This window comes from Ranitomeya imitator, chromosome 4 (genome assembly GCF_032444005.1).
Source record: "Ranitomeya imitator isolate aRanImi1 chromosome 4, aRanImi1.pri, whole genome shotgun sequence".
Classification (NCBI taxonomy): domain Eukaryota; kingdom Metazoa; phylum Chordata; class Amphibia; order Anura; family Dendrobatidae; genus Ranitomeya; species Ranitomeya imitator.
This window is the reverse complement of record NC_091285.1, coordinates 142,539,920-142,752,844: the sequence shown is the minus strand read 5'-3', so window position 1 is coordinate 142,752,844 and position 212,925 is coordinate 142,539,920. Positions and strand designations below refer to the sequence as shown.

At 45.4% G+C, this 212,925-nt stretch overlaps 4 protein-coding genes and 1 long non-coding RNA gene across 5 annotated transcripts; 2 read left to right on the top strand and 3 right to left on the bottom strand.

Moving 5' to 3' along the window:
• Nucleotides 1-7,871: 7,871 nt before the first annotated feature.
• KIAA1191 (KIAA1191 ortholog) lies at nucleotides 7,872-30,018 on the bottom strand. Its single transcript, XM_069763981.1, has 8 exons — nucleotides 29,861-30,018; nucleotides 24,620-24,699; nucleotides 21,506-21,696; nucleotides 19,934-20,045; nucleotides 16,953-17,077; nucleotides 13,650-13,753; nucleotides 8,311-8,426; nucleotides 7,872-8,236 (listed from the first exon to the last, which is right to left on the bottom strand). The coding sequence occupies exons 2-8, from the start codon at nucleotides 24,645-24,647 to the stop codon at nucleotides 8,025-8,027; spliced, it is 888 nt and encodes a 295-aa protein (XP_069620082.1). The 5' UTR covers nucleotides 24,648-24,699; nucleotides 29,861-30,018; the 3' UTR covers nucleotides 7,872-8,024.
• Nucleotides 30,019-30,191: 173 nt separating this feature from the next.
• On the top strand, nucleotides 30,192-131,887 carry CFAP43 (cilia and flagella associated protein 43). The gene is made up of 38 exons (XM_069763978.1): nucleotides 30,192-30,274; nucleotides 33,032-33,285; nucleotides 35,619-35,715; nucleotides 43,964-44,131; nucleotides 45,012-45,147; nucleotides 45,396-45,552; nucleotides 53,439-53,521; nucleotides 54,434-54,565; nucleotides 55,211-55,321; nucleotides 59,927-60,007; nucleotides 60,119-60,267; nucleotides 63,403-63,506; nucleotides 63,857-64,012; nucleotides 66,045-66,214; nucleotides 66,300-66,455; nucleotides 73,109-73,239; nucleotides 73,735-73,888; nucleotides 80,426-80,530; nucleotides 80,884-80,961; nucleotides 82,136-82,261; nucleotides 83,659-83,763; nucleotides 85,146-85,262; nucleotides 86,573-86,776; nucleotides 91,068-91,274; nucleotides 92,469-92,558; nucleotides 94,284-94,364; nucleotides 96,557-96,682; nucleotides 111,619-111,738; nucleotides 117,546-117,653; nucleotides 122,670-122,756; nucleotides 122,833-122,921; nucleotides 123,005-123,212; nucleotides 125,662-125,774; nucleotides 126,490-126,649; nucleotides 127,249-127,413; nucleotides 129,589-129,669; nucleotides 130,333-130,486; nucleotides 131,648-131,887. Exons 1-38 carry the CDS (start codon nucleotides 30,243-30,245, stop codon nucleotides 131,818-131,820), a joined length of 4,968 nt encoding a protein of 1,655 aa, XP_069620079.1. The 5' UTR covers nucleotides 30,192-30,242; the 3' UTR covers nucleotides 131,821-131,887.
• LOC138675608 (uncharacterized) lies at nucleotides 127,219-153,239 on the bottom strand. The gene is made up of 4 exons (XR_011320697.1): nucleotides 153,102-153,239; nucleotides 130,395-130,456; nucleotides 127,629-127,684; nucleotides 127,219-127,356 (listed from the first exon to the last, which is right to left on the bottom strand). It is a non-coding gene; the product is annotated as an uncharacterized lncRNA (long non-coding RNA).
• Nucleotides 153,040-177,372, top strand: ARL10 (ARF like GTPase 10). The gene is made up of 4 exons (XM_069763979.1): nucleotides 153,040-153,331; nucleotides 163,930-164,098; nucleotides 175,462-175,637; nucleotides 177,124-177,372. The coding sequence occupies exons 1-4, from the start codon at nucleotides 153,179-153,181 to the stop codon at nucleotides 177,358-177,360; spliced, it is 735 nt and encodes a 244-aa protein (XP_069620080.1). The 5' UTR covers nucleotides 153,040-153,178; the 3' UTR covers nucleotides 177,361-177,372.
• Nucleotides 177,373-177,505: 133 nt separating this feature from the next.
• On the bottom strand, nucleotides 177,506-207,530 carry NOP16 (NOP16 nucleolar protein). The gene is made up of 5 exons (XM_069763980.1): nucleotides 207,371-207,530; nucleotides 188,835-188,943; nucleotides 185,685-185,733; nucleotides 185,479-185,585; nucleotides 177,506-178,048 (listed from the first exon to the last, which is right to left on the bottom strand). Exons 1-5 carry the CDS (start codon nucleotides 207,472-207,474, stop codon nucleotides 177,920-177,922), a joined length of 498 nt encoding a protein of 165 aa, XP_069620081.1. The 5' UTR covers nucleotides 207,475-207,530; the 3' UTR covers nucleotides 177,506-177,919.
• Nucleotides 207,531-212,925: the final 5,395 nt, after the last annotated feature.

Below are 212,925 nucleotides of genomic sequence, written 5' to 3'. Positions count from 1 at the left end.
ACAAACGTTTTTCTATCCATTCATAAAACAAGCTAAATAAACAATAGTAATGACTAAAAACATTACATACCAACCTTATAAAGTGTGATGTGTTCGGGACCAATGAGCCTGAGAAGCCAGCACAGCTATATCTTCCTTCCTGAAGCTCTGCAGACCAACTGTGGTATCAGGTTTCACACAGCAGCTAGAGCCAGGAGACTATCTAGAGGGAGGGGGATTCCTGAAAATCTGGTGAGAAGGTAGAAATGAAAGTAGAAGAGCTGCGCCTGTCAGATCCATTGTTCCTGACAGAGGGTTAAAGAATGTAGAGGGAGAAGACCAAGTGGCGGCTCTACATATCTGTTCTATAGAAGCGCCGGCTCTCTCCGTCCAGGACGACGCCACTGCTCTCGTTGAATGGGCTCTCATCCCCTCTGGGACTGCTGTTCCACAGGAGGAGTAGGACAGGGTGATGGGATCTTATCCATCTTGCCAGTGTGGCCTTTGTCCCCTCCGTGGACCCTGGTAGCAGACAGAGGCCTATCCTTCCTACATTACCTAGTAGCTATCTGGTATTGGACCAGGCATCTCCTTATGTCTAAGGTTTGTAACACTTTTTTCCCTTCAGTTTTGGGATCGGGGCAGAAGGAGGGTAGAGAGATTTCCTGGGTTCTATGGAACAGTGATGCAATTTTCGGGAGGTAAGCTGGGTCGGTTCTAAGAATGACCCTATCATCAAGTATTTGCGTGAAGAGCGGGTACACTGATAAGGCTTGCCTATCACTAACTCGACAGGCTGAAGTTTAAGCTACTAAAAGGGAGGTCTTGAGGTATAAGATTTTTTTAAGGAACTTCAGGTAGAGGCTCAAAAGGGTTTTTAGTTAGAGCAATCAGGACTAAGTTTAGGTCCCAGGGAGGGTGTGCTGTAGGTTCCCCATCAGGGACAGGAACACCGCCTTTTTCACCTGTAGGTTTCCTGTCCCTGAGGGCGGATCCCTCTCTCTCTGTGGTGCAGTCATGGGGGAAAGAGAAACATAATTTAGTGAGGACCATTACATGCCTGTATGGTCTTCCTAATAGATATAGGCCATTGGTTTGCTCTATAGCACTTTGTTATTGGTGTTTGGTTTTCTGTTAATTTGTCTGTTTAGGGTCATAAGGAATAGCCAACATTGAGTGGGGGCGCCATGTCGAACTTAGGGTGCCAACCTCCGCAGCAGGTAGGAAGAGCGCAAATACCACTCCCTCTAGAGAATCTTTACTATTAACCCCTTAATGACAGCCAGTACGTCTTAACTGACCTAAGAATAGCCTCCCCATACAGGTGACAATCCAGCAGCTGTCGGCTGGACACTATAGCTGAAAACTTGCTGCATCACCCACGATCAGTGTTGTTGCCGTCCATATCCATTTAACCCCTTAGATGCTGCTGTCAATAGTGACTACATCATATAAATGGTTAACAGTGTGGGGGCTTCCTCTTTTTCCCAATTTGTGCCCTCAGATGATGATTGTGTTGTCCTGATGTTTACCATGGCAATTCATGACCAAATAGCGGCCTTAGTTTGACAGCTGTTGTAACCTGTTCAGAATTGAGCTACATTTAGGTGGTAAAAATACACATTTTCATTTGTCATGCCACTTTGCATTAATTCCTGAAAATCACCTGAAAGGTTAATAAACTACCTGACAGCAGTTTTCAATATGTCAGAGGGTGATGTTTATAAAATGGTATCATTTTTGGGGGTTTCCCAATATGTGACCCCTAAAAGGTACTTCAAACATGGATTGGTCCCTACAAAATTAAATTTTGTAAACTTCCTTCTCCCTTGTAAAAATGAAAAAGTGCTACATTTTGAAACCTCCTAAAATGCTAACAAAATAAAATAACATTTGTAAAATGTTGCTGATGTAAAGCAGACATGAGAAATATGTTATTTATTAATGTTTGGCTGTGGTGTGACCATCTGGATTAAAGGGATATCGTATTTTTCTGACCATAAGACACTTTTTTCCCCTCCAAATTTGGGAGAAAAGTGTGGGTGTGTCTTTTGGTCGGAATGTAGCATGTGGGGAGGGGGCAGTGACTAGTGGGATCGCACTGTGATCCCACTTGCAGGAGGCAGAAAAATGTCTCAGCTGCCCGGAATCCTGCGTGGCCCACCTGTCAGGTGAGCAGGGAGCAGCACATGAATACTCTCCTTCATTGAAACACACATGGTTTCCCCAGCGCTGGATTCCTGCAGCAGCTGGGGAGATCTGTGTGTCCGGTGGAGGAGGGGGCAGCAGCAGGGGGCCAGGGGAGACAAGATCGCTGCATACCTGCCTGGGCTGTGCTGGATGCTGAGGCATAGTGACCTGTGTGATGTCATGAAGTGGGCGGCTGGAGCATCACATGACTGCACAGAGCCTTCCCTCTTCTGATGTCATCACAGGTCCTTCAGACACCGCACTAGAATCTGCAAGCTTCCTCTTATTACCGGTCATGTGAAAAGGCAGCAAGAGGGAGGACTGTGTGTGCAGTCATGGAATGCTCCAGCTTTTCACCTCACCACAGTGGCTGGCACAATTAAAAGGTTAGTCTTTACAACACACAATAAAGCACTCTGCCACTCCTGTGTTGAACTATAACTCAGCATGCCATAGGATCTGCAGGACAGGCTGGGAGTTCTAGTTCTCCTCCCATGGGTTCTTAAAGCAGCACTCCAGTGTTATTTTTCCGTTCTGGAGTGGTGCTTTAAATATAATCCCTATGCCCCCATTCTTATACACACCCTCCACCCTCTTCATATATTACTTTACAGACACCACACTGGTCCCGCAGCAACATCTTCTACCCGCAGCTTCCAACATAACATATTATATAATACCACATATAATAGTATGTTATTCAATTTACCACATTTTTTTTCTGCTTCAAATATTTTTCTCCCTATTTTCCACCTCTAAAACCTGGGTGCGTCTTATAGTCCGAAAAATACGGTAATCATTCAAAGTTTGAAAATTGTTAATTTTAAAACTTTTCTCAAATTGTAGATTTTTTTTTATATAAAGAAACACAACATGTCGATCTAAATTTACTATTATCATAAAGTATAATGTGTCACGAAAAAAAACAATCTCAAAATCACTTGGATTTGTTGAAGCGTTCCAGAGTTATTACCACATAAATTGACACTAGTCAGATTTGAAAACTTTGGCTCCGTCACTAAGGGGTTAAGGTTATATTAAGATTGTTATTTGTTTACTATTTCTCTTTGATCCATATAAAACATACATAATCACTCTGCTTTTAAATGCTTTTTAAAAAGGTGACATTTTTCTGCCGCATCTCTAGCCCTCTGAGCTTATTATAAATAAAGTCTGATATAAGCTCAGCGGCCACTGCGCTTTTGTGTCTGATGTGATTTGATGATTGCAGGGGGCGTGAAACATTTAGGGACTTGTGTTCCCCTCCCCCTCATCAATATCTATTCACTAGTGAGAGTGCACTAACTGAGCAGCCAGGTAGCCAAGCATGATGCATACCCCAGGTTTCAGAATTAATCGGACAACCTAGCCTCGCTAACTACTAATGCAGAGTGATCTGAAATTGCCGTAGATGTATAGTTAAAAGGAGCCTATCACTAGAAAAAAAAAAGCCATTAACCAGCAGATGTGCGTTAGTTTGCGGATGACTAGAGCTACTCACCTGCTCGGTGCCTGCACTTAAAATTAACTTTACTCTGTATAAACAAGAGCGGTGGCTGAAACCCTGTAGCTACAGCCAGAATGCTTCAAGGGGAATATACGTAGCATTTGTTTAAATATGGGCAGAGTAATAACGCTATTAACCTGCAGGTTTCCCTTACCATATTGAACTGAAGGTAGAAGATCTAGGGATGCATAGGCCAGATCGATCCTGGAAAAGGACGTATTACAGCTGTACGTAAGAAATGACCACTTTTTTCAGCATGCTTAATTGAACAGCTGAAAACCAGGCATTTACATGAGTGGGCGACACATCTGGACCACCATATCTGGTCAATAGTGGCTTGAGGGACTGCATTAAAGTCACCTACACAATATAGGGCTAACTGCAAAATGACGCAACCTTATGGGAGATCAATTTAAAAAAGGCAAAGTAAATTGGTGGGGGAACGTAGATGGTAACCATTAAGAGAAAATGGGGATTTTTGTGTACTCACCGTAAAATCCTTTTCTCCGAGCCATTCATTGGGGGACACAAACTGCCTAGCATGGAGTGTATAACAACTATTGGCACATATGAGAAATACCCAAACCCCACGCACAGATCTATTGGAGAATTTGTGTACCTGGAAATATGAAAGTGTCTGGGACTCCAGCTTGGAGCGAGTTAGGTCCTACAGGCCACATAATGATCTCCCTATAGGGATATGCTGATGATGAATATAGTCAATCAAATTGAAATCAATGCACTACAGTAAACTTCAGAAGCACCAAGAAAATTCAATGCCAAAATCGTAGGTTTTCGGTCATCTCACCTATCCTAAAAAAAAAAAAAAAAAAAAAAAAATGCAATAAAAAGCAATCAAAGCAAAATATATACTCCAAATTGGCATTAAAAAATAAAATTAGCTCACCAAAGAAAATACAAGCCACAATGGAAAAAATGACTATGGTCTCAAAAGTGGTGCCACACTATACATTTGACAGCACTGTCTACACGTCAGTATCACATTGCAGTTACCAACCAAATAGTACTGCAATATGATCCCATAGTTAGTTCTTGGTTTTTTTTTCTAAGCAAAAACCGATAGAAATTAACTGGAATATAAGTTGGTATACACATGTATGTGCATGGTCACACTGGCCACTAAGACACAAAACCTAAGAAAGAAAATGCGCAAATACCCTGCAGTAAGTAAATTAATAGCAATAGTGCAGAAAATTTGTTGTTTTTTTTTTTTGTTTTGTTTTTTAAATCGAAACAAAGAAAGTACCACCAATGCTACAGGTTGCCAGGAACGAAGAAGCCATCATACAGTTCCGTAAATGATGAAACAATTGACTTACTATACAAACAAATTAATAAAAAAGTTTTGCAGACGTAAAAAAAACAAACACGATATCCCTGTAATCGTATTGACCTGTACTGTAAAATATGACATTTTCCCACATGATGCTGTAAGCTATAAAATACCAGAATTATTGTATTTTGCTCATCCAGCCTCAACTTTAAATAAAAAAAAAATCTAAAAAAAAAAAAAAAAAAAAAGCATAATTTAAAACTTGTCCTGCAAAAATAGAGTAATAGGTCTTGAAATGGTGAACCCTCCACAAAAAAAGAAAATAGTTCCAGAAATTGACATCACTGAAAACTATATATTGTTAAAAAATAAACCCTTATAATCTCAACATAAGCTCTATTGACACTGTATTGTGCAAAATTAATGTAATTAATATATATTTGATGTTGTCACAATGGTGTCGACACAGAATTACCTTATTTGTGCAGCACTTGAGAAAAATTAATTACTTTACCTTAAAAAGGTTTGCAATGGGCATGTCCTTGGATTTTAAATGTCAGGGGATCTCCAAAGTGTGCATATAGTATCCATCAGACACCCTTTGAGTAAAGCGTTAAACAATTTCACACTGAAAACAAAAATAATTTCCAAAATTCTGCCATATGTTTTTAGAAGAGAGCACCAAGTCCTCTAGGCGTGGAATGAAATTTGCCGACATACTGCAACATTCGAGATTGACCTCTTCTAGAATCTGGATGCTGAGTGATAAGCGCAACTTATCTCTCCAGAGCTCCCCATTGGAAAGGTACCTGAATCACTTTAACCATGTTCTTCAATGGAACACGTGTGCTTCAGCTCATTGTTATGTTGGAAAAGCGCACATCTACCAAGGGCACTGGGTGATGGCAGCATCTTAGTATAGAGCAGTACATCTGAACTCATAACTCTAGTAACTCAGATATGTATGCAAGGTATGGTATGCCACAAAACAGCTTGGAGAGAAAAAAAAAATTATATAGATAGATGAGAGAAAAAAAAAAAAAAAAAAAAATCACACAAGCAACAATATAGAAGCCTTATGACAGTTTAATGAAAAAAAAAAAGTGGGCACAGGATACATAAGCGCACGTTTTGTGTGAACGCACTCTAAATACATATTAAGTTAAATCCAACAGACGTTCGGTGTGCAATCGCTTTAAAATGGAATGCAAAACGGATTAAGTCTGAATGTGCCAACAATATATAAAGACAAGAAACAAGAACAACCCAAGGTGCCAGCCGCATCCATTGCCGTCGGTTAAATAACTAACAGCAAGGCTTTTAACTGCAGTGTTGTAGTATATAAATGCTAGATAACGCCAAGAATCCCAGACTTACTAGACGAGCTCATGCTGTTTTTACTGCAGCCGGTCAACCGAGAGATTTACAATATTACACAAGAAAACAATATAGTCCTGCTATAAGGCAACCATTTAAAGACAGGTGGGAGCCCTCAGACATGTAGAGAAATAGAACAGCAGCTTTGTGAGGATACGTAAAGGGAGGACTTGTGCCAATTTTCAAATGTTGAACTGATCACAAGATGGAAATTGTGGCTGCAGAGCTGATTTTTATTTGTTATTTTCTTTGGTTGAGTTTTCAAAGTATTTGGCACCTAATGAGTTAACATCCATTGGATGGGGGGGGGATGGCTCCAGGAGTGTACAGGGGCTGGAGGAGTGTAAGTCTTATGATGCTGACCAATTGTATAGCAGTCAGACCAGGGCAGAAATCTGATGGCCTGTTTTAGCCTCCTGCATGAGTCAATATGGGATAGTGCAATGGAGTAAAGCGGTGTCACATTACAAACCCTTTTATCAGCCTTCTTCCTCTCACCTCTGTTGTACTGCCCTCAATATCCCATCATATTGTCAGAAGCTGAAAGCTCAAAAGTGTCAGTACTCCTACTTATGTCTGTTGTGCTCAACTTTTTCTAGCTCTGTAGCGAGATCATAGCAGGGTGTAATTTATTATCTCACACAGGATTAGCCCAGAACAAGCAGATTACGCCTGTGTGAGACATAATGACAGCCCCGATGTCACTGCAGAACGATTACATGTCGTCTAAGCACAGACATAAAAGTGTGAGTACTGACATCTCTGGACATGCAATGTGAGAGGAGGGCATGTACAGCAAAGGTGAGCATTAGTAGAAAAGAGGTGCTGTTTTTAATGTGACACAGCTAGACTCAGTTGTGCTGCGCCTCCCCAACAACGATTAATGCAAGAAATTAAGACCAGATCTTACACAGAATTCTGTTTGTTTTGGAGTGTTTCTTTTTCTTCAGAGTATGCATGCTCATGATTGGTCAGCACCATTCAGGGGAATAAGTACATGATCCCAGTGAAAATGAACTGGAAACACCCAAATAGGACTGAATTGAAACGAAACAACAAAAAAAAAAAAAAAACTCATTAGGTGATAAACAAAAAAAAAAACCATTTTATTCCATGTAGCAGCCACTATTGCATCCTGTATCCAGTTCAACGTGAAGTTTGGTGAAAGATCATCTTTAATAGGACTAAACGAGGTGCAACTATACACTTCTAACTCGGTTGCAAGTTAGGTCAGGCATACAAATGCATAGTGGTAAAGGTTTCTCTATAGATCAACCCTTTCTGTGAGGGATACATCAAAATGGATTAGTCTTAACCCTGCTGTTCTGTTGGTCAAAAATGGCCGACTTTGAACTTCAATATTCTTTAAAATATTCAAGATGCGGCTCTGAAACCCGTGGCCGACCGACCCATCCTCATTTAAGTCAATCAACCACAAGTTTCAGAACCGCATCTTGAACACCCCAAAAAATACCAAAGTTCAAAATAGGTCTCCCCAGACCGAACAGAACAGCAGGGTTAAACTGCAAAAGGCTGAATGGAAAAACCTGACAACATGAGTCAACAGGGATTTATATAAACACCTTCCTCATAAGGAATCGGTCATGCATGAAATGAGAAGCCAACAGAATAACCGGAATTCTCCAAGTTCATGTTGGAATTGGAGACATCTATATCTTAAAAGCCAGTGGGTGTGAGGATGTTCATATCTCGTGGCTGCAGGTTGTGGCCTCGATTGACCTTCCTATTTTCCGATGCCAATGGTGGCATTTCCATCTTAGGTGGTCTGGATGCAACGGGGTCGTCTCCTATTCTGTTAGCCTGAGCTCGCATCAGTTCCATAGGGGTTGGCTTTTGAGCACCTTTGTATGTCTGGACAGTAAAACCCCCTGTAAAGAAGGCATAAACATAATGGGTATCGATACCATCGCAGCATTGAGAGTTTGGCCAGAATTTGACCTACCTGGATCTGTGGTTGATTTCTGTACAACACGAGGGCCAAATATGCTCCATCTCTCTGCATCAGAGTTCTGCATGTCACCAGGGAGAGATGTAGTGGAGCCTTGGCTGAACCATGATCTGTGCAGAACAAAAAAGAAAAAAAAAGTCTGATACAAGTCGAGCACTGAACACCTTCTCGAAAAATCACAGTTTTCCCAATAAAAGAGTGATTTATTATGGGAACAAAGTTGCATACTGGTTTTTGACACCAACTAAACCACCATAATTATATACATTCTGCGTGTTAAATTGGAGGAGGGAGGGGGGTGAGAGAACAGGTCAACCAGTATTTTTTTTTTTTTTTTCTCACTAATCCTATTTACCTTCAACTACAAACTGTATGCATAATTTTTTTTTTTTTTTTTTTTAAACAATAAAAGTTAATGTCAGACAAATATGAAAAAAGGTGCAGTTTATTAAGAGGTGCGTCCCACTGAATTCTGTGCCTCGTTGGAGCGGTGTGCGACATGCCCGAAATGCTACTTTAGTCAGCGACTGGGAACCTATGTAAAAGGGACACTTCCAATTGAACATAAATGGCCAAATGAAGGGAACTGATTAAAACCCAAAATAGTAAGATATAACAATCTTTATTGGAAAATGTATTCAAAACAGTAAAAGGTATCAAAAAGGGGAGAGAAGTGGCAAGAAAAATCCCCAGAGCATAGAAGACCAAAGAATAAATATGTACCGTAACAGTTTAACCCCTTAGCGACCGCCGATACGCCTTTTAACGGCGGCCGCTAAGGGTACTTAAACCACAGCGCCGTTAATTAACGGCGCTGTGGAAAAAGTCAATAGCGCCCCCCAGAGGCCGATTTTCTCCGGGGTCTCGGCTGCCGGGGGTAGCCGAGACCCCAGAGAACATGATTCAGGGGGTTTTTAACCCTCCCCGCATTTGCGATCGCCGGTAATTAACCGTTTACCGGCGATCGCAAAAAAAAAAAAAAAAAAAACGCGATCTCTTTAATTTCTCTGTCCTCCGATGCGATCGAACATCGGAGGACAGAGAAAAGGGGTCCCAGGTGGCCCCCCAATACTCACCGAGTTCCCCCGATGCACCTCGTGTCTCCCGGTGGGCGCCGCCATCTTCAAAATGGCGGGCGCATGCGCAGTGCGCCCGCCGGCCGGCATCGGGAGAATCTTTGGGGTCTCGGCTGCCGGGGGTAGCCGAGACCCCAAAGAGCATGATCGGGGTCGGTATTACCGACCCCTGTTTTGCGATCGCCGGTAATTAACCGTTTACCGGCGACCGCAAAAAAAAAAAAAAAAAAAAGTAAAGTGTAATTCTCTGTCCTCTGATGTGATCGCACATCAGAGGACAGAGAAATAGGGGGATTCGGGGACCCTAGCATACTCACCTAGGTCCCTGGATCCTCTTGCTGCTCCTCCTGGCCGCCGGCAGAAGAAAATGGCGGGCGCATGCCCAGTGCGCCCGCCATCTGTCTCCATCTGCCGGCCGGCAGGAGAACAGCAGTTGGGGCTAAAATTAGGGTTAGGGGTAGGGTTAGGGCTAAATTTAGGGTTAGGGTTGGGGCTAAATTTAGGGTTAGGCTTCTTTCACACTTACGTCGGTACGGGGCCGTCGCAATGCGTCGGCCCGACATACCGACACACGTTGTGAAAATTGTGCACAACGTGGGCAGCAGCTGTAGTTTTTCAAAGCATCCGCTGCCCAATCTATGTCCTGGGGAGGAGGGGGTGGAGTTACGGCCACGCTTGCGCGGTCAGAAATGGCGGACGCGACATACAAAAAAACGTTTCATTGAACGTTTTTTTGTGCCGACGGTCCGCCAAAACACAACTGATCCAGTGCACGACGAACGCGACGTGTGGCCATCCGTCACGATCCGTCGGCAATACAAGTCTAGGGGCAAAAAACGCATCCTGCGGGCACATTTGCAGGATCCGTTTCTTGTCCAAAACGACGGATTGCGACGGAATGCCAAACGACGCAAGTGTGAAAGTAGCCTTAGGGCTAGGGTTGGGGCTAAAGTTAGGGTTAGAGTTGGGATTAGGGTTAGGATTAGGGTTGGTATTAGGGTTAGGGTTGGCATTAGGGTTACGCTTGGGATTAGGGTTAGGTTTGGGATTAGGGTTAAGGTTAGGGTTGTGATTAGGGGTGTATTGGGATTAGGGTTAGGTTTGAGGTTAGGGTTGAGATTAGGATTAGGGGTGTGTTGGATTTAGGGTTTTGATTAGGGTTATGGTTAGGGTTGACATTAGGGTTGTTTTGGGGTAACGGTTGTGATTATGGTTAGGGTTAGTGATTAGGATTATGGATCAGGTTGGGATTAGGGTTAGGGGTGTGTTGGGGTTAGGGTTGGAGCTAGAATTGGGGGGGTTTCCACTGTTTAGGTATATCAGGGGGTCTCCAAACACGACAGCCAATTTTGCGCTCAAAAAGTCAAATGGTGCTCCCTCCCTTCTGAGCTCTGCCGTGCGCCCAAACAGTGGGTTACCCCCACATATGGGGCATCAGCGTACTCGGGATAAATTGGACAACAACTTCTGGGGTCCAATTTCTCTTGTTACCCTTGTGAAAATAAAAACTTGGGGGCTACAATATCTTTTTTGTGGAAAAAAAAATATTTTTTATTTTCACGACTCTGCATTCTAAACTTCTGTGAAGCACTTGGGCATTCAAAGTTCTCACCACACATCTAGATAAGTTCCTTGGGGGGTCTATTTTCCAAAATGGGGTCACTTGTGGGGGATTTCTACTGTTTAGGCACATCAGGGGCTCTCCAAACGCGACATGGCGTCCGATCTCAATTCCAGCCAATTCTACATTGAAAAAGTAAAACGGCACTCTTTCTCTTCCAAGCTCTGCGGTGCGCCCAAACAGTGGTTTACCCCCACATATTGGGTATCGACGTACTCAGGAGAAATTGCACTATCACTTTTGTGGTCTAATTTCTCCTGTTACCCTTGTGAAAATAAGAATTTGTGGGCGAAAAGATCATTTTTGTAGAAAAAATGCAATTTTTTTTTTTCACGGCTCTACGTTATAAACTTCTGTGAAGCACATGGGGGTTCAAAGTGCTCGCCACACATCTAGATAAGTTCCTTAAGGGGTCTAGTTTCCAAAATGGTGTCACTTGTGGGGAGTTTCCACTCTTTAGGCACATCAGGGGCTCTCCAAACGCGACATGGCGTCCAATCTCAATTCCAGCCAATTCTGCATTGAAAAAGTCAAACGGCGCTCCTTCACTTCCAAGTTCTGCGGTGCGCCCAAACAGTGGTTTACCCCCACATATGGGGTATTGGCGTATTCAGGAGAAATTGCATAACAAAATTTACGGTTACGTTTCTGTTTTTACACTTGTGAAAATAAAAAAAATGGTTCTGAATTAAGATGTTTGCAAAAAAAAGTTAAATGTTCATTTTTTCCTTCCACATTGTTTCAGTTCCTGTGAAGCACGTAAAGGGTTAATAAACTTCTTGAATGTGGTTTTGAGCACCTTGAGGGGTGTAGTTTTTAGAATGGTGTCACACTTCATTATTTTCTATCATATAGACCCCTCAAAATGACTTCAAATGTGATGTGGTCCCTAAAAAAAAAATGGTGTTGTAAAAATGAGAAACTGCTGGTCAAATTTTAACCCTTATAACTCCCTAACAAAAAAAAATTTTGTTTCCAAAATTGTGCTGATGTAAAGTAGACATGTGGGAAATGTTATTTATTAACTATTTTTCGTGACATATCTCTCTGATTTAAGGGCATAAAAATACAAAGTTTGAAAATTGCAACATTTTAAAAATTTTCGCCATATTTCCGTTTTTTTCATAAATAATCGCAAGTAATATCGAAGAAATGTTACCACTAACATGAAGTACAATATGTCACGAAAAAACAATCTCAGAATCAGCGGGATCCGTTGAAGCGTTCCAGAGTTATAACCTCATAAAGTGACAGTGGTCAGAATTGCAAAAATTGGCCTGGTCATTAAGTACCAAATTGGCTCTGTCACTAAGGGGTTAAAGTATATTATCTGCAACCTCATAATAGAGCAACTACTAGATGAGAGCAACACTAGTAAAATGCAGTTGCAATTCATAAGTGTGGTGTGGAAGAGAAAACAGGGATTCAGATTATATATATATATATATATATATATATATATATATATATATATATATACACAGGTATATATCTAGCTCTATATCTCTATCTAGAGATATAACATGGAACAATATTGACCTCTTGTGGTCAAAGTCTGACATAACAGTTGTACGGTGAAACCTCAAAACTCCTAGTCTACTATATAATATATAATGACGGCTAAGTCATCTGGGTAATTTCACAATGCATCTTGGAAATGGAAGATGGCGGCAGCCGCGCACGTATTAATCGCCGAAGCTTCGCTGGATTCCAGGGGTTAGTATGTAACTTTATTTTAATTATTTTTAACAGGGATATGGTGCCCACTGTGCTATACAGTGCGTGGCCTGTGCTATACAGTGCGTGGCCTGTATTAACGCATCGGGTATTCTACAATATGTATGTATATAGCAGCCATAGTATATAGCACAGGCCACGTAGTATTTGTCTGCTATATACTACATGGCTCTTTGTGCTATATACTATGTGTCTGCTATATACATAAATACATATTGTAGAATACCCGATGCGTTGGAATCGGGCCACCATCTAGTGGTTATGTTAAGTTACAATTCATCCTGTGATGAGGTGGACGGACGGCTGGTGCAATACAAGATGTATGAATGAGCATGTCAGACACAAGAGGCAGTGATGATTTAAAGCAGCCCAAAATACTAAATAATTGCTGAAGCAGAAAACGGACAAGAATGAGACTATGCAAAGTGCATGGGAAGGTATAATAAGAGGGCTGTTCAGAGCACCCGTGAGCCAAGTATGTGATGCTACTGGATGGTGGAGATACAAGGTGATGGGAAAGATAAATGCATGTTACTTGTCTATGGATGCTGAGGAGAGGAAACCCAGAAGTGTGACCCAGATTTCTGAAATCTCAGCTTTTCTGGACTGTAAAAAGCAGCTCTTCATTTGCAACAAACATTCAGCAAAAAAGCAACATGTGAACAAAACCTTGGGGTGGGAGAGGGTAAGTGTTTGTTTCCATGCAATCATCCTTTACCACTTCCACCTGGACCAATTTTAAGTACGCACTAAATTGTGGACAACTTTTAGTTTATTTTGCAAAAAATATAAAATAAAAGTCAATTTGGTAAAAGAAAGTTATCGTCCCTAAATAATGACTATAACGCTGTAAGAGCCCAGCGGGTGCCTCTATGGGGAGACAGCCTGGGGCAGGTTACCTTCGCGTCTGCTTAGGGGAGGAACTCGGGGTGCTGGACGGAGTGGACTGCGCAGAAGCGCTGCGCTTCTCTTCACTGGAGTCTCCGCTCTGCATCTTCAGCTTCTGGAAGAAGAAAAGCAGACATAGAAATGGTCAGATTCTCTATAGTGTGATGGCAGAGAGGCAGCCAGGGTCAAGGTGCGGGAAAGACGGGTCAGCCATGACCAGGCTAGCTGGCAAGCACTATACCAGTGTACGGCTATGCACACAACAAATACAATACATTGAATCACTATTATAATCAATGAGAAGCAGGGAGACTAGTAACGGAGTTTGTGTACCATGATAAATAACTGGGTCTCGCTAGAGAACCACAAAGTATAGGGAGTGCGGGAAGTGCACGTTGTTACACAACTCATTACAGTAGAAGCGTTAGATTACAGCAAACCTAAGGAAAAAAAAAAAAAAAAAAAGTTGGCTCATCTGAAATCATGAAGCCGTATCTGGAAGGAGCACTGTCTATTGGTCACAATGTTCTTAGACAAAATATTAAAAAAGGGGCTTTTCCCCACGAACAAAGTTAATATTAATCAATACATCTGGGAATAATTTCCACAATGGGAGACGTAAAAAAAAAAATAATTCCTGTGCTGAGAATCTTATAATGTGCCCCTCTTGCATACAGACATTACAGAACAGGATCACAGCAGATTCTGTCTGTGAGGTAAAACAGGTCACTGCCTGTTTAACAATGTTTTACCTCACAGAAAGAATCGGCTGTGATCCTGTCCTGTCTGTATACTCTTCTCCTTCTTCCCTGCCCAGGAGCTGTGGTAAGATCAGACCATGTTTCTGCACGGGCAGACACAGTCATAAGATTATTGATTAAAATTAACTTTGCAATTAAAGGGGTTTTCCTACTAACAGACATTATTAAAAGGTTATGTGTCAGCGGAGAGAAGCAGTGCACCCTTGTGTGGCTCAGTGCACCTTCCCATCTACTGATCTTCCATTTCTCTGGAGGACGGAGATAAAAATGAAACAAGGAGGTGGGAAGGTGAATTGACCAGTTTGGCTACACTAAGGCTGCACAAAGCACCTATGCTTGGTTTCAACAGTCATTTTGTGCAGACAGACTACCTTAAAACCTATAGCAATGCTACAAATGAAAAAGGACAAGCTGGCAGAAACAGGCCAAGAAGGACAGGATCAGGTTGGGAGAGTGAGTGTGAGGCCATGTACTGATGTAGGTGTAGCAGCAGCCTCACAGAACAGTACGGACCAGGGGCGGACATATCATTGGTGCAGCCGCACAGGGGCCACGAAAACTAAATCTCTGAACACTCCCCAATACTCGGGAGACCACCCGAGCAACGAGTACACTCGCTCATCGCTAGTAATTGTCCATAGGATTACCTTCTTAATACATCCATATGGGCATGTAGGTCATAGGAAGCTGAACAACATGATACCTTGATAGCTGCATTATGATGTGGTTTTCTCTGGAAGAAGACGTTTTTCTTATGAGCTTTTCTTGGTTCTAGGGAGGACGCTGCCTGGAATATAAGCTCTGGAGGCAGAGTTGGCTTACATGAAGGGGAATTACCAGTGTTATGTCTAATGGCCGCTCTCCTGTGCGACCAGACAACTGCAGGTTCCTCTGCTTCCATCTCACAGGCAGACAGGGTTGCAATAGAGCAAAACTGAGAGAGAAGCAAAGAGTGTGTTTGCAAGAAGCCAAATCTCAGTTTGGTGTTAAATGCCTCACACTGGTAACTCCCCTTCATGTAAAATAATCTCTGGAGGCAGATTCTCATGCGAAACAGGGTCCAGCCCATAGCCTGGAAGAGGTCACTGACAGAAGAAAAACATGGATGTCTCTAGAATAAGACATCAGATCACCGCTATCAGAGTGTCATGTTATTCTTATGACCTGCCTATATACACGGTTTAGGAGGGTGATCCTACTTACAGATTCCCTTTAAAACAGCCCAATTATGACGTTTTGCTGGAAAGAACAGGGAAGACCATTTTTTTTAGTTTATAAACAGCTTTCTATTAATGATATAATGGGAAGGAGCCAGTGAGTCACCCATCTGCCGTAAAGCAACGCTCTGCTTAACTGGCCCTTCAGACAGGCTGGGTGCTTGGTTTTAGGGATAGACAAACTGCATAACTGAAGCAAAGATCATGTGTTCAAATGGAAGAAGGGGAATAACTGAGGTCTTTTTAAATGGGGAAAAGAAAAAAAAAAAAAACACTATTAGTGGGCTCCCTCCACATAACCGATGCAATAGATCACTTTCAGCTTGTCTATTCCTGAAACAGAATGTGAATGAACAGAGCACTGCGGAAATTAGAGCACCACTCTGGTGCTGTAGAAAAAAAAAAAAAGCTGCTGGAGTGGTGCTTTAAGTGCAAGCCCCGGTCATACTTACCCTCTGGGGTCTTTACCGGTTTTTGGTGCCATCTTGTGAGGCTTGTATTGAAACCAGGGCTGTGGAGTCAGAGTTTCGGCTAAGGCTACGTTCACATTTGCGTTGTGCGCTGCTGTGTCGGCGACGCAACACGCAAATAAAAACGCACGCAAAAATGCTGCGTTTTGCGACGCATGCGTCGTTTTTTGCCCAAATTTGGACGCAAGAAAAATGCAACTTGTTGCGTTTTCTGCGCCAAACGCTTGCGACAAAAAAAAAACAAAAACGCATGCGTCGCACAACGCATGTCCATGCGTCCCCCATGTTAAATATAGGGGGGCATGACGCATGCGTCGCCGCAGCGTTTCCCGACGCTGCGTCGGGAAACGCTAATGTGAACGTAGCCTCACCGACCCCACAGCAGTGATTGAAATGTTACCTCCGCACAGCTCCATGAAACACTGGAGCAGCCAGCAGGTCACTTTTTGCCAGAGACAGATGGAGTGACGCTGGATAATGATGAAGGTGGTGGCAGGATTATTTTAAAAGCACCATACCAGTGGTGCAAAGAAAGGAAAAAAAAAAAAATCTTGAGTGGTGCTTAATCCACCCCCAAAAAGGAACACTGAATGGTAATGTGGAATCATGCATGGCAAATTGTACTCTGTACGAGCATAAAAACAATAAATGTGCCTATAGTATTTGTATCTAGAAGCACTACACAAGGTATTGAGACTGAGTAACTTAACATCACCCCATCAGAACAAGGTCGCACTATGCAGATAAACACATGCAGGCACAGCACAACAACCATCACGGAGCAGAAACGGGAAGGAATCAGCTAGGCAGAAGCTCAGTACAGTCATTTCCCCATTATTAAGGATAGAACAGGCGCCAAGTCTTACATGCAGGGCCTCCGCCACGCGATGGTATTTGGTCTCTTCAGCAGTAAGGCCCTTGTGTGGAGTATAGCCAGCATCCCTGAGGCCGGCCTGCTGCTCGAACCGCTGAATGCTCTCCTGTGTATGCTCTGAAATGGGAGACATTTGCACACACAGCATTCAAGCAAGTGCCAAAGCCAGATCCTGACCGCAGCCTTACCCTCCAGTGCAGCAATACAGTGCACAGGCATACTGGACAATGAAAAGCAACAGGCACAAGTGTTAAATGGCATCAGGCTGGAGGCTCTGCCTCTCCGACATTTCTTATGCATGTGCTACAGGAAAAGTACTTGGTCATGGAGGAAACATGGTGGGAAAGGATTCGCAGAACCAGGTCTGCCACTTCCTAGCATCCGCAGCCAAAGATTAGCGACATAGGCGGTGGCCAGTCTCCTGCAAATTGATTCCCACCAAGTTTACATGGAATTCTAGGTTTCATCCTGTAGGGCGAAATGTGAGTAGTTGCTCCTTTTCCAAAAACAAAATCCATAGAAATATTAGCTAGTGTGGCATTTTACATGGGAACGTACTCAACCTTGCCAACAGTTCCATGAGCAGTATTATCACTGCCATCCTACACAGGGTTTCCGCTCCCATAATGTAGTCAGTAAGAAGTGCCCGGACCGCCTAGAGGACCTGTCTGCTCTACTATTCTCAGAACTATGTACTGCTCCCATCAATCCTGCAGAAATGAGCGACTGACACTGGGGTGTTGTCAACAGACTAAGTCTGTACACAACACGGATTGTTCCATATCACCAGTGTTAGGCTATGTGCACACAGAATGATCCACTGCGGACTTTTCTGCAGCGGATTTGATAAATCCGCAGAGCAAAACCGCTGCGGATTTACAACTGCGGATTTCTACAGGAGCAGCTGTAAAACCGCTGCAGAATCCGCAGAAAGAAGTGACATGCTGCGGAATGTAAACCGCTGCGTTTCCGCGAGTTTTTTTCCGCAGCATGTGCACAGCGTTTTTGGTTTCCCATAGGTTTACAATGAACTGTAAACTCATGGGAAACAGCTGCGGATCCGCAGCGTGTGCACATACCCTTAAGCAGGGTGGATTTGATTTAAATCCAACTGATTTAAATCACGATTTAAGTCACTAGTCAGTAAGGCTTGATTTAAATCAGTGATTTAAATCAAAGTTTCTACCTAACTGAATTTGACTCCGCAGAGGTCCCAGCCTCTTCTTCACGGCAAAAATGTTACAACATGAACAGAGTTGAGAAAAAGACCTTAATCCTATTGTTCTACAAACCTATGAATACAGAATCAACCCCTTCAGTGCCAAGTCCAAGAAGTTAGACAATATGTTTCTGATTGTTTGGAGTGGAATAGATCTGCACAACACAAGAAGAATGTGAATCTAAGTGTGAGGAGGAGGAAGGGCAACCAGACAAGAAAATGAAAGTGAAACTTTGAGCACAATACTGCAGCATAGCCACAGACAGACAAGTCTGGATCTGTTTGTGTGTACGATCTGAAGTTTATTACATTCTTTCCTTATAATGGCAGCAGGCCATAAAAGAGACCCAGTTTGGGAATATTTTAATGAAGCTCCTTCGCCTATTGGTAAGGCAGGCATGCGAGCAAAATGCAAACGATGCAACAAAGAGATGCAAGGCCTGGTGGCACGAATGAGGCAACATCATGAGAAGTGCGGTGATCAAGATGACTCATCTTCAGGCCTTGCATCGTTTGCATTTTGCACGCATGCCTGCCTTACCGATAGGCGAAGGAGCTTCGTTAAAATATTCCCAAACTGGGTCTCTTTTACGGCCTGCTGCCATTATAAGGAAAGAATGTAATAAACCTCAGATCGTACACACAAACAGATCCAGACTTGTCTGTCTGTGGCTATGCTGCAGTATTGTGCTCAAAGTTTCACTTTCATTTTCTTGTCTGCTTGCCCTTCCTCCTCCTCACACTTAGATTCACATTCTTCTTGTGTTGTGCAGATCTATTCCACTCCAAACAATCAGAAACATATTGTCTAACTTCTTGGACTTGGCACTGAAGGGGTTGATTCTGTATTCATAGGTTTGTAGAACAATAGGATTAAGGTCTTTTTCTCAGCTCTGTTCATGTTGTAACATTTTTGCCGTGAAGAAGAGGCTGGGACCTCTGCGGAGTCAAATTCAGTTTTGAGAACTGCGTAAGTAAAGCGAGCGTCTGTGATAATATAGGAGAGAAACTGCCCACTAATCCTACAGAAACCTCTGGAAGAGCATGGCATTGTGAATATATATACACATATACAGCCTTTATTCTACTGAGTTAAACAACTCAGCTTTATCTCATGATGGAAGAACCTTTGGATGGTAAAATATTTTCCTCAAAAAGCAGTTTATTGAAAAAAATCCAATTTAAATAAAAAAAATCCGATTTTTTTTTTTATTTGTTAAAAAAAAAAAACATTGATTTTTATCCACCCTGCCCTTAAGGCATTCCCTGCTTAAATAGTTACTCAAAATGTTAGGAGGAATAAGAGAAACAGCACAATGATTCTTCCAAAAAGGAATAAAGTGCAGAGTCAGGAGCAGAGGCGGCACTGATGGATCTGCTGGCAGGAGCTTATCTGCCCTCTCCAGCTTCAGCCGCTAGCACTTTTTTTTTTTTGCAGTGTAGGGTTTTTTTTTGGTTTTTTTTTTTTTAGAGTAGGCTTTTTCCTTTCAAACTATCTTTTGGTTATCAGTCATATTATAAATCACATACAGAAAACTAAATGATTCTCTACAATTAGCGATTTATTATTATTTTTTTTTAAACAAAAGCCAGAATTAAGACAGGCCAAAATGTCCGAAGTATTTGTATGTTTAACATGAACAACCAGACCCTGCGTACAAAGAGCTGTACATCCCCTGACCTAGGTGCATAGTCCATAATGACACTTCACAATGCATTAATGCTTCACATACCCAGAGGAGAGACCACCTTACTTGTTATGAGAGAGTTCATGATGACTGAGGTTGCTTTGGCTTTCACCACAGGGGCCTTCTCAACAGAAGTGGGCAAAGCAGGTGGGGGCATGCCATTGTCACCATCCTCAACCTGCTCAGAGAGGGTGGCAAATGTACGGGGTCACAGAAGGGGGATGGAATTATGATGGGAGGGAAAAAGGGAAAAAACAGAATAAATAATTGATGGATCATCAGGGTCTCCTATATTGCAAGACTTACTCTACAAAGCCTGATTCCCATGTGCAAAAAAGCCGCTTCTCCCCAACCCTGTATTTTTTTCTGCATCCACAGATTCTGCACTGGAAATGCAGTTGCCTTATTACTTGCAATGTTTTGGAAAGGCTATGGGGAGTCACCCAAAAAAGTGTGACTCATTCGGAGGTCTGGAAGATCACAAGGCATGGATGTGGCTTTCCTTTGTATATGAAGCCATCATGCTCCAGTTGGGAGTCCGTGCTCAGACGTCTGAATGAGCCAAGTCTCAGACAATTTATGCTTATTTTTACAAAGTTTAAAACAATTTCTCATGCAAGAAAAATAATGTTAAGGGTTAATTCCAATCTGGATCATCTATTCCATGAACACAGTGTTCCGATAGATGTGGTCCAACTCTTGGGCTCACATTTCTCCCAAGAATGGATGCCGTGGGAGATCTGGCCACACGTGCCATCCCAGAGCGTTTGGAAAAGTACCAAGCAAGTCTGCGGTACCAGCCCATCAGATATTTAGGATATGTCCCATGATGTGGTGGAAATGCCTCAGCTTAGAAAGCCCAATTAATAAACAGGGGTAGTGGCACAAACCACCAGTGCATTACGTGGATTTTTACAACTCCTTTTACTAATGCACTATGTCTTGTGGTAGGATAGTGCAATCGTTCACAGAACAAGAAGGCTGAACTCGGCATCACTGCAGTGACGTCTTCCTACCACAATCACGGCTGCACATAGTAGCCAGAATAAAAAGCATTGCATTGTGCCCAGGCAGACACCTCACCAAATGCGTCCCCAACATACTGATATGCTAGATAGGTCTGATCGGTGGGATGGACAAAGATGCTCACATGAGCTGCCAGCCTCCACCTCTGTGGCAGGGGAAAAACAGGAGCCCCCCCCATCTTGTGTGCAGTCCGATTCCTGCTGATGCCAGAAGCAGAGGAGATGGAGAAATTACTTTCTCCGTCTCCTCCGCAGCTGTGCTGCCATTCTCTGATGCAAGGGGATGGGAGCACAGAGCACTGAGATCCCACTAGCAGCGGAGGAAGCGCCGAGGGTCATTAGCATATCGCAACCGATGCTCTCACATTGGATTCCTGGCCTAACAATGCGATCGACAGTCCAAAATCAGACATGCCTGGTTGAATTGGGCCGCTATACGCATTAGTATCGGACACACCCATCAGCAGGTGCGGCTAACATTAGGCCCGCGAACTCTGGTTCTTGCTGCACAAGGCCAATTAATACTCTACAAGAACACAACCTTCAAATTTGCATGTCTGAACACTGAGCTTGTGGATGGATTTAAGTAATGGGCGCTCTCCTCCCAGCATACCTTAGACAGCTTTTGGTATTTGCGTTCTGGGATTACAGGATCCCTCCACAGGGTGTTACTGCACATATCCGACGGAGGCGGCGACATCGGTGCTGTATCCTCCAGGACATCATCATAGCTGAAAGTACGACGGTGCATCCCAATCGGCAGGGACATTTTACCTAGAAGCCCACTTGAGCCATGCTCAATGGCTGAAGACAAACAACTACTTACTACACAAACCTCTTCATAGGTATATATATAGAACAAGCACAATTATTCACTGACGGGAAACTCAAACAAGTCCACAATATTGACACCACTAAAGGAGAAATGAGATGGGGAATACATACATACATACATACATACATACATACACTCCTCAGACCAACACGTCAAAGACATAACGCAGCCTAAAAACTTCAGGGTTAAGAAGTTGTGGACAGGAATCCACTGGACCCATGTAAAATATCCTGTTTCTCATCTTCCTATAGTGGTAAAAATAACAATAAAATGCCCTTGAGATGAAAGGACTAACAATGGCAGCCAGACATGTAGCCGCAGATGCCCGAGGCTTGGGGACACAGAGATTGATCACTTCCAGCAATACTGGTTGAAGACAGCAGATCAATGGATACATGCGGCTTATCTGTTACATAAAGGGACAACAGGCCGAACACAAAAATGGCTATATGTAAATAAAACAAGTAAAACTCACTGAGGAGTAGTCTCTAAAAGTAAAGGTACCGTCACATTAAGCGACGCTGCAGCGATATAGGCAATGATGCTGATCGCTGCAGCGTCGCTGTTTCGTAAATTGTGTGGTCGCTGGAGAGCTGTCACACAGACAGCTCTCCAGCGACCAACGATGCCAATGTCCCCGGGTAACCAGGGTAACCATCGGGTTACTAAGCGCAGGGCCGCGCATAGTAACCCGATGTTTACCCTGGTTACCGTTGTAAATGTAAAAAAAAAAAAAAAAAAAAAAAAACAAAAAAAAAAAAAACACAGTACATACTTACATTCCGGTGTCTGTCCCCCGGCCTCAGCTTCACTGCATTGCCTCAGCGCCGGCCGGCCGTAAAGCACAGCGGTGACGTCACCGCTGTGCTTTACGGCCGGCCGGCGTTCACAGTCAGTGCGGGAAGCTGACGGCGAGGGGACAGACACCGGAAGGTAAGTATGTACTGTTAGGTTTTTTTTACATTTACAATGGTAATCAGGGTAAATATCGGGTTACTAAGCGCGGCCCTGCGCTTAGTAACCCAATGTTTACCCTGGTTTCCAGTGAAGACATCGCTGAATTGGCGTCACACACGCCGATTCAGCGACGAAATAAAGTTCTGGACTTTCTGCTCCAACCAACCATGTCACAGCAGGATCCTGATCGCTGCTGCCTGTCAAACACAACGATATCGCTATCCAGGACGCTGCAATGTCACGGATCGCTAGCGATATCGTTGTTAAGTTGGCCAGTGTGAAGGTACCTTAAGAGAAAGCTGTTGACAAAAAATAAACACAGGATTTATACAGTGGCAATTCTGCTTCAACAATTTCTCAATGCACCAAACTCTGCTGATACACAACAATGGGATGTATTATATGGAGTGTGAATGACTCCAAAATGTGAGAAGTGCTGCTGCAGAACCTCAAGGCTGATGTCCTGTGTGCGTTACAGACAAGCTGGGAGAGGCGTGCTCCAGGAGGCACATAATGCGGTAGGTACTTAAGGTACCTTCACACTAAACAACTTCACAACGATATCGCTAGCGATCCGTGACGTTGCAGCGTCCTGGCTAGCGATATCATTGTGTTTGACACGCAGCAGCGATCAGGATCCTGCTGTGATGTCGTTGGTCGCTGCAGAAAGTCCAGAAAGGAACCGTCACACTAAGCGACGGTGCAGCGATACCGACAACGATGTCAATCGCTGCAGCGTCGCTGTTTGGTCGCTGGAGAGCTGTCACACAGACAGCTCTCCAGCAACCAACGATGCCGGTTCCCTGGTAACCAGGGTAAACATCGGGTTACTAAGCGCAGGGACGTCACCGCTGTGCTCTGCTTTCCGGCCGGCGCTCACAGTGCAGAGAAAGCAGAGCGTCGGGGACAGACAGCGGAAGGCAAGTATGTAGTGTTTGTTTTTTTTACTTTTACGCTGGTAACCAGGGTAAACATCGGGTTACTAAGCGCGGCCCTGCGCTTAGTAACCCGATGTTTACCCTGGTTACCAGTGAAGACATTGCTGAATCGGCGTCACACACGCCGATTCAGCGATGTCTGCAGGGAGTCCAGCGACTAAATAAAGTTCTGGACTTTCTGCAGCGACCAACGACATCACAGCAGGATGCTGATCACTGCTGCGTGTCAAACTGAACGATATCGCTATCGAGGACGCTGCAACGTCACGGATCGCTAGCGATATCGTTCAGTGTGACGGTACCTGAACTTTATTTCGTCGCTGGACTCCCTGCAGACATCGCTGAATCGGCGAGTGTGACGCCGATTCAGCGATGTCTTCACTGGTAACCAGGGTAAACATTGGGTTACTAAGCGCAGGGCCGCGCTTAGTAACCCGATGTTTACCCTGGTTACCATCGTAAAAGTAAAAAAAACAAACACTACATACTTACATTCCGGTGTCTGTCCCCCGGCGCTGTGCTTCTCTGCACTCCTCCTGCATCCTGTGTCAACGTCGGCCAGCCGGAAAGCAGAGCGGTGACGTCACTGCTCTGCTTTCCAGCCGCTGTGCTCACAGTCAGTGCAGGAAAGCAGAGCGCCGGGGACAGACAGCGGTAGGTAAGTATGTAGTGTTTGTTTTTTTACTTTTACGATGGTAACCATGGTAAACATCGGGTTACTAAGCTCAGTCCTGCGCTTAGTAACCCGATGTTTACCCTGGTTACCGGCATCGTTGGTCGCTGGAGAGCTGTCTGTGTGACAGCTCTCCAGCGACCAAACAGCGATCGACATCGTTGTCAGTATCGCTGCAGCGTTGCTGAGTGTGAAGGTACCTTAAGGCCGAGATCAATGGTGGCAGACGGCTCACCACTCATGTGCCCGATATTCTGAACAGAGCCTGATCATGGCTTTCACAGAAACAATCATACTCATGCACAGGAGGGGACGGTGTGTTACCAGGCACATCAGGTTGTCTTGATGCCATTAGTGAATACAGACGCTGCCTTTTCTATGCAATCCCAGAATATACTCGTTACCTGGGAAGAATAAAGGATCTGTTTATTACTCAAGATAACACTATATATAAACACACATTATCTAGATCTACCCACAATGTCTAGTAAGCCATGTACTATGTTATAGAGGTGTCAGCAAAGTGAAGTGATCCATGTACATGATGCTTCTCTGTAACTCTGGGACACGAGAAGAGCCATTCTGTGTCTCACCAGGCCACGGGGAAATGAGGATTAAGGGGAATGAGAGGAGGAGTCACCATGGAGCATCGTACAAGTAATGCAGAAGCCTTTGTAGGGGGTCCATACAGGGACCTGAAGGCCAGAAAGATGAACATGGAAAAACAGTGAAAGCGTACTAAGAAAATCCAGCCAGATGCCAAGCCCACCACTTTCACAGACCCCATGATCCAGAATTACTGGCCAGTAAATAATTGTGTCCTCCATAGAGGCGAGTGCTCCTCTACAAACATTAACCCCTCTGTGACCTTAGACGTACTATCCCGTCGAGGTGCCCTGGGCTTATCTGACCCTGGACGGGATAGTACATCATAGCCGATCGGCCGCGCTCACGGGGGGAGCGCGGCCGGGTGTCAGCTGCTTATCGCAGCTGACATCCGGCACTATGTGCCAGGAGCGGTCACGGACCGCCCCCGGCACATTAACCCCTGGCACACCGCGATCAAAGATGATCGCGATGTGCCGGCGGTGCAGGGTTGGGGCTACAGTTAGGGTTGGGGCTAAAGTTAGGGTTAGGGTTTAGATTACATTTACAGTTGGGAATAGGGTTGGGATTAGGGTTAGGGGTGTGTCAGGGTTAGAGGTGTGGTTAGGGTTACCGTTGGAATTAGGGTTAGGGGTGTGTTTAGATTAGGGTTTCAGTTATAATTGGGGGGTTTCCACTGTTTCGGCACATCAGGGGCTCTCCAAACACGACATGGCGTCCGATCTCAATTCCAGCCAATTCTGCGTTGAAAAAGTAAAACAGTGCTCCTTCCCTTCCGAGCTCTCCTGTGTGCCCAAACAGGGGTTTACCCCAACATATGGGGTATCAGCGTACTCAGGACAAATTGGACAACAACTTTTGTGGACCAATTTCTCCTGTTACCCTTGGGAAAATACAAAACTGGGGGCTAAAAAATAATTTTTGTGGGAAAACAAAAAGATTTTTTATTTTCACGGCTCTGCATTATAAACTGTAGTGAAACACTTGGGGGTTCAAAGTTCTCACAACACATCTAGATAAGTTCATTGAGGGGTCTAGTTTCCAATATGGGGTCACTTGTGGGGGGTTTCTACTGTTTAGGTACATTAGGGGCTCTGCAAACGCAATGTGACGCCTGCAGACCAATCCATCTAAGTCTGCATTCCAAATGATGCCCTCCCATGCGCCCAAACGGTGGTTCCCCCCCACATATCGGGTATCAGCGTACTCAGGACAAATTGGACAACAACATTTAGGGTCCAATTTCTCCTGCTAACCTTGGAAAAATACAAAACTGGGGGCTAAAATATAATTTTTGTGGAAAAAAAAATATTTTTTATTTGCATGGCTCTGCGTTATAAACTGTAGTGAAATACTTGGGGGTTCAAAGCTCTCACAACACATCAAGATGAGTTCCTTAGGGGGTCTACTTTCCAAAATGGTGTCACTTGTGGAGGGTTTCTACTGTTTAGGTACATTAGGGGCTCTGCAAACGCAATGTGACGCCTGCAGACCATTCCATCTAAGTCTGCATTCCAAATGGCGCTCCTTCCCTTCCGAGCCCTCCCAATGCGCCCAAACGGTGGTTCCCCCCCACATATGGGGTATCAGCGTACTCAGGACAAATTGGACAACAACTTTTGGGGTCCAATTTCTCCTGTTACCCTAGGGAAAATACAAAACTGGGGGCTAAAAAATAATTTTTGTGGGAAAAAAATTTTGTTTTATTTTTATGGCTCTGCATTATAAACTTCTGTGAAGCCCTTGGTGGGTCAAAGTGCTCACCACACATCCAGATAAGTTCCTTAGGGGGTCTACTTTCCAAAATGGTGTCACTTGTGGGGGGTTTCAATGTTTAGGCACATCAGTGGCTCTCCAAACGCAACATGGCGTCCCATCTCAATTTCTGTCAATTTTGCATTGAAAAGTCAAACTGCGCTCCTTCCCTTCCGAGCTCTCCCATGCGCCCAAACAGTGGTTTACTGCCACATATGAGGTATCAGCGTACTCAGGACAAATTGGACAACAACTTTTGAGGTCCAATTTCTTCTCTTACCCTTGGAAAAATAAAAAATTGGGGGCAAAAATATAATTTTTGTGAAAAAATATGATTTTTTATTTTTACGGTTCTGCATTATAAACTTCTGTGAAGCACTTGGTGGGTCAAAGTGCTCACCACACATCCAGATAAGTTCCTTAGGGGGTCTACTTTCCAAAATGGTGTCACTTGTGGGGGGTTTCAATGTTTAGGCACATCAGTGGCTCTCCAAACGCAACATGGCGTCCCATCTCAATTCCTGTCAATTTTGCATTGAAAAGTCAAATAGCGCTCCTTCCCTTCCGAGCTCTCCCATGCGCCCAAACAGTGGTTTACTGCCACATATGGGGTATCAGCGTACTCAGGACAAATTGGACAACAACTTTTTGGGTCCAATTTCTCCTGTTACCCTTGGTAAAATAAAACAAATTGGAGCTGAAGTAAATTTTTTGTGTAAAAAAGTTAAATGTTCATTTTTATTTAAACATTCCAAAAATTCCTATTAAACCCCTGAAGGGTTAATAAACTTCTTGAATGTGGTTTTGAGCACCTTGAGGGGTGCAGTTTTTAGAATGGTGTCACACTTGGGCATTTTCTATCATATAGACCCCTCAAAATGACTTCAAATGAGACGTGGTCCCTAAAAAAAAAAATGGTGTTGTAAAAATGAGAAATTGCTGGTCAACTTTTAACCCTTATAACTCCCTAACAAAAAAAAAAATTGGTTCCAAAATTATGCTGATGTAAAGGAGACATGTGGGAAATGTTACTTATTAAGTATTTTGTGTGACATATCTCTGTGATTTAATTGCATAAAAATTCAAAGTTTGAAAATTGCGAAATTTTCAAAATTTTCGCCAAATTTCCGTTTTTTTCACAAATAAACGCAGGTAATATCAAATAAATTTTACCACTATCATGAAGTACAATATGTCACGAGAAAACAATGTCAGAATCACCAGGATCCGTTGAAGCGTTTCGGAGTTATAACCTCATAAAGGGACAGTGGTCAGAATTGTAAAAATTGGCCTGGTCATTAACGTGCAAACCACCCTTGGGGGTAAAGGGGTTAACCACTTAGTTCCACTATGGAAAGACGCCCATCACAACAGCTGTTCACAGGGTGAGGCTACACATGACGGCTGGCCGTACGGTTGGGAAACGATCGTGTGATTGGTTATCGCAGTGGGAGGAGTTTTAAGTGCTCAGAATCCATGGCCCTGATTCAGAATGGCGCTGCGCACACCAGTCTTAATGAGAACGCCTTCTCACGTAAGATGGACCCATGTAGTTATGGAGTGCACACATATTAGGCACATCTTACAAGTGCATCGCTACCAGAGATATACCCCAGTCAGGGACTAGACTACACTTCTGGGGTAAGGTACGGCGCCAAAATGGCATTACTTTGTGGCTTAGATGTGCGGGCATAGCCACTCCTCTGCACTGCCCATATCGGCATAGCTGGCCAGGACTGGTGTAAACACAGGCTTATCCAAGTAACAACTGCTTCAAGAAAAGTACGGAGGGTGGGTGTTCCCTGTAGAGGTTTCGGAAGAGGTTGTGCGGCCTGGTGGCTCAGTGGTTAGCACTACAGCCTTGCAGCATAGCTTCAAACCCATTAAGGACAACATCTGCATGGAGTCTGGACGTTCTCCTCACACCAAAGACATACTGGGAAGGAATCGAGATTGTGAGCCCCAACGGGGAGAGTGATGATGTCTGTACAGAGCTGCTTACAAAGACTGTTTTTCTGCAGCTTTTGGGTTTCCTTCAGAACTAACACACCCTTTATTAGATCAACGAAGATGAACAATTGGTGGACAAAGGTTGAACTTTACGGACCAAAGTCATTTTTCCAACCTATGTAACTTTGGCATTTCTCAAAACCTCTTCAGGAGGGGGGAGAAAAAAACCTCAGCAGAGCGGGTGTCCCATACAAGGGGACAGGAAGCGTTTAGAGGAGGATTTTGGATCGGAGCTACTTGAAAAACAAAAACAAAACAAATTGTGCGAGTACAGCCTAAAAAAGTCTAAATGTTTTTCTTTTTAGTAAATTCCAGAGTTTGAGTCAGTAGATATATACAAACTCAATAGTATGAAATAGTTTTTTTGTTTATGCATGACCTGCATAATAATAGTTACTTTAGTGGGAAGTTTAGAAACTTTAAACCAGAGATAGATGGATAGATATATGACAGGGCAATCCTGCACGTAGTAACGTGTATATAACTGACTGGCGGAGCCATGGAGCGCCTGGATTTGGTGTTAACGGTCATTCTTGTGCGGACAGTCCCTTAGCAGGCAACACATGATACAATATTCTGTGGGCACCAGACACCGGTCTCAGCGATCGCTCCACGTACTCGCCGGCCATTGGGACTGCGGATCCGCTCATGGAAATGGTCCGTTACACCAATTATTTGCTCCATAGTGTGGTATTTAATGAGAGCACAGGTGTGAACACCCCCATAGATAAGCCGCGGTGAGGACCCCTGGAAGACTGGCACACGCCAGCGGCAGCCCAGATCAGTCACTCCAGCCAGGTCAATGGCTACATCCCTTAGAGAACATGGATTTTTCGTTTTTGTGGATTTTTGCTTAAAAAAGAAAAAAAAACATATTAGTAAAAACCTATATAAGTGTATTAACAAAAAAAAATGTCACATCCAGGAAATGTCGCCATAGGCCACGCGCCCATGATGCGATTTTTTGGTACTGTGGCCCCATACGCCCCAGCAAGTGGACGGGGGATTGTTACATCTGCGCAAAACACCACACACATTAATAATAGTGACAAAAACCAGTAACAAAAAAACCCCACATAAAAAGCCTCAGTGTGAACATAACCTTATGGATGGGAATAAAGAGGGGCACGAGGATGATGAGGGCCATGGATGGCAGTGTACACTGCTGGGCCCAGTACTAGGAGAAGGCCTCACCTGCAGCACGACTACAGCCGCTCTACTAGAAGCCGCCTCTAGTCCTCTCCGGTATCACACACCGAACAGAAACGAAGCTGAGGAACCGGACACCAGAACAAGCCATTATCTAGCTCAGAATGGCGACCACAATTAAAAGGTACTGCGCATGCGTCTGCAAAATTTTAGGAGTGCGCATGCGTGGTAGTTGTAGTTGGCCTCGCCTCCTGTTGTTCTCCGCCGAAGCACCGTCAGCTATGATTACTCAGGGAATAGAGCAGTGCGCATGAGCGAAAGCTAATTAGCGTGTTTCCGTAGCCAATAGGACGCGCTGTTTGGGTTTCTTAGCAACTGGTGTAAACTACCTTTTGCTGCTAGTGTTGTGGGATCTTTAGGGACGACCATGGAGCCCCCCAGCTTGTCTCTACAAGTCAGGTAATGAATGCAGCCGGAATGTCTGATGTTAGGCTTTATATTAGGTCAGTTGGTATTTTTAGCAATTATCCCACAAAGGTAAGAACTGGTTGGAGATTTGTTGCATCCCCCTAGAGTATTAAAAAGATTTTATTAAGTATTACATATTATTATTATTTATTTAGATAGCACCATTCATTCTATGGTGCTGTACATGTGGAAAGGGGTTACATACAGGGTTATAGAACAGGTTATTAGATACTAGATGGTGGCCCGATTCTAACGCATCGGGTATTCTAGAATGCACAGCCACATAGTATATAGCACAGCCACATAGTATATAGCACAGCCACATAGTATATAGCACAGCCACATAGTATATAGCACAGCCCACGTAGTATATAGCACAGCCACATAGTATATATCACAGCCCACGTAGTATACAGCACAGCCCACGTAATATATAGCACAGCCACATAGTATATAGCACAGCCACATAGTATATAGCACAGCCACATAGTATATAGCACAGCCCACGTAGTATATAGTACAGCCCACGTAGTATATAGCACAGCCACATAGTATATAGCACAGCCACATAGTATATAGCACAGCCCACGTAGTATATAGCACAGCCACATAGTATATAGCACAGCCACATAGTATATATCACAGCCCACGTAGTATATAGCACAGCCCACGTAATATATAGCACAGCCACATAGTATATAGCACAGCCACATAGTATATAGCACAGCCACATAGTATATAGCACAGCCCACGTAGTATATAGTACAGCCCACGTAGTATATAGCACAGCCACATAGTATATAGCACAGCCACATAGTATATAGCACAGCCCACGTAGTTTATAGCACAGCCACGTAGTATATAACACACCCCACGTAGTATATAGCACAGCCACCTAGTATATTGCACAGCCACATAGTATATAGCATAGCCACATAGTATATTGCACAGCCATGTAGTATATAACACCCCCCACGTAGTATATTGCACAACCACGTAGTATATAGCATAGCCACATAGTATATTGCACAGCCACTCAGTATATAACACAGCCCACGTAGTATACAGCACAGCCCACGTAATATATAGCACAGCCACATAGTATATAGCACAGCCACATAGTATATAGCACAGCCACATAGTATATAGCACAGCCCACGTAGTATATAGTACAGCCCACGTAGTATATAGCACAGCCACATAGTATATAGCACAGCCACATAGTATATAGCACAGCCCACGTAGTATATAGCACAGCCACATAGTATATAGCACAGCCACATAGTATATATCACAGCCCACGTAGTATATAGCACAGCCCACGTAATATATAGCACAGCCACATAGTATATAGCACAGCCACATAGTATATAGCACAGCCACATAGTATATAGCACAGCCCACGTAGTATATAGTACAGCCCACGTAGTATATAGCACAGCCACATAGTATATAGCACAGCCACATAGTATATAGCACAGCCCACGTAGTTTATAGCACAGCCACGTAGTATATAACACACCCCACGTAGTATATAGCACAGCCACCTAGTATATTGCACAGCCACATAGTATATAGCATAGCCACATAGTATATTGCACAGCCATGTAGTATATAACACCCCCCACGTAGTATATTGCACAACCACGTAGTATATAGCATAGCCACATAGTATATTGCACAGCCACTCAGTATATAACACAGCCCACGTAGTATATAGCACAGCCACACAGTAATATAACAGCCCACGTAGTATATAGCATAGCCATGTAGTATATTGCACAGCCACATAGTATATAACACAGCCCACGTAGTATATAGCACAGCCACGCAGCCGTCCGCGACCAATCAGCGACCCAGAATTTCCGTTACGAAAGTTACAGACAGACAGATGGAAGTACCTCTTTGGCAATTATATATATGGATGTTCCCTATCATAGTGTGAGGCCATGATTGTTCTTCATGGCTTTTATGTCCTCACCCCAGAAAAGCGCCACAGGTGTGATGCGCTATATATCTGAAGAATGTCCAGATCAGCCGTGTGATTGGCTGCAGCAGTCAGGTGACTAGAAGTGTGCAATGTTTCTCTGATGCCACCTGACCTCTGCAGCCAATCACAGGCCTTTGCTGCCCTGTGACGGAGCAAGGATGACATCCTTGCTCCCGTGGTTGGCACTGATCCACTTGTCGGTAACAGCAGCGGAATATGCCAGATTTCCTCATCCATGCCCTCAGTAACATTTTCGTTTAGGTCAGACAATCCCTTTAAATAATAACTGCTTTAAAGGGAGCTAATGATATAAAATGATAAGAGGGGCATACTCTTAAAGTGACGACGTCTCATACTTCAGTATTGTAACTGCTGGGGCTGTCAGGCGAATGGAATAGTACGTCAAAGGCACATACTACGACCAATCACAGGCCTCAGCAGTCAGATGGCACCAGTACCAGCGGAGACCACTGGAGCGGCCTGTGCTGGAGCGATGGGGTGCTATCTTGGTGAGGCTGCCTCATTTATCATTGTTATACCAATAGCTGAACTTTAGAGCAATTTGTAGTTAGGTCGGACAACCCCTTTCAGGGGTTAAATTATAGAAAGAAAACTGACAGTAGTCACCTGTAGAGGGAGCTCAGGAGCTTGCTGTATTCAGGTCACTATGTATAAGAGGAAGATAAATGTGATGATTGTATGGAAATATTACGTGGTTTTCAATACTGACTATAACGCGATCATTTTTTTTTTTGCAGATGGGTGCAAGGAAGTAACCAGAAACATGTGACATTTATCAACCGTAGCACAGTGTGTCACCCATGTGGGAACTTTATCGTTTTTACTGACATTGAAACAAAGCGTCAGTCTCTGCTCCAGTGTCCGTCTGGGAGGATCGGGGCGTTCGCCGCCAATCAGGGCAGTGATGTTGTGGCTTTTAGTGACGAGAAACTGCCTCCAAATCTCCATGTGTTTACCTTCCCAGGACTGGTGAGGAGAGCAGAGCTAAACGGTACTGTATGACATCACTGCCAGAACACTCCTGGATCGGGAGGAGCATTCTTTACTGTACTGCAAGTCTGAGATAGATATCATCTCTCAAATATCCAGCGATCTGTCTACCTATCTATTATCCCCAGAGATCTGTTTTACCTCTAAGTTCTGAATATATCTACCCAGGGGCATAGCTAGGGAAAAGGCATTTGCCCAAGGGGGATTGTTGGTCCAGGCGGCTGCGCTTTGTCACCCCTCGGAGGGATTTGGCCATTCTCAGTGCCAGCTCTGAAACTGACAGCCGGGTCTGAGAAGCTGGAACATGCCGGCTTCCAGCTTTCAATTGTATTTGCGTCTTTCAGCCGCGAGTGCAATTAAAGAACTGACTTCCAGATCAGGGTGATGTCGGCAGTTAGATCAAGTCATCTGATCATGCTGATGACGTAATTCCACTGCGCTGTTTAGGCGTGGTGAATGCCGGTCTGATAAGCACTCCCATGGAGCTGAAGAAACCAACGATTTATTGAAATTGCGGGTGGATTTGAGAAGACAGTGTAAGCGTGCAACGTGTGAGGAAGCAGTAGGGGGAGGTTTGTGAGGAAACGGGGACCTGTGAGGAGACAGTATGGCAGTATGTGGTGTGAGGGCGACCTGTGAGCAGACAGTGTAGCAGTATGGAGAGCGAAGGAGACCTGTGAGGCGACATTATGGCAGTATGGAGAGCAGGGGGGAGACCTGTGAGGAGGCAGTATGGCAGTATGTGGTGTGAGGGCGACCTGTGAGCAGACAGTGTAGCAGTATGGAGAGCAGGGGGGAGACCTGTGAGGAGACAGTATGGCAGTATGTGGTGTGAGGGCGACCTGTGAGCAGACAGTGTAGCAGTATGGAGAGCGGGGGGGACCTGTGAGGAGACAGTATGGCAGTATGTGGTGTGAGGGCGACCTGTGAGCAGACAGTGTAGCAGTATGGAGACCAGGGGGGAGACCTGTGAGGAGACAGTATGGCAGTATGTGGTGTGAGGGTGACCTGTGAGCAGACAGTGTAGCAGTATGGAGAGCGGGGGGGGGGGACCTGTGAGGAGACAGTATGGCAGTATGGAGAGCAGGGGGGACCTGTGAGGAGACAATATGGCAGTATGGGGTGCAAGAGGGAGCTGTGAGGGGGCAGTCTGGCAGTATGGGGACACATGAGGAGGCAATATGGGAAGCGAGGGGGACCTGTGAGGAAACAGTATCACAGTTTGGGCATTGAGGGGGACCTGTGAAGGGACTTTGTGGCAGTATGAGAAGTGAGAGGTACAGGTGAGGAGGCAGATATTTATTAATGTATGAACTCTAAGATCTATATATATCCAAGATCTATATCCATCTAGTATTTCTCGGACATTTATCTTTATTTCTCAGATATATCTGTTTTTTCCTCAGATATCGATCATCTCTCAGATAGCTATTATCTTTCAGTTTTGTTTAGCCATCATCTTTAAAATATCTATCTTTTATCTATCTCTTAGCTCTCTCATATTTATTTATTGCAGCAAAGCCAGGTATGACTGTCTTAAATCCTAGCACTGCAGGTCTTAATTAGATGTACCTGGCTAGCTTTGACTAATTAATAACCAGGAAATAGGTTCACCTTGTGTCAGTCTGCTGGATGCTGAGCAGAGTGGAGTTTGTTGAAGCTGGTGAGTGACCAGCCAAAATGTGAGCTTTTAGCTGGGAGAGAGACAAGCCAGAGTCTGTCTCTGAATGGAGACTGCATGTGGCAGCTAGGAAAGCTGAGCAGTCTATGTGTTGGAGCTGCCGAGTAATGTGCTTGGAGATGAACACTTGTGTTTGGTTCTGGAATCAGGCTGAAGTTGATACTGAGACTGGTAGGATCGTATAAAGTTGCTTCAGGAGAAAGGCCTGTAATCTGTCCGGGTGAGCCCACCCCGACACATATGGGTCTGCTGAATGAATGGTTTATTGCTATGGTGAAGAGGCTGTTTTTGGTTTTGAACTCCGTGGAGTTTTATGGAAGCAATAAAACTGCACATGTTTGGACCAAGCTGCATTGTCTGTGTGAATGCTACCCAACGCCTTCCTGAGAGCGTGATCCCTACACTATTATACATCATGTGTTAGATCTGCGTCCATCTAAGGCTGATCATACACATTAGATGGCTTTGCTGATGCTTTTCTGTCCCGTACACAGGACATATTATCATCTATCACACCTTTATCCATGAATTCTAGCCAATATCAGCCTGCGTACCGCTCTATCGCATCCTTTGTCTCACACTTTACTTTCTGTCTTAAGGCAGGTAGGTAAACTAGAGTTAATGTTTTGTGACTCCTTATTTTCCCCCTTCAGGTGGCGCACAACTGGAATATTCCCTACTGGCATTTAGTCTCTCAGGACATCACTTAGGTAGTTACTCCTCGGTTCCAGACCACCTACTTACTATCTGGTAAGGAAGCCCATGTTTATGTGGCCAGTTTTGTCGTCTGTGAACTCATGTTTTAATGCCATTATTGTAGATACATGTTGGTCAGTCATCCTGGATTTGGCAAAATACTGTAGTCTTTCATGATCCCTCTATCCGGGGATGCAACTCTTCTGTCCCTTTTTGTATTGTCTTTGAGGCGTCTTTTCTACTGGTGTCCTCCAGACTTTTGTCTTATTCAACAATGTAGAAACCGCTAGTGTTTTTTTGAAGCAAGATGACGGAAACACTCTCGAAAAGGACGCTTGGGCATCTTTTATTATAAAGTATACAGCGTCTTCAGGGATGAAAATGCCTGAAGAATGGTCAGATCACTTCTTTTAACCATTTGTTGTATTTGGAAACCTGAAGCAGTTAAAAGACGCTCAAAAGACTGAACATTTTCAGTCTTTTTCACATGAAAATCAATATCTTAATGTTTAGTGCCTTTTTCGGTAGCTTTTGGAGTGGAACCCACGTACACGCAAAGTAGGATGCTGCAGATTTTCTCATGCTTCGCACTGATGAGGGCCAACAGCCCGAAACACCGTGTCTGCGAATTGAGATACTGATTTGGCTTTTATCCTAAGTCATATTGCTCGACTCGTTAAAGGGTTGATTGTGACTTGTAGGATCGCTACTTATGCCAATATGTGGCGCTATAGAGTTTAAGTCCTCTTTTTCTCTGAAGAGGCAATTTGCATATTTATTTTCTGTGGCGGCTTTTGGTATCTCAGCCACGTGGTGCATACATTTTCGTAGATTGATCGGTGGTGCAGAGGTTGGATAATCAAGCATCTTGTTGTTTGCCGGGTGATCAGCTGACAGGTTGATAATTGTAAAGTGTAAATTAGTGAAGAGGTGGACTCTCAGAAGCCTATGATACAATGTACCTGAGTAAACAGTAAAGTATCACTGTTGTTTTTCCATTAACTATATTAGTTGTATTGAAAAAATAGTCACAATTTCCTGTCGTTACATAAATGATCCATGTCATATATGTAATGATAAATTGGGCCTAAAAACTATGAAGCAATCTCTTGAGAAGAGACGTTTTACCCTCTTGTTGGAGATTGAAACACAGCTTATTTATCGCTTTGGAAAAAACAAGAGCTAGCACTTCATCTGATCCCAATTGCTTTATGACCTCCTGCTGTGAACAGGTAATTGAAGTAGGTTATCTGCTGGAGAATAGCCACAAGAGGCTGAGATGCAACAAATCTATCACCTCCGGAGAATACTTGTTTGGTCTTCAAAAGAATTATAGCAGACTTTTTTGAGCCGGATTACAGTTCCGAATTTAGTTTTTTTTCCTGACTTGTGAATGTGGCAGCCTGTTACTGCTTAGGCACATTTTTGTTTTTCGCACAGTCTCGGATATACCCTTTAATATCCCCCGCCTGGGTTATCCAGGTGGGCAGATACCCTGAAAATTAGGGATCTCATTATTTTTTTGGACCTAGCCACATCCCATTGACCAGCCTCTATCCGAGGTCACCCATTGGAGGCATGTGGGCCTGACTTTTATCTGATAAATACAAATTTTGAATTATAATTGTCAGTCCTGGAAGACACAATTCGCTGTAGTTCTGTACTGTTTTCAAAGGAGAGCGTCCCTCCGCTAAGATCTGCGCCATTTCCGTAACACAGTTAGTACTTTTCTTTTGTTTTCTCTTTTTATTTTATGTAGTTGTATATACTGTATTGTTTTGTCCCTTTTGTAACATCTTTTGTATATTTTTATAAACACTGCTTACTTTGGGATTAAATATATAAGAAGTAATAGCTTTGTTCCTCTTGCTCTATAAACCGTATCCTTGAAGCCATACGCTAACCATAAAGACAGGCTGGAGCGAGCCGCCCGCCCCTCCCCCCCCCGGGCGGCGTAGGTGGAAGCCGCCATGACAGGGGGTTTGGAGCAGGCGACAAGTGGTGGGGGCGTGTCGTTCGTTCCAGGGGGAGGGGTAGTGGTGGAGAAGGGGATGATGGGAGCGGGGGGTGGAGCGGTTCACTTCCCGCTCTACAGAATCTGGAGCAGGAGGGAGCATCCGTTCCTCCTGCAATGGCGGCCATAGAAAGAGTGCTTTCGCAGTTGCGGGCGGCGGCGGCGTCGCAGCCGCCCGGCTGGCTGGAGGCACAGGTAGCAGGGGTATTGAGCGGTTCCAGCGGTGGCGGCAGTAGCGGCGCTGATCCCTCAGCGGCTGGGCCTGGCGAGCGGCGGTCCAGGCGCGTGCGCCCCCCTCAGCGGCTATCCCCCGATGCTGCCCCGACTCCCCAGCGACGGCGCAGGAGCCCCTCTCGGGACCCTCCGGGCCGCGCGCCTGCGTGTAAGCGCCCCAGCAGGCCGCGGTCCGGGAGGAATCCACCTGCTGCGCTGGGGCCTGCGGCGGCAGTTGGGCCCTCTCCCTCATCCACTGGGGGGTCTGGTCCCACGCGCGCCAGAGCGGCTGCTGGACGTGGTATGGGCACGGCGGGCCGCGGCGGTTACGCCTGCCCCGGGCGGCCTGGTTCCGGCGGCGCCACGAGACAGCGGGGGAGCATCCTAGTTGCAAGCGGCGCCCCAGACTCGGCGGGGCTGCCAGACTCAGCCGGGGCACGCCATTCCCCCCATGCACCTGCGATCGGGCCCGCACCACTCTATGGGATGGCGGCAGGTGGCAGCGCTGTGGTCAGCGGGTCTGGGCCCGACGGATTCCTGGCGGCCTCCTGGAGTGACGGAGTCGGCTCGGTCCCCTCTGCTGGGGGCGGAGCAGCTGGATCGGTGAGGAGCGAGGTCCACGTCCGGGTGGACGCACAGACGGCTTCGCAGGCAAGAGACGGCGGGACGGCGACGACGTCTGCGGCTGGGGGGACTGCAGCTCCCCTGCAGCCTGGTGAGAACCATTCTATGTTTTGTTTGTCCCCGGCGTTGTCGACGCCGATTATGACTGCGGTTGATCGGGTTGGGGGGTGTGTGGAGCGCGGCGAGGGAGTCGCGGTGCGTGGGGATACGAGTCGGGAAGGAGTGGGTGAGTTGCTGTCGGGGGTGCGGGAGTTGTTGTCACGGTTGAACAGTGGTAGGGCAGGGCCGTCCCCTTTGTCAGCTTGGGTCGGATCGTCCGATTCAGGGTTAACGTTGTTGGGCAGCGGTTCAGGTGACCAGGGTAGGTCGGCTGAGCCGGTCTCGGTGTCAGTACAGACGGAGAAGGAGAAGGAAGGGGGTATTCGGCTGGATGATAAGGCACGTGGTGAGGTGTATGTGTGCTTTGAAGGGCCGTTGGGGGCGCATTTGAAGAAGGAAGTGCGCGAGAAGATTTGGAAAGATGAGTACGTGGAGATATTTTCACTGTTACCACTGGAAAAATTTAACTTGGACAAGAATAAAAAAGAGGATAGTAAGAAGGAGGATGAGGAGAAGCGGCGTTGGCGACTGATTCCTCAGACGTTTGTGAACTGGCTTCAGGCATTTGCGATTTTGGCAAGTGTTATTGGCGAAAAGGCTCCCGAGAATTGCTCAGCCTTGTTTTGTTATATGGATTCCATAGGGGAGGCGCATAGGGTTTATGGTGGTCAAGCATGGTCAAGGTATGATGAGCAGTTTCGGCAGCGGAAGGCGGTTCGTCCAGCGATCAGATGGGATCAGAAGGACATCGGTTTGTGGTTACGCGTAATGGCGCCGACGAAGTTTGGTCAATCCTTTCAAGGGGGGGCCGGAACTTCCGGCCAAGGCTTTGGACAGGGTTCCTCTGCGGGAGCCGGGGGTCAGGCGGGTCAATCCGGAAGTCAGAAGCATGGCGTGTGTTGGCAGTTCAACGAGGGCCAATGTAAGTTCGGGGCGACTTGCAAGTTCAAGCATTTGTGCTCGCACTGCAATGGTGCCTCCCACGGAGCCTCCAAATGTTTTAAGAAGAAAGGGAAGCCTGAGGGTAATCCCAAAGGGGGCGACTCCGGTGAGGTTGGACGCGATGGCCCCCTATCTAAATAGGTATCCCGATAGGGAGGGGGCAGAGTTGCTCCGGGCTGGGTTTGATGTTGGTTTTTCTATACCGGCTCCGGGTTTTGCGATACCACCGACGCTGAAGAACCTGAAATCGGCCGGGTTGCACGCTTCGGTGGTGTCTGAAAAGTTGGGCAAAGAGGTGGCGTTGGGGAGGATGTCTGGTCCTTTTCTTACCCCCCCTTTGGAGGATTTGGTTGTGTCACCCCTGGGCGTTGTGCCCAAGAAAGAGCCGAATAAGTTCCGGCTCATTCAGCATTTGTCATACCCGAAGGGGAGGTCGGTTAACGATGGGATTGATCCGGAGCTTTGTTCGGTGGTTTATACTTCATTTGATGAAGCAGCCAGGTGGGTGCGCATTTGCGGCAAGGGAGCGTTGTTGGCCAAGACTGATATTGAGTCGGCCTTTCGTTTGTTGCCCGTTCATCCCGATAGCGTGAGGTTGTTAGGCTGTTATTGGGACGGTGCGTTCTACGTTGATCGATGTTTGCCGATGGGCTGTTCACTGTCGTGTGCTTATTTCGAGGCTTTCAGTTCCTTTCTGGAGTGGGCGGTGCGGGATGTGTCCGGTTTAGACTCAGTAATTCATTATTTGGATGACTTCTTGTGTATAGGCCCTGGGCAGTCTCAATGTTGTGAGGTCCTGTTAAGGACAGTTGTTTGGGTGGCGGAGCGCTTCGGGGTCCCGTTGGCACCGGGCAAGACGGAGGGCCCGTGTACGAGCTTGTCTTTTTTGGGCATTGTCATCGATTCTGAGAAGTGGGAGTTTAGGTTGCCGGTGGACAAGGTTTTGGGTTTGAGGGACGAGGTGGCGCGAGCTAGGCGTGTGAAAAAATTGCCACTGCGTGAGGTGCAGTCGCTCTTGGGGAAGTTGAATTTTGCGTGTCGAATTATTCCCATGGGGAGAATTTTTTCACGTAGATTGGCCAGTGCTACGGCCGGGGTCACCGCCCCGCATCATTTTGTGCGTTTGTCAGCTGAGCACAAGGCTGACTTGGAGGTTTGGGACCGTTTTTTGTCCTGTTACAACGGGCGTTCATTGATGATGGAGGAGGCAGTGGGCAATGCTGATTTAGACTTGTTCACTGACGCTTCAGGCGGTATTGGTTTTGGGGCCTTTTTTGGGGGCCGTTGGTGTGCGGCCAGGTGGCCAGAAGCCTGGGTTGAAACAGGTTTGGTGCGGAACATCACGTTGTTGGAAATTTTTCCGATTTTGGTGGCGGTGCGGATCTGGGGCGACGAATTTCGGAACAAAAGGGTGCGCTTTAACTGTGATAATATGGCTGTGGTGTGCGCCATTAACAGTTTGACGACGGCGTCTCCCCCGGTGATCAGAGTGCTTCGGCAGTTGGTTTTGTCTTGTTTACACCTGAATGCTTATTTCACAGCTTCACATGTGCCTGGTGTTAATAATTGTGTTGCCGATTCTTTGTCTCGTTTCCAGTGGGAGCGTTTCCGGTCGCTGGCGCCGGATGCCGAGGAGACAGGCCTGGAATGCCCGGCGGAACTTTGGAACGTGGTGTCCGGGCTGCAGAGCCTTTAATCCAAGCGTCTTTAGCCCCAAGTACGTGGTCGGTTTATCAGGCGGTATGGAACAGTTGGGAGAGTTGGCTGGCGACTTGTGGTGTCGGGAGTACGGGTTTTGATCAGGTGGGAGCATTGTTGCTGTGGTTGAGACATGGGGCGGATCAGGGATGGTCGGCAGCGAAGGTGGATAGGACGATTGCGGCTTTAGCCTTTGGTTTCAGGCTTCGGGGTTTTCAGGACGTGACAAAGTCCTTTCTGGTGAAGCAGGCTGCGAAGGGGCTGAGAAGATCAGGCAGCCGAGGAGATTGTAGGCGCCCGGTGTCCTTTGAAATGTTGGAGCGGTTGGGGGCACGTTTGAGTGACGTATGCGTTTCCAGTTTCGAGGTTGCGCTATTTCGCTTAGCTTTTTCCTTGGCCTTTTACGGAGCGTTGAGGATTGGGGAACTGGTGTCGCCCACTACGGTTCGTCAAGGGGGCCTGTGGGCGGTGGACGTTTTTGTTTCCGATGGGTCAATGCAGTTCTGGATTCGGAAGTCTAAGACAGATCAGATGGGGCGGGGTAAAAAGGTTGTTTTGGGCGCAGTTCCTGGTTCTGTTATGTGTCCTATTCGTTGCTGGCAGGTTTTTGTTAGGTTGCATCCGCGGGGTGATGGGCCTTTGTTGTGTCACGAGGATGGGTCTTTCCTGTCCAAATATCAGTTTGTAGCGGTTTTTCGGCAGTGTTTAAAGGCCATCGGGGTAGATGCGGCCAGGTTCGCCTCCCATTCTTTCAGGATTGGGGCTGCCACCGAGGCGGCACGAAACGGGTTGGCTCCGGAGGTGGTGCAAAGAATTGGGCGGTGGGAATCCGGCCGCTATCGGAGTTATGTGAGGCCTTGAACATCTGGGAACGGTTGATATTTTGCGTGTGTGGGCTTTTGGTCTAAGTTGTTTATGTTTTTCAGGTCCATCCTCGTTGTTGGTGTGGATCGTCGGCCACTCATATGTGTACTGGGGCGCGAGACGGGCCGACGTCAGGCAGGATGGAAGACAGCTCGGGTTTTCCAGGGACGTGGCCGTCATCAGGTGGTTGGGGTTTCGGGGTTTAAGTTGGAACAGAGTCTTGGAGGAGGTACACAATGGCATTCGTCTGGATAGGCCTCCTGACATTTTGGTTCTGCACGTTGGGGGAAACGACCTGGGAATTCGTCCTTGTCGAGAGTTGATACGGGACATAAAACACGACATGCTCCGGCTATGGGTTTCGTTTCGGGAGATGTCGATCGTGTGGTCCGAGATTGTTCCTCGTACATCTTGGAGGCACGCCAGGTCGGTGGAGAAGATAAATAGAGCCCGGATTAAGGTGAACCGGGCCGTGTCGGGTTTTGTTGTGCGAAACGGAGGGATGGCCGTGCGCCATTTTGAGTTGGAGCGCGGTGGTGACCAATTTCTTTTGGGAAACGGGGTCCATCTAAACGCGGTAGGCATAGATTTGTGGGCTTTGGGGTTGCAGTCGGGAATTGAGCGGGCCATAGCGGTTAAGGTTGGTGGGGTTTCGGTTACTTGAGGGGGTCAAGTATCCTCATGGTGGCGGGGGGAGGGGTCCTTGGAGTTGGTGCTAAATTGGCCTGGGGGGTCCGTCGGGATACGGACTCTCCAGTTGGTTTAAGTTTTGGTTGCGGGTCTGGTGATCTGGGGGAATCGTGGTAATGGTGGGCCAGATTCCTAAGTTGGAAGTGGACAATGGTAACCCTTCGGGGTATTTTGGTGCTCTCGAGCCTGTGGGGTAACGGCTGAGAGTAATCTACGGTTGGTCTCTTGTCCACTTGTTCATACTATGGGTGACACCAGATTTTAGCTTCAAGGACCCCTTCCCAGCTGTTTATGGTTATATGTTTTGTTTGTAATAATAAAGGCCGCTGTGGCCAATTATATCCAACTTGAGACTCATGTCGTTATTCGGAGGTTGGGAGGAAAAGGGGTCGGTGATCCCTTGGGAAGGCACTTAATAAGGGGGGTAGTCGACAATACCAATGTCACGAGCGTCCAATCAGCCTGTGTAAACAATTGGTGGTGACAGCTAGTTTTCCATGTAACTGGATTGGAATATATATATACTGTGAGTTCCTCAAAACCGGCCTAGTTGCGAAAGCAATCGTGACTTTGTCCATCACTGGTCAGTCAGTTGAGTAACTGTCCTGATGACTGGAGGCAGCGGTGGGCTGGTTGTGACAACTTGGTAGCAGGGGTGAGATTTCTGCGGGATGCCCCGGCTGGGTTCCTGAACAATCCTGTAAAAAGTTATGCCGTTTCCATAAATAGTATGACATCACCTCGTCTTTTATGTCTAAAGCACCTTATGAATCAAAACACTTAACTCAGTCACCTGATGAATCGACTCGATATCTGCTCTATAGAAAACTAGTGGACCCTCTTTACTACAGAGCAGCCAATAAAAATAGCTTTTCACTCTGTTTTCCTGGAAGGTCTTGAGCCTCCACAGAAACATGGCAGTATAGCTTGGAAGATTCCTGCACGTGGAGTAAGAAGAAACTACAGTATATTGTCAGCTGCCAGAAGGGGAAGGAGACTGATTCTGTTTAGAGCAGTCCCAGCAGCACAGATACCTTGTATATTAAAATAGTTAAGACAAGTATTTCTGGTCTTTTGACATGAAAATTATTCCTGCAATAAACTCTTTCGTGATTCTACTATTTTATACATAACAGTGTTTTTTTTTTTACGTTGTAGGAACTGGCACGAAGGTATTGCCCTATGCAGTGTGTCAGATTCCCAATCCAACTTTACCAGTTTGACGTTCAACCCCATGGACTGGCATCAGTTGTGTTTGTCTAGTGCGGAGTGTCTTAGTCTCTGGAATGTTGAAGTATGTGACACAGTGTACAACCTGAAATCAATGTAAGCATTCACTTACTGACAACTTACTGACACTTCAATTTTGTCTTTTAACAGTGACCACCTATAATACGCCATACTTGCTCCTATTGTTTTAAGTCCAATGCTACATGTATATGCTTAAACGTTAGGACAGAGGAGGTCTCCTTGGAGCATGTTGTAGACTAGGAAATGTTATCATTCTTGGTTCTTTAAGTTTGAAGAATAGCTCTACATGCTGATATAAAGTTCTTGTAAAGTATAGTAACGGGGGCTCCTGACGGAGGCTCTGACGCAGGTATGAACAGAGCCATAAACTACATCTGTACTGAGTTGGCCATTGTTTCACAATATAATGCCACATCATCATTTAATCCTCATCAGTACTGTAATGTTAAGTTTACATTCTTGTTAAAGCGAGTCTGAGAGCAGGTTTTTGCTGAATAATCTGAGAGCAGCATAATATAGGGTCTGAGACCCTGATTCCAGGGATGTATCACTTATTAGGTTGTGTGTTATAGTTTCATTACAATCAGCGTTTTATCATAAGGAGATTATCACTGCAGGACTACATCTCAAGTGCAGAGCAGTCAGGCTAGTCTGTGTAAACCTGGCCCCCACTGTTCATTGGCTGATAATGAACATTATCCACAGGAAGCTGCCAATCAGGGGTGGGAGATGGTAATACACAGCCCATAAGTCTTCACTCTGCTACATCTACATCAGACAAACAAGCAGCCAAGTAAGCCAGTTAGTGGTACATCCCTGGAATAAGGATCTCTGTCCCTACATCAAGCTGCTATCAAATATACCAAATCTACTGAAAATAGATATTGAGCAAAAGTTTCAATCGCTGATAACATAAATGCATTTAATACATAATGGTGGTGTTATTCATTCATAGACCAATCAAACTTCTCAACGAAGATGGTTTAATGGCTGAAGAAGACGGCCATCTCAGTCTCCTTTCCAACGTCGGACCTCAAGTACCCTTACATGCCATTGCTGGCTTAGTGGGTGATGAAGTGGAAGGGTTCATCGTAAGTTATCTAAATCAGAAAGGCTATACTACTAACATTGAACACAATATATTATTATTCCTTTATGCCAGCTTCAAAAAGTAATTTAATTTCAAGGTTTAGAAAATTATTTCACAAGTTTTTGATTTCTTTTGTGTGTGGGGTCTGTACTGTGTATGGCCATTGGGTAGATATTATAGCAGAAAAAAATATTTTGTTATCACAAACTCTACTCTTCTTTTTCTAAATTAGTTTTTTTTGCATTTAAGCCAAAAGAAGAAAGAAAACCAGTTGTGAAACCCAGTAGCCATTGCTGGAGCTCAACATCCCTATTGTTTGTGGGATGTAAAGGAGGACAACTACTGTCTGTTAACCCCGAGACACAGAAAATGACTGCTCTGAGCCTAACAGAGCCGCCTACAGCTGGTAATAAGTCCATTAGAACGGTATTATTCATGCTTTAATAGATGGCTCATGGTGATTATGACCATGCTTCTGGTGATGTCAGGTCAACAGGGCAGCTCTTTCCCTTCTGGTCTACTCTGTCAAAAGTGCGTCACTATGGATGTAATCTTGATTAAGAGCCAGCTCCCCGCAGTTAGGCATTGGAAAGCTGCCTGCTATTCAGCATAAAATCAGCAGTGATGTCTCATCAACAGAACGAAACGGAAGAGAAGATACTGCTCTGTCGATGTGATGTCACCGGAAGCAGGAGAATCGCCATGACCGCTCAGCCGGCAGAGATCGTCGTCAGGCAGGTAGTTAGCAACCGGCCAGTAAGTTCTTAGCCCTATACGACAAAATAGTAGATAAGAAAGGGCTGTCTGGTAGACAGCTGGTAAAGGACAACCCCATCTGGCAGAGGACAGCCCCATCTGGTAAAGGACAACCCCATCTGGTAGAGGGCAGCCCCATCTGGTAGAGGACAACCCCATATAATAGAAGACAACCCTCATCTGGTAGAGGACATCCCATCTGGTAGAGGACAAACCCATCTAGTAGAGGACAGCTCCATCTGGTATAGGACAGCCCCATATGGTAGAGGACAATCCCATGTGGTAGAGGACAACCCCATATGATAGAGGACAATCTTATATGATAAAGGACAATCCCATCTGGTAGAGGACAGCCCCATATGGTAGAGGACAATCCCATCTTGTAAAGGACAGTCCCATCTGGGAGAGGGCAACCCCATATAATAGAGGACAATCCCATCCTGTAAAGTACAATCCCATCTAGTAGAGGACAATCCCATCTGGTAGAGGACAACCCCATATGATAGAGGACAATCTTATATGATAAAGGACAATCCCATCTGGTAGAGGACAGCCCCATATGGTAGAGGACAATCCCATCTGGTAAAGGACAGTCCCATCTGGGAGAGGGCAACCCCATATAATAGAGGACAATCCCATCTTGTACAGTACAATCCCATCTAGTAGAGGACAGCCCCATATGGTAGAGGACAACCCCATCTGGTAGAGGACAGCCCCATATGATAGAGGACAATCCCATCCGGTAAAGTACAATCCCATCTAGTATAGGACAGCCCCATCTGGTAGAGGACAGCCCCATCTGGTAGAGGACAGCCCCATCTGGTAGAGGACAATCCCATCTTGTAAAGGACAGTCCCATCTGGGAGAGGGCAACCCCATATAATAGAGGTCAATCCCATCCTGTAAAGTACAATCCCATCTAGTTAGAGGACAATCCCATCTGGTAGAGGACAACCCCATATGATAGAGGACAATCCTATATGATAGAGGACAATCCCATCTGGTAGAGGACAGCCCCATATGGTAGAGGACAATCCCATCTTGTAAAGGACAGTCCCATCTGGGAGAGGGCAACCCCATATAATAGAGGACAATCCCATCCTGTAAAGTACAATCCCATCTAGTTAGAGGACTGTTGTGAATTCTGTTGTCGGGCTCCCTCCTGTGGTCATGAATGGTACTTCGGCTGGTTCTGTCCATGGACTTCCTCTGGTGGGTGTTTCTGAGTTTCCTTCCACAGGTGACGAGGTTAATTCGTTAGCTGGCTGCTCTATTTAACTCCACTTAAATCTTTGCTCCATGCCACCTGTCTATGTTCCAGTATTGGTCTAGTTCACTCCTGGATCGTTCTTGTGACCTGTCTTTCCAGCAGAAGCTAAGTTCCAGCTTGTATTTCTTTGGTTTGCTATTTTTCTGTCCAGCTTGCTATTTTTATTGTTGTCTTGCTTGCTGGAAGCTCTGGGACGCAGAGGGAGCGCCTCCGCACCGTGAGTCGGTTCGGAGGGTCTTTTTTGCGCTCTCTGCGTGGTCTTTTTGTATGTTTTTGTGCTGACCGCAAAGTAACCTTTCCTATCCTCGGTCTGTTCAGTAAGTCGGGCCTCACTTTGCTAAATCTATTTCATCTCTGTGTTTGTATTTTCATCTTTACTCACAGTCATTATATGTGGGGGGCTGCCTTTTCCTTTGGGGAATTTCTCTGAGGCAAGGTAGGCTTTATTTTTCTATCTTCAGGGCTAGCTAGTTCCTTAGGCTGTGCCGAGTTGCATAGGGAGCGTTAGGCGCAATCCACGGCTATTTCTAGTGTGTTTGATAAGATTAGGGATTGCGGTCAGCAGAGTTCCCACGTCCCAGAGCTCGTCCTTTATTATCAGTAACTATCAGGTCATTCCGTGTGCTCTTAACCACCAGGTCCATTATTGTCCTGACCACCAGGTCATAACAGAGGACAATCCCATCTGGTAGAGGACAACCCCATATGATAGAGGACAATCCTATATGATAGAGGACAATCCCATCTAGTAGAGGACAGCCCCATATGGTAGAGGACAATCCCATCTTGTAAAGGACAGTCCCATCTGGGAGAGGGCAACCCCATATGATAGAGGACAATCCCATCTGGTAGAGGACAGCCCCATATGGTAGAGGACAATCCCATCTGGTAAAGGACAGTCCCATCTGGGAGAGGGCAACCCCATATAATAGAGGACAATCCCATCCTGTAAAGTACAATCCCATCTAGTAGAGAACAATCCCATCTGGTAGAGGACAACCCCATGTCATAGAGGACAATCCTATATGATAGTGGACAATCCCATCCTGTAAAGTACAATCCCATCTAGTAGAGAACAATCCCATCTGGTAGAGGACAACCCCATATCATAGAGGACAATCCTATATGATAGTGGACAATCCCATCTGGTTAAGGACAACCCCATATCATAGAGGACAATCCTATATGATAGTGGACAATCCCATCTGGTTAAGGACAGTCCCATCTGGAGGAGGGCAACCCCATATAATAGAGGACAATCCCATCTTGTGAAGTACAATCCCATCTAGTAGAGGACAGCCCCATCTGGTAGAGGACAACCCCATCTGGTAGAGGACAGCCCCATATGGTAGAGGACGGCCCCATCTGGTAGAGGACGGCCCCATCTGGTAGAGCACAGCCCCATCTGGTAGAGCACAGCCCCATCTGGTAGAGCACAGCCCCATATGGTAGAGCACAGCCCCATATGGTAGAGGACAACCCCATATGACAGAGGACAACCCCATCTGGTAGAGGACAACCCCATATGATAGAGGACAACCCCATCTGGTAGAGGACAACCCCATATGATAGAGGACAACCCCATCTAGTAGAGGACAGCCCCATATGGTAGAGGACAACCCCATCTGGTAGAGGACAACCCCATATGATAGAGGACAACCCCATCTGGTAGAGGACAGCCCCATCTGGTAGAGGACAGCCCCATCTGGTAGAGGACAGCCCCATCTGGTAGAGGACAATCCCATCTTGTAAAGGACAGTCCCATCTGGGAGAGGGCAACCCCATATAATAGAGGTCAATCCCATCCTGTAAAGTACAATCCCATCTAGTTAGAGGACAATCCCATCTGGTAGAGGACAACCCCATATGATAGAGGACAATCCTATATGATAGAGGACAATCCCATCTGGTAGAGGACAGCCCCATATGGTAGAGGACAATCCCATCTTGTAAAGGACAGTCCCATCTGGGAGAGGGCAACCCCATATAATAGAGGACAATCCCATCCTGTAAAGTACAATCCCATCTAGTTAGAGGACTGTTGTGAATTCTGTTGTCGGGCTCCCTCCTGTGGTCATGAATGGTACTTCGGCTGGTTCTGTCCATGGACTTCCTCTGGTGGGTGTTTCTGAGTTTCCTTCCACAGGTGACGAGGTTAATTCGTTAGCTGGCTGCTCTATTTAACTCCACTTAAATCTTTGCTCCATGCCACCTGTCTATGTTCCAGTATTGGTCTAGTTCATTCCTGGATCGTTCTTGTGACCTGTCTTCCCAGCAGAAGCTAAGTTCCAGCTTGTATTTCTTTGGTTTGCTATTTTTCTGTCCAGCTTGCTATTTTTATTGTTGTCTTGCTTGCTGGAAGCTCTGGGACGCAGAGGGAGCGCCTCCGCACCGTGAGTCGGTGCGGAGGGTCTTTTTTGCGCTCTCTGCGTGGTCTTTTTGTATGTTTTTGTGCTGACCGCAAAGTAACCTTTCCTATCCTCGGTCTGTTCAGTAAGTCGGGCCTCACTTTGCTAAATCTATTTCATCTCTGTGTTTGTATTTTCATCTTTACTCACAGTCATTATATGTGGGGGGCTGCCTTTTCCTTTGGGGAATTTCTCTGAGGCAAGGTAGGCTTTATTTTTCTATCTTCAGGGCTAGCTAGTTCCTTAGGCTGTGCCGAGTTGCATAGGGAGCGTTAGGCGCAATCCACGGCTATTTCTAGTGTGTTTGATAAGATTAGGGATTGCGGTCAGCAGAGTTCCCACGTCCCAGAGCTCGTCCTTTATTATCAGTAACTATCAGGTCATTCCGTGTGCTCTTAACCACCAGGTCCATTATTGTCCTGACCACCAGGTCATAACAGAGGACAATCCCATCTGGTAGAGGACAACCCCATATGATAGAGGACAATCCTATATGATAGAGGACAATCCCATCTAGTAGAGGACAGCCCCATATGGTAGAGGACAATCCCATCTTGTAAAGGACAGTCCCATCTGGGAGAGGGCAACCCCATATGATAGAGGACAATCCCATCTGGTAGAGGACAGCCCCATATGGTAGAGGACAATCCCATCTGGTAAAGGACAGTCCCATCTGGGAGAGGGCAACCCCATATAATAGAGGACAATCCCATCCTGTAAAGTACAATCCCATCTAGTAGAGAACAATCCCATCTGGTAGAGGACAACCCCATATCATAGAGGACAATCCTATATGATAGTGGACAATCCCATCCTGTAAAGTACAATCCCATCTAGTAGAGAACAATCCCATCTGGTAGAGGACAACCCTATATCATAGAGGACAATCCTATATGATAGTGGACAATCCCATCTGGTTAAGGACAACCCCATATCATGGAGGACAATCCTATATGATAGTGGACAATCCCATCTGGTTAAGGACAGTCCCATCTGGAGGAGGGCAACCCCATATAATAGAGGACAATCCCATCTTGTGAAGTACAATCCCATCTAGTAGAGGACAGCCCCATCTGGTAGAGGACAACCCCATCTGGTAGAGGACAGCCCCATATGGTAGAGGACGGCCCCATCTGGTAGAGGACGGCCCCATCTGGTAGAGCACAGCCCCATCTGGTAGAGCACAGCCCCATCTGGTAGAGCACAGCCCCATATGGTAGAGCACAGCCCCATATGGTAGAGGACAACCCCATATGACAGAGGACAACCCCATCTGGTAGAGGACAACCCCATATGATAGAGGACAACCCCATCTGGTAGAGGACAACCCCATATGATAGAGGACAACCCCATCTAGTAGAGGACAGCCCCATATGGTAGAGGACAACCCCATCTGGTAGAGGACAACCCCATATGATAGAGGACAACCCCATCTGGTAGAGGACAGCCCCATCTGGTAGAGGACAGCCCCATCTGGTAGAGGACAGCCCCATCTGGTAGAGGACAATCCCATCTTGTAAAGGACAGTCCCATCTGGGAGAGGGCAACCCCATATAATAGAGGTCAATCCCATCCTGTAAAGTACAATCCCATCTAGTTAGAGGACAATCCCATCTGGTAGAGGACAACCCCATATGATAGAGGACAATCCTATATGATAGAGGACAATCCCATCTGGTAGAGGACAGCCCCATATGGTAGAGGACAATCCCATCTTGTAAAGGACAGTCCCATCTGGGAGAGGGCAACCCCATATAATAGAGGACAATCCCATCCTGTAAAGTACAATCCCATCTAGTTAGAGGACTGTTGTGAATTCTGTTGTCGGGCTCCCTCCTGTGGTCATGAATGGTACTTCGGCTGGTTCTGTCCATGGACTTCCTCTGGTGGGTGTTTCTGAGTTTCCTTCCACAGGTGACGAGGTTAATTCGTTAGCTGGCTGCTCTATTTAACTCCACTTAAATCTTTGCTCCATGCCACCTGTCTATGTTCCAGTATTGGTCTAGTTCACTCCTGGATCGTTCTTGTGACCTGTCTTCCCAGCAGAAGCTAAGTTCCAGCTTGTATTTCTTTGGTTTGCTATTTTTCTGTCCAGCTTGCTATTTTTATTGTTGTCTTGCTTGCTGGAAGCTCTGGGACGCAGAGGGAGCGCCTCCGCACCGTGAGTCGGTGCGGAGGGTCTTTTTTGCGCTCTCTGCGTGGTCTTTTTGTATGTTTTTGTGCTGACCGCAAAGTAACCTTTCCTATCCTCGGTCTGTTCAGTAAGTCGGGCCTCACTTTGCTAAATCTATTTCATCTCTGTGTTTGTATTTTCATCTTTACTCACAGTCATTATATGTGGGGGGCTGCCTTTTCCTTTGGGGAATTTCTCTGAGGCAAGGTAGGCTTTATTTTTCTATCTTCAGGGCTAGCTAGTTCCTTAGGCTGTGCCGAGTTGCATAGGGAGCGTTAGGCGCAATCCACGGCTATTTCTAGTGTGTTTGATAAGATTAGGGATTGCGGTCAGCAGAGTTCCCACGTCCCAGAGCTCGTCCTTTATTATCAGTAACTATCAGGTCATTCCGTGTGCTCTTAACCACCAGGTCCATTATTGTCCTGACCACCAGGTCATAACAGAGGACAATCCCATCTGGTAGAGGACAACCCCATATGATAGAGGACAATCCTATATGATAGAGGACAATCCCATCTAGTAGAGGACAGCCCCATATGGTAGAGGACAATCCCATCTTGTAAAGGACAGTCCTATCTGGGAGAGGGCAACCCCATATGATAGAGGACAATCCCATCTGGTAGAGGACAGCCCCATATGGTAGAGGACAATCCCATCTAGTAGAGAACAATCCCATCTGGTAGAGGACAACCCCATATCATAGAGGACAATCCTATATGATAGTGGACAATCCCATCCTGTAAAGTACAATCCCATCTAGTAGAGAACAATCCCATCTGGTAGAGGACAACCCCATATCATAGAGGACAATCCTATATGATAGTGGACAATCCCATCTGGTTAAGGACAACCCCATATCATAGAGGACAATCCTATATGATAGTGGACAATCCCATCTGGTTAAGGACAGTCCCATCTGGAGGAGGGCAACCCCATATAATAGAGGACAATCCCATCTTGTGAAGTACAATCCCATCTAGTAGAGGACAGCCCCATCTGGTAGAGGACAACCCCATCTGGTAGAGGACAGCCCCATATGGTAGAGGACGGCCCCATCTGGTAGAGGACGGCCCCATCTGGTAGAGCACAGCCCCATCTGGTAGAGCACAGCCCCATATGGTAGAGCACAGCCCCATATGGTAGAGGACAACCCCATATGACAGAGGACAACCCCATCTGGTAGAGGACAACCCCATATGATAGAGGACAACCCCATCTGGTAGAGGACAACCCCATATGATAGAGGACAGCCCCATCTGGTAGAGGACAACCCCATCTGGTAGAGGACAGCCCCATCTGGTAGAGGACAACTTCATATGATAGAGGACAATCCCATCTGGTAAAGGATAATCCCATATAGTAGAGGACAGCCCCATCTGGTAGAGTACAACCCTCATCTGGTAGAGGACAGCCCCATCTGGTAGAGGACAGCCCCATCTGGTAGAGGACAACCCCAAGATGTCATCGAAATACACTGCTTTCGCAGTAGACCATGCTTCTGATTCACTGAAAATTTCACGCCGCTCGCTGACGGGTAAAATCTGCAATAAAATTCATTGACATACAGCTGATTTGAACAGTTCTGATTTTTTCCGCAGCATGTGGAGATTTACTAAATGCCATGCACTTTGCTACCTTTCATACACTGTAGAATATTCCCTAATAGAAAAGTTTTCTTTTTCCAGGAACATCACCAAGAGTGGCTTTATACGAGGGAACCATAGAAACGATGGCACTTCACAGGGAAGGACTATACATAGGAGGAAGTGTAAGATCTTTTTAATTTGTGTCTAATTAAATATTTAGTTACCACATCATTATTACTGTTTCCGAGCAGAAGTAAAGGCTTTGTACATGTGCCGCTCTAAAAATATTTCAGATTTTTAAATTAAATCAAGCTTTCTTAAGTATGAACTCTCATCTGTGATAGTATGAATGAGGAGGATAGCCGACCATTACTTATTGCGCTACCGCCGTGTATGCGGTGTCCACGGTCAGACTGTGTGCGACATGGCACATTTCTGCTCTGTGTCTATTGCGACCAGCTAAGCGTCCTTCTCCGGAATTAACCATGATATGTTATGGTTAATTTAGTGACAATGTACAACTGGTGAAGAAAGGTTGAACTTGATGGACCTAGGACTTTTTTCAACCTATGGAACAGGTTTCTCTCTTTGGTGTTGAATCCAGCATGAGAACTAACTACATCTGTGGCCCCTGGACAGGAGCCCTAACAACCACCTATCTGCCTACCTGACCTGGTGTCACATCACATGTATGTCACTCTACAACAATGACATTGCTCCAGGCCTACTAATCACAACAAGAGCCAGAGAAGTCATCAGATAATGGCTCTCATCCAGCGGCCACAGATTACTAACATGGCCACCGGACCAGGTCCTGTGAATCAATTCACACCATCTCTAGAGCTAACCGAACATTGAGATCTACTGGTTCCTGCTGAGATCTACCAGTAGGCTGTGATCTCCTTTTTTTTCTACCACTAATACACACCATGCTCCATTTGCAATGAATTCACCAATACAACATATTTCAGCATACATCTTTTAGATTTTTGCATATTTTAGTAGGTACACTAGGTGACGTTGTTACCATAGATAGTCCTTGGCTTTCATTTATGGATATAATGGTTTCTACATTTATTCTTATTTCTATGTAGGATGGCATCTTATGGTTATGCTCCATAAAAGGTTCCGAGTTTAACATGAAAGAATGTTGGAACGCGCAAGAACCTATTGAAAGCATCAGTTCTTCACCAGACTACAAGAGGCTTTCCATTGCTACGCTGACGGTATGACCACACATCTGAGACTTGGGCAAGTTCTCTGTTCCACTGTCACCTACATGATAGGAAGTTTTTGTTTATCCTCAAATTTTCCCTAAGCCATGACTATTCTGAGGCTTATTTTCCTGTTCTGCCACTAACGTGGTAGGCACCATATTGGTTTCTCAATGGCACAGCTATTTAAAAATGTGTAGATCTGTGCCCGGTAACGGGAGAGAATGTGGCGCTCCGGCGTACAGCAAATCGGTGGGAGTATTAGAAGTTGGACCCTTACCAGACTGATATTGATGGGTATCCTAAGGACAGGACATCAATATTAAAGTCAAGGTTCTGCCATTCTACCTCCACATAAATGGGACTGAGCTGCAGTCACTGCTACCTTGTCTATGTAAGCAAGAAATGAAATGCAGTCCCCTGATTCCAGGGATCAGGTATGAATTAGGGGGGATTAGGCCCTCTGATGATCGGATATGACCTACTCTGTATCTCCTTATATTGGTGGCTCTTCCCTCTTCTTATTTGTGCGATTGCTTTGTAATATCAGATCAAATGCGCTGAGATATGAAGGCGATGAATAAATGAAGATTTATGTGTGTTCATACAATACTACAATTTAATGATTGTAATAAGGCTTCTTTTTGTATATTTTAGGGTTCTGTGTACATATACAATAAATCTGGAGACCCAGTTAAGATAATGAATACATGTAGTGATGAATTAACTGCGGCTGACTTTTTAACTAACGGGAACAAGTACGGCTTGGTGAGTCAGTATTCTCTGCTGTGGAAAACACTTTAAACGCATTAATAATAGTAAGAAGAATTCTAGTAATAATATGTTATAAGACTCGGTACACACACCATGTTAAAATGAATGCTCTGCTTTGGCACAGCACTATAAGCAGCATGTCTAGCAAATTTACTGGCATTTACCTGAATCCCTCCCGAGTGCCTTCAGCAAAAGACCTCATTCAGACGTCCGTGTGGCACATACGTTTTGAATCCGTATTTCTCACGGATAGAACACGGACCTATTATACTCTACGATGCTATTCATTGGAGCCATTTTTTTCTGGTATCACATGTGAAACGTGATAATACAAGTCTATTGGTCCATGAAAAACACACACAGCACATAGATAGCATCTGTATGCCATCACACACAAAAAGGGCTAGGCAAAATGCAAGGTGAAAGGCAAATCCAAGGTCAAGCAACAAAGATCAGAATATAAGACTAGGAGCACAAAGAACACATACCTCTTGAGCAAAGCTACAATGGGCAGAAATCTAAGGCAGAAACATGGCACAATAGCCAGGTAATTACTGAGAACAGGAGACACGTGGATGAAGCTTTGGCACACTCAAGATAATGAGCTGTTGGACGGCTGAGCTGTCCATCACCTTACTGACAGCTCAGCACACCCCTGTCCTAGATTGGACTGCAGAACTGTCATTCACTGCGTCAAGACACACGGATAGGCGGATTCATGACAACTAATGTATCTTTCTTCAGTCATATCCAGTTATGGTTGAAGATGTTGACATCCTTGAAATTGTTCCAAAAAATGAAGTGTTTCTACCAGAAAATGATTGCAAATATTCGTTTTGTTATACAGATGTTTATTTCCTTTATGTGTATTGGAGCAACACAAAAACAAAACAGAAAAAAAGGCAAATTGGACATGATTTCACACAAAACTCCAAAAATGGGCAAAATTGTTGGCACCTTTCCAAAATTGTGGGTAAACAACTTTGTTTCAAGCATGCTCGTTCAAACTCACTTGTGGCAAGTAACAAGTGTGGGCAATATGAAAATCACACCTGAAACCAGATAAAAACTGGAGAAGTTGATTTAATCTTTGTATTGTGTGTCTGTGTGTGCCACTCTAAGCATGGAGAACAGAAAGAGGAGAAGAGAACTGTCTGCTGACTTGAGAACCAAAATTGTTGAACATTCTCAAAGTTACAAGTCCATCTCCAGAGATTATGATGTCCTTTGTCCACGGTGCGCAACATAATCAAAAAGTTTACAACCCAAGGCACTGTAGCTAATCTCCCTGGTCATGTACGGCAGAGACAAATTGATGAAAGGTTGTAACGCAGGATAGTCCATATGGTGGATAAGCAGCCCCAATTAAGTTCCAAAGAAATTCAAGCTGTCCTGCATCAGTGCATCAGCATCATCGCAAACTATGCGCTGACATTTGAATGACATTAAACGCTGTTGCAGGAGACTTAGGAGGACCCCACTGCTGACTCACAGACCTAAAAAGCTAGACTGCAGTTTGCCAAATGTACGTGAGTAAGCCAAAATCCTTCTGGGAAAGCTTCTTGTGGAAAGATGAGACCAAGTTAGAGCTTTTTGGTAAAACACATTATTGTACTGTTTACCGAAAACGGAATGAGGCCTACAAAGAAAAGAACACTGTACCTACAGTCAAATATGGTAGAGGTTCAAAGATGTTTTGGGGTTGTTATGCGGCTTCTGGAACTGGGTGCTTGGACTGTGTGCAAGGCATAGTGAAACCTGAAGATTACCAAAGCATTTTAGTGCCCAGTGTCAGAAAGCTGGGTTTGCATCCTAAGTCATGGGTATTCCAGCTAGACAATGACCCCATAGATATTTCAAGAAGCACCCTGAAATAGATGGAAACAATGAACTGGAGAGTTATGAAATGGCGAGTAATGAGTCCGGATGTAAATCTCATTGAACAAATGTGGAGAGATCTTAAAATTGCTGTTGGGAGAAAGCACCCTTCAAATATGAGAGACCTGGAGCAGTTTGCAGAAGAAGAGTGGTCCAAAATTCCAGTTGAGAGCGACTGATTGTAGTTATTTATTCCAAAGTGTATTCCGCAATATATTAAGTTGAGGGTGTCAACAATTTTGTCCGGCCTCTTATGGGGGTTTGGTGTGAAATTAATTCCAATTTGCCTTTTCTCCTGTGTTTTTTGTGTTGTTCCAATACACAGAAGGGAAATAAACGTGTATAACAAAACATGTGTAATTGCAATAATTGTCTGGGAGAAACGCTTCATTTCTGGATCAATTTCAAGGGTATCAAAACTTTCAGCCATGTTTGTATATTAATTCTTTTATTTAATAGATAAGGTGCCTAACAAATAAAAGTTGACCAAACTCACCAATTCTGGCCAGATACAGTTAGGTCCATATATATTTGGACGGAGAGAACATTTTTCTAATTTTGGTTATAGACATTACCACAATGAATTTTAAACAAAACAATTCAGATGCAGTTGAAGATCAGACTTTCAGCTTTCATTTCAGGGTATCCACATTAAAATTGGAAGAAGGGTTTAGGAGTTTCAGCTCCTTAAAATGTGCCACCCTGTTTTTAAAGGGACCAAAAGTAATTGGACAATTTACTCCAAGGCTATTTCATGGACAGGTGTGGGCAATCCCTTCATTATGTCATTCTCAATTAAGCAGATAAAAGACCTGGAGTTGATTTGAGGTGTGGTGCTTGCATTTGGAAGGTTTTGCTGTGAAGTAAACATGCGGTCAAAGGAGCTCTTCATGCAGGTGAAACAAGCCATTTTTAACCCTGCTGTTCTGTTGGTCAAAAATGACCGACTTTGAACTTCAATATTCTTTAAAATATTCAAGATGCGGCTCTGAAACCCGTGGCCGACCGACCCATCCTCATTTAAGTCAATCAACCACAAGTTTCAGAACCGCATCTTGAACACCCCAAAAAATACCAAAGTTCAAAATAGGTCTCCCCAGACCGAACAGAACAGCAGGGTTAAGCTGCGATAACAGAAAAATCCCATCTGAGAAATTGCTACAATATTAGGAGTGGCAAAATCTACAGTTTGGTACATCCTGAGAACGAAAGAAAGCACTGGTGAACTCATCAATGCAAAAAGACCTGGGCGCCCACGGAAGACGACAGTGGTGAATGATCGCAGAATAATCTCCATGGTGAAGAGAAATCCCTTCACAACAGCCAACCAGGTGAACAACACTCTCCAGAAGGTAGGCGTATCAATATCCAAATCTACCATAAAGAGAAGACTGCATGAAAGTAAATACAGAGGGTTCACTGCACGGTGCAAGCCACTCATAAGCATCAAGAATAAAAAGGCTAGACTGGATTTTGCTAAAAAAAAATATAAAAAAGCCAGCACAGTTCTGGAAGAACATTCTTTGGACAGATGAAACCAAGATCAACCTCTACCAGAATGATGGAAAGAGAAAAGTATGGCGAAGGCGTGGTACAGCTCATGATCCAAAGCATACCACATCATCTGTAAAACACGGCGGAGGCAGTGTGATGGCTTGGGCATGCATGGCTGCCAGTGGCACTGGGTCACTAGTGTTTATTGATGATGTGACACAGGACAGAAGCAGCCGAATGAATTCTGAGGTATTCAGAGACATACTGTGTGCTCAGATCCAGCCAAATGCAGCCAAACTGATTGGTCCTCGTTTCGTACTACAGATGGACAGTGACCCAAAACATAAAGCCAAAGCAACCCAGGAGTTTATTAAAGCAAAGAAGTGGAATATTCTTGAATGGCCAAGTCAGTCACCTGATCTCAACCCAATTGAGCATGCATTTCTCTTGTTAAAGACTAAACTTCAGACAGAAAGGCCCACAGACAAACAGCAACTGAAAACCACCGCAGTGAAGGCCTCGCAGAGCATCAAAAAGGAGGAAACACAGCGTCTGGTGATGTCCATGAGTTCAAGACTTCAGGCAGTTATTGTCAACAAAGGGTTTTCAACCAAGTACTAAAAATGAACATTTTATTTAAAATTATTGAATCTGTCCAATTACTTTTGGTCCCTTTAAAAACAAGGTGGCACGTGTTAAGGAGCTGAAACTCCTAAACCCTTCATCCAATTTTAATGTGGATACTCTCAAATGAAAGCTGAAAGTCTGAACTTCAACGGCATCTGAATTGTTTTGTTTAAAATTCATTGTGGTAATGTCTATAACCAAAATTAAAAAAATGTTGTCTCTGTCCAAATATATATGGACCTAACTGTAGGTGGACTATCCACTGTGTATGGAGGACGTGCTGTCTTTCCCTGCAGGCAGAAGTCAAGGGAAAGAAGCATTTAGTAATGTTAGAATCCATGCAGTCCTTTGTTCTTTTTGGTGATAGGACCCCACCTGCCACCAGTGAGGACACCTGTACATTCAGCTGAGCTAGCCCCCAGGATGGGTGGTCTGGAGGAATAGTTGCTGGTGAAATGTAAAATGTATAGCCACCGGAGCCTCATAGTCATGTTAAACAGCGTATACTTGTGACATTGGATGGGCCGGGGCATGGGAGATGAAGTACATAAGTTGCATGTTCTTTGATACAAATAACGCCATTTCATGTCATCTACTCAGAGTGTTGGACGGTCAGGACAAGTCCATTTCTGGTCCGTAGAGGACGGAGCCATCGTCAGCTCACTGAGTATTGATACACAGGTATTTGTTCCTTCTTATTAAAATGCATCATAATTATCATATGCCTCAGGTGTAATGTCCCGATCCCCAGATATTTATACGATACTTTACAACAACTTTTCTTTTTTTCAGGCAACTTGCTTGGCATGCTGTCCATCGTCCCACTATGCAGTGATTGGTAGCAGCACTGGACATATCTTTTTTGTTGATGCTGTGAAAGTAAAAGCTCCTCGAATAATTGCTCGGAAAAGACTGTATCATGTCCCTGTGCTACACCTGCAGTGAGTTACTATGACCACAGTGGTCCTTCATGTTATTCCAATGTTTCAGGCCTAAGGCAGCCCCAGGCTTTGTCTCACTGATTTTCTAAACATCTGTCATGTAGACCACGCAAAGCTCAGATCTTCCCTTAGACACCTGGAGTAAACCGGTCCAGGCCGTTATTAATTACTATAGTGGGGGTGGGTGTAAACTTCTTCATTCAATTCTTTGGAACATGATACTTAGTTGTAATAGCTGATAATAATGGTACATTGTACTGCACTCATGACTTCTAACGAAGGAGTTTGGTTACCCATGCAGTGCTCCTCCTAGCCCTTACGGTTACCCTACCTGATCTGTGCCTATAGGTCCTGACAATACAGGTTAAGGCTCCCCATATACATTAGGCTAACATTGACCAAACCTACTGATATTAGCAGACTTGGCTACTGTGTGTGGGGGCCCTCGACTCGCCACCAACAGATGATGTCAAATTTTGAACTTCCAATAACTTAGTTCTTGGTGAGATAAGCCACCGCCAGGAGTCTGCCAGTGGCTGTCATAGAGCTCAGAAGATCTGAGACTGTTTATTTCTGTGCATGGAGGTGTCGGGAGAGACAGATGAACCATCATTCAGCCTGACAGATTATTAATCGTGTATTGGGGGCTTTAGGGTCTAGGTCCCTGCACACTTTGTAACTCGCCGTCCAATCTTTTTGAGTGGGCAGTTCCTTCTCATCAGCATTACACTGCCAATGTTCGATGGCTTGCCTGTTCTGAGCCGCCTGTCTCCACCACTTTCTGTAATCTGCACTAAACAGAAAGATGGAGTTCACACTTTGGAGTGATTTTGGGGGATAAACTACGTCGCTTTTAAAAATTATAATAACTTGATTCCAGCTCACTGGGCCTGGGACTCGGACACCGGCCTCGCCCTGGCCTCACATCAAGGATAACAGAAAAAAATGGAGTCCGGCTCCACAGGACTGGATTTTCCTTTTCTTTTTCTTTTTCAAAAGCAAATATGGTGCATACAAAAGAAAAATTTACATGGTTAACATGACCCAGTCAATGCGTTTCGACTGCACTAGGCAGTCTTACTGCATGTCGACCATGTAAATTTTTCTTTTGTATGCACCATATTTTAAACATAGTAACATAGTTAGTAAGGCCGAAAAAAGACATTTGCCCATCCAGTTCAGCCTATATTCCATCATAATAAATCCCCAGATCTACGTCCTTCTACAGAACCTTCTACAGAATCTTTTGAAAAATAAAAAGAAAAGGAAAATCCAGTCCTGTGGAGCCGGACTCCATTTTTTTCTGTTACGTAGCTTTTAAGTTGTGATTTGCAGATTGTATATTTAGTGATCATTTAAAGGGGTTATCCAGTTGAAAACAAGTTATCACCCACCAGATAGGTGACAATTTCTTGATCTTGGGGGTCCAAGCCATGCACCGATCATCAGAATGGGAAACTTTTATCCCGTAAGACTGGAGAGGCAATGTGCATTGCTGCCTGGGCTCCATGCATTCCCTAGGTTGCTGCCGAGCACTGCACTAGTGTTTTTCTGGCAGCCCCATAGCGAATGAATGAAGTGGTGGATGGCTATTTGACCTGCTATGGCACTTCATGATACCGGGGCTGAGGTGGTAAAAGTGCAGCGCCCCAGAGACCTGGTCGTTGCAGTATAGCGCTCTGCCGCTAAGGGGAGCAGCGGTACGTCCGATGGCACTAAGGAGTTCTCCTGACCAGGTATCACTAGAACACATTACACTTCACACTCCGGCCACTAGGGGGAGAAAAAGGCTTTATTTATTGGGCCACTCCTCACACTGGTAAAACTAGGGGCTGGGGAGGAAGTTAGTCAGAAGCTGACTGGGTTGGAACCAGGCAACATCCCGTGGCAGGGGGTGTTTCCGGCGAGAAGGCACAGGGGGGTCCCTGTCAAGCGTGGGAACCTGGCAGGTGCCTAGCGAACAGAACAGAACGTAACGGAACCGCGCCTGCACACCCTGCGGCGGTATCCTAAGAAAGAGACACGAAGGGAAGGATATTGTGGAAACGTGTAAACGAGATCAGCACAAAGGAGAGCCAGTAAGAGTCGTGCCGAGAGAGAGAGGCAACATCTTACTGAGGCACGTAGTCGGTGGCCGGATCACCGTAGGAGTAACTGACTTCAGGCCATACTTCAAATTCTGCTGGACAGTTAATTATAGGTTGGCTGTCTACCTTCTACACCTACGAAGACATAGGGGGCAACATTGGGAGAGGGGCGTCTCTAGGGTCCCGGAAGACCTCCAAGCATTCCCGTCAAACGGGTGGCGTCCTAGCCAAAATATACCTGGGGGACGCTAGAAACTAGCAACATCTGGAACCAAAGAACGAGAGAGAGAGAGAGAAAGCTGTAGAGAACGAACGAACGAGAACAGCAGTTGTGAGGACTATTCCGAATGCTCAGCAGGGTAGGACTACAACACACCGGCGCTATTGGTAGGCAACGATTTCCATCTGCGAGGGAAACTCTGGAAGTGCCCATCGGACCGGCCGGTCTCTGATAGCCCGGTTGAACGTGCTCTGGACTGAGTGTACTGAAGCCTTCAGTAAAAAGGTAAAGAGACTGCAACCTTGTGTCCTCGTTATTGCCTGCACCTCACACCATCACCATCCACCTTACTGGGAAGCCCTGGGGACATACTTCACCTGTGGGAAGGTATACCATCCAGCTGCCATTCCATCACCCCAGCGGACCCCACAGCAGCGTCGGTCACCCTGACCGAACACCACAGGTGGCGTCACGAACCCCTGACAGACTGTACTATCACCTTTATTGGACGCCCCTTAGCAGGGTCACGACCGGGTCCAGCCACCGTGACAACCGCATAACCGAGCAGAAAGGACCGGTACCGAGTGACTTGTGGCCCTGTGTCTGGGGCGCTCCAACTCCACTGACCAGCAACGATAGGATAGGTAATTTTTATTATTATTATTATTATTTATTATTCTAGCGCCATTTATTCCATGGCGCTTTACATAATAACTTGTTTTAACTGGACAACCTCTTTAGGAATTTTGTGTCCCCAATAAAAATATAATCGTTTTAACCATTTTGAATAAAAATAAGAGTTATTTGTATACTTTTTCATTTTACTAGATTTGATCAAAAAGGCAACTTTCTTATGACCGGCGCTGCAGATGGACACATATTCATTCTGGATGCGAGGCCCTCAAGTTCATTCCAGTTTCTAGGATACATAGGTAATGGCCTAAAATAGGATTTCCTGTAAAATGTGTGACATAATGCCTAGTATTGTATGCACACACATTGTAAAATGAATTATTCATACTAGAATCAAGTCTGGTGTATGCTTATTGTTAGAGCAGAAGACCGTGAAATAGCGGACAGATCAGTCATGCAGCGGACCTGGGCATTACCTCACTCCATGTTACTCATATTCCATTGGATTACCGAGTGTATAAAAAATGAAAATGGCTGAGCCAACTTCATATACTGAGGGTCCTGATTGTGGGTGATCGGAAGTAATAATTATTGACCGTCCTTTGATTTTCTATGGATGAAAACATCTCTCGTTTTTGTTTTCTTTCAGTGGTTGGTGGAGATATTCTGTCATTATCATTACTAAGCTCACTGGATTCACAGCAGATTAAAGCCCTGGCACTTGTCTGCCCCATGGCAGAGAAGGAAGAGGATGGAGGTGGCACTCAGCTGGAACTGTTTTCTCTGAATCTTAAAATCTTACAAAGTAAGAACTCATGGAAACTACCATAACTGTTATCTCTCAGGTCATTATTTGGACCTTCACACCATTGTATTCATGGTTCAGGATTGTGTAAAAGCAGTGGCTGAAGGGTAACATCTCCTCTTATGAAATGTGACATGCCAGTGTAAGGAGACTTATAGGCCATGAAATGCTCCTCTGGGAAATTAAATATACAAATTGTCTCACAGTCTTTTCAGTTAAGGTACCGTTACACTAAACGACTTACCAACGATCACGACCAGCGATACGACCTGGCCTTGATCGTTGGTAAGTCGTTGTGTGGTCGCTGGGGAGCTGTCACACAGACAGCTCTCTCCAGCGACCAACGATCAGGGGAACGACTTCGGCATCGTTGAAACTGTCTTCAACGATGCCGAAGTCCCCGGGTAACCAGGGTAAACATCGGGTTACTAAGCTCAGGGCCGCGCTTAGTAACCCGATATTTACCCTGGTTACCATTGTAAAAGTAAAAAAAAAAGAAACAGTACATACTCACATTCCGATGTCTGTCACGTCCCCCGCCGTCAGCTTCCCGCACTGACTGTGTCAGCGCCGGCCGTAAAGCAGAGCACAGCGGTGACGTCACCCGATATTTACCCTGGTTACAAGTGAACACATTGCTGGATCGGCGTCACACACGCCGATCCAGCGATGACAGCGGGTGATCAGCGACCAAAAAAAGGTCCTGATCATTCCCCAGCGACCAACGATCTCCCAGCAGGGGCCTGATCATTGGTCGCTGTCACACATAACGAGATCGTTAGCAGGATCGTTGCTACGTCACAAAAAGCATGACATTGCAACGATATCGTTAACGAAATCGTTATGTGTGAAGGTACCTTTAGAGTAACCATGTGCTCCCTTCGGGGTATATGGTTCCTCTAATAACTGTGTAACATACATCCAGTATAGCACAGTATTGACCTTAATACACTGTGATGCCATATTTGTTTGCTTATATATAAACGAAATAACTGACATGATGTATTACAAGTAGTGATGAGTGAATAGCATTGTTGCTTGGGTTTTCCCGACCACGCTCGGGTGATCTCTTAGTATTTTGGCGTGCTCGGAGATTTAGTTTTCGTCGCCTCAGCTGCATGATTTACGGCTGCCGGACAGCCTGAATACATGTGGGAATTCCCTAACAAACAGGCAGCCCCATATGTATTCAGCCTGTCTATCAGCTGCAAATCAAGCAGCTGAGGCGATGAAAACTAAATCTCTGAGCAATAACAAATACTCGGAGACCACCCGAGCTTGGGGAGACCCGAGCAATGATGCTATTCGCTCATCACTAATTACAAGTTAACCTTGAGTGACATCATTTCTTCTCATGCTTTCTTTGTGTGAACCTCCAAACCATCCAGACACCAATAATTCAGAAGGACTGTTGAACGGCTTGTCATTATCCTGACAGCTTCATTTTTTATTCTCTGTAGTAATCAGATATATCAGAGAAAAGTCCATGTAGAAACCCCTGGTGGCTCCACACCCGTATATTCCATGTACATGAGAAGAGGAGCGTCCTGTAGCAGTGTAGGAACAGGGATAAAGCTCTAATGTTGGATACTGTGGATGGTATTGTTATGGGGGCACTGTGTGGCTCTACTGATATGGGTTTGACACTTCTAGTGGGCTACTGTAAGGCTGGCATTGTCATGAATTTACTTTGGAGCTGGCATTAAACTAAGGCCCGGGTCACACTTGCGAGTGCAATTCGAGAAACTCGCGTGACTTTCTCGCATCAATACCTGGCACTACCGCCAGCATTTAGGACCGGAGCGTGTGGCTGCATGTATTTCTATGTAGCCACAAGTTCCGATCCCGAGTGCCGGCGGTAGTGCCAGGTATTGATGCGCGAGTTTCTCGCATTGAACTCACAAGTGTGACCCCAGCCTTATAGGGAGTATTATATGGCTGGTATCCCTTGGGGGACGGTGTGAGTGACATCCTTGTGGGTGGCATTGTCTTGGGGGCTATTGACGAATGATATTATGCTTCTTTTCATTAGGCCCTAATGAATACATTGATCAGCGGGGGATGTTTAAGGACTCCATGATCCAAAAGCAGCAGTACAAGGTGGAGCAGCCTTTATCTTCAGCTGTTCTGGGAAGCAATGGCAAGTCAGTCTATGGTCACTGCACTGGCTCTCCATTCATTCACAAGTTTGCGTGGCCTAAGGTACGTTTCATCTTGTACTAATTGCTATTGAAGACGAGCATTATATTACTTTAGAATTAAGCATAACCTGTATGTTTCTCATTAGGAAACCTCTGGTGAAATGGTTAAAGTTCTACCTGCAGAAAAAAAAGTTAGTGGAAGTCAGCTGGGGCCTGGCTGTCTCCACTCATCTCCTCATCAGAAGTGGCTGGCAGTAGCAGCAGGAGATGGCACATTGTATCTGAAGGATTCTCTGAATTTGGTAAGTCTGGGTTCAGTACAATCTGTGCACTCCTACTGTCTTACAGAAATAAAGATAATAGGAACACGCATTTCTGACTCTGAATTCCGGTAAATAATCCAACATCGTTATCAGTGAAGGCTATTAAACTAGGTTAAGAGAACACATTGATATCATGTTGGTTACATTATTTAGCCATAATACCGAATCGAACACATATAGATCCTGCAAACCTGGCGGTAGATATGACTGAAACGCCTGCTGACTCCTAAATAACTACTACATCAGAAAAAGTAATTTTGGCTCACCCTCATGATGAGGAAAAAAATGCATGTACGGTATATATTTTCATGGAAAAGTTAATCAATATTATTCCACAAGCAAAAAAAGAGCATTATTTAAAAAAAAAAAAAAAAAATGTTTTACCCCTGTAAAAATGCACTTGATGTTTCCCTCCTCTGTAAACTCTCTGTCCAATCTCTGTTGGTAGGTTAGAGCAAAGAAACAGATCAAATGAAGAGAGGGCAGGACATTGCATCTGCTACTTGTACACAGAGCAGTATTATTATTATTTATTTATATAGCACCATTGATTCCATGGTCCTGTACATGAGAAGAGGTTACATACAAATTACAGATATCACTTACGGTAAGCAAGCTTAACAATGACAGACTGATACAGAGGGGCGAGGACCCTGCCCTTGCGGGCTTACATTCTACAGGATGGTGGGATGGAGACAGTAGGTTGAGGGTTGCAGGAGCTCCGGTGTTGGTGAGGCGGTAGCTCCAGTAGTGGTGAGGAGGCAGCGGGGTCAGTGCAGGCTGTAGGCTTTCCTGAAGAGATGGGTTTTCAGGTTCGGTCTGAAGGATCCGAATGTGGTTGATAGTCAGATGTGTTGGGGCACAGAATTCCAGAGGATGGGGGATATTCGGGAGAAGTCTTGGAGGCGGTTGGGTGAGGAGCGGATGAGTGTGAAGGAGAGAAGGAGGTCTTGGGATGACCGGAGATTACGTGAGGGAAGATATCGGGAGATTAGTTCAGAGATATATGGAGTAGACAGGTTATGGATGGCTTTGTAGGTCTGTATTAGGATCCAAGAAGTATAGTTTCTCCTTGTGGAGAGTGTCTGCAAATTGAGATTCTGGTTTGGCTATTATCTTAAGTCATGTAACAAGGCTCAGTAAAGGGTCGACATTGACTGTTAGGATTGCTACTTCCAATAGGTGGCACTAGAGTTCTAGTTCTCTTCCTCTCTGAAGAGACAATTTGCATAGGTCTGTATTAGTAATTTGAACTGGATACGCTGAGGGAATGGGAGCCAGTGAAGAGATTTGCGGAGGAGTAGCAAGGAGAGAGATGAATTAGTCGGGCAGCAGAGTTAAGGATGGACTGGAGAGGTGCAATGGTGTTAGCAGGGAGGCCACAGAGGAGGATGTTGCAGTAGTCAAGGCGGGAGATGATGAGGGCATGTACAAGCATTTTAGTAGATTGATGGTTAAGGAAAGGACGGATTCTGGAGATATTTTTGAGCTGGAGGCGACAGGAGGCAGAAAGAGCTTACATGTGCGGTTTGAAGGACAGGGCAGAGTCAAGGATTAGATCACATATACCAGCCTCTGGGTCTAATACCATACAGAAGGACATTCATACACAAAGGGGAGTGTAACTGAGCAGGATTAAATAGGGGACAGTACCCTTAACCCCTTCTTGACCCAGCCTATTTTGCCCTTAATGACCTGGCCATTTTTTGCAATTCTGACCAGAGTCCTTTTATGAGGTAATAGCTCAGGAACGCTTCAATGGATCCTAGCGATTCTGAGACTGTTTTTTTGTGACATATTGTGCTTCATGTTAGTGGTAAATTTCGGTCGATAATTTTTGCGTTTATTTGTGAAAAAGACAAAAATTTGGCAAAATTTAGAAAATTTCGCAATTTTTAAAATTTTAATTTTTATTCTGTTAAACCAGGGAGTTTTGTGACACAAAACAGTTAATAAATGACATTTCCCACATATCTACTTTACATCAGCACAATTTTGGGGGAAAAAAAATTGTTAGGAAGTTATAAGGGTTCAAAGTTTATCAGCAATTTCTAATTTTTCCAGCAAAATTTACCAAACCATATTTTTAGTGACCACATCACATTTGAAGTCCCTTTGAGGGGCCTATATGACAGAAAACACTCAAAAGTGACATCATTCCAAAAACTGCACCCCTCAAGGTGCTCAAAACTACATTCAAGAAGATTATTAACCCTTCAGGTGCTTCACAGGAACTAAAGCAACGTGAAAGGAAAAAAATGGACTTTGCAATTTTTCCAACAAATATGTTTTTTAAACCTCAATTTTTTCTTTTTCACATGGGCAACAGGATAAAATGCATCCTAAAATTTGTTGGGCAATTTCTCCTGAGTACACCGATGCCTCATTTGTGGTCATAAACCACTATTTGGGAGCACGGCAGGGATCGAAAGGGAAGGAGCGCCATTTGACTTTTTGAATGGAAAATTAGCTCCAATCGTTAGCGCACACCATGCCGCGTTTGGCGAGTCCATGTGTGCCTAAACATTGAAGCTCCCCCACAAGTGACCCCATTTTGGAAACTAGACCCCCCAAAGAACTTATCTAGATGCATAGTGAGCACTTTGAACCCCAGGTGCTTCACAAATTGATCCGTAATAATGAAAAAGCACGTTTTTTACAAAAAATTTCTTTCAATTTATTAATTTTTACATGGGCAACAGGATAAAATGGATCCTAAAATTTGTTGGGCAATTTCTGCTGAGTACACCGATACCTCATATGTAGTCACAAACCACTGTTTGTGCACACGGGGCAGGGGGGCCATCGCCAGGGCAGGGGGTGATCAGAGGGGCAGGGGGTGATCAGGGGGCCATCAGCGGTTCAGGGAGCGATCGCTGGGGCAGGAGGTGATCGCCGGGTCAGGGGGGTGATCGCCGGGGCAGGTGGGCGATCACCGGGGCAGAGGGAGATCAGGGGGGTGATCACTGGGGCAAGGGGGGTGGTCACCGGGGGCAGGAGGGGGCTGTCAGGCATGGGGGGGCAGGAGCGGGCTGAGGAGATGCAGGAGATAGAGGCGGAGCCAGCAGCAGCGCGGGGGCAGGGCGTGATCACCGGGGAGGAAGCTGAGGTCGAGGGGGTGGAATCGGACGGCGGGGGAGCGGAGGTCAGCAGAGGGGAGCACCTGATAGTGGCGGCGGCAGCAGCAGCGGCGGCGGTGATAGCAGTCAGTCGGTGCAGGGCAGCATGGAGGCATGTCGCTTTTCAGCTTTCAGGGACTGGATGAAGCTGGAGAGTGACGCAGCCATACTTTACTCCCCTCATCCACATCTGATTGGAGAGCTAGCGTCACATGGATGCTAGCTCCAATCAGATCTGGGGGGTGACAAAAAGGGTCACCAGAGCGATCGTAGCCACGGGTGGGGGGGCAGAGTACAAGTCCCCCTGTTCCTGCGGGTCTGGTGAAATTTCAGTAAACCCTTTCACCCGACCCTCAAGAACGCGATCCCACCATGACGCATACACTGCGTCACAGGTTGGATTGGCACCGACTTTCATGACAAATACGCTGCGTCATAGGTCGGGAAGGGGTTAAATATTCAGGTTGCACAGCTCAATCTTCCTTCATTCACTGTGCTGCTGCCTCCTTAACCCCTTTAAGACCTTGCCCTTTTCCGTTTTTGTGTTCTCGTTTTTCACTCCCCTCCTTCCCAGAGCCATAACTTTTTTATTTTTCCGTCAATATGGCCATGTGAGGGCTTATTTTTTGCGGGACAAGTTGTACTTTTGAACAACATCATTGGTTTTAGTGTGTCATGTTCTAGAAAAGGGGAATAAAATTCCAAGTGCGGTAAAATTGCAAAAAAAGTGCAATCCCACTTGTTTTTTGTTTGGCTTTTTTGCTGGGTTCACTAAATGCTAAAACTGACCTTCGATTTAGATTCTCCAGGTCATTACGAGTTCATAGATACCAAACATGTCTAGGTTACGTTTTATCTAAGTGGTAAAAACAAATTCCAAACTTTGCTAAAAAAAAAAAAATGGCGCAATTTTCCAATAACTGTAGCGTCTACATATTTCGTGATCTGGGGTCAGGTGAGGGCTTATTTTTTGCGTGCCGAGATGACGTTTTTAATTATACCATTTTGGTGCAGATACGCTCTTTTGATCGCCCGTTATTGCATTTTAATTCAATGTCGCGGTGACCAAAAAATCGTAATTCTGGCATTTCTAATTTTTTTCTTGCTACGCTGTTTAGTGATCAGGTTAATGCTTTTTTTAATTGATAGATCGGGCGATTCTGAACTCTGCAATACCAAATATGCGTAGGTTTATTTTAATAGTTTTATTTTGAATGGGGCGAAAGGGCGAAATTTAAACTTTTATATTTTTTTTATTTTTTTTTTCATTTTTTTAAACTTTTTTTTTTTACTTTTGACATGCTTCAATAGCCTCCATGGGAGGCTAGAAGCTGCCATAGCCTGACCGGCTCTGCTACATAGCAGCGATCATCAGATTGCTCCTATGTAGCTGAATTACAGGCTTGCTATGAGCACCGACCACAGGGTGGCGCTCACAGCAAGCTGGCATCAGCAACCATAGAGGTCTCAAGGAGACCTCTGGTTGCTATGCCGACTCTTCGCTGACCCCCGATCATGTGACGGGGGTCGGTGATGCGCTCATTTCCGGCCCGATGGCCGGAAGTGCCGGTTAAATGCTGCTGTCACCTCAATCTCCTCCCTGGCTCTCAATGTGCTGCTGTTACCTCAGTTTCCTTTCTGGCTCTCTCTGTACTTTTGTCATTTGTCAATCTTCTCCATAACTGTCAATGTGCTGATGTCACCTCAATCCCCTCTCTGGCTCTCACTGTGCTGCTATAACCTCAGTCCCTTTTCTGGCTTTCACTATGATGCGGTCTCCTCCATCTCCTTTCTAGGGCTCACTGTGCGTCTGTTACCTCGATCTCCCCCCTAGCATTCACTGTGCTGCTGTCACCTTAGGGTACCGTCACACTAAAACGACGCTGCAGCGATACGACAACGATGTTGATCGCTGCAGCGTCGCTGTTTGGTCGCTGGAGAGCTGTCACACAGACAGCTCTCCAGCGACCAACGATCCCGAAGTCCCCTGGTAACCAGGGTAAACATCGGGTTACTAAGCGCAGGGCCGCGCTTAGTAACCCGATGTTTACCCTGGTTACCATCGTAAACGTAAAAAAAACAAACACTACATACTTACATTCCTGTCGCGTCCCTCGGCGCTGTGCTTCTCTGCACTGACAGTGAGCGCCGGACAGCCGGAAAGCAGAGCGGCGCTCACCAGGCAGTGCGGGAAGCTGAAGGCGAGGGACATGACCAGACACCGGGAATTTTTTTTTACATTTACACTGGTAACCAGGGTAAATAGCGGGTTACTAAGCGCGGCCCTGCGCTTAGTAACCCGATGTTTACCCTGGTTACCAGTGAAGACATCGCTGAATCGGCGTCACACACGCCGATTCAGCGATGTCAGCGGGAGATCCAGCGACGAAAGAAAGTTTCAAACGATCTGCTACGACGTACGATTCTCAGCGGGGTCCCTGATCGCAGTAGCGTGTCAGACACAGCGAGATCGTAAGGATATCGCTGGAACGTCACGGATCGTGCCGTCCTAGCGACCAAAGTACCACTGTGTGACGGTACCCTTAGTCTCTTCTCGGGCTCTCATTAGGTTGCTACCATCTCGATCTCATCTCTGTCTATCACCTTTCTGTTGCCATCTCGATCTCATCTGTATAGAGATCAGAGAATCAATTTGCAGGACTATAGTCCATCAGCCAGGCTAGCAATCTGTAACCGATGGGAGCCCTCCAAATCTCCTTGCCTCCCGGCATTCTCGGGTCTTTTTTTTAATTAGCCCGACTGGTGCAACATCCTCATTGCAGCGTGACATTGTAGCTAATCAAAAGAAGAACCTGGAATGCTGAGTGGTAACGATATGCAGATCTACCATCGAGGGATCACAGATTACTGATCTGGCAGGACTAGAGGCCTTCTAATGGATTCTCCCATCTGTACCGCTCTAATTCTCACTGTGCTGCTACATGTCCAGCTCTCCCATATCACAGCCCATACAAGTGGACAGAAAGGAGGGCTTTCTATTTAGGCCGGCTTCTCATTAGTCACAGCAGTAATGGTGGATGTTGCAGCTTATAAATTCTTGGAAGATTGTTCAGGCTAAGCAACTTCCTTCTGAAAAACAATGGACTACTGAGATCTGTGCAGAAACCTAGGGTCTCTGTATGAATGTAACAGTGGTATGGGCTCGAACACCAGACAGGACATAATCAGAAGCACCAGGACAAGTCTATGCATTCATTCCATATTTTGCTGAAATGACTGGTGCACTTTACCATTTACGTCTTAAGGCCAGATTGTAGGGACTGTAGGATACTGGATGGTAACGGAGATGCCACTGTACCCGAATTGTACTTTTCAAGGTTTCTGAAATTCAAATGTACAATGACTGTCTACAAGGAGAGGTGTACGTCCAGTCACCATAATTTAGATGCAATCAATGCAAAAGGCATATAAAGTTCTCTAAGCATAATATTTCCTGATTGCTTTTCCTTATTGTGATTTCCACTTCTCCACAATATTTATTCTGTTTTCCAGGAAACCTTTGCTCGGGTTTGTTGTCATTCGTACCTCACAGGAGGCATTGGCTCAATGGGATTTTCTTTAGATGGACATACACTCATTACAACGGGGGTGGGCGATAGTACTGTTGTTTGTCTGACATGGAGGTGAGTCGAAAACAGTAAATGACTCCTTTGAATGCTGTTGAAATTAACTGATGAAAAGTGATTGTCCATTACCCTTAGGTAGGATAGGTATCAATACCAACATCCGGCACCCCACCGATCAGCTGTCCTAATATCAGCTGGATAGTACCATTTGTGGAGCAGAACACCACAGCTGTCAACTGTTTGTTGGCCTCGGCAGTGTCCTGTAGACAATCGGATAGGGGCGAATGTGCATTGCCCAGCTGCGCACACTATGTATGTGACAATGCTGTGTAGCTCTACAACTGATTGCATCCAGCCACTTCTGACACTGGGAACAGCATATTGGTGGGAGTTTTGGGTGTCGCACCCCCCACTAATCTGATATTGATGACCTAACAACCCCTTCAAACTCTTTGTAGAAATGTGTATACCCTTTTACAATTACACCTTTTAACTATCGAGTGTGTGTTACCGTACCATGCCATTGTGCACACTGTTCTGCTGTGTTTGCAGAAATACTGGAAACAATGTTGTGAAAGAAGCCATTGAATATGGTCGGACTCTGAGCATCTCACTTCGAGATATTATTTGTATGGAAGATGAAGCTTTACGGAAAATGCCACTGTGGAGTCCTGATTCAAATATGTCACGTGCGAAAGACAAAGAGGTACATTTGTTAACCAGCTAAATATGTTTCCTTGAAAAAAATGAAGTACCCCACTCCTTTAAGATAGAGCAATTAACTCTTCCGTAAAGGCCCCGTCACACTTAGCGACCCTAAAGCGATCCCGACAACGATACGACCTGTCAGGGATCATTGCTGCGTCGCTATGTGGTCGCTGGTGAGATGTCAAACAGTGAGATCTTCCCAACGACGCAGCAGCGATGCAGCGACCTGTAGCGACCTGTACAACGATGTCGTTGGTCGTTGTGACCCTGTCACATGGCAGCTATTATGACGATTCAGACCTCGATGAGGGACGTCCTGTGTGACGTTGTAGTCACACAGGCGTGCATTTGCGTTGCCTTTTCCGCGCCCATTCAGTTCCGATTGGTGGTCGCTACTGCGTTCTGATTGGTGGCGGCGACACAATAGCCCTTGTTCCTGACCGCGTGGTGGTTTGCAGATCGTTGTAGAGTTCTCCGGCCTGCGACTCCTCTTCGATTTATCTATTCTTCAACGGTTCTTCTGACACCTGGGATGGAAGCGCTACTATGTCGCCTTCTGTTGAAGGCATGACCGCCAATCAGAACGCAGTAGCGACCACCAATCGGAGCGGAGGGGTGCGGAAAAGGCAACGCAAATGCACGCCTATGTGTCGGTGTCTGAGTCGTCAACGAGGTCGTTGGTAAGGTGTCAAACACAGCGATGTGTGCTACCCAGCGGGACCTCAACGATCAAAAAAACGTCCAGGCCATTCCGACACGACCAGCGATCTCACAGCAGGGGCCTGGTCGCTGCTACGTGTCACACATAGCGAGATCGCTACTGAGGTTGCTGTTGCGTCACAAAACTTGTGACTCAGCAGCGATCTCGCTAGCGACCTCGCTTAGTGTGAAGGTACCTTAAGGAGACACACAGAGGCTTCTGCATCAATCAAGATCAAGTAGAGCTTAAGTTGGTCACATGCTTGAGACCGCTGCTGGTCAGCGGCTATTTCTCTCAAGTCTCCCTTAAACATTATGTTAGTAGCTTATATTGCATAGGAACTAATGATCAGATATGTTGAAACTAAATATGCTTGGTCCCCATCTGCCCTACCTGCTACTTGGGTACAGGTGGAGAACTCACAATACACGTTAGTTAGCTTTTCACCTCAATCTTGTGAGTTTTTGGCCATTTTAACTAGCTATTCGGCCAAATGTGAGTGTCGGGGCAGGAAGCAGCCGCATGCCAGCTAGAGAGCAATACATACTTATTCCAAGAGCACTGAGTTGTGCACAAGCCCCCTTACATGTAATATCCACAGTGAGAACTTGTGATGTACGTTCACGTTTCAGCATCATTTAGTTAACTTACAGAATCAACATTTATAGGAATTTCACAATGTTTGTGAATATATTATCTGTTTGATCCAGAGATATAGCACTTATCATAATCCAGAGCTGGATTCACAATTCTTTTTAAACCTATGATGGGAAATTTATAACCCACAAGTCCAATAAATAATGAGTGCAATTAAGCGCAGCCCAAATAGACGCACAACTGTAGATAAACCAAAAGAAACTATTTAGTACAATATAGTAAAAATGACATAATGGATAACATCGATATCAGTTTATTTCATGAGACACCATATGACAAAGATAAAAAAAAGACACAATACAAGACACAATAAAATAAAATATACAAGGAAATGTACCTGGGTGTTAAAGGTAAATAGTATGTAGTACCTGAATGTACATAGGTAAGAACTACTGACCCAAGTTCATACTGGAGATGTGTCCACACCGCCTTCACTCCAACGCGCGTTTCACACGTGCTTCCTCAGGAGTGGTGACACCCAGGTACACATCCTTGTATATTCCTCTCTTCATCTTTGTATTTGTCACTTTATGTGCACTATATATATATATATATATATATATATATATATAATCTTCTTCTGACCCAGCCCTTTGCATTTATAATATCAGGCTTCTGATGTTTTCCTGCCTCTCCTTTTTATTGTGCCTTGTATGTTATTTTTCATCTTTGTAATGCGGTGTCTCGCATGTAAACTGATATTGATTCTATCCATTATTTCCTTTTTAGTTTATTGCCCCATGAAGTTTCTTTTGGTTTTTCCGCATTCACAATTCTGCCTGCTACTGTTAGAAATATTATTGGGAGTCAGTCTCCTAACAGCTAGCAAGAACTCCTGTAATGAAGAGGACCAGCACATGAAATACAGAATACATTTCTCTGAAAGCAAATCACTAGACCAAGCTGTGTGCAGTCACTGAGCCAACAAAGAACGTTAGCGCCTCTCACTTTTGAGGCGGATTGCAGTATCCGGCCGCGTCCACCATACTAGATGGGTATTTCCTGAAGGAAATACATGGTGCTTGAACAGCGCTGCCAGCTTTACAGCAGCACTTACTTATCACACACAGGACGGGGGGGGGGGGGGCACTTACTTATCACACACAGGACGGGAGGCACTTACTTATCATGCACAGGACGGGGGGGGGAACTTATCACACACAGGACGGGGGGAACTTACTTATCACACACAGGACGGGGGGGGCACTTACTTATCACACACAGGACGGGAGGCACTTACTTACCATGCACAGGACGGGGGGGGAACTTATCACACACAGGACGGGGGGCACTTACTTATCATGCACAGGACGGGGGGGAACTTATCACACACAGGACGGGGGGCACTTACTTATCACACACAGGACGGGGGGCACTTACTTATCACACACAGGACGGGGGTGGGGGCACTTACTTATCACACACAGGACGGGGGGGGCACTTATCACACACAGGACGGGAGGCACTTACTTATCATGCACAGGACGGGGGGGGGACTTATCACACACAGGACGGGGGGCACTTACTTATCACACACAGGACGGGGGGCACTTACTTATCACACACAGGACGGGGGTGGGGGCACTTACTTATCACACACAGGACGGGGGGGGCACTTATCACACACAGGACGGGAGGCACTTACTTATCATGCACAGGACGGGGGTGGGGAACTTATCACACACAGGATGGGGGGCACTTACTTATCACACACAGGACGGGGGGGGCACATACTTATCACACACAGGACGGGAGGCACTTACTTATCATGCACAGGACGGGGGGGGGGGAACTTATCACACACAGGACGGGGGGCACTTACTTATCACACACAGGACGGGGGGGGGGGGCACTTACTTATCACACACAGGACGGGAGGCACTTACTTATCATGCACAGGACGGGGGGGGAACTTATCACACACAGGACGGGGGGCACTTACTTATCACACACAGGACGGGGGGGGGCACTTACTTATCACACACAGGACGGGAGGCACTTACTTATCATGCACAGGACGGGGGGGGGGAACTTATCACACACAGGACGGGGGGCACTTACTTATCACACACAGGACGGGGGGGGGCACTTACTTATCACACACAGGACGGGAGGCACTTACTTATCATGCACAGGACGGGGGGGGAACTTATCACACACAGGACGGGGGGCACTTACTTATCACACACAGGACGGGGGTGGGGGCACTTACTTATCACACACAGGACGGGGGGGGCACTTATCACACACAGGACGGGAGGCACTTACTTATCATGCACAGGACGGGGGGGGGGAACTTATCACACACAGGATGGGGGGCACTTACTTATCACGCACAGGACGGGGGGGGCACATACTTATCACACACAGGACGGGGGGGGCACTTATCACACACAGGACGGGAGGCACTTACTTATCATGCACAGGACGGGGGGGGGAACTTATCACACACAGGATGGGGGGCACTTACTTATCACACACAGGACGGGAGGCACTTACTTATCATGCACAGGATGGGGGGGGAACTTATCACACACAGGACGGGAGGCACTTACTTATCATGCACAGGACGGGGGGGGGGGAACTTATCTCACACACAGGACGGGGGGCACTTACTTATCACACACAGGACGGGGGGGCACTTACTTATCACACACAGGACGGGAGGCACTTATCATGCACAGGACGGGGGGGAACTTATCACACACAGGACGGGAGGCACTTATCATGCACAGGACGGGGGGGGGAACTTATCACACACAGGACGGGAGGCACTTATCATGCACAGGACGGGGGGGGGAACTTATCACACACAGGACGGGGGGCACTTACTTATCACACACAGGACGGGGGGGGCACTTATCACACACAGGACGGGAGGCACTTACTTATCATGCACAGGACGGGGGGGGGGGAACTTATCACACACAGGACGGGGGGCACTTACTTATCACACACAGGACGGGGGGGGGGCACTTATCACACACAGGACGGGTGGCACTTACTTATCATGCACAGGACGGGGGGGGAACTTATCACACACAGGACGGGGGGCACTTACTTATCACACACAGGACGGGGGGGCACTTACTTATCACACACAGGACGGGAGGCACTTATCATGCACAGGACGGGGGGGGGGAACTTACTTATCACACACAGGACGGGGGGCACTTACTTATCACACACAGGACGGGGGGCACTTACTTATCATGCACAGGACGGGGGGGAACTTACTTATCACACACAGGACGGGGGGCACTTACTTATCACACACAGGACGGGGGGCACTTACTTATCACACACAGGACGGGGGGCACTTACTTATCACACACAGGACGGGGGGCACTTACTTATCACACACAGGACGGGCGGCACTTATCACACACAGGACGTGGGGCACTTACTTATCACGCACAGGATGGGGGGGGCACTTACTTATCACAGACAGGACAGGGTACTTACTTATCACACACAGGACGGGGGGCACTTACTTATCACACACAGGACGGGCGGCACTTATCACACACAGGACGTGGGGCACTTACTTATCACGCACAGGATGGGGGGGCACTTACTTATCACAGACAGGACAGGGGTACTTACTTATCACATACAGGACAGGGGGGCAGTTACTTATCACACACAGGATGGGGGGGCACTTATCTCACACAGGACGGGGGGCACTTATCACACACAGGACGGGGGGGTACTTATCACACACAGGACGGCGGGGGGCACTTATCACACACAGGACGGGGGGCACTTACTTATCTTAATTATATACAGATATCCCCCTATATACAGACACCTTACATTTGCATAGCTGCCATCTTTGTAAGGTCAGTGCAGCTTCAATCCATGTTAGTTGGGGGTCATGGAAAGGTCACCATTAATTCCTATGGGAAAATTTTTTCTTAAAATGCGATTTTTTTAAAAACTACAAATCGGATCGACTCCAAGAATACATAGCACACCTGTCCCCACCGAGGGCTTCGAAACGCCGCCTGAACGGGGTCTGTGCGCCGAGCGGTTCGGGCTGCATTAATTGTGGAAAACGCGGAGAAGAAGAATAAAATATAAGAAATCGGATTACAATATGTTGCTTGAACCTAGAGGGTTCAAGCACCATAATAACAAAATCACATATTATGGGATATACTGCCAGCCCCCCGAAGAAGCCTACGTGAAACGCGCGTAGGGGCTGGCAGTCCATTTCCACACTACGACCACAATGGGTGAGGATCAATCTTGTATGTATTTATGTGATTAGGTGTCTTTTGGGACATACACTGATTGTTACTATATGGCTTATATAGCTTAAGAACGTGATACCTCGGGTCGGATTTCTCTTATTAATGTGGATTTTTGGATTTTGTTACCGGTGTCCTTCATTTATGTAGTTACTTTGAGATGATTATGCGTACTTAATGTACTGTTGTAAATGGTGACCATAATATGTGATTTTGTTATTTAATAAATATTATCTTTTTATTCTAAATACAGTAGCTTTGACTTCAATTGTCCGAATTCTGTATGTATTTGGGAGTTTCTGTCATGGCTTGCAGACTTTTCTAAATCATTGTGTTGCTCTGATCTATATAATTATAAATTCCCTGACATGTAGTCCTCCATATTTATGAGGGCTATATTACCTTGCCTCCACCACTGATTGGCAGCTTTCTGCCTATACACAGTGCACACAGAAATCTGCCAATCAGTGATGTGGGTGGGGTTATACAGAGCTCAGCATTCAGAGAACTGCTAGATTTGCAGTAGGAGTTTCATCAAACCTGCAGGAAACAGCCCAGTAAGTGACACATAGCTAGAATAAGGGCCTTTACTCCCAAATCATTATGCTCTCAGCTTTACTATGATTGTGACTCCATAGCTACATGTTATACTGTTGGAAAAACTCTTTTTTCAGGTCCCTTTCTGGCACAGATCGTTAATGATGTAATGATTCTCATCTTCAGGCAGGGTTCACATGTTGTAACCACAGTTCATCTTTTGCCTAGAAATTCAGAAACTAAAAAAAAGAAGCTTTTTCCACAATTTTGGGTTTTGCAGCCTGTGAACTGACACCTTCACAATATCTAATATTATATTAATCATAGTATAGCACTGATCCATTCTGTCATGGTTGTCATTGGGTTTAATACGGTCATCTTTACTTAGGGAGGCCATCCAAGCGTTGAAGTGACTGAGCTGGATAGCAGTTACACCAGCCCCCCATTAGTGCAATCTCAGGATCCCACTTGGCTTGATCACAAATTCACTGAAGTAAGTGGAAAATTGGCCATTTTCTAGCAATTTTTATATTTTTGTCATTTTTTTTTTACGGCGTTTTGTTACATGAATGATTATGACACAGGCAAAAACAGATATCTGTGAAAGTATCTGATCTGTAAAATTTCTTTAACTTTTGTTTGGTTGGAGAAATCTGTAAAGTCGTATGTAATTATTCTTACGTGCCCCCCCAAAGTGCTGCACTGATTCACCGGTGCTTTGCCAGATGCTCCGGCCAGCCCGAGGAGCGCTATACGATCATCTGGGTAATGTGTTATATGACTGTGAAGATAATTCCGGGACACATGTTATTGATGAATAATCTTTTCTATCATGCAACTTTAAAGGCTATTAAAGAGGAAGTGAAGAAATATGCAGACCAGAAGAAAAGTCTCAAGAATGGGATAAAAGAACTAAGAGAGAAAGTAAGGATGTTTGATATTCATTTAGGTTTCACACATTGTTGGTATGTGTTGGTGTTATTAATACAGTACATGCGGTATAACAGTTTATGTTTTGTGCTTACAATGGGTTATTCTAAAGAGCTTCTGAGTAGTGATGAGCGAACGTGCTGGGATAAGGTGTTAGCCGTCATGCTCGAGTATTAATAGAGCTCCTCCGGCGTGCTCGAATAGTATGTTCAGGTCCTCGCGGTTGCATGTCTCATGGCTGTTAGACAGTCACAACACATGGGAGGATTGCCTAACAAACAGAATATCCCTGCATGTGTTGTGGCTGTCGAGACATGCAACCGCAAGGACTTGAACATACTATTCGAGCATGCCAGATGTTCAAGTCCTCGCGGTTGCATGTCTCATGGCTGTTAGACAGCCACAACACATGGGAGGATTGCCTAACAAACAGAAAATCCCTGCATGTGTTGTGGCTGTCGAGACATGCAACCACGAGGACTTGAACATACTATTCGAGCATGCCAGATGTTCAAGTCCTCGCAGTTGCATGTCTCATGGCTGTTAGGCAATCCTCCCATGTGTTGTCGCTGTCTAACAAACAGGAAATCCCTGCATGTGTTGTGGCTGTCGAGACATGCAACCGCGAGGACTTGAACATACTATTCGAGCACGCCGGATGTTCAAGTCCTCGCGGTTGCATGTCTCATGCCTGTTAGACAGCCACAACACATGGGAGGATTGCCTAACAAACAGGAAATCCCTGCATGTGTTGTGGCTGTCGAGACCTGCAACCGCAAGGACTTGAACATACTATTCGAGCACGCCGGAGGTATTAACACTCGAGCATGCCTGGATAGCACCTTATCCCAACATGTTCACTCATCACTACTTGAGAGGCGGGAAGTGTTGACCTCCCTACACTGGAGGAATAAACCTTGTATCCTGGGTTTTCTTTCATTTTGTGGGTACATCAGTATTAGTGATAGGGTTAAAAACTTCCTTATTTCATACATGTATTCCTAGTTATGATTGCTAACTATTGGGTATAGAAAAAGCCATTGACAATGAGCATCTGTAAGAAAACTATGAGATGACTCTACGCGTACATTTGTGCTGTTACTAGCTAAGGTGCTCATTGAACATGGCTTCCATTGTCTACTTAGCTTCTCACACTGTATGTTTTCAGATACAAGCTATGATGCGAGAGAATGAGGCTTTACCCGACATTGAAAGGTTGGACCAGCAAGAATTTAACTTGGACACGGAGGAGCAGGAAAGACTTCAGGTTGAAAGTGATCAGGAGGTGGAACGGGTAAGCGGCTCGGGCAGCATGTAGTTATGGTAGAAGTAGCACATCTGCTCTGGGGCAGGTTTCTATCTTGAGTGGTTATTCCTCAAGTCTATTTAGATTTGAGACATCAGAAAACACCAGTAGGTACATTTTATCAATTAACACCCTATCAAAAAGTGTAGAGATATTCAACTTAAGGCTCCCATATCTACTAGACTGACAACGGGGGGGAAGCAATGTGCATGGAGGCCTCCTTATTCTCCTCTGACAGATGATGTTAAGGGAGATAAGGGTCAGATTTTGGACTACTGGTCCTTTTGTTTTCGGCGAGCTAAGCTGGTACCATGAATCTGACAGTGGATATCTCCTAGAGAACACAGGAAGATTGGCCAAGTGAGCGCTCCTATGTATAGAAGAGTCAGAGGAGATAGCTGCTGGACAAATGATTAGCTGACCCATCGTTAAGCTGACAGTGTGTATGAGGGGCTCTACTGTATTTTGTGTTGCTCCCTGGGGTTTAGTCATCCTCAGCAGCAGAGCTGGTTCCTTGCTCATCAGCAGGCTGGGCAATAATAGTAACATAGTAACATAGTTAGTAAGGCCGAAAAAAGACATTTGTCCATCCAGTTCAGCCTATATTCCATCATAATAAATCCCCAGATCTACGTCCTTCTACAGAACCTAATTGTATGATACAATATTGTTCTGCTCCAGGAAGACATCCAGGCCTCTCTTGAACCCCTCGACTGAGTTCACCATCACCACCTCCTCAGGCAAGCAATTCCAGATTCTCACTGCCCTAACAGAAAAGAATCCTCTTCTATGTTGGTGGAAAAACCTTCTCTCCTCCAGACGCAAAGAATGCCCCCTTGTGCCCGTCACCTTCCTTGGTATAAACAGATCCTCAGCGAGATATTTGTATTGTCCCCTTATATACTTATACATGGTTATTAGATCGCCCCTCAGTCGTCTTTTTTCTAGACTAAATAATCCTAATCAGTGGCTTCTACTCTTCGTGTCTTGGGAGACCAGAACGAACAGTTACACCCTTAGCGTCTTTGACAAGAAGCAGCTCCTGCACAATAGTATCATCTTGTCATAGAAGTGTTTTATCACCAGCAGGTGGGAGGGAGACAGGACAGAATAGCAAAGGTGCTCATCCACACGTTTCTGACCGAAGCCTCAGAATTGAGGGTGTTGGATGGAAGAGATGCTTGAATATGAAATGTAAATTATCAAGCAGCCAAGGACATAGAAGATGACATTGGGGAACAGCAAAGACCAAACTAATTACTGTCTTATATTTCCTGCATGGAGAATTTAGTCCCCAAACTTTCCCTATAGGGCCCCATAGTTACTTGTCATGCCCTTGGCTACTGATATCCAATCATCAAGTAACACGATTTTTGTTTTTAAAGGTTCAAAGAAAAATCGAGCAGGAAAATTTGTCCAAACAATATTTACGTGAAATCATTAAGAAGGAATGCTGGGATTCTATGTCAATTAAAGGATGTTCTGTCGTGGTGAGTATAGCTCATCATCGTTATGTTTCGGATAACACATTAGCGTAAGGTGACAATCAATATGGTTTATTATATAGCAAAAATGAATCTCAGAGGAAAAAACGCACACATTAAGTAATGAGATGTTAACCAGCAATGAGAATATTAGGGGTGAGAGTGGAGAAAATCACCACCACACGTGTGTATACAGGATAGATAAAGACCCATCGGTGAAGCTATAAATATATAAGGAGGACACAAACCAAATACAAGAGTCTATAGTATAAAAAGGTATAGGTTTATTAGTAACATAAAAATTAAAATTTGGAAGGGATGGGAATGAATGACAAGGTGGAAAGCGGACGTAATGACAGGACAATTACATATTATGATGTAAATGAATATGCATAGAATTGATAAACAATACAAAAATCAAAAGGATATCATCAAAACAATATAATAGAAAGTATAAACATAAAGTGCATAGGTGTATAATACTAACAAGTTGGTTTAAATGCCTGGATTGAAAGTAAAAAGGCAAGTTATATTGCAAGGTTTGCAAGTTATGATACAGGTAAGTAAAGAGAGAATAAAGTAAAGTGCATGTTCATATAATAGATAATAAGACCTTAGTGTACGTCTATGCTGTGAATGAGTCTAATTATCACCAAGTGGTGTGGAGCAACCACATGTAGAACAATATATCAATCATTATGCTTGGATTAGCGTTCACATTACCTGGGTGTCAATGGGAGTATAGTGTCCCTGGAAACGTCCCCTGACGAAGGCAGATGCTGAAACGCGCGTCGGGGTGGACGTATTCACCGACACTATACTCACATTGACAACCACGTAATGTGAATGCTAATGCAAGCATATTGATTGATATATTGTTCTACATGTGGTTGCTCCACACCACTTGGTGATAATTAGACTCATTCACCGCATAGACATACATGCGGTGCATGTGCACACAGTACCGAGCCCCCTTTCATTATTGCCTCCTGTCACCGAAGTGTACTGAGTGGCTTCATAGAGGAGGAGAGATCAGTTTTGTGCTCCTCCTGTGCTCAGTGCATGCAGTGGAGGAGCACAAGACTGATCTCTCCTACTTTCTGAAGCCCCTCAAAACACGTCTGTGTGTGGCAAGTGGGAGGCACTGATAAGAGAGTCCTGCCCCCATACTGTGCTCGCTGCTGACACCGTCATAGTCAGTGTGCACGTGCCGCACTGCAGATAGTGTTTGGCCAGTGGTAGCTCTATCCAAGTGAGCGCTCTTAGAAAATCCAATGATACCTTATGAGGCCATGGCTAGTGCGAAGTTACTGATTAGGGTCCTTCATGTGGCTGTAGACTTGTTTAGGTTCTGTTCACATTGCTAATTTATGTGCTATTGTTTAAAGTCTTTTCACACAGAACATGAAGTGACAAACTATCCTTTAAAAGAGCGAACAGCTAAGGAATTGGAAGATATTGCCAGAGTGTTAAATGTCAAGAAGACGGAATCGCTTGACCTCAAAGTAAAGTATAAAATAAGAATATTTGTCATTTGGCAATGCAAAGTTCATTGTAAAAATCTGTAGATTAGGAAACATTCGCAGGTAATATTATCAGAAATATGGGAATCTGCTCCTTTCTGCAGCTCCGGTGGTCTCTGCTGGGACACAGGCACTGATGACCCGACCACCATTCTCCTCATCCTGCAGTGATCATGGGGGGACGTCGTCCCTTGCAGTCAGGCAGAGACCGTCGGAGCAGCAGTTCTGGAGTAGGGAGCAGATGAGGTTATGGAGTCCTGTGCTCCCGTGCTTTATCCCATACAGTCCACTGTAATATCAGTCTGTCTTCTAACCCTGCACTAAAGCTTCATGCACAAATCTGTTCCATGTGCCACTTCTCAACAAGTCCATAATACAGACCATTGGCTAGTATATGCCTACGTAATGCCAGTTAATGTCTATGTGATGCCAGTGTATGCCTGTGTGATGCCTGTGTGATGCCAGTGTATGCCTGTGTGATGCCAGTGTGATGCCTGTGTGATGCCAGTGTATGCCTGTGTGATGCCAGTGTGATGCCTATGTGATGCCAGTGTATGCCTACTGGATGCCAGTGTGATGCCAGTGTATGCCTATGTGATGCCAGTGTGATGCCTGTGTGATACCTGTGTGATGCCAGTGTATGCCTATGTGATGCCTGTGTGATGCCTGTGTGATACATGTGTGATGCCAGTGTATGCCTATGTGATACCTGTGTGATGCCAGTGTATGCCTATGTGATGCCTGTGTGATGCCTGTGTGATACCTGTGTGATGCCAGTGTATGCCTATGTGATGCCTGTGTGATGCCAGTGTATGCCTATGTGATGCCAGTGTGATGCCTGTGTGATACCTGTGTGATGCCAGTGTGATGACAAAGAATGCCTGTGTGATGCCAGTGTTATGCCAGTGTGTGCCTAAGTCATGCCAGTGTATGCCTATTGGATGCCAGTGTGATGCTAGTGTATGCCAGTGTATGCCTATGTGATGCCTGTGTGATGCCTGTGTGATACCTGTGTGATGCCAGTGTATGCCTATGTGATGCCTGTGTGATGCCAGTGTATGCCTATGTGATGCCTGTGTGATGCCAGTGTATGCCTATGTGATGCCAGTGTGATGCCTGTGTGATGACGTTGTGATTCCTATGTGAGGCATTGCATTATTCAAGCCACAGAGATACAGTATAGAGCCACTGATATATTCACATGGATCCCACCCATGGCCACGTGTATGCGATCTCACAAAACAGTTTGCCTACATTCTTTTGTTGATGGTTAAATAAACCTTCCATTTTAGATCAGAAAGGAAATTGTTGAGGTTCAGGCAAAAATTGGAGCGGAAGACGAGGAAGAAGTGGAGGAAGAGACTGAGCAAAGCCAGGATACCACATCTCTGATCGGGAGTCTGAGTGACCAGTATGGTGGAGATACTTCCAACCTGTACAGCCAACTGGAGATGCACAGCCGAGAGGAGAAAATTAACCAGATTATATTGCTGCAGGTCAGTGCATGTAATGGTGCTGTTTAAAGGGAACTGGACATCGCCAAGAATGTCATTTACTTGCAGATATTGGGATAACCTTCAGGTAAATAGCGTTCTAACCCTGTGTACACCATAAAAATGAATTTTTAATCACAGTGTAATCTCCACTTAAAGGCTCTTTCCGGTTCAGCCCATAGGGTTGTCCCACGATTTACTTGCAGATTAACCCTTCATGCGGGTAAATAGAGTTTTTGATGATATCAGATTCTCTTTTATGCTATGTTCCCATGATGAGTTTTGCCAAGGTTTTTTACGTTACATATTTTTTTAAAATACAACTATGGTACCGAAAATCTGCAACATCAAAAACTCACCAAAAGCTCATCGTGGGAATGTAGCCTAAGTGTTTCACTACTCCCATTAATCCCTTAACGACCGCCGATACGTCTTTTAACAGCGGCAGTTAAGGGTACTTATGCCTCAGCACCGCTTTTTAATGGCGCTGTGGAATAAGTGTATAGCGTACCCCAGAGTCAGAATTTCTCCGGGGTCTCCGCTACCAAGTCAGATTTTCCACTTACAGTAATTTCTCTCTCCTCTGATGTGATCGCACATCAGAGGAGAGAGAAATAGGGTCCCCTGATCCCTCACTGATAACCTCTGGAGTCCCTGCATCCCCCCGTGAAGTCCCCCGGCATCTTCTTCCAGGAGAAAATGGCAGGTGCATGCGCAGTTCATTTTGATCACTGTGATAGACCCTATCACAGTGATCAAAATAAAAATTAGTAAATCAAATCCCCCTTAATCACCCCCTTAGTTAGGTAAAAATGATTAAAAAAAAGTGTATTTATTTCAATTTTTGCATTTGGGCTACAGTTGGGCTAAAGTGAGTTGGGATAAAGTTAGGGTTAGGGTTGGGCTAAAGTTAGGGTCAGGGTTGGGCTAAAGTTAGGGTTATGGTTGGGATGAAGATAGAATTAGGGTTGGGCTAACGTTAGGGTTAGGGTTGGGCTAGGGCTAAGGTAGGGGCTAGGGTTAGGGTTGGGCTGAAGTTGGGGATGGTCTAAAGTTAGGGTTGGGCTAAAGTTAGGGCTGTGGTTATGGTTGGAATTACGGTTAAGGTACCTTCACACATAACGATATCGTTAACGATATCGTTGCAACGTCACGCTTTTTTGTGACGTAGCAACGATCTCGCTAACGATCTCCTTATGTGTGACAGCGACCAACGATCAGGCCCCTGCTGGGAGATCATTGGTCGTGGGAAATGATCAGGACCTTTTTTTGGTCGCTGATCACCCGCTGTCATCGCTGGATCGGCGTGTGTGACGCCGATCCAGCGATGTGTTCACTTGTAACCAGGGTAAACATCGGGTTACTAAGTGCAGGGCCGCGATTAGTAACCCGATATTTACCCTGGTTACCATTGTAAAAGTAAAAAAAAAAAAAAACACTACATATTTACATTCCGATGTCTGTCACGTCCCCTGCCGTCAGCTCCCCTGCACTGACTGTCAGCGCCGCCGGCCGTAAAGCAGAGCACAGCAGTGACGTCACCGCTCTGCTTTACGGCCGGCGATTACACAGTGCAGGGAAGCTGACACCGGGGGACGTGACAGACATCGGAATGTGAGTATGTAGTGTTTTTTTTTTAAACTTTTACAATGGTAAGGGTACGTTCACATTTGCGGTTTGCGCCGCAGCGTCGCCGCCGCAACAAAACGCATGCGTCGTGCGGCCCTATCTTTAACATTGGCGCCGCATGGGGCCGCATGTGCATGCGTTGTGTTGCGTTTTACGCCGCATGCGGCGTTAGGGCGCACCTGTCTGGGCGCGGCAAACGCAACATGTTCGATTTTTTGTGCGGCGCCGACCTTTTAAAAAACGCATGCGTCGTGCGGCCCTATCTTTAACATTGGCGCCGCATGGGGCCGCATGTGCATGTGTTTTGCTGCGTTTTTGTTTGCGTTGTGCGTTGCGGCGACGACACTGCGGCGCACAACGCAAATGTGAACTTAGACTAACCAGGGTAAATATCGGGTTACTAAGCGCGGCCCTGCACTTAGTAACCCGATGTTTACCCTGGTTACCCGGGGACTTTGGCATTGTTGAAGACAGTTTCAACGATGCCGAAGTCTTTCCCCTGATCGTTGGTCGCTGGAGAGAGCTGTCTGTGTGACAGCTCCCCAGCGACCACACAACGACTTACCAACAATCACGGCCAGGTCGTATCGCTGGTTGTGATCGTTGGTAAATCGTTTAGTGTAAGGGTACCGGTGTGTTAGGTTTAGATTTGTGGTTAGGGTTATGGTTAGGGCTGGTATTAGGGTTAGGAGTGTGTTGAGGTTGGGGTGTGGTTAGGGTTGGGATTAGGATTAGGGGTGTGTTGGGATTAGGGTTGGAGTTAGAATTGGGGGGGGGTGCTCCACTGTTTAGGTACATCAGGGGGTCTCCGAATGCGACATGGAGCCACCATTGATTCTAGCCAATTTTGCATTCAAAAAGTCAAATGGTGCTTCCTTCCTTCTGAGCCCTGCCATGCACCCAAACAGTGGCTTTCCCCCAGATATGTGGCATCGGCATACTCAGGAGAAATTGCACAACAAATTTTGTGGTACTTTTTCTCCTGATACCCCTGTGAAAATAACAAAACTTGTTCCAAAGAAAATTTTTTTGTGAAAAAAGTAAAATGTTCATTTTTTGCTTCCATATTGCTATAGTTCTCGTGAAGCACCTGAAGGGTTAATAAACTTCTTGAATGTGGTTTTGCGCACCTTGAGGGGTGCAGTTTATAGAATGGTGTCACTTTTAGGTATTTTCTGTTATACTGACCCCTCAAACTCACTTCAAATGTGAGGTGGCCCCTAAAAAAAGGTTTTGTAAATTTTGTTGGAAAAATTAGAAATCGCTGCTCAACTTTTAGGCCATGTTCACACAATGCGTTTTTTACTGCGGAACCGCCGCGATTTTGCCGCTGCGGGTCCGCAGCTGTTTTCCATGCAGGGTACAGTACAATGTACCCTATGGAAAACAGGAACCGCTGTGCACATGATGCGGAAATTCACTAAAAAAGCCGCGCTGAATAGCTGCGGTAAAAAAGAAGGACCATGTCACTTCTTTGTGCGGAACTGCAGCGGTTCTGCACCCATTGACCTCCATTGTCAGGGTCAAACCCGCAGTAAAACCCGCAGACGAAAAAAATATCTGCGGGTTTTCTGCGGTTTGTGGTGCAGAACCGCTGCAGCAGGAAGTGTGTGGGCGGAGTGTGGCTGTCCCCCCGTGCCCCAATCCCACCCCCCCATGCTCCAATGCCACCCCCCCGTGCTCCGACGCCCCCCCCGTGCCCTCATCTCCCCCTCTTATACTTACCGGGCCTCCCGGTGTCCGTCCGTCCGTCTTGTCCTTGGGCGCCGCCATCTTCCAAAATGGCGGGCGCATGCGCAGTGCGCCCGCCAAATCTGCCGGCCGGCAGATTCGTTCCAGGCACATTTTGATCACTGTGATAACCTTACAGTGATCAAAATAAAAAAAAAGTAAATGACCCCCCTTTATCCACCATATAGGTAGTAGCAATAATAAAATAAAGAATTTTTTTTTTTTTTTTTCCCCACTACAGTTAGAACTAGGGTTAGGGGTAGGGTTAGGGTTAGGGGTAGGGTTAGGGTATTTTCAGCCATTTTAACCCTAAAAAAACTTCCTAGAAAACACACAGACTCTGCAGAGAAAACTGCATAAAAAAACGCACTAAAAACCGCATCAAAAAACGCACCTGCGTTCTCTGCCAAGAGCTGCGGTTTTTAGTGCAGAAAAAACAGCAGGGAAATCAGGAACGTGTGAACATGGCCTTAACGTCCTAACAAAAAAATTATGTTTCCAAAATCGTGCTGATGTAAAGTAGGCATGTGGAAAATGGTAATTATTAACTATTTAGTGTAACACGACTCTGATTTAAGGATACAAAAATTAAAATTTGAAAATTGCAAAATTGACAACATTTTTGCCAAATTTCCATTTTTTCATAAATAAACTTATTGTGTGCATCATTGTTAGGAAAGTGAGCATTTTGGCCACATCATCATGTTTATGCAAGTTATCAGTGATCTGATTAATAGGTAAAAAAAAGCAACGGTTTCAGCTGAGATCAGTTATTTAAAAACGGACTTGAGTCTGCGCAACTTATTTGCTGCTGGATCCGTTCTGACGGATCACTACTGGACATGTGAACAAAGCCCTACATGCCGAATGTCTATACTCGGACAGTAAAACATACACTGAACTTGACGCAACTGTGTCATCCTTTATTATGCAGGACATCATATATAAGGTAAAAATAGGCTTTAACAAAGAGTTTGAAGTAGTCCATAAACAGAAGGAGCAAGAGGTTTCTCGTGTGAAGGAAAGGAATCAGAGAATCCTGGAGATAATGTCTGAGCTAAATATACAGGAAAAACTAATGGAACCAAAATTTACTGATAATGAAAAGCCAGAAAGAGCCCTCACCGTGGACGACTCCGAGGTAATAGTTTGATTGAACATCATCACGCACTGCCATCATCTGCTTCAGTTTAATCTAGCCCAATATTGTTTAGACCAATGTGGAGATGAGCAAAACGATTTGTTGGACCCGATCCAGCTGCCGGACAGTAACTGGGCCCAAAGTAACAATATACTCTGTCCACTTGGATTGGTTTTAACACTTGCTGTCATTAGTATTTTGTGTTATTACACCTGCACTATGGCATGATAAAGTCATATTGACCACTGCAAGTTACATTGAAAAATGTTTTACATGAAAAGTGCCATCCAAGGTTGTGACCGTATTAATAGAAGAATGATGATATAGCAAGTGAAATAAGTATTAAACATGTTATCAATTTTCTAAGCAAATATAGTTCTAAAGATGCTATTGACATGAAGTTCTCACTAGATGAACTAGATAACTAGTGTTCTCACTAGATAACAACCCATCCAACACAGGCAAATTAAACCATGTATGTCCATAAGTTAAGTTATATGTAATAATGAGAGATGGCACAGGAAAAAAGTATTGAACACCCTTACTGAAATGTAATTAATACTTCATACAAAGGAGAGCACGTGGCTGTGGTTGGTTTATGGTGAAATTACGTTCTTTCCGCTTCCAGATTGAGGCCCCAACATTGCTTACTGGAAACTTCAGTAGTTTAGAAATTGTTCTATAAACAATGCCATCAGTAAGTTTTGCAACAATAAGGTTGTGAAGGTCCTGAGACAACTCACTGTTTTACCCATCATGAGAAGTTTCTTGTGTGTCACCTTGGTAATGAGACACTTTTAATACACTATCACTTGAACCAGATGATATTATTTTTCAGTAAGTGCAGGATTGCTTTCTGATTACTGATAGATTTCAGCTGGTGTCATGACTTTCCATGGATTTTTGCACCTCTGTTTCTTCATTTGTTGAACACTTTTTTCCTGTGTCATTTCATATAATTACCACTAGTGGTCATAAACAACCCCAGCATACTAATGCACACCAGTAAGACAACAATTATATGAAGACACACCATGATTGCCATAGAAGAAACTTGGATGTATAAACATTTCAGCACAATATATCTATAAAATGTGATCTCTATAGGCAGAAAGCTATGCTGACATGCATTTTATGGTGTGATGCTATTGCTCGCTGTTCCATTAACTATGGTTCTTGTTTATGTGATTAAAGATAAAAGTTGAAAAATATTTAACGCCTGAACAAAAAATAAAGGCAGAGCGGCAAGCGAAGCAGGAGGAGGAGAAGCGTTTGGCAGCGCAGGTAACGGAGATGGTAATATGATTGATGCGGAGAACTTTACTGTGAGGTGTAAGTAGATTTCAGGAGGAGCTACTGAGCCCCACATTTGTTATGGTTTTTCTTGCTTTTATATGGAGCATTTTAGTCTAGGACATCTAACGAAAATGAACGGAAAAGGGCTTGCACCTTTCTGCTTGGCCTAAAATGTTGTAAAAATGCCACACAGGGCCTGACGTAAAAGAATAATAGTAAATGAAGCGCTTCCTTCAATTTTTATCCTCTTAATATATTGCAGTCATATAGCACTGTGTACTTACTGTACAATTGCTCATTTTGCCTTTCTACCCAGTTAATGCTTCTCTTTTCCATTAGGTCTATGACATCATGTGATTAATAACTGACCATCGGAAACCATCTAAGCTTTATATAGAAACAGGAGGTCAGTTTTCTCTGCACAAGTCATCATTGCAAAAGTCCCTGGCGGGGGAAGAGGTAGCAGCTGGGTCAGGAGTTGAAAAGGGGAATGATAAATGCAGGGACAAGAGACTTCCTGTTTCTACATAGAGCAGAGAAAAGAGAACTAGCAGGGTAGAAAGGCAAAATGAGCAATTGTAAGTACACAGTGCTATATAATATGATTGCAATATATTAAGTGGATACAAACTTTGGTGGAAGTGCTTCGTTAATAGGAATGACATATGTTGTGATAGATTTACCATACAAGGTGACATTAGTCATACATTTGTTACAACAGAGATCTAAAAATTAAACATTGGCTGGAATTACACCATGGTTTGTACATTTTTACAACCTCCCAACATTTGTTCCCCACTTTGTTGGACATTTTTTAAGCTCAGTCCCAATCACCTGGGAAATCCAGAGTGATTCTTACTTTTAGGCAAATTAGCAGAAGCCATAACTACTTACGTAGAAGAGTATTGCTAAAAACTTGGCGGTGCATGGAGTCAATGCACTTTGTGTCATTTTTAGTTAATAATTTAGGTTTCAGTGCGTAGAAGTGAAATGTTCAGTCTTTTTTTCAGCAGTTTGTGTAGATTGTATATAGGGAGAATAACAGCATGTGAACACTTTACGGCAGCTGCAGTCACTTGACAGAGAAATCTATAGACTTATTATGCAGTTAGACAGGCCAACCATGGCCGGTAAGCAACCACCGATTGGCTGTTTGTAAACCGATCGGCAGGCATGTAGTAGCCAGTTTAGAGCTGCGCTCAGGCACACAACCATGTTCTTTCCATCTGAGAAAATTGATCCGTTTATGCTAAGCAGACTCTCATCAAAGTTTGATCAGAGTGGGATCCCATTTTCTTGGAGGTGTAGTGAAACAAAAAGTTTCTCCACTTTCTTCATGCAGTCAGTCCATGAAAATCAGACCCGCCGGTCTTAATTGCACAGAACGATTGTTAGTATGCCGCATAGGCCATCATGTTCTCGGCAGCACGTGTCCTATTTACACTGAGAGCTATGATCATAAGGCAAGCTTATTATCTCACCCCACGGATGTGCGTTTTGCGAGAAATGAGCGTTCCTAGGACCGCTTGTTCCGGATTATTGTCCCGTGTATAAATGGACCCTTAGAGTCTCCCAAAAATCCGACTTCAACATGATGAGTCGTGTATTACACAGTTGTCAGCAGCAGCTTATTTTTCACCCCCTACTCTCTAGTGACGTGTAATATGCCGATTTCAGGAGAGATAGTTAATCCTATAAAATGATCTATTTCAGGAAGACAACGCCAAACAGCGAGCTCTCAATGATATGATGGGGGGCGTCTTGGAGGTGAAGAAGGAGGATATCTTGAGAATGGTGAGATTTCAATGAACAGAACAAATGACCAAGTATTTTTTACAATTCCATCATACAGTATATTTAGGGGGAGTCTGCATCCTGTACAATGGGTCATATGCCCTAAACATTTGTCAACATTTCTGTCGTTTATCTATACCATGATGGGGAAGAGGTGACTTTCTATGAAGCATGTGGTGCACGGCTGAGGGACCTTATTGGCATAGGCAAAGCGACTGTCCCTCTCCACTCAGTAGTTGTACCTCATATTCTTATTAAGTCCATAATACCTCTAAAAGTCATGGAAAATATGAAAAAGTTCATTACCTTATGTGGTGGAAGACAACTCCCTTGTACAGAGACGCCTGATGATCAAGTGGAGCTCAGCTATTCCCAAAAATAACAAAGTCTGACTGTAGATGTCTTCAAAAGATCTCTCCAAGCAGATGGTTATGTCAAAGACACTGGTCCCACAAATAAGAAGAGATGTGCCTCCAAAGATGTGTGTGGTATGTTCTTAAAGTCCTCTGGATGACCGGCCGATGGGCGGGTAGGGGTGTGCATAACAAACCAAGACAGAAAAAGGTAATGGTTGGAGAACCTCCTGCCCATACCCCACTCCTAATAGTCCTGTCTCTGGCCAGTCTAGTAGGCTGTATATTCAATGAAGCCCCCTGCAGGGAAGAACAATGGGACACAACCCCCTCACTAGGTGCATTAAAGGCAAATGTTAATGCAGTACCTGAATGTGGTCATGAAGAAGACTGACTGGGAAGGGGAATGTGATACACTGTAAGGCTAGGTTCACATGCACCATTTTTGCATCATGATTTTTCTGCAGCCAAAAAAACCCCACAGGTTTTGCTATGTTGTTACTGGGGTTTTATGTTGTGTTACTGGTTAATTTTTTATGTGAATTACATTTAATAAAGTTCATTTTATTCACCAAAAACCACAGCAAAACCCTGTATTTTACATTTACTCATTGCTTTCTACAAGTGAAAAAATGCCGCAAAAATCACTGAAAGAAGTGACCTGCTGCAGTTCTCAAAATCAGTTCAGGAAAAAGGAGTGCATGAGATTTCTGAGCTCTCATAGCCTTTGCTGGCACGAATACTTCTTTTCTGCAGAAAAAAAGGCTTCAAAAAGGCTGCGTGTGAACATATCCTAAAGAGAAAAATCTGGTAAAAAATCCACATAAAACGCATTAAATCCTTTTTAGGTGGATTTTGAAGCAGTTCCACTTTCTAAGGGTATGTAGACACATTGCAGATTTCCTGCGGATCCGCAGCGTTTTTTTCCGCGCAGAAACGCTGCAGATCCCCAAGTGATTTACAGTACAATGTAAATCAATGGCAAAAAAAAAAAAATGCTGTGCTAACGGTGCGGAAAAATCTGCACGGAAAACGCAGCAGATTCAAAAAAGGAGCATGTCAATTCTTTTTGCGGATCTGCTGCGTTTCTACACCCATTCCATAATAGAAATCCGCAGGGGTAAAAAAAAGGATGAAATCCGCACAATGTCCGCAAAAAAACGCGCAGAAACCGCAAAAAAAAACAAAAACGCACCTGCATTTTCAAGAAATGCAGAATCTGCACAGAAAATTCCCCAGTCAAATCTGCAACGTGTGCACATAGCTTAATTGTATTTAAAAAGGTCCCTTTATGTATGTTCATGGAGATTATTTTTTTACTTTGATTTTTGTATGTTTTTTCAGCATGATTTTTTAATAATTTTTTTATTTATTTATAAATGTTTTTTCAGCATGATTTTTTATGAGTTTTTAATTACAACATATTATATAGCTATTGTTTGTGTTGTTTTTTTTGGCGCTTTTTCTAACACATTAGAAATGTGCACAAAAGAACCCCTCGGTTTTTGCACTACAGACGGGTTTTCACATCCACATGGATAGGAGGCTTGTCAAGCAGATTTGACAATGTTTTTTTCTGTGGATTGTGGGTTTTAATCGGAGGGCAAAAACTCAGTCATATACATAGAGGATAGAGGTGGGTGGTCTTGGATTTTTTGGCCTACGATGCCGTGCTTATCACTTGCCCAAAAAATAGGAACATGCCTGATAGTTTTACAGATAACTAATGCTCATCGGATGAAAGAAACACTTGTTCATTCCTCCAAAATAGCCGAAGGTTGATCGCAGTGGTTGAAAGCAGCCATTTTTTTTTTTTACCCAATTCTTTATGTCTTTCAGGAAGTGACACAACCAGGTTTTTTAGCCAAAGCCGAGACTGAATGGTCTGAAGATGAAAAAAAGCAGTTCAAGGACTATGATAAAAAATGTAAGGAGCTGAACGAGGAGAAGGAGAAATACAGGAAGGTGAGAGTTTACTTGTTAATTCTGCTCATGGCTACTAACAGTAAAAGGGTAAAGTGTTGGTTGAACAATAGGCCGGCCATTGCCTTTCCCCGACTCCTTTGTACATAAGAGGGATCGTTCGGCTGAGTGGTCCTGTGCTCTGTGTGACATGCTACCAGACCCCTCTGGCCTCATCTATGGCTCCCATACATACTAGACTGTCAGCTGAGCCCACCAATATCAGCGGATTCGGCTTATGGTTAAGCTTACCCATCTGTATGAGATATGTCAGGTGTCATCTTAGTTGTGTCGTTGTTGCTTCAGTTTTTCCATGAGATTTTTTTTCTCTCACTGGAGCAGGTAGACAGTCCAAAATTATTTTATCCATTGACGTGGTGCGTGTACATCGGACTGCACTTGGCTGTCGTCTGTGTGCAGTCCAATGTTTAATACACACCCATAGACGTGGGTGCGCGTGAGCCAAATATACGAAGCCACTCGCAGCATTCTGTGACTGTGTTCTCATGCCAGATCGACAAGAGAAAATAATCGCTGATCAGCCCTGCCTCATAGAATAACGCTGGGCCGAGTCCTGTCCGATAAAGCATCACATAACACTCGGCCATATTATACGTCAGTGTGACTGTACCCTAAAACTGATGTGTGTATGGATCAATAAAACTCTATTAGGCCACGGTCACACTAGCAGTATTTGGCCAGTATTTTACCTCAGTATTTGTAAGCCAAAACCAGGAGTGTAACAATTAGAGGAAAAGTATAATAGAACCATATGCCCCACTTCTGTATTTATCACCCACTCCTGGTTTTTGCTAAGAAATACTGAGGTAAAATACTGACCAAATACTGCTAGTGTGACGGCAGCCTAAGTCAGTGTGTTGTCCCAGAGAAAAAAGTCCGCACAAGGACGTGTCACATGGCTGTGTGTATGTAACCTAATTTGTATGGGGGCCTTAAGGCAGCTGTATGACATTTCCTAGAAATGGGCTGAGGCTTGTAGTGCCCCTTAGCTGACCTGGCTAAGAACCTGATTTTTTAGATCGTGTTCGGATAAGGCATTATTAGTGAATTCGAAGTGCTTGAAAAATAGCCGCAACACATTCATGGATTGTCTGTTTTAGTCGACCCCTCCATGCGTTGCGAACAGCAGTGAGACATGTGGCCGCAGGGACTCAAACATATTTTTCAAGCACGCCGAAGACACTCGGCTAGCACACGAGCATGCTGAGATAACACCTTATCCGAGCACACATAAGATAATGGTATTCCAAAGAAAATGGATTTTTAAGTGGCATGAAACAAAAATTCTCGCAGCACACAGGACACTACCTCACATCTTGAACCCCAACTAACTAAGAAGCCAAATCTTTAATGAGGTCCTCCCTCAGTACTCTGGCTCTTACCTTCAAGTCCCATCTGGGGGTCAGTCCACCTGTCTGTCTCCAACAGATCTCTTCTCAGCTGTGAGCGCTCCCTCTAGAATGGGCCCTAGATGGGTGTGGGCCCAGCAGATCTCTTCTCGTCTGGGAGCGCTCCTTCTAGAATGGGCCCTAGATGGGTGTGGGCCCAACAGATCTCTTCTCGGCTGGGAGCGCTCCCTCTAGAATGGGCCCTAGATGGGTGTGGGCCCAGCAGATCTCTTCTCGTCTGGGAGCGCTCCTTCTAGAATGGGCCCTAGATGGGTGTGGGCCCAACAGATCTCTTCTCGGCTGGGAGCGCTCCCTCTAGAATGGGCCCTAGATAGGTGTGGGCCCAGCAGATCTCTTCTCGTCTGGGAGCGCTCCTTCTAGAATGGGCCCTAGATGGGTGTGGGCCCAACAGATCTCTTCTCAGCTGGGAGCGCTCCTTCTAGAATGGGCCCTAGATGGGTGTGGGCCCAGCAGATCTCTTCTCGTCTGGGAGCGCTCCTTCTAGAATGGGCCCTAGATGGGTGTGGGCCCAACAGATCTCTTCTCAGCTGGGAGCGCTCCTTCTAGAATGGGCCCTAGATGGGTGTGGGCCCAACAGATCTCTTCTCGTCTGGGAGCGCTCCCTCTAGAATGGGCCCTAGATGGGTGTGGGCCCAACAGATCTCTTCTCGGCTGGGAGCGCTCCTTCTAGAATGGGCCCTAGATGGGTGTGGGCCCAACAGATCTCTTCTTGGCTGTGAACGCTCCCTCTAGAATGGGCCCTAGATAGGTGTGGGCCCAACAGATCTCTTCTTGTTTGGGAGCACTCCTTCTAGAATGGGCCCTAGATGGGTGTGGGCCCAACAAATCTCTTCTTGGCTGTGAGCGATCCCTCTAGAATGGGCCCTAGATGGGTGTGGGCCCAGGTCATTTTCAACCCTGTGTTTGGGTTGCTCTCTAGTCTAACCTTACACCCTAAGGCCCCTTCACATGTCCGTGTTTCAGGTACAAGTAGCATCCGTTTTCACATGAACCAGAGACCCATAACCACATGTACCTCTTAAAACCTATGCTGATGCTTCACATATCCGTGTTTTCACACAAACCATGTCTCCGTGTGGCCCACCTGTCTGTTTTTTACCAGCAGCACAGATGACCAGGGCCGATACAAGTCTATGGGTTCCTGTAAAACACGTACAGCACATGGATGGCATTCGTGTGCTGTACGTGTTTAACATTGCAACGTATAGGAGAAACTTTGGAATTGATTTTTCTTAAGCCATACCAGAAAAAAACGGATGACACAGTGATCCAAAACACTGAAGACACTGGTACTGTTTTTTTCCAGTACTGGCATCATATGGACGTGTGAAGGGGCCTAAGGCTGGGTACAAAGGAGCAAATTTCATACTTACATATACGGACCACAACACCTGGTCTAACAGTGGGTCTCCAGACCCAAACTTGCAATCTCATATGAGACTTGAAGTTCAGGTTAGGAGACTCATAGTTAGTCCAGGCATTGCAGTCTCTATATGGACCATGAAATACACCTGTCTGAACACGGCCTTAAGGCCCATTTAGACCAGCAATTATCCGATAAATGAACAAAATGCTCTTTTTTTCAAAATGCTTGACAAATGAACATTAAATGCGCTGCCAATAACATGGATACTCTATGCGCACAGAACGATCATATTAAAACTTGTTCTGTGCACATGGGAAGTGCAATTAGCTAGTCTAAACACTCTATTAAAGATGTTGTCCACTACTAGGACAACCTGGTCTCAGTCCGAGTCTTTGTCCCGATAAAATAAAAACAGTTATATACACATCTGATGCTACCGCTATTCCAGCGATGTCGGCACTCGCTCTCCCGTGGCTCGTGAGGTTATGAGCCCTAAGCCTGTTACCCCTCACATTACTGTCTTCGCCTTCAGACGTATAAGTAAATAACAGGAGGTGAAAGCTGTGGCTGGCCGATCACTTCCTGCTAATTACTTATACAGAAACAGTGATGCCAGCACTGACTGGGCTCAGGGCTCACATGACATAGCAATGTCAGATGAGCCCTGGGAATGCTAGGGCCGACACCACTGGAATGGCGCCAGCACCGGAGTTGAGTATAAGATGTTTTATTTTAACGCGTCCAAACATCGGGAATGAGAAGAGGTTGTCCAAGTAATGGACAGCTCCTTTAAACGACGGCCAATTGTCTTGTATGTAACCGATCAGCTCACCTCTTATGGGGTGAATAACACTGGGACTAGGCATCTTATGGTGACATCTCTCGTCAATCCTATCAATAACTATCTTGGACAATGTCTTTGCTTTCTCAGTTTCTTTGTTATCATTGTGTCAAGTTGTTTTCCAAGTTCCAATCACTTGATTCTTGACAACTTTCTTTGTAGAGACTGTCTAGTGTAACATTGCTGTTGAAACCCAACTGTTTCACTGTTATATGCTTGTAATGGCTGCTCAATTTCAATGTCAGCTTTTTGTCACTGTTTTCTTTAGCTTTTGTTTTGGACACAGTAACATGGTATTTAAGCATTTTCTTCCTGATAACCAAATCACATTGTGAAGCAATTTCTGTCTTGTCTCCTCTTTTGTGTTGGTTATCTTCTTCTCTGACTGCACACATGGCAGACAAGTAGGGAGACATCTACAATTTGCATATCACACTTATGGCCAAAGCTACAATTGGATTAGACATTAGTTCACATATCCAGTAGTTATCTCTGTTGTTAATTTTGTTTTGAGATAACAAAAACAGGAATAAAATGACTGAATACAAATCCTTGACTTCAAGTCAGCTGTGATCAGATTTTTCACTGGATTAAAAAAAAAGTCTGCATAACCTCTTTAGTAACTGGATCTGTGCTTAGGCCACAGTCACACTATCAGTATTTGGTTAGTATTTGACATCATTATTTGTAGGCCAAAACCAGGAATGGAACAATCAGAAGAAAAGTATAATAGAAACATGTCACCACTTCTGTGTTTATCACCCATTCCTGCTTTTGGCTTACAAATACTGATGGAAAATAATGACCAAATACTGATTTTGTGAACGTGGCCTAATACTGAAGTCTGTGGGAAACTGATGATAATGGATGGTCATCTATTATGTCATCCATTAGCAGGCCTGTTATTTGGCACACCGCATGGCATACTCACTTCACCACAGATACCACGTCATCAAGTCATACTACCCCACGGATACCATGTCACCATGTCATATTCACTTCACCATGGATACCGCGTTACCATGTCATACTCACTTCACCACGTTACCATGTCATACACACGTTACCACGTATGCAGACGCACTCATATATACATCCCCACGTACATGGATGCACTCATACACACATATTCAGGGACACCATGTCATACACACGTCACCACGCACAAGTCACCACATTCTCAAGTCTTCACATCATGGGACACACTCACACACGGCACCATGTACTTGGATACCACTTCACCATGTCATACTCACTTCACCATGGCATACTCACTTCACCACGGATACCACGTCACCATGTCATACTCACTTCACCATGGATACCACGTCACCATGTCATACTTCCCCACGGATATCACGTCTCCATGTCATACTCAGTTCACCACGGATACCACGTCACCATGTCATACTTCCCCACGGATATCACGTCTCCATGTCATACTCAGTTCACCACAGATACCACGTCACCATGTCATACTCACTTCACCATAGATACCACATCACCATGTCATACTTCCCCAAGGATATCATGTCACCATGTCATACTCAGTTCACCACGGATACCACGTCACCATGTCATACTCAGTTCACCACGGATACCACGCCACCATGTCATACTCACTTCACCACGGATACCACGTCACCATGTCAAACTCACTTCCCCACGTATACCACTTCACCATGTCATACTTCCCCACGGATACCACTTCACCATGTCATACTCACTTCACCACGGATACCATGTCACCATGTCATACTCACATTCCCATGGATACCACGTCACCATGTCATACTAACTTCACCACGGATACCACATCACGTCATACTCACTTCACCACATCACCATGTCATACTCACTTCACCATGTCACCACGTCATACACATATGCGGATGCACTCATATATACATCACCACATTCACAAGTCATCACATTATGGGACACACTCACACACTGCACCATGTGCACGGACACTACGTCACCATCTCAAACTTCACCACGGATACCATATCATACTCACTTCACCAAGGATATCATGTCACCATGTCATACTCACTTCCCCACAGATACCACTTCACCAAGTCATACTTCCCCACGTATACCACTTCACCATGTCATACTCACATCACCACGGATACCACGTCACCATGTCATACTCACTTTCCCATGGATACCACGTCACCATGTCATGCTTACTTCACCACAGATACCACATCACCAAGTCATACTCACTTCACCATGTCATACACATGTTACCACATATGCGGACGCACTCATACATACATCACCACATTCACAAGTCATCACATTATGTGACACCCTCACACACGGCACCATGTGCATGGACATCACCTCACCATGTCATACTTCACCACGGATTACAAGTCATATTTCACCAAGGATACCATGTCACCATGTCATACTCACGTCACCATGTCATACTCACTTCCCTACGGATACCACGTAACCATGTCATACTCACTTCACCACATCACCATGTCATACTCACTTCGCCATGTCACCATGTCATACTCACTTCACCACAGATACCACATCACCATGTCATGCTTACTTCACCACAGATACCACATCACCATGTCATACTCACTTCACCATGTCATACACATGTTACCATGTATGCGGACGCACTCATCTTATTAAATAATTACCTTGTAATGTCTTCACATCCTGTTTCATCCATATGTGTCCGGATCCCAGAATTCCACACGGCAGAAATTCACCGACTGCCATATTGGGACACCCAAGTGATGGTGTCTCAATATGGAAACTGCTGGTGGTACCTTCCTCTTGCGCGGTACCACCAGCGGAACACACACACATACACACACACACTGTATATGCCGTACGCACCACACACACAAACACACACTGTATACGCCATATGCACCACACACACACACACACACACTCTGTATATGCTGTACGCACCAGGACACACAGGGGGAGCTCAAACGAGAGAACACATGAGGGAAGAAGACAGCACAGTGGTGGAGAGAGAGAGCAGACAAGGGGGAGAGCACATGAGGTACACAGGTCAAAGGAGAGATGACATGAGAGGAGAAGACAACAGATCGGGGAGAGAGAAAGCGCACAGGGGTGAGAGAGACAGAGCACAGGGGGGAGACAGCTCAAACGGGACAGCAGGAGGGGAGAACACAGCACAGGAAGGAGAGAGACAGCAGACAAGAGGGATAACACATGGGGTAGACAGGACAAAGAAGAAAGCACAGATGGGAGAAGTCAGCACACTGGGAGAGAGAGAGTGGATAGGTGGGTGAGCATATGGTGGGAGAGATTCTCAACGCTGCAAAGCCTGCCCCACCGTGACATTACCGCCCACCTGATGCACTAGCAACGGGCCTCCATCTAGTATATACATCACCACATACATGGATGCACTCATACACACGTATTCACCCAAAAGGACACCATGACATACACGTGACCACACACAAGGACGCACTCACTCATATGTCACCATATACAGCGACGCACTCATATACTTTCCACACTGACAGACGTATAACACACTCACTATGGCACTGATTCATGAAAGCGATTTCCCCAGAATTCCGGTGTGAATTGTTTTGAAAAGGCACAACATTTACAACATTTTTGGCATTTTCAATAGTCAGTTTCTCCCAGCTCCGCCAAAATGGGCAGAGCTTTGGGAGCACAATCCCACAGCTTGTTCAATTCATGTGGAGTGGTGTTACTGACATGATACGTATGCAAATCTGCCGTAATTTATGACAGAAATGTACTCCAGTCCTCAAAAATTAAAACAACAGTTACTGTTTAAGTGTTTTTGCCCTTCTCATCCAAGTATGTTTTTATGGTGTAAGCAAAATGAAATGATATTGTGGTCACTGATACCAAGGTTAGGCTGCGTTCATACTGCGTTCTGGCAGTCCGTTAGACGGACTGCGTTACACCGTGGCATAACGCGGTATAATGCAGTCCGTTAACGCTGCCATTAATCTCTATTTCGGGCGTATCGCTAGCGCATGCCCAAAATGTACCGTCATTGAGTGACGGACCCTGGGACGTGGGTCCGTCTCCGCTAGCGTCACCTTTAGAGCATCTGCTAGCTCTATCTGCGCTAGCGCGATGGCATGTCAGCACTTGCGTTAACGCAGCCCGTTTAACGCATGTGTTGAACGGGCTGCTGTTAACGCAGTGTGAACCTAGGCCCATTGTGAACAGCTACATTTACAACAAGGTCTGTATAGTTAGAAATGATGAGATGTGAGGAGCTGGCCTTGTTCTAAAGACTATTGGACCAATGAACGTAGAGCGGAATCCACAGCTCTAAGGGATGTAGATTTTTTCCAGCATTAAGCGCTAGTAATGTTGATATTGTTGTTTCATTAGAGATTTGCTTGCTCGTCAGTTCAGCCTCAGGAATCAGTCTCCATTCAGTGACAGTAAGCAGAAGAAGATGTGCTGGTTGGATCTTATGTATACACTAGATGGCAGCCCGATTCTAAAGAATCGGGAGTCTAGAATCCATATATACTTTATTTATTCAAATGTAAGAATAATACAGTTAATAAATAATAGTGAGAAAGAACAAAAATAATAGGCAGTATATGGAGAAAACACCAAACAAAAGTTCAAAATTGGTGTGAAAATGTCACTGAACCACTTCACAACTAAATATATATAGTTTTGGTAAATGGTATTATCATTTTTTTGACGAAATTCGGCAGGAGCTTGAAGAGCAACGTCACTGGGCCCGCCTCCACGCAGTAGAAACTTGCTGTGAGGTAAAAATTCAAAAATCACACCAAAATGGCGGGCGGAGTGTGTCACAGTACGGCACGTTTCTGATTGGTCGCTCGCAGCAGGCGGCAACCAATCAGACACTGGATACTGTTGACGTCACTTATCTCCGGACATTAGCTCTGGACATTAGCTCCGGACATTAGCTCCGGACATTATCTCCGCACATTAGCTCCGGACATTAGCTCCGGACAAAGCCACGGAAGTTGGCACAAATTGCAGGAAGTAGTATTCTAGGCAATTAATCTCCGGACATTAGCTCCGGACATTAGCTCCGTACAAAGCCACGGAAGTTGGCACAAATTGCAGGAAGTAGTATTCTAGGCAATTATATATTAGACTAGATGGCAGCCCGATTCTAAAGAATCGGGAGTCTAGAATCCATATATACTTTATTTATTCAAATGTAAGAATAATACAATTAATAAATAATAGTAAGAAAGAACAAAAATAATAGGCAGTATATGGAGAAAACACCAAACAAAAGTTCAAAATTGGTGTGAAAATGTCACTGAACCACTTCACAACTAAATATATATAGTTTTGGTAAATGGTATTATCATTTTTTTGACGAAATTCGGCAGGAGCTTGAAGAGCAACGTCACTGGGCCCGCCTCCACGCAGTAGAAACTTGCTGTGAGGTAAAAATTCAAAAATCACACCAAAATGGCGGGCGGAGTGTGTCACAGTACGACACGTTTCTGATTGGTCGCTCGCAGCAGGCGGCAACCAATCAGACACTGGACACTGTTGACGTCACTTATCTCCGGACATTAGCTCCGGACATTAGCTCCGGACATTAGCTCCGGACATTATCTCCGCACATTAGCTCCGGACATTAGCTCCGGACATTAGCTCCGGACAAAGCCACGGAAGTTGGCACAAATTGCAGGAAGTAGTATTCTAGGCAATTAATCTCCGGACATTAGCTCCGGACATTAGCTCCGGACATTAGCTCCGGACAAAGCCACGGAAGTTGGCACAAATTGCAGGAAGTAGTATTCTAGGCAATTATATATTAGACTAGATGGCAGCCCGATTCTAAAGAATTGGGAGTCTAGAATCCATATATACTTTATTTATTCAAATGTAAGAATAATACAATTAATAAATAATAGTAAGAAAGAACAAAAATAATAGGCAGTATATGGAGAAAACACCAAACAAAAGTTCAAAATTGGTGTGAAAATGTCACTGAACCACTTCACAACTAAATATATATAGTTTTGGTAAATGGTATTATCATTTTTTTGACGAAATTCGGCAGGAGCTTGAAGAGCAACGTTACTGGGCCCGCCTCCACGCAGTAGAAACTTGCTGTGAGGTAAAAATTCAAAAATCACACCAAAATGGCGGGCGGAGTGTGTCACAGTACGACACGTTTCTGATTGGTCGCTCGCAGCAGGCGGCAACCAATCAGACACTGGACACTGTTGACGTCACTTATCTCCGGACATTAGCTCCGGACATTAGCTCCGGACATTAGCTCCGGACATTATCTCCGCACATTAGCTCCGGACATTAGCTCCGGACAAAGCCACGGAAGTTGGCACAAATTGCAGGAAGTAGTATTCTAGGCAATTAATCTCCGGACATTAGCTCCGGACATTAGCTCCGGACATTAGCTCCGGACAAAGCCACGGAAGTTGGCACAAATTGCAGGAAGTAGTATTCTAGGCAATTATATATTAGACTAGATGGCAGCCCGATTCTAAAGAATCGGGAGTCTAGAATCCATATATACTTTATTTATTCAAATGTAAGAATAATACAATTAATAAATAATAGTAAGAAAGAACAAAAATAATAGGCAGTATATGGAGAAAACACCAAACAAAAGTTCAAAATTGGTGTGAAAATGTCACTGAACCACTTCACAACTAAATATATATAGTTTTGGTAAATGGTATTATCATTTTTTTGACGAAATTCGGCAGGAGCTTGAAGAGCAACGTCACTGGGCCCGCCTCCACGCAGTAGAAACTTGCTGTGAGGTAAAAATTCAAAAATCACACCAAAATGGCGGGCGGAGTGTGTCACAGTACGGCACGTTTCTGATTGGTCGCTCGCAGCAGGCGGCAACCAATCAGACACTGGACACTGTTGACGTCACTTATCTCCGGACATTAGCTCCGGACATTAGCTCCGGACATTAGCTCCGGACATTATCTCCGCACATTAGCTCCGGACATTAGCTCCGGACATTAGCTCCGGACAAAGCCACGGAAGTTGGCACAAATTGCAGGAAGTAGTATTCTAGGCAATTAATCTCCGGACATTAGCTCCGGACATTAGCTCCGGACATTAGCTCCGGACAAAGCCACGGAAGTTGGCACAAATTGCAGGAAGTAGTATTCTAGGCAATTATATATTAGACTAGATGGCAGCCCGATTCTAAAGAATTGGGAGTCTAGAATCCATATATACTTTATTTATTCAAATGTAAGAATAATACAATTAATAAATAATAGTAAGAAAGAACAAAAATAATAGGCAGTATATGGAGAAAACACCAAACAAAAGTTCAAAATTGGTGTGAAAATGTCACTGAACCACTTCACAACTAAATATATATAGTTTTGGTAAATGGTATTATCATTTTTTTGACGAAATTCGGCAGGAGCTTGAAGAGCAACGTTACTGGGCCCGCCTCCACGCAGTAGAAACTTGCTGTGAGGTAAAAATTCAAAAATCACACCAAAATGGCGGGCGGAGTGTGTCACAGTACGACACGTTTCTGATTGGTCGCTCGCAGCAGGCGGCAACCAATCAGACACTGGACACTGTTGACGTCACTTATCTCCGGACATTAGCTCCGGACATTAGCTCCGGACATTAGCTCCGGACATTATCTCCGCACATTAGCTCCGGACATTAGCTCCGGACAAAGCCACGGAAGTTGGCACAAATTGCAGGAAGTAGTATTCTAGGCAATTAATCTCCGGACATTAGCTCCGGACATTAGCTCCGGACATTAGCTCCGGACAAAGCCACGGAAGTTGGCACAAATTGCAGGAAGTAGTATTCTAGGCAATTATATATTAGACTAGATGGCAGCCCGATTCTAAAGAATCGGGAGTCTAGAATCCATATATACTTTATTTATTCAAATGTAAGAATAATACAATTAATAAATAATAGTAAGAAAGAACAAAAATAATAGGCAGTATATGGAGAAAACACCAAACAAAAGTTCAAAATTGGTGTGAAAATGTCACTGAACCACTTCACAACTAAATATATATAGTTTTGGTAAATGGTATTATCATTTTTTTGACGAAATTCGGCAGGAGCTTGAAGAGCAACGTCACTGGGCCCGCCTCCACGCAGTAGAAACTTGCTGTGAGGTAAAAATTCAAAAATCACACCAAAATGGCGGGCGGAGTGTGTCACAGTACGGCACGTTTCTGATTGGTCGCTCGCAGCAGGCGGCAACCAATCAGACACTGGACACTGTTGACGTCACTTATCTCCGGACATTAGCTCCGGACATTAGCTCCGGACATTAGCTCCGGACATTAGCTCCGCACATTAGCTCCGCACATTAGCTCCGGACAAAGCCACGGAAGTTGGCACAAATTGCAGGAAGTAGTATTCTAGGCAATTAATCTCCGGACATTAGCTCCGGACATTAGCTCCGGACATTAGCTCCGGACAAAGCCACGGAAGTTGGCACAAATTGCAGGAAGTAGTATTCTAGGCAATTATATATTAGATAAGGCCAGACAGGAAATTGCTAAAGCAATAATTCTATTAATCTCATCAGCATCTCAGGGGCCTCAAGCCATTGTACTCCCAGCCAATAGGCTCATTTGATCAGAAAAATCACGTTTCGGCCACGCAGGGTCTTTGTCAAGACATAAAAAGCAAGATATGCATATATCTCTTTTTTATGGCTTGATAAAGGCCCTGCGTGGCCCCAACATTGTGAGTTTTCTGTACCAAAAGGATTTTGTCTGGTGCCCTGGTTCCTGGATTTCTCTGTATTGCTACAACCTTGCGGAGGGTGGCATGAAGTGTATATAGTAGAACTTTTTGCATGTATGTAGCAGAGCTATATATATGTATGTAGCAGAGCTTTGTGTGGTGTTTATGAAGCAGGACTGTGTGTGTGCATACAGAAGAGCTGTGTGTGTAGCAATGCTGAGTGTGTTTACATTTGTAAAGCTGTATCTATAATGATGTACTTCAACATTATGTATCTATATCTGTATCTGTATGCTGCGGCTCTTTGCTCTGCAACCTGCGGCTCTGTGCGCCGCAACCTGCGGTTCTGCTCTGCTGCACACCTTGCGGTTCTGCTCTGCTGCTCTGCTGCATACCTTGCGGTTCTGCTCTGCTGCGCACCTTGCGGTTCTGCTGTGCTGCGCACCTTGCGGTTCTGCTCTGCTGCACACCTTGCGGTTCTGCTCTGCTTCGCATCCTGCGATTCTGCTTTGCACCACATCCCGCAGTTCTGCTCTGCTCCGCATCTGTGGTTCTGCTCTGCACCACACCCTGCGGTTCTGCTTTGCTCCACATCCTGCAGTTCTGCTTTACTCCCACTCTGCTCCCTGCGGTTCATGTCGCTTTAGTCTGTAATAGCTCCTACCAGTTTCTGTCCCTCCAGTCTGAACTGGTTCCTACCTGCTCCCTTTTCCCACTCGTACCTGCCTATGTTCCTGTCATACGCGAACCAGTTACAGTCCTGCTAGCTGTGCCCGCTTGCCTGCCAATAGTGCCAGCCGTGTCCGCCTGCCTGCCAATAGTGCCAACTGTGCCCGCCCGCCAGCCTGCCAAGAATGCCAGCCGTGCCTGCCTGCCAAGAGTGCCAGCCGTGTCTGCCTGCCTGCCAATAGTGCCAACCATGCCCGCCTGCAAATAGTGCCAGCCGTGCCTGCCTGCCTGCCAAGAGTGCCAGCTGTGCCTGCCTGCCAAGAATGCCAGCCGTGCCCGCCTGCCTGCCAAGAGTGCCAGCTGTGCCCGCCTGCCTGCCAAGAGTGCTAGCCGTGCCAACTTGACTGCCAAGAATGCCAGCCGTGTCCGCCTGCTGGCCATGAGTATCAGTCGTGCCCGCCTGTCTGCCAAGAGTGTCAGCTGTGCCCGCCAGAGTACCATTCGTGCCTGACTGTACTTGCCTGCACTTGTTATTAGTGTTCAGTCCCTCAGTGGGATCAGCTGCCACAGCTAGACACCACCCTGGAGTTGTACCTGGCAGCTACCTGCCGCACAAGCCAGACCTCACCACTAGAGGCTCCAGTGCACACCAAGGTAGCTGCTTAGTCACGCCCCTCCAGGGTAGTCTGGTTTGTGGCACAGTGGGGCCACAATCCCTCGCTCGCGCCACTCAGTCAGGGCGCGAGCGTTACAACTGTATTGTGTTCTTTGACAAGTACAGTAAATAAAATGATTGATGAAATTGCATTTTTATGTATGCTGCTGATAAAAATAGCTTATTTACCCAATTTTTCACATAAGGTATTATAGTACAATCTATGTCAGGTATGGAGCAGGCTCAGGAGCTCATATAGAGCAGGCTCAGGAGTTGAGCCTGCACCATACTCCGCAGTTAGCAGCTGTGTTATACAGATGTCATTTGCCTGTAACAGCAGCGATTGGAGCGATTTCCGATCACTGCTGTTAAACCATTTTAATGCTGCTGCCAATCACTGCCTGTCGCATTCAAATGCTGCAAGTGCTGGTGCTTGTGTGTGCCGTGTCCCATCCCCCATTTGCGATGCGAACATGGAGCTAAAGTGTTATCATGGCTTCTAGAGGCCAGCTGTAGAAAATTCAAGTCGCCCTCCTTTTCCCAGTTTAAAAGTAAAGAGAAAAGTACTTGTTTAGTATCATCACATTAGTGAAAGTTCGGATTATCAAAATATGAAATTACAGTAAGCCACCAGTACGATAAAAGTCATAAAGAGAAGGAAAATCAAAACGTCAGAATTGTGTGTTTTTGGTCACCATTACCTAAAAAATGCTATACAAAAGAATAAAAACATCGCATGTGTCTGCAAATGGTTTCAATAAAAACATCAGCTCGCCACTCAAAGAACAAGCACTAACAGATCTATCCACAAAAAAAATAAATAAAAAAGTTATGGCTCTTGGAAAACAAGGATCAAAAGAACAAACTACAAAAATGAAAATCGCAAAGGGATAACTGAGAGGGAAACTATTAAGAGAAAATTACCTGTTGATTAAATCAGGTTTTATTATTAAATGTATTTTCTAAAAAATAATTACAATTTATTTGCGATATTTAATAGCAAAATCTGTATTAAAACATTAACTGTAGAAATGTTGCAATTTTCACAGTGGCACTGGAGAAATGTTAAATTTGAACTTCTTTTGTATCAGGAAATAACACATGTACACAACCATAATAGCTGGATCCCAACCGTAAAATTGAAATCGGGCTGAGCACTTTGTATATCTGTGCAGGTATTTAATGATCAGATGGTGGAAGTTTCGGATGTGATCTGTTTGTAACATTTGTGCTTTTAATTTCTAGATACTGGAAGCAGAAATGAAAAAGATTCAGGCATCTATAATGGAGACTACACTGACATTTGATGAGATTTTGACTAAATTGTTTGAAAAGAAGGTGAAATGTGAAATGGTGATCAATCAGGTAATACGCTTGCTATAAGTAATCATATACTGTAGATTCTTTTTAAATGTGACATATCTATGTGGAGCATGTCATTTATACTCTTGATGCCTCATATAGCCGAACTAAATCATAATTCGGTTGGGATCACACGAGTGGGTTTCGTTGTCCGTATACAGACCGCAGTGCCCGGACTGACCGTGGGGCTCCGGACCCAAACTTACAGCCTCATAGACACATGAGGCCTTACGCTCTCAACTTTCCAAGCATCACAGGATGTTCCATAATATGCATGAACCAATAATAACAGTGTACAGGTTAGAAGTAAGGACTCATTTAATGGCCAATCCAAGAGGTTGTGGAATACTAGCGTTGGTCATTATCATGTTTATTTCTAGTAGCAAGTATCTGCACATTTATATGTTGGGCGGTGTTCATACCCTGCAGTTTCTGCATGGGATTTGTGTTATACAAATAAACAGGAGGGGAATGTACATGGAGAATTGCAATTGAAGCTTTGTACTTTTCATTTTTTGGATATACCGTAATCCCAGTTTTGGCCACTGTGGAATCAGTAAATAGTTTACACACTGTAGCGATTTCACTCACTCAGCTGCGACAGCTGACACTCAGGAGACGTGTTCCTTTAAAGTTCACGGGGTTTATTGCTTCATAAACCATGTGGCAAAACAACAGAAAGCAAAATAGCCTTTAGTTCAGGCAAAGGAAAACAAGGGTCCAGTTCATCCGGCTCAGTCCTGAAGCCGAACACACTCAGGAGGGTTTCACCTCCACACATATCTGCTGTGTAAAGGATTAGCCTGTCTTATATAGGACTAACCACACCCAGTAATCTATCACATGATTAGCCATGTGGTCTGACATCACCACAGGTCCTTAAACACAAATATATGGTTATATAAAACAACGCAATATTCCGGGCTACATTACAGCAACAAGGCACTTATGTGGCACATACCTCCCGTCGACTACACACCCTTTAGCCATGCTACATACCTCCCCCCTCTGCCTAAAGCCGTGGGGCTTGGCACTTTCTCCCACTAAACAAGGGATTCTTGATAGGGCATCCGCATTACCGTGCAGCTTTCCGGCCCGATGTTCCACATGGAAACTGAAGTCCTGCAGGGATAAGAACCAACGGGTGACCCTAGCATTTCTACCCTTCGTTTCCCTCATCCACCTAAGTGGGGCATGGTCGGATATCAGTCTAAATTTACGTCCCAGCAGATAGTACCGTAATGTGTCCACTGCCCATTTTATGGCCAAGCACTCCTTCTCAACGACTGAGTAGTTCTTTTCAGATGAGGACAGCTTCCTACTCAGATAGAGAACAGGATGCTCCTCCCCATGTAGTTCTTGGGAAAGGACTGCTCCCACCCCAACATCTGAGGCATCTGTCTGAAGAATAAACTCTTTCTTGAAGTTTGGGGCCATCAGAACGGGTTGCTTACACAAAGCGTTTTTCATTTCTTGGAAGGCTGACTCTGTTTCTTCGGACCACTTAACCATTACTGGTTTTGTCCCTTTTAGCAGGTCAGTCAGAGGCGCAGCCATCGTGGCGAAGTTTGGGATGAACCTCCTGTAATATCCCACGATTCCCAGGAAGGCTTTAACTTGCTTTTTGGAAACTGGTTTTGGCCACGTTTGAATTGCCTCCACTTTACTGATTTGGGGTTTTATTTCTCCGTGACCCACTATGTATCCAAGGTACTTAGCTTCTTCTTTACCCAAGGCACACTTCTTCGGGTTTATAGTAAACCCGGCCTCTCTTATAGCATCCAACACCGCTTGGACTTTCTCCAGATGACTCTCCCAGTCCGGGCTAAAGATGATGATATCATCTAGGTACGCAGCAGCGTAGGCCTTATGGGGTGCAAGGACTCTATCCATAGCCCTCTGGAAGGTCGCCGGAGCTCCCTGTAGGCCAAACGGCATCCGGGCATACTGGAAGCATCCATCAGGTGTCGAAAAGGCTGTCTTCTCCTTGGCTTCCTGCGCCATGGGGATCTGCCAATACCCCTTTGTCAGATCCAAGGTGGATATATATCTGGCGTGCCCAAGCCTTTCGATGAGCTCATCAACACGGGGCATGGGATAAGCGTCGAACTTGGAGACCTCATTCAACTTCCGATAGTCGTTGCAAAACCTCCACTCTCCATCAGGTTTTGGGACCAGGACAATTGGGCTTGACCAACCGTTCTTGGATTCCTCAATGACTCCAAGCCTCAACATACGCTCCACTTCCTTGGAGATAACTTCTCGACGAGCCTCAGGAATACGATAAGGTTTCACATTCACCCGCACATGGGGCTCTGTTAGGACCTCGTGCTCTATGACCTTCATGTATCCTGGCAATTCTGAAAACAGGTCCCTGTTTTTCTGGAGTAACTCCCGGCACTGCTGTTTCTGGGTTTTCGATAGCGTCTCTGCTATAGTAACCGCTCCAACCTCACCTTCTGGGTTGCTTAATAATGACGGAGTTACTGTCGGCTCTCTATCTTGCCATGGCTTGATGAGGTTGACATGGTAAACTTGGAATGGTTTCCGTCTTCCTGGTTGGTGAATTTTATAATTTACCTCACCAAGTTTCTCGACAACCTCATATGGCCCTTGCCATTTGGCCAAGAACTTGCTTTCCACCGTTGGAACTAACACCAGAACTCGGTCTCCCGGATTGAACTGCCTCACTCTTGCAGACCGGTTGTAGACCCTGGCTTGAGCTTCTTGTGCTTGGAGAAGGTGTTCTTTCACGATAGGCATCACCTTTGCAATCCTCTGCTGCATCAGGGCCACATGCTCAATGACGCTTCTGTGGGGCGTGACTTCGGCTTCCCAGGTTTCCTTGGCTATATCCAGGAGTCCTCGTGGATGTCGGCCATATAGAAGCTCAAACGGTGAGAACCCTGTGGAGGCCTGTGGAACTTCACGAATGGAAAACATCAGATAGGGTAAGAGACAATCCCAGTCTCTACCGTCTTTCTCTATAGCTTTTCTCAGCATGCTCTTTAGAGTCTTGTTAAACCTCTCAACAAGACCATCTGACTGGGGATGGTACACCGAGGTCCTCAACTGGGAGATCTTCAGGGCTTTGCATAACTCCCTCATCACCTTGCTCATGAAAGGTGTACCCTGGTCAGTCAGGATCTCCTTTGGCAGACCTGTCCGGGAAAAGACATGGACCAACTCGCGGGCTATGCTCTTTGAGGAAGAATTCCTCAAGGGAATTGCCTCAGGATAGCGTGTGGCATAGTCCAGGATGACTAATATATACTGATGGCCCCGAGCTGATTTAACTAAGGGACCGACCAAGTCCATGGCAATTCTCTCGAACGGTACCTCAATAATGGGCAGTGGCACAAGGGGGTTCCGGAAATGAGGAGTAGGAGCAGTTAGCTGACATGTAGGGCAGGACCTGCAATAGTTCACTATTTCCCGGTGACACCCAGGCCAATAGAACCTCTGCACAACCCGTTCCTGCGTTTTTTCCACCCCTAGGTGTCCACCCAAGATGTGTGAATGGGCCATGTCCAACACTTTCCGTCTATACGGACCCGGCACTATCAACTGCTCTACCAACTCCTCCCTTATTTTCGTGACCCGGTACAACAATTCCCCCCTCAACAGAAAATGGGGAAATCTTTTGTCTGCCCCCGGCTCCTGTACCACCCCGTCAATAACTGTGACATTATTAAAGGCTTCCCTCAGAGTGGGGTCCCTATGTTGGGCAGTCCCAAAATTTTCACCGGTAACCTCTAACTCCAGAATGTCAGATGTAGGGGATACTTCCTCCTCATCCCCAACCAGAACACAAAAAGGAAAGCTGTCTGCCTCTGGGTGTGGCGATACCGTTCCAGGGTTCACTGGTTCCCTGCCAGGGAGCTCAGAACCCTTTCCCCACAAATCCCAAAACAAACAGAAATCCCGGCCAATAATTATAGGGTGCAACAAGTCCTGAACTACGCCGACCATGTGGGATTCAGTGCCACATGCCGTTTCAATGTCCACCCTGGCCATAGGGTAGTCCTTTGCATCACCATGTATGCACCGCACTCCGACCTTCTTTCCTGGGAGCAGGTGAAGAGGAAAAGTGGCCCTCACCAGGGTCACTAGGCTCCCCGAGTCTAACAGTGCCGTTACTGCTTGACCGTTCACCTTTACGGGACACGCTTGAGGTCCCTCGTTGGATGGAGAGTTCACACTACAGACTGGATACGCATAGTATGAACAACGGCGTCCCATGCTGCAGTCCATCTGCTCAGTGGCTTGGGAACAACGGGCAGCTATATGTCCTGGCTTGTGGCACCTCCAACAAATAACATCACCCGTGGGGACCTTGGGCACCACCTCCCCCGCCCTTTGTGACCTTGGACGCACCACCCCTTTTTGGGACTCAGCTGCCCTCTGGGACCCCCAGTACGGCATGGGCTGCCTCCCGAAGGAGCCTTCCAACCCTTGGTATCTCTCAACCAGTCCGATCAGCTCGTCGGCATTCTGGGGATCACCCTGGGCAACCCAAGACTGTATAGGCCTCGGGAGGGAATGGACAAACCGATCCATCATCACCCGTTCTACCATCTGTGCAGGCGCAGAGGTCTCTGGCTGCAGCCATTTCTGGACCAGGTGCAACAGATCAAACATTTGGGAACGAGGTGGTTTGTCCCGGTGATAGCCCCAGGAGTGAACTCGCTGTGCCCTGACAGTCAGTGTCACCCCCAGACGTGCGAGAATCTCGGCTTTCAATTTGTGATACTCTTTGGCATCCTGCAAGGTCAAATCATAGTACGCCTTCTGGGGTTCTCCCGTCAGGTATGGCGCAAGTACCTCTGCCCACTGCTCTGGCGGAAGTTTTTCCCTCTCAGCGACCCTCTCAAACACCGTCAGGAAGGCCTCAACATCATCCCCGGGAGTCATTTTCTGCAATGCGCGTCTTACCGTCTTCCGGACGTGGGTGTCATCAGCCAAACCTGGGGTTGGGGCGCTCGCCTTGCCCTGGATGGCGGTTGCCAGAAGCTGCATCTGCTGCTGATGCTCCTGCTGGCTCTGTTGTAACTGCTGCCGTTGCTCCTGCTGGCTTTGCTGCATCTGCTGCCGTTGCTCCTGCTGGTTCTGTTGTATCTGCTGCTGGCTCTGTTGTATCTGCTGCATCAACAGCCTGTTGGTCTCTTGCTGCCTTTGCTCCTGCTGGACCAAGTGTTTCAGCAGGTCCTCCATTTTCTCCGGCAATGCTTGCTGGCTTGCAACAGCCTTGACCCAGGACATTCAAAAATAAACTCACGTCTCCGCTGGGAACGCTGCCCGCATTCTCCACCAATTGTAGCGATTTCACTCACTCAGCTGCGACGGCTGACACTCAGGAGACGTGTTCCTTTAAAGTTCACTGGGTTTATTGCTTCATAAACCATGTGGCAAAACAACAGAAAGCAAAATAGCCTTTAGTTCAGGCAAAGGAAAACAAGGGTCCAGTTCATCCGGCTCAGTCCTGAAGCCGAACACACTCAGGAGGGTTTCACCTCCACACATATCTGCTGTGTAAAGGATTAGCCTGTCTTATATAGGACTAACCACACCCAGTAATCTATCACATGATTAGCCATGTGGTCTGACATCACCACAGGTCCTGAAACACAAATATATGGTTATATAAAACAACGCAATATTCCGGGCTACATTACAGCAACAAGGCACTTATGTGGCACATACCTCCCGTCGACTACACACCCTTTAGCCATGCTACAACACATACTGTATGAAAGTCTACAAATGCTGGGTCTTCTCTATATTGAATGTCTAACCTTTCTATTGGACAGGAAGAACTTAAAATAAGCAATCTTCTGTTCTCAATTCTCATCGAAGAAGAGATCCATGTCAGAGCTGCACAACTAAACCAGATCATGGACAAGAAACGGAAACAGAAGGTGGGGTTTGTTATCTTGAAGGTACAGGAAAGATAAATATCTTGGTACTGTGTTAGGCTACTTTCAGACTTCCGTCGGTACGGACCCGTCACAATGCGTTGGGCCGACGTACGTTGTGAAATAACTGCACGACGTGGGCAGCGGATGCAGTTTTTCAACGCATCCGCTGCCCATTCTGAAGTTCGGGGAGGAGGGGGCGGAGTTTCGGCCGCGCATGCGCGGTCGAAAATGGCGGACACGTCGCACAAAAAAAACGTTACATTGAACGTTTTTTGTGCGTCGCGTCAGCCAAAACACGACGGATCTGTCGCACGACGGACGCGACGTGTGCCCATCCGTCGTGATCCGTCGCTAATACAAGTGTATGGGCAAAAAACGCATCCTGCAAGCACATTTGCAGGATCCGTTTTTTGCCCATAACGACGGATTGCTACGGAGGACAAAAATCGGAAGTGTGAAAGTAGCCTAAGCCAGTAGATAGAAAACATATTTAGAATTGAGAGTCCTCAGTGGTTGATACCTTTTAATGGCTACCTGAAAAGATGGTAACAAATTGCAAGCTTTCGAGACTACACAGGTCTCTTCATCAGGCAAAGACTAAAGCAAATTCTGAAGAATCACATATTATCTGGAAGGGGAACTCTAGAAATGGTGCGCTGGTGTCCTAATAATTTCCAAAACTCAATCTAGAATGAAATCTACTATATAAAGCTGAATGTGTGTGTGTGTGTGTGTATGTATGTGTGTGTGTATGTCCGGGATTGGCATCTGCACCGTCGCAGCTACAGCCACAAAATTTTGCACAGTCACACGTCTGGACCCCGAGAGCGTCATAGGCTATATTGTGAGGCAAAATTTTAACCCCGCGCGTTCCAATTCACCAAACAATTTTGCCCCTATCTACATAATGGGGAAAAAAGTGAAAGGAAAAGTGTTGGAAGCGTCGCAGCTACAGCAACAAAATTTTGCACAGTCACACGTCTGGACCCTGAGAGCGTCATAGGCTACGTTGTGAGGTGAAATTTTAACCCCGTGCTTTCCAATTCACCAAACAATTTTGCCCATATCTACATAATGGGGAAAAAAATGAAAGGAAAAGTGTTGGAGGCGTCGCAGCTACAGAAACAAAATTTTGCACAGTCACACGTCTGGACCCTGAGAGCGTCATAGGCTACGTTGTGAGGTGAAATTTTAACCCCGCGCTTTCCAATTCACCAAACAATTTTGCCCCTATCTACATAATGGGGAAAAAGTGAAAGGAAAAGTGTTGGAGGCGTCGCAGCTACAGCCACAAAATTTTGCACAGTCACACGTCTGGACCCCGAGAGCGTCATAGGCTATGTTGTGAGGTGAAACTTTAACTCTGCGCTTTCCAATTCACCAAACTATTTTTTCCCTATCTACATAATGGGGAAAAGTGAAAGGAAAAGTGTTGGAGGCAAATTGACAGCTGCCAGATGTGAACAAGGGAGTGATGGCGCCAAAGAGTATATACCGTACAGTTGCTAAGGTGGGACCCCGACATGGGATACTCACCACACACGGGGATATGAACACACACACAAAATGCGCCACACACTACCACGTGCTTGAACACATATACCACCCTCAGCACACATTTCACCACACATACACCAACCTCGCCACATAAAAGTCGAAACACAAAAGTCGCCGCTCAAAACTCACCACGCGCAAAACTCGCCACATGCAAAAAATAGGCTCACGCAAAACTCGCCACAAGTGCAAAACTCACCTCATGGAAAACTCGCCACACGCAAAACTTGCACATGCGGAAAAATTGCCACATGCACAAAATTTGCAACACATGCAAAAGTTGCCTCACACAAAACTTGCACATACTCAAAAGGCACCAGACATAAAACTCACCACGCGCAAAACTCGCCATGCGCAAAACTTGCTGCACACAACTTGCTACACTAACCTGTCACATGCAACTCGACACACAAAAAGTTGCTACACGCAAGTTGCCACACAAAACTCATCTCACAAAAGTCGCTACATGCATGTCGCCACACACAACTCAACACACACAACTTGACAAACGAAACTCGCCCTAAAACACACACAAGTCTGGTATTAGCCTTCAAAAATAAAAATCTGATTAATAAGCAGACAAACTACAAGAGCAACAAATGTACCATATAGGAAATACGGCAGCCGTCAGTCACATGACCTGTCTATTATGTGTATGTGTGAGCTAATATATACTGCCAGGGGGAGGGCTTCCTGTTGGCTGGGGATTTATCAGGCTGCCAATTTATCTTACAAATACTGAGGTAAAAATACTGAGCAAATAACGTGTTAACGAGGTCTAATACAGGAGATCACACAGGTATATACTATATACAGGGGAGATGACACACAGATATATACTATGTACAGGAGAGATGACACACAGGTATATACTATATAAAGGAGGAGATGACATACAGGTACATACTATATACATGAGGAGATGACACACAGGTATATACTATATACAGGAGCAGATTACCTACAGGTATATACTATATACAGGAGGAGATGACATACAGGTATATGCTATATATAGAAGATGACATACAGGTATATACTATATACAAGAGGAGATGACACACACATATATACTATATACAGGGGAGATGACACACAGGTATATACTATATACAGGAGGAGATGACACACAGGTATATACTATATATAGAAGGAGATGACATACAGGTATATACTATATATAGGAGGAGATGACATACAGGTATATACTATATATAGGAGGAGATGACATACAGGTATATACTATATACAGGAGATGACATACAAGTGTATACTATATATAAGGGAGATGACAAACATGTATATACTGAGGTGAAAATGAGAGGTGTGAGGTGAAAATGAAAAGGTGTGAGTGCAAAATGAGAGGAGTGAGGGAAAATAGTGTAGTGATCGGAAAATGACAGATGTGAGGTCGAAATGACAAGTGTTAGGCGGGAATGAGAGGAGTGAGGGAGAAAATGAGAGGAGTGAGGGAGAAAATGAGAGGTGTGAGGGAGAAAATGAGAGATGTGAGGGGGAAAATTAAAGATGTGATTGGGAAAATGAGAGGCGTGATGGGAAAATAAGAGAAGTGACATGCTATAACTAACCACAGATATTTACTATGCCCAGGCAACGCCGGGCTCTTCAGCTAGTAAGAACTATAACTGCCCACACTGTTGGTTAGTCTGCACCGTCTTCTGCTTGATCCTGAAGTGCTCACTCTAGCAATTCCTCAGAGAATAAAGGGTTAATACATCTTTGTCTAATTCTATTTTCAGCTGATGAGTGAAGCCTTCACCCTGGTTAATCCAGTGGTGTCACTTAGGAACTTGTATCTAATTGGGAGGCCTCTGCTATAGCTAGTTGTCTTCCAGCCAGACACAACAGTGGGAAGTAGGAGAGGACTTGGCTGAGCTCCTGAGGACACGCAGAGGATGCGTGCTGTGCATTAATGTGTGTATATATTACATTTTAATATGCAACAAAATAGGATCATAGAAAATAAACAGTTTATGGTAATAAGTGCTAAAAATAGGACACCCTGTGAGCGTCTTAGGGGGTAATTCTAATCTAAACATTTATTCAACTATCTTACCTAAAGGCCTTGAAGAGCCCCAGGCTAAAGTCAGCTGAACCCGGCAGGATCAGGTGACCATCTAATGTGTATGGGAGCCTCACAACTTTCCCCTGACCGATGATGTTGGGGGAGAGAAGATTCCACCCTGCTGAATTTCAGTGGCTGACCTTTTTTTCCCACAGAGATAAGCTGCTCCTGGCAGAGTTTTGCAGCTGCTTTCTCATATAGAATATAGGAACACTTGAGCCGAGCAATCCTGTATATGGGGGCTTCGGGGAATAAAGCTGTCGGCCATACCATCATAATGTGTATAGGGGCAATAAGCCTCCAGCAGTACATTAGAGCCAGGGCTGGACTGGCCATCTGGCAATTTTGGCAAAACCAGAAGAGCCTGTCTGGTCGTGGACCGCCTTGTCTGCTATGTTGTTAACAAAATCAGTGTTCTCAAGACACCTATGCTGTTAAGAGTTGTGATGGAACACAAAGTCACTGGTTCTGTCATCTATCCCAGCAGGCCATGGGTATCATTAGAAATATTGGTCTTGTACTAAATCTTCCTTTCCTCCATCCAGAGTAATATTAGTAATATATCTCATCTGGATCTTGGGGACGGAGACAACATGGGCCTGTGTGATTTCAAATGCCAGGACTGAATTTCATCCCCATTCCGTACCTGATTTGAGCAGTCTATAAATCCCCTGCCCACTGATGAGGACTCGACTCATGCTACTCCAGTCTACACAGCAAAGCTGACAAGTTAGCAACAGAACCCAGGAAGCATCATCCTATTCCAAATGCTCTACTACAAAAACTAGAATATCTAACGGTTGTTGTTTTGGAAAGTAACAAAAATAAACCACAAAAAGTTTATATTAAAAACTGGTTTTAGTAAAAATATATTTTCCGACTCTCCATTGCCTTTAAGTAGGTTGTTCACTTCTCTGACAAGCGCTAACTAAATACTGTTTTCACCATTGTGTAAAACAAAAAAACAAGACACGAGAAACGAGGCACTGGAGCCATGCCAGTGGTCGGCTCTTGGTCTTCTGGGGCTTGACTGACATTGTGATGAAATGTGAGTGCGACAGTACACGAATGAGATGCAGCTGTCACGCTTCCCTCGAACGCCCAAGTTTTGTCCAAAAGAAGTGTGAGAACTGCAGCCTATTACCAACTGCCGATTGTTATGCCACATAAGCACGGCAATCAATGCCACGAGAGCCTCTGGTGACCCAGCGCCATCATCACTGGAACTGCACCAGTGCACAGCATATCTCTTATTTTTATTTTACTAAGTGTTTAAGAAGGGATTTTCTGAGTAGTGGCCCACTCCTTCAAATTTGCACGTGCAGTGAACAAATGGTAAGATGAAATAATTGTAAGAAAGTCTGTTTCTGTTACAGAACCAGACATCAGATCTGGTTAAGACTTTCAAGACGGCAGTGGAGTCTTTCCAGGAGTCTTATGATGACCTGGTGGCAGAAGATAAGGTAAAGATAGGTGGAGTAAGCATTAAAATTCAAGTGCGTAGTTCTCTTGAGATTATGGCATCTGTTCTGGTTTTAGTTGTTAGACCGTGGATTCAAGAAGGAATTTTCTGATGTTCCAGCTCACCATGTGGATCAGCTTTATAAACTGTACAGAAAAAGGCCACGGTATGGGTATTGATAGAAATGTTTTTCTCTTGGTTGGTCTGTTACAAGGAATTTCTGGTACAATTCTGCTTTGTTTCCTGTAGAGTTCAGAGACTTAGGACTCAGACAGAGAGTGAGGCACCATTTGGTGATCGGCCAGGATCAGCCAAATCTTATAAGGATTCAGTTGTCCTGCTAATGAAAGCTATGGATGAATTTGATGATCCGGAGCATATGCCGGAAGGGCTTGATCTTCCAGTATGGGAACGTTTCTGTCTGGCAAGAAGGTCAAAAATGGAATATGAACAGCAAGTACGAAACAGAAAACAATAATCGGTCATGGGCAATTTAATGCATCTACTATATAATTGTCTAAGGGTCACTTCCGTCTTTCTGTCTGTCCTTCTGTCTGTCTGTCACGGATATTCATTGGTCGCGGCCTCTGTATGTCATGGAAATCCAAGTCGCTGATTGGTCGTGGCAAAACGCCCACGACCAATCAGCGACGGGCACAGTCCACCGGCAAAATGGCCGCTCCTTCCTCCCCGCAGTCAGTGGCCGCTCCATACTCCCCTCCAGTCAGCCCTCACACAGGGTTAATGGCAGCGTTAATGGACCGCGGTGTAACACACTCCATTAACGCAGCTATTAACCCTGTGTGACCAACTTTTTACTATTGATGCTCCGTATGCAGCATCAATAGTAAAATGATCTAATGTTAAAAATAATAATAATTAAAAAAAAAGGTTATTCTCACCAGCCGACATGCGCACTGTCCTCGGCAGTGCAAGCGGCAGGTTCCGGTTCCAAAGATGCTATGCGAGAAGGACCTTCCATAACGTCACGGTCATGTGACCGCGACATCATCACAGGTCCTGCGCTCATACCATCCCTGGGACCGGAAGCTGCCGCGTGCACCACACACAGGTGCCAGGACTACAAGGGGCCCTCGGAAGGTGAGTATATGTTTATTTTTTATTTTAAGTCTTTTTTAACCACGCATATAGTGTCCACATTGCTATATACTACGTGGGCTGCGTTATATACTACATGGCTGCTATGTACTACGTGGGCAGTGTTATATACTATGTGGGCTATGTTATATACTGCGTGGGCTGCGTTATATACTACATGGCTGCTATATACTATGTGGCCAGTGTTATATACTATGTGGGCAATGTTATATACTGCATGGGCTGCGTTATATACTACATGGCTACTATATACTACGTGGGCAGTGTTATATACTGTGCGGGCTGCGTTATATACTACATGGCTGCTATATACTACATGGGCAGTGTTATATACTATGTGGGCAGTTATATACTGTGTGGGCTGCGTTATATACTGCCTGGCTGCTATATACTACGTGGCCAGTGTTATATACTATGTGGGCAATGTTATATGCTGCGTCGGCTCTGTCATCTACTGTTTGGGCTGTGTTATATGCTGCGTGGCCACTGTTATACACTGTGTGGCCTGTATTAACGCATCGGGTATTCAAGAATATGTCGTGGCCTGTGCTATATACTATGTGGCTGCTATATACATAGATATTCTAGAATACCCGATGCGTTAGAATCGGGCCACCATCTAGTTTATAATAATTGCCTGTATGTATATTCCATTACATTCTCTTTGCTGTTGGATTACTATACACTTAAAACATTGTACATTATGTTCATTATATGAGGCACTTTTTCATTCAGATTATGGGCCTGAAAAAGACACTCTAAGGACATACCGTACTCTAAATCTGTAATCGAACTGACCGAGAAAATAAAGTTGTTACATCACTTTTCAATCAGAATATGACTGGGTTCACATTTATCCTGTGCTCTACACTGAGCACCAGATGTTGGGGTTTCAATCTAAATCAGCTAAAAACGTGATTCAGGAAAAACCCCTGCTTGAACCATTTACTACAATTAGGCAGATTTAGTCATGTTCGACTCTGACTGGTCTCGTCTGGTGGCATCCATCTTTTTAGGGATGCACAAAAGCATGGTGGGCACTGAACATAGGACACTGTTAAAGCAAAGGCTATATTGAGTCCAAAGTGACTCCATATGCCTCATTATAGTGAATGGTTCTGTCAGGGGTTCCTTTTAGATTCCATTTTGCAGGTATTTAGGCAGAAACCCTAACCTAAGCCTTAGCATAGAGCACAGGATAAATGTGACTCTAGCCATTAAACTGATCAAAATATGTTATGTCCCCTAAAATGGTACCAATACAAATGTCAATTAAATCTGGCAAAAAATAAACCCCACTTAGGCCTGTCACATATCAACAAAAAATGGGTGTTTCCATGCTACTGGTTGCATAAAGGCTCTGAAAAATCGACATTGCCTCCACCCCCAAAAAAAAAACAATCCAGCAATATCTGCGCTCTCAAACCCAAATGCACCCTATATTCAGAACCCAGTAGTATGCCCATACCTCAGCTACCGTCCACATTCATGGCATTACTGTAGTGAAGAGAGTCACATTACTAATTTATGGGATGCGTCTCCAGACGCACAAGCTGGGCACAATATATTGGGCACTAAAATGGCATATTTACTAAAAACAGTGGGATTAGCTAGACCTTTCCCGTGCAAAACAGATAAATGGAGTTATATGCATGCACCCTTCTATCCATTTTGCAGTAAAACAATGATACAAGTAATTTTTGACGTCATACAGTATATTGCACCTATACACTCATTGATGGTTTATTTAGAAATGAATGTGTCCCTTTATATCTCTTCTGATGCAGGTAAAACGCAAGGCCCTGGTCCTAGCAGAAATGCAGGAATTCCTCCATAAAAGAATTGACGAAGATGAAAGGACACGGCAGGACATTGAGGACATCATTCAAGAACTTAATATGTAGCTAGCAGGTTTATTTAGTGTAATAAGTGGTGGAAACTGGATTATCGGCATCCATTGTCCTTACAACCTAACCCTTGTATAGAGGTACATTACTTCTCCACACTTAGGCTTTAGAGGTATACATCAGGAGGATCAGTGATTGTATATCTCCAACAAACTGTTATGACAAAGCCAGCTTTATAGATGACATCCAGTGGGACACAATAGGCTCACATTGCAAAAAATACATATTTTATACTGGATAACTACAGAGGATTACTGAGGCCTTTGGATAAGTTGGCCGTATAAGCCCATAGGTTCATTTTGTAGGACCAAATCCAAGGGCCTGATTCATGAAAGCAAAATTTTGGCATCAAAAGTCACCAAATTTGTGACTATTGTCATCTTCACAACAGTTTCTCCCAGCTCTACCAATAAATGGACGGAGCTTGGGTGGTATCAGGAGTAACACTACAGCTTGTCTAACTCATCTGAACTCCAGATGTAGCACACCGAGGTTCATGCTACTTGTCAGATGCTCCAGATTCATGAAGACACGTGCACCTCTTGATAAGTCAGGAGCATCTGACTCCAGCACACCCCCTCTTCAAGAACAACGCCAGTCCTGATGATTCGGGCTCCATGGGTTTAGTGTGGCAATTCGCCCTGTACTTTCACCTTGTAATTATGCAGTTGTTAAGGCATGTCTCTTTCTCACTCCTCTTGGTTTCAGATTGCGAAATGAGAAAATGAAGTTTCAGCTGGATCTTACTGTCCAGTTCATACTAAAACAAGGTCAGGTGGAAGTGGAGACCTCTGACCTAATTCCCAGTTATACAGACGCCATACTTCTTCACAGGAGTGTGATAGAAGACCTAAACAGCAATATACGGGTATATAACACAACGGATAAAAATTATATGTTATTCATTGACAAGAATCAGTGAAATTTTGATAAAAATCTAGAAATATTAAGCTTAGATAATACAATGAAAATATTCATTCTAACTTTGGTGGAAGAGCTATCACTCATATATAGAACTCATTAAATAGAAACTGTTTTCTCGCACTAGTGGCCATTTCTGTCAGTGTAAATGCTACCAGCACTGTCCTATTAGAGAAGAATTCTTCTCTCAATTGATGGTTGGTACCAACTAGTTCTGAAGCCTTAAGACCCCTATAAATGTTACATGAAAATCGGGCAACTTGAATTTTGTTTTCTCTAGTTTTGAAAACTCATGAACGCTCGGCCTAGTCTAGTGTTTATATCTGATTGACATGAGAACCATTTTTTGGACAACTCTTTATTGGCCAGGTCTCCTATAAGTTCCTGCAGCTCTAATTATGTATGTATGCAGGACTTATATGATCTAAGCCGACAGCAGCCCATTTTCTACAGCAATAATCAATTACTATATCTATTCTAAAGAAGATACATTACATGAGTCTATTTGGACTTTGATCTTTATTTATCCACTTTCCTTGTATCCAGGGTTTAGGAGAGCAGAAAATAGCAAGCATGGTGGAAAGCAAAGATTTCCGGAAAGGAATCTTCCAGCTTGATTGGGAACATAAAAAGATACGAATGGAGATGGAAGACCTGAAGAAGAAGTCCAGAGATATTACAATGCTTCGTGTGACAAAAGATATTCAGACAGTATGATGGTTTCCTAGAATCGATAGATTTATAACTCACTAATAGAATTATGGCTGCAGGACTATATACAATGCTAATAGAAGACTAACAATATGGAAACCACATCTGGGGTATTCCTATATTTAGCAAGGGTCCTGAAAACTGGCTCACATACTAAGCTAATAGCACTGTACAGTTACAATGGCACACAACAGACTGGGCACAATGGTACAAACCATGGTATGCTTTTTGTGGTTGTTCAGTGTATAGGAAAGAAGTCTACAGTGGCTTCCTGTAAAGTTAAAAAAAAATGTATTAGCCCAACAGAATCTACATAGACATTATTATTGCCTTTTTTCAACCCATTACTTGCCAAATTAAAATTTTTACAAGTACGGATTTTTCATAAAAGGGCTTCCCAATATTCAATTAAAAATGACAATGACATGATTTCCTATTTTTAAATCATTCATTTTACAAACACAACACAAAAAATTGGACCTAATTATGAAAATTATAAAATCTTGCTAGAAGCTAAAGATTAGGCGTCCCAAAAAAAGGACATTGGTAGATAATGGGTTAAGTGAATAAGGGCCTATAGATATGTTTGGTTTATGCACAAGACATATCACTTTCAGAAACATTTGTAGTAGACCCTAAAGAACCCCATACATAGAGTAAAATCGTCCGAGACTGTCAATACCGGTGGCTCAGCCGACCATGTAATCTGGTTCTCAAGATAGAAGAATCACGCAATTTGAATTCTAGCACTCAATCCTTTGTTAAGCTGCTGCCAAAATTGTCTGGCAGTGGTTTTCTACTCTTGGAATATGCATGAACTTCTGAGCTAAGTTTCCATGTGTTTTGGAAAGTTTGCTGACAGCTATCTAAGGTGTGCGGTCATACTCTTTGTAGTGTACATTTGACATATGGTGTATTGGTTCAAAGCGACCACGTAGTGGCGTACAGAACACGCTGCCGCTATGGGACCGTCAGGTAGGGGGGCGGTGTCAGACCCCACCAGGCATCACATTTTCAACTATCTGCATCCTACTCCATCATTATTCTCAGACCAGAGAAGTGGGGGAACAGTGTGAGGTGAGTTTTTTTTCTTTTTTTGTAATCAATGAGTACATTCTACTCATTGGAGTGATCATACTGTGTGTGTGGGGGCACTATACTGTCTGGAGGACTGTATGGATGTCATTATACTATTTGAAGAGCTATGCGGGGGCCATTATACTGTTTGGAGGACTATGTCGGGGTCCATTATACTTTGTGGGGACCATTATACAGTGTGGGCGGCCGTTATACAGAGTGGACAGCTCTTTGTGGCGCCATTATACTGTGTGGGATGGGGGAAATTTTACTATGTAGAGTGTGGTGAGGGCCATTATACAGTTTGGAAGGCAGTGTGGAGGCCATTATACAGTGCAAAAGATTGTTCTGGGGCCATTATAATGTGTGGATGGATCTACGGGGGCCAGAATACTGTATAGAGGGCTGTGTGGAGGAAATGATACTGTATGTAGAGCAATCATTGTGTGGAGGACTGTGGAGGCTGCATACTGTGTGGGGCGCTGCACTCTCATTCTATATGGAGTGCCATTATTGTGTGAAGGGTTCTCATACTGTGTGGGAAGACTGTGTAAGAGTCATCATACTGTGTTGGGAACACAGTGGGGGTATAATAATGTATTGGGGGGCACATTAATTGGTATCATACTTTATGGGCCATGTAAGGGGTATCGTAATGTGTGGGAACACAAAGAGGCTTTTATAGGAGCATAATTACTTTATAAGCACTGTAAAGTTGCAAGCTATGCTCTTCTGTGACCCCGCAAAATATATATATTTTTTATTATTTTTATGGGGGTGGGCCCAAATAGGGCTTCTGCTATGGAGCCCCGTGATTTCTATGTGTGCCCCTGGTCCCACACAAATTGTAAATATATTCATAGGAGTCTGTGAGCTGATGAAGGATAGTGGCTGTTGTACATCAGTATACATTTTTTTGCTCTAGACTGCTACAATACAAAATGACATCTTTTTATATTCCTTCACCTAACATCCCATGTAACCACTCGTATCCCTGTCTCAGGATTATCATGTATTATACACAGCTATGATCATCTACATACTGAGTTATAAACTGCTTTGAGTTGTCTGCTTTTAACGGAAATTTTCTTTGTCTAGTTCCTCAATGAAACAAACTACGACAGTCGCATATCTGGTCAGATACTGATACTGGAGGAGACCATTAAAGTTCAAGAAAAAGTATGTTTGTTGAGATTAGAGAATGAAACTGTTTATTATGAGAAGAAACATGGAGAGCACTTTTTATTAGTATAAACGCTTGGGATGAGAATTGAATGAGATTTATTGACACTCTGGACCAGTGTTCCCCAAGTCCGGTCCTCAAGAGCCACCAACAGGTCATGTTTTTAGTATTTCCTTAGTATTGCACAGGTGATAATTGCATCACCTGCACAGGCAATAATTCCATCACCTGTGCAATAATAAGGAAATCCTGAAAACATGACCTGTTGGTGGCTCTTGAGGACCGGACTTGGGGAACACTGCTCTGGACAGTGATATATTTGCTTGTTAAGATGTACAGACTACTGTAGGAAATGTAGGGTAAGTAGAAGACACTTAAAATAAGTGGTAGTAGTGGTGGTCCATCCTGGAGGCGATGTCATCTCACCTAGGGGAGATGCCTACGTAACAAGCACCACTCTGTTTGGTCACCTTGTTGTATTATCGTGATTCCAGCTGCTGATGTCCATCTATCAAAATGTTTGTAAGGTCACGGTCGTCAAGGTAGTGCAAGAAAGAAGTAAAAATCAGAACACCAGAGATTGCTCTCCACTCTTTCTATATTGTGCTGTCATGAGTTATATACTGGACCTATATATTACGGTACCTGTTTTATTTCAGCAACATGAGAAAAATGTGAAACAGTACAAGCAAGTTATTAAAGACTTGGAAAAACATATTACCAGAAAGGAGGAGACAAATGCACAGCTAGAGACGGATCTACAGGACACACTCCTCTCTTTCTCTGAAAGGAAGCATATTTATGACGTGGTTGGTAAGTTACATAGTACAACGTGAAGACATCAGCAGGACAAAATCACAATGTTTCATCACACATGGAGGAAAGCGTGGGGATTTGTACACATATAGACCCAATAAAGCTGATATTTGCTTCTTGGTGGTCCTGGGTAATGAAACCACTTCAATGATCACATATAAGAAGCCTTCTAGAAATATAGAAGCAATTCTTCAGCCAATCTTAGGAGTGTGTTTCTATAGTGGAGCAGAACTTTCCATAACTAGCAATAACCACCTGTTCAGTGATATGACAATAATTTACTGTTTGTCTCTGTTATAGCATGTTTTCTCTGCGTAATGTTTCACGTTTTTGAGAAAAACTGCAAAAAACATTATTTAAGACCAACACAACTGAGCATATTAGAATATAGAATATTTAATCTGAGACGCACCTGATAAGGATAATTACCATCAAAGAAAAATATGGTGCAGTAAAGTCTCATAAAACATAGCGTTTATTGAAATAATGAATATAACAAACACTTTAAAGGCGACCTGCCAAACTATGCCATTTCACCAGTTAAGACCCCCGGAGACACAACCCACAGGAGTTAAAGCAAAGATCCCTAAAAACATCCACATATTCTTGGTTGGAGCCTTACGTGGTTTATTTGGCGAATGGCTTAAACCAAGCACCCCATCGATGGTGATGATAATAGCCCAGATGAAACACTTACTGGGAATTGAATTAATAGAGGCGGAACCTGTCACCAGGTTAGGCCGATATAAGATGCGGCCACCGCCTTTCAGGGCTCATCTACAGCGTTCTGTAAAGTTCAGGACATCTTCTATTCTCATCCTCTTGCGGATCAGACTATTAAAGTCTGTAGGTAGCCATTAAACACGGATGGAAACCTGAAGACATCCTTTATATACTTCAGTATCTCATCCGTTTTACTGATCCATTGTTAAGAGGCAATAGATAGATAAAAGTTCAGATAGTCTACTCACTTCAGTTTTTAAAAATGGATGAAAAAACGCATGAAACATGGATGTAAAAATGAGGTAATACGGATGACACAATAGGACAACGGTCCATTCTACACGGCTGTTTGAGAGCAGCTTTACTTGAGAGCTTAAAGAAACCCCAGTCGTATAGGAGAGTGCATTTAAATAATACCCTTTATTCTGCTTACAGGAGTAGAACAAAGTTCTGAGAAGAACGCCAGGGACAGATACAAGGACATAGTTCAGCGCAGGAAACTGGTTGATCTCGTAAAGGCTCAAGCACAAGAGATTGCTGTGCTCCGGACTGAATTAGATCGATTCCGGATGAAAACGTTCCCTGCACTTGTACAAATGGATTACTAGAGACCTCTGTCTCAGATCTGGCCTTTCTCATTAAAAGCAACAACGACTGAGTTGTTGTGTGTGATAACGTTTTGTTTATTTGTTTTTATGCTTGTAAATCATGTATGTAAAAGAATATGTGATGACATTGATAAAATAATAGTTGAAGAAGTGCCTACAACACAGCACACAAAGTGGTTAATAACCCTGGAAGAAGAAAACCTAGACGTATGTAATATGGATTCACTGTGATATAGTAACATTTTTCTTTTATTTTTAGTATTCCAATCTTGGCATCCTCAGCTCACAAAAAATGGCTTGGTTGTCAAGTTAAGAGAAAGGAGTGTACTATACCCACCAGAGGTGAATCCCTTGGCGGACCCAGTACAGGAGTAGGCCCCTGTCCACGCTCATGAGCTTAGTGCAGTACATCCAGTGTGACAAAGTACCTGGAAAAGTAGTGGAGGAGAGATATGTATCACTGAGGTTACTAGCCTCAGTGATATGAACCTAGAAAGTATTCCAGCACACTAAATGCTGAGAGGGGTTAATCTGCCATGTTTATGGCTAGGTTTATTGAACAGCTCAAAAGTAGGGGGGGGGGGGGCTATTCACCATATCTCCACCCCAGGTGTAGTCCAGAGGATAAATGCACAGCTTTCTGGCTCATTTAGTGTTGGGCATGCTTGGAGACAAGAGCTCCAGTGCTGCGTTTGATGAGAAGGAAAATTGAACCTTTTTTATGTTTTATTTCCTGAGCAGGCAGGATTCCTGCAATGCCATTTGTTTTCCAGTTAGGCCAGAAAGGCCATGTTTATTTTGCTAATTCTGCACTGGTTTATGTATTACTACAATAAATCAGTGGTAGTTTTCAAGACATAGCATTCCTATGTTTACCTCTATTGTCAGCAGAGTGAGCCGATCTACCAAAGCGCCATTTTCTGAGGCCCGTAGCATCTCCATTTTTTGGGATCTGGGGCTGGGTGGGTGAAGGCTTATTTTTTTGTATGCAAAGCTACAGTTTTTATTGATACCATTTTGGGGTAAATACGATATTTTGATCACCTGTTATTGCATTTTATTGCAATGTTTCGACGACCAAAAAAAAATGTAAAAACTTTGTTTTTTTTCTTGTTACGCCGTTTACCGAACTGATTAATTGTTTTTATATTTTGATAGAGTGGCTGTTTCTGAATACAGCGATGCACACATTTTTTGTATTTGTTTTTTTTTGTATTGTTGCATTTTGAATGGGGCAAAAGGGGAGTGATTTGAACTTTTGTATTTTTTTAATAGGGAATTTTTTTCAAAACATTTTTTTTCTACTTTTTACTTCTGTAATCTTTCAATGGTTTGTGCTACACATAGCAGGGCACCAGCCCTGCTATGTGTAGCAAATATCATCATCTCCTATGAGCTCCAGCAATGGGCTGGTGTTCATAGGAGTTCTGCAATGACAAGCATGGGGGCTTTCTGCAGACCCCCAGTTGTCATGCCAACCCATTGGCACCCCATGATCATTTGACACAGGCGCCGATGGGTGGGGTTTGTGATGTTTTTCCTGTAAGTGCTAGTTAAATGCCGCTGTCAGAGATCTTCCCAGTCTGTTAATATCAGCTCACAGCTGTATACTTAGCCTTTACCCCCCAAAAAAATACATGGAGCCCCCTATAATTAATAACTAGCAAATGTTAAGCAGACAGCTCTGGGCTGATATTACTAGCCTAGGATAGGGCCATGGATACTGGCCCCTCCCAAAGTAAAAAATCAGCTCTCAGCTGCCCCAGAAATGGCGCATCCGTAAAGTGCACCAATTTTGACACTTAGCCTCTGTTCTTCTCACTTGCCCTTGTGCAGTGGCAAGTGGGATAATAGTATTGGGGTTGATGTCAGCTTTGTATTGCCAGCTGACATTAAGCACAGGGGTTAGTAATGGAGAAGTATCTATAAGATGCCCCCATTTCTAATGGCAAAGTCATATTGTTAGAAAAAAAACACGCAGAATAAAGTCCTTTAATTGAAATTAAGACACTGATACCTTTATTTGAAATAATAATTAAAAAACTAAATTATACTCCCCTTTATGCCTAATCCATTGAAGCTCATGTCCCCTGTAAAATAAAAAAATAATGAACAATCAAATTCCTTACCTGCCCGACAAGAGAATAATACATTTTGTCCCGCATTGAGTCTAGCTCTGCTACATCTAGATACCATGCTGAATACCGTGCTCTGAGGGGCCCACCCGGAGCTACGCTACTGTAACTGTAGTTACATTCTGTGGCAGAGCAGGGAGAATCAGTCTCCCTGCTCTGCCACCCGGCCACTATGGGGCCCCCCAGCAGGCGGGGACATTCTTGGACGTTCCAACATGACCACGATCCAAACACAAGGCCAAGTCGACCTGTCATTGGCTACAACAGAAGAAAGTGAAGGTTCTGCAGTGGCTATCTCAGTCTCCTGACCTAAATATCATTGAGCCACTCTGAGGAGATCTCAAGCGCATAGTTCATGCTGGACAGCCCAGGAATTTACAGGAACTGGAGGCTTTTTGACAAGAAAAGTGGGCAGCTTTACCATCTGAGAAAATAAAGAACCTCATCCACAACCACCAAAAAGACTTCAAGCTGTCATGGATGTTAGAGAGGGCAATACACGGTATTAACAAATGGGGTATGTAAACTTTTGATCATATTAATTTGGATGTTTTGGGTTGTCATTTAAAAACAGAAAACACAGTAGTTTGACCATAAATTGCTTCACCCAAGCACTAACCATGAGTGGAGAAAATTTTTTGAGCACAACTGTAATTACAGCGGCATATAAGGCAGCTGAGATTGGACGTGCCACACCGCCTTATGTCGGGAAGAGATTAATTTAAGAGTGAATTCACATACATTTTTAAACGGATTGTTAATTGACTCACAGATTAAAGAGTAAAATGGCTCTTTAACTGCAAAATTGTGCAGCCATTTAAAGGGTTTGGTTATCATCTATACACTTATTGCTTGTTGAAGGTCCGACTGCTGGGACATGCAATGATTGGCAGAACAGGAAATGTTTATCCTCAAAGGGGAACTTTTATTCCAGTTACGGAATGGTGTTGCTGGAAATAGATAATTGCGCCTTAGGGAATGAATGAAGTCGCACAAGCATACCATCTTTTCAGTATCCTAATAATTGAATGGGGGTACACCAATTTTCCCTGCCACCTTCACCTTATACCATTCAAGTATATTGAGAATGGCTTAGCCTGGAAGTTACAAGTGAGGGTCAGGTAATATTAGCATGTAGCTGTAGAGTATTCAGAACATGCGGAATATTATTAAGGACAATGGCACTTATCTGACCAATCATCCAAAGTTATGTCAGTGTCATTTTTTACACATAAATGGCATGGGAAACAGGAGTTTACGGTTATTTTTGTGGCCTCCGAAAGCACATGCATGAGAACTACATTTCTCATGAGTGACACCTCCCACCTCAGATGGCAGCAGAAGGAACACCTTCACCACCGAAGACTCCAGGCTTGCAGCTACTCTATGTTTTACTAAAGGCACGGGCGGTTTTTGTGAGTAGGAGTTATTGATGTTTAAGATGCGGGATGCAATGCCACAGTGTTCCCATAAATAATGTTATTTATAGTACTGATATGTTGGACTCTGTTCACAAGAGAACCAGATGGCCCAATATTGTCAACGATGTCCCCCTTCATCCTTTAGGACATTACTAGGGGTGCTGCTCTGGGACCCTTGAACCAACCCACTGTCACACCCAGAGGATGTGGTAATATACTGCATCTCCCCAAGTACTTATACGTGAAGGTTTTTGGTATGTAATCGGACAGAAGCATGAAGCAGGGAAATAGACCCTAAGTCCAGCTGTGTGTCACTTAGTTTACTGGGTGCAGCAGTTGTTAGAAAATTACGGTTTTCTCTGCTGAGATGTAGAGCTGTATTTGGTATAATCTGCACACACTACCGCTTGGCCGATTTCTGTGTACATTGTATAGGAACAGAAAGCTGCTAATTAGTGATGATGGAGTGGCTGAACTAGGAGGTACAAGGCCAGTTGTCCTCGAGTCATAATCTCCTACTAATAAAACACTGATTGTAATGAAACCCCAAAATAGCACAGCAAGTAAAGCATCCTTGGAATCAGGGTCTCTGGTCTTACATTAAGGTGCTCTCTGATTATATAGCAAAAACCTGCTGACAATCCCCCTTTAACCCCTTCCTGACATGCGCCGTACTAGTACTGCTCAGCAGGAACTGAGTTCCCGCAAACCGCAGTACTAGTATGGCGGCACGATCGCGCGGCCTCACTCTGAGTGCCGCGGTGATCGCGTGCAGGTGTCAGCTGTATATGACAGCTGACACCCGCAGCAATGCCCACGATCAGCGCTAGCGCCGATCGTGGGCATTTAACCCCTCTGATGCCACTGTCAGTAGTGACAGCGACAGAGGGGCATCGCGCAGGGACGGGGGCTCCCTGTGCTCTCCCACCGGAACAACGCGAAGCGATTGCGTTGTTCCAGTGTCCTGGAAGGAGTCCCTGGATCCAAGATGGCCGCGGGGCTCCTTCCAGGTCCTGAAGTGAGGTGGCTTGCCGGCGCCTGCTCAGAGCAGGCGCCGGAAAGCCTCCTGCACTGCCTGTCAGATCGCTGATCTGACACAGTGCTATGCAAAGTATCAGATCAGCGATCTGATCTAATATAGTGATGTCCCACCCTGGGACAATGTTAGAAAGTAAAAAAAAAAAAAAATCCCCAAATAAGGAAAAAAAAAAATAAAAAATTTTTCCCAATAAATCCATTTATTTATGTAAATAAAAAAAGTAAAAGTACACATATTTGGTATCACCGCGTCCGTAACGACCCGCTCTATACGACTATCCCACTAGTTAACCCCTTCAGTGAACACCGCAAAAAAATAAATTTATGGTTGGGATTGGGGTTAGGGGTGTGGTAAGGGTTATGGTTGGGATTAGGGTTAGGGGTTTCAGTTATAATTGGGGGGTTTCCACTGTTTAGGCACATCAAGGGCTCTCCAAACGCGACATGGCATCCGATCTGAATTCCAGCCAATTCTGCATTGAAAAACTAAAACAGTGTTTCTTCCCTTCCGAGCTCTCCCGTGTGCCCAAACAGGGGTTTACCCCAACATATGGAGTATCAGCGTACTCAAGATAAATTGGACAACAAATTTTGGGGTCCAATTTCTTTTGTTACCCTTGGGAAAATACAAAACCGGGGGCTAAAAAATAATTTTTGTGGAATGGCTCTGCGTTATAAACTGTAGTGAAACACTTGGGCGTTCAAAGTTCTCACAACACATCTAGATAAGTTCCTTGGGGGGGGTCTAGTTTCCAATATGGGGTAACTTGGGGGTTTCTATTGTTTAGGTACATCAGGGGCTCTGCAAATGCAACGTGACGCCTGCAGACCAATCCATCTAAGTCTGCATTCCAAACGGCGCTCCTTCCCTTCCGAGCTCTGCCGTGCACCCAAACGATGATTCCCCCAACATATGGGGTATCAGCGTACTCAGGACAAATTGGACAACAACTTTTGTGGTCCAATTTCTCCTGTTACCCTTGGGGGAAAAAATTGCAGGCTAAAAGATAATTTTGTGGAAAGAAAAAATGATTTTGTAATTTTCACGGCTCTACATTTTAAACTTTAGTGAAACAATTGGGGGTTAAAAGTGCTCACCACACATCGAGATAAGTTCCTTAGGGAGTCTTCTTTCCAAAATGGGGTCACTTGTGGGGGGTGTCCACTGTTTAGGCACATTAGGGGCTCTCCAAATGCGACATGGCGTCCGATCTCAATTCCAGCCAATGTTGCATTGAAAAGTCAAACGGCGTTCCTTCCCTTCCGAGCTCTGCCATGCGCCCAAACAGTGGTTTACCCCCACACATGGGATATCAGCGTACTCAGGACAAGTTGCACAACAAAGATTGGGGTCCAATTTGTCCTTTTACCCTTGGGAAAATAAAACATTTGGAGCGAAAAGATCATTTTTTGTGAAAAAAATATGATTTTTTTTTTACGGCTCTACATTATAAACTTCTGTGAAGCACTTGGAGGTTCAAAGTGCTCACCACACATCTAGATTAGTTCCTTAGGGGGTCTACTTTCCAAAATGGTGTCACTTGTGGGGGGTTTCCACTGTTTAGGCACATCAGAGGCTCTCCACACGCGACATGGGGTCCGATCTCAATTTCAGCAAATTTTACTTTGAAAAGTCAAATGGCGCTCCTTCCCTTCCGAGCTCTGCCATGCGCCAAAACAGTGGTTTACCCCCACATATGGGGTATCAGTGTACTCAGGACAAATTGTACAACGACTTTTGTGGTCCAATTTCTCCTGTTAGCTTTGGTAAAATAAAACAAATTGGATCTGAAGTAAAAATTTTGTGAAAAAAAGTTAAATTTTCTATTTTTTTTAAACATTCCAAAAATTCCTGTGAAGCACCTGAAGGGTTAATAAACTTTTTGAATGTGGTTTTGAGTACCTTGAGGGGTGCAGTTTTTAGAATGATGTCATTTTTGGGCATTTTCTGTCATATAGACCCCTCAAGTGTGAGGTGGTCCCTAAAAAAAAGGTTTCCTAAATTTTATTCAAAAAATTAAAAATCACAGGTCATCTTTTAACCCTTATAACTTCCTGACCAAAAAATATTTGGTTCCAAAATTGTGCTGATGTATTGTACACATGTGGGAAATGTTATTTATGAACTAATTTTTGTGACATATCTCTCTGATTCAAGGGCATAAAAATTAAAATTTCAAAAAATTCTTGCCAAATTTCCGCTTTTTTCACAAATAAACGCAAGTCAAATCGAAGAAATGTTACCACGATCATAAAGTACAATATGTCACGAGAAAAGTCTCAGTATCACCAGGATACGTTGAAGCGTTTCAGAGTTATGACCTCATAAAGTGACAGTGGTCAGAATTGAAAAAAATGGCCTGGTCAGGAAGTTGAAAACAGGCTTCGGGGTGAAAGGGTTAAAGGGGTTGTCCAAGCTGATAAGTATAGTCACACTATGTGACTGCAGAATTGTGACAGTGTGCACTGTGAACACTGTCACAAGTTCCTTGTATGCACCATTATGTGACCGCATGTTTTCTTCTTGCATACTATCAGTCAAATACAAACTAAACTTCTGCACTTTTTTCAGTTTATTTCCATTGAGACTCAATTTGAGAGAACCCAGATGAGACCAGTTGGCATGTTGAAGTTGTACTGACTGGGCATTGTACTCAGAAATATGTCTTACCTATAGCATAGCTAAAAACCGTCCCGGATTTGGCGGGACTGTCCCATCACGCCACAGCTTTTCTCCCGACTTCTGTATTCATTTCTCCAATGCGTTTTCATTGCTCAGCTGCTCCTCATGGGTAGGGCCTCTTGCTGCATCTGGTCTCCCCAAGACTCAAGCTCTCATCTCCATTTCCACAGGCTGTTACTCTTCCAATGAGCCACAGCCCACAATGATATAGATAACAGATTTTGGTAATCTTGACCTCCATTGCAGGTAATTGCCCCAGAAGTAGAAACACATATTGAGCTGGAGTTTGAGTCGGTACACATGCAACATAGAAAAGCATGTTCACATTGGCCATAAAACAGACAAAACCTACAAATAGTAAATCAAACCCCCCCCCCTTCATCACCCCCTTAGTTAGGGAAAAATAATAAAATTTAAAAAAATGTATTTATTTCCATTTTTCCATTAGGGTTAGGGCTAGGGTTAGAGTTAAGGCTAGGGTTAGGGCTAGGGTTGGGGCTAGGGCTGGGGCTAGGGTTTCAGTTAGAATTGGGGGTTTCCACTGTTTAGACACATCAGGGGCTCTCCAAACGCAACATGGCGTCCGATCTCAATTCCAGCCAATTCTGCGTTGAGAAAGTAAAACAGTGCTCCTTCCCTTCCGAGCTCTCCCGTGTGCCCAAACAGGGATTTACCCCAACATATGCAGTATCAGCATACTCAGGACAAATTGGGCAACAACTTTTGGGGTCCAATTTCTCCTGTTGCCCTTTGAAAAATACAAAACTGGGGGCTAAAAAATAATTTTTGTGGAAAAAAATGATTTTTATTTTCACGGCTCTGCATTATAAACTGTAGTGAAACACTTTGGGGTTCAAAGTTCTCACAACACATCTAGATAAGGTTCTTGTGGGTCTAATTTCCAATATGGGGTCACTTGTGGGGGATTTCTACTGTTTAGGTACATTAGGGGCTCTGCAAACGCAATGTAGCGCCTGCAGCCCATTCCATCTAAGTCTGCATTCCAAATGGCGCTCCTTCCCTTCCGAGCTCTGCCATGTGCCCAAACAGTGGTTTACCCCCACATATGGGGTATCAGCGCACTCAGGACAAATTGCACAACAACTTTTGGGGTCAAATTTCTTCTCTTACCCTTGGGAAAATAAAAAATTGGGGGCGAAAAGATCATTTTTGTGAAAAAATATGATTTTTTATTTTTACGGCTCTGCATTATAAACTTCTGTGAAGCACTGTTAGGTGTCGAGTTCCCGCCTCTGCACAGGGGGAATCTCGAACCATCTCTGCTGCAGTCTCCCATTCTTCTCCAGCCGCAGTGGAGTCTGCTCAGCGCAGACGTCGGTCCCAGCGTCTTGCTCAGTCTCACTCTGTGCATAGGGTTACTGCTGCTTTTCCAGCTTCTGCCATTGAAGCCAGTGCTGGGCAGCGGCGAACAGACACTTCTGGGGCAAAGTCCTACTTTGCACACACTTGAGTATGCCCAGGGCAGGATCTCTCAGTGGAGATCTAGGGTCACATGCTCAGGTACTGCAGCGACTTCCATTGGTCCTTCTCACGGAAGGTCCTGCAGGTATTAGGACTAAGTTCTGCTTTGCACACTGAGCATGCCCAGGGCAAGATCTCTCAGTGGAGATCTAGGGTCACATGCTCTGGTACTGCAGCAATTCCATTGGTCCTTCTTTGAAGGGTCCTGTACGTGCTGCAGCTATTTAAGGCTCGCATGGCCGCACAGCCATGCGCTTGTGTACATTTGTAAATATGTGTGTGTTGTGAGTGAAAGTCGCTCTTTAAATAACCCTCCCTATTGGATGACTGTTCGCGGAAGGTGTATGTTTGCTATCTAGCGCTCGACTTATCCAACAGCACGTAACACACTAATACAGCGTCTAGTTGCTGTGTCTGCCAATGCGGTGCCATGCGCTTTCACAGCGCTTTCCTGACCCAAGCCTGGGTGGTTAGTGGCGTCCGCTAGTGCGGCACCGCACGCACACTCGTGCATTCCTTTGTTATTATTTTGGTTATGCTGACACCCCAGTTGCGGTGTCGACCGCAAGTAGTCTTCACAGACTCAGATCCCAAGTCTTTGGACTGAGCTCGGAGACTCCTTGCTTGTGCTCTTGTGTGCGGTACCGCGGCCCTGTGACTTAACAGGGTTCGCTTCCTTCACACAGGGTGAAGTTAACCCGTGTGTATTCACATTGTACCGCCATATAGCCCGTCATTACTTGGCAGCAGGTTCCATCTCTGCACGGTGGACCCCGGGCTGTGAACGCACCTTATTCTACCTATCTTATTATTTGGTGCGTTCCGCTAGCCCTAACAAGCACTTGGTGGGTCAAAGTGCTCACCACACATCTAGATAAGTTCCTTAGGGGGTCTAGTTTCCAAAATGGTGTCACTTGTGGGGGGTTTCAATGTTTAGGCACATCAGGGGCTCTCCAAATGCAACATGGCGCCCCATCTCAATTCCAGTCAATTTTGCATTGAAAAGTCAAATAGCGCTCCTTCCCTTCCGAGCTCTGCCATGCGCCTAAACAGTGGTTTACCCCCACATATGGGGTATCGGCGTACTCAGGACAAATTGGACAACAACTTTTGGGGTACATTTTCTCTTGTTACCCTTGATAAAATAAAACAAATTGGAGCTGAAGTAAATTTTGTGTGAAAAAAGGTTAAATGTTCATTTTTATTTAAACATTCCAAAAATTCCTGTGAAACACCTGAAGGGTTAATAAACTTCTTGAATGTGGTTTTGAGCACCTTGAGGGGTGCAGTTTTTAGGATGGTGTCAAATTTGGTTATTTTCTATCATATAGACCCCTCAAAATGACTTCAAATGAGATGTGGCCCCTAAAATAAAATGGTGTTGTAAAAATTGTGCTGATGTAAAGTAGACATGTGGGAAATGTTACTTACTAAGTATTTTGTGTGACATATCTTTATGACTTAAGGGCAGAAAAATTCAAAGTTGGAAAATTACATATTACATAGTTACATAGTTATTAAGGTTGAAGGAAGACTATATGTTCATCTAGTTCAACCCATAGCCTAACCTAACATGCCCTAACATGTTGATCCAGAGGAAGGCAAAAAAAACCCATGTGGCAAAGAGTAAGCTCCACATTGGGGAAAATAATTCCTTCCCGACTCCACATACGGCAATCAGACTAGTTCCCTGGATCAACGCCCTATCAAGGAATCTAGTGTATATACCCTGTAACATAATACTTTTCCAGAAATGTATCCAGTCCCCTCTTAAATTTAAGTAATGAATCACTCATTACAACATCATACGGCAGAGAGTTCCATAGTCTCACTGCTCTTACAGTAAAGAATCCGCGTCTGTTATTATGCTTAAACCTTTTTTCCTCCAACCGCAGAGGATGCCCCCTTGTCCCTGTTTCAGGTCTATGATTAAAAAGATCATCAGAAAGGTCTTTGTACTGTCCCCTCATATATTTATACATTAAAATAAGATCACCCCTTAGTCTTCGTTTTTCCAAACTAAATAGCCCCAAGTGTAATAACCTATCTTGGTACTGCAGACCCCCCAGTCCTCTAATAACCTTGGTCGCTCTTCTCTGCACCTGCTCCAGTTCAGCTATGTCTTTCTTATACACCAGAGACCAGAACTGTGCACAGTATTCTAAGTGTGGTCGAACTAGTGACTTGTATAGAGGTAAAATTATATTCTCCTCATGAGCATCTATGCTTCTTTTAATGCATCCCATTATTTTATTTGCCTTTGTAGCAGCTGCCTGACACTGGCCACTGAATTTAAGTTTGTCATCCACCCATACACCCAGGTCTTTTTCATTGACGGTTTTGCCCAGAGTTTTAGAATTAAGCACATAATTATACATCTTATTACTTCTACCCAAGTGCATGACCTTACATTTATCCCCATTAAAGCTCATTTGCCATTTATCAGCCCAAGCTTCTAGTTTACATAAATCATCCTGTAATATAAAATTGTCCTCCTCTGTATTGATTACCCTGCAGAGTTTAGTGTCATCTGCAAATATTGAAATTCTACTCTGAATGCCCCCTACAAGGTCATTAATAAATATGTTAAAAAGAAGAGGGCCCAATACTGACCCCTGTGGTACCCCACTGCTAACCGCTACCCAGTCCGAGTGTGCTCCATTAATAACCACCCTTTGTTTCCTATCCCTGAGCCAGCTCTCAACCCACTTGCACATATTTTCCCCTATCCCCATTATTCTCATTTTATGTATCAACCTTTTGTGTGGCACCGTATCAAAAGCTTTTGAAAAGTCCATATACACTACATCCACTGGGTTCCCTTGGTCCAATCCGGAACTTACCTCTTCATAGAAACTGATCAAATTAGTCTGACATTGCGAAATTTTCAAAATTTTCGCCAAATTTCCATTTTTTCCACAAATAAACGCAAGTCTTATCGAAGAAATTTTAGCACTATCATGAAGTGCAATATGTCACGAGAAAACAATGTCAGAATCACCAGGATCCATTGAAGCGTTCCAGAGTTATAACCTCATAAAGGGACAGTGGTCAGAATTGTAAAAATTGCCCGGTCATTAACGTGCAAACCACCCTTGGGGGTTAAGGGATTAAAAAGGGATTGACAGGATATGGGGAGTTAATAGTCTTCATATGCGGAAAATTACCATTGCACCTCTAGGAGGAAGATTTACCTCAGGGCAGAAACAGAGCACAGTGCTTAAGAAGAAGTATTCAGACCTAATAAAACCAGAGGTTACTAAGATCTGCCTGTCTGCAGGTACACAGCAATCATCAACCATAAGTGTAATCCTGCACCTCAGTTTCCTGCTCTTTGTAATAATTTGCCCCATTACCTTCAGTAAAAAGACTTCTGTTTTAAATTTTTATGGCTGCTTCATGACTGAGGCTCAAATGCACCAACTACTACCACCATCATAATCTTCTGCCTAAGGGCAATTACTGTGCAAACATTGTATTGCGAGTTTCCTGTGTGTGATTTGATAAGGAAAGACTCTTCTGACAGAAAGCTTGGCCACTGTAAGATACATGGTACCCTGTCAGGAGTACAATCCTCACCCATACAACACATGAGAACGCCACATATAGACCCTGCTGAACCTAAATAAGCAAAAAGCAATAGAGCATTTAAACAACACAGGGTTCTTAGCAATACTGTTTTTGATAAAAAAAATAGCATAAAAGCCATCCCACTGTCGACAAGGTAACTCTGATCGGGACGGTCCTACACTGTCTAATATTAATAACCTTACCATATGTCAGAAGTGACCTGTGTGAACAGGGGCAGACAAAGGACTGGGTCCCGAACTCTGGACACCTCAGCCTTGGGAAGCTATGTAAATGTAATGTCCAGCTCAAAGAAGGGAGACCACATGCTCATTTCTACGAAATGCAACAATCCAAATTTTTCTCTGGTTTAAGGCCAATGTGAACGTGCGCTTATACGTTGTTGTATAACAATGCAAACTTCAGCTCAGGCCGTTTTCACACATTCTGATATTTCCGGTACCAGTAAATGGTAACGGAGATATCTGTGTCCGTGTGATACATCCGTGTATCACACATGTGCCACATCAGGACCACACAGACGGCTGCCGGGAAGCAATGCTACAGTAAGCGTTGTTCCCCTGCATGTTGTGCTGAAGGTGGCTGTCATCCGTTCTCCCCTGCTCGGCCGGCGAGCAGGGAAGAATGAATGAAAAAAAAGAACCGACGTGGGGTTCCCCCCTACATTTTAAAACCAACCTGGCAAAACTCACAGGAGCTGGCTCCTATTCTCAGGCTGGTAAGGGGCCATGGATATGGCCCCCCCAGGCTAAAAACAGCAGCCCACAGCTGCCCAGAAAAGGTGCATCTATTAGATGCGCCAATTCTGGAGCTTTGCCCGATTCTTCCCACTTGCCCTGTAGCGGTGGCAAGTGGGGTAATGAGGGGTTAATGTCACCTTCCTATTGTAAGGTGACATTAAGCCGGCTTAGTAATGGAGAGGGGTCAATAAGATACCTATCCATTACTAATTCTATAGTTGATAAAGGGTTAATCAAACAGTAAGAAAAAAGTATTTTAATGAAATAAAACAATACACACAGTTTTTCCATCTTTATTCTTCTGCCATTCCAAGTCCTCAATCTCCTTGAAAAAATGTCAAAATAATAGACCAACAATATACAATCCCTGTCCGGCATACAGTCAGTCCCACGCCGTAATCCATATCTAGGGGAATTTACAGTTTACAACCGGAACCGCTGCTAATGTGACCGCTCCCCGCTGTAAACTACAGGGGAATGAATGAAAATTAGGGAGTGGAGCTTCAGTGACTAGTGGTGATGTCACTGAAGCTGCGCTCCCTGCCGGCCTGAACTAAAATGAACTCTTCAGTGTGGGAAAATCAGCTGGCATTTTACCATGCTGAAGAGTTCATTTTAGTTCAGGCAGGCAGGGAGCGCAGCTTCAGTGACATTACCGCTAATCAATGAAGCTCCGCTCCCAGCATTTCATTCATTCATTTCATTCATTCCCCAGTCGTTAACAGCCGGGTCGGTAGCATTAGCACCGCTCCCGGTTGTAAACTATATATCTCCAGATATGGATTACTGCATGGGACTGATTGTATGGCGGACAGGTACGATATATTGTTGGTTTATTATTTTGACATTTTTTCCAGGAGATCGAGGGCTTTGCTTGGAATGGCAGACTAGTAAAGATGGAAAAAAAGTGTATATTGCTTTATTTCATTAAAAGACTTTTTTCTTACTATGTGGTGTGTTTGATTGACCCTTCAACAACTATAGGATTAGTAATAGATAGGTGTCTTATTGACCCCTCTCCATTACTAAGCCGGCTTAATGTCACCTTACAATAGGAAGGTGACATTAACCCCTCATTACCCCACTTGCCACCGCTACATGGCAAGTGGGAAGAACCAGGCAAAGCTCCAGAATTGGCGCATCTAATAGATGCGCCTTTTCTGGGCAGCTGCAGGCTGCTGTTTTTAGGCTGGGGGGCCAAAATCCATGGCCCCTTATCAGCCTGAGAATAGCTGCCCGCACCTGTGAGTTTTGCCGGGTTGGTTTATAACATAGGGGGACCCCATGTGTTTTTTTTCTTTCATTCATTGTCCCCTGTTCGCGCTGCTGCCGGCAGAGCAGGGGACAATGGATGAAAGCCGCGATCAGCACCTCATGCAGGGGAAGAGCGGCTTACAGTAGCACTGCTTCCCCAGTGGCCGCCCATGCGTACAGAGGACAGTGCACACGGTTCTCCATGTGCACGTGTGCGGGACGTTTGGTGGGTCATGTGTCCAGGTAAAAATGGACATGTCTGCGTGTTTTGCACACAGACACACAGTCCTTCAAAACACGCTGACATCTGTATAGACTCATTCATTTGAATGGGTCTACGTGTGTTAGTGTCTCCGGTACGTGAAAAAACTGTCACTACACGTACCGGAGGCACTGACGTGTGAAACCAGCCTCAATGTGTTTTCTTTCTGCATTTTGTGTACCCTCATTTGAAAACGATGAATGGTGCCCTCATACAAGTGTAAGGAGAAAGGTTTATGGCTCTAGGAATAAGGCAACTGAAAAAAAAAGGTTCTGCGAGGTTTTTTTTAAATGTGTTAAATTAAAACCATATAAATTATCATTCACACATATTTTTCGCATAAGGGTACAATTTGTGCAGGTAGGACCCTCTATGGGGCTGTTCACGCCAACTATTTTGTCGTCTCGAGTGGTCTGTGCAAAATCTCGGAGAAATGTGTGGCGCCCCTGAGCGTCCAGTCGACACAGGTGTACTGCACCTCAGCTAAGAGGTGTGGTACTCCGCTCTCGGGTAAGGAGGGGACACTACCCAGTATCCACACACCAGCACCCAACACTAGACCTCTATAGGCCTGGAGGGAACTGGGTGTGGGTGGAAAGAGACCGTTCGAGGAGTTGTCATGGAAACAAAAGGGAGGAGTTAGTGAGTGAGTTAGTCAGTTGGAGCTGGGGACTTGAGCAGTGAGGAGCTCTTACCAGCATGAGAGAAAACAAAGAAAATAGAGAGAAGCTCCTGAGAGAGAAAGAAGGAGTCCTAGGGGCACAGGTAGTGAGAAATCCACCAGTGGGGCCTGATTCCACGCCGACCGTAGTTGGGTGGAGGGACCAGGTCACAGTAGGGGACTGGATCACTGCGTTGAGAAAGACGTGATGGTGTCTCCGCAGTGTTGGATGTTTTGATCTCACCGAGGACATTCATCCATATGTTTATAGTCCCTTTACTAAGCACTGCTCCTAATAGCCTTTTTCCTACTCCACACTGATGAGGGGCAAATACCCCGAAACAGCTGTCTGTGGATGGATACCATGTTTTGGCATAGGTGGTTTTCCTTTTTGGATGCTGCCCTTCCCGTGGTTGTTCCTTCCCGGTGAAAGACCTGGCTATTTATTGCTTGCATTGAGAAACACGTGATGGTGTCTCCGTGGCTTTTCTATATGCATTTGCATATTTCCCATAAGGGATGGGAGCAGTGTTCTGGATCACTGCGTTGAGAAACACGTGATGGTGTCTCCACGGTGTTGGATGTTTTGATCTCACCGAGGTCATTCATCCTTATGTTTATTGCCTGCCTGCCAGTGTCTCAGCCATGCCCGCCTGCCTGCCCGTGTCTCAGCCGTGCCCGGCTGCCTGTCAGTGTTCAGCTACCTGCCACACCCGCCTGACCTCACCATCAGAGGCTCCAGTGAACACCAACGAAGCTGCTTAGTCACACCCCTTCCAGGGAAGTCTGGTTTGTGGCACAATGGGGCCAGACACCCCACGCTCGCGCCAACCAGTCAGGGAGCGAGCGTTACATAGAGGGTGTGGGTGGAGAGGGACAGTTAGAGTTGTCATGGAAACAAGAGGGAGGAGTTAGTGAGTGAGTCAGTTGGAGCTGGGGACTTGAGCAGTGAGAAGCTCATCCCAGCATGAGAGAAAAGAGAGAGAGAACAAAGAAAATAGAGAGAAGCTCCTGAGAGAGAAAAAGAAGGGGTCCTAGGGGCATGGGTAGTGAGAAATCCACCAGTGGGGCACAAATCCACGCCGACCGTAGTTGGGCCCTCTTCTTTTTAACATATTTATTAATGATCTTGTAGGGGGCATTCAGAGTAGAATTTCAATATTTGCAGATGACACTAAACTCTGCAGGGTAATCAATACAGAGGAGGACAATTTTACATTACAGTATGATTTATGTAAACTAGAATCTTGGGCTGATAAATGGCAAATGAGCTTTAATGGGGATAAATGTAAGGTCATGCACTTGGGTAGAAGTAATAAGATGTATAATTATGTGCTTAATTCTAAAACTCTGGGCAAAACCGTCAATGAAAAAGACCTGGGTGTATGGGTGGATGACAAACTCATATTCAGTGGCCAGTGTCAGGCAGCTGCAACAAAGGCAACTAAAATAATGGGATGCATTAAAAGAGGCATAGATGCTCATGAGGAGAACATAATTTTACCTCTATACAAGTCACTAGTTCGACCACACTTAGAATACTGTGCACAGTTCTGGTCTCCGGTGTATAAGAAAGACATAGCTGAACTGGAGCGGGTGCAGAGAAGAGCGACCAAGGTTATTAGAGGACTGGGGGGTCTGCAATACCAAGATAGGTTATTACACTTGGGGCTATTTAGTTTGGAAAAACGAAGACTAAGGGGTGATCTTATTTTAATGTATAAATATATGAGGGGACAGTACAAAGACCTTTCTGATGATCTTTTTAATCATAGACCTGAAACAGGGACAAGGGGGCATCCTCTGCGTTTGGAGGAAAAAAGGTTTAAGCACAATAACAGACGCGGATTCTTTACTGTAAGAGCAGTGAGACTATGGAACTCTCTGCCGTATGATGTTGTAATGAGTGATTCATTACTTAAATTTAAGAGGGGACTGGATACCTTTCTGGAAAAGTATAATGTTACAGGTTATATACACTAGATTCCTTGATAGGGCGTTGATCCAGGGAACTAGTCTGATTGCCGTATGTGGAGTCGGGAAGGAATTTTTTTCCCCAATGTGGAGCTTACTATTTGCCACATGGGTTTTTTTTGCCTTCCTCTGGATCAACATGTTAGGGCATGTTAGGTTAGGCTATGGGTTGAACTAGATGGACTTATAGTCTTCCTTCAACCTTAATAACTATGTAACTATGTAGTTGGGTGGAGGGACCAGGTCGCTGTAGGCGACCAGCCTCAGACTAGTGGAGAACTACAAGGCTCAGCTAGCAAACTGGAGGCTGTGGCATCTGTACGTGCCACAGTCACAGACATTCACTGAAAAAGCAGCCGTACAGGATCAAGGGGACCAACATAGTGAGTCGCCCAACAGGACCCGAGGCTGCTGGCTTGGGACAGTGTGTGAAGGCGCAGGGCAGGAGAGGCGGGAGCCAGTGCAGTGAGACAGCCAGGGAAGGAACATAAAAAGGGGGTTCTGGCAAAGTGTACCCCGAATTACCAGAAAGCTGACAGGACAATAGACCCGGAGGCTCAGCACCCGGCTGGGCTCGCATATAAGAACTGTGAGTAAAGTGTGGAAACTGCACTGTGTCCTCTGAATTATTGCTGCGTCATCTGCCCTGCGACTTTCACAATCATTGACTTTAACACTTTCACTGCCCTGGGGCTTAGCTCTACCTTTGGAGAGCTATAAAACCTCGCTGTCACCAACTGCCTCAGTGGACCTGAACTGCAGTGTCGGCCATCTTCCTTATTGCCGAACACCATGGGTGGCCTCACAATCAAATGCCCTATAAACTTTATTTCCCCTTAATTTCCATTTTATTGGACGCCCAGGGCCACTGCTGCCCCGGCCCGAGTACCCCACGGCCCTAGCGGGCGCTCCACATGTCCGGTAGCGACCTGGTGTCTGGTCAGAATCGGCAATGCACATCTATGGGTCAGTGGGGAATCTAATCGGACAGGGCTCGGATGCCTCTGCGTGCCCCCGGCTGTCACTGATGGCTATAGAGGGTCCACAGGAACTTTATTGTCCCTCTTAGGCTGGAGTCACACTTGAGAGTTTTACGGACGTAAGAGCGCAGAAAATACGTCCGTAAAACACGCCTAACAAACGTCCCAATTATTCTCTATGCCCCTGCTCCTATCTGCCGTATTTTACTGATCCGTATTATACGGCTTTCTACGGCCGTAGAAAATCGCAGCATGCTGCGTTTGTCACCGTATTGCGCAAAAAAAAGTCAATGAAAGTCTATGGAAGCCAGAAAAATACGGATTACACACGGACCAGCAGTGTGACTTGCGAGAAATATGCAGCGGTGTTAGAGAGAAAAGCCGGTAATTCATTGCGGTGTACAGTAAAATCACACTGACAGCTTACAGTAGAATAAATGCGTACATATAGAATAGGTATATATATATATATATATATATATATATATATATATATATATGTCAGTGAGACACATATGTATATATATTATTACTTCATACAGCGCTAGATAGCTTTAAAGCCGGTAATTCAATTGCCGGCTTTTGCTATCTCCTTCCTAAACCTGACATGATATGAGACATGGTTTACGTACAGTAAACCATGTCATATCTCCTTTTTTTTTGCATATTCCACACTACTAATGTTAGTAGTGTGTATGTGCAAAATTTGGCCGTTCTAGCTATTAAATTAAAGGGTTAAATGGCGGAAAAAATTGGCGTGTGCTCCCGCGCAATTTTCTCCGCCAGAGTAGTAAAGCCAGTGACTGAGGGCAGATATTAATAGCCTGGAGAGGGACCATGGTTATTGCCCCCCCCCTGGCTAAAAACATCTGCCCCCAGCCACCCCAGAAAAGGCACATCTGGAAGATGCGCCTATTCTGGAACTTGGCCACTCTCTTCCCATTCCCGTGTAGCGGTGGGATATGGGGTAATGAAGGGTTAATGCCACTTTGCTATTGTAAGGTGACATTAAGCCAAATTAATAATGGAGAGGCGTCAATTATGACTCCTATCCATTATTAATCCAATACTAGTAAAGGGTTAAAAAAAACAACCACATTATTAAAAATTATTTCAATGAAATAAAAACAAAGGTTGTTGTAATATTTTATTCTACGCTCAATCCAATCACTGAAGACCCTCGCTCTGTAACAAAAAAAAATAAAAATAAACCAACAATATACATACCTTCCGAGGATCTGTAACGTGCCTTTTCTGGGGTGGCTGGGGGCAGGTGTTTTTAGCCGGGGGGGGGGGGGGGGCAATAACCATGGACCCTCTCCAGGCTATTAATATCTGCCCTCAGTCACTGGCTTTACTACTCTGGCAGAGAAAATTGCGCGGGAGCCCACACCAATTTTTTCCGCCATTTAACCCTTTAATTTAATAGCTAGAACGGCCAAATTTTGCACATACACACTACTAACATTAGTAGTGTGGAATATGCAAAAAAAAAGGAGATATGAGATTGCTTACTGTATGTAAACCATGTCTCATATCATGTCGGGTTTTAGGAAGGAGAAATGAAAAGCCGGTAATTGAATTAACGGCTTTAAAGCTGTCTAGCGCTGTATTAAATATTAATATATATACATATATGTGTCTGAAGACACAAAGAATAGTAAAACCAAAAACACTCAGTTTGAAAAAAAATCGCAGTAATCCGCAAGTGCTAGTAAAAGATGTAAAAAACAGGGTATTTGGTTGATACGTTTTTTGCAAAAAATGTATACTAAGCTGCTCTACCAATCTTCACGGTATACCCTTATCAGAGCAGTCCTAACTAATGTATGCAATCCCTATCTGATGTATTTAAAAACCTGATCATCTGTATATAACCTGTGTGAACAGGGTTCAGAGAGGAAAAATCCATGTGTGCATACAGGGTAGAACAGCTTTTGTGCAGATAGCCCAAGAGGAGTGGTGGAACTCCCCAGTCTTGTAGACACAAGAGAACAATTATGGAAACAGGAACACATGGGCTACTTGCGCAGTGAACAAGTCTGTAGGGACATGTTCACACACCACCAAACTGAGTGTTTTTGGTTTTACTATTCTCTTTTGTGTCTTCAGGTTTCTTGGTTGTGTGTGAACATGTCCCTACAGACTTGTTCACTGCGCAAGTAGCCCATGTGTTCCTGTTTCCATATATGTGTCTACTGACATATATATATAGACAGTATATGTTTTTTTTTTTTTTTGTGACACATGGATCCCTTGTATAGCTGTTGGTTTTGCAAGCCTGCGAGAAAAACACACAGTACGGATGCCATACGGATTACATACGGAGGATGCCATGCGCAAAAAAAACTGACACACCCTGCCTACGGAGGAGCTACGGACCACTATTTTGGGGACTTTTCAGCGTATTACGGCCGTAATATACGGACCGTATTGTCTTACGCTGAGTGTGACTCCAGCCTTAAAGAAAAACGGATAAAACTTGAGAGACAATTTGACGAAGCCGACACTAGACTGGGTTCTCTGCCCCTAATCATCGGGCCGCACACTGAGCCACCACGGGATTTTACCACAAAGCCAATGTTGTAAAGGCAAAACCCAAAAAACACCAGCAGCAGCCGCCGCCTTCCCTCAGAGCACTAGATTACACGTCGGCCATGTATGGGTCTTGAAGAGTGAGGCTGCTATCACACTATCAGTATTTGGTCAGTATTTTACATCAGTATTTGTAGCCAAAACCAGGAGTGGAACAATCAGAGGAAAAGTATAATAGACACATATGCACCACTTCTGTATTTATCACCCACTCCTGGTTTTGGCTTACAAATACTGATGTAAAATACTGACCACATACTGATAGTGTGACGCCGGCCTGAAGGGTAGAAAAGTTCCACCTGAGGACACTTGTGTTTGCCGCCCTTCCCCACTGACTGCAGCGCTGACTACAGGAAGACCTGGCAAGTTGGCAACTGTGGGCAGAGATTAGAACCCCGGACGGCCTGACACGCATGCGCACTGTAACCAAACAAGAGCCGCTGCCTCTTGCAGCCCCATCCTCTTTACCAGCGATGCACATCAGCCAATAAGGCGGGGCAGACCGCGGTGACGTCACGACCGGCCAGGGATCCCGCTGTAGACCGATGGCAGCGCTCCGGAATCTGTCAATGGTGATCGGGGCGGCGGTGGCGGCTCTCGGGTCCGTGCTGTTCATCGCTTGGTGCCGGTATGTGCCCGGCCGGAGACAGTGGCGGAGGACGGGCAATGAGCTGGAGCGCCGGCAGCGGAGCGATCAGGTGAGCGCTGCAGTCCCCGCCCTGATGGCAGGTGGCCCGGAGGCAGCATAGGGGATGTCCTGGTGTCACCTCCCTCCATCATGCACAGTATATGCGGATAGTATATATATATCTCTGTCTGGGCTGCTGTGACTGCAGGGATAGTATCTAATCCAGCGTGCTATAGCGCTGACAGATTCTGTAGCGCTGCACACAAATCCTCATCCCCGGGGTCTGGCCCCATAGATCTCGCCCGTACGTCACACTGCCAGGATGCATTTCCCAGGTGGTCACTTAACCTGTTTTGGGGGGAGGGTTAATCTGGGTGTGGAGGAAAAAAATAAATGGATCCAGCCATTGATATCTATGGGTGCGTGTGTGAAAAACCGTGCTGTCCGCGTACTCCTACTAAAGCGCGCACTGTATAGCGTAGAATGTGTACAGCGCCATAAACCCGATGGAAGCCCCCACAGTCCAGCCTCAGGCTGCGACCTCTGACTTTACAGTGAAGCCGCCATGTTTTCATACACGGACATAAAAACCGGACACACGGATGTAAATTAGAAAACCAATCGTCCCATTTCTCACCCTACGCTACAGCCGCCTGAGGGGATTTTCAGTCTGAGACCAATCCAGCAAAACCTCGATCACACTGGGACCAATGATCGTCTGTGCAGCCTTGGACATGGCCGGTTTATTTTCCTCAGCCAGAGACTGTACAAAGAAAATCCCAATTGCATGAAATCGCACTCGGCCATCCATACCAATGAGTTGGTGAAATGCTGCCAATTGAATACAGCCTAAGGATTCTTTCACACACCCTGATATCTCTGATACTGCACAAACCACTAGGGGAGATATCGGTGTCCGTGTTTCATACGTGTGACAAAAGTGTGCCGCCCTTGTGCCACATCAGTGTCACACATTTCGGGGCCTGGGACTCAGCCATACTGTTTCCGCTGTTCCCCCGGCGCCTTGTGATAAAGACAGCTAACATCATTGTCGTCTGATCGGCACAAGTAGGGGACAATGTTGAGAGTTGTATTCAACTGATAACAGCGACAGCAGGCAGCGGCTGATGGGAATATTCATCAGCCTGCGCTACAAATAATCATTAAAAAAAAAAAAAAAATAGCATCCTGGAGCCGCCTCAGAAAAGGCACATCTATTAGGCTTCTTTCACACTAGCGTCGGAATCTCCCCGTCGCAATGCGTCGGGGAGAGATTCCGCCGCTAGCGTTTGCTGCATTGCACAATGGAGGCAGCGGATGCATTTTTCCATAAACACCAAGAAAAAGATGTCATGCTATGTAAAGGGGACCACCAAGAGGTAACACTAATATATAAATGAATACTTTATTATAGCGGCCAAAAACACAAAACAACACACTACAATTAAAAACATTTAAAACAGAAGTAACAACATAGATTCCTCTAGGGAACCTCCCCCTGGACACATAATGTATAATACAATAAGAATACAGAATAACAAAATAGTCATTAGATCACGGGTACCGCTGCTCTAAATACATATTTGGACAAATGGTAAAGCTAAGCATAGCACATCAATACAGTGTAAAGATGAAATAGAGGACATATACCTGGCCCAGCTCGCAGCACACAATGATAGGTTCTATTGAAAACCCCAAATACCACATAATATACCCATGTAAGCGAGTAGTAACTAATATACAAATGTACAATTAGCAAATATAACCCTTATTGAGAGGTAGTGACCAAGGGTTAGGTATAATAGCTACATAATATCTATGACCAATAAGGTATAACAATTAAAGTCCCCTCACAGATATGTCGAGTAGATTGTCAATCAAGAGGTGATCAGCCTCTGATACAAAAACAAACTAAAGCTAAATTAGCATTTGTCCCATATACGAAAGGACCTTATAGGATATGATAGTAACCCTCAGCCTGAATGTATATATGTCAATCGAGCACACTGGTGCTGTTCCTGGGAAGTGTCCGGAATAAATATACAGCCCCAATACACAATGTGTGCAGCATATACCAAAAGAGGCCCACTAAATGGGGCAGGGTGCTGAAAGTATAGAGCAGCTATACCAATAGAGCATGACCAGAATACCCATCCCTATGGAAGTCCAGGGGGCAAGAGCCCAACGCGTGTCGCCACCGGAGTGGCTTCGTCAGGCTCCTGTATCCCTATACGTTACTGTGATACATCCATCTGTACCTTTATAACCATGTATATATCTTCCTCATCATTATGTTCTTTCCATTATTGCCTTAGATATTGGGAAGTACTGCAAACATGGCAGCATCCTTGTAGTATATCTACAACTATACATATATAAGCCTTTGCTTATTACCATGTATTTTTCAGTGTCAATTTTTGATATCAGGAACCATTGTCAATATTGCAGTATTCCTATGACCATCTGTATATACTGTTGCGCATTACTATGTATTTGTTATTTATTATTTTTTATTTATTTTTTCATTACTATTTTTTGGTATTAGGAAATATTGTTAAATTTGCAGTACCCTTGTCACCTTTAGTGGGGTACTACCACAATGTTATGGTGTGATTTCTGGGCATCGTCACTCTCTTTTGCGTATTATATACCTGGACATACGTCCCTCTCCATTGCATGTGTGTGGGGGGGCGGAGTATCTTACTTGCGCGTGCGCATTTGCACCTTGTGTAGCCATGTTGGTGCTCTCCAGTGCTCTGCTTTGGCCATTCTGGGATATGGGGCCCGGGCATGCGCACTTAGCGCCCTCGCGGCCATGTTGGCACTCCCGGATGTACGTATGTGCGGCGCCGCTTCCGGCGCTGTGTATGCGGATGCTCCCTGCCACACTGTGTAATCTCTTGTCGTCTATCTACAGCTGACGGGGATGTTTTCATTAGGGTAAGCGTGGATCTGTATAAATAGTCGGCGGCCACACAGTATGGCACCTGCTCCTGACGAAGCCACTCCGGTGGCGACACGCGTTGGGCTCTTGCCCCCTGGACTTCCATAGGGATGGGTATTCTGGTCATGCTCTATTGGTATAGCTGCTCTATACTTTCAGCACCCTGCCCCATTTAGTGGGCCTCTTTTGGTATATGCTGCACACATTGTGTATTGGGGCTGTATATTTATTCCGGACACTTCCCAGGAACAGCACCAGTGTGCTCGATTGACATATATACATTCAGGCTGAGGGTTACTATCATATCCTATAAGGTCCTTTCGTATATGGGACAAATGCTAATTTAGCTTTAGTTTGTTTTTGTATCAGAGGCTGATCACCTCTTGATTGACAATCTACTCGACATATCTGTGAGGGGACTTTAATTGTTATACCTTATTGGTCATAGATATTATGTAGCTATTATACCTAACCCTTGGTCACTACCTCTCAATAAGGGTTATATTTGCTAATTGTACATTTGTATATTAGTTACTACTCGCTTACATGGGTATATTATGTGGTATTTGGGGTTTTCAATAGAACCTATCATTGTGTGCTGCGAGCTGGGCCAGGTATATGTCCTCTATTTCATCTTTACACTGTATTGATGTGCTATGCTTAGCTTTACCATTTGTCCAAATATGTATTTAGAGCAGCGGTACCCGTGATCTAATGACTATTTTGTTATTCTGTATTCTTATTGTATTATACATTATGTGTCCAGGGGGAGGTTCCCTAGAGGAATCTATGTTGTTACTTCTGTTATGATTCAAATACGGATGCATTTTTCCGGCGCATCCGCTGCCCCATTGTAAGGTGCGGGGAGGTGGGGGCGGAGTTCCGGCCGCGCATGCGCGGTCGGGAGAAAAAAACGTTACATGTAGGGTTTTTTTCTCTCGACGGTCCGCCAAGGCACGACGCATCCGTCGCAAATGCGTCGTCAATAGAAGTCTATGGGGAAAAAACGCATCCTGCAAGCACTTTTGCAGGATGTGTTTTTTCTGCAAAACGACGCATTGTGACGGATTTAAAAAAACGCTAGTGTGAAAGTACCCTTAGATGCACCAATTGTGGCACTTTGCCCGGCTCTTCCCACTTATCCTGTAGCGGTGGCAAGTGGGGTTTATATTTGTGGGGTTGATGTCACCTTTCTATTGTCTGGTGACACCAAGCCCACAGCTTAGTAATGGAACGGTCTGACATCAGAAATGCTAGTATTGGTAATCTCCAAAGGCCTTGGTACCTTGGTATCCCAGTTTCAACAGTGTGCAATGTTAAGAAGGTTGCCAAGAATGGAACCATAAAGAACCTCCCTGGATGTTTGGGGAAAGAGGAAAATTGACGAGATGTCTTTTGAAGGTTGGTGTAAGTGGAGGAATAAACACCACCTCAAACATCCAAAGACCTGACGGCCAACCTGGAACAGTCTGGGGTCAAGGTTTCAACAAGTACCATACGCCACACACTGAACCAAGTAGGGCTTTATGGGTGAAGGCCAAGGAAGAAACCATTGCTGAAGAAAAGCCATAAAAAAGAACAACTGATCTTTGCTAGAGTACCTTGACAAACCACAATCCATCTGGGAAAATGTTCTGTGGACAGATAAAAAAAAAAATAGAGCTTTTTGGCAATGCAAAGCAACAGTTTACAATGAAGCTTGGTGAAGGATCCATAATGCTGTGGGTTTGCTTTGCTGCATTCAACACTGCAGGCCTTGACCATATCCAAGGAATTAAGAAGAGATTAATGAGAGTGAAATTAACCCCTTTACCCCCAAGGGTGGTTTGCACGTTAATGACCAGGCCAATTTTTACAATTCTGACCACTGTCCCTTTATGAGGTTATAACTCCGAAACGCTTCAACGGATCCTGGTGATTCTGACATTGTTTTCTCGTGACATATTGTACTTCATGATAGTGGTAAAATTTCTTTGATAGTACCTGCGTTTATTTGTGAAAAAAACGGAAATTTGGTGAAAATTTTGAAAATTTCGCAATTTTCAAACTTTGAATTTTTATGCAATTAAATCACAGAGATATGTCACACAAAATACTTAATAAGTAACATTTCCCACATGTCTCCTTTACATCAGCATAATTTTGGAACCAATTTTTTTTTTTGTTAGGGAGTTATAAGGGTTAAAAGTTGACCAGCAATTTCTCATTTTTACAACACCATTTTTTTTTAGGGACCACGTCTCATTTGAAGTCATTTTGAGGGGTCTATATGATAGAAAATGCCCAAGTGTGACACCATTCTAAAAACTGCACCCCTCAAGGTGCTCAAAACCACATTCAAGAAGTTTATTAACCCTTCAGGTGTTTAATAGGAATTTTTGGAATGTTTAAATAAAAATGAACATTTAACTTTTTTACACAAAAAATTTACTTCAGCTCCAATTTGTTTTATTTTACCAAGGGTAACAGGAGAAATTGGACCCCAAAAGTTGTTGTCCAATTTGTCCTGAGTACGCTGATACCCCATATGTTGGGGTAAACCCCTGTTTGGGCACACAGGAGAGCTCGGAAGAGAAGGAGCACTGTTTTACTTTTTCAACGCAGAATTGGCTGGAATTGAGATCGGACGCCATGTCGTGTTTGGAGAGCCCCTGATGTGCCGAAACAGTGGAAACCCCCCAATTATAACTGAAACCCTAATCTAAACACACCCCTAACCCTAATTCCAACGGTAACCCTAACCACACCTCTAACCCTGACACACCCCTAACCCTAATCCCAACCCTATTCCCAACTGTAAATGTAATCTAAACCCTAACCCTAACTTTAGCCCCAACCCTAACTGTAGCCCCAACCCTAACCCTAGCCCTAACCCTAGCCCTAACCCTAGCCCTAACCCTAGCCCTAACCCTAGCCCTAGCCCTAGCCCTAACCCTAGCCCTAGCCCTAACCCTAGCCCTAATGGGAAAATGGAAATAAATACATTTTTTTTTATTTTTCCCTAACTAAGAGGGTGATGAAGGGGGGTTTGATTTACTTTTATAGCGCGGATTTTTATGATTGGCAGCCGTCACACACTGAAAGACCCTTTTTATTGCAAAAAATATTTTTTGCAATACCACATTTTGAGAGCTATAATTTTTCCATATTTTGGTCCACAGAGTCATGTGAGGTCTTGTTTTTTGCGGGACGAGTTGACGTTTTTATTGAAAACATTTTTGGGCACGTGACTTTTTTTTATCGCTTTTTATTCCGATTTTTGTGAGGAAGAATGACCAAAAGCCAGCTATTCATGAATTTCTATTGGGGGAGGCGTTTATACCGTTCCGCGTTTGGTAAAATTGATAAATCAGTTTTATTCTTCGGGTCAGTACGATTACAGCGATACCTCATTTATATCATTTTTTTATGGTTTGGTGCTTTTATACGATAAAAACTATTTTACAGAAAAAATAATTATTTTTGCATCGCTTTATTCTCAGGACTATAACTTTTTTATTTTTTTGCTGATGATGCTGTATGGCGGCTCTTTTTTTGCGGGACAATATGACGCTTTCAGCGGTACCATGGTTATTTATATCTGTCCTTTTGATCGCGTGTTATTCCACTTTTTGTTCGGCGGTATGATAATAAAGCGTTGTTTTTTGCCTCGTTTTTTTTTTTTTTTTCTTACGGTGTTTACTGAAGGGGTTAACTAGTGGGACAGTTTTATAGGTCGGGTCGTTACGGACGCGGAGATACTAAATATGTGTACTTTTATTGGTTTTTTTTTTTTTATTTAGATGAAGAAATGTATTTATGGGAATAATATTTTTTTTTTTTTTTTTCATTATTTTGGAATATTTTTTTTTATTTTTTTTACACATTTGGAAAATTTTTTTTTTACTTTTTTACTTTGTCCCGGGGGGGACATCACAGATCAGTGATCTGACAGTTTGCACAGCACTCTGTCAGATCACTGATCTGACATGCAGCGCTGCAGCCTTCACAGTGCCTGCTCTGAGCAGGCTCTGTGAAGCCACCTCCCTCCCTGCAGGACCCGGATCCGCAGCCATCTTGGATCCGGGGCTCGAGCAGGGAGGGAGGTGAGGAGACCCTCGCAGCAACGCGATCACATCGCGTTGCTGCGGGGGGCTCAGGGAAGCCCGCAGGGAGCCCCCTCCCTGCGCGGTGCTTCCCTGCACCGCCGGCACATCGCGATCATCTTTGATCGCGGTGTGCCAGGGGTTAATGTGCCGGGGGCGGTCCGTGACCGCTCCTGGCACATAGTGCCGGATGTCAGCTGCGATAAGCAGCTGACACCCGGCCACGATCGGCCGCGCTCCCCCCGTGAGCGCGGCCGATCGGCTATGACGTACTATCCCGTCCAGGGTCAGATAAGCCCAGGGCACCTCGACGGGATAGTACGTCTAAGGTCACAGAGGGGTTAAAGAGAGCGAAATGTCCTACCCAGTGTAAAAAAAAAAAACAAAAAACAACCATTTGATTTGAGCTGAAGATCATAGGTCCTCCAGCAAGACAATGACCCAAAGCACACATCCACAAGTAAACAGGAATGGTTGAAAAAGAAAAAAATGGACTGTTTTAAAATGGCCATCAATTAGTCCTGACCTCAATTTCATTTAAAATCTTTGAGGTGAGCTGACATTAGGAAAACGAACCCTGCGAACATTGAAGAGCTTGTACAACCTGCAAAGGACCAGTGGGAGAAAACACCAGCTGAGAAGTGCAAGAAGCTTATTGATGGCTACAAGAAACGTTAGGAGGCTGTCATCAGTGCCAAAGGGTGTGTGTTGTGAATTCCGCTCTTGGACTCCCTCCGGTGGTTGTAAGTGGCACTTTTGTGAGTTCTGCTCTTGGGCTCCCTCTTGTGGTTTCTAGTGGTATGGCTGCTCCTTGGAGTTAGCTGTCATCAGCTGCCTCCACTTATCTTCTCTTCTGCTCTGCTATTTAGGTCTGGCTCTTTCTTCAGCCTGTGCCACTTGTCAATGGTTCCTAGTTGGATTCACATCTCTTTGGATTTCCCTGTTATCCTGACCAGTTCAGCAAAGCTAAGTCCTTGCTTGCTCTTTTCTGTCCACCGTTTGTGGACTTATCCGTTCTGTGCTTTCTATGTTTGTCCAGCTTGTCAGTATGAATTAATTCTGTGTAGCTGGAAGCTCTGGGAAGCAGATTTACCCTCCAAACCTTTAGTCAAGTGTGGAGGTTTTTTGTAAACTCTGTGTGGATTTTTGTAGTGTTTTATACTGACCGCACAGTATTCCATCCTGTCCTATCAAGCTAGACTGGCCTCCTGTGCTCATCCTGGTTTCATTCTGTGTATGTCTTTTCCCTCTCCACTCACAGTCATTATTTGTGGGGGGCTATCTATCCTTTGGGGATTTTCTCTGAGGCAAGATAGTTTTCCTGTTTCTATCTTTAGGGGTAGTTAGTTCTCAGGCTGTGACGAGGTGCCTAGGGAGAGTTAGGAGCATCCCACGGCTACTTCTAGTGTTGTGTTGAGCTTAGGGACTGCGGTCAGTACAGTTACCACCTCCTTCAGAGCTCGTCCCATGTTGCTCCTAAACCACCAGATCATAACAGGTGTGCAACCAAGTATTAATTGGGGGAGTCTTTACTGCTGCACATGCTGTCTATTCTGTTTCTTCTAGGAAATCATGTAAGTTGATAAACAATGTTTTATTGTTGTATTACTTTGGACCACTAATCAAAAAATCCTGAGGATTTAACTATGGAACATTTCCATTTATTTCTGAAGATATTGTCTATGAAAAAAATGAAGGGGAGCCAATAACAATGAGCAGACATTTATAAGACACCTATCCATCACTAATCCTATAGTTACATGGTAAATACACAGCAAGAATAAAGCCCTTTATCTGAAATAAAAAGAAAACACACTTTATTTTTAAATAAAAAAGGAAAACGGTTAGAATCTCCTAACACCCACTCATGCCCTCGTCTCATAATAAAACCAAAATAAAAAGCAACAATATCCCTCACCTGTCGGTCGTTCTGTCCCACGCTGTAATCCATGTCTGCGATAGTTTTCAACCTGGACGGTGCCAAGATGCGACCGTCCAGGCTGAGAACCACTGGAGAGTGAGCTGCTGTGAGCCCAGCTGTGCTTTTCAGCCTGGACGGTCGCATCTTGGCACCGTCCAGGTTGAAAACTATCGCAGACATGGATTACAGCGTGGGACAGAATGATGGACAGGTAAGGGATATTGTTGTTTTATTACAGGTGACAAGGGCTTCAATGGAATAGGCGTTGGGTGAGTATAACTGTTTTTTTTTTTTTTTTTAAACACCTACTTTTTATTTCAAATAAAGGACTGTGTGCAAGTTTGGTAAAGCTTGAGAACTTCTCAAACTAACATGAAAATTGTACATCCAAGTACCGCACTCTCGCTCCACCAGACCATCATCTACAACTCTGACCACAATCGGACACGTCTTTGTATTTAAAAAATACAGACACGTAAAGTTAATGGGAACCTGCCAGCAGGACTTTGCACAGTAACCTACAGCCCTGGCCCTTATTTTCCACAATGAATAATATATATTCCTCTTCTGCAGGCAGGCTGCAGCATGATCACATCTATAATATGTATTTAATTCATTTTTTTGGTGGTATCCATAGATTCATAACAAAAAAATCAGTTTGAAAATGGCGCCGGCCGCACCTGTGCAGTAGCAGCTATCTGCACATAAACCTTAGCTTACCTCCAAGAGAAATTCACACGTTGTGGATGTGACGCACACACCGCAGGGCCGATTACACTGGGTAAAAAGCCCAGCTAGCATGAGATCGCTTTATATCCTATCCACTTTCATTGGAACTGTAAGATGCTGCTTTTCTGATGCAACAAAAATACGCAGCGTCAAATCGGCACCAAGAACTCATCGGGGGCACAACCTAGAGCCTGCAGTTTATTGAAGGCCGCTGTTCACCAACTCTCCACCTGTGCCATCAAGCCAGGATCTACTTCTTGTCATAACGTGGTCTGGTGAATTATCATAATTATTTATTTTTTGTAATAGTTTTACATAAATCACTCGTGTGGCTAACCCCCTTTTATCGACAAGACACGCAGTTTGCGGATTCGTAACTGTGCGTAATAGACATACTGTTAGGATTTAGCTTTACTTGCCAATTTCAACAACTTGCAGTCACATGCTGACCAGAATCTGACTTCACTCAGTAGAACATTGAGCAAAGTGTCTGAGACACCTGCCTACAAGTGATTGCAAGTATGGAAATCAATATTTAAGGTTGCGTGAAGATTGCTGAAACTGGCAAGCGGCGCCAAATCCTAACTGTGCATACATTGTTAGGATTCAGCAAGCTGCAAGGCTTGCCAAAAAATTTGCTCAGGAATGGACAACCCAAGCTATAGCTTCACTTAAACGTTTGTAGTTCACTATTATTTAGTTGCATAACAGCCATTATACTTCTGTGAAATAGGTGTTTGCTCTGTGCCTGGCAATGACCAAGCCTACTAGTAAAATACAGCTCTACAAGAGCCAGGGTTAATAACATCGACCTCTGTCTATTCAGTCTACCTCAGTGGCCCGTATCGGACCACCTTGTCAGAAGCATGGGATTTTCTTCCCTTTAATGTTCACCCCGTAACATGAAGAGTGGAGGAATGGGAAATTCCAGGTAGATCTTTAGGTGAGATCTTGGGTATAACCTTCATCCTCTCCTTGTATTTCCGCAGAATGACTACTTGGATCGGCAGATTTTGGTGTTGGGTTTGGATGGAGCCGGTAAAAGCAGTATAATCCACGCGATAAGCACCAACACCACCAGGTCCAGCTCGCCACCGACCCATGGGTTTAACGCGGCCCAGATTGTCAGCCAGGGACTGAGGATTGAACTGTTAGAGGGTGAGTTTCCCAGTCGTACTGGATTGCTTCTACGTAAATGGATGTCTGTCACCATGACCATAGTCCGTTATTGTAAGAGCAGGATGCGTCCGTGGACTTGTTATTGGCCGCCATCATTAATGTGCTTTATATCACTAGTCCCGCAGAAGAAATAAAGATAAGATTTACCAGCCACGCTTTCTTACCGGCTGTTGCTGGACACTGAAGGAGTCCATGGCGATCGTAGGCCCGCTGCCCAGTGGGGCCAGTCCTGTTGGCTTCAGTTTTGGATAACCTTGGTGGGCTTGGTAAATTTTTATTGCTACTTTTGTTGGATTTTGTGCCCAGTGCTTTATAACCCTAGAATGAATGAGCTACGTCCTCACTACTAATGGCCAGATATAATCCTGGATCACTACAGTAGCGTGCCGCGGTTTATTTTTAAAACGAGAGAATTCTCGATTCATTATTGAATTTGCGCCTTTTTAATGTCTAGTTTTTATTGTTTGCCTTATACTTTATAATATGTGCCATTGTATGTCTATTTTAGGTTTTCCCTTTCGTGTTGGTTTTGTTTTTTTTTTAGCCACTGCCAGCAGGGTTTTTACTGTTTTTAGGCGATTTCATCATTTGCAACTTTTCTAAAAGTTGCAAAACTTGTCAAATGTCCTCGTGTCTATGTACACCAGAATTATTTTTACGACATCTTGAAAAACGTGCTTTTTACTCTAAAGAGTTGACAGAAAATAGCTGTACGAAAATAATGAATTGTGTGTGCCAATTTAAAGAATTTGATGCAAAAAACGACAATGATTACCATAAGAGAAAAATAGAAGGGTCAAAGAGGTTGTCCACTACTTTAACACTGATGACCGACCCTTGGGATAGGTCATGAGTGTCTGATCGGTGGGTGTGGGACACCTGGCACTCCCGCTAATCAGCTAGTCTGGGTGTCGGCATTAGCCGGAAATGCTCGGTCTGCTGATAATGGCCGCAGATGGGTACTGCACATCCACCACCTATTGAAATCAGTAGGGGGCAGATGTGCAGTACCAGGCTATGGCCACTATCAGTAGACCAAGCAGGTCTGTAACGGAGCGTTTCTGGGCCCCGGCCGATCAGACATTGATGACCTATCCTAGCGTTAGTGGACAGCCTCTTTAAAGGATGTCATTGATGACCTGGGGCCTCCATGCTTTAAGACGAGACCAGAATCAGACCCAACCAGATATATTATGGGTTAATGTAAGGAGCTTCATGTGTGTCTGCAACTTTAACCCCAGATGGCTCAGGCTGTCAGGACTCCAATTCTGGTCTCATGTAAAAGCTGCTGTAGCTGAGGCACAGCCTGGTCAATGCCCCTTCCCCCACCCGAGTGACATAGGAGAGGGGGAGCACAGGCGGAATATGTGCAATGCTCATCCTGTTCCTGCATGATGTACACAACACCAAGTGTTAAAAACACACAGCTCTGTAAACGGAAAAATAAAAGTTACGGCCCTTACAGTATGGCGACATGTAAAAGACAAACAAAAAATGAGTAATGGTATTTTCATGCCAAAAAATCAAAGATGCCGCTAATAAACATATCAAATTTATATATCGCACATAGTAAACACCATTAAAAAGTGGTCGAATTGCTGTCATGTCTCTGAAAAGATGGTAAAAAATGACTAGTCACATGTACAAACGTGACACCTTACCCTGCAAAAAAAAAATTAGCCCTCTGTCAACAGAAAAATAAGTCCTCTCTCCCAGAAGACTGTGACCTACAAATATGCTTGTTTTTAAAGACGGATTTTTAATGTGCTGCCTTGGTGAAACATGAATATAATAATTCTTATTTCCATAGCAACAGCATATTCCGCTGCACTTTACAATTTAGGGGACATAGCCTTATCTGTACATGTGCACACGGATTTGCCCACGGATCTGCAGCAGTTTTCCATGCGTTTTACAGTACCATGTAAACCTATGGAAAACCAAATCCGCTGTGCACATGCACTACGCGGATTCACAGCGTTGTTTTTTCCGCAGCATGTCAATTCTTTTGGCAGAACTGCAGCGTTTCTGCACCCATAGACTTGTATTGAGTCAGGCAAATCCGCTGCAAAAACCGCAGATGTAAAAAAAATCTGCGGTTTAGCTGCGGGTGAAACGCTGCAGATCGGGAGGAGTGTGTATGTATGTATGTATGCGGGCGGGGTCTGTGGGCTGGCCATGGGTCTGCAGCGCAGTCCGGGCGTCTGCGGGGGGGTGGGGGTGTCTGTGTGTGCGCGCGCGTCTGTGCAGGCATCGACCGACAAGTCTCATCGCGCTATGCCTGCTATAGTGACTGTGATTGACACATTAGCCAATGATGGGACAATAGTAGTCATATCATCAAGGCTAATTTGTTGAATGTAAAAACAAAAAGTACATACTACAACACAAACAACATACTCACCAACACACCTTGATCCTGAAGCCCTCGATCACCTGTAAAAAATATTAAAATAATAAACCAACAATATACTCCCTGTGTTGGCAGTAATCCAATTAATACGAGTGTCCCACGATTCTATCCCGTGGAGAGCTGCCATATCAGCTGATGCGACCGCTCTCCAGGGGCTCCGGCGATACAATGACGGAAGATATCCTTCCGCACTATATCCCTGCGCTGTGAGTATAGTTCATACTCCCTTGCGGCAATGCTATGTGGGAAAATTCCCACGCAGCATTGCCATAAAGTGAGAGCAATGAACTCAGGTAACCTTCAGTGATGCACTGAAGGAGCCATTGTCTCCTGTCAGTGTGTCACTGGAGGCCCTATAGAGCGGCGACATCACCCGATGTCACTGTTCTCTTGGGGAGATCATTGTGGGACACGTTATTAATTGGATTACGGCGGACAGGGAGTATACGGTTGATTTATTTTAATTTCTTTGCAGGCGATCGAGGGCGTTGCAGGAATTAGGCATGTTTGTAAGTATGGTGAAATTAAGAATATTAAAATACTTAGTTCTGGCTTTTCTTTTTAAACTTTCACTACTATAGGATTAATAATGGATAGGCGTCTTATTGAAGCCTCTCCATTACTAACCAGGCTTAATGTCACCTTACAATACAAAGGTGACATTAACCACTTACTACCCCATATCCCACCTCTACAAGGGAGTGGGAAGAGAGGGGCTAAGTGCCAGAATTGGCGCATCTTAGAGATGTGCCATTTCTGGGGCGGCTGGGGGTTGGTATTTGTAGCTGGGGGGGGGGGCGCAAATATCCATGGCCCCTCTCTAGGCCATGACTATCAGCCCGCAGCTGTCTGCGTAGCCTTTCTAGCTATAAAATATAGGGGACTCCACGTCTTTTTTTGTGGGGGGGTCCCCCTATTTTAATAACCAGTAAGGGCTAAATATACAGCTGCCGGCAGATATTCATAGCCTGGGAAGGGGACATGGGTATTACCCCCTTCCCAGGCTTCAAATATAAGGCCCCCGGCTTTCCCCCTCTGGCGCCGAAAATTGCACGGGACCCCACAACAAAATTTTTTTTCCCATTTTTCTTTTTAAATGAAACATATTATTCACTAATAAAAATCATCCTTGCTATTTATCTATGGATAGATGTAGATAGATATATCTATGAATAGATATCTATCTCTCATTCCTTCTCTCTATAGAAGGAATGAGATAGATAGAAGGAATGAGAGATAGATGACAGAAGGAATTAGATATAGATGATTGAGAGATATCGATGATAGATAGATCTATACATAGAACGATAGATCTATACATAGAACGATAGATAATATCTATCATCGATATCTCTCATTCCTTCTATCTATAGATAGAAGGAATGAGAGATGATAGAGAAGGAATGAGATATAGATATATAGATAGGAATTAGATGATAGATAGAAGGAATGAGCAAATAATACAAAACCCGGCACTCAACTTTGTGGTGTGAAGAAATGAAAGATTTATTATCCCCAATCAGAAAACGTTTCGGTCCCACAGCTGGACCTTCATCAGTAATCGTATTCAGCGGTGGATGCCGCGATGACAGCACCTATATAGGCTGTAACTTTTCTCTCTGGATATCCAATACTATATTGGTAGCAACCTCCGGGCAGGCCATATAGCCACTTGAATCTATACATTGTCCCAGTAAACGTTACTGATGAAGGTCCAACTGTGGGACCGAAACGTTTTCTGATTTGGGATAATAAATCTTTCATTTCTTCACACCACAAAGTTGAGTGCCGGGTTTTGTATTATTTGCTGATTACGGTTTGGGAACCTACCCGTGCACCTCATACGGTTGTGCACACGTGTTTCTAACTAGATAGAAGGAATGAGACATACTGATAGGGAATTTATATTGTGAGTCCCAACATGGACAGCGATGATATGTGCAAAAACTGTAAAACGCTGCGGAATATGTTAGCGCTATATAAAAAGATTATTATTATTAATAATGAGAGCTATAGATGATAGATAAATCTATAGATAGAAGGAAAGGGATAGATGGATCTATAGATAATATCTATCGTTCTATGTATAGATCTATCTATCCATCTCATTCCTTCTATCTATCATTCCTTCTATGTATATTTATATCTATCTATCAGTGTGTGTAATGGAGTGTGGGTTGGACAAATGTAAAAGAGGAGGTTGGACAAGAAATGACATCACAAATTTTTTTTGTTCAATAATAGATCTTTATTAGGCTTTCAAAAACGCATACAAATCTGCATTAAAAAAACGCATCAAAAATGCACATGCGTTTTCTGCCAAGAGATGCAGATTCAGTGCGGACAAATCCGCAGGCAAATCTGCAACGTGCACGTAGCCTAAAGACATCACAAGTAACGCACAATTCAGCCTCATCAGTGAGGGCCATGCAGCCACAGGAAACCATCCCAAGAGGCGCCTCTTCCTTGTGCCCATACAGTAGTGTAGAGCCATAGATTGTAGTTGGAGAAAAACTGAAATTGTGAAAAACTGCTGCTAAACTTTAAGGGGTTTTCCAAAGTTTTTTTTTTCCTAATTATTACGTTTCAGTGGCCTGTGGTCTCTACCCCCACTCTGAAACGGATCATCATCAAAAAGCAGGGCTGTGGAGGAGAAGCCCATTTTGGTGGAGTCGCTGTCATATAAATTGAGGAGTCGGATGTTGGCTTACCGACTCCATGGCCCTGTCAACAAGGATGGCCCTATCAGGCACTGGGCTATTTTCTGCGATACTGAGCATGTGCCTGGTGTAAATACAGTTGTACGCCATCAGTGCTATCCAATGTGTTACTTTAATATCATACAGACTATGGCCACCCTTGCCATTTCTATAGACAAGTGAGAAGCCAGCAAGAGAACGCAGTGAAGTAACGCAGCGGCGATCAGTGACAGTATGCTGAGCGAGTTCCAGATGATGATCCATTTCAGGATTGGGGCTACGGTCTTGACCGCAAAGCTGGCCCCCTGATGACATGTCATTTGAAAAGCCCCAGTGCATGCTGGGAGACTTAAATGGAAGGTCATTGGAAGACAAAATAAATAAAAAATGGGAAGAGTAAGGATTTTACTAGAAAAGTGCTTAGGTGTTTTATTTTTTCCGTACATTAAATCTTATTAAATTCAGCTGGTTTCAGATAACCCCTTATAAACAGTCTAATGCACCTCCCCCCCCCCCCCCCCCCCAAAAAAAAAAAAAAAAAATTATATATATTTATTTATTTTTTTTTTATTTTTTTTAAATGGACATATAAAAAATGCAAAACCATTACCATTTGAAAGAGGACCTATTCATTCAGTCTGTAAAAATTATAACTAAATAGAAAAAGGTGATCTCTCCAGGCAGATTTATAAAACCAAAATCTTATTTGAAGTGCAGCGAGAATAGTAAAAATAGTTTTGACTTTGTGGAAAGTCCTCTTTAACCCTTTCACACAATGGCCATTTTCTGTTTTGTTTTTTTTTCCTCCTTTTCTTTCAAGAGCCCCATAACTTAATTTTTTTCCCCATTTACAGTAGTGTTCAAAATAATAGCAGTCCAATATGACTAACCAGATTAATCATTGTTTTGGGCGTAGATTATATTACGACCTGTCACACAACTTACCAGTTGGTGCAGTCGATTCTAAGAAAACCAACACTCAGCATTCATCATCTGCAGGTTTTTGAGTCTGTGTAATAGAATAATTAATTTAAAGGGGATGTGTTCAAAATAAGTGTGGAGCTCAATTAGCGAGGTCAGTCATTCTGTGAAGAAACAGGTGAATCAGGTGGCCCTTATTTAAGGATGAAGCCAGGACATGTTGTACATTGATTTCTCCTTGGAAGCCTGAGAAATAGGAGTCGGTCGAGACATTGGTCAGAAGAACAGCGTACTTTGATTAAAAAGTTGATTTGAGAGGGTAAAACTTATAAAGAAGTGCAGACAATGATAGGCTGTTCAGCTAAAATGATATCCAATGCTTTAAAATGAAAAGACAAACCGGAGAGACGTGGAAGGGAACAGAAGACGACCATTCAAATTGATGGAACACCAGCCAGAATGGCAAAAGCTCAGCTAGTGATCAGCTCCAGGATGATCAAAGACAGTCTCAAGTTACCTGTCAGTAATGCGTCAGTTAGAAGAGACTAGGCTACTTTCACACTAGCGTCGTACTCGGCCCATCGCAGTGCGTCGGGCCGAGGTAACGACGCTAGCAGTGAAATGCGCCGCACAACGGGGGCAGCGGATGCATTTTTCCAGTGCATCCGCTGCCCCATTGTGAGGTGCGGGGAGATGGGGGAGGAGTTCCGGCCGCGCATGCGCGGTCGGAAATGGCGGACTGTCGGAAGCAATAAACGTTACATGTAACGTTTTTTGCTCCCAGTGGTCCGCCACAACACGGCGCAACCGTCGCACGACGGTTGCGACGTGTGTCAATGCGTTGCCATTAGTCTATGGGGCAAAAACGCATCCTGCAGACAACTTTGCAGGATGCGTTTTTTTCCACTAAACGACACATTGCGTCGTATTGAAAAAAAACACTAGTGTGAAAGTAGCCTTAGCAAGAAGTCCACACAAAGTCCAACTGTTAAAAAGAACAAACAAACATGTACTGAAGCTGACACAATATGCCACAGAACACATCAACTGACCTAAAGAGAAATGGAGAAATATTTTTGTGGACAGATGAAAGTAAAAATTGTACTTTTAGGGCCCAAGGGCCAAAGACAGTTTGTCAGACGACCCACCAAACTCTGCATTCAAGCCACAGTACACTCTGCAGACAGTGAAGAATGGTGGTGCATATTTCTCTTACTATGGTGCCAGACTGATTTACCGAATACCAGGAATCATGGCTCAGTTTGCAAACATTAAAATACGGGAATAAGTCACGTTACCTTACAAAAAACACATCAACATTTTCCCACATATAATTGACCATAAAGCAATACAGTAGAACTCCAAACAAACATACAGGTCAGGTATCAAAACAGTTAATTTTTATTTTCCACAACTTCATAAAAGAACAAGAATGTAAGACAATATCAACGGTACAGAAAAAATAGGTGGGTACATCCAGAAAAAGTCCTCAGTCTCTTGTACATAAACATATTAGTACAATATATATATATATATATATATATATATATATATATATATATACACACATGCATACACATCTCATTATGGTAGCCATCCCATAAAGGAAACAGAAAAGGCCGTACTTGGTAGGAAAGACCACAGTACATGAATCCCTATCATACAACAGCTAAGTTGCAATAGTAACATAAGGTATGTATAGGTGCTCAGTAATGTGGCACAGTAAGGGTATGTGTTCACGTTCAGGATTGCATCAGGATTTGGTCAGGTAAAATCCTGACCAAACCTGTCCCTGAGGTCACTGGCAGGTCACCTGCATTGTCCTTGCGTTGTTTCAGCATTGTAAGGACATGCTGCGTTCTTAAAAGATGCGCCACACGTGCGTTTTCGCGGGTCTGCCGCATGCATCTTTTAATGCATAGTGGAGACGGGATTTCATGAAATCCCCTCCACTATGCTGTAACATCTGGACGCTGCGGCTCAACGCGTCAAACGCAGCGTTTCCTGAACGTGAAAACATACCCTAAGGGAGCCTATTAGATAAGCCAAGGACGGAGGCGGTATAATTACCTGAGGACAGAACCTGGGGACCCACCACACCCGACGCGCGTTTCTCTTTGCAACGCTTCGTGCAGGGTTTCTTACGCTGAAGAGGATATACCCTTGAATTGGGTGTTCCAACAAGACAACGACCCTAAACGGCAAAATCTTGGTTCTTTTCCAACAAAACTGAGGTTGTGGAGTGGCCAACCCAATCCCCGGACCTTAAAGGGACTCTGTCACCTGAATTTGGCGGGACTGGTTTTGGGTCATATGGGCGGAGTTTTCGGGTGTTTGATTCACCCTTTCCTTACCCGCTGGCTGCATGCTGGCTGCAATATTGGATTGAAGTTCATTCTCTGTCCTCCATAGTACACGCCTGCGCACGGCAATCTTGCCTTATGCAGGTGTGTACCATGGAGGACAGATAATGAACTTCAATCCAATATTGCAGCCAGCGGGTAAGGAAAGGGTGAATCAAACACCCGAAAACTCCGCCCATATGACCCAAAACCAGTCCCGCCAAATTCAGGTGACAGGTTCCCTTTAATCCGATAGAACACTTGTGGGGTGACACTAAAAATGCCGTTTCTGAGGCAAAGCCAGCAAATGCCAAAACATTGTGGGATGTAATCCAAGCATCCTGGGCTGGAATAACAGGTGACAGAAGTTGGTTGACGCCATGCAACGTAGATGTGAAGCAGTTCAAAAAAAAAAACAACTGTGGGTAACAACTAAATATTAGGTTAGTGATTCACAGGAATGCTAAATAGTCATAAAAAAAACAGTACATATTGTGAGTTTGTAAAGACAAATGCAGACACTGCTATTTTTTAAAACCGTCCAATGTTCATTTGTTTTTTGTAAAGTATTTAAAATTATCTACATTTCTCTTCATGTTCTGAATGAGGAAACAGTGTGCAATGTTCCCAGTGCTGGAAATAAAAACTAGTATGGAGATTGTGATTAACTCATGTTTTGGAACACACTGCGTTTATAGCCGTATGAGGGCTTGTTTTTGCTGGACAAGTTGTAGTTCGGAATGACACCATTTTATCATTTGATGCACTGGAAAGCAGGAAACAATTCTAAGTACGGTATGTTGAAATTGCTACAAAAAAAGTGCAATTTCCCGATCGTTCTTTTTTTATTTACCATGTTCACTATACATGTACACTAGTGATTATATTGCCAAGTCTCTGTAAAACTGACCTGGCAATATAATTCTCCAGGTCAGTACAAGTATGCAGATACTAAACCTGCATTGTCTTTAACCCCTTCATGACCGGAGCTTTTTTTTGGTTTTGCGTTTTCGTGTTTCGCTCCCCTGCTTCCCAGAGCCATGACTTTTTTTATTTTTCCGTCAGTATGGCCATGTCATGGCTTATTTTTTGCGAGACAATTTGTACTTTTGAGTGATCCCATTGGTTTTACCATCTTGTGTAACGGAAAATGGGGAAAAAAAAATTTAACAGCTGACTTGTGCCTCTAACAGCCATGGGTGGAATCACAATCCACCTGCAGCTGTTAACCTGTTAAATGTCTGTCAATCTCTGACAGCGGCATTTAACACGCGATTCCGTGAAGTGCGCCGGAAATCCCGTCCATCAATGACCCAGCCACGTGATCGCAGGTCACCGATGGGTTGGCATGACAACCAGAGGTCTCCAGCATAACTCTATGGTTGTCACTGCTGGATTGGTATGAGCAATGGTCGGCGCTCATAGCAAGTGAGCATTTCTACTAGACATAGGCAATGTGATCATCGCCTTTATGTAACAGCCAATCCGACAACTGCAGCTTCTAGTCTCCCATGGAGACTATTGAAGCATGCAAAAAGTAAATAAAAAGTTTCAAAATATATAAAGTTCAAATCACCCCCCTTTCGCCCTATTCAAAAAAAAAAAAAAAAAATCAAAATATACATACAGTTCACAATCGCCCGATCAATATAAAAAAAGAAATAACCCGATCAGCGTAACGAGAAAAAAATTAAATGCCAGAAATACTTTTTTGGTCGCCGCTACATTGCAATAACGGGTGATCAAAAGATTTTATCTACGCCAAAATGGTATCCATAAAAACCTCAGATCGGCGTGCAAAAAATAAGCCCTCAACCAGCCCCAGATCCCGAAAAACGGAGACACTACAGGTCTCGGAATATGGCGCTTTTTTTTTTTTTTTTTTTCCACCACTCAAAAAAATACCTAGACATGTTTGGTGTCTATGAACTCATAATGACCTGGAGAATCAATGTCATATCAGTTTTAACATTTAGTGAAGATGGTTAAAAAAGCAAACTAGAATTGCACTTTTTTTTGCAATTTCACCATTTTCCCCGTTTTCCAGTACATCGTATGTTAAAACCAATGGTGCCGTTCCAAAGTACAACTCGTCACGCCAAAAAAAAAAAAGCCCTCACATAGCCATATTGACGGAAAAATAAAAGTTATGGCTCTGGGAAGAAGGGGAGCAAAAAAAACGAATATACCTCCGGCCATGAAGGGGGTTAAACATTGCTTGTTTAAAAACATGCTATCAATCGACCGTTGATCGGTAAATATTAGTGATCAGCGGCCATTTAATGCTGCAAGCTGGGTGTTGTAAACCCCCTTTACTTTGGCTGCCCAGTGGATTAAGGACTTCTTGTGTAAGGGTACCGTCACACAGTGGCATTTTGATCGCTACGACGGCACGATCCGTGACGCTCCAGCATTGTAACAATATCGCTCCAGCGTCGTAGACTGCTGTCACACTTTGCAATGTACGACGCTGGAGTGATAATTTCATGACGTATGTGCGATGTAGAAGCCGTTGGTTACTATGCGCACATCGTATACAATATCGTGCACCTTTGTTACACCATGCCGCCACAGCGGGACACTAGACGACGAAAGAAAGTTTCAAACGATCTGCTACGACGTACGATTCTCAGCGGGGTCCCTGATCGCAGGAGCGTGTCAGACACAGCGAGATCGCTGGAACGTCACGGATATATCGCTGGAACGTCACAAATCGTGCCGTCGTAGCGATCAAAATGCCACTGTGTGATGGTACCCTTACTAATGATTATTACCAGTTGACACCTGCACTCCACAGGGATGCATGCAACCCAATGGATTTTGCTGGACTGCAGGCAAAGTACAATAGTTAAGATTAATTAGACATGCTACAATTAATTTACATGTAGCCCAGGCCTTGGGTTGATTACTAATTTTGAAAGCAGTAAGTGACTTTTTATATAATAAAGCAGTCTTTTTTTATTGTAGTCGGAGGCAGCCAAAATCTTCGGACATACTGGAACCAGTATCTGAAGAAAACACATTTTCTGGTCTTTGTTGTGGACTCCACAGATGACATACGCCTGCAGCTAGCGAGACATGAGCTGCATCGACTTCTGGAAGGAGCACCACAACTGCCCCTGATGGTGCTGGCAAATAAACAGGTAAACAAGAAGCAAATAGATTACGGTCTTATCCAGGGCTGTGGAGTCGGTAAGCCAAACCTCCGACTCCTTACTTTCCCCGACTCGCTCATTTGCCTCACTACTGAGCATGTACATAAAGTGCAGCACAGATTCATCTCAACTACACCACAGCACTGCCTCACTACTGAGCATGAACATAAAGTGCAGCACAGATTCATCTCAATTATGACCCCACAGCCCCGCCTCACTACTGAGCATGTACATACAGTGCAGCACAGATTCATCTCTACTATGACACCACAGCCCTGCCTCACTACTGAGCATGTACATACAGTGCAGCACAGATTAATCTCAACTATGACACCACAGCCCTGCCTCACTACTGAGCATGTACATACAGTGCAGCACAGATTCATCTCAATTATGACCCCACAGCTTTGCCTCACTACTGAGCATGTACGTAAACTGCAGCACAGATTCATCTCAACTATGACACCACAGCCCTGCCTCACTACTGAGCATGTACATAAAGTGCAGCACAGATTCATCTCAACTACACCACAGCCCTGCCTCACTACTGAGCATGTACACAAAGTGCAGCACAGATTCATCTCCACTAAAAGCCGAGATTCTTAGATCAGGAACAGAAGAGACATTTATAGGACATTTCAGAACTTTCACAAATTATAAAAAAATATTACAGTACATCCTGCACTGAACTACTGTACTCAATTATATATTTTAGGAGTAGGTCCATTTTATACCAACTCAGACTCCACAGCCCTGGTTTTATCATAACACTCTGCAACCTTATGTTGCTGGATTTGACACAGACAGACAAGTCTAGTACAATCCATTACATGGCCCAAAGCAGGCTGGTTCCTGACCATCATGCCTATATGAGCTTGTTTTATATACCGTCCATATTCCACATTCAGGAAAGTGGACCTCAAATTCTCTAAAATAACTTGAGCAGGTCCTCTCCCTCTTAAGTCTAGCACTAGTTCTAAGCTGCCGCAATGGTCTTGGTGGTTTGGCTGCAGCGGTGACAGCATGCATTATCACTGTGGCTAAGATCAGAGGCCCGTGACTGGCCACAATGATGTGCTCTGTCAGCATGTCACCACCGTAGCCAAGGCACCTAACTCCAAAACCGCAGTAAGGAATCAGTGTTGGACCCCGGTGAGGAGAGTACCTGCTCAGCAGAGAATGAGTAAACCTGCTGCTTTGTAGTTCTTCATATTCATGAGCTCTGTATAACCCTGCCCACAGTGACCGCTTTCTGCCTATGCACAGTGTACACAGCTGCCAATCAGTGATGTGGGTGGTGTGATACAGAGCTCAGCATTCAGAACTGGTAAATCTGCAGAAATTAAAACTGACAAAACTCCAGTAAGTGACATTGCTGGAATTAGGGTCTCTCCCCCTACATCATGGTGCTCCCAGATGTGGAGCAATAATCTGGTGACAATGGCTGTGTACAACATTTAATACCTCTCTTCAGGACTGTAGGTCTGCTCTCGGCATCTCTGACATTTCCTCGGAGCTATCACTGCACAGAATTGAAGGGCTAAGAGAAGTGACGCTGCTGGGGACCAGCGCAGTGTATGATGGTTATGGGAACAGCACCTCTATACAGACTGTACGATCGATGCTGGAGGAAAAGCTGCACAAAATCCAGGACGCGGAGGCAAACGCACATCACCATGCGACCTCTCTGGCAGGAGAGAAGAGTGCCTAATGGACACAGTCTGCCGGTGAGGAAGGATCCTGCTCCGGACTGACCGACGGGTGCCACAAGTGGGGCAGGTCCTCACCTCCTATGGGAAAGATTCCACTGATAAATTATTTCATAGACACCGTTTTTCTAAGAAAAAAAAAAAATCTTATGTTTGTGGTTATTTAATGTTATTGAAGCACATAAAGTATATTTATTAGAAGATAACATGATTATGTCCTTTGTCAATTCCATGGCGTTTCATTTGTTATTTTTAGTGTCCAGTTGGATCTTCTGAAAGTGCCCAGGATCCAGTGGGGCAGATTAATGTCCAATTCTTAGATTAGGCCGTGATAAAGGTTTGCTAAATCTGGCGTATTCTTCGGGATGTGTTACTTCATATTCCCTGGGCCTGGAATTTCCATCATGATGATTTGCACATAAGAAGCACCCTTTTCTGGGACGCCATACCCACTCATTACATAAGGCCCACAAAGTGATGAACGTTTTCTGCCACAGCTTGATAAGTCTCCTCTCCATTCTATTTTCCCCCAATCTTGGCTTTTCCTGTGGGCCATAGACGTCATTGTTTTGTTCTCGATGTGATCAGAGCTTGGTAGTCACTAGGGTGATGCCGCCTGTACAGGGTCACTTTACGCTGGATTTGTTTTGGGGTGTCCTGGTAGTAATTTTGCTCATCTCGGGCCATTGCCTGTAAGAAAAGGTTTTATTTTAAAATTTTCGTAACAAACATAGAAAAACCAAGCCCCAACCTAACATTATTTCACTGGAACGCATTCTTAGGCCAGATTCACATATTACACAGTGAGTGAATAACATTAGTGGGAAAGAAGTCTCCAGCTGTCATACAGGTCTCTTTGACTAAGACCACAGGGTAACTGATGAGTATGCAGACAACTCTTGATAACCAGCGTATTACAGTACCAGCATTACAAGATACCATAAGACCACTTCTAAGTTCAAGTTCTCTTAAGGGTACCGTCACACAGTGGCATTTTGATCGCTACGACGGCACGATTTGTGACGTTCCAGCGATATATCCGTGACGTTCCAGCGATATAGTTACGTGTCTGACACGCTCCTGCGATCAGGGACCCCACTGAGAATCGTCCGTCGTAGCAGATCGTTTGAAACTTTCTTTCGTCGTCTAGTATCTGGCTGTGGCGGCATGATCGCATGGTGTAACAAAGGTGTGCACGATATTGTATACGATGTGCGCATAGTAACCAACGGCTTCTACATCGCACATACGTCATGAAATTATCGCTCCAGCGTCGTACATTGCAAAGTGTGACAGCAGTCTACGACGCTGGAGCGATATTGTTACGATGCTGGAGCGTCACGGATCGTGCCGTCGTAGCGATCAAAATGCCACTGTGTGACGGTACCCTTACACACATGGTGCTCGACTGCAGATAAGAAAATCCATTTGAGAATTCTCATGCACTGTGTGCTAATAGCCTTTCTCTGCGCAATAGCTGGCCTTCCTACTTGGATGTATATGGAGAACGTCTCCTACATTATCCAAGTCCATCAAATTCCACTCATTGCTGTGAATCTCGAGCCTGTACAGGCAGACTTCCCTTTGCCCTGAGGAAGCCAATGACCTAGAAGACCAACCACATGATTAAACAATATATAATCTCACTACAAACTTCAAAATCTTTTGTCGATACAACATAAAGATTACCCATGTGATCAGATACCCTGCAGAAAACCATAGTGTCTCATGTGCGTGGTTCCACCAATGCAGGCATTCACACACAACCCTATACCACCATGCTGAAATTGGAGCTTTTATTAAGGCCCACTTAGATAAGCAGCGGTCCTATTGGCTACATCCAATAATTGACTAACTTCTCAATTATCAGCTTGTCCTACTGAGCCTTTAGACTAAAGGTACCGTCACATTTAGCGACGCTGCAGCGATATAGACAACGATGCCGATTGCTGCGTCGCTGTTTAGGTCGCTGTTGAGACATCAAACACCGGCAACGCAGAACGATGCAGGAGCGATCCAGTGACGTACTTATTGTTCTCGCTGGTTGTTCGCTCCATGAAGAAACATTGCAGGCATCGTTGCTTTTGCTGTCAAACATGACGATACACGCCGACCTGACGACCAAATAAAGTTCCGGACTTCTAGCTACGACCAGCGATGGCACAGCGGGATCCTGATCGCTGCTGCGTGTCAAACACAACGAGATCGCTATCCAGGACGCTGCAACGTCACGGATCGTTGTCGTTCTCGTTGGAAAGTTGCTGAGTGTGAAGGTACCTTTAATCCAACTCCAAAGACCATCTCCAGTAAAGATGAGTGATGAGCGAGTACTCGTGTCTTGGGTTTTCCCGAGCACGCTCAGGTGACCTCCGAGTATTTATGACTGCTCGGAGATTTAGTTTTCATCATGGAAGCTGAATGATTTACAGCTGCTAGCCAGGCTGAATACATTCCCTAGCAACCAGGCAACTCCCACATGTACTTAGCCTGGCTACTAGCTGTAAGGCTGTGTGCACACGTTGCAGATTTTGCGCTATAAAAACGCATACATGCATCTCATCATTTAGAATGCATTCCGCAATTTTTGTGCACATGATTCGTTTTTCTTTCCGCGAAAAAAAAAAAAAAAAAAACACATTGCGGTAAAAAACGCAGCATGTTCATTAATTTTGCAGATTTTTTGCGCATTTCCCACTATATTGCATTGGGAACCTCCGGAAAAAAACTGCAAAAAAAAAAAACCGCACCAAAAACGCGAGAAAAACACATGTGGATTTCTTGCAGAAAAGGTCTTGTTTTGCTCAGGAAATTTCTGCAAGAAATCCTGAACGTGTGCACATAGCCTGAATCATTCAGCTGAGGCGATGAAAACTAAATCTCGGAGCAGTCAAATACTCGGAGACCACCCGAGCAGCAACGAGTACACTCGCTCATCACTAGTAAAGATCCCTCCTTGTTCTTTATCTAATTCCAACCAAATTCAGATAGTAAACTTAATTTCCAGATTCAAAAAAAGAACCGTTACAGCTTTTCCCAGATTTCTCTATAGTCTTAACTTTCAACTGATTTTTCATTAATTGTTTTATGTGTGAACTCATTCTACTAAAGTCCCATCTGAACCATGTACATTTTAAGTCCCCCAAACACGGACTAACATTGGCTGAACCTGCCTATATTGATGGTCTAGTGCGGATGGGGGCAGCGGGAGCCTGATGGTCAATTGCAATGTTGGATCTTGGACTGCTGGTCATTGTTCTCCCTGAGATAAGCTGCCGGCAGATGTGTCAGGCGATAGCTTTCTCATAGAGAACGCTCCTGTGGATGGGAATGTCTGCTGAGATGGCCATTTTAGCACATCAATCAGATTTCTACAGTTGTAGGTAAAATTTCCCTTAGATCAAGTCACCGTGCACACAAAGCCTCATGAGAAGTTTACAATGGCTTGTGTTTGAAGAAACAGAGTTAATAGATAAGTTTGACTTGTTTTTTTTCTTTTTTAACAGGTACAGACTAATGTCAACTTAACCTGCAGATAGTGGGTTCCACCCATGGTCAAATGTGTTTGGGGTGTCAGCCAGGGTAGAAGCTCCGGGGGAAAAAAAAAAAAAAAAACCACACGCAAAAAAACACGCATGCAGATTTCTTGCAGAAAATGTCCAGTTTTGCTCAGGAAATTTCTGCAAGAAATCCTGAACGTGGGCACATAGCCTTAATGATTTACCTAAGTGCATTCAGCGTGGCAGAACATTCCTCGGATATCTATTAATCTCATTGATAGCAGTCAAGGTGTGAAAGTGTGTGTATTTCTGTGTGTGGCGCTCAAAGCCAATAATGAAGAAATTGAGATTGGAAAAAGATATTCAAAAACATTAACATGTCTATCCATTCTGTAGTTTCCATCATTTACTGCAGTTTCAATTTTGGATTTTATATAAACTATGACTAGAAAAATCGGCCTTCGCTCCAGTGCCTGTGATGTCAGTGATACCATATATAGTGCCTGCCAGTGACCAGATCCATCCATCACTGGTCATTAAAGGGAACCTGTCACCCCGTTTTTTCAGATTGAGATATAAGTACTGTTAAATAGGGCCTGCGCTGTGCGTTACTATAGTGTATGTAGTGTACCCTGATTCCCCATGTATGCTGAGAAATACATTACCAAAGTCGCCGTTTTCGCCTGTCAATCAGGCTGGTCTGGTCAGGTGGGCGTGTTCACAGCGCTCTTTTCTTCTCCAGCTTTCCGTTGGTGGCGTGCGCATGTCCAAGGTCCGAATTCCCTGCGCCCACGTGAAGACACAGCGCGCGATCTGCGCTGTAATCCCTTGCATCGGTGGGGGCGGCCATCTTCCTGGGGCCGCGCGTGCGCAGATGGAGTGCTCTGCTGCACGGGGCTTCAGGAAAATGGCCGCGGGATGCCGCGCGTGCGCATTAGAGATCGCGGCGGCCATTTTCCCAAAGCCGAGTTTGCATCTCAGCTTTGGAAAAATGGCCGCCGCGATCTCTAATGCGCACGCGCGGCATCCCGCGGCCATTTTCCTGAAGCCCCGTGCAGCAGAGCACTCCATCTGCGCACGCGCGGCCCCAGGAAGATGGCCGCCCCCACCGATGCAAGGGATTACAGCGCAGATCGCGCGCTGTGTCTTCACGTGGGCGCAGGGAATTCGGACCTTGGACATGCGCACACCACTACGCCACCAACGGAAAGCTGGAGAAGAAAAGAGCGCTGTGAACACGCCCACCTGACCAGACCAGCCTGATTGACAGGCGAAAACGGCGACTTTGGTAATTTATTTCTCAGCATACATGGGGAATCAGGGTACACTACATACACTATAGTAACGCACAGCACAGGCCCTATTTAACAGTATTTATAGCTCAATCTGAAAAAACGGGGTGACAGGTTCCCTTTAAGGAAAACCTGTCCTCTAGGAAGACTAGGCAGCAGTGATATAATATTACATTTCTGTACTATCTAATGGCCACAGTGGGATTTTACGTCACCCCGTAGTGACAGCCAACTTTTACAATTCTGACTACCTCATAAAGTGACAGTGATAAGGCTTCAACTGATCCCACTGATTCGGAGACCGTTTTTTCGTGACATATTGTACTTCATGATAATGGTAAATTTCTTCGATGTAACTTGCATTTATTTATGAAAAAACAAATGGAAATTTGGTGAAACCTCGAATTTTTGTACCCTTAAATCAGAGAGTGGTGTCACACAATAGGTAATAAATAACATTTCTACTTTATATATCAGCACAATTTTGGAATTTTTTTTTTGTTAGGACTTTATAAGGGTTAAAAGTTGACCAGCGATTTCTCATTTTTCCAACAAAATTTACAAAACCCATTTTTTTTTTTAGGGACCACCTCACATCTGAAGTGAGTTTGGGGGGGGGAAAGTGTCAATATAACAGAAAATACCCGAAAGCGACACCAATCTAAAAACTGCACCCCTCATGGTGCGCAAAACCACATTCATGAAGTTTATTAACTCTTCAGGTGCTTCACAAGAACTAAAGCAATGTGGAAGGGAAAAAAAAAAAAATGAACATTTTACTCACAAAAAAATGTACTTTGGAACCAATTTTGTTTTACTTTCACAAGGGTATCGGGAGAAAATGGACCACAAAATTTGTTGTGCAATTTCTCTTGCGTACCCCCTCCCCCCAATACCCCGCATGTGGGGGAAAGCCACTGTTTGGGTGCACGGCAGGGCTCAGAAGGGAGGGAGCACAGTTTGACTTTTTGAATGCAAAATTGGCTAGAATAAATGGTGGCGCTTGGAGAGCCCCTGATGTACCTAAACAGTGGAAACCCCTCAATTCTATCTCCAACCCTAACCCCAACCCTAATGGAAAAATGGAAATAAAAAAATAAATAAAAAAAATGCATTTATTTTATTATTTCTCCCTAACTAAAAAGGTGTGATAAAGGGGGGTGGGGGTGTTATTTAAATTTTTTTTATTTTGATCACTGTGATAGAAACTATCACAGTGATTAAAATGAACCAATAGGAAAATCTTCCTATTGTTACCAGGTGCCAGCCGGCAGATCTCGGCGAGCGAACTGCACATGTGCCCGCCATTTTCTTCCTGGAAGAAGACGCTGGCAGCCCAGGTCCTTCATGGGGGGATGCAGGGACACTAGAGGTATTGGGAAGGGGGGGGGGGAGAAAAAAAAAAAAAAAAAAAAAAAAAAAAAAAAATCGGGGGACCCCCTTTCTCTCTCCTCTGATGTTCAATCACAGAGGAGAGAGAAATTAAATGTGAAATCTGACTTTTTTTTTTGCAGTCGCCGTTATTCCATTAATAACGGTGATCACCACACTAGGGTCGGTAAAAACTGACCCGAATCATGTTCTCTGGGGTCTCGACTCTTCACTGCCACCATTAACCCCTTCATGACAGGGGAATTTTTCGTTTTTCCGTGTTCGTTTTTCACTCCCCTCCTTCCCAGAGGCATAACTTTTTTATTTTTCCGTCAATTTGGCCATGTGAGGGCTTATTTTTTGCGGGACGAGTTGTACTTTTGAACGACATCATTGGTTTTAGCATGTCGTGTACTAGAAAACGGGAAAAAAATTCCAAGTGCGGTGAAATTGCAAAAAAAGTGCAATCCCACATTGGTTTTTTGTTTGGCTTTTTTGCTAGGTTCACTAAATGCTAAAACTGACCTGCCATTATGATTCTCCAGGTCATTACGAGTTCATAGACACCAAACATGACTAGGTTATTTTTTATCTAAGTGGTGAAAAAAAAAATCCAAACTTTGCTAAAAAAAAAAAAAAAAAAAAAAAATTGCGCCATTTTCCGATACTCGTAGCGTCTCCATTTTTCATCATCTGGGGTCGGTTGAGGGCTTATTTTTTGCGTGCCGAGATGACGTTTTTAATGATAGCATTTCGGTGCAGATACGTTCTTTTGATCGCCCGTTATTGCATTTTAATGCAATGTCGCGGCGACCAAAAAAACGTAATTCTGGCGTTTCGAGTTTTTTTCCCGCTACGCTGTTTAGCGATCAGGTTAATACTTTTTTTTAATTGATAGATCGGGCGATTCTGAGTGCGGCGATACCAAATATGCGTAGATTTGATATTTTTTTTATTGATTTATTTTGATTGGGGCGAAAGGGGGGTGATTTAAACTTATGTTTTTTTTATTTTTTTCACATTTTTTTAAGCTTTTTTTTTTAACTTTTGCCATGCTTCAATAGCCTCCATGGGAGGCTAGAAGCAGGCACAGCACGATCGGCTCTGCTACATAGCAGCGATCTGCTGATCGCTGCTATGTAGCAGAATTGCACGTGTGCTGTGAGCGCCGACCACAGGGTGGCGCTCACAGCGACGGGCAATCAGTAACCATAGAGGTCTCAAGGACCTCTATGGTTACCATTCACAAGCATCGCCGACCCCCGATCATGTGACGGGGGTCGGCGATGACGTCATTTCCGGCCGCCCGGCCGGAAGCGGTAGTTAAATGCCGCTGTCTGCGTTTGACAGCGGCATTTAACTAGTTAATAGGTGCGGGCAGATCGCGATTCTGCCCGCGCCTATTACGGGCACATGTCAGCTGTTCAAAACAGCTGACATGTCCCGGCTTTGGTGCGGGCTCACCGCGGAGCCCTGCATCAAAGCAGGGGAGCCGGCATCGGACGGTATAGTACGTCCGATGCCGGTAAGGGGTTAAAAGGTGTATCGGCGGTCGTTAAGGGGTTAAAATCAGGTCACAAACAGGACAGTGTCCTGGTGTTGATGCGTTTCCACTTCAACAGATGCGATTAAGACTTTACAAGTGGGAACGCGTCAACACCAGAACACTGTCCGGTTTGTGACCTGATTTTAATGAAAGTGTAATAAAGCTGCCAAGATGTTTTGCAGTCGTCGGCTTTTTTGTCGTTATATGGATTTATTTTCTAACGCTGAGACCTCCGAAACCTATGTGATGGTGGATGCCTACGACTGTGAACTCATCTAGTTTTCTGTCATTGTGGTCACTGGATTACGACGTCATTTTACGTCCCATCATGTGAGACTGAGCCATGCTGGCAGTGAGGGGCAAAGGATGGACCTGGAAAACCCAGTTCAATATAAATTCATACAGGCGTAATACCTTGTAGTCTTCACCATAGTTTTCTACCATGTGACGGACATAAAAGACCATGTCAGAAGAAATGCCCATTGTTCGTTTGGATGGCAGGCTGGCTGATGCCTTTAGTTCTGGAAGGGAAGAAGTACAAATAAGCCTTCATGGAAACACGATGTGCGGAGAGCCATACTCCACTTTCAGGGGAGATTCCCGCGCTGGGAGCGGCTTACCTTTTAGGACATACGGCTTTCGGACAAACTTTTCTCCAGTACTTGTGCCCTATGAAGAAACAAGCACAGTACAATGATGGGTAACTAGCAGTATTACACTACCGGACGAGTTACTTTACTATTACATAAACTACTATCACAACATTTTATCAAGGTACAATAATTATTGAGTCACCGAGATGACAGATGATCAGAAATCACAAACTATCAGACTACATCTTTTTAATTTGGCACAAATGCTGGGAAAGTGTCGGCTTATCACACCCCCCATCAGGAAGGCCCGTGGGCACTGCAGTCCTCCAGCCTTACACTCCGATGCGGCAGAATGACCCGACCATCACATGCTGTAGCAGGTCACATTCTCATGACGAGTCTGATCTAGAAAACTAGATGTGACTGGGATTTTGTTAAGTAGTGTATACGGACATAATTGAAGTCCGCAACATGTCGGGTATTGCCGGGTATTGATGCGCGAGTTCCTCGCATTGCATTCACGAGTGTGACCTCGGCCTTACACTAATACAGGGATGTCAGCAAAGATTCCTGGAAGCATCACGTACCGTCCTGTCCCCCAGAGAGGAGAGCGACCAAGGAGACGCATGCAGAACTGTGTGCCTAGTGATACCAGCATGCCTCCACCAGTACAGTGAGGCCGGGTGCCCACAAACAGGAGCCAGCAGCGTATGTTCGCTGCGTCCATTAATTGGGCATGCAGGAGTAATATGCCCCCAGTCATTAAGAGGACTGCACATCACTTGATACGTTCGGGGCATCTTCTAAGCGGCATGTGTCTCAGTTTGCCTCGCAGAAATATTACTCCAGTCAGGGGCTGGAATAAGCAATGCCGACTCTTGATGAATTTGGAGGGTGGACGTTGTCATGCCGCTTACCGCCCATTGTGGCGTGAAAACACCAAGTGCCACAAAATCTTTGCACAATGGCATGTTGCACACAAATATTTCAATGTTTTTAAGTCCGACTTATAGGTCCGGTCGGATGGGCGTCTCTGGTCCACTGCGGCGCCTCCCATCTTCATTGCAAGATGTCCTCTTCTGATCTTCAGCCACGGCTCTGGCACACTTTGCTCTGCCCTGTTGAGGGCAGACAAAGTACTGCAGTGCGCAGGGCCTCTGACCTTTCCAGCGCCTGCGCACTGCAGTACTATCCTCTGCCCTCAACAGGGCAGAGCAAAGTACGCCTGCGCCGGAGCCGTGGCTGAAGATCAGAAGGGGACGTCTTGTAATGAAGATGGGAGGCGCCGGAGCGGACCAGAGACGCCCATCCGACCGGACCAGCAGCGGGACCGCCCCTGGGTGAGTATAATCTAACATCTTTTTCTCCTCTTTCAGGTAACATCGGGGGCTTATCTACAGCATTACAGAATGCTGTAGATAAGCCCCTGGTGCCGGTGGGCTTACCTCACCCGCGATTTTCGGGGTGACAGCTATGCGCTTAACGGATTGCCCTAACGCAATGGGAACCTAGCCTAAGGACTGTCTAACAGCCGCGGTGGTCGCAGACATATTTTTCGAACACACGAAAGTCACTCGGTTAGCACATGAGCATGCTCAGATAACACCTTATTGGAGCATGTTCGCTCATCACTAGCTGGCACAATACTGCAGATCTGAGCAGAAGCTGGCACTGTGCACCTCAAATAATGCACAGCACAGGCACTAGCCCTGCTCCTGAAATGAGCGTCACTAATGAAGGGGACAGAGGCTGTGACAGTGACCCCTGCTCTGATGGTAGGGAATTTTTAAAGCATGTATAGTGGAAAATAGTTTAGATTATGGCATCAAGTAGAAAGGGAAATAGATCAAATTTACTTTTGCCTTCAGACCACCCCTTTAAGTAACCATTCCGTACAGTGCAGAGAAGCTGTCAGTCAGTGCCGAGGAGTGGTTACAGACTCCGCTCACTCTATACCGAGCAGTTACTGGCGCCACACCCTCATAACTGAAAGCCGGAGGCTTCTGGGAGAATTAAAGTTAGTTTCCTGCCGGCAGCTTCACAATGCTGTTAACCCTGTATCTGCAGCTTATTAGTGTTCCCTTTAAGGTTGAATAAGACATCCACTAACCTGACCCTAATAACTTACTTTATCAACGAATTGTTGCAATTTAGACATTTCCCTCTTATGGGCCACGTTCAGTATTTGGTCAGGATTTTCCATCAGTATTTGTAAGCCAAAACCAGGAGTGGGTGATAAATGCAGAAGTGGAGCACATGTTTCTATTATACTTTCCCTCTATTTGTTCCATTCCTGGTTTTGGCTTACAAATACTGAGGTAAAATACTGACCAAATACTGAAAGTGTGACCGTGGCCTAAACAGTCTGATTTCCACCTCACATTTGATCCTTAGTTTCACACACAAATCAGTAACTGAACCTCCTGTCAGGCAGTAACCGGTGTCACATGCGAGGGTCGCTATGTGTCACCCCAGGATGCGCACGGAGTACATTGCAGTCACAGGTGTAGCTGTGATTGCAATGCAGAATAAAAGTAAGTGTCGGTCTTGGGCAAGCTATTTGTAAGAAAACCTGTTCTGGGCTTTTATTTTTGGAAGGTACTACAGGATGGTAGTTGGGCAGGCCGCTTCGCTCATTGTAAAAAACCCTGAGGCAGAGGGTTGTGTGTGTCAGTCTGGTTTTGCAAGTGTGCAGAGCAGTAGGCTCTGCAGAGCCCCACTTGTGTGAGGTAACACAGGCAAGCGGAGCCAAAAGGCCTGGTACCCACAGCAACCAGGTCTCGGATGTAGACGGTCTTGTTTCCCGGCTGCGATCCAGAGGATATCGTGTGTTGTGTATTTTCTGTGAGTTGGTCATTAAAACACATTTTGCTCTGAACTTTGCTGGGTCACTGTCTCATAACTGCACAGTGTGGATACCACTGCACTACAATCCATTATTCATTACAATTTTGGGAAAAAAATACAAACTTCACAAATTGTAGTTCAGTGAAATAAACCCGAGAGCTACAAATTTCACAGACACGGATATAATATATCATAAACCCAAGCACAACTTCATGGATTTTACAGTGTTTGAGGGAAAAAAAAAAAAAAAGTTGTGACGATCCCAAAATACTGTGTAAAGAAGCGAAAGTATTTTACTGTAAATTCAGTCAATATCTGGGTAACACTTACTGCGTCTTCGCGGATTGGGAGAGTCTTGTTGGGGTCCGCAGCAAGACCCATCTCGGCCAGATTAGTCGCTACAGACCTGCTGTCATCCCAAGCTTTTCGGATTTCCTCACTGAAATTCAGACATGAGATCATCAATTCTCGCCTGTTCACATACTTTACACACAGCGCAGGCCATTTACTGACTGAGATACTGAGAAATGTAGACCCCACACCACACACTGATGTGTTCAGAGGGGCACTGTATTCCGAGCTAGCGGTCTATGAGACTACTGTGCACATTAGCCGGCACTAGCGGGCATATTAGCCGGTGCTAGCGGGCAGCAACCGAGATACATGTTAGAGGAGGGTTCTGGATCTACTGGAGTGGCAGTAAGTTTGGGCCTCCCTAAGCTTTGGCTATGGGAGGCCAATGTTCCCTGACCCTTGTTGTAGCTTTTGGCTTCGGGGGGGGGGGGGGGGGGGATAGGGGAGGAGGGGTAGTTTATTAGGGGTCCTTATGTCGGAATAGGACCACATCCTATTTCTAAGCACTTACAGTAGTAACTTTTTTAAGCGCACTTGTGTGACAGCGCACAGTTTTCAAGCTTTAGAAGAGGAGGACACCATGTGGCTGGGGAACAGCACATTACTGAAAGGAGTGGAAGAGAAAGCAGCTGGCACATTTCTGGCTCTATGAACAATCACAAATGTGATGACCACTGAGACAGCACAATACACACCATCCCACAGATTAAGGCCCCTTCACACATAGCGACGCTTAAGCGATCCCGACAACGATACGACCTGTCAGGGATCGCTGCTGCGTCGCTATGTGGTCGCTGGTGAGATGTCACACAGTGAGATCTCCCCGACGACGACGCAGCAGCGATGCGGCGACCTGTACAACGATGCTATTTCATGATGATTCAATGGGACGTCCTGTCAGCGAGGTCGTTGGTAAGGTGTCAAACACAGCGATGTGTGCTACCCAGCGGGACCTCAACGATCAAAAAAACGGCCAGGCCATTCCGACACGACCAGCGATCTCACAGCAGGGGCCAGGTCGCTGCTACGTGTCACACATAGCGAGATCGCTACTGAGGTCGCTGTTGCGTCACAAAACTTGTGACTCAGCAGCGATCTCGCTATGTGTGACGGGGGCTTTAGACTCCTTTTTTTTTTTTTTTTACAACCAGCCTTGCTAAAGCTGCATGCACATGACAGTGTGGAAACACTTGATGTTTGAGCCCCCCAGTGAAGTGAGTGCAGCATGGGATCAGGTCCAGGTACTGTTCTGGTACCTGAACTTTTTTTTTCTTTTTTAACTGTTCGGCCGAACCTGAACATCCAGGGTTCTGTCCAGCTCACAGAAACACTGAGCAATGAGCCGTCTCCACCTTTTATATTAGTCACTAATAACCACTGGGACCCTCTTGTACATACAGCAGCCATTACTATTACCACCAGGACCCCAGGATACTGAGAGCAGACTATACATTGTGCAGACATACAGCAGCCATTACTATTACCGCCAGGACCCCAGGGATACTGAGAGCAGACTATACATTGTGCGGACACACACCAGCCATTACTATTACCACCAGGACCCCAGGATACTGAGAGCAGACTATACATTGTGCGGACACACAGCAGCCATTACTATTACCACCAGGACCCCAGGATACTGAGAGCAGACTATACATTGTGCGGACACACAGCAGCCATTACTATTACCGCCAGGACCCCAGGATACTGAGAGCAGGGTATACATTGTGCGGACATACAGCAGCCATTACTATTACCGCCAGGACCCCAGGGATACTGAGAGCAGGCTATACATTGTGCAGACATACAGCAGCCATTACTATTACCGCCAGGACCCCGGGGATACTGAGAGCAGACTATACATTGTGCGGACATACAGCAGCCATTACTATTACCGCCAGGACCCCAGGGATACTGAGAGCAGACTATACATTGTGCGGACACACAGCAGCCATTACTATTACCGCCAGGACCCCGGGGATACTGAGAGCAGACTATACATTGTGCGGACATACAGCAGTCATTACTATTACCACCAGGACCCCAGGATACTGAGAGCAGACTATACATTGTGCGGACACACACCAGCCATTACTATTACCACCAGGACCCCAGGATACTGAGAGCAGACTATACATTGTGCGGACACACAGCAGCCATTACTATTACCGCCAGGACCCCAGGATACTGAGAGCAGGGTATACATTGTGCGGACATACAGCAGCCATTACTATTACCGCCAGGACCCCAGGGATACTGAGAGCAGGCTATACATTGTGCAGACATACAGCAGCCATTACTATTACCGCCAGGACCCCGGGGATACTGAGAGCAGACTATACATTGTGCGGACACACAGCAGCCATTACTATTACCGCCAGGACCCCGGGGATACTGAGAGCAGACTATACATTGTGCGGACACACAGCAGCCATAACCATTACCACCAGGACCCCGGGGATACTGAGAGCAGGCTATACATTGTGCGGACATACAGCAGCCATTACTATTACCGCCAGGACCCCAGGGATACTGAGAGCAGGCTATACATTGTGCAGACATACAGCAGCCATTACTATTACCGCCAGGACCCCAGGACACTGAGAGCAGGCTATACATTGTGCAGACATACAGCAGCCATTACTATTACCGCCAGGACCCCAGGACACTGAGAGCAGGCTATACATTGTGCGGACATACAGCAGCCATTACTATTACCGCCAGGACCCCAGGACACTGAGAGCAGGCTATACATTGTGCGGACATACAGCAGCCATTACTATTACCGCCAGGACCCCAGGGACACAGAGCAGACTATACATTGTGCGGACATACAGCAGCCATTACTATTACCGCCAGGACCCCAGGGACACTGAGAGCAGGTTATACATTGTGCGGACATACAGCAGCCATTACTATTACCGCCAGGACCCCAGGGATACTGAGAGCAGGCTATACATTGTGCAGACATACAGCAGCCATTACTATTACCGCCAGGACCCCAGGGATACTGAGAGCAGGCTATACATTGTGCGGACATACAGCAGCCATTACTATTACCGCCAGGACCCCAGGACACTGAGAGCAGACTATACATTGTGCGGACATACAGCAGCCATTACTATTACCGCCAGGACCCCAGGACACTGAGAGCAGACTATACATTGTGCGGACACACAGCAGCCATTACTATTACCGCCAGGACCCCGGGGATACTGAGAGCAGACTATACATTGTGCGGACACACAGCAGCCATTACCATTACCACCAGGACCCCGGGGATACTGAGAGCAGACTATACATTGTGCGGACATACAGCAGCCATTACCATTACCACCAGGACCCCGGGGATACTGAGAGCAGGCTATACATTGTGCAGACATACAGCAGCCATTACTATTACCGCCAGGACCCCAGGACACTGAGAGCAGGCTATACATTGTGCGGACATACAGCAGCCATTACTATTACCGCCAGGACCCCAGGACACTGAGAGCAGGCTATACATTGTGCGGACATACAGCAGCCATTACTATTACCGCCAGGACCCCAGGGACACAGAGCAGACTATACATTGTGCGGACATACAGCAGCCATTACTATTACCGCCAGGACCCCAGGGACACTGAGAGCAGGTTATACATTGTGCGGACATACAGCAGCCATTACTATTACCGCCAGGACCCCAGGGATACTGAGAGCAGGCTATACATTGTGCAGACATACAGCAGCCATTACTATTACCGCCAGGACCCCAGGGATACTGAGAGCAGGCTATACATTGTGCGGACATACAGCAGCCATTACTATTACCGCCAGGACCCCAGGACACTGAGAGCAGACTATACATTGTGCGGACATACAGCAGCCATTACTATTACCGCCAGGACCCCAGGACACTGAGAGCAGACTATACATTGTGCGGACACACAGCAGCCATTACTATTACCGCCAGGACCCCGGGGATACTGAGAGCAGACTATACATTGTGCGGACACACAGCAGCCATTACCATTACCACCAGGACCCCGGGGATACTGAGAGCAGACTATACATTGTGCGGACATACAGCAGCCATTACCATTACCACCAGGACCCCGGGGATACTGAGAGCAGGCTATACATTGTGCAGACATACAGCAGCCATTACCATTACCACCAGGACCCCGGGGATACTGAGAGCAGGCTATACATTGTGCGGACACACAGCAGCCATTACCATTACCACCAGGACCCCGGGGATACTGAGAGCAGGCTATACATTGTGCAGACATACAGCAGCCATTACCATTACCACCAGGACCCCGGGGATACTGAGAGCAGGCTATACATTGTGCGGACATACAGCAGCCATTACTATTACCGCCAGGACCCCAGGACACTGAGAGCAGGCTATACATTGTGCGGACATACAGCAGCCATTACTATTACCGCCAGGACCCCAGGACACTGAGAGCAGGCTATACATTGTGCGGACATACAGCAGCCATTACTATTACCACCAGGACCCTGAGAGCAGGCTATACATTGTGCGGACATACAGCAGCCATTACTATTACCACCAGGACCCCAGGATACTGAGAGCAGGCTATACATTGTGCGGACATACAGCAGCCATTACTATTACCGCCAGGACCCCAGGACACTGAGAGCAGGCTATACATTGTGCGGACATACAGCAGCCATTACTATTACCGCCAGGACCCCAGGGATACTGAGAGCAGGCTATACATTGTGCAGACATACAGCAGCCATTACTATTACCGCCAGGACCCCAGGACACTGAGAGCAGGCTATACATTGTGCAGACATACAGCAGCCATTACTATTACCGCCAGGACCCCAGGACACTGAGAGCAGGCTATACATTGTGCGGACATACAGCAGCCATTACTATTACCGCCAGGACCCCAGGGACACAGAGCAGACTATACATTGTGCGGACATACAGCAGCCATTACTATTACCGCCAGGACCCCAGGGACACTGAGAGCAGACTATACATTGTGCGGACATACAGCAGCCATTACTATTACCGCCAGGACCCCAGGGATACTGAGAGCAGGCTATACATTGTGCAGACATACAGCAGCCATTACTATTACCGCCAGGACCCCAGGGATACTGAGAGCAGGCTATACATTGTGCGGACATACAGCAGCCATTACTATTACCGCCAGGACCCCAGGGATACTGAGAGCAGGCTATACATTGTGCAGACATACAGCAGCCATTACTATTACCGCCAGGACCCCAGGGATACTGAGAGCAGGCTATACATTGTGCGGACATACAGCAGCCATTACTATTACCGCCAGGACCCCAGGACACTGAGAGCAGGCTATACATTGTGCGGACACACAGCAGCCATTACTATTACCGCCAGGACCCCGGGGATACTGAGAGCAGACTATACATTGTGCGGACACACAGCAGCCATTACCATTACCACCAGGACCCCGGGGATACTGAGAGCAGGCTATACATTGTGCAGACATACAGCAGCCATTACCATTACCACCAGGACCCCGGGGATACTGAGAGCAGGCTATACATTGTGCGGACATACAGCAGCCATTACTATTACCGCCAGGACCCCAGGACACTGAGAGCAGGCTATACATTGTGCGGACATACAGCAGCCATTACTATTACCGCCAGGACCCCAGGACACTGAGAGCAGGCTATACATTGTGCGGACATACAGCAGCCATTACTATTACCACCAGGACCCTGAGAGCAGGCTATACATTGTGCGGACATACAGCAGCCATTACTATTACCACCAGGACCCCAGGATACTGAGAGCAGGCTATACATTGTGCGGACATACAGCAGCCATTACTATTACCGCCAGGACCCCAGGACACTGAGAGCAGGCTATACATTGTGCGGACATACAGCAGCCATTACTATTACCGCCAGGACCCCAGGGACACAGAGCAGACTATACATTGTGCGGACATACAGCAGCCATTACTATTACCGCCAGGACCCCAGGGACACTGAGAGCAGGTTATACATTGTGCGGACATACAGCAGCCATTACTATTACCGCCAGGACCCCAGGGACACTGAGAGCAGGCTATACATTGTGCGGACATACAGCAGCCATTACTATTACCGCCAGGACCCCAGGGATACTGAGAGCAGGCTATACATTGTGCGGACATACAGCAGCCATTACTATTACCGCCAGGACCCCAGGGATACTGAGAGCAGACTATACATTGTGCGGACATACAGCAGCCGTTACTATTACCGCCAGGACCCCAGGACACTGAGAGCAGGCTATACATTGTGCGGACATACAGCAGCCATTACTATTACCGCCAGGACCCCAGGACACTGAGAGCAGGCTATACATTGTGCGGACACACAGCAGCCATAACCATTACCGCCAGGACCCCAGGACACAGAGCAGACTATACATTGTGCAGACATACAGCAGCCATTACTATTACCGCCAGGACACAGAGCAGACTATACATTGTGCAGACATACAGCAGCCATTACTATTACCGCCAGGACCCCAGGACACAGAGCAGGCTATACATTGTGCGGACACACAGCAGCCATAACCATTACCGCCAGGACCCCAGGACACTGAGAGCAGACTATACATTGTGCGGACATACAGCAGCCATTACTATTACTGCCAGGACCCTGAGAGCAGGCTATACATTGTGCAGACATACAGCAGCCATTACTATTACCGCCAGGACCCTGAGAGCAGGCTATACATTGTGCAGACATACAGCAGCCATTACTATTACCGCCAGGACCCTGAGAGCAGGCTATACATTGTGCAGACATACAGCAGCCATTACTATTACCGCCAGGACCCCAGGGATACTGAGAGCAGGCTATACATTGTGCAGACATACAGCAGCCATTACTATTACCGCCAGGACCCCAGGGATACTGAGAGCAGGCTATACATTGTGCGGACATACAGCAGCCATTACTATTACCGCCAGGACCCCAGGACACAGAGCAGGCTATACATTGTGCAGACATACAGCAGCCATTACTATTACCGCCAGGACCCTGAGAGCAGGCTATACATTGTGCAGACATACAGCAGCCATTACTATTACCGCCAGGACCCCAGGGACACAGAGCAGGCTATACATTGTGCAGACATACAGCAGCCATTACTATTACCACCAGGACCCCAGGATACTGAGAGCAGGCTATACACTGTGCGGACATACAGCAGAAATTACTATTACCACCAGGACCCCAGGACACTGAGAGCAGACTATACATTGTGCGGACATACAGCAGCCATTACTATTACCGCCAGGACCCCAGGGATACTGAGAGCAGACTATACATTGTGCGGACATACAGCAGTCATTACTATTACCGCCAGGACCCCAGGATACTAAGAGCAGGCTATACATTGTGCGGACATACAGCAGCCATTACTATTACCGCCAGGACCCCAGGGACACTGAGAGCAGGCTATACATTGTGCGGACATACAGCAGCCATTACTATTACCGCCAGGACCCCAGGACACTGAGAGCAGGCTATACATTGTGCGGACATACAGCAGTCATTACTATTACCACCAGGACCCCGGGGATACTGAGAGCAGGCTATACATTGTGCGGACATACAGCAGCCATTACTATTACCGCCAGGACCCCAGGGATACTGAGAGCAGGCTATACATTGTGCAGACACACAGCAGCCATTACTATTACCACCAGGACCCCGGGGATACTGAGAGCAGGCTATACATTGTGCGGACATACAGCAGCCATTACTATTACCGCCAGGACCCCAGGGATACTGAGAGCAGGCTATACATTGTGCGGACATACAGCAGCCATTACTATTACCGCCAGGACCCCAGGACACTGAGAGCAGGCTATACATTGTGCGGACATACAGCAGTCATTACTATTACCGCCAGGACCCCAGGACACTGAGAGCAGGCTATACATTGTGCGGACATACAGCAGTCATTACTATTACCGCCAGGACCCCAGGATACTAAGAGCAGGCTATACATTGTGCGGACACACAGCAGCCATTACTATTACCGCCAGGACCCCAGGACACTGAGAGCAGACTATACATTGTGCGGACATACAGCAGCCATTACTATTACCGCCAGGACCCCAGGGATACTGAGAGCAGGCTATACATTGTGCGGACACACAGCAGCCATTACTATTACCGCCAGGACCCCAGGGACACTGAGAGCAGGCTATACATTGTGCGGACATACAGCAGCCATTACTATTACCGCCAGGACCCCAGGACACAGAGCAGACTATACATTGTGCAGACATACAGCAGCCATTACTATTACCGCCAGGACCCCAGGACACTGAGAGCAGGCTATACATTGTGCGGACACACAGCAGCCATAACCATTACCGCCAGGACCCCAGGACACTGAGAGCAGGCTATACATTGTGCAGACATACAGCAGCCATTACTATTACCGCCAGGACCCCAGGGATACTGAGAGCAGGCTATACATTGTGCGGACATACAGCAGCCATTACTATTACCGCCAGGACCCCAGGACACTGAGAGCAGACTATACATTGTGCAGACATACAGCAGCCATTACTATTACCGCCAGGACCCCAGGACACTGAGAGCAGACTATACATTGTGCGGACATACAGCAGCCATTACTATTACCACCAGGACCCCAGGACACTGAGAGCAGGCTATACATTGTGCAGACATACAGCAGCCATTACTATTACCGCCAGGACCCCAGGACACTGAGAGCAGGCTATACATTGTGCGGACACACAGCAGCCATTACTATTACCGCCAGGACCCCAGGATACTGAGAGCAGACTATACATTGTGCGGACATACACCAGCCATTACTATTACCGCCAGGACCCCAGGACACTGAGAGCAGACTATACATTGTGCGGACATACAGCAGCCATTACTATTACCGCCAGGACCCCAGGACACTGAGAGCAGGCTATACATTGTGCAGACATACAGCAGCCATTACTATTACCGCCAGGACCCCAGGACACTGAGAGCAGGCTATACATTGTGCGGACACACAGCAGCCATTACTATTACCGCCAGGACCCCAGGATACTGAGAGCAGACTATACATTGTGCGGACATACACCAGCCATTACTATTACCACCAGGACCCCAGGGATACTGAGAGCAGGCTATACATTGTGCGGACATACAGCAGCCATTACTATTACCACCAGGACCCCAGGACACTGAGAGCAGGCTATACATTGTGCGGACATACAGCAGCCATTACTATTACCGCCAGGACCCCAGGACACTGAGAGCAGGCTATACATTGTGCAGACATACAGCAGCCATTACTATTACCGCCAGGACCCCAGGACACTGAGAGCAGGCTATACATTGTGCGGACACACAGCAGCCATTACTATTACCGCCAGGACCCCAGGATACTGAGAGCAGACTATACATTGTGCGGACATACACCAGCCATTACTATTACCACCAGGACCCCAGGGATACTGAGAGCAGGCTATACATTGTGCGGACATACAGCAGCCATTACTATTACCACCAGGACCCCAGGACACTGAGAGCAGGCTATACATTGTGCGGACACACAGCAGCCATAACCATTACCGCCAGGACACCAGGACACTGAGAGCAGGCTATACATTGTGCGGACATACAGCAGCCATTACTATTACCACCAGGACCCCGGGGATACTGAGAGCAGACTATACATTGTGCGGACATACAGCAGCCATTACTATTACCGCCAGGACACTGAGAGCAGGCTATACATTGTGCGGACACACAGCAGCCATAACCATTACCGCCAGGACACCAGGACACTGAGAGCAGGCTATACATTGTGCGGACATACAGCAGCCATTACTATTACCGCCAGGACCCCAGGATACTGAGAGCAGGCTATACATTGTGCGGACATACAGCAGCCATTACTATTACCGCCAGGACCCCAGGACACTGAGAGCAGGCTATACATTGTGCGGACATACAGCAGCCATTACTATTACCACCAGGACCCCAGGGACACAGAGCAGGCTATACATTGTGCGGACATACAGCAGCCATTACTATTACCACCAGGACCCCAGGATACTGAGAGCAGGCTATACATTGTGCGGACATACAGCAGCCATTACTATTACCGCCAGGACCCCAGGGACACAGAGCAGGCTATACATTGTGCGGACATACAGCAGCCATTACTATTACCACCAGGACCCCAGGATACTGAGAGCAGGCTATACATTGTGCGGACATACAGCAGCCATTACTATTACCGCCAGGACCCCAGGACACTGAGAGCAGGCTATACATTGTGCGGACATACAGCAGCCATTACTATTACCGCCAGGACCCCAGGGACACAGAGCAGGCTATACATTGTGCGGACATACAGCAGCCATTACTATTGCCAGGACCCCAGGACACTGAGAGCAGACTATACATTGTGCAGACATACAGCAGCCATTACTATTACCGCCAGGACCCCAGGGATACTGAGAGCAGGCTATACATTGTGCGGACATACAGCAGCCATTACTATTACCACCAGGACCCCAGGATACTGAGAGCAGGGTATACATTGTGCGGACATACAGCAGCCATTACTATTACCGCCAGGACCCCAGGGATACTGAGAGCAGGCTATACATTGTGCAGACATACAGCAGCCATTACTATTACCGCCAGGACCCCAGGACACTGAGAGCAGGCTATACATTGTGCGGACACACAGCAGCCATTACTATTACCGCCAGGACCCCGGGGATACTGAGAGCAGACTATACATTGTGCGGACACACAGCAGCCATTACTATTACCGCCAGGACCCCGGGGATACTGAGAGCAGACTATACATTGTGCGGACACACAGCAGCCATTACTATTACCACCAGGACCCCGGGGATACTGAGAGCAGGCTATACATTGTGCGGACATACAGCAGCCATTACTATTACCGCCAGGACCCCAGGACACTGAGAGCAGGCTATACATTGTGCGGACATACAGCAGCCATTACTATTACCGCCAGGACCCCAGGGACACAGAGCAGACTATACATTGTGCGGACATACAGCAGCCATTACTATTACCGCCAGGACCCCAGGGACACTGAGAGCAGGTTATACATTGTGCGGACATACAGCAGCCATTACTATTACCGCCAGGACCCCAGGGACACTGAGAGCAGGCTATACATTGTGCGGACATACAGCAGCCATTACTATTACCGCCAGGACCCCAGGGATACTGAGAGCAGGCTATACATTGTGCGGACATACAGCAGCCATTACTATTACCGCCAGGACCCCAGGGATACTGAGAGCAGACTATACATTGTGCGGACATACAGCAGCCATTACTATTACCGCCAGGACCCCAGGACACTGAGAGCAGACTATACATTGTGCAGACATACAGCAGCCATTACTATTACTGCCAGGACCCCAGGGATACTGAGAGCAGACTATACATTGTGCGGACATACAGCAGCCATTACTATTACTGCCAGGACCCTGAGAGCAGGCTATACATTGTGCAGACATACAGCAGCCATTACTATTACCGCCAGGACCCCAGGACACTGAGAGCAGGCTATACATAGTGCGGACATACAGCAGCCATTACTATTACCACCAGGACCCCAGGACACTGAGAGCAGACTATACATTGTGCGGACACACAGCAGCCATTACTATTACCGCCAGGACCCCAGGACACTGAGAGCAGGCTATACATTGTGCGGACACACAGCAGCCATTACTATTACCGCCAGGACCCCAGGACACTGAGAGCAGGCTATACATTGTGCGGACACACAGCAGCCATTACTATTACCGCCAGGACCCCAGGACACTGAGAGCAGACTATACATTGTGCGGACATACAGCAGCCATTACTATTACCGCCAGGACCCCAGGGATACTGAGAGCAGGCTATACATTGTGCAGACATACAGCAGCCATTACTATTACCGCCAGGACCCCAGGGATACTGAGAGCAGGCTATACATTGTGCAGACATACAGCAGCCATTACTATTACCGCCAGGACCCCAGGGATACTGAGAGCAGGCTATACATTGTGCGGACATACAGCAGCCATTACTATTACCGCCAGGACCCCAGGACACAGAGCAGGCTATACATTGTGCAGACATACAGCAGCCATTACTATTACCGCCAGGACCCTGAGAGCAGGCTATACATTGTGCAGACATACAGCAGCCATTACTATTACCGCCAGGACCCCAGGGACACAGAGCAGGCTATACATTGTGCAGACATACAGCAGCCATTACTATTACCACCAGGACCCCAGCATACTGAGAGCAGGCTATACACTGTGCGGACATACAGCAGACATTACTATTACCACCAGGACCCCAGGACACTGAGAGCAGGCTATACATTGTGCAGACATACAGCAGCCATTACTATTACCGCCAGGACCCCAGGGATACTGAGAGCAGACTATACATTGTGCGGACATACAGCAGTCATTACTATTACCGCCAGGACCCCAGGATACTAAGAGCAGGCTATACATTGTGCGGACACACAGCAGCCATTACTATTACCGCCAGGACCCCGGGGACACTGAGAGCAGGCTATACATTGTGCGGACATACAGCAGCCATTACTATTACCGCCAGGACCCCAGGACACTGAGAGCAGGCTATACATTGTGCAGACATACAGCAGCCATTACTATTACCGCCAGGACCCCAGGACACAGAGCAGACTATACATTGTGCGGACATACAGCAGCCATAACTATTACCGCCAGGACCCCAGGACACTGAGAGCAGACTATACATTGTGCGGACATACAGCAGCCATTACTATTACCGCCAGGACCCCAGGATACTGAGAGCAGGTTATACATTGTGCGGACATACAGCAGCCATTACTATTACCACCAGGACCCCAGGAAACTGAGAGCAGGCTATACATTGTGCGGACATACAGCAGTCATTACTATTACCGCCAGGACCCCAGGACACTGAGAGCAGGTTATACATTGTGCGGACATACAGCAGCCATTACTATTACCACCAGGACCCCGGGACACTGAGAGCAGGTTATACATTGTGCGGACATACAGCAGCCATTACTATTACCGCCAGGACCCCAGGACACTGAGAGCAGGCTATACATTGTGCGGACATACAGCAGTCATTACTATTACCGCCAGGACCCCAGGACACTGAGAGCAGGCTATACATTGTGCAGACATACAGCAGCCATTACTATTACCGCCAGGACCCCGGGGACACTGAGAGCAGACTATACATTGTGCGGACATACAGCAGCCATTACTATTACCACCAGGACCCCAGGACACTGAGAGCAGGCTATACATTGTGCGGACATACAGCAGTCATTACTATTACCGCCAGGACCCCAGGACACTGAGAGCAGGCTATACATTGTGCAGACATACAGCAGCCATTACTATTACCGCCAGGACCCCGGGGACACTGAGAGCAGACTATACATTGTGCGGACATACAGCAGCCATTACTATTACCGCCAGGACCCCAGGATACTGAGAGGCTATACATTGTGCAGACATACAGCAGCCATTACTATTACCGCCAGGACCCCAGGACACTGAGAGCAGGCTATACATTGTGCGGACACACAGCAGCCATTACTATTACCGCCAGGACCCCAGGATACTGAGAGCAGACTATACATTGTGCGGACATACACCAGCCATTACTATTACCACCAGGACCCCAGGGATACTGAGAGCAGGCTATACATTGTGCGGACATACAGCAGCCATTACTATTACCACCAGGACCCCAGGACACTGAGAGCAGGCTATACATTGTGCGGACATACAGCAGCCATTACTATTACCGCCAGGACACTGAGAGCAGGCTATACATTGTGCGGACACACAGCAGCCATAACCATTACCGCCAGGACACCAGGACACTGAGAGCAGGCTATACATTGTGCGGACATACAGCAGCCATTACTATTACCGCCAGGACCCCAGGATACTGAGAGCAGGCTATACATTGTGCGGACATACAGCAGCCATTACTATTACCGCCAGGACCCCAGGACACTGAGAGCAGGCTATACATTGTGCGGACATACAGCAGCCATTACTATTACCACCAGGACCCCAGGGACACAGAGCAGGCTATACATTGTGCGGACATACAGCAGCCATTACTATTACCACCAGGACCCCAGGATACTGAGAGCAGGCTATACATTGTGCGGACATACAGCAGCCATTACTATTACCGCCAGGACCCCAGGGACACAGAGCAGGCTATACATTGTGCGGACATACAGCAGCCATTACTATTACCACCAGGACCCCAGGATACTGAGAGCAGGCTATACATTGTGCGGACATACAGCAGCCATTACTATTACCGCCAGGACCCCAGGACACTGAGAGCAGGCTATACATTGTGCGGACATACAGCAGCCATTACTATTACCGCCAGGACCCCAGGGACACAGAGCAGACTATACATTGTGCGGACATACAGCAGCCATTACTATTACCGCCAGGACCCCAGGGACACTGAGAGCAGGTTATACATTGTGCGGACATACAGCAGCCATTACTATTACCGCCAGGACCCCAGGGACACTGAGAGCAGGTTATACATTGTGCGGACATACAGCAGCCATTACTATTGCCAGGACCCCAGGACACTGAGAGCAGACTATACATTGTGCAGACATACAGCAGCCATTACTATTACCGCCAGGACCCCAGGGATACTGAGAGCAGACTATACATTGTGCGGACACACACCAGCCATTACTATTACCACCAGGACCCCAGGATACTGAGAGCAGACTATACATTGTGCGGACACACAGCAGCCATTACTATTACCACCAGGACCCCAGGATACTGAGAGCAGGGTATACATTGTGCGGACATACAGCAGCCATTACTATTACCGCCAGGACCCCAGGGATACTGAGAGCAGGCTATACATTGTGCAGACATACAGCAGCCATTACTATTACCGCCAGGACCCCAGGGATACTGAGAGCAGACTATACATTGTGCGGACACACAGCAGCCATTACTATTACCACCAGGACCCCAGGATACTGAGAGCAGGGTATACATTGTGCGGACATACAGCAGCCATTACTATTACCGCCAGGACCCCAGGGATACTGAGAGCAGGCTATACATTGTGCAGACATACAGCAGCCATTACTATTACCGCCAGGACCCCAGGATACTGAGAGCAGACTATACATTGTGCGGACACACAGCAGCCATTACTATTACCACCAGGACCCCAGGATACTGAGAGCAGGCTATACATTGTGCGGACATACAGCAGCCATTACTATTACCGCCAGGACCCCAGGGATACTGAGAGCAGGCTATACATTGTGCAGACATACAGCAGCCATTACTATTACCGCCAGGACCCCAGGACACTGAGAGCAGGCTATACATTGTGCGGACACACAGCAGCCATTACTATTACCGCCAGGACCCCGGGGATACTGAGAGCAGACTATACATTGTGCGGACACACAGCAGCCATTACTATTACCGCCAGGACCCCGGGGATACTGAGAGCAGACTATACATTGTGCGGACACACAGCAGCCATAACCATTACCACCAGGACCCCGGGGATACTGAGAGCAGGCTATACATTGTGCAGACATACAGCAGCCATTACTATTACCGCCAGGACCCCGGGGATACTGAGAGCAGGCTATACATTGTGCGGACATACAGCAGCCATTACTATTACCGCCAGGACCCCAGGACACTGAGAGCAGGCTATACATTGTGCGGACATACAGCAGCCATTACTATTACCGCCAGGACCCCAGGGACACTGAGAGCAGGTTATACATTGTGCGGACATACAGCAGCCATTACTATTACCGCCAGGACCCCAGGGACACTGAGAGCAGGCTATACATTGTGCGGACATACAGCAGCCATTACTATTACCGCCAGGACCCCAGGGATACTGAGAGCAGGCTATACATTGTGCGGACATACAGCAGCCATTACTATTACCGCCAGGACCCCAGGGATACTGAGAGCAGACTATACATTGTGCGGACATACAGCAGCCGTTACTATTACCGCCAGGACCCCAGGACACTGAGAGCAGGCTATACATTGTGCGGACATACAGCAGCCATTACTATTACCGCCAGGACCCCAGGACACTGAGAGCAGGCTATACATTGTGCGGACACACAGCAGCCATAACCATTACCGCCAGGACCCCAGGACACTGAGAGCAGACTATACATTGTGCGGACACACAGCAGCCATTACTATTACTGCCAGGACCCTGAGAGCAGGCTATACATTGTGCAGACATACAGCAGCCATTACTATTACCGCCAGGACCCCAGGACACTGAGAGCAGGCTATACATAGTGCGGACATACAGCAGCCATTACTATTACCACCAGGACCCCAGGACACTGAGAGCAGACTATACATTGTGCGGACACACAGCAGCCATTACTATTACCGCCAGGACCCCAGGACACTGAGAGCAGGCTATACATTGTGCGGACACACAGCAGCCATTACTATTACCGCCAGGACCCCAGGACACTGAGAGCAGGCTATACATTGTGCGGACACACAGCAGCCATTACTATTACCGCCAGGACCCCAGGACACTGAGAGCAGACTATACATTGTGCGGACATACAGCAGCCATTACTATTACCGCCAGGACCCCAGGGATACTGAGAGCAGGCTATACATTGTGCAGACATACAGCAGCCATTACTATTACCGCCAGGACCCCAGGGATACTGAGAGCAGGCTATACATTGTGCAGACATACAGCAGCCATTACTATTACCGCCAGGACCCCAGGGATACTGAGAGCAGGCTATACATTGTGCGGACATACAGCAGCCATTACTATTACCGCCAGGACCCCAGGACACAGAGCAGGCTATACATTGTGCAGACATACAGCAGCCATTACTATTACCGCCAGGACCCTGAGAGCAGGCTATACATTGTGCAGACATACAGCAGCCATTACTATTACCGCCAGGACCCCAGGGACACAGAGCAGGCTATACATTGTGCAGACATACAGCAGCCATTACTATTACCACCAGGACCCCAGGATACTGAGAGCAGGCTATACACTGTGCGGACATACAGCAGACATTACTATTACCACCAGGACCCCAGGACACTGAGAGCAGGCTATACATTGTGCAGACATACAGCAGCCATTACTATTACCGCCAGGACCCCAGGGATACTGAGAGCAGACTATACATTGTGCGGACATACAGCAGTCATTACTATTACCGCCAGGACCCCAGGATACTAAGAGCAGGGTATACATTGTGCGGACACACAGCAGCCATTACTATTACCACCAGGACCCCAGGGACACAGAGCAGGCTATACATTGTGCAGACATACAGCAGCCATTACTATTACCGCCAGGACCCCAGGGATACTGAGAGCAGGCTATACATTGTGCGGACACACAGCAGTCATTACTATTACCGCCAGGACCCCGGGACACTGAGAGCAGGTTATACATTGTGCGGACATACAGCAGCCATTACTATTACCACCAGGACCCCGGGACACTGAGAGCAGGCTATACATTGTGCAGACATACAGCAGTCATTACTATTACCGCCAGGACCCCGGGACACTGAGAGCAGGCTATACATTGTGCGGACATACAGCAGCCATTACTATTACCGCCAGGACCCCAGGACACTGAGAGCAGGTTATACATTGTGCGGACATACAGCAGCCATTACTATTACCACCAGGACCCCAGGAAACTGAGAGCAGGCTATACATTGTGCGGACATACAGCATCCATTACTATTACCACCAGGACCCCAGGACCCTGAGAGCAGACTATACATTGTGCGGACATACAGCAGCCATTACTATTACCACCAGGACCCCAGGACCCTGAGAGCAGACTATACATTGTGCGGACATACAGCAGCCATTACTATTACCACCAGGACCCCAGGATACTGAGAGCAGACTATACATTGTGCGGACATACAGCAGCCATTACCATTACCACCAGGACCCCAGGACACTGAGAGCAGGTTATACATTGTGCGGACATACAGCAGCCATTACTATTACCACCAGGACCCCAGGACACTGAGAGCAGGCTATACATTGTGCGGTCTGTGGGTCTGCGGTGCTGGGCACGTCCCATACATTGGGTGCACACAGGACACTGCACAGATCACTGTACCCTGGAGCGCCCCCGCCGGCAGCACCGAGTAATACAGCTCAGCTCCATCCACTCTGCAGTACCAATCACAGCCTGTGGTCAGGGGCGGCGCTGCTTCTCCAGGAATCACCTATGGTCTGATCATACATGTCTTCCTACACAAGGATGTGACAGAACTTGGCTATGGCGGCAGGAGGGCGAGGATTACCCGGACAGACTAATCACAGCTCTGCGGCTCAGTATGTGCACCGTGTTCTCACCAGGCGATACGTGGCGCTTCCTTCTTCCTCGCCCTGCGCTTCAGCTTCTTTCTGTTCACGCTGTAGTTGAACGTGTTCTTTTTCGTCTTCCTTACTTTCCCCATCTTGCCTTTAGTACAGCAAGGCACGACACACGTGCTGTGGGCGCAGGTCGCACTAATCTGACGTCACCTCATGAAAGCGAAGCATTGTGGGGCATGTAGTTCTGAGGGCCAGAGATCTTAGTGCTGCAGGCGCGCCCCCTTGAGGTTGGACCTGCTATGGCATTGCACAAGCCTCAGGTTTTGCTTCTCTCACATCTCCATACAAGAGCTCTGGCTTCTGGAATAAATCATTTTACAATCTGGATAATTGAAGCTTTATTCCTGTCTTCATAAATGGATAGTGGATAGAGTTTGTAAATATAAGCAGTTTGTCATTTTACCTTTTATTAAAATTTGTATCCATTTTTTTAAGATATGAACACTTTTAGATGTCATACTATTTGGAGGGCTTTGTGAGGGGGTCAGCATAAGCATTTTCCTTTTAGGCCGGTTTCACACGTCAGGTACGTGAGGTGACAGTTTCCTCACGTACCAGAGACACTGACTCACGTAGACACATTAAAATCAATGTGTCTTTGCACATGTCAGCGTGTTTTCACGGACCGTGTCTCCGTGTGCAAAACACAGAGACATGTCAGTGTTCGTGGGAGCGCACGGATTACACAGACCCATTAAAGTCAATGGGTCTGTGTAAAACACGTACCGCAAACGGACGCTGTCCGTGTGCAGTCCGTGTGCCATGCAGGAGACAGCGCTACAGTAAGCGCTGTCCCCCCCACGTGGTGCTGAAGCCGCCATTCATATCTTCTCTGCAGCAGCGTTTTCTGGAGAGAAGATATGAAAAATCCTTTTTTTTTTTGTTTTTCCGTGTTTAACCCCTTTCTGACCTCGGACGGGATAGTACGTCCGAGGTCAGATCCCCTGCTTTGATGCAGGGCTCCGCGGTGAGCCCGCATCAAAGCCGGGACATGTCAGCTGTTTTGAACAGCTGACATGTGCCCGCAATAGGTGCGGGCAGAATCGCGATCTGCCCGCACCTATTAACTAGTTAAATGCCGATGTCAATCGCAGACAGCGGCATTTAACTACCGCATCCGGGCGGCCGGAAATGACGTCATCGCCGACCCCCGTCACATGATCGGGGTCGGCGATGCGTCTCCATTGTAACCATAGAGGTCCTTGAGATGCATAGAGGTCCTTGAGATGCATACAAAACCAGGGATTCAAGCTTCAGGAGGCTAATTTGCATATTCCAGGTGCCTTCTGGGAGAAGCGAAGTCTCCCTAAGCTAGAAGATCGTTGGGTACAGCCGGGACCAGCTGCTTCGAAAGCATCACCAAACCAGGGATTCAAGCTTCAGGAGGCTAATTTGCATATTCCAGGTGCCTTCTGGGAGAAGCGAAGTCTCCCTAAGCTAGAAGATCGTTGGGTACAGCCGGGACCAGCTGCTTCGAAAGCATCACCAAACCAGGGATTCAAGCTTCAGGAGGCTAATTTGCATATTCCAGGTGCCTTCTGGGAGAAGCGAAGTCTCCCTAAGCTAGAAGATCGTTGGGTACAGCCGGGACCAGCTGCTTCGAAAGCATCACCAAACCAGGGATTCAAGCTTCAGGAGGCTAATTTGCATATTCCAGGTGCCTTCTGGGAGAAGCGAAGTCTCCCTAGGCTAGAAGATCGTTGGGTACAGCCGGGACCAGCTGCTTCGAAAGCATCACCATCCAGGGATTCAAGCTTCAGGAGGCTAATTTGCATATTCCAGGTGCCTTCTGGGAGAAGCGAAGTCTCCCTAAGCTAGAAGATCGTTGGGTACAGTCGGGACCAGCTGCTTCGAAAGCATCACCAAACCAGGGATTCAAGCTTCAGGAGGCTAATTTGCATATTCCAGGTGCCTTCTGGGAGAAGCGAAGTCTCCCTAAGCTAGAAGATCGTTGGGTACAGCCGGGACCAGCTGCTTCGAAAGCATCACCAAACCAGGGATTCAAGCTTCAGGAGGCTAATTTGCATATTCCAGGTGCCTTCTGGGAGAAGCGAAGTCTCCCTAAGCTAGAAGATCGTCGGGTACAGCCGGGACCAGCTGCTTCGAAAGCATCACCAAACCAGGGATTCAAGCTTCAGGAGGCTAATTTGCATATTCCAGGTGCCTTCTGGGAGAAGCGAAGTCTCCCTAAGCTAGAAGATCGTCGGGTACAGCCGGGACCAGCTGCTTCGAAAGCCTCACCAAACCAGGGATTCAAGCTTCAGGAGGCTAATTTGCATATTCCAGGTGCCTTCTGGGAGAAGCGAAGTCTCCCTAAGCTAGAAGATCGTCGGGTACAGCCGGGACCAGCTGCTTCGAAAGCATCACCAAACCAGGGATTCAAGCTTCAGGAGGCTAATTTGCATATTCCAGGTGCCTTCTGGGAGAAGCGAAGTCTCCCTAAGCTAGAAGATCGTTGGGTACAGCCGGGACCAGCTGCTTCGAAAGCATCACCAAACCAGGGATTCAAGCTTCAGGAGGCTAATTTGCATATTCCAGGTGCCTTCTGGGAGAAGCGAAGTCTCCCTAAGCTAGAAGATCGTTGGGTACAGCCGGGACCAGCTGCTTCGAAAGCATCACCAAACCAGGGATTCAAGCTTCAGGAGGCTAATTTGCATATTCCAGGTGCCTTCTGGGAGAAGCGAAGTCTCCCTAAGCTAGAAGATCGTTGGGTACAGCCGGGACCAGCTGCTTCGAAAGCATCACCAAACCAGGGATTCAAGCTTCAGGAGGCTAATTTGCATATTCCAGGTGCCTTCTGGGAGAAGCGAAGTCTCCCTAAGCTAGAAGATCGTTGGGTACAGCCGGGACCAGCTGCTTCGAAAGCATCACCAAACCAGGGATTCAAGCTTCAGGAGGCTAATTTGCATATTCCAGGTGCCTTCTGGGAGAAGCGAAGTCTCCCTAAGCTAGAAGATCGTTGGGTACAGCCGGGACCAGCTGCTTCGAAAGCATCACCAAACCAGGGATTCAAGCTTCAGGAGGCTAATTTGCATATTCCAGGTGCCTTCTGGGAGAAGCGAAGTCTCCCTAAGCTAGAAGATCGTTGGGTACAGCCGGGACCAGCTGCTTCGAAAGCATCACCAAACCAGGGATTCAAGCTTCAGGAGGCTAATTTGCATATTCCAGGTGCCTTCTGGGAGAAGCGAAGTCTCCCTAAGCTAGAAGATCGTTGGGTACAGCCGGGACCAGCTGCTTCGAAAGCATCACCAAACCAGGGATTCAAGCTTCAGGAGGCTAATTTGCATATTCCAGGTGCCTTCTGGGAGAAGCGAAGTCTCCCTAAGCTAGAAGATCGTTGGGTACAGCCGGGACCAGCTGCTTCGAAAGCATCACCAAACCAGGGATTCAAGCTTCAGGAGGCTAATTTGCATATTCCAGGTGCCTTCTGGGAGAAGCGAAGTCTCCCTAAGCTAGAAGATCGTTGGGTACAGCCGGGACCAGCTGCTTCGAAAGCATCACCAAACCAGGGATTCAAGCTTCAGGAGGCTAATTTGCATATTCCAGGTGCCTTCTGGGAGAAGCGAAGTCTCCCTAAGCTAGAAGATCGTTGGGTACAGCCGGGACCAGCTGCTTCGAAAGCATCACCAAACCAGGGATTCAAGCTTCAGGAGGCTAATTTGCATATTCCAGGTGCCTTCTGGGAGAAGCGAAGTCTCCCTAAGCTAGAAGATCGTCGGGTACAGCCGGGACCAGCTGCTTCGAAAGCATCACCAAACCAGGGATTCAAGCTTCAGGAGGCTAATTTGCATATTCCAGGTGCCTTCTGGGAGAAGCGAAGTCTCCCTAAGCTAGAAGATCGTTGGGTACAGCCGGGACCAGCTGCTTCGAAAGCATCACCAAACCAGGGATTCAAGCTTCAGGAGGCTAATTTGCATATTCCAGGTGCCTTCTGGGAGAAGCGAAGTCTCCCTAAGCTAGAAGATCGTCGGGTACAGCCAGGACCAGCTGCTTCGAAAGCATCACCAAACCAGGGATTCAAGCTTCAGGAGGCTAATTTGCATATTCCAGGTGCCTTCTGGGAGAAGCGAAGTCTCCCTAAGCTAGAAGATCGTTGGGTACAGCCGGGACCAGCTGCTTCGAAAGCATCACCAAACCAGGGATTCAAGCTTCAGGAGGCTAATTTGCATATTCCAGGTGCCTTCTGGGAGAAGCGAAGTCTCCCTAAGCTAGAAGATCGTTGGGTACAGCCGGGACCAGCTGCTTCGAAAGCATCACCAAACCAGGGATTCAAGCTTCAGGAGGCTAATTTGCATATTCCAGGTGCCTTCTGGGAGAAGCGAAGTCTCCCTAAGCTAGAAGATCGTTGGGTACAGCCGGGACCAGCTGCTTCGAAAGCATCACCAAACCAGGGATTCAAGCTTCAGGAGGCTAATTTGCATATTCCAGGTGCCTTCTGGGAGAAGCGAAGTCTCCCTAAGCTAGAAGATCGTTGGGTACAGCCGGGACCAGCTGCTTCGAAAGCATCACCAAACCAGGGATTCAAGCTTCAGGAGGCTAATTTGCATATTCCAGGTGCCTTCTGGGAGAAGCGAAGTCTCCCTAAGCTAGAAGATCGTCGGGTACAGCCGGGACCAGCTGCTTCGAAAGCATCACCAAACCAGGGATTCAAGCTTCAGGAGGCTAATTTGCATATTCCAGGTGCCTTCTGGGAGAAGCGAAGTCTCCCTAAGCTAGAAGATCGTTGGGTACAGCCGGGACCAGCTGCTTCGAAAGCATCACCAAACCAGGGATTCAAGCTTCAGGAGGCTAATTTGCATATTCCAGGTGCCTTCTGGGAGAAGCGAAGTCTCCCTAAGCTAGAAGATCGTTGGGTACAGCCGGGACCAGCTGCTTCGAAAGCATCACCAAACCAGGGATTCAAGCTTCAGGAGGCTAATTTGCATATTCCAGGTGCCTTCTGGGAGAAGCGAAGTCTCCCTAAGCTAGAAGATCGTTGGGTACAGCCGGGACCAGCTGCTTCGAAAGCATCACCAAACCAGGGATTCAAGCTTCAGGAGGCTAATTTGCATATTCCAGGTGCCTTCTGGGAGAAGCGAAGTCTCCCTAAGCTAGAAGATCGTTGGGTACAGCCGGGACCAGCTGCTTCGAAAGCATCACCAAACCAGGGATTCAAGCTTCAGGAGGCTAATTTGCATATTCCAGGTGCCTTCTGGGAGAAGCGAAGTCTCCCTAAGCTAGAAGATCGTCGGGTACAGCCGGGACCAGCTGCTTCGAAAGCATCACCAAACCAGGGATTCAAGCTTCAGGAGGCTAATTTGCATATTCCAGGTGCCTTCTGGGAGAAGCGAAGTCTCCCTAAGCTAGAAGATCGTCGGGTACAGCCGGGACCAGCTGCTTCGAAAGCATCACCAAACCAGGGATTCAAGCTTCAGGAGGCTAATTTGCATATTCCAGGTGCCTTCTGGGAGAAGCGAAGTCTCCCTAAGCTAGAAGATCGTCGGGTACAGCCGGGACCAGCTGCTTCGAAAGCATCACCAAACCAGGGATTCAAG

Excerpts from the sequence above, each read along its gene's own strand:
- KIAA1191 (XM_069763981.1), bottom strand. The coding sequence starts at position 24,647 with ATGGCATCAAGACAACCTGATGTGCCTG. Across the intron at positions 21,697-24,619 it reads AAGACAACCTGATGTGCCTG|CCATTGAGCATGGCTCAAGT; the intron begins GTAACACACCGT and ends GTTTGTCTTCAG. Across the intron at positions 8,427-13,649 it reads TCCCCTAAGCAGACGCGAAG|ATCATGGTTCAGCCAAGGCT; the intron begins GTAACCTGCCCC and ends TGTTCTGCACAG.
- CFAP43 (XM_069763978.1), top strand. The coding sequence starts at position 30,243 with ATGGAGCCCCCCAGCTTGTCTCTACAAGTCAG. Across the intron at positions 63,507-63,856 it reads CCAGTTTCTAGGATACATAG|TGGTTGGTGGAGATATTCTG; the intron begins GTAATGGCCTAA and ends GTTTTCTTTCAG. Across the intron at positions 129,670-130,332 it reads CCATTAAAGTTCAAGAAAAA|CAACATGAGAAAAATGTGAA; the intron begins GTATGTTTGTTG and ends GTTTTATTTCAG.
- ARL10 (XM_069763979.1), top strand. The coding sequence starts at position 153,179 with ATGGCAGCGCTCCGGAATCTGTCAATGGTGATCGGGGCGGCGGTGGCG. Across the intron at positions 153,332-163,929 it reads GCCGGCAGCGGAGCGATCAG|AATGACTACTTGGATCGGCA; the intron begins GTGAGCGCTGCA and ends GTATTTCCGCAG. Across the intron at positions 164,099-175,461 it reads GAGGATTGAACTGTTAGAGG|TCGGAGGCAGCCAAAATCTT; the intron begins GTGAGTTTCCCA and ends TTTTTATTGTAG.
- NOP16 (XM_069763980.1), bottom strand. The coding sequence starts at position 207,474 with ATGGGGAAAGTAAGGAAGACGAAAAAGAACACGTTCAACTACAGCGTG. Across the intron at positions 188,944-207,370 it reads GAAGCGCCACGTATCGCCTG|TGAGGAAATCCGAAAAGCTT; the intron begins GTGAGAACACGG and ends TCTGAATTTCAG. Across the intron at positions 178,049-185,478 it reads ACTATGGTGAAGACTACAAG|GCAATGGCCCGAGATGAGCA; the intron begins GTATTACGCCTG and ends CTTTTCTTACAG.